Source organism: Arvicanthis niloticus, chromosome 7 (genome assembly GCF_011762505.2).
Source record: "Arvicanthis niloticus isolate mArvNil1 chromosome 7, mArvNil1.pat.X, whole genome shotgun sequence".
Lineage (NCBI taxonomy): Eukaryota > Metazoa > Chordata > Mammalia > Rodentia > Muridae > Arvicanthis > Arvicanthis niloticus.
In genome coordinates, this window is record NC_047664.1 from 88779135 (window position 1) to 89067492 (window position 288358).

General features: G+C 39.9%; 1 protein-coding gene and 1 pseudogene across 2 annotated transcripts; one reads left to right on the forward strand and one right to left on the reverse strand.

The window, feature by feature from the left end:
- Positions 1-28959: 28959 nt before the first annotated feature.
- Adamts3 (ADAM metallopeptidase with thrombospondin type 1 motif 3) lies at positions 28960-241012 on the reverse strand. Of its 2 annotated transcripts, none has more exons than XM_034509359.2 (22): positions 240458-241012; positions 239171-239198; positions 216761-217167; positions 125396-125552; positions 75643-75842; positions 63419-63502; positions 61395-61551; positions 60610-60715; positions 60129-60272; positions 59466-59598; positions 57931-58044; positions 55634-55779; positions 54400-54575; positions 53202-53335; positions 49795-49918; positions 46346-46426; positions 44567-44730; positions 42093-42258; positions 39063-39195; positions 37063-37270; positions 35801-35918; positions 28960-32021 (listed from the first exon to the last, which is right to left on the reverse strand). In XM_034509359.2, exons 1-22 carry the CDS (start codon positions 240524-240526, stop codon positions 31474-31476), a joined length of 3597 nt encoding a protein of 1198 aa, XP_034365250.1. In that variant the 5' UTR covers positions 240527-241012; the 3' UTR covers positions 28960-31473. The 2 variants fall into 2 exon arrangements, with proteins under 2 accessions (XP_034365250.1, XP_076794876.1); XM_076938761.1 differs by lacking the exon at positions 46346-46426 and adding an exon at positions 47582-47665 and having other exon boundaries at positions 31322-32021; positions 240458-240626.
- On the forward strand, positions 181955-182074 carry LOC117713225 (small nucleolar RNA SNORA17; annotated as a pseudogene).
- Positions 241013-288358: the final 47346 nt, after the last annotated feature.

Genomic DNA, 288358 nt, shown 5'->3' on the forward strand with positions numbered 1-288358 from the left:
TTTGAAAACGGCAAGCAATAAACTATTTTCAAAGCTAGCAATGAACAGTATAGAATAGTAGTGGAACAATATAAAACAACTTCAAAATGATCCATATTTAAATATTTGAATCTGTTATACTAGATCCACTGGCCAAAAAACCGAGATAGTTAATCCTAGGTGAGTGGTAGCAGGAGAAACAGCATTCATTCATGTATTCGAGACTAGTGAGAAACAAGCACACAGTGTCCACGTACTAGCAAAAACATGAGTAGTTAGACAAACATTTTAAATTAGCTTTTGTTAGTCTGAATAGACCCTTAAAACATTGAAATTTGACCTCTGCCCGGTCTGTTCTTGTGTGGACCCCGGATTCCACTGGAGACATCCTGGAGGCTCCACAGATCTCAGAGCCATAGGTAGGAAGACCCACACACTGCCCTAAACCCATAGCTGGGTGCCAGAAGCCCTCAGATTCCAGCAGATACCCAAACCCTCGCCCCTTCGGAATAGCACTCCCCTCCCGCCCATCTCCTGGATCTGAGGCCTGGATCAGACCTCTGCCTGGTCTGCTCCTGTGTGGACCCCGGATTCCGCCTGAGACATTCTGGAAGGTCCACTCAACCCAGAGCCGCAGAGGAACAACTGAACTCAGAGCGTCAGACAACATATCCTGAGATATCCTAGAGGAGCTACTGCACTCAGATCAGTGGGCACCTTATCCTGAGACATCCTAGAGGAGACACTGCACCCAGAACAGCAGACACCTAGCTGGTCTGCTACTTTGGAGACACCATATCCTGAGGCATCCTAGAGGTACCACTGTACTCAGTGCAGCTGGAGAAGATCACAGAGCCATCTGGACCCCGAGGAGATCAGACACAAGCAAGATAACTGGAAAGGCAGGCTTCAGTCAGAGACAGCAAGTACAGGCAGCACTAGAGTTACCCAGATGGCAAAAGGCAAGCACAAGAACATAAGCAACAGAATCCAAAGTTACATGGCATCATCCGAACACAGTTCCCCCATCATAGCAAGCCCTGAACACCCATCACACCAGAAAAGCAGGATTCAGAATTAAAATCACTTCTCATGATGATGATAGAGGACTTTAAGAAAGACATAAATAACACTCTCAAAGATCCTAAGGAGAACACTGGTAGACAAATAGAAATTTTTAGAATTAAATAAAAATGAGGACACATCATATCAAAACTTGTGGGACTCACTGAAAGCAGTACTAAGAGGAAAAATCATAGCTCTAAGTGCCCACAAAAAGAAAGTGGAAAGAGCATACACTAACAACTTGACAGCACACCTGAAAGCGTTAGAACAATAAGAAGCTAATATACCTAAGAGGAGTAGACGGCAGGAAATAATCAAACTCAGGGCTGAAATCAACCAAGTTGAAACAGAACTATACAAAATATCAACAAAACCAGGAGCTGGTTCTTTGAGAAAATCAACAAGATAGACAAACCCTTATCCAGACTAACAAAAGGGTGCAGAGACACTACTCAAAGATAAAATCAGAACTGAAAAGGGAGACATAACAGAAATAGAGGAAATTAAAAAAATCATCAGATCCTACTACAAAGGCCTATACTCAACAAAATTGGAAAATCTGGATGAAATGAACAATTTTCTAGATAGATACCAGGTACCAAAGTTAAACAAGGAGCAGATAAACCATCTAAACAGTCGCATAACTCCTAAAAACAAAAAAAAAAAAAAAAATAGAAGCAGTCATTAAAAATCTCCCCACCAAAAGATGTCTGGGGCCAGATGGTTTTAGTGCAGAATTCTATCAGACCTTCAAGGAAGACCTAATACCAATCCTCTTCAAGCTATTCCATCGAATAGAAACAGAAGGAACAATACCCAATTCGTTCTATGAAGCTACTATTATGCTCATACATAAACCACAGAAAGACCCAACAAAGAAAGAGAACTACAGACCAATCTCTCTTATGAATATTGATGCAAAAATACTCAATAAAATTTTGCAAACCGATTCAAACAACACATCAGAACAATTATCCATCATAATCAAGTAGGCTTTATCCAAGAATGCAGGGATGGTTCAATATTCAGAAATCCATCAATGTAATCCACTACATAAATAAACTCAAAGAAAAAAAACCACATGATCATCTCACTACACAGTGAGAAAGCATTTGACAAAATTCAACATGCCTTCATGTTAAAAGTCTTGGAAAGATCAGGAATTCAAGGCCCATACCTAAACATAGTAAAAGCAATATACAGCAAGCCAGTAGCCAACATCAAACTAAATGGAGAGAAACTTGAAGCAATCCCACTAAGATCAGGGACTAGACAAGGCTGCCCACTCTCACCTTACCTATTCAATATAGTACTGGAAGTCCTAGCTAGAGCAATTAGACAACAAAAGGAAGTCAAAGGGATACAGATAGGAAAGGAAGAAGTCAAAATTTCACTATTTGTAGATGATATGATAGTATACTTAAGTGACCCTAAAACTTCCACCAGAGAACTCCTAAACCTGATAAACAACTTTAGCAACGTGGCTGGATATAAAATCAACTCAAACAAATCAGTAGCCTTCCTCTACTCAAAGAATAAAAAGGCTGAGAAAGAAATTAGGGAAATGACACCCTTCACAATAGCCACAAATAAAATAAAATATCTTTGAGTGAATCTAACAAAGCAAGTGAAAGATCTGTATGAAAGAACTTCAAGTCTCTGAAGAAAGAAATCAGAGAAGATCTCAGAAGTTGGAAAGATCTCCCATGCTCCTGGATTAGCAGGATTAACTTAGTAAAAATGGCCATCCTGCCAAAAGCAATCTACAGATTCAATGCAATCCCCATCAAAATTCCAAATCAATTCTTCATAGAGATAGAAAGAGCAATTTACAAATTCATTTGGAATAACAAAAAACCCAGGATAGTGAGAACTATTCTCAACAATAAAAGAACTTCTGGGGGAAATCACCATCTCTGACCTCAAACTGTACTACAGAGCAGTAGTGATAAAAACTGCATGGTATTGGTACAGAGACAGGCAGGAAGATCAATGGAATAGAATTGAAGACCCAGAAATGAACCCACACACCTGTGGTTACTTGATCTTTGACAAGGGAGCTAAAACCATCCAGTGGAAAAAGGTCAGCATTTTCAACAAGTGGTGATGGCTCAACTGGAGGTCAGCATGTAGAAGAATGCAAATCAATCCATTCTTATCTCCTTGTACAAATCTCAACTCCAAGTGGATAAAGGATCTTCACATAAAGCCAGATACACTGAAACTAATAGAAGTTGGGGAAGACCCTCGAATACCTAGGCACAGGGGAAAAGTTCCTGAACAGAACACCAATGGCTTATGCTCTAAGTTCAAGAATCGAGAAATGGGACCTCATCAAATTGCAAAGCTTCTATAAGACAAAGGACACTCTCAACAAGACAAAACGGCAACCAACAGATTGGGAAAAGATCATTACCAGTCCTAGATCCGATAGAGGGCTAATATTGAATATATACAAAGAACTCAAGAAATTAGATGCCAAACAACAAAATAACCCCATTAAAAATGGGGTACAGAGCTAAACAATTCTCAACTGAGGAAACACAAATGGCTGAGAAGCACCTTAAGAAATGCTCAACATCCTTAGTCATCAGGGAAATGCAAATCAAAACAATCCTGAGATACCACCTCACACCAGTAAGAATGGCTAAGATCAAAAATTCAGGTGATAGATGCTGGCGAGGATGTGGAGAAAGAGAAACACTCCTCCATTGTTGGTGGGGTTGCAAGCTGGTACAACCACTCTGGAAGTCAGTCTGGTGATTCCTCAGAAAATTGGACATAGCACTACCTGAGGACCCAGCTATACCACTCCTGGGCATATACCCAGAAAATGCCCCAACATATAACAAAGACCTATGCTCCACTACGTTCATAGCAGCCTTATTTATAATAGCCAGAAGCTGGAAAGAGCCCAGATGCTCTTCAACAGAGGAATGGATACAAAAAATGTGGTACATTTACACAATGGAATATTACTCCGATATTAAAAATAATGAATTCGAGAAATTCTTAGGTAAATGGATGGAACTAGAAAATATCATCCTGAGTGAGGTAACCCAATCACAAAAGAACACACATGGTATTTACTCACTGATAAGCAGATATTAGCCCAAAAGTTTGAAACAACAAAGAATCAACTAACAGACCACATGAAGCTCATGAAGAAGGAAGAACAAGTGTGGATGCCTAGGTCTTTCTTAGAAGGAGTAACTAAACACCCAAGGGAGCAAATATGGAGACAAAGTATGGGACAGAAACTGAAGGAGAGGTTGTATGGAGACCATTCCACCTGGGTATTCATCCCATGTGCAGTCACCAAAATTAGACGCTTATATGGATGACAGGTAGGGAATTCTGACAGCAGCCTGATAAGGCTGTCTCCTTAAAGGTCCCCCAGAGTCTGACATACCCAGAGGCAGATACTGGCAGCTAACCATTAATCTGATCAAGGGTTCCCAATGGAGAAGTTAGAGAGTAAACTGAAGGGTTGGTGGCCCCATGAGGAGAGCAACAATACCAACCAGCCAGAGCTCCCCAGGGTCTAAACCACCAGCCTAGGAGTACATATGGAGAGACACATGACTCCAGCTGTATATGTAGGGGAGGATGGCCTTGTTGAGCATAGGTGGGAGAGGAGATCTTTGGTCCCATGAAGGCTGAACACTGAGTGTGTGTGTGTGTGGGGGGGGGGTCTGAGGTAGGGAGGGAGGTGTAGGTGGGTAAATACCCTCATAGAAGCAGGAGGAGGGAGAATGGGATAAGGGGTTCCTGGGTGGTAGGTGGAATGGTGTAAGGGAATAAAATTTGAAATGTAAATATTATATCCAATAAAAGAGGGGGGAAAAAGAAAAGCTGCTAGAACCAACATCTTTAATAAAATGTCAGCCCTCTTAAAAAATTATCTTGATACTGAAATTTGTTTTGAGAATTGTATATTGCAGAATGATCAGCCTTGATGTATCTACTCATCAAGCAAGCTGAGCAGACCTGCTCAAACCTCTGATGCCCTGGAATTCCATCTGGATGCAGTGAAGACACAGCATCAGAGGCTTATCAATTTACTCTTCCCCCCACTCCTCTTCTAATACCTCCACACCCATAATCAGCTTGAAGAAGTTAATGAAGAGTCAGCGCCCCTATTCCCTGGGCTTGGGGACTAAGGTGGTAAATATTGGGCTGTCTTTCTAGGGAAAAGTAGCAGTTTCGTGGGAATATAGAGGATTAGCTAGGATTTATTGCATAGCCATAACCTATTGGTACAAATATGTACAATTATTATCAAGATGAAGTTATAACTTCTTAAATGGCACCAATTTACTTTGATTACAAATTTTAAGGTTTTCATTGGTACGAGCGTCTTATTGATATAAAAGTGAGATGAATATTGATACTCTCATAGGCATTGTACCAGTATAACACATTTAAGAATACAAGGCTTAGACCCAGTCCTTCTTTAACTTTTTAAAAGCAGATTTGAGATGGTCAGCCTGTGAGTTGAGGGACTATAGTAAATTCATGGCTTGGGGTTTATTGTTAGGGTTTTTTCTATGTTTTATTTAGAAATAGCTGAGTGGAGTTAACAGACAACAATCCAGATTACCTTACATGGATAGTTGGTTTTCAAAACATCAGAAGTCCACAGAATTGATATTACAGACATTTCTGTATTAATGTTCATTTTGATTAGAGACCTGTCTGCTCCTGACAACTTCATATATTGAATTCTAAGAAAAAATTGAGCATCTTTGGAGTTACTCCAGTTGTGGTGAGACAGCCACTAGACAAGAAATGCCTCTTTCCATCTACAGACAAATTACTGTCCAGAAAAGGACACACTTGCAGAATAGTCGACTGATTATATCTGCCTAGACAGAGTAATCAGCCCTTAATAATTCTGCAGCATTAAGGTCTGTCAGATGATCCTGGGCCAGAAGGCTGAAGATCCTGGGCCAGAACGTTCTGTAGTATAGGGACTGTCCAGGTGTTCAGCAGTCTCTATAAATTGGCTAAGTTTTAGAAGCTATGCTTTGTGCTTCCCATAATTTCAGTTAACTCAGTCATTCTGGATTTCTGATGGGGTTGAAGACCTATAGTCTCATAGCCAATCCTGGCTACTTACTTTGAGAGAAAAGATCTGAGTGGATGGTTTTCAGCTGACATTCATTCTAAAGCCAAGAAAAAAAAAAAAGCCAGGTTCAAAACTAAGTGTTTTAGTTAGGATAGATGACAGAGGTTCTGGTTAGTCAACAAAATGATGGACTGGGTATTAGGACTATCTTGTACCTCACTGGTACAAATAGGCATAATTATGCTCTAAATGTATTTTGAGAGAAAAGTTTTATTTTAACAGGAAGGGTGATATGTAGGAGGAGCTAAAGTAGGAGGAGTACCGAGAGGAAGAGAAGGAGCAAGGAGAGAAGAAGAAGGAGAGGAGAAGCTAGGTGATGGGAAAGAGAAAGAGAAAGAGAGTGGGGGATGTGGGGCACTGAGCTGAGAGACAACCAGGTGTCTGGTCGAATGAGCTTCTGAACCTCAGAGACCCTTTAGGGAAGGTAGGATGTTCAGCTCTGTTCCTGGCCCCTGGCTCTCTCAGCTTCTGCCCTTCACAGCCCATCCAATAGAGAGGTTGAGAGGTTTACGACCATCAGGTCATGTAGGAATGGTGCCCCAGGCTCTTCTCACATGCATATGAGGCATCCCCAAAAACCTCAGACTAAGCCAATGAGGTTACCTGCAGCTAAAACCTTCACCCACCCCAAACTGTATATATTGAGCTTAATTGAGAAGTAAAGTGCACACAAGAACCATCCTGTTGTCCGAGAACTTCCGTTGTGGACCCTCCCCTCTTCGCCAGCTAGCCGGCTCCAGAGCTGTTAACACTGGGCAAGGGATCTACTGCCTTTCCCTGCTACCTGGCTGGCACTTCCCATCTTAGCAAAGAGCTGTAACACTTTGGAACCCGCCTGGGGCACCAGGCTGCCTCCTGGTCAGCTAGTTGGCTCCTTATCGGCCTAGCCCAAGCCTGGACGGGTTCAGCGTGGAGAGACAGGGGCAACACCTGGGAGAGACCGGTCAGCGACAGGGCGCCAGAGGCAGCGGCAGGGGCAGACAATCTCCCCTCCCTGCTTGCACCCTACCCCCAGCCAGGAGATTGTTATGGGACACCCTCCAGAACAAGGGTTCTACAGGAGGACATGGAGGCGGATGTTCACGTGTCTCCACCAGTCAAAGATAGTTGATATATCTAGGTTGGGTATTGGGTTACACTTCTGATTGAGCCTTACCAAACCTATAAAGCCTTTGATTAACAGTTTTTAAAAAAAATTGTATAAAAGCAAAAAGGGAAAGGGGGCATGGGATAGGGGCTTTCTAGAGAGGGGAAAGGGGGTAAGGGGATGGCATCTGAAATGTAAATAAAATATCCAATAAAAAAAAATGCTGAAGCCGTTGGCTACAACTTCAGCCTGGTGAGGGAATTTTAAATAACTCACAGCTCCTGTTTGGCAGGCATTTGCAAGGAAGAACCTGTCAAGATTGCTCTATTAGGAGGATGTAAGATTTCCTGAGGAAGTTCTGTGGTCATTAATATCATATTATGTAAATTATCTTGCAGTCATCAAAATGTTTAGGAAAATCGAGCCATTTTTAGCCTTTTTATAAATCAGTTTCCCAAATCTGTTGGGCTATATTGGGGTATGAGGTATGCAGGTACCTGAGTGTACTGGTATACCTAACTTTAAATGTAAATAAAAGTAGATTAGTTCCCCATTATCCACAAGGACTGTATTCAAAGATGCTCACGTGAGGATTGAAATCTTACCCATCCACCATCCACCACCAAACCCTGAAAACTCTCTTCTGCCTCTCTCCAGATACACAATCTTGTGGTAAATTTTAATAAATAATAAATAAAATTAAAACATTAAAATTTTATCATCTTGTAAAGAATATTTTAAACCTGGGTTGAATCACATACACAATATATTGTAAAACTATAACTTTGAATTTCTAACATCACATGAAAATCTATAGCAACTCAAAGTATGAGACTTGTTGCTTTCTTAGTCTAACAGGAGATAAATAATAAAACAGAGTTCCTTAGGGCTAAGAAGTTTTATTATTAGCCGGGCAGTGGTGGCACATGCCTTTAATCCCAGCACTTGGGAGGCAGAGGCAGGTGGATTTCTGAGTTTGAGGCCAGCCTGGTCTACAGAGTGAGTTCCAGAACAGCCAAGGCTATACAGAGAAACCCTGTCTCAAAAAAAAAAAAAAAAAAAAAAAAAAAAAAAAAAACCCAAAAAACCAAAAAAACAAAGAAGTTTTATTATTGTTGCTTTATACCATGTGGTCATTATAAGATGGTGAAGTCACATGGCAGCTTGCAGGCCATGTGGCCAAAATGGTTGCTACATTAAAACATGTTTTTTCCCTAGTAGATATATCATCTTTATATATTTTTTTCTTAAATGAGAAATTGCATTAAAATTACTTGCACATGTATACAGGGTTAAATCTAAGTCACATACACATAGTTCAATTTGAGTTACATACACACATATGTCCTTAACAAGAGCTGAATAAAGCCAAATACTATTGCAGATTATATAAATTCTAACCCACACCCGATGAGAAACTCAGATCCTTACGTCCTTAGAGAAGCATTTACAGCATAATCTTAAGATGTGACTTTTCTTTTTGAGAACAGAATGAAATGAAATCAAAGGTAAAGAGTGGGAAAGTAGAGCTTCAAGTCTAGAGAAGAGCAAGTTGACAGAAAATAACGGCACTCATTTGTCTGTGGTGGTTGAGAAGCTGAAAATCAGGTACAGCGATTTGTAATACAATGTGAATCCACAGAATCCATGAAGGGAGAGCAAGCTCTTAGTGCAGGCCAGCTGCAAGAAGGGGGAGGGGAAGCAAACATTTCTAGTTTTGTCCTTGACCTGTCTGCTTTCACTTTATTCACTTTGGAATAATCTTCCACTTTTTGGACAAAATCACCATTCATAATCATTATGTATATATCTTTACTAAAATTTATTTTATTTTTTTCAGCATAACATTTTCATTGATTCCCTGGGAATTTCAGATAATCACATTTACTTCCCAGTCCTTTTATTTCCACCATAACTCCCCAGCACCTCAGCAAGAAGCCATCAATTGTGGAGATCTACCCTTCGGCTCCCTGTTGTCACTTTTTAAGAGTCCTCTTCAGTGGCTTCCTGTCTAGGCTGTTACTTTGAGGAGGAGTGGTTGTCACAGAAGCCTTCCATATCCCTCCCTCTCAACTTTACATTTTCTTTATAATCAACAGAAGCATGGATCATGGGCCTCCTCATGGTTTCTGGTGACAGAACAGACACTGAGCATGGCTGGGGCTTCAGTAGGACCACAGATCCAAACAAGACGGTCAGAGACAGCTTGGACCACAAACATCACCATGACCTCAGGTGACAATGCAGGCCCACTCAGATCATTATGGCCCCTGGTGGCAGCACGGCCCATGGACATCAACATGGCTTCAGCACAGACTACAGACATCCACATGGCCCTCCTTGACAACGCGGACCACTGACATCAACGCAGAGCCCACCTGAAGTAGGACCACAGGCCCAGACATCACTATGACCTGGTGGCAGCTTAAGCTGCTCAGATCAGTATGGCTCCCAGTGGCAGCCATGGCACATCAACATGGCTTCAGGCTGTAACACAAACAACAGATATCCGCATAGCCCTCCTCAGTAACATGGGCCGCAGACATCAACATGGCCCCCAGCATTGCGACTTCTGCCCATACCCTCTTTTAGTGTCTTCAATCTGGTTCCTGGTAAAGTGCCATTTTTTTTTTCACCAATCCAGAGGTGGTGGGATTCCGCTCTGCTATACCCATGAGGATGACATTCCCAAAATAACTCTGTGTTTTGAAGAAACTAAGATCATAAGACTCTTGTCTTGTTTTTATGGAATGTTCCACAAGCACTCAGAATTCTCCTCATGTGACTCCAGGATGATGTCCCAACCATACACCTCATTAATTAGGTGTATGAGATTTCTCTCCAGTATGAGTTCTTTAATGTTTTTGAAAATGACCTTTCTGTTTAAAAGATTTTTACCACAGTGTATCTCTTCAGTATTAGTTCATGTTTCTGAAAATTACTGGGATGTGCAAAGGATTTACCACATTGATTACATTCATAGGATTTTTCACCAGTGTGACCTCTTTCCTGTCTTTGAAGATGACCACGACATGCAATGCAAAGCCTTGATCACCCTGATTATATTTATAAGGTTCCCCCTCCAAGGGAGTTTCTTGGTGTAACCATAAAGAGGATCTAAATGTTTCAGCAAGATATTTACATCAGTAGGGTTCCTCTTCATTATGGGTTCTTTTGTGTGTTTGGAGATACTGGTGATGGTTAAAGCCTTTAGAATGTGGCTCACATTTATGGCATCCTTTTCCCAGATGAGTTTTTTTCAACTCTTTGAAGAAAGTTGGAGGAACTTAGAGCTTTACCACACTAACTGCATTCATAGCATTTTCCTTTATGAGTCATACCACCTGTGTAACGTGAACCAGGAAAGACAGAAGAGTTTCTGTATTCCTTGTAGTCAGAAGGCATTTCTCCAGTATAAGCATGGGAAGTTGGAAAACCAGTTAATTGTAGTCACAATTTTCTCTATGTGGGGACTATGATATATGTTTTGATCTGAGAATGAGAGAAGAAAACAAGATTCTTTTTATACCCCTTAGGGTCACAACAACAGGAAAGAAGTCATACTGGAGAGAAACCCTATGAATGTAATCAGGTGGTAAAGTCTTTGTGCCTAACAGTAATATTCACAGACATGAAAGAAGTCAAAGAGAAACCCTGTGGTTTGCCAATATATGTATGGACTTTTCAGAATGATGAGTCATCTACAGTTCCAGGGTCAATGTCGTAGTTTGTCTTTGGGGGCTTGCTGCTGCTTTTGTAAATGAAGATGTTTTGGTAGAAGTCCACTAGTGCCTGGACATAAGGGATTGTCTTTTACAGAAAAAAAAAATTCATTGTAAAATGGTGTTATATGCTAAACTCCATTTTTCATCTCTACTTTGTATTAGGGCCAGGCAATATGATAGTAAGTTACATCATTTTTTAGGATTATCTGGGTCAAAGTCTTTCAAGTACTTAAAGTTATACTCACTATGGGGGTGCTTGATGGGACAGAAGAAAAGTTTCCTGTAATGACCTACAATGGAGAAGAGAAAATGTAGACCTGGCTTTCTTTTAAATGGGAAAGATCTGTTTGCAGATTTCAGGGCTCCCCATCTTCGTGATCTCTCCCAAGGCTATGGTCATCTCTAGAATCAGCCTCAAGTAGGTATCACAATACCTCTTTCCAAAACATGTTCTCTATAACTTATGTCTTTCTGATTGGAGTACTGGTTGTAAACAGTGACTTTCAGGCCCTTACAACTGGAGAGCCTGATCTAGTTACTAGTTCCTTAGGAAAGGTGTGGTATATGTTAGTGTTTAGGTAATTCACTGGCCTTCTCTCAGGGACCTAGCAAGCATCAGCTGTGTGCTATGGATAAAAGGCCTTCTAGTCACCTCGGCTGCTTGAAATGTTCTCTCTGTTCCATCTCTCTTTTCACCCTCTTCTGCCCTAGCTCTCTGCTCTCACGGCTCTCTCTCTGTCTCCATGTCCAGTTGTCTGTCTCTCTCTTCAAGTCCTCAATCCTCTCTCCCTCCCCCAATAAACCTCTTTTACCCCAGATCTGTTTCATGGCATAATTTCTTAGGTGTACACCTTGGGATGGGTCCACCAAAGGTGCCCCTCGAACACATGCTGCATTTTTAAATCACAGCTGTCTGAGAGAAGCTGTGTATGGCTAAATGATGGCCCTATATGGAATAGTCTTGACATGATCACCCCTAGACAAGGGCAGAAGTGAGTTCAAAGAACAGTACCAAATCCATCCTGCCTAGAATAGGTTGTTGTGTAGGAAGTACAAAGGTGAATTCAGAGAGAAAGGTTCTGTTTAAGTAGTTGTAGGAGGTTCTGCAAGGCTCAGCAGTCCTTTTGAGAGCATATAACAGGAAATTTTTAGTTCTAAAAATAAGATTATAAAAATAAGATTAAGACCTAGCTACTATTTTCAAGAAACTGATTAGGGATCTATAGAAAAACATAAAGAATCATAATCACCTCTGTTCTACTCTTCCCTGCTGGTGTAAGGTCTGCTTTCATTTTCAAACCTGTCAAGAGCAGTTTGTACTACCCATACACCCTGGGTTGTGTGGTTGTCACTGGAGGGTGAACACCCCATCAGGAACTACACCCATAAAGAAAACTAACTTCCTCCCAGTAGCAATCAACTACCAATAGCTTTGTAGGTAGGGGTGGGACTTCTTCACATCCCCACCTTTCTTCAAGCCGGAATTTTGTCTTGCATGAGCCTGTGCTGTGCAGGTCTTATGTGACTGTCTCAACTGTCAAGTACAACTGTCCTGCTATGACCAGAAGAGTCTCCCTGCTGTCATCTAATACCTCTGGCTCTTATCTTTTCACTGGCTGCCCCAGTGAGAAGGGAGTTAGGGAGTATAATAAAGATGCTAAGTTTGATTCCAGGCATCAACATAAAAAAATGTCAAGCATCTATAACCCCAGTGCTAAGGGAGGGAGGGGTCAGTGAGCACCATTCATCTCTGGAGCTCATTGGTCAGCTAGCACTGCCAATCTAAACTCAGCGAGAAGCCCTGTCTCAAAAATAAGCTAGGGAGGACTCCTGACATTGACCTCTATCTTCTATGGCCTGCAGCACCTCCCTCCCCACACATGCGTACAATGGCAGATGAAGCCATGTTTACATGTCTCCCATCCCACCTCTTATCGTCCAGGTTACATGTATTGTATCTTGCTTCTGCATTTTAACATCACATGTACTTATACACTTCTTATTTATTCCTAGTATGAAATATGTGTACAAATGTGATGTTAAAAGGACTATTTTATTTACTTCAAAGCTTTGAAGAGTGTCGACGTTCAGTGTGTATTTTTTTGAACAAATGAACAAGTACTCAAATTTAATACTCTCATTTAGAAAGCATATCCTGTATACCATGAAAGCCCAAATTTAATTGTGCCTTTAAAGGCTGGGGTTTTTGTTTTGTTTTGTTTTGTTTGATTAGTCAGATGTCATTCATTTACTGGGGACTTTCTGGATAAATGATTGAGAAATCATTTACTTCATGGATCTTTAGTAATAGTTATATTTGGTTCAATTTAATGAATATTTTCTACTGTAATAATTACATTTAATCAAATTTCTTCTTTCCATGTCTGTAGAAGAAGTTCTGAACATTTTTAAAAATAATTTTACCTCATATTTTCATAAAGGTGCCTAACTTTATGTGAAGGTGAAAAATAATTATTTTAAATTTATTTCAGATTTACAAGTTCATGATCACCAGGAAAAATTAGCACAAAATAGTCTGGCTACAAAAGTGATGGTTTTTTTTCTTATTCCACTAAATCTGAGACACTACTTCAAATGTAATCACTAAAATCTTCCTCCCCTTGGATAAAATTTCTATCTGAGGGACTTTGGAAACTTTAACTTTTCTTCCTTTTTTTTTTTTTTCTCAAAATGTGGTGTATAGACATATCATATCCAAATCATTTGTTGAATTTGTTGAAGTTCAGTTTCCTCCTCCTGCCTTTAAAATGAGATAGCCAGGGGCGAAAGAGTTAGCTCAGTGGCTCAGTGGTTAAGAGTATTTTTACTTTGCAAAAGGGCTCACATTTAATTTCCATCACCTACACTGATAGCTCACAAATATCTGTAAACTCAGTCTCTGGGGATCCAGTGCCGCCTTCAGGCATTTGTGGCTGCCTGCACACATGTGGTATTCACACATGCACAAATAAAAAAAAAAAAACCTCACTTTGTTCAATAAAGCTCTCAACAGACTCAAACATAATAGGCCTGTTTTGTTTTGTTTTAAATTTTGTCTGCCTCTTCCTATTTAGCCAGTAAGTGAACCCAGTAGCTCAGCTAGAAGAAAGCAAAAGACATATTTTGAAAACAGCAAACATTTTGGCTGATATTAATGGTCAATGGGAAATCAAATTAGAATTCTGGAGATGGATGGTACAAGCATTGAAAGCTAGGCTGAGGCTGTGACCGTCCTGCCTAGCCTTGTGAACCACTCTGGAGTCTGAGACAGAGATGCTATCCTTGGAACTGTGCTTTGTACCAACCAATGGACATCTAAAAGAAAATCAGGCTATAGGATTTAGAGTACAGATAACGAAGTCTTGAAGTCTTTTCTCCGTGGGATAGGGCAAAGAACTCAAATATTGATTAATGCTTAAGATGTAGTTATTAGCTTCTGGAGGTTTGGATGCAAACATTGTAGAATCACAGTCCAGAGTAAAATGTATCAACTTCTCTTCCTTACATAAAGAATTAAAACAGATGTTTGGATTGTAGCAAAGACTATGTTAGGAGCCTGAACTCTGAAGTCATGGAGCCATAGTAGAATCTAAGTGAGAAAGTCTATGCAGTGTCGATACATGGAGCATGGATACTCCAGGATCCTGTAGTGCTGCAGGAGCCCAGGATTATCACACCATCTTAGTCTTTCCATAGATATCATGCCTCTTGCCTCTTTATACATCTGAAAGCTTGAAGTGACTTTAAGAAAACTTCACTTGTTTGAGCAGGAGACAGCAAGGGACAGTGGCCTATGCAGCAGCCTTCCTCAGAATGGTTCTCTTATCAACACTTGAGGATAGGAAAGAGAGAAACTAGTACACCATGATACAAGTTAGGGACCAATCAATTATGCTTTTATATTTTTATATTGTAAAATCAAAACATTTACCAGACAACAAATGACACTGCAAAACTTTGTATTTCTAATATAAACAAAAATTCATTTGTACCTAAGGAACACTTTCTCCTGGAGGCAAGCAGAAGAGGGTGTAGGCATTTGGCTTCCATTGAAGTTGGGAAGATGTTTGTTGTGGGATATACCCTACTTCACCCAGGATTTGAGAACCACTGATCTCTCTCATGAGTGCAAACCAGGTAACACATAGTCCCTAGACAGTCACATCATTGTTCAGAGGGGACCTTGGCAGCACATTCATCTCATTGAAAAGAGCCATTTATAAACACATCTGGGTCAGGGTATAATGGAAATTGAATAGCATTTTCAGCCTCCTTAACTAACTTGTTCCATAATATCTAATGAATGTTTTTCTTTTACATATATGTTAAAATCATAAAATAATTTGGACTATATAATCAAGGAAGAAAATGATGAAATCTTAAGTTGCTGCAAAACCATTTTGAAATGACAGTAAAGAACGGAAAACAAAAACTCTTTTTAGTAGATTCAGCAGTAGCAAAGTCATTCTCAGTTTTTGACTTGGCAAATGCTGTACCATGTAGCTTATGTCATGCTGCTGTAACACTCAAGGAAAATGAAACTCTGGTGTTGACTTAGCACTGTGTTTTCTTATTCCTCGCATTTAGTTTGAGTCAGTAATTTTGTTAATGGTTCTATTCTTCAATGCCATTTCATTTCTAAGTTCCCGATTTCCAGAAGCACTGCCATATTAATATTACTAATATTAATGCCCGTGGAAACATACATTGTTCTATATGTAGCAATAGCTCTAGAGACACCCCCTCTCCCCAGTGATAATGTTATGATCTGGAGGTGAAGTACACCCTTAAAAGGCTCCTGTATCAAATGCTTGTTCTCTAAACCAGCTCACAAATAGTTAATTTTAGTATTTTGTTTGGGATTTTGCTGAATGCGTGGACCATAGCCATTGTTGGCCTGAGTAAGTAACTGTGAGATCATGGATAGGTTAATTGGCTCCACTTTCCATGCAGCTCACTCCAGCTAGCTTAGAGCATCATGTGCTTTCCTGTAAAATAGGCAATATGTTTCAGTTATTATTTTTATTCATCATAATATTTTTATTGATTCTTTGGGAATTTCACATACACCTTGATCATGCTTCTTCCCAGTCCTTCCATTTCTGCAACCCCTCTTGTAACCCTCCCAACAAATTTTTTTCAAAAGTCCAATTTGTATTATCTATATACCTACTAGATCATGGTCAACTCTGAGTGACTGGCCACTTAAATAGAACCGAGTCCTTTTCCAGCACCCCTGCAGGAAACCGTTAGTTGTGGAGAGCTATGCTTCAGCATCCTTTTCTTGTTTGTTTGTGTGTTTGCTTTTATTTTTGCGACATGTTTTTTTTGTTGTTGTTGTTGTTTAGCTCTGGCTGTCCTAGAACCAGTTCTGTAGATCAGACTAACCTCAAATTCACAAAGATCCACCTCTCTCTGCCTCCCAAGTGCTGGGATGAAAGTCATGTTTCAGCACCGCCTAGTTGCAGCATGACTTATTTTTAAATGTCATAAGACTGTATGAAAATACATCTAAAGATGACAGTCGTAAATCAGTTCTATAACTACCTATGTAATGTAATTTTTGATTTTTCTTTCCCATCAAATTCAGGACTTTCAAAAATATTCAGGCAAGTTAAAGTAGGAGGAAACAGAAATAGAACCACAGAGGCTGTGGTAACCCCACCCTGAGTCTGTTGACTTGGCCTTATGGGAGACAGCAGTTGAGCATCATAAATCTTAGGCTCACTGCTTTCAGAACGTGACTAGCTGCATGCTCAGAGACTAGCTGTGGCTTTATGCTCCAGGCTCTCACTAAGCAATGCCATCTCTTTCAATGGGGACAAGCTAAGGAGAAATTTGGGCAGAGAAATGGATGATGTGTAGACTCCCGAATACCTGTCATCTTCATTGCATACTTCTTTAATACAGTCCAGTCAATATGACAGGATACAGGAGCAAAGAAGACTTTCACACACATATATTCATGTTCAAATATATCCGTAAAATTGTGTCTACATATGCATGTTTTGTTCCAGTATGAGGGTAGGGTTAACATGGCCCCATGGTGGGACATAACAAAACTTCAAATAAATCAAGATCCTTGGATCACTTTGTTTAAAACTTTTTTAGTTGAAAGGGGATGTAAGAGCTCAGAGGTTGTAAATCTGTCTAGGAAGGGATGTTCCAGACCTAAAAACTCACTAATCTCTCCAAAGCATAGATGTTTAGCTTTTATAATATTCTAGGCACTGTTGAGGGCACTGGGACATAGAGGCAAGAACAATGCACAGAAAGTCATTTTCTTAATGAAACTTAGATTTTAGCATGGTGTTGGCAGCAAACCTATTTCTAAGGAAGATTCAACCAGTAAATAAAGCAGAACCATTTTCAGGAGAATGAGAAACATTACACAAAGAGAAGTCTCATGAAGGTGTGATTGATATTCAGGGCAACTTGGCATATATCTAGCAACCAGTTTTTGCCTCTTAAAAGACACTGATGAACCTCTGTGGCCTATGTAGAGAAGAGTAGACAACAGCAACAAAGAATACACATCTGGTTAAGTCCTGTGTGCGTGGCTTGGATGAGTTGGCATAGAAGAAAAAACCAGACAAGAAGAAAGAAAACGAGAAATTGAGACTGACTTTCAGAGTCAAAGCCACTATGACTGCATAAAAAGGATGGAAGCCAATCATCCTGGCTTGGGGATACTTTAGTAATCTAATGACTCTGGTAAGCATCCACATTTTCTGGAATTAATGAGATGTAAAAGAATAAAACATAACAGAGTATAGCAATAAAACCACAACCCAGGTAACTATTGGAATGCTCTCTTTCAGTTTAACGAAATTGTTTTGTAATTAATTTGCCAGCATGAAATCTTTCATTCCTGGACATGAAGCTAAATTAGAACAAAATGAAATATGTCTTTTCATCAACTAGTCAAGACTATTATAAAAAGTACTGCATAGTGAATTAGTATCTTAATGCTTCAAATTATATTAATGTAACCCCAGAGGTAAAAATGTGTGGAAATCACTATAGTTTTAAGTCTGTTAACAGATGAGATGATTAAGTGATATCAGAAACTCTGAATTATTATCTGGAAGAATTGTTTTTTTTTTTAAATTTTAAAGAGTTTTATTCATCCAAACAACTCCCCTTTTATAAAAGTGAGTTAAAAAATCACATCACACTAATGTTACAGGTTTTACAAGTTGGACTGACCAAAACTTGAGGACTGTTGAGAGTTTTAATGCATACAGAGCCAACTCATTCAAAGTTATCTGAGTTACCAAACATGATAAAACTGGTTCTCCCTGTCTCACCAGCCATTGATTGGCAGTAGCTCTTCATCTAGGAGTGGAATCTTACAGAATTTCCTGTATGGATATTGGCACGTTGACTAGTGTAAGCATTATGCAGGTCCAGTTTAGTGTGGGCAACTAGCTTGTTCAGATTTCATTTGCAGCATCCCTATCCCCTCTGGAAGATTATTTAGTCTGCCTCTTAAAAACTTTCTGCCTTCCTTTGATGTTTCCCTGAGCCCTAGGTGTGGGGTTTACATCGTAGATGTACCAATTGGGGCTGCACACTCCATACTCACTAATTCTTAGTTGTGGACCTCTGTAATAACTTTTGTTAGCTATAAAATGAAGCATCTTTGATGAGGGTCTAACCCCACATTTATCTGTGAGTACAAGAATATTTAGGATACAGTTAGAAATTATACAGGTCTCGGAAAATGTCAGTAGTAGGTTTTCCTCTGAGGCCTCTATAGCCACTGGTAGTTCACTGGGTTCACAGTACCAGGCTGAATTTCCTCTTCGTAGAGTGGGGTGGGTGTTAAGTCAAATTAGACAGCTGTTGATCCTTGGGAGACAAGTACTGCTATTGTATCATTAGAGATGTCTTGCTAGGCCAATGACTGTATTGCTGTGGCTCATATGCTTCATAGATATGGAGAACTTTTTAATTTTTTTCTTCCTTGGCAATTTGCATGGTACCTATAGCTACTACTGTTTCCAGGGAGATGTCCAGGTCAGTTCCAGTTCAATTTCTCCCGTGTCTGCAGTGTGTGGTGTTTTCAGCAGCAGGTATTACTGAGAGAAGGGTAATGGAATAGTCTGTATTAGTTTGGAAGACTTTGGGGCTCCCTTGAGCAATTACTTGAAGGAAGAGTTCCCATGCTGGGCATTGGGATTTTTGTGAGTATATGGTTCTTGGAGGAAACGTTATTACCCCATGTGTTATAACTACACACACACACACACACACACACACACACACACACACACACACACACACCACTGTCGTTTTGGGTAAACTTGTAAACTAATGTTTGCCTTTTATAATCCTTAGTGTTATCCTTCCTCTCTCTACACTTCCCTATAATACTCTGTTAAAGTATCCCCTATCCGTCCCCATTCATACCACTTGGAGCCTACTATCACCCTCTCTGGAGCCCATCCCCCTTCATTTTCCCATGGTCCCTTACTACTTTCCCAGTCTGCAGTTATTTCAGGTTCTATACTCAAATAAGAATATTTACAGATATGATTCACAAATAAGAGAACATGTACTATTTGTCTTTTGGGCCCACTGTTACCTCAGTATATTTTCTATCATTTTACCTAGAAATTTTGCGATTTCAGTTTTCAACTAGTTAGAATTCCATTGAGTATGTGTATGTAATAATTTCATTATTGATTTGTTAGTTGAAGCACATCGAGATTGTTATTATTCCCTAGCTCTTGTGAATAGACTATACACAAGCATGGCTGAACAAATAGTATCCAGTTAGGCATATGCCAAGGAGCGCTATAGCTGGATCAATAGTAGATCTAGTTTTTAGCTTTTTGAGGTATTGAAATAACATACTAATCCTGAGCTAGAGTTAATTTTGTCTTGGAGTCAAGTAGTACACATTTTTAAAAATTAGATGTGTCAGAGTTTGGTGTATATATGTTTAGGATAGCAATTTCTTTTGCTTAACTATCTATTCCATTAACTAGAATGCTCTTTCCATCTTTATCTCTTCTGATTAGTTTTAATTTGAAGTCTATTTTTTTTTCAGATATTATTCTGGCAATGCCTTTTTGCCTCCTCCTCTTTTTGTTTGAAACACTTGTCTTGCAACCTATGGAGGCTCTAATTTATCCTCAGAGGTAAGATATGTTCCTGTAGACAAGGTAACAATGGATTTTGTCTCTTAATCCATTTAACTAACCTTTGCCTTTCTGATTGAGGAGTTGAGACTATTAATATTTAGTTACTGTTGAAGAATGTGTATTATTTGTTAATTTTTGCTGTTTGCGTCCTTCATTGTATTTTTTGTTTCAGTGATTATAACTCCGTTTGTTTTCCTTCTAAAATCTTTTTGGAATCTTCTCCTTAATCTAAATTATTGCTGTAGTATTCTATGTAGGCCTGGTTTAGTAAGCATGCTATTCTTTTTGTCTGTTTATAGCATAGAAAGTTTTGCTCCCCCATCAAATACAGCAGATAGCTTTGATGATAAAGTAACATGGGGTTGGCATATATGGTATTTTGGAATTTGTAATACACTGCTCCATGTTCTTCTGGCTTTAAATGTTTACACTGATGAGTCACCTGTTATTATGCATGATTTGTAATTTTTCTCTTGTAGCTTAAAATTTTTTCTTTGTTCTCTCTAGAGTTTTAACTATAATACTCTGTGGGGAAAATCTTTTCTATGTTTTCCATTTGATGTTTTATATGCTTCTTACATCTATATGGGTACAACTTTTCTTCATTTGGTGAAGTTTTCTGCTATGATTCTGTTTAATATCAGATCAATGCTTTTGATTTGGTATCTGTCTCTATCTATGCTTACAATATGAAGATTTGGTTTTTGCTTGGTGTTTCCAAGTTTCTGCATTTTCCTTTCCTGTGCTTTTAAAAATGTTTTATATTCTTTGTTTTTATGGTCAAATTCATCTATTTTTATCTTCAATTTCTGATATCTTATCTTCTACCTAATCAATTCAACTTGTAAAATTTCTCCTGAGTCTTCTAAATGGTTACTCAATTTATCAATCCTGTCTTCATTTCAGCTTATGTCCTCAATAATTTTATTTCTTTGCTGAATTCAGTTTTCAAATCCTCTATCATCTTCAGCATTTTACAGAGTTATGTGTTCATGTTTTCTTGGGTTTCACTCAGTAGTTTAGTCCTGTACTTTTTCAGCTCATTGAGGCCTTTGTTCTTTTCTTTCATTATATTTCTGAGATTATAATTACATTTCTTCCTTTTTTCTTCCCTTCAAACCCTCCCATATACCTCCCATTAAAATTCATGGCCTCTTTTTTCACTAATTGTTATTGCATATATATTCTGTAAGTACAATTTTTAATGCAAATGTACATTGTAAAGCTGCTTCATGCTGTAATGGCAGCTGTTGTTCTTAATCCTAGCTAATTCCCCAATAATGACATAGAGAGACCAAGATTTATTTAAAGCTTTACCACACTATCTGAGCATTCAGTTGGTCTATTTTAATCCTCTAAGCTTATCCAGCTACCTCTCAGCCAAAATCCCTATAACAGTTGCACTTATGGCCTTCCGTGATGTCTACTCTCCTCCCTCCATGTGGCTCCTTCTTCTCCTCCCTCTCCTCCTCCCCCTCCCCCTCCACCCCTCCCCCTCCTTCTCCTCCTCCCCCTCCCCCTCCACCCCTCCCCCTCCTTCTCCTCCTTCTCCTTCCTCTTCCTCTTCCTCTTCCTCTTCCTCTTCCTCTTCTTCTTCTTCTTCTTCTTTCTCATCTCTCTCTCTGTCTCTCTGCCTCCCCTGGCTGGCAGAAGTTTTTCCCTATTTTCTTTTCTGCCCAGCCATTGGGTGATCAACTTTTACTGACAAGGCAGAGAATAAATGGTAAGCATTATTTACACAAACTTGAGGCTGGAAATTCTTAACATAAGCATTACAATGCCATGTCTATATTGAAACAATATATGAGAACAGAGAAATCAGCATTTGAATAACACAAGGATAACCTTTACATAGTATACAAAAACATTATGCCTACATATTCCTATATATAACCTGTTCAGTTCTTATAATGTTACTTGTATGCTTGTCTGTGTGATTTCAGGGCCCAGTGTTTATCATGGGACAAAAATCCTTCATTCTTTGATGAAGTTTATGACTGTTCTTTTAAAATTCTGTGTCTCAAGATTCATCTATGCAATCATAATTGGAGAACATTTCTACAATTAATGGGTTTAAGAAAGATATAGTGTCTTGTCTTTTCATATTGTTCGTACTTTTCTGATGTGAGAGTCTAGCTTGCCTTTGTTGCATAGAAGCTGTGTTCTCTTTTACTATTGCCCGATCTTGGTTGATTTCAGATTAGATATGACAGTTGGTAGGCCAGTCCTTCAGATCTTCAGTATTGATTTTTGGTTGGGGATATAGGAGTGATTCTAGTTCACTGATAATTGAGAAAGAGTGCAAACATGACTCTTGGGAGGACTCTCTGGACTAAACCTCCACAATGAGAGTGAGGCCTGAGAGTGTGGAGAGAATACAAACAGGGGTTCGAGAAACACAGCTTCATTGGTGTGTAGGCTGAATGAATGGAACATTTTGTTTGTTGGTTTGTTTGTTGGTTTTGTTTGTTTGTTTTTCCCCAATGGGAATTAATTTCATTAAGCATAAAGTGGCTATCCAGTGTTAAAACTTGTTTATCTCTTTTTTTTTCTGTGAAAACAAAGTAGCACTATCTGCTGTTAGACAAATGCTTTGTCGGATCTTGTTTATGAAATCAGTAAGAAGTATAGGCTTTATTTTTTTAAAATAAACAAGGTATATCTTCCCTCAAACTAGACCTGTCTGTATAAAATTGCCTTATATTCTACTCTTATCTGTATGATTCAAATTAAATTATAATTCTTTTTGTAGACTACGGATTCTTTTAAAAAAATATGTGTGTATGTCTGTCTGTGTCTGTGTGTTCGTATGAATATGTGTCGCCACAAGTGTGTGAGGCACAGAAGTCAGAAGAGAACATTGGATACCTTGAAACTATAGTAGTAGATGGTTTTGAGCTTCCTGATATGGATGCTGGTAACTGACATTGGGTTCTCAGGAAGACCAGTAAGTACTCTTACCCACTGATCCATTTCTCCAGACCCCCTGAACTAGGTTTTCATTTTTTTAATTAACATATGCCATAACATATTTTACAAATATAAATTTATACATATTTATCCACTACACTCATATTATTTTCAGATCTTCCTATTTTACCTTCACATCCTTTTTCTAGATGTTATATATGATGAAAATATATAGCACTAGTCTGGTTTATGTCATCTAACATGATCAATGATTCTATGCATTTTCCTGAAAATGATATAATTTAATTCTTTGTGGCTGAATAATACCACATTGTGTGTACACAGTACATTTTCCTGATTTATTCATCCATGGACAGGCACTTAGGCTGATTCATTTATTTATCCATTGTGGATGACAATACAATAAACATCATTACCGAGTCATGTATCTTATATTCTGACATTAATTTTCTTGAGTGTGTACAAAGTGATAGTATAGATGGATCATACGACAATTCTATTTTTCTTTGGAGCAGAACTACCTTACTGATTTTTTCTGTTGACTGCAATGATTCATATACCTATCAATAATATATAAGCCCTCCTTCTTCACTGAATTCCTACCAATATTCCCTGTGTTTCATTTTCTTACTGATATTTCTGACATTGTAAGATGGGTATCAATGTAGTTTAACACCATGTTTTCCTAAGGACTAAAGAAGGTGGACACTTTATTGCACTTACTGGCTATCTATGTCCTTTAAAAACTCATGTCCTTAGTTTTTAAAATTATTATTAAGATATATCACCTTTCCCTTACCTCTCTCCAACTCCTTTCATGTACTCCTCTTGTTTCATTGTCTTTGTTACTGTTACATAAATATATGAATAAGTATATAAGTTTGCCTGGTGAATCCATTTAGTGTTGACTGTATGTGTTGTAGTTTTAGGACTGACTACTTGATAATGGATAACTAATTAAGTGGTACATCCCTGAGGAAAACTAATTCATTCATCCATTCTCTCTCTCTCTCTCTCAGCATTTCTTATTTTCCTGTAGTTTTTTTGTCTAGGGGTGGGGCCCCATGAAATGTCCCTCTTCCATGTTAGCATGTTTATTGACGTTCTTGTTCAGATCTTGTACCCACCACCATATTATTGAGGTATCATGAGTGAAGCATCACTGAAATTCTAGGAGGGACAATCTCCTAACAGATTTCTGATCCTCTGTCTCTTACAGTCTTCCTATCCAGTTTCTTGAGCCTTTGGTGGAAGTGCTGCATTGTAAACGTATCCACTGGGAGTGTCCTCCATGACCAATTGTTTTCTGCATTTTCATTAGTTGTGGTTTTCTGTGTTGGTCTCCATCTGATTCAGAAACTCTGATGACAGGTGAGAGCTATACTTAGATATGGGTATAAATATAAGTATTTAGAATACATTTAGGAATTATGCTGTTTTATTAAAGTGGTTGTTGGTTCTTGTCTAAGGTCCTTGACTTTACTAGCACCTGTTATTAACTAAGTATTTAGTACCAGGAATGACTGCTTTCTTGTTGAGTAGTTCTCTAGTAGACAGCTATTGGTTACCAACTGGAGATGGCAGTCATGGTTGCACTCTCAGTGTACCTTTCCGTTCTTGTTATTGTGGTTCTTAGGCATCCTACCCAGGTAGAAATATTAATTTCTTCCACTCCCTGGGCAGCTTACATAGCATTTTCTTGGTACTATCAAAGCTAGTTCTCAGACAAGAGGCCTTCAGGTGAAATCCAGATCAAATTCTCCAAGCCATGTATCCAAAGCCCATGATGTCTTTGCCTTATTCTTAACTTCTGGGCAACAACCATGGGCAAAAGCAATAGACTATATTGCCTTAAGAGTATCTTGGGCTCCTCTGAACAACAATTCAAATGAGTGTTTCTCATGCCTGGTACTTGAATTTTAGTTACATAGTTTATGGCTCTTGGGAAAGGAACATAGGCAATCCAAATATTATACCTTCATTTAAGCTATATATGTATATGTGCATATGTGGATATGTTTATGTGCATATACATTTACATGTATTACATGTAATTTATATAGATAAAATATGGTTTCTTATGACTTTTTCAAACATTATAATATGTTATCTATCCTCCCTTTTTCCTTGTATATGTCCTTCCTCTCTCTCCCCAATTAAATCCCTCTATTTTTCCACTTACTAACTCACTTATTTTTTTTGATATTTTTATGAACACCTGTTGAATCAGAGAACTTGACTTTATCTACAATATACTATATCTACAATCTCTTCCATTCCATTTCAAATTCCCCAGTAAGGAGTGTTGTGTTGAACATTAGCAGGTGCCCAGGCAAAAGAGAAGGGAATTTATGAGTAAGTTAAGGAATGAGAATTCTGTAAACAATCTTCTACAGGTAGATTTTTCTTTTGGTTCTTTCTATCAACAACTCATTATACCTTTCTCCTTGTTCTAATAGTGTCAAGTCTCATGCAGGACATGAAGCAGGGCAATGCTGTTTCTCATCATGAAAGCATGCTCTCAGGCTCATTTAAGAAGCTATTTTTTTTCTATGATAGGTTATTATATAACATCAAAGGGTCTTAGTCAATCACAAACATGTCTGGCAATTAGAACAATCATTGCTTAACTATATAATTATTGGTGATTATTATAGTCTCTTTTGACTCATAAATTATATAAAACATAAGCTGTAGTAACTAAGTCAAGGTGTAGTTATGGTGCTTGTTGTGGCACCTTTATATGTTTTCAGGAGAATGAGAATGTTTGGTTCCACTCTAGAGATGAGCTAGATTTGAGCCAGATCCATGGTATAGACAAGGGAACTAAGAAAATTTAATAGGAGATAAACCTTACAGCTTATGAATAGAAAGTTTCAAACTCACCCTGTCTGAAGCCAAATCCAGAACTTTTTCTTATGAAGTGCTGTGGAGAACTTGAAAAAAAAATCAAAGCCAAGTCCCCATACCAACCCATAAACCCGATGTTACTTTTGACTGGCTCCCTTCCCCCATAAAACACCCTCACCCAGAGGTTTCTCTTTCTTACGGCAAAGCCCATCTGACTGAAAGAGCTCATGTCTTCTGAAACCCAGGTTCCATGTTCTGTGCTGGAGATGTGAAGGCATCCTGCCAGCAGGCTCCATGCTCTGTGCTGGAGACATAAAGGCATCCTGCCAGCAGGCTCCACGCTCTGTGCTGGAGACGTGAAGGCATCCTGCCAGAGTTTGTCCTGCTGTTTATGCCGCCATGTAACCTCTGAGATGTCTGAACAACAACCGTGAGCCTAGCAGCCTATGATTTACAGATCTGCGAAGGGAAGAGGGAGGTACCACATCTGAGTGTTCTCAGGTCCTGTCCAGTAACATGGCTCAGAGATAAGCTGACTGAAAACATAAGAGAAGCCAGCCAGATCTCTGGGGCACGTGTGTTCCACAGCAGTCCTTAAGGAACTCACGAGGTAGGCAGATGGCGTGTGATAAACAAACTTGAGTGTCAGGGACCAATGAGAAGCCCAAAAGAAAGTTTTGTTTGTCTGAAGTCAAAAGTTCAAGTTATGTAAACTGTTCTTCTCAGGAAGGTAAACAGCCAGGTCCCCCTTTCTGCATGTCAAGGAAAAGTCTGTCACCCTAAAAAGGATTTGGTAACATTAAACTTGGGTACAATGTTTTGATTCATGATGCATCATGGGCAAGGTAAGATGCCTTGATGCTTTTAGTGATCTCCACGGTTATATGAGAGATAGTGAAGCCTACACAGTGTATTATCTCCACCCATCTCTCTGCCCATGGGCTTCTGTCCATATGCTCTGGGACATAGAAGATACATGGAGTCATAACTTCGGTTTTAAAATAATCAAACTAAATAATCTGAACTCTTGATCATCCCAAAGACTTTTTCTGTGGAGAAAAAAAAATTACAGTTGCAAAATATGCAATACCTGTCAGATATGGTAGTTTTTTTCTGGGCTATCGATGTTTATTTTGCCTAAATGGTTCTATGAAGTATGGGCTGTTGAATTTCACAAATAAAAGAAGGGAGGATCAGATACATGAAGTCACTCATCCAAGTCACGGAGAGCTGACTACAAGCGGGCCAGCGGTCCGACTTTACCGCTAGTGCTCTTAACTAGGGCACCATTCAGTCATAGGTCAGAATTCTTACCTCTGTCAAAGAAATGGAAAGCAGATGTTGTCATACTCTCCTACCACTGAGGATTTACTTTCCACCTTGAGCTACTATGAGCCTTTTTTTAATGTGATGTTCTAGCAGAGCGTTCAAGAACTGTTCTCTGTGTAGACACATGTTAGCATATCTACTCCTTAGCAGTGACAATAGAATTGGCTCCTTTCACCTTAGAGAGTGATGGCTGTGTCTGAAATAGAACTGGCTGGAAAAATACTAACTTTTCAAAGCAGCTCTTTTAATACAAGGTTAGTTAGTGCTGTCTGGAGCACAGTCTTGCTCACTTCAGACTTAGCCAGGATGGAGATAACTGATGAGGTAACTCTGAGGTAAAGTGACTGATAGGACTACAGCGATGTGTAGCATCTTAGCTCTGGGAATCCAGAGACCTCAGGTTCATGTTAGTGAATTATGTTTTCTTTGCATTATAGACAATATAACAGGTCTTTAAAAGTTCACCTTGAGCTCTGCCTAAAATAATTCAAAGCACCTGGGACCAAAGAGAATTGTTTTAGTTGATGATGTTTGTGTGCACTGAATGGCTTTTCTAACTTACTAGATTGTAAGCAGTTTCAATAGTCATTTTGCTTTAACACTTCTTTAGCAGGTGGTATTCTCCGGCTTTTTTTTTTTTTTTATCCTTCTCCTATTGATTTTTTTTCTTACATAACTTAAATTTAAAAGGCTTCTTTATAAAGGAACTACAAAGTGTGTCTAGAAGACTGATTTTGCTGCTGACTGCAAAGTATATTGATGAAACAAATGTATGGGAACCCATGCTGCTGATGGCATTGAGGGACCATCAGCCAGTCCGAGGAATAATGCTAGCTGGTCACTTAGTTTGATCATTGTCTGGAAAAGGCAGACAGATAGAAGAAGCTAAACATCTTCAAAATCATTGACTGGAGAGCATTCATATTGAGTTGTTATATCAACTTTTAAAGTTGTTTTTCCTTGAGATTTCCCAAACCATCTAGTTTACCCACAAGGAGACTGAGCAATTCTGATTCTGAAGTAGACAGACACCAGAAGTCAGCTGTGGTTTAACCCTACAGTGAAGTTGAGGAGGATTATATAGACAGTGGTTTGATGTCCACTGAGAGGCGCTATGTGTTTGGCCCTGTGCTGATTACATGTGTTACTTCATTTTCACTGTAATGTCAGAGCTCTGCTGTCCATGTCATTGCTGAAGAAAGTGAACATCAGAGAACTGTCACCTGAGGCTACATGGGCATGAGGCGGCAGGTGGAGGTTAAACTCAATTCTGCCTGCTTCTCACTTCAAACTGGTATCGGCGCACCAGTCTCTCTTTACATAGTAAAAGGCATCCATCCACTGTGGTGTTCTGTTCCTCCATGCTGGCCTCGTCCAATGTGAAATCCCCCCACAACCCTCAGATATTCATGGTACAAAGATGCTGGGCATCTCCCACACTCTGAGACTTCATGGGGTGGGGAAGGGGAGGGGGAGGAAGCTCTTTTCTTCATTACATCATCAGTCTTATTGTTCTCTCACATAGTTCTGAGGGAAAGACTTCAGTAAAATCCACCTCCCATGGCTTCTTAGAATCTTTAAAACTGCCATTTATCTTGAGGTGAAAGCAAGAGACTCTCTAGCATCTTCAGTGAAAGGTTATTGTTTCACTTGATTGGAGGAAAAGATACATTCCCACACGCACCAAAGAAACTAGCAAGGCCACGCCTCCTCTTTCACGTTTTTTTTTTTATTGCTATGTGTTCCCAATACAACAAACAGCATCAGTAGTGTACACCTTGATAAAAAGGAGCTTTCAGCTTAGAAGAGAAGAGCGCATAGGTAGAAGGTGGAAGGAATATATACATCTTACAGGAGGTGTATGTGCGACCATCTTAGACTCCCTGTGGACCAGATGTGTGTACACCCAAGCAAACTAGAGAGAACCTCATTCCGGTGGAGTGTTCAAGAGAGAGAGGAGAGAGAATGTTTTAAGGCTCAGGGATGACTTAACTATCAGGAAATCACCGAACTCGACGGTTAAAATTCTTGCATGAAGTAGCAGCAATGGTTTCGAGGTATTGAGTCATAGCTTAGGCTGTTCAGTTATGATGGTTATAACACAAAAGGCCTTCCCAGGCTGTGCTTTGAAAGGATAACACATCTCTACTTTAGTCTGCGGAATGGATTTCTGGACATGTTTAGAAAATGACTTCAAAAGCATGCTCACAACATGTTTGTCTTTAAGTGCAGTTCAGGAAGTACTCATTACAAACTTAAAATATGTTTTGTTTGAAGCAGAGTCTTGCGACATGGCCCAGGCTGGCTGCACACTCACCGTAATCCTCCTGCCTCAGCTTCTGAATGCTGGGATGACAGGTGTGCACCTCCTCACCTGGCTTTAGAAATCTTTCTAATTCATTATTTATTAAACAGCTAGCTGAATTCCTGACTATTTTATGTGTCCTTAAAGGGGTACAAGTTACTGTGTGGACTACTTAAAAAAATATAAATATTTAACACAAGCTTTACCTGTAATCCCAGCTTCTTGAAAGGATCACAAGTGGATCACAAGTTCAAGGCCTGCCTGGGCAACTTAGGGAGATCCTGTCTTGATAATATAAAAGGGGATAGAAATACAGTTCAGTGATGGAGTGCTGGCTTCCTGTGTGCCAGGTCCTGGATTCAACCAAGCACTGCCAAGCTTGTTCTTTTTTTAAAAGTAAGAATCTGTTTAATTTTAGTTCTTTGAGTTGGCTGTGTGCTCAGTTTAAATCTGTCCTTTCGGCACAGAACATAGCACACGCCTCTAATTATGTCTCTCTAGTTTACTAAAATGTCATTGATATTAGTGTCAATATTAAAGACATGAAAAGAAAAAAAATCAACTCTTAAAATAAATATCTTCAGATCTGTGTGCTATATACAAGTGCTATACATCCTCTCCCTGGAGGGAGCATTCCTGGCTTTGTGTGAGCATGTTGGTCACTAACAGAACTACCAGCATGGCACTGCAGTCCGATGCATTGTGACTGGGAACATTTAGATATGAACCATGCAGAAAATAAATATCTCAACCATGACAAAGACTCTCTTCCTTGAACTTGCTTTCAAAGCACTAATGTGCTCAAGTGTTGGTTTTAGCCTGATGATACTTTTCTCAGCTCTGAAAGAACACATACAGCACATTTGTGATGATCACAGTATATCAAGTACAATTGATAGCACACGAACAGGACATCACTGAGATGCTACCCATCGCCACTGATGCCCTTTGATGTGATGGCAAGAAGGTTGGGCTTGGTCTTGTACAAGCTTAGCCACTGCAGCCTGTGCAAACAAACACATGGAGACACCAATCCTGTTTCCTTTGTTGCAAGAAAGGAAGGCAGTAGATTAAATGAGTCACCTGTACATCTGCAGTGTCAACAGATAACAAACAGCAAACCCCCTCTTTACATTGTCAGTAGCTGTAACCCCAACTTCTTCAACCTATTCTGCTTTGAAATCAACTCATGGAATGTCACATAAGGCAAAAACAAAAAACAAAAAAACCCAAAAACCTCAACGACAGGCACCCTAGAACATCCAGAAATGTAAGATAGTAAACAATCATTTGAGAACATCTTTTAAAATAATACTGATTTCTGCAATGTACAGTATTTACACGACAGCTGCAAATTTGCCCATACAGTATTTCTAATATAGATAAATAGGAATGCAAGTCTAAGAATTATTTCCAAAATTTCTTGAAGCGTAAACCACTGGCATTTGTTTGGATTATTCTTAAGTGTAACTTTTAAAAAAGCAAATGAGCAAACCAGTTGATATGCACAATCGGCTCCAGTCTCTCCTCTTCCTCAGAGGGCAACCCTTTCTGTTTCCTTTTTGTTTGTTTTGGGGAGAGATGTCCCTGGCTGTCCCAGAACTGGTGGCCACCCTCTTGCCTTAATTTCCCAACTGCTGGCATTCTAAGGCAGAGGTCACCGCTGCTGCTGGGCTCTTTCCTTCAGAAAACCGTCTTTGGCGCTTTCTTCCAATGGATTCTGGTAAACAAGTCGATGGGGAACAGGAGGAGGATGGAAGCGACTAAAAAGTGAACCAGCACTTCCTGTCCTTCCATGTACAGAGGACGTGAGTAAACCTTTTGTGGAGAGTACCGCTTTTTAACAAGCTGTATGCACCATGCAGGGAGGGAGGCTGTCCAGGTTTCCCTTTGACTTCTAGCTCCACTAGTCGGTCTTCTCATCTGTCTGAGGCGGTTGACCTGGTTGGATGTCTCCTGCTAATATTCTTTGCATCTTTCTTTGGGGTTCTTGTCTGGGGAAAAGCACCTATTGAGTCACTGGTAGCAGGAGAGGGGGCAGCAGCCACAGAGGAGGCAGAATGGAAGTGAGCAGTCTTTATGGATGAGGAGGATGGTATTGATTCCAGCGTCTTTCTTCCAGACTGTTTTGCTTTCTTACCCCGGGGGAAGTCAGTGCTAGCTCTGAAGGCGGCATCTGCATTGGGATTTGCCATGGAAGAGACGCTACTCAGGGATTTCTTAGCACGGGTCCCTGAGTAGTAAGGGAGAAAGGTTGTAGGCATTACTAGGGACCTAGGGAGGTCACTAGGGCCAAAGATAGCATCACTATGGATTTCAGCAGCTTCTTGAAGGTATGGTGGTGGTAGGGTACCACTACGCTTGCTACATGACTCACAGCATAACTTGTTATACCCTGGTATAGAGCAGTATCTTGCTAGCACCTCCATTTGACAGAATATGGACTTATCACCCAAACACGGCTCATCTGCAAAAACATAAGAAAAAAAAGACACATGCATAAACCTGAAAAGATCAAAGAAACAAAAATTATTAACCAATACAAACAGCAGATGGATGGATAGACTTAATAGATAGCTTTTGTTTTGATTTTTAATTTTTTAAGGCAGAACGTTGCTGCATTATCCAGGTTAGCCTCTATAGGGCTGAGAGTATACGCATGTCCCACCACACCCTGCTAAACCAAGCAGCTCTGTGTCTACAACCCACTTGGCATGATCACGGTTTCAGTATCCCCAGCAGAAGCTCTCAGATCACTGAGGAGGAATGCGGTCTTTGAGACAAAATTGAGATGTGTATCTGATTGCAGAAGGAGAAAAATTGCATTCGTTGTGAAGATGGGGAGAAGCATCCTTTTTAATTGTGTAATATTGAAGTTTGCCTTTCTAATAATTTGCCTCTACAGTGATTTTCAATTCACAACTAAAATGAATATTAAACACTGCTTCTGTAGCTAATTAAATCATTATAATATTTTAGCAAAGCAAACAATGACCACTTTGACTAAAATAGAATTGTCTGGCTTGAAACCAAGTTTCATGATTACAACTGGGCATTCTTGGGTTCTTACTCGAAAACAAAACAGCTCTATAAAATATGTCAACTTTGTTCTAAGTAACTCATATTACATTTAATTTTATGGACCTGACAGTATTTTATGTTTATTCATATGACATATGAGGATATTATAGAGATAAATGTGGTCCTGTACCATTTAAAGAGCAGAGTTATATAGCACCTATAGACGATCATTATGTAAGAACACTCTTCAAGGTAACAGATCTGATCCATGATGCCAAAGAACTTTTGAGAGTTCTTTTTAAGAGGGTCAGGTGGTGACGCTGACAGCAGGCTACTTTCTTGTTTCATGTGTCCTTCCATGTCTACATCCCAAGTTGACAGCCATGCTGTCATGACATTTACAGGCCTACTGCATTATATGGAGTTTGGACACTTTATGCTTGCTAAGGTCATAGCTAGGTGGTGTTATTGATGACTGAGGATTTGTGAGATTATTTTTTTTAGCTGTAAAAATATCAGTTCTTCACTTGTGAACTGCATTTCCTGTCTGTCTTGTCTAAAAATAAGCAAACTGCCCTGTCTATAACTAAGGCTGTAGCCTCTGCTGAGGGAGTCTTTCTCACAGACATTCTTTTTCTCCATGATGTTAACACCGTTAGCCTGCTACTGATGGGAGGATGGGCCCAGAAACATCCTCTGTGCATTAGAGAAGGGCTGAGATGCAACTCTTGTCTAAATGTGAGCACCTGGCCACTGCAGCGTGGCTGGCAACCCAAGTCCCATTAGGTGCAAGAATGTTCTTCTGTATAGAGGAGTGAAAGATACTGAGGACAAGCTTCATCCTAATTTTGTAGGCACAGATGAGCAGGACTTAAAGGTAAAGGAGTATTATAACCCAATATATACATACACCAAAATCGATTATTAAAGTGTATATATAATATATATTATAATATATATATTAAGTATATATAATTAATATAAATATTAAATTATTTATATAAAGATTATATAAATCTTTATAGCCTTCTCACACCCTCCTCTTAGGTCATAAGAACGGTGGGAAAGGAGCTTTATGTCAGACCTCAAAAGGTCATCCAATCAAATCAAATCTTGGTAGTTTACGACCAAGGGCTACCCTACCTGTTTGGCTGAAATAGCATAGAAACATGTAATGTCAGGACACCCTAAATTGGCTTTAAACTTAGAACTCAGGACAGAAAAGCTCCTGAAACAAATATGGGCACACTAACACAATAGTGCTGTCTCCTCGGCACATTGATTTTACAATGTCTTACCCACTACCACCAAAAGGAACAGGCTGACAGGCAGCTATGTGCACATATTTGAGCCAGCAGAATCAACGGAGCTTACCTAGAAAGTGTTCGGCTCTGACAGTAACAGTACACATGAGCAAATTAACACAGCAACAGGAAGTTTTAAGGCGTCTAATTGGGTTTGGTTTGCTTCTTCATTTTCCAAGCCTTTGTGTTCTAGATTGAAAATCACTTTCCAAAGGACAGAGCTAAATAAAAAAGTCCTATGTCTCCCCCTTGTGGCCATGTTGGTTCTTACCATTTCTTTTTCTTTCTTCCTTTTTATCAATTAAAAATGACATTTTATTTTAAAATTAATTACTATAATTATTGTCTAAGAGAAATAAAATGCAGTCATAATAATAGTTACAGAAAATATCTGAAAATATTCAACATTAATTAGTGATAAAAATAAAAGTATTAGCAAATTAGGACTACAAGGGACCCAATGTAGTAATCAATATCCATAAAAGAATCTATGGCAAATATTAACTAATGGTGAAACTTTTAGAAAAATTTCACTTTTATTTATTATTTTTCATCTTATTCTCTTTTTAAATTTTTATTATTTAATAGTTCTTAAATTTAAATATATTTTGTTCATAACCTTCCCCTTCCCCAAGTCCTTCCAGAATCTCATCCCTAATGCAACTTTAAGTTCTCTCTCAAAAGAAAGAAACAAAACTCAATAACAAAACCCTCCAAAACCAAGAAAACAAAATAAACCCCCTACAAACAAACAAAGCAAACAATCCACCAAATGTAACCAAATAAAAGTGTGTGTGCGTGTGCATGCGTGCGTGTGCGTGCGCGTGCACGCTTTCCATGAGGCCTATCCTTGAGTAGTTGATTAATTTTCCCTCTTTCAGCAGGTATAAGTGACGGACAATTCAATTGTTAACCTTTACCCTAATGTGTTGTGGTTTGGTTTAATGGCTTGTATTATGTTAACTGGGCCCCCCAAATTGCAAGAGAATCCACATGAAAGGCGCTGAGGGTCCCTGACCTCCGTTGGTGTTGATTGGTAAATGAAGTTGCTGGTGGTCAATGGCTGGGCAGAGAGACAGAGGTGGGACTTTTAGGATTCATGGGCAAGGGAGCAAGCGAGGGAGGAGGAAGGATACACCAGGTCTGAGAGGTGCAGAAGAGAGAACATAGCCATCATGTAAGAGTCAGAGATCATGGCCCAGGAGGGCTGTGGGTCTGGGTCTGGGGCAGCCAAGATGGAATATAGGTTTTAGTAAATGGTAGGCTGGGATTATCAGAAAGTACACCAGCCACGTGGAGGTTAGGAAGCAGTCCAGCCATTGAACTGTTTAAGGCATATTAAGATAGATAGATAGATAAATAGATAGATAGATAGATAGACCAACCAAACAAACTTTTACTTTCAAATTATAACTAGTTGGGTTACTCGGGGAACTGCTTGCTTTGGGATATGTGCGAGGTATCTGTATTGAAGTCAGAAGTCACCCTATGTACAAGGCGTCTATTTTGGAATTGCACTTTGTACATATGGGTAGTTATTGGAAAAAATCTTAAGGTTGAGTCACATAATCTCAGTAGTATCTCAAAGCCTGCTGTAATAATCTAACTATAATTCTGCAAGATTAGAAAGGTAAAGAGTAAAGGGGGGGAAGGTAGTCCCCAACAGAAACTCACATTGAAAGAAGTTATCTATGTTTGACACAGCCCCACCCAGTATCCCCCAATGTACTGGTTTTAGTAAATCAGTGATGCTGGCTCTATTTCAAACAGCACTCTCAGACTATTATTTCCAGAGGTGTCTTCCTTTGACTATTTCTTGGTAAGCTAATGCAAATTCCAGATGTTGTTATGCTGAAAGGACTTTCTGCTTTCTGAGGTTCAACAATGTCACAATGTTAAGAACAATTAGTGACGCTCTTACCATTACAGGGAGGCAGCTGGCAGGCTCTGACGGACTCTGGCTTTTCGCCATCACAGTGGTCTCCAGTCCTACAGAGAACCTGTCTCACCTCTGTTCCTTCACCACAGGTCACTGAACACTACGGAGACAAAGGCTGCAATTACAGATGTTGATTCTACGGAGCCAAGACACATGCATGCTCCTCCCAGGATCTCTACCCCCACAACACACATGCCCAAACCACTTGCCAGCTCTGGAGTTCACTCTCTATGGAAGACATGCTGCACAGAGATTCTGAGGCCAGACCATCCTGGACTCACAGAGACTCTAAGGCCAGACCATCCTGGACTCATACTTTGGATTCCTTGCCAGGTCCTAGTCGGCAGCCCCCAACTCCTTTATTTTTCTTACAGAGAGCAGAATTTACTGACAAGAACTTCCAGACTAAGCTGAGAAACTTCTGTACTGTTGAGGTAGACCAGGCTGGGAGAAGCTCAGTTCCAGATCTCTAAGGGGAATGGACATTTCTCCATATTATCCCCTGTGGATGACTGGTCCTTTCTTCTGTACCTGTTTTCTGATGTTCCAGCTTTCTATGAGCCCTCTTATTTTGAGTCCTTAGAAATACCAAGGACAGGTGGTAATACAGACAATAAAATGATGATCCAGCCAGTCACCAAATACCATGTGACCCCAGGCTGTGGCTATGCACTGAGAAAGCAAGGCACACTGTCACTGGACTGAGGGCAAGAACAGACTAAGACAGGCTTCACAATGCTCTGTCCTGAGTGAGAGTCTGGAGCTGCTCTGGTCCCTGTCCTTTAAAGGCAAAGGAAGCCTTGCTAAAAGGGATTACAAGGTACTGAATAAGGAGTTTGGATTATGGTGGTGAGCCTTGGTGGAGGGGGAAGATATGGTTAGACCAGGTACAGGGAAGAACAAGTCACATGAAGGAGTATGCTTGCACAAGCATGATTTTGGAACAAGAAAGCTTACTTAACCAGCTAGAACAAGGATGGAGTAAAAGGGTTGGAGGCTGGGGATGAGTACATGGGGTTACTGATGTCTAGGGTCTTGCATTCTGTAGTGGATCAGAACTTATGTAAGAGGAAGTCACTATGATCTGTGATCACTATGAAGATTCAGGGGCCTTTCAGATGCCTCTGTCTCTCCAAACACCTAATCACGGTTTGTCCCTACCACAGTTATTAATAACCACAAATGCTGTCGGAAATTAATTTTTCCTAACCCCTTCACACACTGCATGCTAACAAATACCTCACCTCATTCCAGGGCCCTGTTTTCCACTGGGCTGGGCAGGGTATTCTGTTACAGGGCCGGCGGCTCTCAGGACGGTCTCCCAGGCAGTACTTGCTGTGCACTGAGCGGTTGGTACCATCCTGGAGTGGCTGGAGGCAGCGCACGGTGCGCAGCTGGTACCCAGAGCTGCCACAGCTTCTGCTGCAGTGCTCCCATTCTTCCGCTGCCCAGCTGTGGGAGAAGAGGGAGCAGTGAAGAAGACAGTGAGCATGTGCACAGCGCGATGCCTAGGCGCCTCCCATGTTATGCACCGTATGGGGTAAACAACTTTCTGACTACAGGCCCAACACTTTGCTTTTTAACAACAGAGGAATTTGGCTAGTACACTCTTATTCATGAAATACTAACCTCACTTACCATTTCAATATTCTAGCTTTCACTCTTATTGGACCTCAGTGAGCTCAAGAGGAAGCATACATGCAGGCCTTGATAGAAAGTACCTAATAAATGCACCTAATAAAAAGGTTTCCTCAGACTAATGTTCAAACCTATCTCCAATGGGACATTCCTAAATCCCAATGTCACCTACAGTGGGTTAATACTGAGTCAGCTGTGATTACATTCTCTCATAAGACATGTCTTTATTCTAAACACAATATTTAATTTTGACAGACTAGGTCGGTCTTAAACTACGAAAAACAGTGTACTAAGGTACTGGTATACTTCTATGTTAGGACTTTGTAGTTATAGAAGGGTCAGACAATCTGTATGCCTCAAGTATTTGCCTACTGACTAACCAGATGGACGAGGGAAAAGCCTGACAGAAAACCTCAAGGAATACGTGGTGTACGGATGGTTAAAGCAGTGTGGTATGCATTTCAAAGCTGTGAAGGTATTTATCAGTGTACACCACACAGAAGAGCCAAGTGCCTGAGTTGGTTCAAGTATATATTAATTACCTTGATTTTAACATTATCAAAGTATACTTGTGTACCGTAAGTGTAATTACTTGCCATTAAATTATTTCTCCAAGTACACAGTATACTAGAAAAAATAATCATGCTGATCGCTTTTATCACTCGGAAGTTGCCTTCTGATGACAACAAGGCTTCAAAGAACTTAGGTAAGAAAAATATGTTCTATAGAACTGAGAATCAAAATGACCAATTTTCAATAACTCGGGAATCTAGCCAAGAAAGGGACAGATATTTTAAGATTCTGGGGGAAAACAGAAATGTCTACCTACATGTGTGTCTCCCAGAATTAAAAATCGAGAGTAGAAGCAAGACATGTCTCTTAATTGTACTTTAACCTCTTAGATGCTTTTCCTAAGTATCTACAGATAAATCTTCTATATACATTTTTTTGTTATACTTTAAGATCCTGAAGAGACTAGTACCTCTTGCAATGGATGAATGAACCAAGAATAGGATGTAACTGATTCAGGACACCCAGGGAGAAAGGTGTGTAAAAGCCAGGCCCAGTCAGAACTCAACTACTAGGATACCTGAGTATTTAATATTTAGATGTGACTGGTCTTCAAGACCAACAGTTTTACAAAGAAGGAAGCTACATTCTGCTCTTAGAGTATGGCTCACCTGTTGAGACTCATATGACACTCACCCCAGATACCACTGTCAGTAAATAAGTCCATGTTGTTAAAACCAAGAAAGACTAGGTTAAGTGTGCTCTACAAAGAGTGTTGAGGAATGTTTGATCTCTGGAAGAAACTCGACATTCAACATGTAACCTGTCAGTTCCCTAGAGAGTCAATGGGTAGATGGCAACACTTAGATGAAAATGGGTAATAATCAAATATCCAAAGAAACAAAACAGCTAAAACTGTATTTGTATTTCAGGGGTGGGAATGTAGGGAAAAGCAGGGATCACAGCTTTATATATTCCTGCCCTTGTGATAAGACTGACTGCTTAATAGGTAAATGCAAAAGCTTTGAATTGAACAGAACATTAAAGGCATTCCCAGTCCCATCATGGCAGCAGGGTCACGTGATTCAGTGCTTACAGCGGGTGTATGCACTCCTGAATGTTGCACATGCGTCTGATGGGTTTCGGCTTTTTATTGACCTCACAGAAGCTGCGGTGAACCATTTTACTGTCGCTTTTCCTCCGGCATCCGTATTTTGTATACTGGAATCCTGAACCAGAAAGTAAGTTTTGTTTATTTACTGATGGCAAGCATTTGAACATTCATGAATGCATTCCTTTAATAAACATCTGAGTGCACATAATGTGCCAGGTACCATAACAGGTGTTACCATTTAGAAGTGAATAGAGATGAATTTAAAATTAAAAGGCCCATTTTCTCAGAACTTACGTTTAGTAAATGCTAAAACATGTTAAGCAGTACCCGTGAACTTGCGGGAGAATGAGATAGAATGTTCACACTGCTGTGTGAGAGTAGGTTAGGTAACCACTGTGGTGATCAAAGGTGACTAGCATGGGCCTTTACAGAGCTCAGTGATGAACTTTCTGCAGGGGTAGAAATGAACACACAGGCGCAGCCATTAGCTTAGCTGATGGGAAGGGACAGGGAAGTCTTACAGACCAACCCCTTCTTAAGAACAGTGGCGCTCAAACTGTTCTACATGAAGGAGATGACATAACATCTGTGCCACATACAGGAAAGAATATGGGACAGGTTGAGTGCTTCCGGTGGGTGGAGACCATGCCATGCGTGCTTCCGGTTGGTGGAAAGCATGCCATGCGTGCTTCCGGTGGGTGGAGAGCATACCGCTTGTGAAGAGGAAGGACGTAAGAAAGCATCAGATCTACAAAGTCATGAGCCCCACCCAGACAAGCATTTGGACCTGGACGTCAGTATTTTGATATTTGTAAAACAAACAAATCCACAGACAACAAAACCCCTTTACAAACGGAAAACTTTGTAGCCCATATAAAAATTGTAAGGAAGCTATATGAAGTTAGATTAATCATCTCATTTACTGTCCAAATTATAGCTTGCTATGCGTGCATGTTTTCCAGGTTGCAGACCTCTGGATCCTTCACTCCTGAACATTTTGCATTACCACAGAATAATTCATAGAAGATATTATGCAGACAATATTCAAAACCTGCCACTGTCCTTGTAAAGTTCTATCCAGTGAGGAAAAGAACTTTACCACTCAGGGACCATGCGGTTCATCTAACATCCAAGTCCACTCAGCTTCTGCCGACAGGAATAATTTCCCAAACTCCGTCTTTACGACGTTTACTACTCTTGGGCTGTTGCAATAGGCTTTGTTTAATGATCCCTAATGGCGAGACTTGGCTTATTGTAACTCTCTACAAGAACACTACTTGAATGACTGTGTGTCTTCAGGGCCACATGTCAGACAACTGAAGGATTTTAATTGCAAGAAGAATATAATTGTACTCATCCATTAAGTTAAAAACATTATCATGTAAAGAGAGAAGAAAATCACTAAAGGAGGAATCACAATAATCTTCTCTTCCAAAACAGTGAAGGGAGCCCTGTGAGGCAGGCACAGATGCTATGCATATTAAAATGTCACTGATAACCCTGAGGACTATGTCTATGTGGAACATAGAAACAGTGAAAGTCCAAATTAAATCAGTATCTATCTTGCAATGGGGAACAAAGTGCCATTCTTAAAGGCACAAAACATTTTATGCCCTTTCTGGAAACACTGTAGAAATACAGTCTGAACATTAATTAAATTTGGTTTACCCAGAATTCTCTACTATGAATAATTTTTTTTCTGCTTTATTATTCAGAACTTAATTAGATAGTGATTATTGTAACTATTCTGCTTGTAGGGCGAATTCTGTCATTGCCTGTTTAATACTAGGGTATTTGTTGTGCAGAACTACACAAACAGATTGATAAAAATGGGGTCCATTTGTGGATATGGTCTGGGAAAACTAGAGAAGAAATTCAGTACAGCAAGGCAGCATGGTACTTGGCTAATTTGGTCTGAATCCTATGTTTCTGGAAGAACTACTTACCATCCCTGTTTAAATTTCACCATCAGTATAATAAAGATTAAAAATAGTACTGACATCATAGAGCCATTGTATGGACACACAGATATACGAAGCATTCAGTAGCAGTAGCATCAAAACCACAGCATAATTAGGTATATAGATGGATGTTATTAACTGAACTCTTGCTAGCACAAACAGAAAAGATGTGCATACACATGGAAAGCAAAATGGAGAAGAGGCAGGAGCCTTCGTAAATGGGATTGGAGGAAGTTTTAGATTTTGGGAAAAGCGATTAAGGTGCTGCCGTGTTGGGGTCGGCCTGGTGCTGCTGTGTATTCAAATGCTGAATACTGGCCCCCAAGATGTGCTTACAGTCCCATGAGTGCATTCTCATACACACCAAATGATGATGTTAAAGGGTGGTCGCCACCCTTCTCTGACTGGTTAAATAAAGAAGCTCCAGCCAATGACTGGGGAGAATAGACGTAGGCAGGGTTTTGATTACCAGGTTGGGGGTCACTAGGAAGAAGGAAGGAAAGGAAGAGGCTGCCATGAAAGGAGATGGACCATGGGCACGTGACCAGGAGAAGTGCATCCTGAACACAGGCTGGCGGACCAAAAGGCAACCGGGGCGATACTCAAACAGCAAGTACTTGGGAGCTCGGCTGGGAATTAGCCAGTCTAGCATAAAAAAATAGATTAAGAATAATTTGTCCAGTAATCATGCTAAAGCAAAATAAATAAATCTAACAGGACTCAGTCTCCATTATTGGGGGAGCTGACGGGGTCATATTAAGAACTACTGAGTTAATTAATAACTTTTAAAGCAACACTACTGTATTGAACACAAGACATGAACCTTAGAGAAGAGAGTACGGGGATCTTAGGTCCTCCATTGGTTTAAGTAAGTGGTTCTCAACATGTGGGTCATGACCCCTTGGGGGGGTTAAATGACCCTTTCATAGGGGTTGTCTATGAGCTCAGAAACACAGATGTTTACATTATAATTCATAACTGTAGCAAAACTGCATTTGTGAAGTACCAATATAGAGTGATAAACTGCTTTGAAAATGAATACAGCTGTTACCTCCACCACAGGGTTTGGAGCACTGAGACCAGCTCTTCAATGCCCACTCGAAGGTGTCCAGCTCCTCCTGGATGACGTTGTTGCTGTTGATGGTCGGCACCGAGTCTTCATGGATGATGTACTTATACGTCAGGCTTGAGTGCGTGTCGTTCTCCTGAGGTATGATCTAATACATGTGTGAGATATGTAATTAGTACATAAACAGCAGGAGGCTTCACTGGGACCTTACGCATCTCAGCATTCTGACACTTCCAAAGCTGGAAAACGTTTAAGGTAGTTCTCAGAACGCTCTGCTTCCCATCAACTCACGTGGCTGAGTGCAAATATTAAAGGAAAAATACAAACATACAAAACTTGGAATATAGTGATATAAAATACATGCTAAAGAGTAGAAATGTATATTATCAAAATAACCATTATTTTCTATAAGTTACCTTAAATTGTACCATCTCTACAGTGTATTTTAAAGTTCTTTATAATATACTGTTTATTATAATGACCATGTTCCTTCCAGAAAAAAAAATTTGGAAGAAGATACAGAAACAACAACAATAACAACAACAAGACCATTCATGAATATATAGAACAAGAGAAAAGTCAAACTAACTTTTATTATTTTGAGATGTTCCCTCAAGACACTGTCATCATGTCTCATGAACACAAACAGTATAAATCAATGAATATTTGTACCTTTATGGAGACTTCAGACTTTCCTCAGAACTGTAAAGGCTTCTGTACCCTTTAACTTTTAAATACTCCATTCATCACTACATATAATTTTCCTTCTATTAATTAATTGGGTGAGAAAAAGATCATTTATGTGTATAGTTCCCTGATTTAAGATTTTCTTGTTCCTTGTCAATTGTGCATTAATTGTACAATTACACTTGTACAATTGTTGGTCACCTTCCCTCTCTTCATAAATCAACACTTTTTCTTCTTTCAGTCATTGTGCTGTTTTCCACATGTCCAAGACTGAGTTCTGAAAGCTCGTGACTTCTGCCTTGGTCCCACTGGCTCCGTTTCTCTGCTTACTCTCGGGGGAATTCTTCACCAGATATTATGGATGCTTAAAGAGCTTCCAAAGAGGCTCATGTGGTATGGGAAAAGGCCAGCCAGCTGCTACATGGGCAAGGTCAGCATGATAGCTGAGGTCTTTCAACAGCCATAGGACCGGAATGTAAGAGCAGCCACTATACAGAAGCCTCATGAGAGTCCCAATGTCCCAATGGTCTGGGAAACTACTTTCAGATATACCATCCACAGACACTACAGAACATGCTTCTGTTTATCTACTGTGTTGAGGGGACTTTTCATGCAGTATCGGAAAATGAATTTTGACATATATGTGAAAAAGTAACTTAATTTATACAAAAAAAGTGTATAAATGATTCATAAACCTAAATGAAATGTAAAACCTTTAGAAGATAAATGTTTTGATGTTATGCAAAACATTATTTCATAACACCTTGTTGGGGATTGGTCTAGGTATTCAAATGCTAAATACTGCCCCCAAGGTCTTGCCCATCCTCAGGTACACCAAGGAACCCGCCACTGCTTCCTGTGAGTTCTTAGAGCAGATTCCCCAGGGACTGCTAAGTGTGTCTCCTAGACAGACAGACCCCCTCCTCAGGACTGTGACCACACTTAGAAAAATCCACCACCAAAGGAGCTCAAGTGTGCTTCCACTGCGGGTGGTGGGCAGACCTTCTCACTGATAATCTCTCAAGCCCCTAATGAATACTTCTCTAATAATTAACATAATCTGCACATCAACAATGACTTCTTTACACTGTATCTCTTCAAAGTTGCCAATACACTGACAGTCACCTAAATAACAGATTTTCATGCCAGTGGCTTTTCTTGTTAAATTCTGGTATTCTCTGGAACATGTCTGAGACCACATTTCCTGCTTTTATAGGTAAAAACTACTGATATAGGATTCTTGATTCTAGGTATTCATTGTATATTATAAACAACATGTTTACGCAACAAGTAAACATAAAGATAAAGACATATCTAAGTCAAACTACAAAACTGGCAATACCCTAATTCTACACTTCTTGCAGACATCCTTCCAAAGGATATCAGGCACTTTAAATAATTTGAAAACTGCCGAAAGAACTCATTGATAATACACTCATACCCCAAACACTGCCAAAGAAACTTCCCCATACAGAAGGCAAATAATGGATTAAAAGGTACATCAAAAATGCTAAGCTCGTGACTATAACAATTTTTGTTTCTGTTGCCTTTACTTTGTCATTCAAGAACAATGTCATACAGTTAAAATGTACGAGATTTTAAAATGTATGAGTTAAAATGTTTCACACAGACAGGGAGAAATAAAGAGAATTACAAAAAGAAACAAGGAAATAATCCAGTCAGATATTTTAGCTAAGTGTGTTTTCAGGTAAGTTAAATTATAAAATTATAAACAAAATGAACCATGTAACATGCTGCATGGCACATACCAGAACGATAACAGGGTCATGTAGCGGCCCATCCGTGTGGAGGGTTTCAATGTCATCTTCAATGTTGTAATCCCACTCCACACCGAGATCTATGAAGGTCCGTGACTTGGCTTCCTCCCCTTTGCCATTTAAGATGTAGTGACCTGTGGCTTGGTTCTTAATGGCTAAATGACAGGGAAGGAGTGATGGGAACACAGTTATCATATGGCAGTGTTCATGAGGCATAGCAAGTCTCCCCCATTCTATTAATACCAGCGACTCCTCTTCCTTATCAGTGTCAAGCAGTCAGGATGAAGGTTAGTTTCAATTGTTCCCCATTCTCTTCATTAGGCATTTAAACCATTGAGAAGCATTTCTACTGAGTTAAACAGGTTAAACGGGCAGAAAATAATGTTTGCAAATATTCTCATTTGGAAACATTGTCAAAGATATTAGAAGATTCTAACTCACTCATCCCATGTTTTCCTGGAAGGTGGGACCACTTTGGATATAATACTTTGTTAATACAGTATCTCTTTAAAGATTGATACATATTGATTTGATAGACACCCTAAAAAGCTGAACTGGTTTCCAGGCCAATAATTTCTCTGATGATAGTAAAATTGCCAGACCACTCAGAAATTCATATTGTTAGAAAGGATGTTTATTATTAATAGATCTTAATGCATTACAGATCTACTGTTATTATAATATATAATACTTTTCTAGTGGGAAAGTAATAGGTTAAATTTACAGGTTTGAATTGTCTATCAGTGAGAAAACATTTCACATTTCTAACATCACTAAAAACATATTTAGTTAAAACCACTTGTTTTATATTTATTTCTCTTAAGCTTTTAAGATAATTATTTCAAGAATAATCTGAATTCTAGAGTGAAGGATAGGATTGTAAAAAAATATCGAAAAGAATTATAAGCATGCTGGTTTGTTATTGCCATCTAACAATAAGTATAATTTAAATAGCTCTTTAACCACCAAAACATGGGAATGAAAACCAATTTGCTACAAAATATCCTAGAGCTGATGGCTAACTTTCTTAGTGTGTGAACAGAGTGCCCAGGCCTTAGCATGACAGTCATGATTACACTTTTGAATATATTTAAAAACAAACTACAATAGTATTGGGAATTCTACATTATTCTCCCATATGAGAGAAAAAGAATCTGCTTTGCATTTACCTGTGCCAATCAAAAATTGACAACTTCTAGATATTAGGAAAAATTCACATTGGAATTTCAAATTTTTCCTGTGGCAGCTTTAAACCTATCCATTTGCCATTTTCAACAAATTATTAATCAGCCATCTTCAACATAAAAACAATTATTTTTCTATTAACTTCCTTTAATGTGATACATTGTATTTTTGGCATCTCCTAATTTGGAGCAAAATATGATTAATAAATATAAACTTGTAAAGTTGTTTCCTCAGGAGTTATGAAGCAATTACCTTTTCTACCAAAAGAATTTGAAGTTTCAGTTTTAAACATTTGTTTTAATGCAAAGAGAGTTGACAGAACTCATTAAACTTTACATAATATTTAATTAATGACTTTTTATATAGTCCTCATCCTGAACAGTACACACACATATATATACATATATGTATTATATATATATGTATATACATATAATACATATATATATATATATATATATAGAGAGAGAGAGAGAGAGAGAGAGAGAGAGTACTTAAATACATACATATACTCCATGTGTAGTGTCTTTGACATTTAATGTTGAAGTGTACAGAGAGGCAGTGCCAGCAGACAGAAACACTTACCAAGAACATGAGGAGAAGCCTCGTCTTCTTGGATTAACACATGTCTAGCCCCAGGGGGTATATCAAACATCTTAAGGTACCCTTAGCATGTGTAGTGAATGTTGGAGGAAGCAGAGAAAACAAAAGCAACACTATGGTTAGTCCAGCACTGCATCCTTAACCTGCTCCTGTATGCAGAAGAGGGCATCCATAAATGGAAGGGAACATCTCAGAAACTAACCTCACAGCTTGGAGACATCTTGCATGAGGAAAATTCATAGGTTGTGCTGACCTATGAATTGCATCAATAATTCAGGCAAACGGTTTTGCTTTCCTGAGTCGCCCTGTGTGGTTCTAGTTTTCATAACTACCTTTTAAAGTGGTATTGAGTATTCATAGAAGCTGTTAGGTGGTGAACTGGGGATATTCCTTCTGCCTATATATTGTTATAAAAGGCTTCTATATATTGAAGTTTTTAAAAACTTAGACACCCACTTTAAAGAAATACAAAAGGAAGACTGAACACAAGGTGTGTATTGTATATTGCTTTTACAAATGCTTCAACCTCCGTCTTCTAAACCAGGAAATATAAATTAATAGCTTTAAATTGACCACTGAAACTTAGTATTATCATAAGCCCTATAGTTATATTTAAAAATCACTTACAGTCCTATCCATAACTATAAATCAACAACAGAACAAACCGGGAGGCAGAGATGCTGTATCTCCTGTTCAGTAAAAACGTATGAGTCAGGTCCAGGTGAGGCAATGCCTGCTATAATCCAGCATTTTTTGAAGCTGAGGAAGGATAATCTTGAGTTTGAAATCTTGTGTTTAAGAAGATGCTGTCTCTAATAAAAATGAGTATAGGAAATTATGAAATCTAAACCTTAGTACATTATGGAGTACCCAGTTCATATAATCTAGGACATATGTACAAAGGAATCCAGATAGAAAGATATAATTGCTGATGGAATCAGAAAAATGTTTGTCATTTGCATATGTATAGTTAATATTTAGCTATAGATAGACTTACCCAACTCTTACATAATATGTATTAGGGTCCAAAGTGAAGGTAAATGTCTCCTAGGACCAGGGTTTTCAGCACCTTAACCTGAGTTATAGCCTAACACAGGAGCTGTACTGTTTGCCTGAGTGAGCACTGGCTAAAAGCAGCATGCTGAAGATGTCACAGAGTGCACATCAGTGTGCAGCCATTTATGGATGCCCATCTTTCTGCAGTGTGCTACAACTTACCCAGCACATTTTTAGCTTCTCTTGTTTCAGCAAGAGAAATATTACGAGCTCCTTTGGGTAAAACGAATGCGCCTCTCGTCTTCCCTTAAATAGAATGTCATTAATTAGTGGAGGTTTCATGTTTATCAAAGTCTTGCTGTTTCATTGACTACCCCATAAGCCATTACAGATTTTATTGGGCAAGATATAAAACGTTCTGAAACTCTAAAAGTGTTCAAGTCAAAATGCGTTTACAGTAGTTAGCAAGTGCTGATAAACTGTTAATAGTCAATGAAAGTAAGACTGAGCATAAATGCAGAGTGATGGAGGTGATTTGAAGGAGGATACTTGCAGATTTCATTTTCCAGAAACGTGAGTTCCTTATGGCATCTCTTGCTTAAATGTTTGCCTGTTGGAAAAGGTTAATTAGTCTATTGCATGACTATGACGACATTCATGAAAAGAAATGGAGGCTAGGTTATCTCTGACCACTTTGAATCTGAGTGACTCGGGGGATATGTCACACATTCTTTTGACCTTGACTCTTGCTTAGCATGATTTTTTGGAGGTGGTCTGAAAAACAGTGTCATGTCTTTGTATTATACAAGATGAAGAAAGAATTTTCACAGTAAAAGAAGAGGTTTCCTTATATTAATTCATCCTGAAAATAAAACCAATTATTTTACACCCCCAAATAGAAAAATAAATGTGGCTTTATTAAAGCAAGCATATTTCACCCTCTCATTGTAATGCAGAGAAAATTATAGTTGATGCTAACAGAAGTGTAATATTTCAAACCTTAATTCTGTTTGCTTTGTTACAATAATGCAAAACATCCAGCCAGAAGTGGCATTATTTGCTTCTGGATAAATTTCAAAGTAAAAACCATGATAATTCATCATGAAGGAATAGGAAAGACATCAAGGATCAGGGCCCATATTTGAAAAGTGGCTACCTAGATCTGTCATCCAAAACACATCACAGAATAAATCTCATATTAAAAATTTTCCAAAGTCAGTTAGCCAGGGTATAATTTATATAAAACGGGACAGCGAGGATTGCTCCATTTAGATGAAGACTAACATATCATTTTTATGCATTGCTTTATAACTTATAATTGCTTAAAGTAAACCAATTTTAAATGATTTGTTTATTTTATGCATATGGTCCATGTATGTCTGTATACCACTTGCATGTCTGGGACCTGCAGAGGTGAGAAGAGTTCACTGGAGCCCCTGAGACTGGAGTTACAGATGGTTGTAAGCCACTACGTGGGTGCTGGGAACAGAGCCAGGCTCCTCTGGAAGAGCAGCCAGTGCTGTCAATCTGTGATGCAATTCCCAGCCCCAAACCAAATTTCTTCGTGTTCTCTCATCCTGTCAGACACTATGTTGATAATGTCAAAGGATATTCAAGAGAATCTTCGTAACAACATCCTGCCATATTTACCTTTAGCTGCTAAATTTCATAAGGCATTTTCCCAAGATACCCTCATCAAATAGATGACTATTTGTTATACAATATAAATGTTTGTATGCACATATTGTGGAAATTCTTATATAATTTATGCAACTACAAATATTTTACCTATTATCTATTGCATAAAGATAGCTTCTAGTACAAATTTTGCTTCCTTGATATGTATAAAACTTTAGGTTCATGCGTGTGAGGGCACACATATGAACAATCATATCTCAGATGATTTTTGATTGTATCTCTCTTTTTCTTTGCATTTTCTATACAATATAGTTCTATTTTGTTTAAAGTAAACACGACAGATTATGCTTTATGAATGATAGCTCCATAAATATACAAACAAAATAAAATTGCCCACTTTTAAATTAGATAAGTGAAAATGATTCATGTTCAAAGTTATATTTAAAGTTTTGTAATATTTTATATTTCCAGACAATAAGTTATATGCCACATATATTTAAAATTAACCTTTAGTCCCATACACATTTAATTAAATTCAAAATAACATATAACACAGATTTGTTTCCCCTAAGCACTAAACTACTACAGTGTCCCTTATATTAATTAAGTAGTTATTTTCCTCAGGGATGCTATGAAATATGAATTAATAAGTTATTATTGTTTAAACTACTTTTTAAAAACTATCTGTTAATTTCTGTGATACACACTAAAAAAAAAATAATCCCCAAATTCTAAAAGATGTCTCAAAATGACAAACATCAGAAAAGGGTCTCAATTCAGGAGAACACTCATCTTACCGAGTTTCCTGGGTGTTCTGGTAAATGTCCCCTTCACAGTTCGACAGTGGGAATTGTCCCCTCCACAGACCCCACACTTATCCTCAACCTTGTTGGAGCCGATTTCTTTATCACAGCCCACTTTCTGTAGAGAGAAGAACTAGGTTGATCCTGGGCAAAAAAAACAAGTCAAGAGAATGGTGCTATCTCCGCGTGATTCATATATTCATAAAGGCATATGGTAATGTGGCAAGCTGTAAAATGGTGTGGTCTCTTAAAGGTGAGTTGGGATGTCAAGTAAAGTTGCCCCCAAAATACAAGAGACTCTCACAAAACCCTGAATGAACAAAGTTAAAAGACATTTTAGAAGTGAGAAAAGTTCAAATAATTGTGAAACTGCATTCATAGAGAGAAGGGTTAGAGATCAATATTTATACACAGCCGAAAGCCAGGGTTAGAGATCAATATTCATACATGGCCGAAGCCAGGAGAAGGTGGACGTAGCACACCAGGGAAGCGCTGAGAATGCTCAGCATGGGCGAGGCCCTGGTCAGGCGAGGTGACATTTTAACAGTCAGGCAGCAACAACCGAAGGTTTTCTGGACTTGCTAGGACTTTTAAGTAAGTGTGGTACATGGCAGATGATTGTACTTACAAATTTGATATAAGTATGGGTAGGGAACACACGTTTAGTACTAAATACTGAAGGAATTAAAAATGATGACAATCACATTTGACTGTCACCATTCATATCTATTCTTAAGCATTTTATGTTGGAAACCTAATCCCCAATTCAAAAGTAGTGGGAGTCAGGGCTTGGTAAAAATCAGGAAGTCAGGTGTGGGCTAACAGGTGGGTGCTTACAGGTGTGGGTTGACAGGTGGGTGCTTACAGGTGTGGGCTGACAGGTGGGTGCTTACAGGTGTGGGCTGACAGGTGGGTGTTTACAGGTGTGGGCTGACAGCTCTCTAATCTCAGCACTGCGAAGGCTGAGGCAGGAGGAAGGATCACAATAAGTTTGGAACCAGTCTGGGCTACAGAGTGAGCCCAGAGTTATCTCAAAACAAACTAAACAAAAAACTGCCATGATTAGATCATGAGGCTCCTCCCTTCACAAAGGAATTTTTAATGTTCTTATCACAGAGATGGGATAGTTACCAAGAACTCTGGTGATTCCCCCAGAAGTTCTTTTATTGTTGATTATAGTTTTTACTATACTGTTTTTTTGTTATTCCAAATGAATTTGCAAATTGCTCTTTCTATCTCTATGAAGAATTGAGTTGGAATTTTGATGGGGATTGCATTGAATCTGTAGACTGCTTTTGGCAAGATGGCCATTTTTACTATATTAATCCTGCCAATCCATGAGTACAGGAGATCTTTCCATCTTCTGTGATCTTAGATTTCTTTCTTCAGAGACTTGAAGTTCTTGTCATACAGATCTTTCACTTGCTTGGTCAGATTCACACCAAGGTATTTTGTATTATTTGTGACTATTGTGAAGAATGTCATTTTCCTTATTTCTTTCTCAGCCTGTTTATCCTTTGAGTAGAGGAAGGCTACTGATTTATTTGAATTAATTTTATATCCAGCTACTTTGCTAAAGTTGTTTATCAGGTTTAGGAGTTTAATTTTTGGGGTCACTTAAGTATACTATCATATCATCTGAATATAGTTATGCAGATCTGCAAATACCTAAACATAGTAAAAGCAATATACAGCAATCCAGTAGCCAACACCAAACTAAATGGAGAGAAACGTGAAGCAATCCCACTAAGATCAGGGACTAGACAAGGCTGCCCACTCTCATCCTACCTATTCCATATAGTACTGGAAATCCTAGCCAGAGCAATTAGACAACAAAGGGAAGTCAAAGGGATACAAATAGGAAAGTGTGGGTGCTTCAGTCCTTCTTAGAAGAGACAAAATACTCATGGGAGCAAATATGGAGACAAAGTGTAAGACAGAAACTGAAGGAGGGGCTGTTCGGAGACTGCTCCACCTGGGTAGCCATCCTATGTGTAGTCACCAAAGGCAGACACTGATGTGGATGCCAGGAAGTGCATGCTGACAGGAGCCTGATATAGCTGTCTCCTGAGAGGTCTGCCAGAGCCTGCCATATTCAGAGGCAGATGCTCACAGCTAACCATTGAACTGATCACAGGGTTCTCAATGGAGGAGTTAGAGAGAGGATTGAAGGAGCTGAAGGGGTTTGCAGCCCCCATGAGGAGAGCAACAATATCAACCAACCAGAGCTCCCCACCAGCCTAAAACACCAGCCTGGGAGCATATAGGGAGGGACCCATGACTCCAGCTGTATATGTAGGGGAGGATGGCCTTGTCAGGCATAGGTGGGAGAGGAGATCCTTGGTCCTGTGAAGACTGGATGCCCCAGTGTGGGGGAATTTGAGGGTGGGGATGTGGGAGTGGGTGAGTGGGGGGCATATCCTCATAGAAGCAGGAGTAGGGGCAATGGGATGAGATAGGGGGATTCTTGGTGGGGGGAGGGGATAACATCTAAATGTAAATAAAATATCCAATAAAAAATTAATTTCATAAAAAGAGTGACTGCTTCTTTCTATCTTCAGTTCCTAATTCTCTTTCCCTTCTACCATGGATGACGCCATCACCACATTTCTTTTCTGACCTAGAACCATCAGCCAAAGCACCTAAACTCATTTAGCGTGAGCTTTACTCTCTTTGGGTTTTACAATTACCCAGCCTATGGCATTCTGTCATAGCAACACAACAGCATGCTGCAGTTACATATGAACAGGAAACAAAGTGCATTATACAAAGACCAAATGAGACAAAGCTCTTTCTGTTGCCTACATTTTGGCCCTGACGTAGAATTCAACATTTAAGTATAAAAAACCATTGGGAAGATATGGTAAAAAAAAAAAAAAAAAAGAAAGAGATTTCTATATTAATCTTTTAAACAAATTTAGAATTGAATTTTTATTAAAATAAAATTTAAACTAAAATGTAATACACATACATGTATTGAAGGATCCTAAATATAGTTATTTTATAATGGGGGAATCAGATACCAAATAAGCTGGGGGATGCTGGGAGGTGTTGGAGGATGCTGGGAGGTGTTGGAGGATGCTGGGGGATGCTGCTGCGGGATGCTGGGAGGTGTTGGGGGATGCTGCTAGGGGATGCTGGGAGGTATTGGGGGATGATGGAGGATGCTGGGAGGTGTTGGAGGATGCTGGGGGATGCTGCTGCGGGATGCTGGGAGGTGTTGGGGGTGCTGCTAGGGGATGCTGGGAGGTATTGGGGGATGCTGGGGGATGCTGGGAGGTGTTGGAGGATGCTGGGGGATGCTGGGAGGTGTTGGAGGATGCTGGGGGATGCTGGGAGGTATTGGGGGATGATGGAGGATGCTGCTGGGGAATGATGCGGAGGCAGCAGTTTGAACTCACCACACACTCTCCTCGCACACATATGCTGTATGGATCTTTGTAAGAGCAGCGGGTTCCGTCGTGCACTAGCTGTTTCATGTAAGCAACATCCCCAGTCTCTTTGGACTGACAGTAAAGATGGCATCTTTTCTTGGCTGCATAAGAGGCAGGCTTAAATTAATAATTTTTATAAAATAGGATGTTTGATCAGCACAGTTAACTTTTAAGATATAACCTTTCAATATAGGTTCCTGAAAAGCAAATAAGACACCGGATGAATACAATAGGGAGGAGATGAAAAGCGCAGATATGCCACCATGCATATTTGTATCAATGTGAATGATTAATTGTTTTATGTCATCTAAAGTAGACCACTGTTGGGATAATAAGGGACATTAACTTGGAAGGGACATCAGTCAGATGTAGACTGAGACTTCCCCAGGCAGGTTAGGCTGGCAAACCCTGAGGTCAGCTACATTAGCTTTTTAGTAAACTTTGACTCAAAGCCATTTTCACTTTAATAACATTCCATACACTGACTGCCTTAGTCTTTGGTCTCATCCTATCACTCAGCTGATATCCGTGCCCTTTGTAGCATCTGCATAATTGATAACCTACATGACTCACCTCACTAAAGTAAATTGGAGAATAATGCATTTATTCTAAAGTGTTCAACTTTGACCTATCCATGCTTGCATTTCTTTTAAAAGAGCACTCAGTTGAATTCAATGGTATATACACACTGACCAGCCAGAGAGATAAGAGATTTCACCTTGAGCCCATCTAACCCAGAATTTAACTGGAAGAAGTCAAGCATTAAAAAAATATTTCCAGGAGTCTAATTAGCTGAGACAAGGCTATGAAGTCTTTAATAAATGTGCACCTTGGTTTTCCTTTACTGTTTTCATCCTTACTTGGCTATGTTGTGATTATTTCTCAGTTGAGGATTTCAGTTGAATCAGGTGAGTCAATGCCATTCCCCATGGGGGTGGCAACAAGGCTATTTGCCAGATACCATGTCTGTCACAATGCCTACCTCTCAGGAGAAGGGCACTGTTTAGCCTAAATCTTGGGACACTGGAATGCCTGGCCTTTGTAAGCACCCGGCTTCTTATATTACCACACAGACAGGACTCAAGAGTGCAAGGGCTTGGTGTCAGCAAGACGTAAACACTAAGTGACCATCCACACAGCAGGCAAAAGAATGGTATGCACTCACAGTCGGGATGTTCATGCGGCAGCCAGTGGTGTTTGGTATTCTGGTAGTCAAAGTGTGAGTTACGCTGTTGGCACTGCTGGGCCCTGAAGTCCTCAAAGTGCTTTTGGCATTCTTCTGTGTTACAAAGCTGGTACTCAAAATTAACACCAGGGCAGTCCTGCCCACCATTGATGGGCCTAGAGAAAAGACAACGGTTCAAAGGCTGCCTGGCGTCAGCCCAGCAGCTCAGGCCCACAGAAGCAGTGATGCTGGGCAGACAGCCAAGTGTCTGAGCTGCCAGTACAGGCTGAACGATGCCAGTGTCTGGGTTCTCTCCAAATGTACCCTTCTCTCTGTGCTAGGGGGAAAGACCCCCACATGCAACCTAACTTAGTCCTCAGTTGGTTTGTTTTATCCATGAAAGGTGAAAAGCATGCAAGTGAACTCAAGAAAATGGTATTTCCACCCTGTATAAGACGGGCAGGTGCAACTCAAAGAAAAGCGGAGCCTATCATCCCAGGGCTCTGCTTCCTCCTATGTCAAATGCAAAATGGAATGATTTTCCCAATAAGAAAATGGTAAGTATTTGATGGCAGGACATTTTGAAAGCACTTAGAAGAGATGACAGTTTATGGTGAATGTGTAACTCTTACTACCATGCTTTGAAGTGTTATGGTTACTTCTAATGCTGCTTGTGAAGACGGTGTGTAGCCATCAGTAGTCTTTATACAAGTCATGCACAGAGCCATCGTTCTGCCAGCACAGAGAAAGGGCTGCTTGCAGGCTACACCCCAGCATATCAAAGCTGAGTAACTGCATCACTTTTTCTGGGCTCGCAGGAATTTTATCTAGTTCCCAGAGTCCATGCCAGACTGCCCCCATCTTTCTGTACTTCTGCACCGAAGCAGGTAGACAGACCTGGAACTTGGCTGAAGTTATTGGTACTTCCACCCAATGCCCCTCTGCTTCTTCGTGGACACATCACACTTGCAGGGCACACAGTATCTACTTTCTCTGGTCAACTCCCTAACAGTTCCTTATGTCAAGTTCTTCAAAGAAAAAAAAAAGTCTTCATTTGCATGCCTCTTGCTCATCACTGCCTACTCTCCACCACTTTGGTGGTGAGTGAGCAGTAGTTTTCCTATCCTCTGTTTTGCGAGTGGGATGAAAAAAAAGAAAAAGAAAACACTACTAAAGGCAGTGAAACACTGTCTGGTGTATCAGAAAACAACAGGAATTACGGGGTCATACTCACGTGGGATTATTGCATTGGCGTGTTCTAAAACGAACACCAGTTCCACACGTCCTGGAACAGGAGCCAAATTTGGTCCACGACCCCCAGTTGCCATCTTGCTTTTGCTGGTTAGCATTTTTCCACATGCAGTGTCCTTTATAGCACCACTTGGGGAAAGAAGAGAAGGTAATCACGAGAGTCGTTAAAGGTGTCACTCAGGAACCGCTTACTGGAAGGTCTTCAACTCTTACTCTCCCTCCAGTTAAATACGCATTTAAAGTATCCACAGGCATTTGCTGCACAAAGCCTTCCTATCAAAAGGATAACTTAGATCCACCATTTTAAGAATAAAACTCAAAAGATAAGTTTGGGGCTGGTTAAGAGTGCTCTCTGCTCTCCGGCAGACAGCTTGGGTCCTATTTCCATCATCCACATTGGGCAGCTCACAACCATCTGTCATTCCAAGTCCAGGGGATCAGATGCCCTTTTCTGGCCTCTGTGGGCACTAGACAGACACTGGGCACTCACTCACATATGCATACATGTTGTGTACAGGCACATTCTTAGACAGCACTAAAAATAAAGCTTTTCTTTATGAAGGGGAGATAATATTTTCTTGGATAAGTTTTGAAGTGACATGTCACAAATGAGTGTCCAGCCTGTCCAGCAGACGCCATTCTTGGCTTCACTTGTGTTGCTTCTATCAGTAAGGGCTTAAATGCTAATTTGCCCCCTTTAAAACAATGACATGCGAATATGCCTCCACTTCAAAAATAATTAAATTGGTTAATCCTACATTTGGCTTTCAAAGCACCTTTAGCTTCATAGAACATTAATTTATGAGTCTAAGAAATGATAATGTTATTTACCTTTTAGATGACTAAAATCAGGGTATATAAAAATTCTTGAATTGTTTAGCGGCCATGTGAATTTATGAACAAAGAGGGGTTAATACAGCCACAAAGCCACTTGTGAGATTCCTTGATAGTGCTCAGCACTGGGCAGAAACATACTCAGAGGGGATAGACTGTTTTCTTTCCAAAAATTTGAAATGCCTTTTTGTATTCTACAGGCAAAGAAGTTTTTTTTTTTTTTTAAAAAAAAACCTTTATACTAGGACATAATTATATGTAGAGGACTTAGATATTAAAATTGATTATAACATAACTTATTAATAAACAAAAAGTGATTCTACTCATTATTGCTCTTCTTTTTAGTTGAAAGCATATTTATTAACTCTTCCCAAAGCAAGACACTATATATAATGTAGTTGGCACAGTGTCTGACAGAATTGCAAGTGCTTGTAATAGCAGGTTTTTATTAGTATGCATACTTCATATAAGAACAGTTCATGTATGTTTGAAATCAACCTTTTAAAAAGGTAAAAGTTGCATTAATCTTTTCTGTCAGCACTTGGTCCTATCTACAATATATTATTTCTAGACTAGTCAAGGCTCTTCGACTTGCATTCTTAGCATGCCTTTGTTTTGGGCTCTTCGCCCTTAAGAGAAGCACACCTTGGCATCCAGCCAGTTTCTAAGCATTCAGTCTCAACTACACACTCTGAGATTTAAAACCTTTGGGCATCTTTCCCTGAGGAGTGAGGCCAAATCTTCTGTATAAATTCACATGCCTTTATTTCTGGGCAACTTTCACAAGAGAGGCCATGCCAGCAAGTAAATCAGACCCCAGTAGCAAGGGCCAGAGATCTGCTGTCCCTACTGCCTTTTCTCTTGGCCACAGAGAACCAAATGGTCTCGTTCCCCCCAGGCCCAAAAGCATCTAATGTCTGGGCCTGTGAAAGTGACCTTATTCAGTAAAAGATTCTTTGTAAACATGTTTCAGTTAAAGAGTTTAAGTTCAGAAGATGATCCTGAGGTATCTAGATGGGCTCAAACCATCATGAAAAGATTCAGAAAGGGACACAGGGAATATGCACCTACTGTCAGAGGTTATAAGGATGTGGCCATGATGTGGGAGAAAGGTAGCCAGAAACCAGGAGAGGAGAGGAACCAATGGCCACTACAGCCTTGGATGGAGCATGGCTCTGTCTATATGTAGAATTTACTACTGCATAACTGATTCTTGCCCCCGAGAGCTATTACAGAACAAACTTTTAGTGTTTTAAACCATCAACTTTGTGGCAATTTATGGTAGCAGCCATGGAAGCTAGTACCCTATCTCAGTGACTCACCATAAGGAGCCCATGGGCACTACATTCTCCTTAAGGACAACAGGCCAGCAGGGACCACTATTTGCTAGACCTTTAAAGGTTCTTCCACAGCACGCACTGGAGCTTATCCAGCAGATACACTTACCTTCCCAGAAGCACACTCAGTTCCATCGAGTGGAGGCCCCTTCTTAGTCTTACAGAAGTACGGGTTATCAGGGTGGCTGCACCATAGCTGTTTGCATGGGTCAAAGGTTCGGAACTGGAAGAAAAAGAAGCAAACCATGGGTGACCTTTCAGACAGTGGGACCTTTGCCAACCATATTTTATACTTGTCATGTATACTTCTTCATGTCACAGTATTTGGTGGTATGGGTGTTCTGATTTTAAGTTGATAGCTAAAGTGGTCACATGTCAGGAAACAACCATTGGCATTAGGGTTCCAAGTCTGAATGCTCTGTTCTGAAGTAGCAATGACAAGTGTAAGATGTCCACATTGTGCTAAGTACATTAGTTACATCATCCCATTTCATTACCACATAAGCTGTAAGAGATAAATCCATCATCATCCACAATTCATACACAAGAAAACTAAGCCAGAGATGCCACAGATTGTACTCGAGTTCATGGATTTTGTGTCAGACCTGACAAACTCTGTCTGACATTCATTATCATCGTGCCTAACTACTGAAAAGCAGAAACATAAACTAAAACTACACAAAAGAGAGCTCCATTTTATAGCCTAGAATGGTCCTGCATACAAGAAATAGCCAAATGAAGCCTGGCTTCAAACTCATCATCCTCCTGCCTCAATCTCACAAGTGCTGTGTGTGATTCTAGGCATGCACCCACACACTTTTCACAGTATTCCATTTGAGTTTCTTCTGCTATATCAGGGTAATCATTTTCTATAGCCACAAACATAGAATACTACATCATGCTACAGAGAAGCTCAACACCAACTCTGAAGGTAAGAAAAGGAGGGGGAGGAGTGGGTAGCAGGTGTCTGAGCTGGAGGGCCTTGGGTGACATGCAGCTAGCTCCCTGTCTTACCAGGTGTGAGTGCCCTGAGAAGCTATGCAATATTGGCTTTTTCATCCTAAAGATAAAAGCTTTGTAATCTTTCTGCCACCACTTCAATATGCAATATGTATGTATATAAACATAGACACACACACATACACTACATACACACACAAATACACACATTCACATACACTTATATACACACTAATGTATGTATCTGTAACAACAGCTGTAATTTTAAAAGCTATGAATTTGAAGAAGAGCAAGGAGAGGTATTTGGTAGGCTTCTGGGAAGAAATGAGAGGAGACACTGGTGGAATGATATTGTAATCTCAAAAAGAGAGAGAGAGAGAGAGAGAGAAAATTATAAACTAAAAGCCTTTGCTCTCTCTCTCTGTCTCTCTCTCTCTCCTTTCTTCTCTCTCTCTCTCTCTCTCTCTCTCTCTCTCTCTCTCTCTCTCTCTCTCTCTCTCCTTTCTTATCTCTCATGAGGATTAATTCAGGCTATGTACCCAAAACATCTAGTTTATCTCCATCAACACAAGATAACTGTAGGTATTTTCACACTTGTACCAGTGAGTTTGCAAAGCCCACCCATCAGAAACTACACCAACGGGATTCAAGATAAGATGTCTAAGTTGACAGTGGGTCACATACCGCAGTGCACATTTTGTAGCCAACACCAAAATCAAAACGGCATTGCTCATCCATGGAATAATTAATTCCAGGAAGTTCTGGGAGTTTGGGCCAATCGTGTTCAAAGGGGTCATCAAGGAGACAGTCATAGGAACTGCGGGAGGAAAACAGTAAGTTCATTTAAATTCTCAATGTTGAAATCAGGTCTTATAGGGAGAAGACTTTCACCTCAAATTCTCTGGGGTTTGGTCAGCACATAGGGCAGGTTTCCAGAAATATGGATTTTAAGGATTTGAGTTCTAGTCCACTCATCTTTCATCTCTGCTAATTCTGGGAAAGGGAACCAAGCATATCTCTGGGATATAGTGATGCTGTGGCAGCGTTACTCATGTCACCAAGTGACCCTATATGAAGTGTGGCAGTCTTCTACCATAGGACTGTGAGGTATAAACAGGGCTAAAAGCAGGAACTATATAAACACCCCATCTCCAACCTCAGGACAAGTCTGACCACCAGTCACAAGGAATCTACCCCAAGGAAACCCCATGCCAGATAAAATTACACTTAAGTTCTAGGCTCATGACTTAACCCATTGTATGACATTGGAGAATCTTTTGGGTCAACACCTCTGAGGTCATGTGTGTAGCCTATGCAGCAGGACATGACATGCAGGGAGGCACATACTGGATGTATCGTTTCAGTTCCTGACCGCTGCATCTGGACCAATGGTAGCGATGGAAGGCAGCCTGCACCAGGGGTGCCATGACACTGCCCATGGCGGTCTCATCGCCACACCGGTTACCTTGCCCATCATGCTCCATGCCCAACCTAGAACATAAAGGAGACCTCATGGGTAAGAATCACAGATCCATGGCTTGAACTTCCCTTTCTCACAACACATGCTGGGAAAGACTTATTTTTTTCAAGTCAACATGGCTTCCTTAGAGACACCATGGACACCGAAATCGAGAGCAGTCTAATGAAATGCATTTCTTATTCTACAGCCATCAAAGGCTCAGCTAGACAGAGTTACTCATCGAGGCTCAGCATATGACCCTTCACTGTTTTAAGCTCCTCACACTTGGCAAAGGATGAGGATGCATACTGGCATTCGCTTTTGCTCCAAGTGTGAATAACAGCAGAAAAGCTGTCAGCAATGACTTACACATGGCCAGTTTCATGGGCTACTACAAAAGCAGATGAAAAACCATCTTCATGATTCAGGGTGCAACTTCTCACTGGGTGACACATGCCCGTGACGGGAGCATATCCTGCAGATAACGACAATCGCTTTTATTTTCATTTATATGTATATATAAACTCATTATAATTAGTACTGGATCTTTGCCTATAAACAAAAGAAGAAGCAGTGTTCCTGTAAATAGGGGCAACATTACTTCTCTGTTACCAGTAAGCCACGTTCTCTTGGGACAGCAAGAAGGAACGGCCTGGGGCTACCACGCTGTTATTATCTCAGCTTGTCTTTCTGTTTTACTAAATGACCCTTCATATCTTGGTTCTAATGGAAGGAGCCAGAAATCCCACCAATTCGGAAAAGAAAACCATCAGTCTTTCTCCACACTCTCCATCAGAGTTTATTAGATAAATATAACCTGACTTTGGAAGAAAGACTGTTGGCAGGATCCACTCTCGTTCGGAACAGTTATAGGAAATCACACTGCGTGTTACGGCCTCCCTTCCGTACACCAAATGGACAGCCATTATTTTAAAGACAAGTATAATTTACTATGGTGTTTAAGTGACATTTAACATTATGGATTCTGCAAAAAGTCACTGGAAGAAACAGAGGGGGAAAAAACATACACTCGGCCTGGTGGATGATGGAAAGTGATATGGCGATTAAGAACACTTGTACAGCCTGCTTGACTTGGGATTTTGTGTGAAAAGCCAGGCCCTTAAATCTTTTCGTCTACACAGTACTAGCAATACCTTGCATTCCAGCAGGCCCAAAGTCTTGCCTGGTTAAGAAAATTGCATGATCATGGTGTTCAGCGTGGTTGGGGTCAGGTTTTTGTTGTTGGCAAGCCCAGCGGCACACGTTCTCCAGGCTCCTGGACGGGTTTCCCCTTTCGATGAGGCTGATGGACTGAATGAAGAGAATATGTTAAACACACATTTTGTGATTTGGATTTTGATTCAGAAATATTATTTTGGGGATCAATTTTGATTTAGGGATTGTAAAAAGCCATAGAAGACCTTGTGAGGAGGTGACATGCTGCCTGTGGCGAAGTCCATAGACACACACCGAGCAGCGTTAGAAGTCAGGGTTCACTACTCTGCAGGGACTTGGTATTGATAATCATTTGGAGGAGAATTTTTAGAAGTCTAAAATATTTCCTGATTGTATTCAAATTTTAGGTTTTACACATTAAAGACAAATACTGGGAAAGACTCTTGCATGAGAATTTTTTCTAGAGATATGAAAGTCAAATATCTTATTTAAGATTTTTGTGTATTCTTTTGGTCCAAAAATAATCGGTATGAAGGAGGAAAATAAGTTCTTTCAAGATTTGGCAAAACTGGTCAAACTTTACACCATATGGGGAACAGTCAAATGACATTAGCTTCACCTGGGGGGAAAATAGCTTCTTAACCTCATAAAATGACAAGGTGTTGTCTCTTATCTGGTAACTTAAATGGAAAAAATACACATACATACACACATGTATATATTTTGTTTCACATTGCAGTCTGGAGTTAAAAAGTTGAGGGGTAAAAGGTTAAGGAATAAAAGAGCCCATCCCTTAAAAACACAGTGTTTCTCATTTCTAAAGTGTTTCTAACAGAAAGAGAAATTGAATTTAGAATCCAAAGTGAGTTCCTAACTGGATAAAGGATCCAGAGTTTTGTTAAATTTCAGCAAATGCTACTATCAGTGTTTACATTTTTAATAATCTTTGCTTTGTCTGTTATATGCTAATCATACACTTGGGCAAACAAATGATCAGCTGAAGGCTGTTAAGACTTGCAGCTGTGGTTAGCTTGTTCCTTCCTAACAGCACAAAGTACATCAGGCTTTGGGAGAAGGTAAAGATCGAGGAGAGCCTATCTGTCGAGGAGGACATGTTGTTAGTAGACGCATAAAGAAACACGAACTGACAGAGATTTGTTTCCTCACCAGGAAGACTAGTGATGGGAAGCATGCATTACTGTAAACATGAAGACTGGCAAGAGAGTCAGGCTTCGCAAAGGAAGTTAATTATTTCCAAGGACAGGACCACATCTAATATTGATACATACAGGTTTTCCATTATATTGCAAGAATGCTTACTATGTGCATTTTGATTCAACTTTCTGTTTACAAAAAGATTAAAACTTCTTTAACTGAATAAAAAACGTCATGGTGCTTCACTTTTAAACGAATACACTTTAAATACTGTTTTAAATAAAACAAAAGATGTTCTGTTTTCTTCATGGACATATTCCAAGTGCTTTGAGAATAACTACCATAAAAAAATGAGCATTTCACATAGACACAGTGAATTCATATACAGGTCACAAACCTCATGCTAATAGGCTAAGGGCATTTTCTTTTTCTTTTTTTTTAATGGCATCTGACCATGTTCACTTACTTATTCAGTCACACCTATTCAGTCACACCTAAGGTCCTGATAACTGGGGCTCAGATGTAGCTCAGTCCATAGTGTTTGTCTAGTGTCCAAGAGATTCTTGTTTAGATCTGTAGCACATTATAATTGGGCAGCATTAGGAGGATCAGGAGTTGAAGGTGATCTTTCACCTCATAGGGAATCTGAGGGCAATATGAACTGTATGAGACCTGCCTCTAACAAAAAGTTGCTCTAATTTAACATTCTCTTCTCATTCTGGAAGATTCTCCTCCCCTGATTTATAACCATGAGTCTACAGAAGATTGAAAGTACTTTTGCCACCCAATCTCTTATTGGCTAACTTAGTCTTAATGTTTACAGACCACATATTTTAAGGCATTTTACCTTTGCATAACCGAGCATAATCATTCGTACCAGGACCACGTTTATATGCACTCCAAGGGACTCATCGTGGTAGATTTCATTTACCTGGAGACAAAGGAGAAGGTTGCTACAAGAAAGGCAATGCAAAGGATTTCAAGACACATGCATTTTATGGTAGTTATTTAAGAGATCAGCTCTGCCAGTCACAAGTCCTCTACAGATTGGGCACCTTACATAGTTTTTAAATTTAGCCTAAGGCCATCTCCAAACTGAAGTGGTTTATCTTTTGTTTTGGAGCAACCTTTGGATACATGAATTAATGAGTTTTTGAAACTACACAAAACACAACACTCACCTAAAACAAATTTAAAAAAATTATGGCTCCGGTGATTTTCTGTCCTCCTGTGAGTGGCCACCAGACATTGGAAGAAGACAGTATGCCCACATGCCTTGGTTGAGGAATTTCTGAATAGAAGCTCCGGGGGTCTATCTCTGAGTCAGCAAGTATGTAGCTTTCCCAGCATCCTCTAGGACCGGGGAGCTGTGCCAATGCTTTTTTAGAAATACTGTGGGATAGATACCTTTCAGAATATGCATTATTAAAGCTACTGTACAAGTGCTTATTAGAGATGTCAGCTCTGAACTCAACTCTGAAGAGCTCAACTGATTCCCATATCATTATTTCATTTTTAAAGTTAGGCTAGAATCTCTCAGAAGTAATTTTGTATACTTTAATAGTACAGATGTTGGAATTAGAGCAATTTTAGGTTGTAGCTCAACTATGCTTCATACGGGGAGGATGATGAGACCATCAGCGACAAGCTAAACCACACAGTGTGTTACTGGCAGACAGGAATCTAAAGCACACTGTAATTATATCTTCTGATTAAGCTACTGCAAAGTGAGTGCAAAGAAACTCTGTCTAACTTGGCAAACGTTAGCAGGAATGACAAAGGCAGCGTAACCTGGCTAGATTCCAGTTACGAGTTATTCCCCAGAACAAGGGCTCAAACTTCTAACAGAAACTAAGAGAGAGATGAAAACTAACCACAGCTTTGTTTGAGATCCAGGAGGTTTGGATGGCAGGCTTAGCAAATCTAAAAGCTGCAGAGAAGAGTATGAAGCCAGAAAATACAGAACATTCAATCATCATAGAATGAAACTCATGCATCAGGGTACTCTGGCTTGCCACGTTAGACTTGCCACACCTACCAAGAAACAGGCCAAGAAATCTCTAGTTATATGTTTCAAGATTGTAGCATGACTGCATGGAATAATTTCAAAACTATAGACCTTAAATTGATGGATGGTATACTATGTATTCAGATCGTACACAGCATTTATAAAGCTACCAAAGATGGATGTGAAAGGTCAGTCTAAGGTAGAAAATAATAAAAAAGGTAAAGTATATTCTAACAAGAAAGACTTTATGGTACCTTTAAGTGAAAATGCATAGATATGCATATTAATTAATTAGAAAAATCCAGCTTGGTAGCTATAGAAGATAAGCTAAGTTTAAAAAAAACAAAACTACTCTGTGATGAACCCTTGCATTGCCCAGGAGTACAGGCAGCTGACCCATGGTCTGGTCGGCTCACTATAGGCTAAAGGATACCCAAAGTACTGAACTCACTGTGTACTGACATTTAAAAGAAGTGGTCAACAAAACAATAGCATTTTAAAAAGTAACGGAGACTAAAGAGCCCAGAAAATGTGTCATATACAGAATGACTTGGGAGATGCAGTGATTAAAGACACCAGACATTAAGTCTCTCAGATCACATTGCTTCAAAATCCCTCAATGCCTAGCAACTTGAGGATAGCAAGGAACAGCCTAAGATGAGTAGCCAGTGATGCCACTGGTGACCATGGTGGGGTCCTAGCCTGCACTGCTACCAGGGGCCACCTCTGAGTTTGTGGCCTACAGCAGCAGGGATCTGTTACCACCAAAGGCCAGGATGGCATTCCTGGTCTGGGCTGCTGCTCTGGGGACATGATGAAGACATGATGTCTTCAGACTGATGTCTGAAGGTTGTGCAAAACTGGCCCCAGCATTCACCTGAGCATCATGGGAGAGCTGGCTGTGGGGGCATGAGAGCAAGAGAGCAAATGAGCCTCCCCTTCTCCAAATCCAGGAGTTTCAGGTAAGTTATCCCCAAAGATTTAAGATATGAGCATTGGAGACCTGGTTCTACCACTTGTCTCCCCTGCAGTGGTGTGGATGACAGAGAGCTATCTTCCTCCTGCCTCTCCCTTCACTGCCTCCTGCAGGCAGAAGACCTAGCTGTGGGATATGAGAACAGGAGAATTTTCCTTGCCCCTCAACATCTATAGCACTAGGCAGACTGGGTCCTGCACCCTGCCTGAGCAACACAATATCTCTGACCCTGACAGTGGAGATGCAGCAAGATGGAATGAGGATGAGAGCATGGTAGAGCTGGCTCCACCACTTGTTTGCAGTAGTATGGTGACACGGGTGAGGGAGAGATGTCCCCCATCTCACCCCTTGCCATCTATAGCAGGCAGGAGAGCTGGCCCTACCCCTCATCTTGGTAGCACAGTAAAGCTGCCCCTGGGTGTGGGGTTTACAGGTGAGCTGGCCCAAGGGTTTGATGCTCTCCTCTATTCTCCTGTCCCTCAACATCTATAGCAGGCAGAAGAGCTAGCTCCCTGTATCACAGGAGTAGGAGTACTGACCCTGTCTCTTACTGGCTACAACATTTGGGAGAGTGGGCCCTGCACCTCACCTGGGCAGAGCATAGAGCTGGCCCTGGTTTTAGGGGTTGCTGGTGAGCTTTCCCTGAGGGGTTGAAAGTGGGAGAGCCAGAGGGCTGGCCAGCTCACACACCTCTCAGGCCCAGATCCAGGGCTTTGAATTGGCCTACCCCATTGATGAACTGCTGGAGAGCATGAAGAAGCCAGGTCCTACAGATCCAAAACTACAGGATCTCCATGACACAGGGAAACAACAGGACATCTGAGAGGAGTTCCAGGAGTCAGAGGCCTTGTACCAGACCAGCAAGTCATTGTAATGAACATTTGCAGGCAAAAGAGTGTGGACAAAAAGATATACTGTGGGACATACTGTGACACAATGAGACTTTTTTTTTTCTATGTTGGGGTGCGGTCCTGTAAGGTGCAAAGCCCTGAATCTTACCCAGCATTCTTCTCAAGGATCAAGAAAGCTGACATCTATATACAGTTCACTTTCAATATATGCTTAGTAATATGTCAGCTTTCTATCTCCTCATGCCTGTCAGTGCTAAGATACAGTGTTGTCACTCTGAGACACACACAGGACAAGAACAATTGGAGGAAGAATGAGCAAGGCTCTGTGGGGTCACATGTTCAGAGTCCTGGATTCTGGTTCCAGCTTTCCCACAACAAGCTAAGGGACTTTAGAATGGTTATCTAACCACTCTGGACTTCAAATTTGTTGGTGAAAAATTGTAACCAGAGTTGTTCTGCTTGTCTCGGGGACAGGTTGCTCGAATCAAACAAGACGGCACACCTCTATCCTCTGCCAAATGCCAAATCCTTTCCATACTCAACTACTTGTATATGGCAAGGTTTTATGAAAACCCATGCTTACAATCCATCTTTTCTCAAAAAAAAAGGAAATGGCCCATTGGACTTGTAAGGGAATTTTAAGAGGCTTTAATTTGAATGTGTTACATGTTAATCAAGTGGAAGGTGAAATTCATAATTATCAAGGAAATTTCTGGAAAATATCATTGCCGTGTAGTTTGTCTCAGAGGTGGTAGAGATCTGTCAGCAGATGGCACTGTGCATTCTTAAGATAAGAGAAGGACCAGTTGTCTGCTCCCTACACCTCCAAAACACCTGCATCCCCAGCTGGCTTGTGGGCCTTCCCATGTTTACCCACAAAAACACAGCTCCCACTAAGCTAAACAGAAGTTCCAAAATAGCACGAGGAGAATCTTGGTTTGAATGACTACTTATTTGAATCTTAAAAGCAAAGCAAAAATATTGGGAAGCTCTTATTTTGAGTGTGTGTGTCATCTGCTTACAGTAGTCCATAAGAGACCTGAAGGCCCACCCTCGTGAGCCTCGTATCTTTACCATGCAATAAACACAGTATAGAAAGAACTAAGAGTGTGTCATACTGGATTCCCAACTTCACCCAATCAGAGGGGACTAAAATAATATTTGTAAAGACAATAAGTTTACAACTTTTAGTGACAAAGAAAGCATATGTCCCCAAGTAAAAGCAACATCATCAGGACCCACTTGCAACACTTAACACCTTTCTAGGTGTGAGACATTGTTGTATATATGTCAGCGTGGCCTAAATCAAATAATCCTTGAGACACTCACAGATACCTTCTTCACTTTGCAGCTAAGAAAACTGAGACCCAGAGTTGTTAATTTTCCAAATGCCCACAATCGCAGAGCAGGCTAAGGGTGTCAGTCTGGGCAGTTTGTTTTTCCACTCAACAGATTTAAACATTTTACCACACTTCTAAATACACAAATCATGGCATGGTGGGACAGATTTCATTTTAGAGTAACAGCAATTTGGTAAATCAACACTCATTTGTTTTGGTTATCTTTTTCCAGCTGAATTTTAAAGAAAGGGGAGGATAGATTTATTACAAATAATAATTTCTTTTTTTCATCACAACAATGAGGCACTAATAGTACTGGAAAAATAAAGGTCAGAAAAGGTGAGCAAGAAAAAGAGGGTTGGGTGTGTAGTCAGTGTTGGGCGTAAGAGAAGCACTAAGTATAGATATTGCTATAAGTCATGCATTTGACACATGTAACACTGATCAAAATGTCACCCGTAGTGCCAACCTACTGGGCTCTGGACATGTTCAATGAGGAGTTCAGGGTTGAGCCCAGAGTCCTCATTAAATGACCTGAAAGAAAGGGTAAACAGAATATTAATTCAATTTTCAGATGGCCTTGGCTTTGATGAAGTTGCCAATGATATAAAGAGGGCAAAAAAGGCAAAAATCCAACCAAGTATCTCTTTCCTTGAAAAAAAAAAATTCCTTCCAGGTTTGTTCCCGGTCAGGACAATTTCTCCAGGGCATTCCCCTGGCAGGACAGCCTGACCTTTGTCTGACTAGCTGATGAACAGCTTTGTCTGGCTTCAACCAAAAAGACACTCATTTTTCTTCCAGGTGAATTGGGTCTTGAGAGGCAGTGTGGTGGAATGATTAGGAACATGGGCCCTGTCACCTACCTGTCTAGCTAGGGTTTTAGCTATGTGACTCTGGGCATGTCATTTCACCATCTGTGCCTCAGTTTCCACGTTTGTAAAAATGAATTGCCAGAGTTATTGAAAGGAATGTGTGAGTCCGTATGTGGACAGTGATTAAGATGATGCTTGGCTTTCATAAATGTGAAAGAGAGAAAGAAGAAAGAAAGAAAGAAAGAAAGAAAGAAAGAAAGAAAGAAAGAAAGAAAGAAAGAAAGAAAGGAAGGAAGGAAGGAAGGAAGGAAGAAAGAAAGAAAGAAAAGAAAGAAAGAAAGAAAGAGAACCTGTTTGGCTTAATTACTGCCATTTTCTCAGAGAAGCAGATACATAGTACAGATAAAGTGACCTTTGGATGTCAAGACAGACAGGGTACTTCTAGCAAGATATAAAAGAATTCTGAATTGATCTATTGTTCTCCACAATTGTGTCTCATGGATCTCAACATGCCAAACAAACACACACCCCACTTTTCTTCTGCAGTCCATCTCTGGAGCATCCTGATACTTAGAACAGATAGGTGCCTTTCAACCAAGTTTGTTTTGTTCTTCTCTCAACTCCAACCTAACATTACTAGAAGCTATAATGCCATGCAAGACTGTAACTGTCTGTAATACTCTCCTCAGACTTTGATAAGTGCCCCAATATCCAGGAGGTGGGGAAGTGAGTAGTAAATAAGTTTGAGTTTGCTCTGGCCAGACATGTATTCTAATGGCAGAAACACAGGCTTAAAGCATGGAAAGTATAAATGTGAGACGAAATGAACAACGTTGTGGCTGAGGGTTGGTGACAGATGGCTTATGTATAATAAATGAGTCTCTGGGTTTGAGTTCTGGTATTAAAGAAAGAGGGAGGGGCAAGCTCATGAAGATAAAAACAGGTGCTCAGATGGAAAACCGTTGAGGAAGGAGATAAGGAAGAGGAAGCATTCCTGATCATCCCACTGCAACCAGAATTTGCTTCTAAAGCCCACACCAAAGACATCACTAATCGTCTTGAAAACCTGTTACAGCTCCTTATTAGCAAGAAAATCCCCATGCCTTAGGATGGGACATCCATTTCCCTGAAGTTAGCCTCAGCTTTCTACCCAGTCTCTCATACCCTGTTTCTCTGTAATACCCCACCACTCACCATAGAAAAACCTACAGTGTTGTACTGGAAAGTTTTGTGTCAACTTGATACAAGCTAGAGTCATCACAGAGGAAAGAGCCTCAGTTAAGGAAACACCTTTATGTGATCTAGCTGTAAGGCATTTTCTCAATTAGTAACCAATACAAGGAAGGCCCAGTCCATGGTGGGTGGGGCCATCCCTGGGCTGGTGGTCCTGGGTTCTATAAGAAAGCAGGCTGTGCAAGCCATGTGAAGCAGCCAGTAAGCAATACCCCTCCATGGCCTCTGTGTCAGCACCTGCTTGAGTTTGCATCCCGGCTTCCTCCAATGGTATGCTATAATCTAGACGTGTAAGCCCAATAAACCAGTTCCTCCCCAATTTGCTTTTTGGTCATGGTGTTTTTGTTGCAACAATGGTTTTTGTCCTTTCAATACCCAATGTATTCTTTGATATCCAGCTCAAATAGCATATACTTTCTGAATACTTCATAGATCACATAGATCACTGGTATTATTTAGCCAAACCTCATCTTCCTTCTTTTCAGTTCATATTTACACAATATTTGTGATGGATCTTCCAAATAAAAAATATCATATTTTATTATGATTATTTGATTTTACCTGGTTCAATTAGCAAGATATGGGAAGGGGCTAGATTTTATTAATTTTTGTTGTTGTTGTTGTTTCCTAGGGGTTTAACAGGATTATGGTCTCAAGAGAGACTACAAATGTTGAGTAAATTAATGCCTAGCACACAAGTGTGAATTCCAACAGAAGAAATGAATTTTAGATACTGATCCAAAAATGAAAACTGTTGCATGACCCATTAAGGCCACCTGAACACATATCCCCAGATAAATCTGACTTGCATTGCATTGATCCTCAATGATTTCATAAACATTATCTAAGAGCGAAAAGTTGTCATTAAGTACAGCAATAACATTCATGTGCTAAAACTCACTTATTGTGCTTTGTAAGAGCCTGGATATGGGAGAGGGGCATCTTTTAAATATGTGAACAGGGAAGATGCTGGCATTATCTTTCTGTTGTTTCCCACTCGTGAACAGCCTGTTTCAAGAGACAGAACAATGAATGTTCCCTTAGTTAAGATTTTTTGAAAGTACAAGGTTGTTATAGGGGTGTTTTATCTTTCATTGTGTTACTGGGTCAGCCCATGTGTGTGTGCGTGCGTGTGTGTGTGTGTGTGTGTGTGTGTGTTCACCCATGTGCACATAAATGTTAAAAGCCAGTGTTTCTTCTATTGATCCCATCTTATTTTCTAAGGTCCAACTCTGTTGGGGGCCGACTTTTAGCAGAAAGCGGCTATCAGCTTTGCAGCCATCTTGAGCCATATACCCTGACATGAGACTTGGATTACAATAGCCTACAACAGCTGAGCACACTCCGATAATCTTGGTTTCGATACCTTGAGATTAAAGGTGTGTGAGATTAAAGGTGTGTAATTTAAGAGTGTGACTTAGAAGTGTAGAGATCAGATTTAGAGACAAGACCTAAGGGCATGATTAAAGGTGTGACCAAAAGGCATGGCTTAGAAGTGAGACATATAAAAGGCAGAGGCAGACGGAGAGAATCAGATACTTACAGGAAATATACACTTTTAGGAGACACTTCAGAGAGTACAACTTGGAGTACAACTTGGAGTAGGAATTAGGCATTAGATAGCAGGCACTTGGAAGAGAACGTGGAAGAAGTAACTTGGAACATGGAGGCACTAGGGACTAGGAACTAGGGACTAGGAACTTAGGACTTGGGACTTGGAGAGAAGAGAGACTGAAGAATAAACGGGATTGAATCACACTCTGTCTGGTCTCCATTCTTCGAGTCCATCCTCACTCTCTCTCTTGCTGAACCCTGACCCGCGGACCGGAGCGGCAGCTTGGGCCAAGATACAGTGGCTGCCAAATTCGGGGCAGCCCAGGCCTCAACATTTTGCTCGGGCCGTGACATTTTTTGGCACCTGAACGTGGGACTAGTGCGGTTCTCAACACATCTCACTGGACCTGCATTTTAGCAATGGGCTAGACTGGGTAGTCGGTTAGCTCCCAGGACCCCTCTGCCTCTGACTTCAAGTTCTGGGATTACAGGCTGCACTGCATCTCCTGCCTTCTTAAAACAATGTTTTATTATAAAATTTATTATATTTTTTATATGTATACAAAAGGAAGCTTTCAACAGTCCACATATGAAGCTTAAAAACATACAGTAAGTGTATTTAGACAATAAACAACCTATCAGTAAACTCTTCTCAAAAAATTAAAGCAATGAGACCTTGACCACTAATGCAGATTGTTCTCTAAGCAATAATACAAAATGTGTAATAGGGTCTTAAAACATATTATTTTTACTACATGGCTTTGATTGTTGTGGAGGATTGAAAAGAATATGCTTTGTTTGATGAAAGGTATTTAACAAGTTTTGTTTAGTGCAGTTGACTTTTCAAAGAAAAACTGCACTTGAATTATTAATATAATATTAGAATAAAATGTTTAACAATGTAAAAAAAATTTAAAACAAGTTGTACTGAGGAGGAAATAATTTGCCAGAGACTCACAGGATCTGTTAGTTGATCCTGGTCTTGATAAATGAAACAACTCTAGAAAAGACCAAACTATGGAAGAAAGGATAGGATGTTATTTTATAATAAAGCAAAAAGGGATGGGAGAAGATTACCACTTCAACCACAAACTGGATTTGGGGAGCCAATGTATCAACAGCAACACCAACAAAACCTTTCCATCTCTACAGTGAAGAGGTTGCATTATCAAGCTTGCCATGCCATTCCAAACATAAACGCCTAGGAATTTTAGTTTTTCTTGTGAACCACAAGCATCTTGAGGACACAGGATGTTGTACCAGTGTTTCAATAAATGTTGAACGCTTACATTTACTTTCATACAAGTTACATTAGCTTGGTTGTGTGTGCAGTCATTCCTATATATGTGGAGTGGTTTGAGGGAGAATACCATGCATAGGCTCGGATGTTTGCATACTCAGTTCCCCATTGGTTGTGATGTTTGAGGAGCTAGTGTGGACTGGGTGTGGCTTTGAGGACTCCCAGCCTTAGCCCACTCCCAGTCTACTTCCGAGGCTTTGTGTGTACTCTGAAGCTGTGATCACTCAACTTCCTGCTCCGCCTGTTTGTCAGCATTTCTCCCAGCTGCTATGGACTTTCTCCCTGGAACCATTGGCAAAAATAAATTCTCCCATGATTTGCTTTTGATCACAGTGCTTTATCATGGACCTGGAAAGGTCACTCAAATCTTCATAGCAACAGCCAATGACTGAGCATATTAACTTTCCTTTTGGATTATTACTCCAGAAAACAAGATGGATACATTCCTTTTCACAGATCTGGGAGTCTTGTAGGAATTTGAGCAGACAGGCATTGAAGAGGCAAAAACAGTGGACCAGGAGAAAGCAATGTCTAAAAATATTACCACCAAACATGAGCCTCAACTTGCAACGAAAAAGGTGCCAGAGACTCAGATGTGAGGTGATGGATGGTGCACACATGTATAAAGACCAAGAGAAACTCCAGCTTCCAAATGGATGGAAATTCATAATTTTATATTCTTTTAATTAGTTCCTTCTTAATTATTGGATAAAAACTTCACAGGTTCAAATAAAGTAAAACAATATGATTCTATAAGCCCAGGTGGCGCTTCCTGCACACCTGGCTTTCACCCATGGAAATTTGCCTTTCCTAGCCTTCCTTGCTACCACTTCTTAACCTGCAATGAACAGGAGTGTCAATAACTCACTAGACCATGCAGAAGGCTTTATGTGACTTCATGGAAAATGGAAAACTTTGGAAACAAAAAGCAGACTCTAGAATGCTACTTTTCTGGTCCAAGCTTTTAATTTAAAGACTTCCATATATATTCATACCTTAGCATTTTATTCTAAATTAAAATTTCCCTTTCCACACTCATTTGCAATCATTATTAAGTGACTATATAGGCAATCTTCCTATGCAAAGGGTTTGTTCTCGTCTTCCCTCCTTCTTGCATCTTTCCTACCTTCACTAAGATTAGCAGAGCATTGCAAATACTCTGTGGAAAGTTTTACAACAAAAATCTTTCTAAGGGTAATGTCTATCCATTGCTCTGTCTCCTCTCAGTGTTGTGTGAATTCTACAGTGGGAAATACATCTCTGACATGCATCTGTCAACTTTTTCAATCTATTATAAAACAAGTCACAATTTCCCTCAACTTGGAATAGCAGACTCTACAGCAGCACCCTCTGAGAGATTAATGAAGACTTCCACATTATAACAGTGGGCATATTTGTACTAAATGTCATGAATCACACACTAACTTTGAGATCTCTTTAAAAACCACACTTTAATAATTGTGGATTATTTGCTTATCTTTCCTGACTTGAACACATTCATATAATCTTTCCAGTTGAACTAATAATAATTGCTGATTTTTCTTTGTGTGTAGTTAACATAATAGAATCAGTTTGCTTACAATCTCTAGAATTTTAAACCATCAGTCCTAACAATATAGGAGCAAGAAATAAATTTGCTCTAAACTAAATTTCCATGTTTTTCTTTTTTTTTCCATTCTCTTGTTTCTGCCTCTATGCATCCTTTCTCAAATATCTCTTCACGCACCATAGAATTTAGTGCTTTTGCTTATCTGTCCAAATATCCCACCAAGGAGCCATCAGAATTCTTATGCTAAGATCTCATCTGCTCTCTGTGGTCTATTGTGGAATTTGTATATGCTCTTTGACATAGCATTTAAGGAAACAAGAATTAACCAACTTACTATAAATGGGATTGTTTCTCTCTCCCCTCCAGGAACTTCTGCAAGTTAGCAGTTAAGGGAAGGCTTATGAATTCAAATATCATCATGTTACTGCACTGACCATGTGCTTGCTCAGTCTGTATACAGTACACCTTCAGAACCTTACAGAGTTGAAGAATATGTATAATATTATGAACTCCACGAACAAAAATATACTTCATATGCTTAAATACTGGTATATATAAAATAATTATTAATGAAATTAAGAATTTTATTTCTGACACATATCTTCATAGTTGTATGAAATATACTATACATGGAAAAAAAAGTGAAGAGTATAGACTCCTACAGAAATAAAGCCAAACATCAAAAAACAGAAAGAGAGAAGAGATTTCAACAACAAGTTTACACAATCAATATGCCATGTGTTATGGAATGACATGGGCTAGAGTGCATGAAAGGGAAGGGGGCTAACACCCCTGCTATCTCTTAGAAGTAGGTGGCTTGGATGCATTGTTGCTGGTTATTTCTCAGCAATTGCTCTGTTCCAGTTACAAAGATTAAAAGGACATCAATTAGAAATGATGCTAACATTGGCTCATAAAAGAAAAGTTAAGTGCACAACACTTGAAAGGCCCATTAGCAATTGCTGAACCAGGAGCTACAAGCTTTGTAAGTATATTACCTTTCTATCTAGAATTTTCAAACTAGTGCTTTTGTTTGGAAGCTCTTATACATCTTTGAAAATCTGCTATCATATCAAGTACAGAACAATACTGGGAAGAATTATTTAACTGTCCAGAGCACACACTGACTTAAGCTAATAGTCTACAGAGTATTATTGTTCCCCAAAATCAAAATCAAAATCATGATACAATTCCTTTCAATATGGCTTCTAAACACGTGATTTTCACTTGGTAACAAAAAGAAACCAGTAGATTGATCAAAAGAAACTTGCACTTCATGTTTCCTTTAACTGTAATCTTACACATTAGAGGTATAGATCAGAATTTGAATTAAACATTGTTATGCTCAGGCTTTGGGTGAGGTTCTTACATCAGTGTCCAGAGGACACTAACAAAACAAGAAGCGTGATCAAAATGAGCAAATGTCTCAAAATGGAGTAATTACTTACAATGTTCATCAGGGTGAGGAGGTAGTTTTGGACATGCTCTTTGCCATGGAAACGGACCACAGAGTCATCCACTCCCAGAAGCACTTCGATGTTGTAATCGTTCTCTCCCGCGTGTCTGCGGCGACGCATTGTCTCATTCAGCTGCTGGCCAATGTTGCTGTAAACTGCACCTAGATCATCAAGGCCTTCCAGATCCAACTCTAGGAAGAGACAAAAGGAACCCAGGCATTTCAGTTTCCCCAATGGGTCTTCCAGTACTTCTAGAAATATTTCTTTTCAGGGAGCTTTTATTATAATCCAAATCGTTAACATATTGCCTTTAGTTTGCTTAGTAAATAATAGGCACATATATATGCTTAGAATGACTCCCTATATATTCACCACTCACTGTTTTATACAATAGTATCATTATACTGTTGTCCAGGAAGGTGGACTACTGTGCCATATTGCACAGTCATGAAGATAAGTGTCAGTCTTTTCCTAGCTGCATCCTAGAACAGGGGGGAAATCATCAGGCATCAGGAGCACAGGACAGAGGCCAGTTATAATGGTTACCATGTTAACCCTGCACAAACCATGATCCTCTGATCATGGGGTATAGAATTTATACTATGTAAATTTAAATCACCTTCCCAGTAGTCTTAATTTAAAAATAAACTTGTGTCATATCAACACAACTATGTTTTATGACAACTATTACTGGCCATGTTGTTAGAGCGGCCACATTTAATGTATTACTTTACTGTGTTGGCTTAGGGTTGAATGGAAAATGTTGCTAGAAAAAAAGTGAGCAGACATATGTGGTACAACACTCGACACTATAGTCTTCCACATTTGGCTGGCCTCTCATCCAACAGCAGGTAAAATCTGTTGCTATATGTCTGAATTTGTGAGACTGTAAAGTAAGGAACCAATCAAAATATGACTACTAGATTAAAATACAATCATAAGCACCATTTACATTTATTTGCATCAAAGAACTATTTTAGTATGTCATATATAGATACAAACACAGAGAGAGATGTAGGGAAGGAATGTGGCAGATAGTCTTTGGGTTTCATAACCTAAGTTTACCATATTTAGTGAAAAGTATTTTGGTGAATTAAAACATGAAATACAATGGACACTAATATCATTCTATACTACAGGCATGAAAAAACAACCCTGAAGGTATGTTCGTTTCCATTTCATGTCTATAAAATCCAGAAAGGAATTTATTCTATAAAGTGCCTTGATGTTAAACAAGCTTGAGAGAACCAAATCTGACTCATACTTTATATAGAGGCTTATTGAATGCTGTGTTGAGACCTATGAGCCATCTGAATTACAGTCTTGACATTAATGAATAGGTATTTTCCTTCCTGCCTTTGTGGTCTTAGTGAAGTTGCAGGAAAGGATGTCTCTTGGCTAAGAAGGCTGCTGACCAAGCTTTAACCACATGGGATTAGAGGAATGGAAATGCATACCCTGCTCACACCTCCTCAACCCCTCACAAATATAGAGAAACACCCATACCTGCCCAATATGTATAGACACAAGCTAGGCTTATGACTACATGGTTTAAAAGATATACTGTACTTCATTTTGACCCAAGCCCAGTTCCTAAATCATAAGCTGGGAATTTTCTCCTCATTGAGAACTCACTGGCTCCGCTGTGTAAAAATAGCTCTCACCATCATCCACATCAAACAGAAAGCTCCCCTCAAAAGTTGCTTTTCAAGAGCTGCAGACCTATACTGAGGGCTGGAAGGGACACCTGCACAGAGTTTCAGCATTCAACCTCAAGTCTCTCTACACACTTGAGAGTAAGAGAGTTGTGAGAGCTAGTCTACAGATCAGACACTGATGGATTAGCTGTCCATTCTTAAAATGTCCTGTTTGGCAGAGTTGTCAGAGGCCATGTTCAGTGGAAATACGCTGGCAGTGTTGTATCATTAAGCCAGATGAATGAACAGAGGTGAGGGTTGACTGCGGAGAGATGGTTCATTTTGCTCTGATACCTCCAGTCTGGCTTTTGCATTTTCCTTAAATAAATGAAAATGGAGGAAACATTTATAATATAAAACTTATGGTACAAAATGTATGGTACAAAAAGATAACATGGGGGAAAAGAAACAAACCTTTTAAACCAAGGAATATTTTTGCCATCTTTACTCTGTGCTGTGCAATCTTATTTCCCATGGTTTTGAATATAGACAGGGTCAAACATTAGGACAATATCAGGCAGGTTTTGCTTATACACATCATAATTCTAGTCATCTCTGGAGCCATGAAGTATATCTATTCATAATTACTTTGCCTTAATATGTTACTTTTAAATGTAATATCCCAGTGATTAGTAGCATAGATATTTTTTTCCCCTAAGACAGGATCTCACTGTGTTCTCTAGGCTAGACTTGAACTTGCAGTTCTGACCCCTGGGAAACTAAGAATAAGGTATGTGCCACCACAACCAACTATCTTCAAATCTTGATAATGACTCGTCCATCTGTAGTTTTACATAAGATGACAAACCTCTTTGACCCTCGTCTATTTCCTTTATGAAATGGAATAATCCTTATACTCAGGGCTGGGGAGATGGCTCTGCTGATAGGAATGCTTGCTATGCAAGCTCGAAGACCTGACTCACATCTCAGCATCCATGTGTAAAAACTAGGCATGGCTTCCTACAAGCCTGTGATCTCAGTGCTCTGGGTATGTATGAGGAGGTAATAGGGAGACAGACTGCTAGAATAGTTCCAGGTTTAGAGAGATTCTGTTGCAAGAGAATAGCAGAGCAATACACAGAAGGAACCCAGACTTCCAGCCTAAGCTCTAAGTTCATATAGAAGTTCTGGCTCAAAGAAATAGGTTAAGTGACATAACAAGACACTTGGCGTTCTTCCATGGTCTCTGGATGTAAACAAAAGCACCACCCCCACAGCACACATGCACGATTCACATCTATCCCATCCCAGATCCCTGCAAATATACTCTGTCTCATATGTGGCTGCTAGATTTGAATCTTTAACTTTGTGTACTCAAGAGTTCCTGTAGAGGGCAGAAATCTGGAAAGAGCCCACTAGGAAGGGGACACCCTAGCTGTGACAGTATGATAAAATATAGGTAACATGAATGTAGAGATAGAGACAAGGTAGAAAGGTACAAGCAAAGAAGGGGTGGGATTCAAGGAGGTGAGAAGGGTTAATCAAACTGAAGGGGTTATAGAAAACCCGTATAGAAATATAAGCAATTTACAAAATTTTATTTATGGAAAAATTTATAAAAAAAAATATCTTGTATGGGTGGATAAAGCTCCTCCTAGAAGCTATGGGTCATTAAACAAAAAGCATAGTACCAAGTTTGTGATAACTCCTTGTGAGTTATTGATTAGGAATACCATAAAACCCCAAACAATACAGACTCTTGACATTATTTTTGGTTGACCAGCAAAACTGAAGGGTAAGATCCTATTGTTACAGACACTACAAATCTTGGTTGCATGGTATGCAAATTAAGTAGGAACTGATCTGGAAGCCTTTCCACTGCCGGCTAGATTTCACTGTGCTAGAAAGTGCTATGTAGGCTTCTGGTAGAGAAAAGGCACCAATGAGCCTACCAAGTTATGAAGCATATGAAGTATAATACCGATCTCCCAGGCAAGTTGTATGTACTGATACAATAGTGGCATAGCCTCTTATAGCAGAAACCATCTACTCTGTGTTTGAAATAAGTGGGAATTTATGCCTTGCCATGTAAACCCAGTCAAAAACCCATCCATGAGGAGGTCTTGGGCCCTGGGGGAGGTAACTCAGTACTACTGTTCAGCTAAATTGATATGACACCAAGCTACCTTCTAAGTATTCTGTTTATACCCACAGACAAACACTAGTCTCAGCATTGCTCACATAAGCTTCTCTTTGCAAGGAGCAACAGTGAATTCAAAGACATATGATTGGTCGAGTTGCTGAAAAAAAGAGACAGTTAAGTGCTTAGCTCTCATTTATGCTATCCTCGCTAAGCGTCAGGAAACATCATGGAAGAGTCAGTGGAAAAAACTTAAGATCTGGAAAACGGGATGAAAGGCTATGGAATGCTACTTCTGGACATGACATAGCCAGTACAATCATAATTTCACAGCAGCTGTGGCTGTCTGTATAAGACTGAGCACATACACGATGCGTAACTGTTGAGAGAACAAATGGCCGATTTTTAGTATGATAGAGAATAATGGCTCTAGTTACTTCATATGAAATTATTTATGCCACAGTGCATAAGGCCCTGTTTATTTTGTATTTAGAATTTGGTGTTCATCTTTAATCATGTGTTGGAGTAGACTTTCAGGCTGGATGTAGCTAATATAAATAGGACCCCTAAATTTATTTTTGTTAGGGCTGAGGTATAGGAAGCAGTATTCGTGTAGTAAATGTGAGTGTGAGGGCAGTTGAAGCTACGCTGAACAGTCAAACAGCAGAAGATAATGCTCAAAAATGTTCCACAACAAGGGACTTTACATCAATGATGTGTTCTCGGAACATCAAATGATGTGTTTCTTTTTCTTTCGGAAAAAATGATTTTTCCTTTTTGGGAACAATAAATTTTTAGAATTTATCTTGACACACACTGATGAATATATTAATATACTAAACACATTTTGATTATAAATTTTTGTTCACCCACTAGTTTTCTGTTGGCAATATATTATTTTTCAAAAACATAACTACTTTTCTCTGTAGTTGTTGGAGTGAATTTTGAGGCAACATATAATTGAACAACTCAATCGTAACGTGTTCAGCAATTTTTCATGTTAAATGAAGTGATTTTCGGTGCTGAAGTACAATTCTGAACATACTAAATATGTATAACTTATGTTACTCCTCACTCTGAACACTTGGTCTTACACGGTTTTCAAGAAGGAATTCACATCTGCCTAATCATACTCACAGGAAATCAAAGTGTGCTTATTAATCAACTTGATTCTCTTCTCAGAGTCCCTATTTCCTGAGAGGAGACAGAGCTAAAGTTGGAAAGGTGTATGTTTCGACTGAGTTCTGCATCATACACAAATAGCTGCAGGGTCCAGACAAGCGGCACCTTGTGTTCGAGACGGTGACAGGATCCCGTGTTCACTATCTAGCTGCTTGTTACACAGGGCAGAATGACCACTCTATCTGAGACAGAAGCAAGCTCAGCTCAACATTTCCATCTGAACTGTGGTTAAGGGGTACATATTACTTAAGATATGATACAGAAACTTAAATAGAGGCATTGCTTATACATTGGTGACTTACACAGAAGGCCCACAGGCTTTCCCAAAGGCTTTCCAAATGAACGTGATTAGACTCTGTAGCTGCACCGCTGGGTTTCCATGCAAAAGCATGGCATCAGGAACTGGAGGGGGAGCCTTGGAATGAAGGCAGGTACCAAGGCTGGCGGCGTGGTTACAGAGAAGGAATACAATCATTTTATGAGTGTAGGGTTCCATAAGAACCCCGGAACAACTAGAGATTAAATTAATAAAAGCAAAACAACCCTTTTATCATGTTTAGGCCATCATCCTGATATTCCTCAGAGTCTAATCCGAACACATGTAACACTGACCCCATGTAATTGTTTCCTACATTTCTCCTGTACCATTTACTCTGTGGGACTGCAAGTTACATTTCAGTCACATAATGTGAATGGTAAAAATGTCTAAGCAAATAAATAACCTAAATAAATCACACTACATTTCCTTAGGGTGACATCAAGAAATGAGAACAAAACTTGCTGTTTTGCAGTAATAAGGAACACAGAGTGAGTCTATATAGAAATTTGGCATTCCTGATGAATGGAACACTGTGTTGAAAATGAAGTCACTAGAATATCACAAGCTGCTTTTCTAAGAGTAAGTATAGAGCCCAAGATCAGAGCCAAAAATAGATGGAAAACCCAGCATATGTTACCTGCTAACATCAGAATCGGAGGGAAGTCAACTTCATCATGTAAAGCTGTTAGTATTATCATATAGTGATCTTCCCACAAACATCTTGTCTTTAATAGGTAAAGTGTCATTTCTAACAAGGTATAGTGCTATTGTACCAAGATATAGATACTACTGTAAAATGCTGTCATCAGCAGGGAAACTGCAAATGATAGTTCAAAACCTATACCTAGGCCAACTTATGATGTCAACTCTAAAGCTGTACAAAAGAAGTTCTGCTTTAAAAAATATACAGTTTCCATTTAATGAATATGACCAAGGTCCCCCATTCCCAAAGTTTTAACTGTATACGGTATGTGTTTGCATTTTTTCGCCGTTACTACCCATCTTCAAGGTATAATGTACAACATCTTTAAGTAGAGATTCTCTCTTTGAAGTGGCAGATACAATAATGCTTGCATGCTTTGGTTTTTATACTCATTTAGCAAAGAGAAACATCAAAAGTCACTTCAATATCTAAACCATAAACTGACTTTTAATGAGAAACCATTGCATGTCAGATTTTTTTCAGTTATTAGTAATCTTAAACTCCCACTTTACTTGAAACATTGTATGCAGTATGTGATTCTATTAGTGGTATGGCAAAGAGGTCCAGAAGAAAGGGGGGTTCCTAGGTAATTCCATCAGTATCAAGAACCTAGGTCTTTCCATGTTTCGATATCCTGTACTATTTATGTATAAACTTCCTTGTCAGGTTAATTCCCTTTTAGAAGAGTGTCATCAATTCTAGAATCAGAGTGAAGTCTAGCAGACTGCTCCTCCGTATGTGTCTTGGAGCACATAAGAAGGGTGATCAGAAGTTTTGGGCATAGTTAACTGTTTCAATGGCCAGAATCCAACTACACACAGTTAAGAACCATCCCTGCTGGATAAGAATAGATGCTTCAGTCTGTCTCTGGCAAAGGAAAAAAATAAATCTAGCCCCCATGCCTGGGGCCAGGCTTCTCTGCAACATATGTTTAGATATGGGAGGTGCCATATGCAAGAAACAGGCCGGGGCAGTGGGCCTAACAGGTAATTCACTTGGTCAGTTTTCTTTTCAGAACCTGTGCTTCCTTTATCTATTCCTGGTTCTCTTATTCACGGTTTGAATTTGTACACTGTATGTGTGATTTCATGCACTGTGGCCCGTTTACCTAGATTCAGTTTTGTACTCCTTCGCTTCCTCGGTAGCCACAGTGTGCTTGTAGGTTTTTATCACGGTGTCTTATTCACCCAGGTGGCTGCCATTCCTATGCATTCTAAATTCCATGCATATAAACAATGCACTGTCATCTTAGCTGTCCCTAACCTCCTCCCTCCCTCGAGTTCCCCAGCATTCCTTATAAAGTTATTGCAAGATCAATAATAGCTTTACAGTTGCCCTAATATCACAAGGGACATAGTTCATACTGAAAATATATTCATTACTTTTCTGAGATCCAACATGCAATGAAAACAGCATACTGTTATTTGCTAATCTGGCAGCTCGAGGTGTGAGGACACTTTCTCTAAGTAAAGCATCTGGTTGTACAGACTGATTCAGCCTTCCTCACTGGAACCCTTGAGGACTGCTCAGTTTAATAACTGATAAGCAACTCCCTCATTTCCTTGTTTTACTTTTTACCTTTGTGAGTTCCTGACACTTGAAATGAACAAGACCTCCATGAAATCTTTTGTTATCCTTCCTCATACAATCACCAATAGTATTCTTTCCTTTTCCAATATTCTTTAGAAAACTATTATTAGGTTACAGTCCTTTGAAAGGGATTCTATGTTCTGTTTCACCTTAGGAATTGATTACTTTCAATGTATTTTAGAGACTTCATTATCAGTAATCATTACTGTTGTGAGTATATGCTATATATTAATATATATCATTACTAAAATCTTAAGGTTAGATTTACTTTTCTTTTCTTTTTTTTAATTTTATTGGGTATTATATTTACATTTCAGATTTTATCCCCTTACCCCACTTCTCCCCACCACCCAGAAACCTCCTATCCCATCCCCCCTCCTCATGTTTCTATGAGGCTGTGCCCCCACCTACCCCCTACCCCCACTGCCCCCTCCCCACCCTCACATTCCCCCCCACTCTGTGTTCGTCCTTCATGGGACCAAGAATCTCCTCTCCCACCTATGCCCAACAAGGCCATCCTCCCCTATATATACCGCTGGAGTCATGTGTCCCTCCCTATGTGTTCCCAGGCTGGTGGTTTAGACCCTGGGGAGCTCTGGTTTGTTGGTATTTGTTGCTCTCCTCATGGGTTCAAAAACCTTTTCTGCTCCTTCAGTCTTCTCTCTAACTTCTCCATTAGGAAACCCTGGATCATATCAGTGGTTAGCTGTGAGCATCGTCCTCTGAATGTGTCAGTCTCTGGCAGACCTCTAAGGAGACAGCTATATCATGTTCTTGTCAGCATGCACTTCCATACACCATACCATAAGCCCTGCCAGTATACTTATAATAATAACCATGTTTCTCCAGACATAAAATATTCTTGAGTATGGGGTGACAGTGACAACCTGGCTCAGGAAACAGAGAGAATAAGGCTGAGAGACACTTGGTGAACCTCAAAGATTGATATTCACTATCCTCATAATTGAATGGGAATTTTGGGGTTGATTAAAGACTATCTGAGCCAAAGAGTATTGTAAAAGTGCTTAGATAAAAACTACTTCCAAGAGTTGGGGGTAGGGTAAGATGCTCAGTGGTGGCACAGCACAAACAGAAGCCATTCAACAAATGTCAACTATTACAAACACAGGTATCACCCTAGTCTAAAGAATGTGATATTTGAGATATCTACTGACTATGCTTGGCTCTGAGCTTTTTAAAGAACCAGGCCTGTAAAATACTATTCAGATGATGGAAAATGAAGGTGAGCCTTTAACAGTTGCTATGGAGATGAAGACGGGAACTGCACATGTTCTGGTTCACTGTGGGCCCTCTCTCAAAGTCAACAAGAGCAACGAGCAACTCGGAAGCAACTTTCCGTTAATAAGACTTGAACAATGATTCACAACATGAGTAGGCCCTCCTTTTATAATCTAAAAGATTTCTGACATTTTCTTTACTTTAATATCTTTACTTTTAGGAATTTTATAAATGAGTAATATATTTACACTGTTGCAACCCTTTCCCTCCTCCAACCGCTTCAATATTCCAACTCTCTATAGAATACACGACCCCCTTTTTAATTAGTATTGTTGCACACACACACACACACACACACAGCACTCACCCCTTTCCTCCCTCCTACTCAGCCCGTTTCCCTTTGTTCTTCTGTGCTTGTGTTTCAGGTTGACTGCTTGGGACTGGATAACTCATCAAGAAACTAGTCCCTGGAGAAACCCATTCTCTTGGGCTCCTCGCTTAGTTACCCACGGAGTGGATCCTAAAAGGAGGAGAGAAGCAGTAGCAGCACTTTATTACCCTTGGACAACACCGTGAGGGAAAGTTGTCAGAGGCATCATGTCTTTCTCCCGTTCTCTGAGTTTTGAAGCAATAACAGCACATGGGTGGGCCAATTTGCTCTCCCCTTCTGGGCAGCAGTCCTAGATCCAAAGACTAGAAGCTACTCCTCCAATCCTTCCAAAAATGTAATGTGCATTTAATTCTTTACATTAAATCCTTTCATGCTTAAAATAGCTAGTGTGGTTTGAATTTCCTGGAACAGAATCTTGACATATATATGGTAAGTTATTTAACAAAACTGGCTCTCAAATGCACGTCCTTGCAATAGGAGGTTTGGGTTTCTCAGTAGCAAGATCCTCCAACCTTTGGAATTCTGTTTTTATAATTCTTCACTTTTACAGAGTTTCTGGGAACCTCTGGTCTCTCCTGCTGCATCCTTCAGGGATATCTATAATTTTGCTAGCAGTCTTAGTCTCTATATCTCTTTTATTAATATCACCTATGAATATGCATTCAGTAAAAATGCCTAAAGACATAGGATGTGTACAAGACAAATGTAATAGTTTTCTCATCCACTTCACACATACTGAACACTTACTATGTGACAGATGTGGACAAGTAACATCTTATATATTGTCAATTATTTCAAGCCCTTGCTCAGACTGTCCTAGAAGAGCATATATTTGTCTGATCTGCAGTTTAATAAATTCCACTCCCCACCTGTGGAAACCCCACCCCATCCCTCTCAATTTGGGGTCTTGTCAGTGGAGCTGCTTCTGCACAGACCTGAGGCAAATCATGACTTCACTTCCCTTCTTGTCTTTCTGGTCTATCTTGTTTCCTGGTCTACCTTGCCTTCTTCAGCAGGATGTATCTTCACACATCCCTTTACCCATGCAGACATTCAGTTCTAAACCTCATCCTTCTCTGTTTTCCGCGGCTGCTTTGGGGTTTCCCTTTCTTGTAAAGTGCTGTTCTCTTCACGCATTAGCTGAGAACCATCCAAGGCCCTTTACATTTTAGAAAGTATCTTACACAAATCGTTCAGTAATAAGAGCCAATGTCCTTTGTATCCTGCGTTAAAGGACACCAGCTCCTACCATGGTCTTCTAGTGTTGTTTCAAAGACTTTATCTCACATCATTAACCCCTCAACAATCTTCTTGTATATTTCCAGGTACTAAAAAGCCCCGAGGTCATTTTTTAAATGTTTGATTTGTCATATCAATGTCCAACTCCAGTAATTCTTTAGGTACACTGTTTTTAGACTTGATATAATACCAGAATTTCTAAATCCAGTAATATATTCTACGTGCTAAAAATCATGACTCTTTCATTTTTCGGCCTTCTATAACCATCCTAGGTTTGTCTGCCTTAAGTGTATTCTTTATATGCTACTCCAATAGCTTTTAATAATAAATTCCTTCATCAATAAGCATAAACCTTTGGGAGTTGGCCAAAAATTTAACCACACAACTATATTCTGTATTATCTATTGCTCACTAATTTTATGATTTCTTTAGAATCATTAATCTGTTTCCATCACCACCATCATCTTCACTGCTACCACATCCAACCAAAAGCACCATCATCACCATTCTTGCCATCACCATCACCACCATCACCACCATCACCACCATTACTTGATTTTATTACCATCCACAGTTGTTTGCCTGAACAAAATGGTATCTCAAAAAAAATCTTTAAATACAATTCAAAGTTTTCTCCATTATAATTTCCCCTCATGTCTTATCATCAGTCCCAGAACACACACACAACTAAAGTTTGTAAAGCAAAAACTTCTGCACAAAAAATCTTCAAGGAAACATTCATACTCTGTGTATAGGAACATAAACAGGGAGAAGTTGGTGAAAGCTATCTGATATCACACACATGTTGAATGAACACACACACACACACACACACACACACGTCCAAATCCTAGCACAATGAGGTCAATGATTTCCAGGTCCTTCCAGTACTAAGGTGCAATTGGCCATGGATAATAGCTGGGAGAGGGACAATCATCATTTATTGAGAATGTAGCCACTGGTAGGGTTTCCTATGCTCCACTTGATGGTCCCTACACCCATGCACACGTGAGCAACATACACAATTTAACAAAATGCATGTTTTAAAGTAAAAATTGGTTTGATGTTTGCTTTGTGTTCAAAGATCAAGAGGATAATCTGGAAAGCCCAGACACAGATCAATGAACAAGAAAGTTGTATGCTAAATAGGTAAGTAAATGTAACAGGGAAAGGGAAAGTCCACTGTTTAATAAACTCCAAGGAAAAATGGATTACTTAGTGGAAATAATTGTATAGAAGCTTTATATGAAATATTATAACAAAGTACATTATACAAAGGCTAAGAAGAAAAAAAATAAGAACTAGAAGAAGAACATATGTGAATCCAGTCAGGACTCTCAAAGCATAGGGACAAATGTGACACCTATGTTATTTGGTGAAATTAGTAGTTTCCATAAAGTAATTAATACAGAGAAAGTTGGGCAGAGACGATAAAGGTGATGACCTTGAAAAGAATAAAACAAAGACTTCAAGAATCTGTAGTACATCCCACTGAAATATTGGTAATGCTTACCTAACATTAAAGACTATTATTTTGCATGAAAATGTGCTCACTACAATATAATATTAGCAAAATTGAAAAGCCAAGAAACCTAGGACTCACTGACTCTTCGTGACCAAAAAACAAAAGACTCAAAAATATAAAAAATTTCAAAATCAAAAGAAAAAGATTAAAATGTTATCTCCTAGAAGAATGTGCCTTCTTATATCCATCTCATCTTTCTGATTTTCACTTTTATTAAATTGATTTTATTTAAGATTTCATATGCCCACTGTATTTAATACATGCTCTTGACAAAAAAGAAGAGAAGAAGAAAAGGAAAGTTATGTCTAGACTGGAACTAAAAACATGAAGAACAAGGAGAAATTTGGACTTTTCAATGAATGGGGATGTAAATAAACATCAGAAAATATTATATAAGATATAACAAGTATTAATAAATATTAATTATGTACATACTGAAATAAAAATATATTGAATAAATAATACTAAAACAAAAAAAGAATGATTGGATATTGTTTAAAGGAATATGTGCCACTTTCAGGAAGCTTTTTAAAAATAATAGCACTATCCAAATGTGATGATGTATGCCTTCAATCCCAGAGCTCTGGAAGCTTAGGCGGGTGGTCCTCTTATATTTGAGTCAATCCTCATCTACCTAGTAAGTTCCAGGCCAGGAAGGGCTCCTAACATCCCTAAATTATACTCTTTATATTGTACTCTGAATTTGTTTTCTTCCCTATTTAAAAAAAAATGCTGAGAAACTTTCACACCTATTTGAACTGGCAGTGCCCAGAGAGCCAAGGTCTTGTCATGTGAGTGGTCTGTCCAGTAAAGTGTACTTGAAGAACTTCATTCTTAAGGAGTAAAGAAACCAAGTGCAGTAATATTGTCTCTTAGCACTTACGAATAAGGTGGCTTCAGCAACAGTATCTCCCAGATACGATCTTGTAATTAATGACAAGAAGATACACACAGCTGTGTGATCAGCAAGGCAAGTGTGTTATCTATCAGCCAGAGCAGCAGTCAAATGTTTCCACAACGAATGGAAAACCACTTACATGCATTTAACCTGTGTTTCTGGCAAGTAGTTTACTTGTATGTGATAACCTCATGTAAGAAACCTTTCCTAGACTTCTACAGCCAAAATGTCTTTCGTGTTTCCACAGTCTTTAAATACATTATATATACATATGGATTATAGTATTATTTACCACCACTTCTTTTGGCTACATTGGAGCTCTCCCCCCCAAAAAAAAGGGGGAGCATGCATTGTATATGAGGATCACTGAAAGCATTTGTGGAGGTTGTATAGTGCATAAGAAAATCATATCAAAAGAACTACTATAGAGACTGGAGAGGTGGGTGAAGTGCTTGCCCTGGAAGTCCCAATATTCAAGTCTAATCCACAGAACCTTTAAAAAACCACACAGAGGTTTGCACTTGTAAGGCCTATACAGATGAAGCCATGGTAAATCCCTGTGCCTCGCAGGTTAGCCAGTCTAGCCTTTTTTATTTCCTCCAGAGCAACAGCAGACGACCCTGTCTCAAAATAAAGGGGGAAGGCAAATGAAGAATGACACCCAAAGTTGACCCTGGCCTCTCTATGAAGTCTTTCTCATACCTTGGCACACACATGCATTTCAATACATGCATGTGAGTACACACGCATGTGCACATACACACACACACGTAAGTAACTTTACCATCAGATTTCTGTGCATATATAAATATATATATCTATACATACACATGTGTGCCATACCAATTTTCTAATATATAGCAGCAAATATCTGAAAAATGAAGTTTTATTTTCTGCTATGTAAAGTTTTTTTTTAAATATTGAAGGCATTAAAATACTTACATGAATAAATGTACCAGTAATTGAACTAGTGTTCAACATGCAGATAATATACATAAAGATAATATACATAAAGCATGATGATGTTAAAGGTTGTTTGGTAACAAATATTGGTGGATTTTATGATTTGAGGACACACGAAATAAATTACTTTTAAGAAGAAATTGTTAAACTTGCAGTTATATGCCAAACCTCATTAAAACTACCGTGGCAGAAGGTCAGTCCCGGGACTTGTGATGCTCAGACTCCTTATAATTGTTAATGCAGCTGAACACGATAAACACTCCTATGCGAACAAATAAAGTCGTTTGCTTTCAGACTTTCAAGTATTTAATAGACTGTAAGTAAGATGGGGATAGTTTGAGTGTTTGCTTTGGTAGAAAACACTATGCTGAGTACCAGTGTTCTCAGGGGCAATTCATGTTGTTAAGCTTCTTGAGAAAAATGGGAGCTTTCAATTGTGTCCTGACTCATTATAGGGCTGAAGTAGAAGACACTAACCCAGATGAAAGAATGTTTAAACTCCATGTTGCCGGGGTATAAGATAACTCAATCCAGGAGTCACTTGCACAATGATTTGAATATAAGAGTCAATCCAGATTTACAAATGTCATGAATACACAAGTGATTGTGCTTACATGCTATGGTTTTAAAGGTTCATTTTAGTAAATTTTATTTGTATCAAACATATGCTATAACAGATGATTTCTTAATTTTTATATTTAATTAATATAAATTATTAAATGAATTAAACTAATTTCTTAATTAAACATGTATGTATCCATACAAACACACATATATGCATGTATATGTATATGATGTATATGTATATGGTGTATATGTATGTGTGAGATGGCTATACAGTTCGTTCAGTGTTGTTTATCTGTAAATGTGTTAAAGACTGACCACTTGCATTGGATAGCCAATCAGGTTATCCATTCAGCCAATCAGGTTATCATTCTAAAGAAAACTGATTCTTTTTCTCTTAGAGGTCATTGATTACAATTATTCTATAGACTAGAGACCAAGCCTTCAACACAGAGAAAGGGATTTGAAGGGCACTTAAGATGCAAACTATAGGTCGCATCAAAAACTTAAATTGTAACGAGCATAATGTGTACATGGTGATATTTGCATGAACACTAAATAAACAGTAAGGGAGCACTGATGTGTGCAGCTAATTGAAGATAGACAGAATAGAATGAAAACCCCAGAATAATCCAAAAGAATGTGAGAGGATTGAAAGATAGGAATATAAAACAATATAAGCAGGAAGACAGTAAGGTGGGAGATGAAGTGCTGAACATTTTACTGTTACATGTGTTGAAGAACCTTCCCAAACGGCATGTTTAAGTCCTATGTCCCAGTATCTGGGAACATAACCGCATTTGGAAATAGTAGTATTGTATATGTAACGAACTAAGGCCATTGTATGAAAGCATCCCAAACAATAAGTCCTTTAAAAAGGCAGAAACATGGAGCAGACACACTGAGAATACCATGTGATCTTTCAGATTGCATTGAGGCATCTACAAAGTGAGAAAAGAGTATTGCTGGCAAGCCCCATCACCCTGGAGAGAGAGGTAGAAGAGCATACATGGACTGGACCCCCAGCGTATATGTAGCAGATATGCAGCTCACTTTCTATGTGGGTCCCCAACAACTATGAGTGTATCCACTCTCTTAAAGCTGTAGCCTAACTGTGGTGTCCATTCCCTAACAGTCTGCCTTGTCTGGCCTCAATTGGAGAAGATGCACCTAATCCTGCAGAGACTTGATGGGCCAGGGTGGGGATACCTAGGAGTGGGGACCTACCCTCTCAGAGAGGAGAGGGTATGGGGAAGGGTCTCTGTGAAGGTGTAACTGGGAGGGAAGGACTAGAAGGGGACAGTGTTTAGGATGTAAATAAATAAATAAATAAAGTAACTATAAAAGATGTACCAAGCAAACATTAAATAAAGCAGATATGGCTACAGAAATATGAGATCATAGCTTGCTGTAGTGGTGTATATGTTTAATCCTCACATGTGGAAGGCAGATCTGTGTGAATTTAAATTTTGTCAACCAACTTGGTCTACAAAACAAGTTTCAAAAAAAGAAAGGAAGGGAGAGAGGGAAGGAGGGAGGGAGGGAGGGAAGGAAGGAAGGAAGGAAGGAAGGAAGGAAGGAAGGGAGGGAGGGAGGAAAGGAGGGAGGGAAAGATCTGCCAGACATTAAGTCAAGAAACATCATTTTTTAAATGTGAATACTAGTAACATTTAACACTCAATTATACTGGTAAAATGTGGAAGTTCTAGAATTTCATGAAACTAATTATATAACTACACAATATGTAAATGGAAAACTGATATAATTAAAATGAGGAAACAAACTCTGCAATTATACTGGGAAATTTTAACTAATACCAAAGGGGAAAAAAACTTTTTAAAAATCAGAGTATGTCAAGATAATACAAACAATAAAATTAAAAGGTGTCCTTGTATCTGCACAGTGGTAGTGCCTGACTTTAATCTCAATACTTGGGAGGCAAAGGCAGGTGGATCTCTGAGTTCAAGGCTATCTTAGTCTAGAGAGTAAGTTCCAGGACAGCCAGAGCCAGAGCTGCAGGGAGAAACCCTATCTCAAAAAGCCAAAAGAGAAAAAGAGAAAAGAAAATGTCTCCCAGTAACAAACACCCTGCATGCAATGATGACAAAACCTCACATTCTTCTCAAGTGACCATGGAATGTTTGCCTGTTATTAGATCACAATGTTTTATGGTAGGCCATGATGTAAGTCTGAACAAATTTGGGAGGTCATTCCATGCCCTCCTACCACAGTAGGACGATGGGAAAAATTAAATGCAAAAGGACAATTTGAAAACCTTCATGCAAGATGCAAAGAAACTAAGCACCACAGCCACAATAAAAATGTGTAAAGAAATTAGGGACAGGGGAATGACTCAAACATTTTAAATGTATTGAAATGAATGCTAGCACATTAACATTTGTGGAATGCATGTACGGGTGTATTTAGAGAGTAAAATTATAAGTTTGAATGCCTACGGTAGAAAATGAGGAAGTGGTATCCACAAACTTCTATCTATCTCAAGAAGAAAGACAAGAAAAGAAAGCCATGAACTAGAAAAATAAGAATCTGTGGAAAGACTGATATGAAGCCTAATTAGAGAATGGTAGTTAGAAAATGGTAGAAGGAGTCTTCTTACTCATAAAGAGCTGGAAGTAAGTTTCTTAATTCAGAGGCTACATGAAGACATTTGTCAACGTTTTAAAATTTGCCACAAATTAGCAAGCTTCTTTTAAAAGGCTGCTCCCTGAAATGACAAACTGAAAGTTTGTATAGGAGGCATTTGGGGTTTCAATTAAAAATCTTTCCAGAATGCAATATAAGTGCAACTATGATAATTAAGAAATGAATTTAGTATAGAAAATAGACAGAAAGTCAATATAAATATTGCCCTGTGCTCTAGACACAATACCTTAAAGACAGACTTTATAATAACTTCAAAACTAGATAGGCACAAGTAGACCTAACACAAGTTATGTGACAGTAGCATATATTTAAGTAGGCTATATCTACACACATCAAAATCTATCACAAAAGTCAAATAGTTAAAATGGTCCCTCGCTGATACAAAGACTGAAAAGAGGCACATAGAATGATCCAGCACAGGCAAGGCAACAATGCCATGACAAAAGAATTAGCTTTCAATCAAATGGCCTGGATCATTTGACTATCTCCCATCAAATACAAACATGAATAGAGGATAGATCACTTGTAACTCTAAACATGGAGGAAACACAGACACACATTTAATTAAAGACACAAGTTATGACTTAAGATAGCCCAACAAATTAAAAAAGCCATGAAAAGTATAACTGCTAAAGGAATCAGATAATTTCTTTATTCTACATGGTTATCTAGAGGAGTTGAAAGAAAGGAAATGAAAGACACCAAATGAGAAATTATACAGATGCCTGAAAAAGTATTCATAAGTAAAAAAAAAAGTGTGAATGAAGAATTCCTGGTCTACAATCCAGCAACAAAACAGTCATTTCAGGGGGAACTTGAGTGAGTCTACAATAGGCAATGCACTGAAATCATTACACAAAAATATAAGATGCTCAACTTCAATGGTGATTGAAGAAATACTACCCAAATTCCACCACGGTACCACTACACACTCACTAACAGAGCAGTAGCAACAATAGACAAAGCATCAGTAAATATCAGGAGACACTTTAGCAATAAAACATTCTGATAATGCTACTCTAAAGACGGGAGGCATCCCCTCAAAATCAATTCTGTCTTAGCTTATTTCTCATACATTTTAATTAACATGTAATTACATTACTTTCCTCCTTCCCTTTCTTCCCTATAGTCCCTCTCAAGTCGCCTTTCCTTCCACTTCTTCAATGTGCCCCTGAACGTTTACATTAATAGCCTTTTTTACTTTGATTATTATTGAGGTGTGTGTGTGAGTGTGTGTGTGTGTGTGTGCATGCACAAGTGTCCATGTGCAGAAATGTAGAAAATGCATCCCACTTCATGGCTCTGTTGTCTGTGTGTCTATGGTTCTGGCAATGACCCCTGTGCATTGGATAAACACATATGGGCCCATTTCTAGGAGAGACTAGCTCCTCTCTCCACAGTCATTAACTGCCCATCACTCTTTCCTGACATGGGTTTCCACACATAGACAGAGACTCGATTGAAAATGCATATGTTCCCCAAAATGAGGATGAAACCATTCATAGCAGCCCGATTAATAAAAGTGAAACACGGCAGTCTTTGGCAATAAAGTAGATATGGGAATGTAGCATATCAATGCACTAGATGGCTAGTTGGAAATAGGACGAATGAACACTCTACAAGTGTGAATTTCATAAAGATTCAAGTGATCAAGGCTGGACAAGATCTGCATAACGCACAATTCCACTCATTTAACACTCAAAAGCATCCCAAACTGTCCTACTGTGTTTAAAGTTATAAACAGTGGTGAAGGAAATATGAGGGCCATTAACAATGTCCTAAGTCTTGAGTAGGGTGGAGACATTCTAGAAAAATATGAAGCTGTGTCTGTTTTTACAGACTGCTGACTATCTGCCCAGTAAAATGAGTAATGTGCTAGGATAAAGATACGGCCCATTTCTTCACTTCCCAGATAGAGTGTGGAATAGAGAATCTGAAAGCAAAGTTGTCAAAGCATAGTCAGTCATGAAGTTACACACACATCCTTCTAAGCTATCAGGAGGCAGAGGCAGGGGAATGACTAAAACCTGAAGCCAACCAGATCTATAGTGCAAATTCCAGGCTAGACAAGACCACATTCAAGACCTTGGCTCAAAAAGCTAAAACCATGTTTTTGTCTTATTGCCAAAGTTTGTGGTTAATTGAACAGTATAAAGGAAAAGTATACACTGTGTTGTTCTGTCATGTTTTTCATCTTAACTGTAAAAATGGGTTTTTATTTAATTAAAAAAATTCCAAGTGCCAACCTATGTGCCATACAGTGTTTGGAAATTGATCTTTATTTCTGCTGGTACAGGATCCTCCTATTATTATCTTCTTGCTATGTTTGGAATTATGCAAGCTAAGAGTCATTTTTAGAATTGAGCAGCTAACTCAGAAACAAAGAAAGCCAATCACAAGAGATTGTCTCATTCAGAACTACAGCAGAATTATTACACATGTGAATTATTTAAAAAAAAAACTGAACAGTTTTATATGGCAAAAAGAAGAAGGAGGCTATAAATAGAAGAAAGTAAAAGATGTCACTAATTATTAACTAGGCAATATGAAAATAAACCCTTCCATAAATAGATTTTTATATTTTTTCCTTACACGAAATATTCTTCCACTTCTGTTTCTTCCATCCCGTCCACACTGGTGGATTATTTATTGCTATTTCAGTTATATATTTCAAGGGAATGAGGTGACTGATTATATTTTTGCATAGTTCCTTGGTTTAAAATTCCTTGGTGAAAGGAATTTATTTTTAACCATGGAACTTGTTACTATGACATCGAAAAAATGACAACAGAAATGGATGGTGAGGGAGCAAGCACTCCTAACACCTTGGATTGAATCGACAAAGCATGAATGACCTCAGTCTTCCTGCCTCAGTCACAAGCAATCACACTTTGAGATAAGGAAGGCCTTTCTACAGCACCACAGAAACCACACCCAAGCTCTCTTGTTTGGACTTTCCATGATTCTGATCAGAAATGCCTCCCATATCTCACCAGTGACTACAGCAAAAATGCAACTGTTCTTTCTCAGTGTTAGCTCTGAGCTCTTGGCCTTACAATGTTTCCTCCCTCTATGTTTCTTGTTGATTTCCATCTTCCAGCTGCCCATTTTATTACCAGTTTCTCTACACTGTTTCCAGAACCATCTCACCCTTAAGACTTTATGCAAGGCACTGTTCCCTTCCTCTCAACTATGACTCAGGCAACTGGCCTCTGGCCGTCCTAAGCATGGATTCAACTTCATCTCTGTGAGGCAATGTCTTGGCCTGATTCTACCACAAGGAATGGCCACAGGTGGTTAAAGCATTTCTGGATGTTGCAGTTCATTCATTTCAATGAATATTTCCTGATTGCCTACTATGTGCCTAGCCTTCTACCAGATTCATGAAGGCAAATGATGAGTAGAACAGAGGGGCTCTTGGCCCTGCAAGAGCTTAGATTTCAATGGAAAAGGCAGAGCCTAAGCAAGCAACTACACTAATATATGATTATGGACTATGATGGCTCCTGGGTTGAGGAAGTCCATGCTTCCCTGAGAGTATAAAATGGTTGGCTTGACCCAGTTTGTTGGGCCAGGAAAGGTTTCCAAAAAAGGACATTATTCATCTAGATTCTAAAAAATGAACATCCATCAGGCAGCATATGCACAGCAGGACAAACATTTGTGTGCATGAAGAAGAGGTCCTCCATATTGCAGAATTATCAGATCATTAAGCAAGGAAGTGAAATGGAGAAAACTTTGAGTTTTTGATAGTGGAAAGAAAATTAAATTTTACTCTAGTGCAAGAATTATATCTTTTCAAAGAAGAAAAGTTATCGCCAAATCTTGAATTTGAGTCTCTCTCATATTCCAAAAAAGAAAGGGAACCAAAAATTATGATTATAGCACTATGTGGCTTAAGTTTATGTAAGAAAATATAGATGAAACAAAGGAAAAAACATACAATTTATGCGGGGAGAAAGAGAGAGAAGACATAACACCATAAAACAGAGATAGGACACAGAAAAGAAAGAGGACAAAAAAAAAAAATATGACACAGAAAAGAGAGGAGAAAACAGAGCTAGAACACAGAAAAAAAGTAGAGAAGAGTTAAGACAAACACCAAAGAAGACTACCTGACAAACTCAACTTGAATTTCCAGTTCCCAGGTACCAATATAGCAACTACAATGTGTGTGAGCACTGTCCTGGTAAGTCAAATGTCAGAGATAATTATGTGGACTGTTTGGCCTGTTATACTAAATGCCATATCCTGAGTAACATAAAATATAAAAATGCCTTGTTCATAATACTGAAGGCCACATAGTATAAGATCCAGGTCTCAGCAGGCTGGGATGAGTGAGGGCTCACTCCTCATGAATGACACCTCTGTGCCCTCACATGAAAGAAGCGTGTGTGCACGGGTCCTTTTATAAGAGCACTAATCTCATTCATGAAAGGAACAGAGTTCTTGATCTAATAATCACTGTCCAAAGACCATAACCCCAAATACCATCTCATTTATAAAAATCCCTATGAAAAGCCCACACTCAATCCACATAAGCTCGTATGAAACCGTCATGAACAAATGGCTTTCTTATTAACATTCCCTTTCATTTCCATAGAAAATGGCAAGCACAAAACACTGGGCATAATGAAGGAAGCATTTAGCAAATTCAGCACCTTGAAATTTAACAGTTTCAATTCAGTGTAAAGTCAAATGGCTAGCTCTTCCACCACATAGTCATTATAAAATGTGCTAGGGAGACTTGTGTGCTCTTTGTTTCAGTTACATATAAAGGTCAACCAGTTAGGTCAGAACAAAAAGGCACAGCGTTTGAGGATATGGAAACAAACTCCCCTTAGATATGGAAACAAACTGAAAAGAAACATAAGCTACTCACCCGTCATCATGCCATGAAGTGAAATAAGAAGCCACCTCTTCGGAAAGAAGAAAGCATAGCCAACTTAAAAGACATGGAAGGCCTGGTGACCATTCTACAAGTTTTGGATGGCAATCAAATCCAGAGAAATATGGTGCTAATGCAAAAGCAGTGTATAATATTACAAAATAAAACAAGAAACTGAAAAAAAAACTTAGAACCGTGGCATATCCTGTGTGGAACAGACTAGTGGAAAAGGTAAGACAATACAAAATATGGTACATGTTGATATTCCGAAGCTCAAATGCATTATTAATCAGAATTGTAGTTAGCAGCACAGTAGATACTAAATGACTTCAGCAAACCTTTCAACCATTAAGTAATGGAAGCCCTTTTGGAAAGGGACCAGTCCAATAAGCAGGGACTAAGTAGGAGTGGGCAGAGGCACTAGAGGGAATATATGGCTATTCTTTTGCTTTGATCTGGGAAGAAGTTTGTATTTCCACAAGAAGATCCATTTGAATGAAACTGAACTGCAGCAAGCCTTATTTATCATAATTTCAAAATGTCTTGTGTTGATAGCATTTAAAGTTTGTCCCTTATATAGAATTATGCTACACTTTTATAAAGAATGTTGTGGTAGTTTGAATAAGAATGGCCCCCATAGGCTCATACAGTTGAATGCCTAGGCACCAGGGAGTGATATCATTTGAAAGGATTAGAAGGATTAACAATTCTGTGTCACTGGGGATAGATAGGCTTTGAGGTTTCAAAAGCCAATGCCAGGCCCAGAGTGTGTCTGTCTGTCTCTCTGTGCCTCTGTGCCTCTCTCTCTCTCTCTCTCTCCCTCCCTCCCTCCCTCCCTCCCTCCCTCCCCCTGGATATGGCTCTCAACTGTTTCCTTGACATTTGTCAGACAAAGACCCTCAGCTGCTGCAGCTTCCTGGTGGTTCCTTGCCAGGAGGTCCCTCCCCACCAGTAGTTCACAAGATGGCTGTTAGCTTCCTTCCACTCTGCCAGAAGCACATCTCTTTAATTCACCTTCTTTTCAGTGAGGCCCCTAATTAGGTCAAACCCACTCAAGATAATCTCTTTTATAATGCACCAAACTTGCTGTTTATACAGGGCATATAAACTAAGCATGGCAAATTTGGTACCACCTTAGACCCTTAGTTACCAGCTTATATGAAACTGTACTCCATAAATACTCACTGGTTTTGAATAAAACTCTTCCCCAGAGGCCATATGAGCAAAGCGTATCCAGTAGCTGAGCCTCTGAGATGGAATCCTTTAGGTCCATCCACTTTCTACTGTAGACTTCCCAGTACAGAAATTCTCTTAGGCAGATAAATAGGTAAATTTAAAAGTTCCTTAAATGTCATAGACCAGATTTGTCACATAGAAATCAGTCAAAGTCTCCCGTAGCATTCATTATTCATAGCTTAGAAAAAAATGAGGTCAACTCAGTCACAGTGCTAAAGGGTAATAATTTATGATAGTAAAAAGAGCAATTAATTCCTATACATAAATATTAGATACAAGTTCTGCATATACTAATAACTTACTCTACAACTTGGGAAAATTCATTAGATATCTGGCTCCATTTCCACATGTAAAAGTGGTAATTGTAGTAACAATAAAAATTATTGAAAATTTCAAAAGAATGAATGGACATAATAAAGCAGTTATAAATGCATTATTGTGTTATTAGTATCACTATAACCACCAGTATCATTTGCTTGTGTTGATTAATGGATAATCATTACTTTCTCTGTCTGATACCTCTTCCTCTACTGAATGTCCTATTTTAGGTTTTCACATGTATTCTGTACCAAGAAGGATGAAAATAAAAACCAGAGAATTTTTCAATGAAACAGCAATAATTCATAAGGACCTCTAGTCTTTCTATCAGTCAAGAGGTGTGACTACGATTCTAACCTGAATGTTCTTAGCTTATGTTCAAGACATACTCAAATGCATTCTATGGATATTTATAGTATCTTTATGGATATACTAAAATGAATAATATATGGAAGAAGTTATCTAAACTTCTGAACTATCAAACTTCCAAACATTTTCTTACCATGATCTAAGAGTATTGTGGAAGAATAAATGGAAGCTACTGGAGTTCCCCTCCCCCCACCTCACCCCTCCCTTAACATCAAACTTTCTGAATGCCTGCACAAATGTTGGATCACATAGAGAAAGGAGAGACTGGAAATGCCTAAAGGACTAAAGGTGTTTGAATTCTCCCTTTGCACTCTCCACCTTGGACCACTATAAAAGGCAGATGGGCTTTGCAGAGTGACAGCAGGTTTTAGAAAAGTATGAAGTTGTGGTAACAATGCCTTGCAGTTCTGAGTAGAGCTTGTGTATGACATCAGTCAGTGTATCTTGTTTCACTTCATACAAAGTTTTCCTTTGAAAATGTGGGGATTTTATTTATTGTTTTTGTTCTTAAAATTAAATCTATTATATGTGTCACAATAGTGTATATGATCTCTCTCTCTCTCTCTCTCTCTCTCTCTCTCTCTCTCTCTGTGTGTGTGTGTGTGTGTGTGTGTGTGTGTGTGTGTGTGTGTAGAAGGAAAGGGACGAAAAAGAAAGGGAAGGAAAAGAAAGGAGAGGGAAGGAAAAAGGAGGGAAGAAAAGGGAAAAAGAAAATGGGAGGGGAGGGAAGGGAAAGGAAGTGCAGATTGTGCTATAGCACACCTGTGGAGGTCAGAAAGCCTCCTACAGGGTTAGGTCTCTCCTACTATTTGGGTCCCAGGAACCTGGCTCCATCCTTTGAGTTGTTAAATGTTTTTGGGAGAGTGTCTTTTGTATCGTATACACAATTTTTTTTTACTGACTCTTTAAATTCATAGAAATAATTTTGTAGCCATGGTAAATGCAGATGATAGGGGTAATAAATCTGAAGGTTCCAACTAAAATGTTCTCTCACAATTAAAGAGACAGTAACACAAAATAAGTTCAGGGTAATATAGTGATTTTATATAACTGTTATTCATGAATTCACTGACTTCATTTACGTTCCCTCTCTAATGCTCTTGTTTCTCTCCCATCTCCCTTTTGTTATACACACACATGGCTCAAGCTTAAAGGCTTTCCAATTTCCTAATTTGTGTCTACCCACACACACTTCTGTCTCCTCTCTTTTCTACCAACCACAGTACTAAAGGCCTGAGAACAAGAAGAACTGTAACATCTACTTTGGCAAGTGCCAAAAATACAAATGCTGTGTAATTTATAAATCTGAATATAAAGAAACCTCCAAAGAGGATGACCACCAAATAACATATTTCTCTCTAAGCAGCCACTTCACTGTATTCCTGGAGTTCTCAGTAGAATTTAGTGTAGTTTCCTTTCATTTCAATGGTCTCCTGCTGGAAAGTTTCTCCCCTGAACTTAGCTTCATAGCTTAACAGAGTATTTTGGGACCAAGAACCATATTGTTGTTTCAAGAAGCAAGGTTTTCCCCCACTCTTTTTATTTATTGAAGGTAGCACCTTCCAATTTGCAAATAACAAAAGAGCACTTCTGGTATCACCAGGCAGCTTCTACCCAACCAACCCTGTTGTAGATAAAAACTAAATATGAAAGGAAACGTGAAGTAAGATAGTTAAAGCCACTACATCCGAACAGTCAGTTAGGAACTGAAGGACCGAACACTCAGAGGAGAGTTGCAGCACACATGGTGGTTTTCTGATTGCATATTTTCCTTTCTGAGGTCAGTCTACAGGGGTGGCTGAGAGTCAAATGTTAACATGTACTGACTTTACATGTACTTACTAGAAGGATCAAAGCATCAAGTTTGGAATGATAGTGCTTAAAGAGCAGGTGTGCTCGAGGGATGCAGTGCTTAGAGCAGGTGTGCATGAGAGATGAGGTGATTAGAGCAGGTGTGCATGGGGGCATGCAAGGATCTCCTTGAAGGAAAGGAAGGTCATCCACATTCCACAAGAGTATTCTGCTCAAATCTCTGGCTGTGTGGAACAGACTTTGAGACTATTCTAAGCAGACTAGCTGGGACTTAGCTGAGAAAAGGAGGTTATAATTCTAAAGTCAGCCTTAGACAAACAAGCAAAATGGTAAAGAATTAACACTACCCAGGACTTCCCACAATTGAAAGTCTGTATGTATAAGGTTTCATTACGAACACCAAAGATGTATTACTATTAGAGATAAAGGGAAATCAGAAGGTATAATCCACAATTGAGAGAAGAAGCAATAATTGAAACTGAATTTGAGATGACCCAGATATTAAGAGTAAAATTCTCTGGCTTAATGATGTGAAGGATTTGTTCATTAGGAAACAAGGGAGAACCTCAACAGTGAATTAAAGAAACACCAAACCCCAAAAGTATTTACAGTATTTACACACTAGATAGTGGATAGACTGGGCATAGATTAAAAATGACATTTAGATGAATTAGAGAAGCTGAAGGTGAATGAAGATACGTAGGTAGGTAGGTAGGTAGGTAGGTAGGTAGGTAGATAGATAGGTAGATAGATAGATGATAGATGATAGATAGATAGATAGATAGATAGATACATACATACATACATACATACTTAGACATATATTTCTAATGTTCTATTGAACCACACCACAAAATAACATCTGGACTATGATAAAGAACATAAAGCGAGACCTCAACCCTACACAAAGAATTATAAGCAACTGAGAAATATGAAGAATGGAAAAAAATAGTCTTCCCCAAAGAAAAGAAAAGCATTTGGTGACTGAGAACCAATTACACTTAAGCCCCATTTAGTAAATTATTGCTAAGAATTCTAGTACCCAACAAATGCAATAACCTATCTTCATACTCGGTGCCTACTTCCACAGGATTCATGTTTTTAATGTACTATTTTTTATTTCTAGCCAGCATCAAAATGGCTATATACTGGCTAGGAAGGTAACCAACAAGCCAATAAATTCCCATGTTGTTATCTCCACCCCCCCCCAAAAGTCTGCAGTCTCAGAATATAACACCCTTGTTAAGATCCCTAAGATGCAACCTTTATCAATGGAATTATTTCCTAATGTCAGTAATCAAAGCAATGTTTCATTTTTCTTCCAATATTTTCCCACCTAAACATATAGCTGTGTATGTATATGAATGCATCTGTGTGGGCATGTGTTTATATATTTACCTTCCTGTTTCTTTTAAAGCACATTTCAACCATCTGTGCTACTCCAACAATACTGAAGTGTAAGAATGCCAATCATGAAAGTATTAGCATTTTGCAGAGACAAAGCAAGCAACGGAAAGCCTACAAGGACTGTGTGCTTCTTTGATGCTCTTAAGATTATTAATTATATGATTGATGCAATGTGGGGCAGGGCAGCATCTGATTTGCTTCAAATGCCTTCAACTTGGAAAAGTCACAACTAAAATACGACTTAGAGGAAAGAGAAAGGGGAGGAAGGCAGAGAGGGGGAGATCTGGAAGTAAGGCTCAGAGTAGGTGGAGGCTCTGACATAGAAGAAAGCAGCCGAGAACCTCAAGCACTGTGGCATGGATTTTGTGGAGTAGCCATGATAACGTAAGAGAAGATGACATCAGTGCTTGAGGAGTCAGATGCAGGCAGTTTAGTGTAAGAGACTGCCCTGAAAATGTACTGAACCTCTGCATCCAAAACAAGGTCTTGGCAACCCTGATTTGAAAGTGCAGCAGAAAGTGGCTGCTCAGCGTGTGGGTTAGTGTGTCTTTCAGGAGATCTTCTCTGCCAAGAGCTTCCAACTTAAAAACAAGCTTAGCCCACACTTCCTCATGGTGTTAATTTCCTCCAAAAATAAAGGCTCTTTTGCAGCTCCTTACTTTAATAAGGTCTTTTTTTTAAGTTGTATTTTTACATTTGTTTTAAATGAGAATTGAAGAGATGGCTACCAGCTAAAAGCCAGCACTTCTTGTAGAGGTCCTGGACTCAGTTCCCAGCACCCAAAGGTTGGCTCAAAATGATCTGTAACTCTACTTCCAGGGGATCTGATACAATCTTCTGGCCTCCAAGGGTACCAGACATACACAAAGTACAGAGAGATACATGCAAAAACAAGCAAACAAAACCCACAACAAACAAAAACACCCTTACACTCTTTTTTAATCATAAAATTTTCAAATTAAACAGCCTTTCTTGAGTTCTACCGTATCTGACGTCTCTATAGATAATAGTTTTCGCTTACTTTAAACATGCTAAACTTCTTTCACATTCTTATTTCTAACCTATCATTAGTGTATAATTTGGCTGGGCTATTTTTTTAAATGCTTTTTTTTTTTCAAATCTGTCTTCCAATCTTTATGGAAAGAAATTATACCCCAAATTCCCCCAAAGCTACTGATCTCTGTTAAAGCATTTGCAAGAGGAAAGCCCTAATGTTCCAGGGTAGTTCACACTACTAATTACAAATTATACTTTTGCTTTGCATCCTGGGCATGCCTCCTTCCTCAGGTGTCAAACCATCTACAGGCTGTGGCTTTATTTACCTCTGTGGGAGGCAGATACAGAGCTTACTACAGAGGAGTCCCCTGTCACTCTTGGTGTACAAATACAAGGCCAATTAGCAAGAAACACATCTCTAATTTGGGCCAAGCTTGCTATATCAAATACTATATTATCAGAATTCCCCATCAACATCAATGTGAATCTGTGCCTAGGGGAACATAGTCAAAACACAAAGGGTCGGTCACTTCCTAGTTGATTAAAAGACCTGGACTTTAAGAATGCTATTTATTTTTGTGTTACAGTATATAATTAACAACAGATGAAAAAGGTGGGGTTTTTTTTTTGAAAGTTTCTAAGGAATGTCATTTGGTGGTATCAGACATTAAAGAAGCAATTTTCTAACATCAAAGTAGGAAAAACATAAGCCTAGGTAGATCCTTGTCTAACTTGTCAGTGAGATCAAAAATAACTGAAAACTTAGTTCACTACTGAATAAGTAAGCCTTTCATCTAAATGGAAAAAGAAATATTAGCATGCACTCTGTGGGAGGTAGTTAGTATTTCTGCAGAAGTCAGAGTTCAAATCCACACAAATACTCAAATGTTCCTATCTCTGAAGTAAATAGAAATGACATACAAAGTACCCAGGCAAGTGGCACTCATGGGGTAGGCTCTACATCACTCTTTTATCCACGAGGATGGTCTCACTTGTAGCTGGCATGGAGCTACTCCAAATGGTGTCTTAAATGGAAGGAATAAGGAAGAAAGGGAGGAATGGGAACAGTGTGAGTAGACAGAAGGAGAGAGGAAAGAGAGCAGAAATTCTGTTCAATCACATGTGCATGACCCCATAAGATAGGGTTTTGCAAAAGGACTGTATGTGATAGAGAATAGCAACATGCTTTGAAAATGTTTCCAGGAAGGAATTATTTGTCAACAGGGAAGAGTCACATTGTTTATCTCATTTTCTTTTCTTTCATTTGTAAAGCTCTCCTAAATTTGTTTCATGGCCATCAATAACCGATTCAGTTTTAGTGTCTTGAACAAACAAAACCAGAGAGAGTTCTGGGTCAGTAAACATTAGCATAAAGAGAGAAGGAAGAGGAGAGCAGGATGGAGGGAGGGAAGAGGTGGAGATGAGAATAAAGGAGCAATGGCAAACATTCTCTTCCCTAAGGTGAGAAGCAGTCAGCCCCAGGAATAAAGTAGAACCTGGAAACAGGCCTTGGATTGTGAGCTATGGTACACTGGGGTCACACAGCAAGTGTGTCTGTGTGTCTGTGTGTGTGTGTGTGTGTGGGGGGTGATGTGTTTTGGAGGAAGCGTTCTCTGTTACCCAGGCCTAATAAGTAAGGAGACTAGACCTCAGAAACTCTAGATTAGTGACTGTCAACCTTATAATACTGTTACACTTTCAGTTCCTCATGTTGTGGTGACCCCAATTATCAAATTATTGTCATTGCTACTTCATACTGATTTGCTACTGTTAGGAATAATAATGTAAATATCTGATATGTCTGATATCTGAGACATGACCCTGTGAAGGGGACATTTGTGCTCCAAAGAAGTTGTGACCTTATGGTTGAGAACCACTGCTCTAGGTGAAAATCGGGATTATTGGAGTATGAGTGTGGTGACATAAGTTTGTAATACCACAACTTGTAAGGTGAAAGCAGATTGGGAATTCAAGGGATGCCTATACTACATAGCAAGTTTGAGGCTAGCCCCAATTGTAAAGAATATTGTCTCAAAAATAAAAAGAAAATCAGGGTCCCTGAAAGGCTGACAACCTGTCTGTAATGAGAATTTAAAAAAACAAAACAAACAAACAAAAAACTCTATTTCTTAGCATGGGGATAAAAAATAAAAGGCATTATTTTCTCTGCCAAATGCTTAAGTGGCAAACACCATGGTTTGTCTGCATGTCAAAACTACCCACTTGCACAATGGCCCTCAGCCTACTGATCATGTCAAGAGACAGCTGGTCCCCCCTGCCCCCAACCTCAAGCCTGCCCCTGGTATGCAGGGCCACAGCCAGCTCAATTAGGTAATCCTATTCTGTGTTAGGTCTGTGATCAAGTCAGATGAGTGAGAAAGTCTTCTCTAATCATGAAGCTTAAAGGCACCACAGCCCTAATCCTGAGATTCCCCTCCCCCAAAGCCTGTCATCCAATCCCAATAGAGCAACTGAAAAGATTGCTCTGTAGTCAAGAGACTATGTTCCACAATCATGGTGACAAGTGTTCAGATCCCACAAAACAATAGCATTCCCCATAATCCCTTTTAACCCTAGCTCAAGGGGTAGTAACAAGACTACTGAGGCTTGTTGGACTCCATTGTAACTGAGTCATGAGCCCCATGTTCAAGAAGAGACTCTTGTCTTAGAGAATCAAGTAGAGGAAGAGAAGGAACAGGCTCTGTAACTGTACCTGTGAATTAATTTATGTATGTCATGGGAAGTGAGATGTAGAAAGGTTGAAAGGGGAGAAGTGACAAGAATGAATGATGAAGAATGAGACAATGTGCTTCTGGTCCACCACATGCAGACATCTTTAATGTCCTTACTTTCTCAGAGTGTTCGACTCCAAATCCTGTGCTCCAAGATTGTTGCACTTTTACCGTGTTTAGATAATTTTTTAAATTTGATTTTTATTGATTTGTTTATTTTATATTGGGGTGTGTGTGTGTGTGTGTGTGTGTGTGTGTGTGTGTAAATGGCTTCTCAAAGAAGAAGGGAGGAGGATGACCTGAGCTGCCTTGTAATTAGGCTTTGGACTAATTTGGCAATATTTCAATCTTTCCACAATCACTGAAATCATAACTGGCTACTGGACTTTGGAAGAAAGTTCAGTGCTCCACATGGCTTCTTTTCTGGAACCTTAGTTCATAGTAAAACAAGAACAACAAAAAAGTTTCACAGCACATGTGAAGACTTAAGTTCAAATTGTAAAAATCTTGTAAGGATCAGTGCTGTAGTGCACATCTGTAATCCCAGTATATCCATGGTGACCTAGGAAATCTGTATCCATTGTGAGATGGAAGGTGGAAATGAGAGAATTCCCAGAAGCTCACAGGCTATGTAGCTTGGGATAGGAACCTCAAACAAGTTGGAATATAAGGACCAATATATAAGGTTGACCTTGAATACTGACTTTCATGTACAGGCTATGACACATGTGTTCTTACAATAGGCACACATGCAAGCATAACATGTGTCACAGTCTCTCTCTCTCTCTCTCTCTCTCTCTCTCTCTCTCTCTCTCTCTCTCTCTCCCTCCCTCCCTCCCTCCCTCCCTCCCTTTCTCTCTCTCTCTCTGTGTATGTGTGTGTTTCATACACACTCGCACACAGTCACATGTACTCACACGTACTCACACACACTGGGGGGTAGGAGTGATAAAGAAATGCTGGCTAAATGTTTAAAGCTCCCTTTATGTCCTGGGCATCATAGGACATAAGAGCCAACTCACTGAGAACTGTGCTACTGAAATGATCCAAACCAAGCAAGGAGCCGCTTCTCATGGTGGCCTCTGGGCATCAGAGGTCTACAGTACTGCCTGCAGTCATGGCACTGTCTATAACTGAATGAAAACCTTCCCCGTGACACTGTTCCCTCTAAGATGCTAAGTAGGTTGTGGCTAGGGGTTTCTGTTGTCTCTCTCACTTCATGAGGGCCAGGGTGAAGTCCAGCACCAGGGAAGAGAAGGCTGTACAGAGGAAAAAGCACTTCCTTCCGTGAAGTGTGCACAAAAAGGAAAGCTTAGCTTCCAGAGACTGAAGTGTCAGTGTAGACCGTGAAAGAGATGAAGACTGGCAGCAAGGAGGACTCCAGATCACACCAGGTCCCAGGACAAACAGAGGCTGGGCAGAGGGCAATGAACGGTCAAAGCCGGCACTAGTGCTCTCAGATCGATCTCGAGGAGGGCACGGGTAAGCTGCACCATTCGGAAATACTGTAGGGACCTACAAAGTAAGGCCAGCAAAGCAACAAAGTGTGCACAGCTGGGGAGAAAGGTAAAGTCTGGGATGCCCTTATGAAAGCAGAGAACTGAGTTCAGGTTGAAGACAACATGGTGCAGTGGAGGCATTACAAGATGATTTCTGTTCTGGTTGTCACGGCCTGAAGGAATCTTTTTTTTTTTTTTTTTTTTTTTTTTTTTTTTTGGTTTTTCGAGACAGGGTTTCTCTGTTTAGTCCTGGCTGTCCTGGAACTCACTCTGTAGACCAGGCTGGCCTCGAACTCAGAAATCTGCCTGCCTCTGCCTCCCAAGTGCTGGGATTAAAGGCGTGCGCCACCACCGCCCAGCCTGAAGGAACCTTTTAAAGCATGACAAGCAACTCCGGCCACCTTTCACACCTTATTTCTACAGATTAAAAAAATGTATTTTCATATTTCTACTTTGAAAATACTCTATCTAGGGTGTAATGAGTATAAAGAAACTTCAAAAGACTTGAACACTAGGCAGGCTGTATAGCAGGATGAATGAATTCCTGGGTTAGCATCCCAGCATAGCATTGACTAGCTGTGGTAGTTCATGCTGGTGAGTCTGAAAGATCAGGGGTACAAGGTCATCCTCACTATAGGGAGGCTGAGGGCAGCCTGGGTCCCATGAGATCCCATCTCTAAAAAATATAAAAATCCCCAGACTGAACTTATCCATCTGGATAATGGCTTCACACACGAAGTGGCCTTGGTTTCTCACAGCCATTGGCTGAGTAGAAATGAACACAAACCACTATTCATTGACACCTAGAGCCTAGCACCTGGTCCTCTGTACTGCCAGGCTGGGATTTCCTTCATCACCAGAGGTGAGCAGCTGGATCTCCAGGCTTCTACATCCCATGCTTCATTCCCTAACACACTGACAGGTGGTAGCAGCATCCTTACATCCATCTCTCCATGGTGACATAGGTAATCCATATAGGCACCCTCACGTATCTACTGCTATTTTCTCCAAGTAGAGACATCCAGTGCTACTCTAGCCCACTACAAACTGCTTCTTATGCCTTCCGTATAAAACCCATCCTTAATCCAAAGTAGAGGGGGCTCCACTCCATCATATGTAACATTATTTTGTTCTAAAATTTCACAGTTCTGTGGTACGTCGATGGTTTTCCTTGTCTACCTGCCCCTAAGTCCGGTTCTGTGGTGAAGTTTGGGGGAAGAGGCTGCAAGCACAATATTTATTTTCTCCCAGTTTAGTTCTAAACAGGGAAAGAAAAGATGCCACAATGATAGCGAGATCTGATTCTTCCACTGGGCTCTTCTTCTAAGACCACCACACTTCTTTGTTTAACTCTGCCAGTTTCAAAGACAACAAAAGGCAGCTAACTTTTAGTTCTAATAACTAGGAACTATAAAAGAAATCTACACTCGATACCTTTAGATTACATGTAAAATACACTCTTTTGTCATTCATATATCTTCCAGTAAAATAACAGTTCCCCCCCTTACCCCCTTTGTGAACTTAAGTTTGTAAACTATACCTGGAGACTGTTATAAGATGCTGTCTTTCCAAACTCTAGCCCCAAATAAAAACACACAAGAACCTGGTCTAAAATGCTCACTACTTTTCTCAGACTAATTTGTTTTTAAAGGCTTTTAAATAAATGTGACATGTGAACACGTGTGGATTTTGACACTCATACAATAAAAAGTATACCAGTCTTCTGTCAGGCAGGTGTGGTGGTGCACATCTGTAAGATGGGAGGCACTCGGGAAGCAGAGGCAAGGGGATGAAAGATAAGAGTTCAAGGCCTGTATCAGCTGCAACTGGAGAACCTGTTTCAAGAATAATAACCTAATAAACAAACTTTCCCTCACCATCTCATCTCCCACTCGCTATACCAACCCCAGAGTCAGCTGCCATTTGTCCTCTCAGTATTAGTTTTGTAATTAAGTAAATCTTATTGCCCTCCTACGAAGACTCTAGATCTATCTGTAAAAGAATATAGTATTGCACATAGACAATATCTAAATAATGTCCGGATACAGGGAATGAAATGGAGGTGTCACACTGTCACACTGTAATAATAAAACAATATATACTATTTTATTTGCTATGTAACATCTGCCAGATTCATTAAACTCTAGTCTCAAGGACAGAGGGAAGTATTCATAACCTAGACAAGATTATCAGCACAAAATTAAAATTTTCAGACTTTCTTCTTTATGAAAAGAACCAAATTTGAAAATACAATGCTGTATTAGAGGACAGCAGAAAATGAAACATAAATGTCTAACAAGACCGTATAGGGTACATATATGAGCTCACCCCACCCTTTTCTTTCCCCTGGGCTGATTTTCCCACAGGAAGGAAGAGATTAAAGGATGGATTACTTCACGCACTATAAAGGTCTCTAGGCTGACCCCACTCTTAGAGGGGACTCTTTCAGAGGAATAATGCCATAAAGAACGGTGAAAAACCACAAGCCAGCCCTTCAGAGGGCCCTCATTCACAGCCCCCATTGACTGCCATGGCCCCTCTTAGGGAATTCAAAATAATTCACTGCCCACCAGAATACGGAGTTCACAGAGAGGAAGAAAGTGGTAGCGCTGCTTTGCATCTATTTAATTTTTTTTTTTCAGGAACGTGAAGGGGGTTAATCTTCTACAAGTCCAGTCATGTGCTTTCACAAAGAACCAAGAAGGAGTCGCAAAGCCTCCCACAACTCGGCAGGAAGCTCTTTCTTTGTGCGCTCTTTTCTACACAGGTCTGACAAAGACACTAAGTGTCTCCTGCCTGGATTCTGAGGTGAGAGAAGCCACAATGACATCATCGCTACTGAAGAGCTCTGAGAGCTGAGATAATGAAGACCTCTCTGCCCAAGGCATTACCATTGCTTCAGTGCAGACTTCCTCCACTTCCAAATACCTCAGCCCCCTATTCATCAGAAGGGGCGGTGTGTTTTTCTTTATCTTCTGAACTATTAGAAAGAAATCATCACAGAGCACGTTTCCCTCTCACTAAACATAGCCTCCTGAGTTTGGTGAGTTGGTAACAGTGTGCCAGAACGGAATGGTTTATTCATAAACTTAAGGTGGGACAAAAGATCATGCTTTTGATGAAGAACAGGGATGCTATTAAATTAACATTCTTGTTATTTAAATTCCCAGAACTTGGTAGGAAATATGTCACTACATGAAAACAGCAACTCCTACACTATTAACCCTGACTAAATGTATAAACGTGGCTTTCAGGAGCAAATTGAATTGTTCAAGAACATTGAGGGCAGTTAGCCACTAGCAGTCTTTATACCATCGACTATTCTGGAAATGTTTGAGAAGCTATGAAAACTTTGAGAGAGGAGGCTTGATGAACTCAATTATCCACATACTTAGAAAACTACATACATATGACAGAGGTCTCCTGACACCAGGAAAGCCTGCTTCACGGGACACAACTGCAATTCAAAAGCAAACTTTTGTCTAAGCCCTGTTGGAAAGAGTTTACTGGCTTTCTCAAAACACATTAATTTCTCCTATAATCTGATTCATAGTACATTCTTCTTTGAATAAATATAGTGCTGCATATGAAAAAAAATGACCTCCCTTAATCTATTCTAAACAAGCTATTTGAGGGATTTGTTTCCCCCAAAGACATTATTCATCAGAAGAAAAGGTGAGGGCCTTGAGAAATAGTTCAGCCATTAAGGGCATTTGTTGTTCTTGCAGAGGACCCAGGTTCAGATCCCAGAACCCACAGTGCAGCTATAAATTATCTACAACTCTAGTTTCAAATTTCTGATGTTCTCTTCTGGCTTCTTGAGGCACTGCACAAACACAGTGCAAAGACATACATACCAGGCAAAAAGAAAAAGGTGATCACAAATTAAATAGACAAACCACATATACTGGGGACTTTGGTATACTATCTCAGTCCTCAGCTATGAGATACTCTCTTCATCTTTCAGATCCTACAGAATCTAAGGCAGATAGTTAATTTCTTGTTCATGGAGCTTCTAGTGTTTTCCAAGGAATGTAAGATACAAGGATGCATTTTACTGTTCTTAAAGGAACAGATAGGCAGTCTAGTGGATACAATTAGTATGGGTTAAAAAAATGCTCAGGAGAAAGTTTAGCATACCCAAAATAAACCCTATCTAGTAGGAAGTGAGTCTCTAATGAACACTAAGGCTGGGAATGGCGGGAGAATTCAGGACATGAATGAACAAAGATTACATTTTATCCAACAAGCAGTTTTAATCAGATGATGGCATACAATATTATAATTTTCAATGGTCACCACACCTATAATAAATCTCCAGAGACATCTCCAAAGCAGACTATTTATTCTATAAGCATACATAACAATATTCACCAGAATACAGAGAAACGACATGACTTTATATACTTTCATTTATTGTGTTCTCTGTAATTCTTATATCTGGATAGGTACTATAATATGTAACATTCATGCTCTACAATATAGAAATGAGAGCAACTTATTGGTATGTGTTCATACACACGTGGAATGAGTATACAACCCAGAAAGCATGATATATAACCTCCCACCTCTCCTAGGGCCAAGCCAAACAGGCTCAAGAATAGAACAGCTAGGGGCCTATGGGGCAAGCGGATGCTACAAGACAAAAGAACTGGTATGGTTGAAGAAGGTTCAAGATCCCAGGGAACCAGCTCCCTGCTGAGCTCTACCTGTCCTGGAACATGTAACCATAACATCCCATGAAGAGAACCATGACAACTGGTCATGTAGCATAAAAACCTGGAGTTCTCCAAGCTAATGAGGTATCTAGCTAGGCCTCAAGTGTTTAGGCAATAAGCTTCCTTTCCTGGGCATTCCTCCATGCAAAATGGATTTAATTCCTGGTTTACCCTGGGTAAGGTGTATGTATTCACATTCTCCATAAATAAAGCAGTTTGGATAAGCAAGAACCATCTTCTTCATCAAAGATCGCCACAGGTGGCAGGCCTTTGTCATAAAGAGCCACTGCCTAAATTTCCCAGAGAAGGTCTTCTCTTTTTCAGCCCACTTACTCAGAGCCAAATCTGCTTCATCCTGAGCTCAGCTGCAGACAGCCATTCTCATCTGCCCTCAGTTCCCAGTGGCATCTGGGTGCACAGGAGGTTAAGAACCACAGCATCCATCCCAGAAGAACACAGGCTAGGACCCCTATCACAGACTTCGTTCTGTATCCCCAGTGGCTTGCCAGAAGTGCTCTGGCACCCCAGCAGTGAGGCAGATACTCAGCCCTACAGAGGCCCATTAAAGTACAAGGAACATGAAATGAAATATCCCACAGGTTTGTGTGTTTGAACACTTGGTCCCAAGCTAGCGGCCCTGTTTTATTAGGTTGTGGAATCTTTGGGAGGTAGCGCTTGGCTGGAGAAGGTGGATGTTTGCGGGTTGGCTTTGAGGTCTATATAGCTCAATCCATTTTCTTATCTTGTCTTGTCTGTGCTTCATGATCCATTAAGTGAAAGCAATTGCCACACCATGCTTCTGCCAGAGTTTCCTGCACCATGGAATCTGTCACCTACTATGATAGATAGTGTCCTCTCAACTATAAGCCAAAATAAACTGTTCCTGCTCTAAATGGCTTCTTGTTGAGCATTTGATCATAATGATGATAAAAGCGACTAATATAGATGCTTGGCAATCCAGTTCAAGTGAGCTGGACCGTCATAAGGGAAAGACATAGTCATGTAAAAGTAGTAAGAGCTAACTTATAATTGAACACTTATTAAGTACAACGAACTGAAATGAGGTTCTTTATTTCAGTGTTATTTTTAAAGTCTTTAAAACATGCAATATTATTTTCCCACCTTAAAAGTGAGGAAACTGAGACTTTGGTAAGTTAAGGAACTTTACCAAGGTCATAAAGCTATTTGGTACATGTCCTTGGATAAAATATACTACAGCCAAAATATATTTACCCATCATTCACAGTTTAGACATATATATATATATATATATATATATATATATATATATATATATATATGAATTGAGTTATGAGTATCTCTTAAGTTTTGGTTAAAAATGGTTAAGAGCTATGCTTTTAAAACTATATTTCACCATAGCTCCCCATACTTTGGTCTTCTATCTTCAGAAATAGAATCTTTTTTTTTTCTCCCCAACACTGTATTTTAATCCAGACTCAGGCATCCTTCAACATCCACGGCTAGTCCCTCAAACACTGTAGCTTCCACTGGTACTTGAAAGTTGCACAAAACCTATTTTCTAGATGGCTCACTGAAGTCTTAACTGAACAATAGCTAAGTTTCAATCAGTTACATTTTAACCAGTCTTTGCTACAGTATAATGTTACATGATAGATCACATGGCTAGGTATCCAATGAACAAATAATTATCTTGTATCACAATATCCTAGAAGTTTGTTTAAATTTTCTCAGTATTATATCTTCATGTATTTCAAAAGCATAAACTATGGCTATTAAATCTATCTTTAAAGCTGACAAGAATTAGCTGATGTAATCTCTTTTACTTTTTCTATGGGGTAGAAAATAAAATTCATAAAAAGGATGCATACTAGACAGTCCAATATCAAAACAAAAACATCAATGTATTTATTTGCATTACCAGTACTGAGACTAATTAGATTAAAATGCAAATTTAAAACTAACTCAAGAGATAAGATTCAAATGACAGAGTCTGTTTTGACAAAATATCTCCAGATAAAGAAGTTACCCTATGAAACAGCCTTCATAAAAATGTCTAGAAATGTCCAGAGGGTAGTATGAAAGGGGACTGATCAGAAAATGTGTGTAATTCTGTTTTCATGCAACATGTTCTTATATTAAGCAAGTTTCTTAAAGAACTCTGTATCTATGTCATATCAGAGACTTATGAGTGGAATTATTGGGGAAGTCCCAAGGGACTAAACACTGAGCACTGTGGCATCTAGCCCCCATAACATATTAATTTCTCTGCTGTACCTCCCATTGCAAATGATTTTTAGTCACTGGGTATTTATGCAACAGAACTGTCATCACATGTGGTCTTATTTCTCCTCTGCTTCTGCAAACAATGAAAGAACACTAAATATAGATGACCTTCGTTTATATGGAAAGAAACCTAGAGCTGGTATTTCTGTCACTTTTAACACTTGTTATTCTACCTCTGAACAAAAAGATAAATCCTCAGAAATATATGATCTCATAGTGATAATGTAACTATATAGTCTGTGATTTGCATAAAATCACTCAGTCATTTCTCTATCACTGATAAATGCATCATGCTTCTATCATCTCTAGGAAAATAAATCAATAAATCTTCACATGTCAAATTCTATAGCTCTTACTATATTATTATTCTGCTAAATAGACCAAGTATCAAATGGCCTTCTTAAGTTGTATCTCTTTACCACTCTACTAATGGATTAGTAAAGTTCTTAGACCTTGTCAGAGAACTTTCTTTGTGCAGTGAATGTGGTAGTTTGAATATGCTTGCCCTATGGAAGTGGCACTATTAGGAGGTGTGGCCTTGTTAGAAGAAGTGTGTCACTGTGGAGGTGGGGCTTTGAGGTCTCTCATATAGTCTCTTCTTGGCTGCCTTCAGATCAAGATGTAGAACTCTTGCTTCCTCCAGCACCAAGTTTGCTTGCATGATGTTTCCCACCATGATGATAATGGACTGAACCGCTGAAACTGTAAGCCATCCCCAATTAAATATTTGCCATTATTAGTTTTTCCTTGGCCATGATGTCTCTTCACACAATGGAAACCCTAAGATAGAATTTGGTACCAGGAGTAGGGTGCTCAGACACAAATGAGTCCCAGTGATCTTGAAAAATATTGGGGAAGGGTAAATAGGATCAAATTACATTATATGCAATTCTGAAATAATAAAATTCTATGTAAATTGGAATAAAACTGTTTTTATATGTTAGACCAGAAAATAATGTTTATTCAGGGTTAAATTATGAATATCTAAATAGAGACATTGGAAAACTAAAAATGCTAAGGTCTTTTTAGTGAGTGAGGATATCAAATATAATCTGTGATCCTTTAAGCAACAAACCCTAGGGTAAAAGGAGCTTAAGCTTTGAATGAGGACACTTTAAGCCAATCAGTCCTCTTTCCAAAGTGTCCTCACAACAGCCCTTTGATGTACATATATACCTTGTATGTCTATGCAAAAATGAAGCTACTGTGCTGAATAACTTCTGTACTGAACAAAGAAGTGTACTGCTTGTACAATGAGAATAGAATGGCAGTCCTCCCTGTCTTTGTGCAAAAGTCACTTGCTTACTGGTCATTCCAAAGTCCTAGCAGAAGTCTTGAGTGAAAACGGAAAAGGGGGAGGCGAGGAAGGAAATGATTCCATATAAGAGTGTTGCACCAAAGAGAACAGAAACAAATGGAAAGCCATCTGTGTTCACTCAATCAGAGTAAATACTGTGAGGATAGCCATACTCAGAAAACAAGCTATAGATCCTATGCAAACACTATCGAAGTCTAAATGGTAATTTTTTGTAGAAATAATAAAAGCAATTCTAAAATAAAACATTTCTATGAACCACTGAAAACTTAAATGGCTGACAGGAAGTACCAAAGACTTTGATTTCAGAAATGAGACTGTAAACTGATAGAAGAAATTATGGGGGAAAGGTTTTCCAGTCTTGCAATGATTTCTTCTCAAGGGCCCAAGGAAGATAGACAAGAAAAGCAAATAGAGGGATGTGAAACAGTATTAGTTTATTTTCCTGAAGTAGTGATAAAATTATTCAGACAAGAGCACCTGAGGGAGAAATGGCTTATTTCCACTCAGAGTTCAGAGACATATAGCAGAGAAATCAAAACTAGTAGTCTGAGGCACCTGGCTATATTGCATCCACTGTAATCACTCTGTGAACCAATGTCCACTTAAAAACTGCTGCTACTCAACTTCTTCACTTCCCATTTACTTATTTCCCAAGATGTAAAATATGATGTTAATTGTAGTTACCTGAGTTGTTGTATCATAACTGGAATAAGATTGTAGCAGGAAGAAATGGAGTGTGCTCTTGAGCACACTATGGAGAGCTGGACAATAACTAAGAAAGAGTTTTAAAACTCATCAAAGATGGGTTTACCAGCATGGGACTGACCTAGGCTCTCTGCATATATGTTACAGTTGTGTAGCTTGGTTTTCTTGCGGGACTCCTAACAGTGAGATCATGGGCTTTTTCTGACTCTTTTGATGGCTTTTGGAACCCTTTTCTTCATACTGGGTTGCCTCACATCCAGCCTTAAAATGACGGGAAGTGCCTATCATACTGAAACTTGATGTGCCATGTTTGCTTGATAAACATGAGAGAGGCCTGCCCTTTTTAGAGAAGAAAAGGAAGAGGAGTTTATGGGATAAAGGGAGAAAGGGAAGGTTGGGGATAGGGATTGGGAGAAGAGGATGGAGGGGCAATTGTGGTCAGTATGTAAAAAAAAATAATTTTTAAAAGATAGGAGTTTTAATAAAAATAATTAAAATGGTTACTATTATTACTATTTTGTGCAATATCCATAGTTCACATTGCAAATATATAAAAATTATCCTCATATATGCCAGATATGTCCATTGGTCTAAGTCTGAACTGACAGCCTTTTAGAATATTTCTCCTTGAATTTAAGGAGAGATGCGAGCAAGGGATGGAAAATGATCCAGAAATCATAGATAATGGCAACCCTACATGAACCACACTCGTTTTTCAAATGCTGGGTAGTTCTAAAAGAGAATGGGATATTAACAAGAAACATAGCAGAATAGTTTTTCCATACTGCTTAATTAAATTCTTCCTCTTAGACAATAATAAAGAAGCCAATCTTTAATACTGACAATCACTTTCATGATACTAGATGAGAAGCTGCAGCTGCGTTCATGCAGTGAAGAAAGAGAGTGAACACCACCATCAAAACCCTGTGCTTGCTCTTCTGGCATGTCATGCAAAATTATAAATGAAGAGTTTAAGTGCTTAAGAGATTAATGTTAGGTCGAATATTCCAATTCCTTGTTACTTACAAGTCTGTTTGGTGGCATTTTATCAATACAGATATCAAACTGTACAAGACATTAATAAAACCATAATTTTCAAAAATAAATAAATATATTTTAGCATTCATTATCTTATAAGGGAATTAGTCAGCATAAATACATAAAATTAGATAGCATATGACATAACAAACTAAACCCATAGGAGTTCTGATACTGTGGACCAAACTTGGAAAACATTTCAAGGGCTACATAGTTTTAGTTCCTGAAAAGCAACATTAAAATAAGTTTCTGTGGACATTCATAGATGCTTTATATTGTTAATACTCATAGCTTTCAAGTTATCTTTTATGTTTAGCATGTGAAAATCCCTCAAGTATCATTGGCTCTGCTTTCTAACTACTTCGTGGAATAGGACAGTCTTCATATTAAATTTATTTTCTCTATAATTATTATAAACACGCAGACTGAAATATACTAAAAAAATTCTACATATATGATTAGTATTTCAGTAATTACATATGAGTTCAATAGAAGTAGCTTGACAAATGAGCCTCAGATTAGATTATAAACCACTAGTTGAGAAAATTTATAATCTAACACTACTTAAAAGAATGTTTGCTCAGTGGCATAGCTTTGTGTTACAGTAATATCTTTTATGAATCATTTAATAATAAAATAACTGCTAAAATTAATTTATGTCATTTCATAATGTCATTTTACAAAGCCCATCTCTTTGATCCATGCACAGGTCATGAGAATCTCCCAAAGCAAAGGATTGGTGCACCTAGTCTCTGCATCCACCCAGGCCCTAGCCTCACCAAGTCTTCCCATAACTCCTGCTTGTTCTGCAGTTTCATTCCCCAGTAACCAGGAGCAACTCCTAAATCATTTCTGACTACTCCATGTTTCCCACCTGCGACAAAGACACTCCTTCTTGTCACCATGACAACCATACCAGCAACACAAACACTTGTGTTTCTGTAGAAAAAATGAAAAACTCTGAAAAGAAAGCCAGGAGATAAAGGCTTGCTTCCCACTGGTAGGAAGTAATTACAAAAATTACGTTGACGCAGAGCTACTGGTGAATGAATAGCTTGTAATGTGAGGAGAAAACTTGAAGGGCCTAGAGACTCAATACAAAATATGGAAAGCTTAAGGCTGCCAAGTAAACACCCCCCTCACCCAGGGACTGCCTGGAGTAAACCTCAGCATGGCAGGCTGAGCAGTCTTAAGGGCTGGGCAGGGTATTTGTTTGTCTGTTTCATCTGATTGAATAGTAGAGGTAAATTTTGAATTCATATTGTTATTGATTACAATCTCATAAATAGTCACACAGAAAACTGGTTTGTATAGACTACAGACATCAAAAAAATGAATAATTCTCCAATCAGAGAGAAGTGAATCAAACTCTCCCAAAGATGCAGAGAATGGGATGCTATACAGATCGTGATGATGTAAAGAAGCTTCTCCATCACGAACGTGCCAAGCTTCTGTTTGTCACTAGCTAGAAGAATAGCACTCGACCCTGACAGGTACAGGAAGAGCTATAGTTTACCCAAACTGCCAACTCTGCGCTGACCATAATTCACAGTGACAAATTGATGCAAGTCTCAAACTGTGTGTGTCCAGCACGTGGTACTTGTCTATGCATCTGGGGCCGGAGATCAGCTTTGGGTAGCTTCTACTATTGCTCTCCATCTCAGTTACTGACACAGGGTTTCTCACTGAACCCGGAGCTGGCCATTTTGACTGGGCATGCTGGCCAGTTGAGTACCCAAGATCCACCTGTCTCCAGTTCACCAGCGTAGGTAAAATGTTCCATCAAGTATTTATGAGAATATATATTGCATATTTGTAGCAAGGCTTAAGTCTAATTGAAGATGTTTTAATACGGGTTTAAACATGGGCAATAAGGGAGTGAAATGGGTACTTAGCCAAGTGCAGGGCTATGAAGACACAGCTGCTGTTGTCTCCAGTGACGGTCACTCACAAAGGCAATTGTAAAATGCCCTCAGTTCCCAATGGATCTTCAAAGTTATGGTCAAATTATCCCACATCACCTTCACCAAGACTTATTCTACTCACATTCATATGCCCTAATTCAGAGATTTCTTAGGTCTCAAGTTAGAATTCTGAGATATGTCAGGTCTGTGCCTCTGTTCCCTTTTTCAACCCACAAGATACACTCTGTGACAAATACCTATCATTTTCACTCCAATCTCCACCTGCATCTGGCACTGTGGCTCCATTTCATACTTGTTCTCTTGTTACAAATCACTATTGTCCAGGCTGTAATATGTTTTAATTTAGAACCATTACAAAACTTTCAACTCAGACATTTGGCATATCTGCGTGGCTAAACTACAAAAGGCTTCAAAAAGTAACCAAGCAATTATTGGGATAAGTAGAAAAAAGGATGAAATGTTTCTATAGGCTGTACTGATAAGCTCTGCAGGGTAACCACTTGTGAAGCAATACTCTCCCCCTGATAACTTGGTGTCAGAAAAATGACAAAGACATGCTCCTCAAATCTGTTTCTTCCTATTTACACCTTAGCTTCTCTATTGTATTTCTCTTATGGCAACTCGTTGACACATCTTCTAAGATGGACTCCTGATTGGACCCAAAAAAGCATTATTTTATATAGGACTTTAGTATGTATTTATAAATCAATATACCTTCCTAATTCAGTATATCTTCAATTGATGAAATAAATTACAAAACATACTCATTATTTATACTTGGACTGTACTACATCTATAAAAAATACTGAGGCCGTCATCCTTTGACTAGAAGAGAATTGGGAGGCTATAGTTTTGGTGTTTAAATTTATGAATCTGAACTCTTCTTGTGCTAAGGGAAAGAGTTAAATTTTTGATACAAATAGGTAAATAGTCTCTAAAGCAAGTGTCCCATGTCTGAGCTACACCTCTACCTTATTTCCATTCTACCAAACTGTGCAGGAATGGTTCTAATGATTTGTCTTATTTTGGCTCCTAAAAAACAATGCTTCCAGACCTCAGGGTTCTGCCATATTGCCATTGGCTGGACAGGAAGATAGGGTGGGAGTTTTAAATTTCATAGCTGAGGGGCCAGGAGAGAGAAGAAAGACAGAGAATTGTCATGACAGGAAGGAGAAAGATGAAATTTAAAGGCCTGCTGGCATGTAAAGATACAGGAAAATGGCCCTACAGGCCAATTCCCTGATTGGGTCTGGGGTAGCAGAGATGAAATACAGATTTTAAAAGATGTTAACACAGGAATACCAGAGGGGAATGTTTGATAGCCATGGGGAAGATTAGAAATGCCCAACTATTGAGCTGGTGGAGGCATATCAAAATTAGCTGGTGCATGTGTGTATCTTTACTTAGCAAATAAGAAGAGCTCTTGGGTGGGTACATGTGTGTTACCCACCAGGAACCAAAGTGGTTTAACTAATCCACTACTACAGATGGTGTACAATGTGGCAGGCAAGAACTCACTACTAAAAATTACTTAGAGATTTTTGGGTGGAATACACACATGCCATGATATAGGAGAAGTAGAGAACTGTCTTCTTAATTTTTTTCTTTTTTATTTTATTTTATTGGGTATTATATTTACATTTCAGATTTTATCCCCTTACTCCACTTCCCCCCACCACCCAGAAACCTCCTATCCCACCCCCCCTCCCCATGATTCTATGAGGCTGTGCCCCCACCAACACCCCGCCCCCTCTTTCCCCTCCCCACCCTCACATTCCCCCCCCCCCCCACTCTGTGTTCGTCCTTCATGGAACCATCCTAAAACAAAAGAATATACATTTTTCTCAGCACTTCATTGTACCGTTCCAAAATAGACCATATAATTGGTCACAAAACAGGCCTCAACAGATACAAAAGATTGAAATAATCCCTTGTACCCTATCAGACCACCATGGACTAAGACTCATCTTTAATATGGACAAAAACAATGGAAAGTCCACATACACATGGAAACTGAACAATGCTCTACTCAATGATGACTTGGTCAAGGAAGAAATAAAGAAAGAAATTAAAAACTTTTTAGAATTTAATGAAAATGAGGACACATCATATTAAAACTTGTGGGACTCCATGAAAGCAGTACTAAGAGGAAAACTCATAGCTCTAAGTGCCTACAAAAAGAAACTGGAAAGAGCATACACTAACAACTTGACAGCACACCTGAAAGCCTTAGAACGAAAAGAAGCTAATATACCTAAGAGGTAGGTGTACACAGCAGGAAATAAAAAATCAAATTCAGGGCTGAAATCAACCAAGTTGAAACAGAAAGAACTATACACAATATCAACAAAACCAGGAGCTGGTTCTTTGAGAAAATCAACAAGATAGACAAACCCTTAGCCAGACTAACCAAAGGGCACAGAGACAGTACTCAAGTTAATAAAATCAAAACTGAAAAGGAAGACATAACAACAGAAACTGAGGAAATTAAAAAAATTGTCAGATCCTACTACAAAGGCCTATACTCAACAAAATTGGAAAATCTGGATGAAATGAACAATTTTCTAGACAGATACCAAGTATCAAAATTAAAACAGGAGCAGATAAATCATCTAAACAGTCCCATAACCCCTAAAGAAATAGAAGCAGTCATTAAAAGTCTCCCCACCAAAAAAAGTCCGGGGCCAGATGGTTTTAGTGCAGAATTTTATCAGACCTTCCAGGAAAACCTAATACCAATTCTCTTCAAACTATTCCACAGAATAGAAACAGAAGGAACAATATCCAATTCGTTTTATGAAGCTACAATTACGCTCATACCTAAACCTCACAAAGACCCAACAAAAAAAGACAACTACAGAACAATCTCGGTTATAAATATTGATACAAAAATACTCAATAAAATTCTTGCAAACTGAATCCAAGAACAGATCAAAGCAATCATTCATCATGATCAAGTAGGCTTTATCCCAGGAATGCAGGGATGGTTCAATATTCGGAAATGCATCAATGTAATCCACTACATAAATAAACTCAAAGAAAAAAACCACATGGTCATCTCACTAGACGCTGAGAAAGCATTTGACAAAATTCAACATCCCTTTATGTTAAAAGTCTTGGAAAGATCAGGAATTCAAGGCCCATACCTAAATAGTAAAAGCAATATACAGCAAGTCAGTAGCCAACATCAAACTAAATGGAGGGAAACTGGAAGCAATCCCACTAAGATCAGGGACTAGACAAGGCTGCCCACTCTCACCCTACCTATTCAATATAGTACTGGAAGTCCTAGCTAGAGCAATTAGACAACAAAAGGAAGTCAAAGGGATACAGATAGGAAAGGAAGAAGTCAAAATTTTACTATTTGCAGATGATCTGATAGTATACTTAAATGACCCTAAAATTTCTACCAGAGAACTCCTAAACCTGATAAACAACTTCAGCAAAGTGGCTGGATATAAAATCAACCCAAATAAATCAGTAGCCTTCCTCTATTCAAAGGATAAACAGGCTGAGAAAGAAATCGGGGAAATGATACCCTTCACAATAGTTACAGACAATATAAAATACCCTGGAGTGAATCTAACAAAGCAAGTGAAAGATCTGTATGACAAGAACTTCAAGTCTCTGAAGAACGAACTGTCTCCTTAATAAGCTACAGATTTTGCCCAATCCACATGGAGATTTCTTCCCATGGTTCACTAGTACAAAGAGTTTGGGCCCAGAGATGCTTGGAAGCCCCTGCTGTGCAGAGAGACAGGTTGGCTGTGTAGAGGAAGGAAGAGAGAGGCAGACAATAGATTGCCTGCCTCCCACAACCAGATAAATAAAGGATAGAGATATATAAATTTTGATTTAATTGATTTAAGAATAAATGGAATATAATGATAATTGTTTAAATGCCCTTAAGTTTATATAAATGAATAAATATTTTTGAGGCTTTCGATTGTAAATTATAAGTCAAAGAGCAGGGAGTAAGTAGAAAAAAAAAGTACCTCAGACAGATAATAGAAGCTTATGTTAATTCAAGTTATCTAAAGGGACATATGTTCCCACAGATTAATCTCTATAGAAGGGAGAATATGAGTATACTTAGATGAATAAATAATTGAGGCTTTTGATCTTAAATTATAGGTTGAAAAGAAGGGGATAGGCAGCCTAACATATCTCAGACAGAAGAAATATAGGCCGGATCTCACTTTAAAAATTAATCTTGTAAGAACAAAACAGGAGATTGTGGAGGAGAACTATCGCATCCCATAGTATTTTCCTATATTGCTTTCATTGCCTTGAGTTGTTTTAATTACCAAAATAAAGATGATTATATGTTTGGTGGTATTTGTAATTTTAAAATTCCTCTGGGAGAGAGGTCAAGCTATACCTTTAATGACTTCCACTTACTGGACCAAGAACATGCCATTTTGGGAGAGAGGCTCTATATGTGTGGTGACAGAAAAGGAAGAAAAGACTATGGACCCCTTCCAGGGTGATATGGATCAGATATAACAGGAGAAGATCCCCTGAAAATCTTGGCTACAGAAAAGAAATACTTGAAGAAAATCTAACAGGACAGGTAGCTTGATTTGATGCTTCCTTGACGTGGAAGAGCCCAATAACTAGATTAGACATAAAAATGTCTCTAGACAAAGCTTCAGTCAAAATTAGACAATAAATCTTGTTTGTTGTGGAATCCTTACAATTCATTGTGCCATCCTTCACGTGGCATGAATGAAGACTTATAACAACTGGTAATTGATAAAATTAACTCATAAAAAGGACAGTTGTCTTTCACCTGCTCAAACAAAGAACAAAAATCCATCCTTAACTGATGTGCACATCTTGCAAAATAAATACAAATATTTTTATAGTACTAAAATTTTAGTTTTGAGATTCATATATTACAGAATGTAAATATTACAGCAATGGAATGAATGGGCACTAATATTTATAGAAATTGATACTCAAGGGAAATGTAATCCATCGATCAGGTACAACTTGTAGGATCCTTTCTTGTTTGGAAAAGATATAAGTTAAATTCTTCTGTTGATACCAACTTGTGCCCAGGCTTCACTACACCAAACGAAATTAGAAAAACTTCAGATGTCATAACTTTTACATTTCCAATCCATTTAAAATAAAATCCTACAGAATTTAACTTATATCTCCCTCAAACAAAAAAGATTATTTATCTGTCTGTTTATCCATCTATTCTGTGCCAAATACACTTTAAACAAGGCTCAATGATTATAGATTTAAGGAATGATAAAAACAACTCATATATCAATCAAAAGAACTTCATTGGCATGTAATCTTATGAAATTTGAAAGTTGAATGGATGTTTAATCATCAAGTTTTTCTTTCCTTTTACATGTTGGAGATATATAAGGGATTATTACATGTCAGTAGACTTCATGATTTACTTTAAATGTTGTCCTGTATAACTATGGTTAGTTAAGATGCCTACCCCTGTAGTAGACGTCGTCAGACACGACTCTGTGAGCCTGCCCCATTGCTGATCTCTTGTACACAACGTGAATCCTTCCTTTTTCTTCATCCATCTGCTTTCCTCTCTCCAACGGTTCAATGAAATACTCTTCATTATCGCTCCTTATCATTCCAGCCTAAAGAAAGCATAAAATGTGTTCATTTTAATTAAGTATCATTTTCAATACACAAGTACATCCTTTTAAATGGCAAGGATGCAAATCATGAGAATCATTTTTCTGTTTGATTATAGATTAAAAGCAGTTAAATTACACTAGTCATTCTTATTCATATGGGGGCTGATGAGATAGCTCAGCAGCTAAGGGTGTTTACTGATCTTCTGCAGAGTGCCCAGGTTTGGTCTCAGTCCCCACATGATGGCTGACAACTTCTTGTAACTCTAGTTCCAGGGGACTGAATGCCATCTTCTGGTGTTCAAGAGCATGTGCACACATATATTGTACAAATATATACATCCAGGCACACTGAGTCACAGACACACAAATATAAAAAAAAATGCCAGAAATGAAAAATCCATAAGAGGTACAAAATACCAAGTTTAAGCAGTGTAAAGATAAGATCATGCTACACCTATTTAAACAGAGTACCAAAAAGGGTATATTTTATTTGGTATTTCTCACCAAAAGAATCTTATATGACACAGGAACGATTTTCCCTGATGACAGTATAGATCCTTTATGAGGCATGATATATTACTTCTACAACCCATTTTCATTTCCCACATAGTTGTTACTGTGTGAGAGATGTAGGGTCCATACCACATCCCATCTTTATCCTCAACAGGCTTTGGTGGAAATCCCCTACTTCTTATATTTGTTATCCTGGAGAACTCACACATATTCATTGCTAAAATGTCCAGTTTCTCATTAACAACATCTATTGGTAGCAGAAAGCATTGTTAACTAGCCTTAATCTTACACAACGTTAATCTATTGTACTGTATACATCTATATATGTATATATATATACAACATATATGCATATAAATACACATACAAAAACACACAGACAATGTTTATGAATTGAAGTTCCATTGTTCACCTTAGTCCTTGATTTGCTTCCAATCCATTAAATCACCAAATCTTGCAGTTTTGTTTTATATATACATTTTTTTTTTTTTTACAATTCTAGTCATGTACAGAGTACATTCTGATTAAAAAACTCCTCACCTAGCTGGACGTGGCAGTTGTAGATGGCTTTAGTTCCAGCACTGAGGAGGCAAAGGCTGATAGATTTTTGTGAGTTTGAGGCCATCCTGGTCTACATAGTTCAAGAACAGCCAGGGCTACATAGAGAGATCCTGTCTCAAAATAACAGCAATTCAAATCTCACCTTCGCTAGTCTACTTCTTACCTACCCCACCCCCCATTTATAAGTCCTACATTCGTGTGTCTCTTTTTTTTTTCTTTTCTTTCTTTTGAGGCCCCTAAGTTTAACCACCATAATTTGTGTATCCACTGAAGACTGGTGGCCTATTCTGTGGATACACAACTTAAAGGAAATCTGTGCTTTCTCCAGATCCCGCTAGTAACTGATAGGGATGAGGGAACTCCCTGCCCCCGGTTGATGATCAAAGGTCAATAGGTTCAGTGTTACACAGGGTTACTGCAGGTCACTATCGCTGCTCAGAGATCAAGAGAGCATTGTCTGTACATGCTCTGAAGACAGCATGTTACAACGCTTCTCCCTATTGTCTGCCTTTTATATTCCTCCTAATCCTCTCCTAGGATGTTTCCAGAGCCTGAGAGGAGGTCGTGCAAATGTCCCTATGTAGCACTGCACACTTATTTATTCTCAGCACCACCAACAACCAAGTGTCTCCATGTTCACTGCAGTTCATGGCAAAGAGGAACAGTCTGCCTTCTGTAATTCATCTACATTACAGAAATTACCCCCCTTGAGATTGTTCACAGATCCTAATGATTCACGCAGGTGAGTCTGTGACTGAGGGAAGCAGATAAGCACTGTGAGCACTGAGCAATGACTACTAAGCCACTTGAAAGTAAGAAGGAAGGCAATGACAAGAATTATCCCATTTTTAAAAAATATTTTTCTATATATTATAGGTGAACATTTAAATGGCAGGCACCATGATACTACTTTCCTCCAGTAAAGTACAAGTAAAACTCACACTTCAAACTGAACATCTACCTTAGAAAACAAGGTGCATTTAAGTGAGGTTGGGACTGTACAAGTAGCAAGACGCAAGACAGGGTCTGGGGTTTAGCTATGATCTGAATGTGTTTTCCATAGACCCTTGCACCAGAAGTTTCACCGCATATAACAATATTGGCAGGTGACTGGGTTTAAGAGGTAAGGGCTAGAAGAAGCCAGCTGGGTTGACCACACCACCTTCAGAAGAGACTTCAGAAGAGATCAATGTAGTCTTTAAGGAACCAAGTTAGTTCTGGAGAGAGCAATGTGTTTCCAAGTGAGACACCACGTGCTTGGTGCCTTCTGCATTCAGCTGTTTTCCCTTCTGCTTGCCTGCAATGTGGTAACATGTGGGGGACTTGGCCAAGCACAAGGATCCTGTTCTTTGGATTAGGTTCTAGCCACCAGAATCATGAAGTAAATAGATGTTGTTCCTTTATAAAGACTGAGGCATAGGGATTTGCCATAGCAGCACAATAGAAAGGAAATGCTAGCATGCATGACCTCTAATGTGGATGGGTAGGAAATGTGAGTCTGAACTTCCATTAATTTAAATATAATTTAATGGAAACATTATCCTAAAGTACTGTTAAAAAAAACACACACACAGAAAATAGATTGCCAAAGACACGCCTCATCTGCCCTCTAGATTCAATCTAGCAAAGCAAAACATACAAGTCTAAAGGGATTCAAAGAAGTTTGTTACCAAACGTCCAGCAACATGGTTGATGAGCGTGAAATCAAATTAGGATACTTCCCCTTCCATAACCTCACTGAACACAACAAAATAACGTCAGGGGCTAACTGTGTTTTAGTTTATTTTATTTTTGAGATCACAATATAATTATATCATTTCCCTTTCCTTCACTACAAATCCACTCATATGCCCCCCTTTACTCTTTTTCAAATGAATGGACTTTTCATCTCTTGTTGTTACATGCATATATCTATATGTATATAGATATAGAGTCCTCATCCCTCATCAAGAAAGCTTCTCTTTGCAACAGACTAAAACAATTACAGAAAGCCATACCAATCAAAATGTGGCTCTGTAGAGCCCAATGCCAATGGACACATCTGCAAAACACACCTGCATCGATGTTTCCATGGAAGAGGAAGCAGAAAAGTTCGAAGAGCCAGAAGATCATGGAGTTTGCTGCAAGATTGTTTCTCCAGATAATATCAGAGACTAGTGACTTTTAAATCCAAATTATCTAATATATTCTTCTGTAGACTCAGCATACATCACAGTAAATTATTCACAGCATCTTAATTTCAAGTTGCACAGGGGGCTCTCTAAAACTTCTCTCTAAAATAATCACATCTTTTCAACAAATGATGATGGACTACAAATGGCCTGACCATGAAAAGGCTCAAAAAAACAAGAGTTTCCTTATGGCAGTTCATGCCTGCCTTCCGGAAGGGGTATGTGCCCTGAAAGTCACCCTAGGGTCTAGATTGACAATGGTTCTGACACTCTGCGAGTCTGCCCAATGAGCATAGAAAACCTTGTCGGGAGCATGTCTTAGTCCCAGTGTTCACTGTCTCTCTCCTTCCACACAGGATAGGGTTACACGGATCATAGCCAACTGTGAAGAGAGCCAGAAAACGTAATCTGGCTCTTTGCCCAGGGAGCGGAGACAGATTTTGATGAGCAGATGGAGGTGGCAACCTTAGATGAACTAATGTCACTTCTTTGCTTACTTTTTCATTGCTTCCCCTTGCACTTACTACCACAGTCCCAGAGTCCTGCTCTGTCTACGACTCTCCAGGAACCACCTTACTGCTGTCTTGAGGCTCCAGTCAAAGAGGAAATGCCATTACTCTTCGAAAGCTCACTCTACACATGCACATTGCCTTTTTATATTCTCTGTTTCATCAAAAAAAAGAAGAAGAAGTTATCTCCTTAAAAGTGACTTCTTATACCTTCACAGAAATTTGGCGCTCCATCTTCTGACTCAGCAATGTTGCTTCTGCTCTTTTTCTCTCCTATGGCTCTTATTACAAGTTATCACGGCTGTGTTATATGCTTGTGACTATTTATTATTCTTTCTCCTCTGCAAGTTTGTCCGCTCCCAAGGCAGCCACGTCTATCTTAATTAGCTTTTTAATCCTTAAGCACTGGCACAACATTCAGTTTTTATAATGAACAACTATCTAAATGAACTCTAGAGATAAAGGCATAAATCATAGTTACAGCTATGTGCTGGAGGCCAAACGCACACAAGAATAACTTCACTTCGCGGGGGAAATATTTGGAGGTTTCAGTCCATAATTGCTATCCCTGCATGCTTAGGTGGTTTATCATGGTGGTGGGAGTGTGTGGTGAAGAAGATTCTTGGTCTTATGGATGAGAACCAGGGCAGAGCAACTGCAAGTGGATAGAGGATGACACAGCCTCCAGGGAAAATCCCTGCTACCTTCTTTCTCCCAGGAGACTTCACCTGCCACTGTTCTGCCATCTGCCAGTGCTCTATCCAGACTTTAAAATCTCTCATGGATTAAGCCATTCACTAAGTTAAAGCCCTCATAATCAACTGCCTCAGAAAACATCCTCAGATACCCAGAGGTGCTCTTCACCAATCTCCTGGACATTTATCAATCCAGTCATGTTGACAAGCAGGATTAACCATTACAAGGAATGTACAAGTTTTATACGTTTATAATGATTTTCAAAAGATGGGAGAATTGGTACGCTAGAGGCACAGGATCAGATGTATCAGAGCTGACACATCTCTTCTCACTCAGACTGATAACCACAGCTTCTTCAACTTCCTTCTTTGATCTTGTCCCTTCCATGTTCATGACTCTGTCTTGTCATAGGCTCTACCTTCTCACTCTGCCCGAGAGGTTCCACTCCAACCTCAAAGAGTCCCTGCCAATCCCCAAACACCACAGGTGGGCACAATCTCTCTTTAAGGCCCTGGTGCTAGCTCTGTAATTTGAATCTTCTTCCTCGAGAATTCCATCCCTTTTAAGTTCTGGAGTGTGACCTCTCAGGTCAGCATATTCTAGCTTCCCATCTGCTCCTCATGCAGCAGCCAGCATCTCTTTCCTGCTCCACTGTGTAGTTAGAACATTCCACATATTCAAGTACTCGTTATCATGCTTGCTGCCTACTGACAGTCTTGGTCCTACTTCTTGCTACTCTCCTTTCCCATCGCTCACTAGCCAGGAGTTCCTTTCAGTCTGCTTTGTCCACTCTGTATCCCCACATGACCTCACAGGGTGCTTGGCTCAAACTATCTCATCTATAAGTATTACTGAATGAAAACAAATTGACAAGAAACAAAAATGAGAATAAGGTATAACATAAGATTATTCCTAAATATTAAAGTTGAGTGACTAAGAAATTAATGCTTTTCTCCACAGAAACACAAAAGCAAGCTAGGGACAGGAATACCTACTTACCAGAAATCCCAGCACATGTATAGTGGAGGCAGAAGGACATGGGAAAGCTAAAGGTAGGAAAGTTGTTTTATCTGTGTTCCCCTGAGGTACTAGGGGTAATTGCTAACATTTAATGGAGGAATTCATGAATGTTTTTCAGAAATATAAACATATCCACAATGGATTTCAGATAGATCTTGTCATATACAGTAAATAAATCTGTTGAAGAACTGAATGAGGAAAGTTTGTAAATACATTTAAGGTCAATAGAAAAAAATTTACAAAATTCTCAAAGAACCTAAAATTGTCATAAAGAAAAAACCTCCAAAGCCTAAACTCTAGACAATGGTCCATAGCCTGCTCACCTGGCATTCTGGATTCCTCTGTCTCTTCCCACTGTTCTGCCTGGTCCAGCTAAAAGGGCTCTAGACTCACTGGCATTTCCTCTAGCATACCTACTTAGCCTGCACTGGCTCACCACCCCTTTTCCCCACCAGTCATGCAGAAGTCTCTCGATGACTCTCTGTGAGCCTTTGGAACACCAAGATCCAACTTTACACAAACTGTGTGACATTTACCATTTTATCACATCCCAGGGTAGCAAACAAAAACTGGCTTAATGCAGATGGCTTATATTTAGGAATAGATGGAGAAAGCATTAACACAAATAGAACCAAACATCATAGGGGGGAAAGGTTAAAGGATTGGCAAGAGAGAGAGGAGGAAAACATGAAAGAAGGGTCCGGGTCCCCAAGGAAGGAGCTGCTTTATACAAAGAATGAGGCCTGTGAGAAGCAACCTGAACAAACTGTGGTGTTTAATTAGAGTGGTAGGGGCTGGAAACATATTACAAAGAGCTACAGAGGCAGTGGGTCATAAAACAGCATGTATTTTAAGGTCTAGATATTCTTAGCTATTGTAGGTGGGTTCCAATGTACATCTTCCCACCACAGTATATTGATTTTTCTCCTTTGGTGGTGACACAAAACTGGAGGGACTATTTAAAAGATGCCATGTTTTCAGGGGGGAAAAACAACCTTGCCCATGCATACTTAAACAAGGAAAACTCATGGGTGCTGATCATTAAGCGTTGAGACCTTTTTATGTATGAACATATTTAGTTACATAGTGAAGCACTCAAAAACATTTCTGGAAGCCCAAAGGCCATGTGTTGTCATACCTTAACATTAATTAGCTCACACCCCTGTCAGCTGCCTGGTTCCCTTTGTATAAGATATACTTATGACATCCAAGAATAAAACCAAATGTGTTTAACATTTTTAAAGCCTAGACCAGGGATGACACTCTAAGTATTAATAATACTCATCACCCTGCCAGAGATGTACAACTTGAAAATTATAAACACGGATGCTTTTGAAATGCCACACATAAGATTATATATACTCCTGAGGAACAACCAGTTTAATTCACCATTGATACTGTTTATATAATAAGAGTTTAGAAATTCCTCCTTTCCCAAAGAGCTCCGTTTTGCCATTTCAATCACATACAATAATAATAATAATAATAATAATAATAATAAAACCTGCCACATCCTCAAGCTATTTTTTAAAATAGTATTATATTTGATCTAGTATTACATGATGGAAGGTTCGTTTTGTTTTAATTCTAACATAGGCTCCTTGTCAGCCTTTGGAGGGGATAACAGGATGCTAAGAAGCCTGGTATCCCCTTCACATCTGGGCATCTCTTTCAGCTGTGTCACTCACTTTACATGGTGCCAAAAGTCCAAACCCGAGTCAGTGAGCCTCCTAGGATAGAAATAGCCATCAGCAGGGCCACGCGCCTTTCTCACTGGGTGGAGTCCTCTCAGTCATACCTGACACCAAGTGCTCATATACTAGATCAGATAGTTTCCTCACTCAGTTATAATGCGAATGGAGGGTGTGGAGCACAGGGTGGTTCAGATGAGATAATGTCTATGGATTCATTTTATAAACTATAAAGTTATACAAGAAATGTAAAACACAATTCTTTATAGGTCACAGTAATAAAACCCAGTCACCAAGGAAAGATTAACTTGTACTTAGCTCAATTTATGATAAAAAATCAGCCTCAAATACAGTTCTTAAAAGTTCAATCAAAAGTTGCTAATCTCTCCTCAAATATTCTGTCTCAGATATTCTAAAATCCTCATGTTCTGTTACTTACAACACGAGAATGCCATCCTTTTGTTCTGTTAAAGCAGGAATATGGAGCTATGAATTTTATTCAGGAATTTCATGAAGCATGTCCCAAATACAATATGGATGTAGTTAAAACTGAATACCATTTCTGACAAGTTGGGCACAGCAGTAAACTACTAGGGTAAAGCTCACATAAGGCAACATTAGGATCTGAATGCCTAGGATAGCTCATAAGAAGGTGTGCTAATGATGTATTCGGGAAGGGGTAAGGCAAATATAATGTTCTGCCATGGCTGTCATTGGCACTATAGCATGGCAGCAGCATTTTAGTTCACTAAGCTGTATGAAGACACAGCACAGGGTGATATATACCCCGTGTTCCTTCTTCAGTTATTGCACTGCATAGGCAAATATGTTATCTGGTTCCTATATTATTAATACAATGGACAGTACTTTTTTGATAAAGATAATATCCTAAGGTTTCATGAATTTCAAGAGGTCTTTCACCAAATCCCTACAGAAGATGTAATGAAGACAGCAATGTGGCTGGAAAGATAGCATAGAGTAGTGTGGCTTAGAAGGCTGCCTGTAAGCTCAAAGCAGGAGCCCCACTTAAAATAGTCTCACAGACAGACAGACACACACAGAGAGAGAGACAGATACACACACAGACAGACAAACAGAGAAGGGAGGGAGAAGGAGAAGAAGAAGAGGAAGAAAAAAGAGGAGGAGGAGGAGGAGGAGGAGGAGATCTTGAATGTTGTCTTTAGTTCAACAGCATCTAAAGATCTTGAAAGTCCCTTTCAATTTATAAGATTGAAGTGTATTTGCAAAATCCCTTCTATGAAGAAAGTAAACAGGACTTAACAGAATAAAAAAAAAATTAAAAGAATCCATCTCAATCCACAATACAATTAACTACTAAAATGAGGAGTCTGATGATCAGTGACTTTGAGAGATGACCGTTTCAGTTTCTTAATTAGGGAACACAACCTCCAATTGATTCTCATCAAAATAAGCACCACAAGAAATGAAAGTCTGGGGGGAGATGCTGAAGGCTGAAGGGCTTTCTGCACAGCTGGTTTAACTGTTCCATTTCCCTCATCTCCCCTGCCAGGCTGTACCCACCACAGTGACAGTGAACACAGCATGGCCTGTCTCCACACAACCACAGTATTCACATACTGACTCTGAGAAAGAACATGACATTCTAAAAGTCCCAGGAAGTCACTGTAACAAGTGTGTTGGGTACTAAGGAATCTCTATGTCATAGTGATTGCTATTTGAGATCAAGAAGGGGAGGATCATCCAGATGTTAGTAACACAAAATTTTCTCCTCTTGACAAACTGGTATTTCCTTATAAATGCTATATTTTATATAATATTACTGGTAGGAAAACTCAGGCAACTCTGTACCTTCCTTGCAGGTCTGCCTTGTACCATGGATCCCACAGGACTGACTTGTTCTGAGATAAAATTTCCTTTTTCTTCGTGACTTTTTCTTTTTAAAAATTGTTTAAGTTATCATGGGTTTTGTTATGACATTTTGTATATACATGTGTCATTTTCCTTTGTTCAAATCCATTCCCTCTTCTGCCCCGCCTTCTGTGGTCCCTGACACTCTGATTGGTTCTGCCCCTTACACTAGACAGTTCCCCACTCTGTTTCCATTGTCTTATCATGTGACTGTATTTAATCTGAACCTTCTCTCTTACTTGGCATGGTGGTTAGTTATTGAACAAACTGTATAGCTGGTATTTCAAGTTGAAACTGTTAGATCACTATGTTACTTGAAAGGAGAAAGCTAATTTTCTAAAAATATATAAATTATAGGACTAAATGTCTTAACAATATTAACATCATCCAACTTTTCAAAGATATATGTGTTCCTAATGACACAAATTACTATGTTTATAATTGTCAGCAGAATATGAGTCTGTAACCACAAATACTGGTTTGTTTTTCACTTTTAATAATTCACACTCTACACTGGCCAATAATTGTAAAATACATAAGGTGTTATTGAGTGCTTGGTTCTATGACAAAGGAGCGTTCATCTATGTTCATAAAAGCATACACCCAAGTACAACCTCAGTAGTCATGGAGAAAAAGGCCAACATAAACCAAACAGGCCTCTTCCCTCTTTGTAAAGCAAACCACAGCATCAAATCAGTCGTCCATTCTACTTCCTTCCCATTTGACTCTTAGTAACCATTCATGTAGGTGGCTGAGAACAGACTGGGCCTTGTGTTGTTTTCTATTGCTCCTATAACAAATCCTCACAAACGGAAAGGTTGAAAACAGCACAACCATGTTCTGCGTGAGCACTGCGGGTCAGAATTCTAACTGGCAGTGGAGGGCTAGCAGAGCCAGCTCCAGCAGCCTTAGATGCATGGGTTTCATTTCTCCACCCTACTCCCACACCCACCCCTCCACATTTATTACCACCACTTCCCAGTCTAATAGAACTGGAAATAGACAAAGAACATACTTGATGTGAGCAGAGAGTCAGAACTACTGCCATAGTTCTGCCTTCTTTATCAAATGCTCTTGCTAGGCCTCGCAGCTAGCAAACACGGCCAGCTGTGGTGGTGCAGCATGGCTACGGCAGGAACTGAGAAGCCCTTCTCCATCCCATGCCAAAGAGATCCTAAGGAATTAGCCAGGATTCTACCATAGCACCTTTCTTTAATTTCATTTTGGATAGTTTCTTTATTTGCATTTCAAACGTTATGCCCTTTCCCAGATCCCCCTCCAGAAGCCCCAATCCCCTCCTCCTTCCCCCTGCTTCTATGAGGATGTTGCCCCACCCATTCACCCTGCTCACATTCCCCTACACTGGGGCACCCAGCCTTCACAGGACCAAGGGCCTCTCCTCCCGCTGATGCCAACAAGGCCATCCTCTCCTACATATGTAGCTGGAGCCATGGGTCCCTCCGTGTGTGCTCCTTAGTTGGTGGTTTAGTTCCTCGGAGCACTGTGGAGTCTGATTGGTTGACTTTGTTGTTCTTCCTATTGGGTTGCAAACCCCATCAGCTCCTTCAGTCCTTTCTGTAACTCCTTCACTGGGGACCCCATGCTGCCAGAGCCTGACAAATACAGAGGACAGTGCTCCCAGGCAACCATTGGACTGAGCACGGGATCTACCATAGCATCTTATACATGTTAAGATATGTCAGGAAAACCAACCTGCAGTTTAAAGCTATAAAATACAGTAAGATAAGAGATGGGGTAGCAACAGGAGGAGGAGCTTTTGGGAACTAAGGAAGAGGTAGAGGAGGTGGCAGTGGCAGTAGCTGCAGGGGTGGAAAGCCCAACCCAATGCTCTGCTCAGAAGTCAGGTCAGCAAAATGCAGCATAAGCACAGGAGGGAGAGACAGGATCCACTAAAGAGAGCTTCCCACTCCTGCTGCACAAGAAAACTTTATATCTAAAGTAAGACTTCAAAATGTTAAAGCACAGAAAATCGCTTTAAATTTTGTTGGAAGGACAGAGAAAGTTAAAAAGCAAGTCATGCAGTAATATTTAGAACATTTTGACATTTTAAAGTCAGTCTCATAACTGAATGTCCAAATGAATTATGCTCACTAGGGCATGCTAGGGCCTGTCCTGACAGGACAGTGACAAAGGGACCAATGAAGTGAAGACCAGGAAGGCAGTGGACAGAACTGAAGTAAAAAAGGTACTACTGCAGGTTTATAGTTATTTCAGAGAGTTCTAAAAATCTTTAGTGAAACAGTTTTCATAAATATATAATACAAAATTTTGGATATAAGCCACTCAAACAAAATTATAAAATTTCCCCTCCCATATGGAGAATGTGTGTATTATTTACTAAAAGCCATGTTCCTCAACGCTCTTTTGAGACAAAAGTCTCCGCAATAGGCCTTAATTTAGAGTATTAAAGCCCGCCGTATACATTAATTTTATTAATATAGCCAATTCAACAAACCATCAAGGTTCATTGTGATTGAATGCTCTCAAGAGGAAGCCAAGTGTGGCGGCACAGAAGTTAATCCTAGCACCTAGAAGAGGCAGGCCAGTCTCTGAGATTGAGACCAACCTGGTCTACATAACATGTTCCTGCCATGACAAGGCTACACAGTGAGCTCATTTCTCAGTATGTGTGTGCCTGTGCGTGTGCGTGTGTGTGCGTATGTGTGTGTGTGTGTGTAGGAGATAGTGCGTGTGCGTGTGCGTATGCGTGTGCATGTGCGTATGCGTGTGCATGTGTGTGTGTGTGTATGTGCATGTGTGTGTGTGTGTATGAGATAGTGCGTGTGCATGTGCGTGTGCGTGTGCGTGTGTGTGTGTGTGTGTGTAGTGTGTGTATGTGTAGGAAATAGGAGCCTTAACTTGGTTGACCAAGAAATTAGGTTCTGTCACAGTTTTTCAAAAAAAAAAAAAAAAAAAGTAAGCCTTCTAAAGTCATTTAAACCCCTTTTAGCCGTTTCACAATCTGAGAAAAATCATGAGTATTTGACTGGGTAATCTCTAAAATACCTTCCAATTCAATTACTCTGTTATTCAAATTATATTCCAGTATTAAAGCTCCTAGGAAACACATGAGTCTGAAAGGCTGCCCCTGCCAATATCCCAAGATCCACTTATTCCCATAATAAATAACTGAAATATGACTATAAGACTAATATAATTAACTCCTAAAGTAGGTCACAAATGTTAACATGCCAAAAAATTTAGGTCCCAACCTCAGAACGGTTTCCATGTCCCACACTCCAGAGTCTGGTTCAGAAGGGCTGCACTGGGCATCAGACATCTGCAATTTTAAGCAGGACTTCACATGTTACAAACAGTGGTGGTCTGAAAATTACAGCTTGAGAAAAACTGCTTAAAATTCATATGCCAATCAAAATGAATTTTAGACATATACTCTCCTAGATTTGGGGCCAGGAATACAGCTCAGTGGTACAGTGATTGCCACTCATGTGCCATTCCTGGCACCCCAAAAGATATAAAAACAAATCTGAAGATGACTCAAAGGAAATATAAATAAGTGGAATCTATGAATTAAAGTCAAGGTAGTAATTAAATATGTAATAACTATCTACTAAATACATAATACTATGTGTATTTCTCAGGGGCTTAACTTCATAGAATAACTTAAACAGTGTGTTAAATTAATAGCTACAAGAAAATTAATAATCATATTTTTATGCAATGGGAAAATTCTAACAGCTGTCATAGGAAATACAATGTTTTACACATTCTAACAAATGAAATAATATGAAGAAAACTTAAAATCCAAAATAATCTCAAATTTTGCTTCAGAAACTACTTAAAATAACATTCATGCACATACCAAAGAAAATTACATTGTAGAACTTTATAGCATATTCTAAATATATCAAGTGAGCTTTGCCATGATGTTTTTCAGATATGTAAGTATGGTACTATGTTCATGCTCACTTTTAGAACCCATTCTAAACCTTATTGATTATAGATAGTAGTGATGATTAACTATCAAGCCTAGGATTGAAATCTACAGTCCCTGTGGAAACACCGTGGGCCAGAGTCATTGTTCCTAAAAGGACCAGCTAGACTACAGTCAGCCTAGCAGTAAAATAGTTGCAGATATATTTGACAGTATAGAAGTTCCATTTGTAAAGAAGAAATACTTCTGGCTCACCAGAACTCCTCATACGGCTTGCTATTTTCCTTCTGGTAAACTCCACACGATGGAGTCAATCTCATCATAGTGAGTGTTTTCAAATGTGTTAAAACAAAAATTAATCACTTGGAGCTCTTTTCTAGGTACAGATTCTGATTTATGACCTGAGTTTCTATATTTATCCTTAATTAAGAAATTGGGTGTGTGGTATATGTGCCGGACACACACACACACACACAGAAGTTCAAGGGGAACATCTGTATTTTATCTTCCTTCATAACCTTCCTTCCGTGTTATTTTTTGAGACAGCCTCCCTCACTAAATAGTGAACTTTTGTTTTGGTTATTTTAACTAGCCAGTGAGCTCCTAGGACCCGCCTGTCTCTGCCCCCCAACACTGTACTCACAGGTACACTAGGCAGTTTGGGAATTTGCACTCAGGTTCTCTGGCTTTTTATAATAACTGCTTTTACCTACGGAGTCATCTCCCCAGCTCTGAGATTAGATATTTCTAACAAATTCCAAAGTAATATAACTGAGTCACATCCTAGGACAGCACACTGAGTTAAGTTCACCCTCGGGCATCTCCACCTGAGATTTTTGATTCAGTTCCTGGAATGAAAACTACCAGATTCTTGGTTTCTCCCGTGTGAGACAGCAAGTCATTTGAGACATGATTTAGATCATGCCATGTAAGCCAATTTAATGAATCATCTCTAATATGTGTAGTGATTATATCAGTTCAGTTCCCCTAGAAAAGATTACACATAAGTGTCAACATCTGAGTTTGAAATCTCCGGCACGGAGGCCACATCTGTAATCTCAGGAATCTTATATTGAGGTGCATGGCTGACCAAGAGACTCTCAGAAGCTCTCAAGACAGCGAGGCTGATGTTCACAACAGCAAACAATAAATAGACCTTGTCATGGCATCTAAGGTTGTCCTCGTGTGCACAGTCCACATGTGCACACACATACACACACACACACACATAAACACACAAGCACACACAAACACATGCACACATACACACACACACATACACACACACATACACACACACACAACACACACATGCACACACATACATGCACATATACACATACACACAAACACACACATACACATGAAGATTAAAAAATATATCAACTAATTGATTTTAACAACTTAATCAATGGTAATACTTAAGTGCTAAAAGCAACCAATAAAGATGACAGAACGTCAGGACAAGCAGTGTTCTTGGACATCTTAGCCCTCATTTATCATTTTCTACAGATGTTACCAGGGACCAATAATGGAATTGATGAGTTTTTCCTTGTAGATTTTATACACAGCCAGAGCATTGAGTTCATACCAAAAGAAAGTGTTGCACTGTACACACAACTCCCCGTGAGCTTAAGAAAAATCACTTTGTAACAATTAGAATATTTTAAGAAAAGGGATAATAATTCTTAAGAGCACTCTTCAGACAGCAGTTCTACATTGGATCTGCACACACCTAAGCTGAAAGACTCTCACTTCTTGTTCTTTCAATAAAACCTGTATCTATTTATAAGACTAGCAAATGGCTAGTCCCAGCCCAGGATCAGTTTAACCAAAGCTGATCCTGATCATTACTGTCACCTGATCAAGGGCCACACTTCATGCAAGTCACAGGATTCAGTGGCAGAGGTCATTTTCCATTATGGAACACTCAGAATGAATGCAAAAAAAAAAAAAAAAAAAATACCCCAAAACCAAAATCCTTAAATGCTCTCCCATTGCTCCCTTTGATGTGTTTAAAATAAAATAAAGAGACACATGGGATATGTTCTATGGGTGTGTGGTGAGGTATGGAGGGAGGGGATATAACATTTATACATATGGTAATGAACAATCTTGAATTTTAATTTGTTTGGGTTTGAAATCAGCAAAGAGAACTAGGTCCAAGAGATAATCAGTATTGCTTGCTTGCCCACCATGGTTTCTTGCTGTTTGAGTGCATCTACGACACTGCTATTGCATCCCCCTCTGCTATGATCAGAACCCAGCTTCTTCAGCCTTCCAGTGTGGCCTGAAGACTCCAAAAACCATCAAGATTTTGCCACTCAGCTAGGAATACAGAATAATCCAGCTTCAAAGACTGAGCAGAGACCAGATTCTCAGTCGGAAATATAGATTGTCACTGCTGGACTGTCCAGCCCATATCATGTAGGCCAATTTAATAATCGCCTGTTGTAATATGTTCATTAACATTGGTTCTGTTCCTTATACTCATATTGTAGTAGTCTAATAAAAAGACAGTTCCCAATTATCAAAAACATGTATACCTTCTTACAAAAAATAGTCTTGGCCCTAGCACATTAAATGAGAGACTAATGTACTTGCTATTTGGAATAGCTAATCTGTTGGTTACTGTGTGTCATTTAGAGTACAGAGTGTTCCACACCCCTTATTCTTCCCAAATCATTTTTCTTATACTTTTACTGTATGACAATGAAATGTTGCACAGATATTGGATTGTTCTAAAGCAAAAAAAAATGTTATTATCGTACACGTATATCAAAATATGCCTTCTGGCATCAGGATATGGGTCAAATGGTATATTTCTCTTAGGAACTTAAAATTATGTGTCTTACAGATGACCACTTAATGAGGCATTTCTAAAACTAGGGCAAGTAGGGATAGAAGTAGGGCTAAAATAAATCAGTCATGTACAGCCACACTAAATATGGTCCTTGGTACAATTACCACGTACAAAGATTCTGATCTCTCCTGTCTAACAAAGAGAAAGATAGCTTTGATTCTATTTTACTTTAGTTTGAAAACTCATGTGACTCCAAAGAGACAAAACTGTTTAAAAGATATGCATTGCTTATTTTTATTATTTGTAGTAATTTTGTCCTATAAGCTGCCACAAAAACCACATGGGCAAAGACCATTGCTCTTGGGGAAATTACATGGTTTGGTTCCTCAAGATTCATATCACAGCAACTTTAATGCACCAATATCTGACCTAGGTGTAAGTAGGCCAATTTAAAGACTGCTTATTTTGAAGACCAATCTGCAAGTTAAGACAAGGTAAAGCTTCTATAATGTGTTTATTTTCTAATTTAAGGGCATTAGAGAGCACTTCAGCAATACACAGAGGGACCCTTTATTTTGGGGGGTGGCTAAAATCATTTTATTTATTCATATGTTATTCTGCAATATACCTTACCAACTGCCAATAGAGAATGAGAATTATGAGACACAAAACTGGGAAAATAGCCTCTCAGCTGAGTATTCAGTTAAGGCATTAATACAGAATTAGGACATTTAACTAGACTCTGATCTCTATCACTGAGGGCAGAATTACCTATTTTTCCAATATTCAAGAACATTCTTGCTATCATATTATGTTACCACAAGCTCATTTTTACCTATCTCAAGTAGAAACTTTTCTGTTTCTAAGACCCTATCAAGTGAAAAATAATGAGATTTTATAAATCTATATATGTTTTAAGTAACTTCAAGTGTTAACCAAAAGCCATCTCTCCAGCCTCGCACAGGGGTCCTTTAAACAAAGAAATCACCAACAAAAAAGCTGAAAAAAAATGGGTCTTTCACTAAATGGACTCCAGGAAGGAGAGTTGTTATGACCACAAGAGCCCAAGGAAAAAAACAGGTTGCCACTTTGTTTGAATCCAAATATAAACATATGTGGTTAAGTGACTTATATTTTTTGTGGCTCAGTGTGACCACAGAAGGTTCACAAGCTTTCATTCATCATGGGGGTTACATATAAAGTTTGCCAAGCAAACACATTTAAAATTTGGAATCCATAAATTGTCAAGATAGCTGTATTTCAAAGTAGCTGTTATATTTATTGTATTTCTTAATTTTTTAACACCAAACATGTACTTACAAAACAATTTCTTTTTAAACAGAAAACATCACATTTGACAATTCAGCTTTCTGTTTGACTTACAGGTAGCTATATAACCTCAGTATATTCCTTATACTTTCTCAAAAGAAAGTAGCTCCTAATTGGCAGTACTTCAAGATAGTACATGATACTTAAAGGATGCTAAATAATATAGAATAAATGGATGAAATGCCTTCAATATTGAGTTCACCAAGACTACTCACATTATGAAACATTCTTCCATATAGGCATAAAAAGTAGATCTGAAACTCTAACATGAGTGTTTTGCAAAACTTCATAAAGCAATGCTAACTTGTCAGTAAATCTCATCAGGAAAGGCAAGTCTTCAGAAAAGAAAATTAGTCTCTTGAAAAAGAATCAGAAAAAAAAAGAATCAGCATGAATGGTATCTATGCCACTAGGGCCACCATGACAACAAAGGTTCGCCAATTCAACTTCCTAAAATATTCTCAAAGAAACTCTACATCAATTTAATGAAACACAAATATATTAGAGAGCAAGTTTCTATCCATGGACTTTATCAGACATCCAAACTTTAGACTTTGTGACATGGACATGATATCATCTACAAATGTGTAGGACTGCAATTCCTATCTATTCTAGGATATATGTGGCCCATAGGCTATAGGTTGAACACCTCTGATGATTTTTCACTCTTCATTGAAAAGAATTTTGTAATTTTCACCACAACTGACTCTCATCTAAGTGCTTAAGTTGAGAGGCTAATGCAGAAGACTCTGTGTAGGAGCTGTGTAGTCAACAGTATCCCCAGATCTAAAGGTCACAAGATCAACACTGGCCCTCCATGAACCAATCTTCCTGGTCATGATGAAAGAGCAATACTAGTATGAGGTCAACTTTTATAAAGACCTGTGGCTTCTTTATTAATATAATTAACAACAACGCAACCCAGAAGACAAAGAAAGTCCTTTCTAATCTCCCAACCATTAGGTGGTGATATACAATGTCTCAGTATTCATTAATATTAACGATTGTGGCATGCTAACAGTAGAAATAACAAAAACACAATTCAGGGAAACAGATCCTGAAAGATTCCTCTGGACATAGGATATGTCCACCTCTTAGGTTGGTCTGGGACTACCCTGCTGTGAATGCCAAAAGCTCCAAGCAAGCCAAGGTAAACCTTAAGAATGCATCATCCACTCTGAATTCTACTTTAAGAATCATGGCGTTAAAATTATGATCAGTCTATCATCTGGTCAAAAGTCCAATGTCCACAAACAGCTGCTGTGCCTTCAGAAATCACAAGGTGCCCTAACTCCTACCTGTGCCCCAACTAGAGAATATTTCTACAGAATAAGAACAGACTGGTTTGAAGACAACGGAACATTATCAGCATACACCTAAACACCCAAAGTAAAGACGATGTTATATTGGGTAAAGTCAAAATTAAGCTATATTTAATGTTTTGTGGTTTAGGACATTAGAATTAAGCCAAAGTAACTTAATTAGTAGCCATTGAAGCATATTATTTTTAAAAGAAAAGTAACACACAGCATTTCATTAAGTATATTTTCACAAAGTAAAATCAAAGGCTTACTCTTACAGTAATTCATTGTCTTATGCAACAACTAACAGTATTTAGTTTCCTCCAAAATAACGTTATTCAAAAACTTCAGTGAGTAAAAGTATATTAACTCTGCTTTCTGACACTCAAGTGCCAAACCACATTTGCCCATCACTTTGGTTCCTTTCAACTGAAACTAGGTATGACTAAGTCATTAGTCAAGTAACGCGGTCATCTGTTTCCACAATTTTTCCTCTTTGAGATGAAATATTACTTAAATGGTGTGTGTGTGTGTGTGTGTGTGTGTGTGTGTGTGTGTATAACAATCTCTATTCTGACCTCTTAATTTCTAAAATCAGAAGTATATTATTTATATTAAAATGTATTAAGAAATTACCATTGTAACCAATATTTTTTTGTGTGTAACATACTCGAGATTATTAAGTTGGCAACAGACATACAGTTCAAGTTCAAAACACTTTTTTACCATCTTTCTCACAAAATTAAATGTGCACCTACAGTTGCTATGTTACCAGCATGATCTTTACCTTGGCATAGTAATATTGTTTAAATAAATCACTTTCTGCAAAGATGTTTGCCGAAACCTTAAAATATATTTCCAAAAGCAACAATCCCTACAAGAAAAAAATTGTGCCTTTCATGTGCAGTTTTCCTGTTTTTGCTTATATTTTTACTTGTGGGTGGTGTGTGTGTGTGTGTGTGTGTGTGTGTGTGTGTCGGCTGTTTATGTCAGATGTCTTCCTAAATTGTTCTCCAACTTCCTGTTTAGAACAGATCTCTCATTGCACCTGGGCATGACCAGTCAACTAGACTGGATGGCAGACAAGCCCTGTGGGTCCCCCGTCTCCATCTCTGCAGCTCTTGGATTAGAGGTATGTGCTGTACCATTTAGGTCTTTCTTTGAGTGCTAGGGTCAAACTCAGGGTCTCATATTTGCACAGTAGTTGCTTTCCCCTTTGAGATATCTCACCAGTCTACTTTTACTCTTCAATCACCTACAAGTTCACTACAAAAGGCATTTGAGAAACAGAAAGGAATATGTCCAGTAGCACCAATGCAGTTTCAGAACACGGAATAATACCGAGAAGTTTCTCTACGTCAAATAACGTAAAATGCTGTGGAATGAAATACTTTTATGAATATTACGAGCTTCTCAACTGTGATAAAGGCTGCTTATTATTGTTTGGATGAAAAATTATGGGGCAATAATGAAAAGGAACAGAAACATGCAAATGAAAGCAAAGTTTCATAGCATCGTTCAAACATATCGCAAATGAGAAAAAGATCTGTATCATATAATTATGCACCCAAGGCTGATAAAGTCTTAGTCCCTAAATGGTATTTTGATTGACTTATTTAAAGCTGGGACACTACGCCCACACACCACCAGTTTCTCATACTTTTACTCTTCACCAAGGCAGTCAAATTCTTGAAGAAAGTCACTTCACTCTTTGAAAATGTCATGGATTTGTTTCTTGAACTATGTAGTCTGAACATTTTAGCTCTGCGGATGATGTTCCCTCAGGCCAATACCACTGAGTCTCTGCCAAGTCATTCTTCCAGCATGTTGGCCTGGCACACCTTTCTGTGCCTACCTGCAGCAGATGCCCAAGCACCCCTTCTGCATCAGCATGAGCAACTTCCCCTGTAGGCCATATGTCTGCTTCTCCCAGGACAGACTAGATAGAACACAGTGCAGCCAAAAAAAGTATGCAAGGTGAACGAATGCAAACAAGTAGAGCCTTGTGTAGTCTCTATTACAAGTAACGAACAAAATAATGACACGAAGTCTCAAAGAGAAGGAAAATTTCAAATTTAGACTTCAGCCTTAACTAGAAGTCTAGGAAAATGTCATTTGTGTCTTTTTTAACTGAAATCAAATTGGCTCTCAACAAAATAATGCATAGATCTTGGGTGTTCAGAGAAGACACTTTTCACGATTGTAAATGTTTGTGTTGCCACCACTAGAGACAGTGTGAGAACACACAAGGGTCTTTAGCATCTTCAAAACAGTTTCTCTCTCTCTTGACCAGGCAACTATTTCCTGCGTTTCTAATATCATAGATTATTTTGTCTATTTTTAAACCTCATAATAATTAAATCATAGAATGTGCAGGCTTACTGCCTGGCCTTGGTTTGATGGGCTCCTACCTTGTGTTATACAGAGATCAGCCATCTCTTCTTCTGCAGAACAGCATCCCATCATAAACAGAACACGTTTCACAGTTTTACTGACATTTTCTATATCTTCTTTATAAAATAACAGTTTCAATCTTTTGCCTACTTATAAAATTACACCCTTTGTGTTTTTATTTGACTTACAGAATGTCTTTAAACAGTTGACACAAAATTCAGTTGTCAGAAAAAGAAAAGGGGGAGGGGGAGAAGCAGGAGGAAAGGAGGGAGGTATACACCAGCACTCATCTGTATCCTTCCCTGTAATTATACAATGGAGTGATAACATACCGTCTTTGGTTAATATATTAAATATTATTTAATATATTAGCTGATACCTGGAGCATGGAGAGTCATTTCATCATTTATTTCCCCACAGATCTGAGCCTACTAAATCTTAGTCACCACAACCCAGTCACAAAATGTCAACCCCCAAAAACTATCTCCTTTCTAGCAGTCAGTTCCTCAGTATCCCTCCTGCCCCTTTCAATACCACCATATTCTTTTGTCTTCATCTACTCATTTGAAAACAAAAGAAAAGAAAACACAAAATTTTGGTGCATTGCTATCATGTGTCAACTGCTCCGCTAAGGTTCTGTTTGCTAAGATCATGAAGCTTCCTACCTAGAGATAAAACTATCTATCTGTGGCTGGACAGTGATCCAACTGACTGTATATTTTATCCAATTTAGCACCATTGTAAATGATTTTCAGAATTTCTCAAGTATGTTTAATCAATATTTTGTAAATAATATAGTAGGTAAAGACTTACTCATAATTGCATCACTGTTAGACACCCATGAAAAATATATTTTAAATAAATTAACATATTTTTCACAGATACCATTTCCATTTGTAGGAATGTGAAATCCCAAAGACACTAAAGTAAAAGAGGAGGAAAGGAAAAAGGGTAAGGAGGGAGAGAAAGATAGGGAGGAAGGGAAAGAAAAGAAGGAGGAAAAATAAATAAAAAGGAAAACAAGAATATATACATAGATATACGTACATATACAGCCTTATACATATATGTATACATACATACATGACTATGCATATCATAGAGAAAGAACATAAAGATGGATAGGAATGAGAATCTAGAAACCTCATTGATCCATATTCCTCATTAAATTAATGCTGTTTATTTCATCAATAATTCATCAACATCCTGACAACAGAGAACAATAACACCAGCCATTTGTAATTATTTGTGATTATGCAAGAATAACCTGTGAATTGCCAGATGACTACTGAGACCAAAACTAATGGGCTGCAGAATGGGGTCCCAGGACCCTCACAATCTTTATTTAAGACAAAGGCAGCTATCTCTAGAATCAGAACAAACATCAAACTCATGAATTGTGCCATGAATTTATTATCATATCCTGGAGTAAATGTAAAACCCAGCTCAGTGCTGGGGACAGAAAAAGTCAGTGAGGGAAAATACTCCTTATACAATGTTCTATATGTGTGTCTGAGCAAGATTAGAACAAGTGCTGACTCCTCTTCTAAGGGGAACACTCACACATGCACACGCACACACACACTACTTCAATTCCTTCATCTATTTCTAAACAAATTTAAACTACACTGCTACCTCTTTTTGGAAGTCTCAGTGGTGACTAGAGGGGTACAAAGCTCACAGTGTATGACGTATTATAAAAATGTATTCCTCTCATGACTTCCCAAATCATAAACACCAATTTTCTAGCTGTCAAAGTAGTCTTTCATGCATTTAAAGATGGCCATCAACGCCCCAAAGACTTTTCCAATTTAAACCTGAAATTAGGTTTATAATTTACCATCTACTTATAAGGCCCTGTATTCACATGTGGATTTCTCAAATCCTTTAAATCTAAAGATTTATGTGCACTGACATAAATACTTTCATTCTTGTATATGTATATGCATATATATATAATATGTATGCATATCTTGTATATATTACATATGTATATTGCATGTGTATGTGCATATGCAAAGGAGCAGAGGGGGCTAACAGGATGTTCCCCAATTTGTCTTTGTAATCAAAGAGAAGGCTTTGAAGATGTCTTCTACCCAACTTCACTGCTGCCAGTATTCCATCACAGGTCCACACTTAAAAGCCATTCCTGGTAAAGGGCATGAGATCTTCAGGAACAGCCTATGCTATACCTGATTTTCCTGTAGAGCTGGATAAGACAGGTCATCTCTCCTTAGGTTAACTGGAGAGAAGAACAATGAATAAAGCCAGGAGGGAAAGAGAGAAGGGGTCAAATACCCAACACAGGACAACAATAAAGGCATACATAGCTTAAGTTAGAGGAAGTTCCAATAAGATAACTCTGTTTATTTACTGACCCTGAAGCCAAGAAAACTGTAGCTCTCAAACACCATGTTCTAGACAAACTCACAAGACAGCTGTCACTACACTTCTCAGAAAAAGCTGAAACATCTTAGCTCTTTGCTTAGAAGACTGAAGTAGCTAATCTAAAATTCTGTATATTCTATCTCAGGTTTGTCTGAATCATACATATAGAAAACCTGCCCATAACCTCCTCTCTTCTTTTTAGCCAATCTGCCAAGTCAAATTTAAAACCTACAATTAATATTTTTCCATACCAAGAAAAGAAACAAACAATAATTTTCATAAGTGAAAGAGCCTTTTCATGGCTCATACAATATAGTGAAAAAATAAATGTAGTCTAAAGTCATTCGAAACATGAGTGTTAGCTTCTGTTTCTCTCATATTCCTTACTCCTGCCCGGCTCTGCTCTCATCAATGCATGCAAATGTTCCTAGATCTAAGTACAAGAACAGACTGCAGTTCAGACTGGGACTCTAGGTCCAGCCAGACTTTACCAAATGGATACCAGTACCTGAGAATGCCTAGTGGTGTTTGTTTGTTTGTTTGTTTGTTTGTTTGTTTTTCCTGTTCTTCTAAAGACAACGTGAAGAAGTAAAAGGAACAGGATGAAGATAATGATAATCCAATGGTATGGTGCTCTTGGCTACTGATTGGTTTCATATCAGTGTCTCTCTACAAACGTTGTCTTTACCATGAAAGTCTGTCCACCCAGGAAAGCAGCCTAGAATACTTTCCCTAATCTTCAGTATTTTTTTCTGAAAATATTAATATCCTCTTATATCCACATGACTCTTCCCAAATCACCAGTACTTGCTCCAGCACTATCGGCTATTTTACCATGCCCATAAAGAGGCAACAACCATTTATGGTCTCATAGAATGACTTCCCATGTTTTCACTTGTACCAATATTATAAATATTCATAAATTTTGCTGTGATTATACCACTTAAGAATGTCTGTGGTAAACTACAAACCATGGTCAATGATCTATTTTGCAAATGCATCGATTCTATAAGGCTTCTCTCAGTTGGTATGACAGATCCATTCAGGCTGGGCAGGCTCTGACATCCAACACTCCCTTTTATCTGCCTGGCTGGAAAAGACTTGGTGATGGTTCCAGCAGAGAAAACAGGTAGATAAAAACCAGGATGTAAATGGTCCTAAAGATTGCTACGCCCGAGGGGGTGGGGGAGAGGAGAGAAGGAGGGACAGGAGGGAATGACTGGAAGGAAGGATATGAAGGAAAGAAAAGGAAATAAAGAATGAGAGTGGGGAGGTAGAGGAGGGAGGGTAGCATAAGTGGTAGAGAGGGTGAATCAGATAAGATGCTCAGGAAAGATACTGAGACTCACACAGGGCTGCCCTTACTTGCCTGAAGAGATGGGCTGCAGGCAAGAGAAAGAATAGCACACTGTTCTTTGGAATCATCTTTAGGAGAGTCAAAGTCTCTTGCTAGCCAGAGAAGTTGGCTAGGTATCTAGAACTGCAGAGAATCGAGTCTGACCCAATCCTGGCTGGATTTACAAATTCCTGCAGTCAAGTACCTAGAGCAAAGTGAGTGCCTGGCCTGAGTGAGCCAGAGCTACACAGAGCAGATGGGATGGGGGTGGGGAGTAATGAAAAAAATGACAGATTTCTCAATAACATCTGAGGCCATTTATTACTAGCAGATTCCAAAATGGTAGCACACCATGAGTGTAATAGATTAGCAATCAAAGAAAAGCATGTGAAAGCTAAATTTCAAACGATAGGCGTGGAGACGCAGTGGAAAAGCTGGCCCTGGTCTGCAGCCAGCGCACTTAGAATGAGGGCCAGCACTACTTCATGACGTAAATAGAACATTTTCAGACCCAGAACTTTGTAATGACAGACACAGAAGAGGAACGGCACTGGAAGGAAAGAGAGTTTGTTATTGTAAGCGGTCCAGAAAAGTTTTTTAAAATTTGAAGGAACAAAACCAAAGCCAAATCGCAGTTACATTTTGAATAAGACTTTTCATAAGTCAGTTATAAACTATGCAGATGAAGGAAATATACTTTACCCATTGTGCTTATATGTAAATGAGGTGTGGTGTGAAATTCTAGACAATTCAACAGTATCTTTAAAGTATTGGGGTAGTTCTTTTATTCACAGTGTTACAGTTATAATTATGGAAACTGGTAAGAAAAGCAAGAATTGTATTTCACTGAAATCTTTACAAGCATTAACCAGGTGTACATTTACACTCTGACAGCAACATCACAGCAGAACTGTGCTATATAATATGTGTGTTTATACTTTATTAATATAATAAATATGGAAGTGAATTCTAAAAGTCATCACAGTTTAAAAGCATAGGGTGGTATTTCATAAAACTATTTTTCTTTCTTATCAAGGGAAGCATTCAAAGTATCTCAGGAAAATGCAAACTAGATATTTGGGTGATAGGCAATCTATGTTGCTGTCTGCTTAAGCTACCATTGCCTGGCCAGGTGACTTGACTGCAGTAGCAAGGTAGACCAGCCTTTGGAAATCTCCTCAGCAACCAGCTCCTGTCTCACAATTAGGCTTCTGAATGAATAGCATTGAGTACTGCTTGAAGTCAGATATGAAGATTTGAGCCTGGCATGGAATGGAGCTGAGATTTTAATCCAGGCAATCTGATTATCCCTGCTTTGATGCTTTAAGCTTATCTAATAGAACATTTTTTCCATTAATTAATGTATTTATTAACTTTATATCCCAAGGGTAACCTTAACTGAGACTCTTAGCAGTGGGGATATGGAGCCTGAAATAGCCACCTCCTGTAGACAAGCAGGACCCCCAGCGAAGGGATAAGGACACCACCCACCCACAAAACTTTTGACCCCAAATTTATTCTGTTTACAAGAAGTGCAGGAACAAAGATGGAGCAGAGATTGAGGGAATGGCTAACCAATAACTGGCACAACTTGAGACCCATCCCATGGGAAAGCATCAATCCCGGATGCTACTAATGATACTCTGTTAGGCTTACAGAACAAAGCCTAGCATAACTATCCTCTGAGGGGCTTCACACAGGTGCTGACTGAAACAGATGCAGAGACCCATAGTCAACTATTGGAAAAAGCTTAGGGAGTCTTATAGAAGAGTTGGGAGAAGGATTGAGGGACTTAAAAAGAATTGGAACTCCACAGGAAGACCAACAGAGTCAACTAACCTGGACTCTTGGGAGTCCTCAGAGACTGAACCACCAACCAAAGAACATACACAGGCTGGACCTAGGATTCCCCCACATATGTAGCAGATGGGCAGCTAGGTCTTCATGTGGGACCCCTAACAACTGGAGTAGGGACTGCTCCTAAAGCTCTTGTCTGTGTACCCATTGCCCTAACTGGGCTGCCTTGTCTGGCCTCAGTAGGAGATGAGCCTAGCCCTGCAGAGACTTTGATGTGCCAGGGTTGAAGTATACTGGTGAGGTGAGGTCCTCCACTCTCTCTAGTAGAACTTAATCATGTTTCTTAAGTGTTCTCCCTTTTGGCCTTCTCTCTTTTCTTGGTGCCCTAGATTCAAATTCCAGCCCCATCTCATGCCACCCGTGACACACAGAATAAATTGCTTATGAGTTTTATGCTTTGGTTCCCTCATCTACTGAACAGGGAGGATAAACAAGACAAACTGGGCAGGTTGCCGGGTGACTTATTTGTATTGACAGCATGAAAATATTTTTAAGGTGAGCATGACACAGTAATTTTTCAATAAATATTAGCTGTATTTTTATAGTATGTAGACAGCATTACTACTAAGAACCAGGAGGTGTCAGAATTATCTCTGACCGTAATTATTTCTGCTACTTCCAGGGCTAGAATCTGAAATGATATTTTTGTATCAAAGCAGGGGTGACTTCTCAGCCTCTGCCCCAAACAGAAAACTCCCCATTTAATGTGGAGAGGAGTGAAATATAAGATAGAGTCTGACCTTGTGATTATATTAACTACACCAGTTTACTCAAGGGAGAGCATGCATTTACACATACACACACCCATATGTGTGCAAACATGAACAGACACTATTCTGAATATGTCTAATTATGGTGAGCAAAATAGTATTTCATGAACATTTACAAGGGTGAAAACCCAAATTGAGGAAAGCAGTTAAGGAAGAGACTTGATGTGAACCTCTGCACACATACGAGTGTGCCCATATATACCTAGGCCAGCCTTCACAAACACAAGAGGAAAAAAAGAAAGAACAATGAACGTCAATGCTGATTAATGTATATATTTCTGACAGGTGTGTGCATTTTAATCTATTGTACTATTTTAAATGAAGTGTAAGCTTTGTTATAATAATTTGCATCACTTCAAATTAAAACTTTGATCCTATAACAGTCAGATTACATACAGTCACGATCAATAAAGCAAATGGAAGCTTATATTGGTGAGGATGTGGGGAGGGAATACTTCTCTATTGCTTTTGGGCATGCATACTTGTGTAGCCACTATGGAAATCAGTGTGGCAGTTCGGCAGAAAGATGGGAATCACCGTACCTTGGGATCCAGCTGTGCCATTCTTGGGCATATACCCAAAGGACTCAACATCATACCACAGAGTTACTTGTTCATGCGTGCTCTTCATTTCTCTATAATGCCCAGAAATCAAAAACAGCCTAGATGTCCCTCAATGAACAAATGGATAATGAAAATGTAGTACAGTTTCACAATGGATTATTATGCAGCTGTTAAAAATGAAGATACAAAAGATATAGGTAAGTGGATGAAGCTAGGGAAAAAAACAAACAAACATCCTGAACAAGGTAAGTCAGACCCCAAAAGGCAAATACCGAATGTTTTCTCTTGGATGTAGATACTAGTCTTCAATCTGTATGTTATAATCAGAACAACCACAAAGGTTGTGTACCTGGTAAGGGAGTAGGGAGGAGGAGAGGGTCTCAAGGAAGGGAAAACAGAATATATTGTTACGGGCAGAAAAAGGGAAATTAGAATAGGAGAATTAAGTAGGAAGTGAGTCAGAAGAAAAGAGCCAAGAAAGGAACAGGGAAGTGACAATTGATGTTAAAGGCCATTTGAAGGTCCATATAGATGCTTACTAGTATAGAAGGTACATACATACCCATATATATATAATCTAAATAGAAACTTCAAGTGTGTGTGTGTGTGTTCATATGCACATGTGCACGTGCACACACACATGCAAGCATGTGTGAAATCTAAATGGAAACACTAAATGATAGGGGATACAATGCCCAAATTAGACATCTTATGCCATTAAGTAAAATCTCTAATGTCAGAGATGGGTGGTATCTTATTGAGTCATTTGCCAAATGGGCCCCATGGAAACCCACAAACATCACAGGCTATGCCAAGGCCATAAACTGATGCTAAGGCTTTATTGCTGAAGAGAATACTTATATATTTCACCGAACATGAAGAAGTCTAGCTGGTGCTTAACTAGGAGCTTCACTCCTACTGAACAGCATTCATGATATTGGAAGGTACCCTGCATGCTACCAAAGGAGGAATGTAACCATCAATATTACCAGCTACAAACCCTGCCACCTACAACAGTGATCTGCCTGAGAGGTATACTAGCGCAATGAAGGCACATATGGTACGTGAGTAACCAACCACTTTGTTCTTTGGACTTAAGCATCACTTCATGAGATGGAACTGTTCATGTAACCTAGACAGTGAGACTAGATAAACCATAGGCCTAAGGGAAAACATGCTGATATTATTTGGCTAAAGGGATATAGTGATAAAATGCCTCCCAATGACACAATGCTATACAAACAGATCAGCTCCTCAATCAGCCCTCATCAGAGAAGCTTCTTGCAGTATATAGAAACTAGGACAAAGACCCACAACTGAACAATGTACAGACAGTGAGAAACTTTGGAGCACTTAGTCTCAAATGGAACTTTTCATCAAAGCACCCCCTTAAGGCTTAGGGATCTATGCAGAAGAGGAAGAAGAAAACATATAGAAGCCAGCAGTGACTGAGGACACCAATGAAACTCTTCCAAATACAACCATGTGATGATGCACATAGGAAGTCACAGAGACTGTGGCAGCATGCAAAAAGCCCACACAGATTCAAGCCAGATGTGGTCCCAACTGTGCAAATGAAAAATGAACAAGGGCTCCTACTTTTAACCAAGGAGCTATTTCTCACTGATGCCCACTGGGAAAAGATAAATCAGTTTATTCAATGTAGATAAACATTAGGACAGGCCCAATACCCAGGAGTAGTTTACTAACATAAAACAAACTAAATGGTATTTTTGTAGACTTTTTGTTTCATTTTGCTTTGTTTGGGGGAATGTTTTTCTCATTGGACTTTTTTAAATTTTTTATTGGACATTTTATTTACATTTCAGACATAATCCCCTTTCCCCATTTTCCCCCACCCAGGAACACCCTATCCCATCCCCCCCTCCTCCTGCTTCTATGAGGATATTTCCCCCACCCACGATCCTACTCCCACCTCCCCACCCGTGATTTCCCCCACACTGGGGCATCTAGCCTTCACTGTTGGTTGCCGTTTTATTTATTTATACTGACAGTGTCCTTTGCCTTACAGAAGCTTTGCAATTTTATGAAGTCCCATTTGTCAATTCTTGATCTTAGAGCATAAGCCATTGGTGTTGTGTTTAGGAACTTTTCCCCTGTGCCTAGGTATTCAAGGGTCTTCCCCACCTTCTCTTCTATTAGTTTCTGTGTATCTGGTTTTGTGTGAGGGTCCTTCATCCACTTGGACTTGAGGTTTGTACGAGGAGATAAGAATGGATCGATCTCCATTATTCTACATGTTGTCCTCCAGTTGAACCAGCACCATTTGTTGAAAATGCTGTCCTTTTTCCACTGGATGGTTTTAGTTCCTTTGTCAAAGATCAAGTGACCATATGTGTGTGGGTTCATTTCTCGGTCTTAATTCTATTCTATTTATCTTCCTGCCTGTCTCTGTACCAATACCATGCAGTTTTTATTACTATTGCTCTGTAACACAGCTTGAGGTCAGGGATGGTGATTCCCCCAGAAGTTCTTTTATGGTTGAGAATAGTTCTCACTATCCCAGGTTTTTTGTTATTCCAAATGAATTTGAGAATTTCTCTTTCTATATCTATGAAAAATTGAGTTGGAATTTTGATGGGGATTGCATTGAATCTGTAGATTGCTTTTGGCAAGATGGCCATTTTTACTAGATTAATTCTGCCAATCCACGAGCATGGGAGACCTTTCCATCTTCTGAGATCTTCTGCAATCTTCTGTGATTTCTTTCTTCAGAGACTTGAAGTTCTTGTCATACACATCTTTAAGTTGCTTGGTTAGATTCACACCAAGGTATTTTATATTATTTGTGACTATTCTGAAGGGTGTCATTTCCCTAATCTCTTTCTCAGCCTGTTTATCCTTTGAATAGAGAAAGACTACTGATCTGTTTGAGTTGATTTTATATCCAGCCACCTTGCTGAAGTTGTTTATCAGGTTTAGGAGTTTTCTGGTGGAAGTTTTAGGATCACTCAAGTATACTATAATATCGTCTACAAATAGTGAAACTTCAACTTCTTCCTTTCCTACTTTTATCCCTTTGACTTCCTTTTGTTGTCTAATTGTTCTGACTAGGACTGCCAGTACTATATTAAATAGGTAGGGAGAGAGTGGGCAGCCTTGTCTAGTCCCTGATCTTAGTTTGATTGCTCCAAGTTTCTCTCCATTTAGTTTGATATTGGCTACTGGCTTGCTGTATATTGCTTTTACTGTGTTTAGGTATGGGCCTTGAATTCCTGATCTTTCTAAGACTTTTAACATGAAGGGATGTTGAATTTTGTCAAATGCTTTCTCAGCATCTAGTAAGATGATCATGTGGTTTTTTTTCTTTGAGTTTGTTTATATAGTGAATTACGTTGATGGATTTCCGAATACTGAACCATTCCTGCATTCCTGGGATAAAGCCTACTTGATCATGATGGATGATTGTTTTGATGTGTTCTTGAACTCGGTTTGCAAGAATTTTATTGAGTATTTTTGCATCGATATTCATAAAGGAGATTGGTCTGAAGTTCTCTTTCTTTGTTTGGTCTTTGTGAGATTTAGGTATGAGTGTGATTGTGACTTCATAGAATGAATTGGGTAGTGTTCTTTCTGTTTCTATTTTGTGGAATAGTTTGAAGAGAATTGGACTTTTGCTTGTTTATTTTAATTTCCATTTCTGCCTTTTTTATTGTTGTTTGGTTTGTTGTTGTTGTTTGTATGTATGTAGAGGCAGCGATGTGTATGTTTCTTGCTTTTCTGTTTTTGATAGTTGTTTAAAGGGTAATAGAAAGAGAGAACATAAAGTTAAGTAGTACGAGGTGGGAAGGACCTAGGAAGAACTTCAGGAGGAAAAGCAGGATCAAACCATAGTGCATGAAAATTTTTTTTCAAGAAAAAATACATTGCTGCATAGAATTTTAAAATTAGACTTTATTCCAGTAATTAATAGGGATAACCTTTTAATTTTATATAAAAACTAATTATGAAATTATTTGCTGCTCAAAATACTAGAACTAATATATTAATAAAAGTTAAGGGTATGGGGAACTTTGATTTAAAAATATATAATAATAATTACTTTATGTAAAATCAAGGTTTATATATGGATATGAGCAATTATAAATTATTCAAAGTTGACATTTGATGATATAGAAAGTTTCACTTTTTTCATTTATAACTCCTATACCAGTAATTACCTAGAAAGCCATTGTAAGAATTAGCAGGTAGATGCTCATCCAATGTTGCACACTTTACACATGGTGGCTGATATCAGTCACCTGCTATTATCATTGCTAACCATGTCACTTACAAAGTTCTTGTTGTTGTTTCTTTTTTTCTTTTTTCTTTTTTTTTTTTTTTTTTGCTTTTAATTAGCTCACCTTAGTTCAAAGTTACCTCATTATAATATAAGATGAAGAAAACCAGGAGAAGGGTGTTCATTGTACTAGAAGTGAAGACACTGGCAGGAAATACTACTCAAAGGAATGAGCAATATGGGAGAAAACCAGTATGGAATCATGAGTCAGATTCTAGGACATAGACAAGTATTTCCATCTCCACATGTTTAACATTGTAAGGGAAGAAACTGCCTTTTGTCGATGGCCATTCAAAATGGAAATGTTCCTCAGTCAAAAATGCATTTAATAACAAAATAAATGTAATTATGGAGCTCTATGCCAGTTGTTCCTTTAATGTCCAGAGAATGCATGAGAATAAATTTATCAGAATTCCCATTAGAGTCCTGTGACTCACAAAATAGAGTGAGACAATCAACTTGTAAGGAAGGGAAGTTTGCTTTAGGCTCATGATTTTGGATGGTTCCATCCACGGTTGGTCAGTTATACTGCCTTGGAGACAGTATATGAAACAGTATATTATGGAAGAGAGCACACCCCAGAACAAAATCTTTCACTTATGACAGGAAGGCAGCAGAGAAAAAGAAGATAGCCTGGGGTTCCAGCAGCCTTTCTGAGGGCTGCTCTCAAGAACTGAACAGCGTCCAAGTAGGTCTACCTCTTAAAGGTTTCACCCCAAAGCATATTAGGCTAGAAACCAAGTCTTAAATTAGCAGCCTTTGAAGATACTCATCCAAACCTCAGCAATAAACACAAACCAAGAAGTGGCAGTACTGCAAACAAACAAAGAAACAGAAATGATGGCTACAGAAAAGATGGCCACAAGATTCTCAAGTTCTAGTTAAAGAACATTTAATCAGCCATGCTGGAAGGAAAAAAATGCCAACTTTCTCTTCTTTTTATAAAAATTACATTCTAAAGTCACTTATAACAGAAGAGGCATATAATGTACCAGAACCAAAGTTCAGAAGAAAGCATGTAGAACAATGTCAAACTTCGACATTTTATTTAAATAAACTGGGTGTATCTCCAGAATCTATGCTGTCAGTGAAATTTGCCTGCTTAATCAAATTTGTCATTTTTCTCTCACACTCAATATTCATTATTGTAACCAGTTTTTATTTATAATGTTACGTTCATTCTTCTAGAATGTGGTCTGCAAAAGTATACAAGTTTCTAGCCCCGCAAATCCTAACACATTGACTCCTGAAGTTACTACAATTGCCCTGAAACACATCTATAAGTGAGCTACTTTAAATATGTACTAAATTCTACAGTCAAAGGAGAAATACTTTGTGGATCATTTTCAGTGATTTCTGCAAGTACTTTCACCTCTAAAGGACTGTAGGTATTTACACAGGAACCTACTGATTTCTCCAGTGTTCATCTCCTTAAGATCCTTGTCTGCCCCTGAAGCAGGTCTCTGAAGAACAGTACTAAAACACTGTTCCTCTTGTGTTGATGCATTATTGACACTTGTGTTGGTATCTCTATTTTTGCTGCTTTTAGATGAAACCTGCACTATTCTGAGCTTCAAGATAACAAACTAACAATGATACAGGATCAAAAGACAGTCGCTGAAAAACCCCATTAACACATTCTTTCTGCACATTAAAGATAACTGTAAACTGGATATGAGATGGCCCATGAGAACACAGTGCTGAAGGTTTGTCCCCCAATACAGTGTTCACAGGGTGACTCTGGGAAAGTGATTGGATCCCAAGTGCTCTGATCTATGCAGTGGACTAATTAAAAGATGAATTTATAGTTGAATGAACTATTTGTAGGTTGAAAAGTGGAGATGGGGCAGACCAGCTGGAGAATGCCGGTGGCCAAGGATATGCCTTTGAACGGTATGTGCTGCCTGGCCTTTCCATTCTCCAGCTCTGTCTCCTGGCTCCCATAAGGTAAGCATCCCCCTCCATCACACCACAAAGAAACTCTACCCCACCTCAGGCCCAAAGCAATGGACCCAACAAACCCAGAAAAGAAACTGTAAAACTGTGACTCCAGACAAATCGTTTCCCCTCTAATTTGCTTGTCCCACGCTCACAAACACAGATGACAAACATAAAGATGACGGCCTTGGTTAAAACAAAACTGTAACACCTGTTACAATGGCCTTCTCACGTAAAAAACAAGGAACATGGCAAACAATTAAAGCTCAGATCCAAACACTAGATAATGGCAAAAGGAAGAAACAGATGGCAGCGCTCAGGTCACTAAAATGTCTGCATATTTAAGTATGAGTGGCTAGATAAATGTCAATGAACTAGCTTTGGAAATGGAAATGTTTTCACTTTCTGTGAGCTTACTTTCTTTGGGGAAGTGGGATCAATGGCGATATAACGATGACTGCTACAGCCTGGCTAAGCAGTAAGTGTCACCCAAGGCTTCATGGACTGAAACGTAACCACCACTGTGATGCATTAAGGGGGAGAGAATTTAATTCAAATAGTTTTAGAACTAGGCTTGAGTTTAGATTGGTCAGAAAGTTAGATCCCTCATGGTTAAACCCCAGTTACTTTGTTAGAAAATGAGAAAGCATACAAGCAGGGGCCCATCTCTGCTATATTATCTTCTGTGCTATTTAAGCCATAAAGCTGTTACAACACAAATAGGCCAAAGTATCTTTATTTGCAGATGATATGATTGTATACTCCAGTGACCTAAAAATGTCACTAGGAAACTCCTACTGTTGATAAGCATGATATAAACTTAGGACACAAAAATCAGTAGCCTTCCTATATACAAATTACAAACAGACTGAGAAAGAAATCAGGAAATAACTCCCTCCAAAATTACCTCAAAGAAAAGAGAGAGAGAGAGAGAGAGAGAGAGAGAGAGAGAGAGAGAGAAAAAAAAAGAGAAAAAGAAAGAGGAGAGAGAGAAAGAGCGGGAGAGAGAGAGAGAGAGAGAGAGAGAGAGAGAGAGAGAGAAATAACTCTACACAATAAAGTAAAAGACCTAAATAATAAAAAAACAACTTTAAGATATTGAAGAAATAAATTTAAAAAGACATCAGAAAATGGAAAAATTCCTTGTTCATGGTTCAGTAGGATTAATACAGGAAAAATGTCCAAAAACAATACATAGATTCAATGCAATCCCCATCCTAATTCTAACACAATTCTTCAAAGAACTTGAAAGCATAATTTTCAGCACCATATTAAAACATAAAAACCCAGTATAGCTACAACAAGTCCTTAATAATAAAAGAATTTCTGGAAATATCACCACCTCAGATCTCAAATTGTAACTACAGAGCTATAGTAATAAAAAATAGCATGGTAATGGCATAAAAACAGCCACGTTGATCAATGGAATAAAAGTGAAGATACAGAACGGCAACCTGACTTTTGATAAGCCAGAAATATACACTGGGAAAAAAGACAGCATCTTTAAAGAATGGTAATGATCAAACTGGATGTCTGAATGTAGAAAAATGCAAATAGATCCATACTTATCACCATGCATGAAACTCAACTCCAGATGGATAAAAGACTTCAACATAAAACCAGACACAGGTAGACTGACAGAAGAGAAAATGGGGATTAGCTTGAACACATTAACACAGGAGATGACTTTCTGAACAGAACACCAATAGCACTCAGAACAATTAACAAATGGGACCTCATGAAACTGAGACATTTCTGAAAAAAAATCTGCCGTTTTTTGGACAAAGTAGCAGCCTATAGAATGAGATTTTATCTAATATACATCCAATAGAAGGCTAATATCTAAAATATACAAAGAACTAAGACAAATAATAATGGGGTACAGATCTCAAGGAATTCTCAAAAGAGGAAACACAAATGGCTGAAAAGCATCATCCTTAGCCACCAGGGAACTTTGAGATTTAATCGTTCACCAGTAAGAATGGCCAAGATCAGTGAAAACAAATGACAGCTCATGCAGCCAGGGATGTGGAATACAGTGAACACTCATCCATTGCTAGTGAGAGTGCAAATGTGTACAACCACTATGAATAGCAGTGTGGCAGATTGTCTGGACACAGGGAATGGTCCAGCTATGCTACTTGCCTTAGTGTTTCTATGACTGCAGGGAAACACCATGACCAGAAAACAAGTGATGGAGGAAAAAGTTTGTTGTAGTCCGTCGCTGAAAGAAACCAGGACAGAAACTTAAACATGGAAGGAACCTGGAAACAGGAGCTGATACAGAGGCCAAGTAAAGGTGCTGCTTACTGGCTTGGTCCTGTACCTGCTTTCTTATAGAACCCAGGACCAACCAGCCCAAGGATGGCACTAATTATGATGTGTTGGGCCCTCCCCCACTGATCACTAATTAAGAAAATGTCTTACAATTGGATCTTATGGAGGCATTTTCTCAACTGAAGCTCTCTCCTCTCCGATGACTCTAGCTTGTGACAAGCTGACATCAAACTAGCCAGTACACTACTCTTGGGCATATACCCAAGGACGCTTCATCCCACTTTAGAGACCCTTGCTAAACCATGTTCATAATACCTAGAAACTTGAAACAGCCTAAATATCTGTCAATAGGTGAATAGATAAAAATGTGGGACATTTACACAATGAATTATTATTCAGATGCAGAAACAAACAAACAGCATACACACAGACACACACAGACAGACACACACACACACACACACACACACACACAAAGAAACCCTAAAATCATGGAATTCATCTGTGAATGGAAGAAACTAGAAAAAAATTCACTCCTAGAAACCCAGACTCAAATAGACAAATATGATATGTATTCATTTAGATGTGGATGTTAGCTCTTAAGTGTTCAATAAGCAGGCTACAATTCATGCATCCACAGAAGTTAGGTATAGAGTAAGGGACTAGGGGAGAGTGATGGCTCTCCCTAGCCAGGAAAATAGAATAGATAGCTATGGATGAAGTAGGAGCTGGGGAAATGGGAGATCAGAAAGGGTGGGTGAAAGAACAAAGGTTCTATGAAACAGATATAGGGAAGACCACCTAAAACTAAGTGCTATTTGAGGGGTCATATGGAAACAGTAGAAGCATCCTAACATATATACATACATATGAGAGTGATCTAAAAGGATTTGTCAAATAATAGGGGAGATGGAGGCCCCAACTGGTCATCTCTTGTCACCAAGTGAAACATCCAGTTCTGGGAATAGGTTACATCTAATTGAGTTGTTGACCAAAGGGGACCCATATGAACCCTCAAACAATTCAGGCTATTGCCAACACTATTGGTTGCTCTCCTCAAATTGATGGTAAGGCCCTATTCCTAAAGACAACACCTACACAGCTAATCAAACACAGAAAGGTGAAGCTTGTACCAACTGAGAGCCTTCACCTCTACTGCCTGGTGTTCTTAGTAGGAGAAGTACTCTGCATGCTACCAGAGGGGAAAGGAAACAACAACTGAACTACAAACCCTCTGATCTACAATGATGTCCTGCTTACAAAATGTGCTAGTGAAATAATGGCATGAAGCTTCTGGGAATAACCAAACAATTGCTGATTAGACTTAAGGCCCATTGTATGAAACCCTAAGGTAAGACAGGAGACAGAGAATCAATTAGAGGTCTGAAGGCCAGCTGAAACAATAGGGCCACAGGAACACTAAGAAAGACCTTCCCTCAACAAGCCAAAAGGCAAGAACTGACTCTCCAAAGTACTGATGTTCACCATGCATGCACCCCTGAACTCACATACCACATAGAAAAATAAATAAATAAAATGTGAAAATATATTTTTAAAAAGTAATTTGGATAAAAATGATAAGCAACATTTTGACAATCAGGCACACCTGTACAATCAAAAGTAAAGAGTTTTCTTTAAAAATGTAATTGGGAGAGCACTGGTTCCTTCAGGTCTGGGCCCAAGCACTGAGCAGTTCCTGGGCAACAGCTCTGCCCCCAATCTCTCAGAAACCAGAGGAAGTGGATCTCCCAGGAGCTCTAACCTAGGCAGTATCTTAGGTAAGGAGACAGCAATACCAGCCCCAAACAGGGAGTAACTGGGACCCACTTGGTCCCAGAAAGTCACTCCTGGCCTGGATCACTGGTTCCTTCCTGTCTGCGCCTGAGCACTGAGCAGATCTTGGGCCCTAGCTCTAACCCCAGTAAGTAACACCCACCACACACAGTTCTGATACAATCAAGATAATAGAAAAGATAGGCTCCAGTCAGAGTCAGGCCAGGTAGCACTAAGGAGATACAGATGGCGAAGGCAAGTGCAAGAACATAAGCATCAGCAACCCAGGGTACTTGGCATCATTAGAACCTAGTTCTCCCACACTAGAAAGCCCTGAATTCCCCATATCACTAGAAAAGCAAGATTCAGAATTAAAATTGCTTCTAATGATGATGATAGAGGACTTTAATAATAACATAAATAACACTCTCAAAGAATTTGAGGAGAACACAGGTAAACAGGTAGAAGCCCTTAAAGAGGAAACAAAAATCTCTTAAAGAATTACAACAGAACAAAACCAACAGGTGAAGGAATTGAACAAAACCATCCAGGACATAAAAATGGAAGTAGAAACAATAAAGAAGTCACAAAAGGAGACTACCCTCAAGATAGAAAACCTAGGAAAGAGATCAGGAGTCATAGACACAAGCATCACCAACAGAATACAACAGATAGAAGAGAGAATCTCAGGTGCAGAGATCACAGAAAATATTGACACAACTGTCAAAGAAAACGCAAAAATGCAAAAAGTTCTTAACACAAAACATCCAGGACACAATGAGGAGACCAAACTTAAGGATAATAGATATAGATGAGAGTGAAGATTCCCAACTTAAAGGGCCAATAAATATCTTCAACAAAATTATATAAGAAAACTTCCTGAATTTAAAGAACAAGATGCCCATAAATGTACAAGAAGCCTATAGAATGCCAAATATTACTAGACCAGAAAAGAAATACCTCCCGTCACATAATAATCAAAACACCAAGTGCACAAAACAAAGAATTTTAATAGCAGTAAGGGAAAAAGGCCAAATAACATATAAAGGCAGACCTACCAGAATTATACCAGACTTCTCACCAGATATTATAAAAGCTAGAAGATGCTGGACAGATGTCACACAGACCCTAAGAGAACACAAATGCCAGCCCAGGCTACTATACCCAGCAAAACTCTCAATTACCATAGATGGAGAAATCAAGATATTCCATGACAAAACCAAATTTACACAATATCTTTCCATAAACCCAGCATTACAAAGGATAATAGCAGGAAAGCTCCAATACATGGAGGGAAATTACACCCTAGAAGGAGCAAGAAAGTAATCCTCTCCAACAAATCCAAAAGAAGATAGCCACACAAAGATAATTCAACCTCTAATAACAAAAATAACAGAAAGCAATAATCACTGTTCTTTAATATCTCTTAATATCAATGGCCCCATTTCCCAATTAAAAGACATAAGCTAATTGACTGGATACAGAAACAGGACCCAGCATTTTGCTGCATACAGGAAACCCATCTCAGTGACAAAGACAGACTCTACCTTAGAGTAAAACGCTGGGAAACAATTTTTCAAGCAAATGGTTCTGAGAAACAAGCTGGAGTGGCCATTCTAAAATCTCCAGCCTGAGAACACAAAGGGAGGGACTCATGGCTCCACCTGTATAGGTAGTTGAGGGTGGCCTTGCCAAGCACCAGTGGAAGTGGAGGGCTTTGGTGCCTGGAAGTTTGGATTCCCAAGTGTTGGGGGAATTCAAGAGCAATGAGGCGGGAATGGGAAGATGGTGGGAGCACACCCTCATAGAAACTTCCAGAATTATATGGATTAGACATGACAGAGGCAGGCCGCCAGAAGACTAGATTCCAGAATTCAAACAAAAAGTTACCTTGATACTAAAATTTGTTTTGAGAATTGTATATTGCAGAATACACAGCCTTGGTGTATCTACTCATCAAGCAAGCTGAGCAGACCTGCTTGAACCTCTGATGACCTGGAATTTCAGCTGGTGTCAGAGGCTTATCAATTTACTCTTCCCCCCAACCCCTCTTATGATATCTCAACACCCATAATCAGCTTGAAGAAGTTAAATGAAGAGTCGGCACCCCTATTCTGTGGGCTTGGAGACTGAGGTGGTTAATATTGGGCTGTCTTTCTAGGGGAAAGTAGCGGTTTTGTTGGAACAGGGAGGATTAGCTAGGATTTATTGCATAGCCATAACCTATTGGTAGAAATATGTATAATTGTTATTAAGATAAAGTTATAGTTTCTTAAATGGTATAAAATTTACTTTGATTTCAAATTTAAGGTTTCCATTGGTATGAGCTTCTTATTGATATAAAAGTGAGATGAATATTGTTACTCTCATAGGCATTGTGCCTATATAACACATTTAAAAATACAAGGTTTAGACCCAGTCCTTCTTTAAATTTTCTAACTAATTTGAGATGGTTAGCCTGTAAGTTAAGGGCCTATATCAAATTCATGGCTCTGAGTTTATTGTTAGGGTGTTTTCTATATTTTATTTAGAAATAGCTGAGAGGAGTTAACAGACAATAGTCCAGATTGCCTTATATGGACAAAACATCAAAAGTCCACAGAACTGACATTACAAACATTTCTGTATTAATGTTCATTTTGATTAGAGACCTGTCTGCTTCTGACAGCTTCCTGTCTTGGATTCTAAAAAGAAATTGAGCATCTTTGGAGTTACTCTACTTGTGGTGAGACAGCTACTAGGCAAGAATTGCCTCTTTTTATCTACAGACAAATTACTGTCCAGAAAAGGACAAACTTACGGAATAGTCAACTGATTATATCTGCCAAGACAGAGTATTCAGCCCTTAATAATTCTGCATCACTATGTCTGTCAGATGATTCTGGGCCAGAAGGCTGAAGATCAGATGATCCAACATTTCGTAGTATAGAGACTGTCCAGGTGTTCAGAGGTCTCTATAAATTGGCTAAGTTTTAGAAGCTATGCTTGGTGCTTCCCATAATTTCAGTTAACTAAGTCATTCTGGATTTCTGACAGGGTTGAAGACTTATATAGTCTCATAGCCAATCCCAGCTATTTACTTTGAGAGAAATGATTTGAGAGGATGGTTTTCAGCTGACATTCATTCTAAAGCCAAGAAAAATGCCAGGTTCAGAACTAAGTGTTTTAGTTAGGAGAGATGACAGAGGTTCTGGTTAGTCAACAAAATGACGGACTTGTTATTAGGTCTATCTTGTACCTTACTGACACAAATTGGTATAGTTATGCTCTAATTGTGTTTTGAGAGAAAAGTTTTATTTTAACAGGAAGGGTGATATGTAGGAGGAGTTAAGGTGGGAGGAGTAAGGAGAGGAAGAGGAGGAGTAAGGAGAGGAGAAAGAGAAGGAGAGGAGGAACCAGGTGACGAGGGGGGGGTGGAGGGGAACATGAAGGTGGATGTTCGAGTGTCTCCGCCAGTCAAAGATAGTTGATATATCTTGGCTGGGTATTGGGTTACACTTTTGATTGTATGGGCATCTTGTTATTGAGCATTACCAAACTTATAAAGCCTTTAATTAACATTTTAAAAATTGTATAAAAGCAAAAAGGAGAAGGGCGGATGGAATAGGGTTTCTCTAGGGAGGAGAATGGGGAAAGGGGATGGCATCTGAAATATAAATAAAATAGCCAATAAAAAATTAAAAACAAATAAAAAATTAAAAAATAAAAATGTAATTGGAAACAAACAAATTATTTTTTAAAATTCACATGGCGTTAAATTACTAGAACACAGTGCATTATGGCTACACAGACACATGTGTGAACGCTGTGCATACCTCTGGAGCCAGAAACCTCTGAGAGCCTCATTTCTCCCACTCTGTGTAAAGTGGGTAATGGAATTCAATGAAAAAAAAAAAAAACCATAGGAATTCAAACAGTGTGCACATGCAATAAGACTAGTTACCATGACTAATAGCTACCATCATCCTAATGTCAACAGAAACACCATCATCTTGAAGTTAACTGATTAGGGAAATCCTAGTTCATGAGAAAATCTCCTTATTTTGTACCAGTCAGTACCATGTTTTGGCCTTGAATTTGGCTGTGTTAAACAATCATGGGTCTCCTGCTGTGGTTATTGGGGCTGCTGCAGTTGAAATGTGTGTTTTCTCTGCTCTTCTGCAACATTGTGGCACTACTGAGGGAATAATTATGTGCCACATAACATAGGAAAACAAGAGTCTTAACTTAAAGACAATGTCAGGAGCCATAATCATTTCAGAAAAGAGGGAAGGAAATAAGTCCTCAGAAATGATTAATTACAGAGCCCTCACATGAGATAAGAACACAGAAGTAGAACAATGTAGTTTTAAGTGGTATCCAAGCATAAACATTTCTACATTTCCTGAAAAAATGAAATATACAATTTACAAAAATTAACTGATCACTAAAAGCCATAAGAAAACTAACAAGAACCACACAAAAACAGTCACTGGGGTGAAACCCATAACCAATTGTTGCTTACTTTAAAATTTAGAGAATCCTTTTTTCAATAATGTATGGGAAAGAAAGTTTACCACAACATATGTTAGATAATCTTAAAAATAAACCTTTGCTTATTTTTAGAAGACCAAAAGAATTTGGCGGCATGGAAGAGATCATCATAAAATATTATCATGTATTCATAAATCAAGAACTATAAAAATGTTCTTCACTGTCTGTCTATGGGAAGTTATCCTAAGACCAGTAGTCACAAGAACCAGCAAACTGCAGGTTCTCAGACAGCTACAGCAGCACCTCTACCTGTAAACTACACAGAAGCCAAAAGCCAGCACAGAAAACAAAGCTTCAATGCCTTCAGAATACCCGAGGGTCAAATTCAACAGGCGTGAACTGAGTGTTCCACCCATCAGATGCAACTTCTAGAACATGAACAACCGTGTCCAGAGCTATCTATATCTCATAATGATCATTAGAAAAGCATCATATACATACATCTGTGCTGTCAGAGTTAACTCATAAGATGTGAAATCGAAAATACGCTAGAATTTGAGGCTTTCAGAAAGTCAACATCATATAGAAAAAAATATAAACATGGAAAGAAATCAATACAGTTCAGTCCTCACTGGTCTATTGCCACCCATCTTAAATTGACAGGCTATTCTCTGACCACCTGCCATGTCTCAAATGTGCTCTTTCAGGATTTGCTCCCTTCATGGAGAGGAGGTGCTTTCTTCAGCAAATACCATCTGTTTATGGTAACATGCTATGGCAACAGGAATGCAAATATACTCTGAGAACACACAGGAACAACTAGTGCAAATTATAAAGTTGAGAAGCCCTTCCCCTTGGACAACAAAAGGTATGGTGGGCAGAAAAAAATTCAATATAGTATTAGTAAAATCACCTAGGTAATACTCCATACTTTTGTTAAAACAAATACAATTTCTCTGCTCAATTTCTGTCCAACCTACAGTGGAATCTTTCCACGTCCCTTGATCTGTGACTAATTTCATAGTTGTATGTACTTGGTTATCAGTGACTTGCCTGCTTTAGAAAACTGATTTTTTTCTTTACACACCAATAGATATTCCACATGTACTAAATCGAAGAATTTCCTGAATTACCAAGCTGCACCATGAACACGAATAACTTAGAAGCAACCAGTACATCTTTGACTCCCTTTTTCTTTACTGGTTCCTTTCAGTATTTACAAATACCCTCCAATTCATTCTGATAAAGCATCTATTATATCCTAGACACTCTTCTTGGCACTAAGGATTAAACCACAGACAAGGGAATAGAGATCCCTGCCCTGGAAGCCTTCACATCACCATTGAGAAAGTACCAAATATATATGTAATGTAGCCCATAGTAACTGTTGAATGGAAACAATAAATCAAATGTATCATGGAAAGAGAGGGGAAAGGGTAGGCTTTTTGGGATTATTGAGCAGATGGCTGAATAAAATGGGTGATTGATAAAGCCATGGACTATTGACACTTTAAAGAACCCAAGTGATACTGTAACTCCCTTCTTAAAAAACAAAAAACAAAACAAAAAAAACAACAACAACAACAAAAACCACCACAGAATGCAAAATGCTATCTGCATTTTTTTCTCTTCTGTGCTGATGACTCTGAAAAGTCCTGAGAGAGCCCGTGCCTGCTGAACTCACGTATAGTCCTACAGACTGACTGACAGCCGCCTGGAGTGTGACCCATGCCACCAAACACAAGTCCCTTTCAGGGGAGTGAAACTGTGTGAAGCTTTCAAATGCTCAAACTTCAAGAAAACCACACCCTAACATCTTTACCTGTTTATATTTATGCCAAACAGAAACAGGCATTATCACCTGGAGAAAATTCCTTTCTCTGGGACCTTTCCAGGGCTTGGTGTTCTAATAATGTCTCCCCCAGCTCCTCACAGCTCTGACCATATTAAAAGAGTGTCAGTCTCTCTCCTGTCAACATTATGCTGCTCAAATACTGTTGAGGTAGGACTGAGGTGATTCTATTTACCACCTTCTTCAGTGTATTTAAACCTATTTTAGATATTAAAACAGGCAAATATAAATGATACATTTGTAAGGGGGTTTTGTTGTTGTTTTGAAGAAAAATTTCCTCTTCCACATCGCTGCATTTAAGCTTTTTCTATTTGGCCACTTACAGGTGGCTAGCAGCAAAGAGAGCTACCCTGCCATTAACCAAATAGAAGCCTCACTGAGAAGTATCAACGGTCCTGTGTTTCATCAATTTAACATCCAGGCATTTGCCCCGGCCAAGCAGACGCAGCCAGCCAGCCAAGACAAACACATGGGTCTCTGCGCAAGGAGGGGCCAGTTTCTGGAGACAGCCCTCCAGTCTAAACTTCTTAAGGACTTGGTATAAACGTGCTTTTATTGCTCAGGGGCAGTTCCATCTAAACAGCGCAGATTCAAGTCACACACTGTAGCCTTTCACTGGCTCTGTTGGCTTAAGGTGTGTGCGGCTCGGGGACTGTACAAACCTGCGTCACAGCTACCTGCTGCTCACTCTCTCAATCCCCCAACCAAAACGTTGGAGGCTGCATGGAACACTGGCTGCTTTATCAAATAAAAGTAAAGGTAAAGGGAAATGCTGTGCCCCAGAGCTGGTCCCTGCCCCAGCCCCAGCCCCAGCCCCAGCCTCAGACCCACCCAAATCCAGGGGAGTTATAGGGGTCAAAGGCTTACAGGTTGGCTCTGTTTCTCCAACCTGGCATTTAAATTTTAAATTCAGTATGGGGATGCCACTCCCTCATTTCTAGCCTAGTCTGTCAGCAACCAAGCATTTCTTAAAGGTTGAAGTTTGTGGGCACATGGGTGGGAGAGATAGGGTCAGCTTTGTAACCTATAAAAACTAAAAATATTCTATAAAATGCCAACATTTTTAACTGTAAAATTTAAATCACCAGTAACAGTATTAAGCATTTACATTGTACCGGACATTTACATTACCCATTACAGAAGACTGGCACTAGGAATGAGAGATCTGTGAGGATCTACCAACTAATTCAATCTAAACTGTTGGCAACGATGGAGAGTAAAAACCGTACCAACCTGACAGTTGGTACAACTGTACAAGAACAAAAAAAGGCTCTGTGAAGCGACAAATCATGAACCCATGAGCCAGCTGAGAAAGGAAGTCTTACAACTTATTAGAGTTGAAACCGTGTGACCTTTATCCTTGGAATTTTAGTGTGTGTGTAAACTGGTGTGACCGAGAGTCATCAAGGAGCCGCGCACACAGGAAGTCTTACCAGTGTCCTCGGAGCACTGGGCTTTCAAGGCAAGCACCCCACAGATGTTCTGGGAGGTGATGGCATGTGTATCAGACAGAAAGTCACTGGCCCTCAAGAGGTCTACAATCTCATTCAGAAGAAGAAGAGTAAATAAACAAACAAATGTTTGTGTTCATGACGGTAATGGCACTGAAGTGATCCTGACCCCAGAAGATGTAAGAGTGGTCTCCAGAATATTTTCTATCTATGAAATACTTGCAGAAAAGATCTGAAGCTTCAAAAAAAAAAAAAAAAAAAAAAGCCAACCAGACGAAGAAAACACTAGTGATGGGAACAAAAAGAGGAGGACATGAATTCACTAATTCCAAAGAGAACAAGAAGGCCACAAAGGCTAAACATAGCCAGCCAGGTCACAGGCAAAGACATAGCTAACCAGGTCGGGAAGAATAGTCAACTAGGTAGGGAAGAAGGCCCAAGAAGGTGGGCCAGAGACTGCTCTCAGCCAATGCCTTGCGATTTCTGTGAGGAGTCAGGTTTTATACTAATAGTGATGAGATCAGGGATGGAGAGAGGAGACAAGTTATCACTGGCTTCTAAGTAAGAGACATGACAAAGAAGTTCTATCGCTACCGCAAAACAGGCTGACTCTGGATAACGATGTACCATATGCTTCCAAAGGTTAGAAAGATTTTGAAAGTTCTTATAAAAACAACTAGTACTGGAGAAAACAGATATGCTTACACTGAACAGAACATTATACATACATATATTGAAACACAGCTTGGTCCCCATGTTGAGTGTTTAATGCATCAGGTGAATAATTTCCAAAAAGAATAAGCTCCAAGGGGGACAAACTTCCCTTTCCTTGGACACAATAACTTTAACTTATAACCCTTCCACCTCTCCAGTAGCACATCTCCTTATCTATCTCTGAAGAGTTTAATTTATATAACAATGGAATAAAAATTACAATAATAATATATATACTACCCACTCTATCACCCTTCGTCCCTTCTCTGTGTATGTCCCTGAGTGTCTTCATCTGTCATGGAAAAGGGTGTGTCTTTAGCCCAGAGAGACAAAGTTTCAAGTCTTATTTCAACCAGTTCCAAGTTTGTGGTCACAGGTAGGACACACAGCCCCTCCAAAGCTACTTCCTCATTTGTTGATGAAAGATGATAGTATTTCAACATCCCTGGCACAATGAAGGTTATCAAACGCTGTTTCAAGGTTCTATTTTATTTTATTTCCATCTCTCTCCAGAAAAAAAAAATCAAAAAAAGCTTCACTAAATCTTGCTTCTCTCGTTGATTTTCCATAATTGCCTAACCCAGAAGAGTCATCCCTAGCCACTCTAGCCTCTTCAGACTCAATGGTTAAGTGCTTAGTCAGCAGCTGTGAATTCATACCCACTTCCCAGATTTGTGCCTTGCTATTAATACTGCACCAATGCACCTCCAGAACCTGCACGTTACCCTTGGAAAGGCCAAAGTTGCAGAAATCATAAGAACAATAAATCATAATACCCCAAATTTCTACACAAATATAAATATCTTTAAAAGTATAAGTAAGTATGCAGACATTTTGGAGTTCTCAAGCCCTGCTTTTTTTTTAAGGTACTTCACAACTTTACTAAAAATTATCCCCATGGCTCTCACTCACACTGCGATCTCGGTGAATCAATTATATTAAGGGGTTCTCCTCATGTCTCTCCACACTGAAGTGATAGATATGGAGTAAGTAATCACTTATGAAGTCATTATCCAAATACAAAAATCCTTGTAAAATATATCATAAAAGCTTCAATCATGCCACAGGGAGGTATGAGCTCCTCAATGCTAGTGCTTCCCAGAGATCATAACAGGCTAAACTAATAAGATTAAAATTAAGACGCATTTGAGAAAACCAACAACCAAAAATCATAACCTGCTCGACCTGGCTCACAGCTTATTCTGCCAATTCATATCACATGATTCATACCTCAATTTGCCAGCCACATTGCATCGCATTTTTCATATTTAGGGAAGAATCTCCTTCCTGGGTTTCAGGAAAAAGATCACATAGCATCTTTATGGCCAGTAATAACAACTGATAAGTTGTTCAGAATGTCTCTTATACAATTTGCTTATTTATAATTGCAAATCATATTACAATCATAATCAATTATAGATCATTATGTACCTAACAGGTTAGCACTCTTGCACCCCCTAGTGGAAGCATGAATGACTAGTGTGTTTGTTTTCTCAATAAAGGTAAAAAAATTATATATATTTATATATTCAGATATATATCTAAAAGACACAGTAACATGGACCTAGGGAAAAACGAAATAATTCTGCCAATGGTACAAAGCAACAAAATGACTCCTAACAACATTCTGCTGTATTTATAGACCAGTGCCTTGTTTAGACATCATCAGAGAAGCATCCTCCTGTATTGAATGGCAACAAGTACAGATACCCACAACCAAAAAATATGCAGAGTGAAAGACCTCGAAACATTAATTTCTAAACTGCAGGTCTCCATAACATCCATCCCCTTGAGGTGCAGAGAACTCTGTGGAAGAGGAGATCAAAAGATTCTAACAGCCAGTGAAGATGGAGGGTGCCAAGGAAACAAGACTTTCTAGACACTGAGGACTTCTGCACATAGGAACTTTCAGAGACCATGGCAGCATGCACAGGACCTGCAGGGCTCTAAGCCTGATAGGGTCCCCAGCACCAAGAGGGGAAGTAGATGAAAGCCCCCATCCCTAAAAAAAAAGCTATCTCTAACTGATAACTGCTTGCAAATGAAAAGTCTGTTTTCTCCAACAGAGTCTTACTGGATATACAAACCACACTTAAAGTCAGGCCCCATACCCAGCAGCAGATGGCTAACACAAAATGAACTCAATGGTATTTTTCAGAGGTGTTTTGTTTTGGTTTGAGGGTTTTTTGCTTTTGTTTGGTTTTGGTTTTGTTTTATAATGCTTCATCTTGATTTTTTAAAGCTTACACGTCTTTTGCTTATACAGTCTAGTTTCTGATTTTGCTGTTGTGGGTTTTCTCTGTGTGTAAATGTATGTATCTATATGTTTCTTGTGCTTTTTCTTTGACTCTTTTCCCCCTGTGGTTGTTTCTCTTGTCCTATTTTAATCTGTTTCTTTTTACTTTATCTTATTTTATTTTTATCATTATTTTGTAAATACTTGTTCATTTTCTAATGAGTAAGACAGAGAGGATGTGGATTTGGGTGGGTGGGGAAGTGGGAAGGATCTGGGAAGAGTTGAGGGAGGAACATCATAATCAGAATATATCATATGAAAGACATCTATTTTTCAATTTAAAAAAAGAGACGCGGAACAGCTAATCAGTCAATAATGTAGCCAGAGAGGCTTGTGAAACCTGATACAAAGACACTATACTACACTGAAATACTGAAATATTTCGAATCACAATACCAACCCAAAAAATAATGTGGTAAGGCTAGTTCCTAAAAGCAGATGTTCCGTTTCCTCCCTTCTCCAGGCTGACAGCAGTAACTTATGGGACTTAATGAGATAACATACACTAAGGGTCTTACACAGCACCCGGCACTGGACTGACCATTAATAAAATCAGCTTCCCTCCCATCTCTCTGTTATCTGACCCATATCCCCCTAGAAACACAAAGTTTATGTGTATGTGTGTGCCTATATGAATGTATATGTGCTATGTCCACACCCACTGAAGCAAAAGGGAGTGCCAGATCCACTGGAGCTTAGAATACAGAGGCCACTGTGGGTCCTGAGAACTAAACTATGGTCCACTGTAAGAGGGGGAAGTTCTCTTAATCACCAAGCTACCTCTCCAGCCCCAGCACCAAAGACTTCCCTTAGTCTTCTCTACTTTAAATTGCATTACAAAGCAAAAATAAAGTCACATAAACAAGAAGTGTTTATTTTAAAACATATCCAGCTCCTTAAGTTAGTACTATATAGCAAAATGATTTTGCAGTCTGGGGTTGGTGAACTTAAAGTGACAACTGAGACTCATTCTTTGAAAGGTATTCTTTGAGATCCTAACTCTGTTCACCCTTATATGAAAAGAGCATGTTATATTAAAAAAAAATATATTAAAATGAACCATTCTCTCTCAATTGTACCACATTTAGATGTCCAGATTAGCTTTTTGTTCAACTTGACATGAGATAAAGTCATCTAGGAAGAGGAACCTCAGTTAAGAAAATGGCCTTCATCCAATTGGCCTTGATTGATGTTGACGTGGGAAAGCCCAGCCAGCTGAGAAAGGTGCTTTCCCTGGGCTGGTTGATCCTTGGTTTTATTAGAAAGTGCAATGAACAAGCCATGGAGAACAATTCAATTAGCAACACCCCTCCCTGATCTCTACTTCAGCTCCTACCCCTAGATCCTGCTTGGCTTGAAATCTTGCCTCTGTTTCCCTCAGTGATGAACCGACAGTGGGATGTATGATCAGATAAACTGTTTCCTCCCCAAGTTGCTTTTGGTCATCTTAATAGAAACCTAACTAGAATACAGGCCAAGATTTTCTTTGTGTACTTTAACTAAATGATAGGAAAACTTATGTTCCATTTAACCCAATATTAAGAGGTCGGTGGAAAGTTAAAAACATATTGATAAGCATCTGTGATAACACAGACACTGTTTATAAAAAGTTATTCATATTCATGTATATCACTCGTATTTCTTAAAAATTCTTTTACTATTGCTATTTTAAAATAAATTAAGGGATCAATGGACTAAACTTTTCTCAGCTTTGGGTTTTAATGTATGGATAGATAGGGATGACATACATAAACAAACTCTCTCCCAATCATTACTACATCTGTAAAGTACCAGGGTCCCCAAAATGAGATCTTTCATGGAAGAATGTAAAAGAGGAGACATCACTTCTCCCTAGTCTTAAGTCAAGGTATGGAGAGCTGCGTAACTGAAATGAATACTTAGGATTCCTGAGATAAGTACAAGGAAAGCCTAGAAACAAGAATGGACTTTCACATCTGGAAATCTTGGTCTGGGAGTAGGAGAAGAACACCATAATATACATGGCAAATACAAGGAGCAATAATGTTTTTATAAATATTCTAATATTCATACAATCTCAGTTCCACAGCATCTGAGTTTTGCTGAAGCCAAAATTCCATGCTCCATAGTAGAAAAGAAGCCTATAAAAAAACAAACTACATACTGATCATTTTTCTTCTGAAAATAAAATTCAACCTTTGTTACTGTAGAATGTATGCCAAGTGCAGAAAAGTCTGTGGCAAATATCTTTTAAAAACATGCATGGTTATTTACTGGGGGTTTATAAAACATACTAAGGTACCTACACAGTGCTTTTAAACATAGACATAATTCATTTCTACTTCCAAAAAAGGGGAGATGGGTCCCCTTTTTTCTACTTTCATCATTAAATGGGATAATTAATCTACCAGTGCATGTTATAAATTTCTTTAAAGTTGGTTACCTAACAATGTTATCTTGCCCCAACCTCAACATTCACTTGGAGAAAAAAAATCAAAAAAATCAATTCTATTCGAGATAATCACTAGTTTTGTTTTTGTTTTGTTTTGTTTTGTTTTGTTTTGTTTTGTTTTTAACTGTGAAGTTTGGATGAATTGAAATGTATAACAGAAAAATCAGGGTTGTGCCAAAAAGTGATCCAGTGGGAATAAATATTGGTTATGTTGCACATAAAACAGTAAGAATGAAGGGTGAAATTTAATTGTTTATCCACTGATAAATCATTCTACAACAGTTATCACAAGCTAAGTTCCTCATGAAGGCCCAAGTAATGATTTGTTTCATGTTAAGAAATGGTTCATTATTGCTGAAGACATCATACACTTTGGTTGCAGGATATGGAAAAATTAAGCTGGAACTGAGTTGGAAGCTTCCTCCCTGCTGGCTCGCCTTCATAGTACCAGAAGGTGTTATGCAGACTGCTGGGAAATACAAGTCATCAACAGTCTTCCCCAGATGTGCACCCTCTGAAATACAAGTCATCAACAGTCTTCCCCAGATGTGCACCCTGTGAAATACAAGGGTGACTTGTCAGGCAAGATATGCTCACTGGAACAACAATGACCTGAATGTTATGACCCTATTAATGGCTTTCTGCTTGAATTTGAAACAAATGCATACAAACAAATTAATGATTTTACGCATCAGCTCCACAGGACAGACCTCATGCCTTTTAGTATAAACCTGGCCAAGAGTGTGTTTTGTTATATGGATATGTAGTCAAATTGCCTTCTAAATCCATTAGTATATTTATAGCCAAAGACCACAGCTGCTCTAAGTATTCATTGGAGAAGATCCTAACTGCTGCTGACCACTAGTTAACTTTTCAAAATGATGAGAATATATGATGGTGAAGTTCCCTGTTCTAAATTAGTTGCCATCCAAGGTTCTATATCCAAGGCTCAAAGAACACTGAAGAAGAGTGGACAGAGATAACTGATGAGCCCATGGCTGGGAAGGTGTGCCGTAAATAGACATCTCTGGCAATGCCATGGTCATCACACTCATGAACTCACAACTGCACAAAACTTGCACAGTACTGGGTTCTTCAATATTTTGTTCTGGAAGCATTGGGGATTTATAAGCTTCTGCCCTTCCCCAAGAAACTATCGATAGTTAGTGGTGACTAGGAGATAGGCTGTCACTTTCTTTAGTACTGAGCCTCTGATACATGTAAATCTTGTGAGTCATACATACATACACACATGCATGCATGCACGTACACATATATACACACATACTACATGAAAATAGAAGACAGAATCTTTGGGAAGAAGAATAGTGTCAATGAGAAGGGTAGTAAGAGAAAGCAATAAGAGTGAAAATAGCTACCATTCATTACAAACATGTATGAAACCATCAAAGAATAAAAAGAAACTATGGGTCAGAAGCTACATGCAGTGACAGTGACAAGCAACTGCAAGCCTAAGACACGAGAGACTTTGCCAAGGTCCTTAGTCCAAAGCTTGCATGACATTGCAAGAAGTTGTCTGAAAAACAAACACACACACACACAAAAAAAACAAATAAAAACACACACCAATAAACCAAAAGACAGAAGTCAGTTTGACATACCTCAAATTCACCTTTAATCTCTGATACTAAAGTATAATGAGGGAGAGATTCCTATACAATTATCATAAGTCACATAAAACAGAAATATCAGAACCATGACAAGAAGTGCTCAAATAGGAATAATTAAATATGTCACACATACACCAGGGAATATGAAAAACAAAAGACAAAATGGAGTTAGAGGAGACCTGGAGCTTCGAGACACAGTAAATGCCATCTTTATGCATCATAGGTATGGTATAGGAAAAATCTAGCACCTCTAGCATCTGAAATACAAGTAAGTACGTATTTAAAATAAATACATTAAATAAAAAACAGCAAGAGTATGCTCTCCTTAGCCAAAGTACCAACAACAGGTCAGCCAAGGAAGACAAAAAACTTTTAGATAATAACAGCTATGGTTCAGACAAAGACATGGGAATATTCAAGACCAACACAGCCATGCTCACTCCAGGCTAAATGGAGCGTGTAGACTCCCACTTTCTCAGGTTGAGGTGTAAGAAAAACCATGTGAATAAAAACCTTAAGTGGAGAGAGAGAGAGGAGTTTCAGACCAGTTAGTAACCAGCCCTTCCTGACTCTTCTGTGTTGTCAGTAGGATCACGTAGAAGACGAACAGTCTCATGCCTACTGGTGGTAATTAGGTTTCTTCTCCCCACTGGGCGGCCATGGTGTGTGAGTTAATAGGACTTCCACTGCTGCACAATGAGGTCAGCTCTCAGTGGAGATCAACTCAACGTGATTATAGTAAGGTAAGGAGAGTCAGACTCCAACTCCGACAGCTGCAAGGAACAGTCATTGTCCTTAGGTATGAGGAGCAGCCAAGTGATTCGTCTGGCTGCAACACGGTAGTCCTTCCCCTCACTCCATATGTCACAGCAATGTCAGAAAGAAAGGGAGGAAAGTCAGTTAAAACAGATTTTGGAAAGATCCAAACTATCATAATACATGAAAAAAATCCAAATTTCAATAAAAAAAAAATCACTCATCACCGTAAAAGCCTGCAAAATATCAAACTAAACTGAAAAGGAAGATGGATTCTGACACTAAGATGACTGGAGTCGTCATCTGATAAGGACTCCAAAATAAATGTCAGGGGGAAAGTGTTCCGATAAATCACAGTCTTTGGGAAAAAAAGGAGAAGGGAGAAGAAAAATTCAAGCAGAAAATAGAAAAAGTCATGAACACATTTTTACATGTCTAAGGAGCTATGACTGTGAAATTATGCACGGGCAAGGCCACTTGTCACCAGGGAAATCCAAACTGAAAGAACAGAGGGCAGTCTTTCTCCTATCAGAAAGGCTATCCAGAGACAGCATCACTCAACTGTGGAGAGACCGCTCACACACGTGCCAAGTATATGTCAAATATATGTTAAGTACAACACCCATCTTGGAAAAGAGTGGGCTGACTTCTAAGCTAAAGAGACAATAAGACAGTAATCTCATTATGTAGTAGTTTGCACAAAGGATTGAAAAGAATTACATTCTTTAAAAAAAAAAAAACTACTTATAAAGGAAGGTAGATTTTCAAGATAGATAGATAGATAGATAGATAGATAGATAGATAGACAGACAGACAGACAGATAGATGGAGCAGGTAAGTAGTTAAATAAGGCCTGTTACAGCCCCTCTCAAGAGACTATATGACATGGAAACTGGCAAACTACTGATGGACCCAGCCCCTCGATGAGTATAATTTCATTTATTTAATTTTCTGGGAATGTTTTTGCTTTATTTTTTTAATTTTACTTTCATTTATTTTTTCTTCATATACTCCATTTCTTAACATGGACTTGAGGTTATATTTTATGTATTATTTACTCCAGCCCTTTCCTCCTTCCAAACTCACCCATATACACCCCAACCTGTCCATATACAGCCCAACCTGCCCATATACACCTCTTCACAATTCATGGTCCTCTTTTTCATTATTGTTGCTACATATACATGTATATGTACATATATAATATACATATATATTTCTAAATACAGAAGTTAAGCTTTCTCAGTCTAATGTATAATGTGTCTATTTTCAGGGCCAGCCCATTTTCATTGGATAACCAATTGCTATGGTGTTCCCTAAGGAAGACTCTCTTTCTTGCTCCCAGCATTCCTTACATGGTTGAGTTCTCATGAGCCTTTCCCCATTCTCCTTTGTGCAGGGAGCCATGGCAGTGTGAGACCTCAAGGTGAAGCCTCTGATGTTTCTGGGAGACACTTCATAGAAAACTCCCTTATTCTCTGGCTCTTACAATCTTTTACCCCCTAACCACAGTGATTCCCAAGCTTCAGGTTTGGGAAATGCATTATACACAGGTCCAAGGAGACTGGGATCCACAACTCTGCATTATAATTGGCTGTGGTCTTCTGAATGGTCTTTGCCTGTTGTGAAAAGAAACTTCATTAATGAAGCTAGTAAGGACTACACTTACCTGTGGGCATAAGAGTGTGTGTGTGTGTGTGTGTGTGTGTGTGTGTGTGTGTGTGTGTGTGTGTGTGTGTGTGTGTGTGTATGAATGCCTTCACATACCAGAAGAGGGCATCAGATTCCCTGGAACTGGAGTTACAAGTACAGGCCACAAGTTACAAGTTACAAGTTCTGGAGTTACAAGTTCTGAGCCACAAAACAGGACTGCTAAAAATTGAACTTGAATCCCCTATCAATGGGCCATCTCTCCACCCTCTACCACCATGTTCTTCAAATGGTAAAAGTATACAAATAAAGGCATATTAACAGTTTCCAGAGACTAGAAAGGGGAGAAGTAAGAAGAAGGAAGGCATGACTAAAAGGTGTTATGGACAATCCTTTAAATGATGTAATTGGCCTGAATCTTAAGTATATCAACATCTGCATTTTGGTTGTAACAAAAGACTTCAGCTTTCACTTTAAAAAAAAAAAATGGTCTTACTGCACCACTTGACCTCAGTATATAGCACTGGATGAGGTTGACCTTCTGATAGTCCAGCTCTAGATTACTCTAGAGTACTACAGCTATAGATGCATGCCAACATAGCTGGATTTTTAGTTAACTGTTCCAGACAATGCAGATGCACAGAGATCTGTGCATGCTACATCAGGACGCCACCAACTGACCTGCATTCCCCGCCCTTTCTTGTATTGCATTTCTATGATGCTTTCTCATTTGGGAAGGCAGGTAAAGGTTACATGGAACCTCTGTATTAGTTCATGGGAGACCTGTATTATTTCTTATCAATGGAACAGAATCTACAGTTTATCTCAACATAAAAAGATTAATTTATTTAATACAGATAGCAATTTAGTTACCGGACTCTGGGGTTATATATTTTTAGTAAGACTCTAGATAATGTGTATGTTCCTCCTCTGGGTAACTTGGTATAGTACCACACTGAAGTCCAGATGATGTAATGTTTCATGAGTACATAATTAAAGATTTTTTAAAAATCACAGTGATCATCTCAACAGACAGCACAAAACACACTTAGAAAAATTCAACATCCATGGAAAAAAAGTTTAAGCAAATGAAAAGTAGAATTGTAACTTTCCCAACCTGAATAAAGATGTTAATGTAAGACTTACAACTAAACTGCCCATAGAGGCTTTGCAGGAGTGGCTTCTGTGTCACCTACGCATCAGGAGGTGGCAGAGAGGAGAGACGCCATGTCTGAGCTCAGTGTTCTGACCTGTAATTAGTGGCCTAATACTCCCTGAAAAAAAGCAAGTTAAGAAGACTACCCATAGAGCATAGAGGCCTGGAAAGGGAACTAGCCTGAGATGACCACCAGTCCGGGGTCATGTATGCCTGGAGGTTGGGAGGCAGACCTGAGATGGCCCTTGCCCAATGTCATAATTCTCAAAAAGGGCAATATATGTGATCTTTACAATTCTATTCTAGGTTACATATTTGCATCTGGGTAAACCATCAACACAACAGTCATAATATTAAATAGTTCAAATGTACTTGTTTTTCTGGCTAGCCCAACATTCCTTTAATCTCTCTTTTCCCAAAAGAAGGACAACCCCTCAACAATAAATTTCAGGAAAAGCACCATCATCAGTCCCCAGGATGTCAGGTTTGCTTGATTGCCCCTCCCTCCATGTCAGTTTGACAACAAATATGTTGGATCAGCGGTTCATAGAACAGCGTTTTCACACCATACTTCTTCACACGCCCATCTTCCATGCAAGGACACATGGATGAAAGTAGAGGTGGGGGAGCCATAACTTGGCTTTTGCTAGCATACTATTTACTTGTTTCACTTATTCTAAACACTAATTCTAATTCTAACTAACTAATTCTAAACACTAATTCTAAACACTAATTCTTTCCTCATGGCACTGACCCTAATAACTACATTTTTAAAGCATATCACAATTGATGTGTAGATGATAAGAAAGGCCTGGTACCACAAACCCATAACCCCAGCTCCAGAAACTAGAGGACCATGAGACCAGACTAAGTTTGATAGATTGGCTGGCCAGTGAGACCTGAGGATCCACCTGTCTTCACCTCCTCAGGGTTTGACTTACTGATTCATGTTCTCAATGTGGCTTTATATGGGTAACTAAGCCATCTCTCTGGCCCTTATTCTTCTTAAAACTAAAAAGTTTGTAACTTTTGACCAATGTTTCACTATCTCCACCACGTATCTCCCTGTAAGATCCCTTTATTCTGTTTGAGTTTGATGGGTTCAGAATTTACCTTTAAATGACAGGTAATGTTTAGCTCCTGTGTCTGATCTATTTCTCTTAACTGGTTATCCAGGTTCACTCACATTTTCATGAATGCCAGGATTGCCTTCTATTTTAAGTTGAAGAAATTCTGTTGTGTGTCCTCATCCCCCCTTCTCTTCATTCCATACACTAATAGATGCTTATATTGTTTCTATATCTTGTTCATTAAGTGCTGCAATGATGGACATGAACTGAAATTATTTCTATGACATCTCCAAACTTTCCTCTCTATTTGTATCCAAAACTGTGAGTACTGGGTACTACAGTATACCTTTCATCTCTTTTTAACGAGCTCTATACAATTTTCCTGTGTCTGTCCCAACTCACTCTCTCACAATCAGTTTGCAAGGGTCCACCTTACATCCAACACTTGCCTTTCTGCTGATAACAGCCATTTCAACAAATGTGAGGTGGAGTCCACTAGTGGTGGGGCTAGCATTTCTATGACAGGTGTGGTAGAACACCTTTCCACTATCTACTGTCTATTTGTCATCCTTTGGAGAAGGGTCTGTTCGAGCCTTATATATATATGAGTTCCTCATATATGTTACATTTTAACCACTGTGTATATGGTTTGCCAATGTTGTCTATCAGTTACCTTTTCACTTCTACCTTGTGTGTGTGTGTGTGTATCACTGTGCTAGTCAATATGCCGTTAGGGAGAAAGAACTTTCTTATTTCTCCTACATTGAAGCTTCTGAATTAGATGTAATTCCACTTGGCTGGTTTTGCTCTCAATGCCTGTTCTTTAGCTATATATGAAAACAAGCTTTTAAAAATATATTATCCAAATCAAAGTCATGAAGATTTTTCCCTGTTTTTTTTTCTGGTATATTAATGGATAGGATCAAATGTTGGAAGCTTTAAAAATAACTCCATTTTGTATCCAGTATGAGATAAAGGATATGGATTGTTATTCTGCTTGTGAACATCCAGTCTTTTCAACACGAGTTGTTGGAACAAACTATTATTTCCTTTGAGTGTTCCTGGCATCCTAGTAAGAAGTCAGTTGACTATATCCCCATAGGGTTATTTGGGGACTCTTTCCCTTCTCACAGGGTGGTATCTCTGGTCTGGGGAGAGGAAGGCCTCAATTATTGCTCAAATTAAAATTGGTGGCTTACCTATTAGTTATACATTAGTGTGTGTGTGTGTGTGTGTGTGTCTGTCTGTCTGTCTGTCTGTGTGCGTGCGTGCGTGTGTGTGTGTGTGTGTCTGTCTGTCTGTGTGCGTGTGTGTGTGTGCGTGTGTGTGTGTGTGTGTGTGTGTGTGAGTGTGCATGCGCATCCGTGTGTATCAGTGTGCTAGTCAATATGCTGGTAGGGAGTAAGAACTTTCTTATTTCTTCTCATATCAATTACTGTGAATTATCAATTTATAGAGAAAATTGATCACTTTGCTCCGTCCGAATCAGCTGTCACTCCTACAATGATGGCCTAAGAAAGAAAGATCCACAATCATACCATAGAATAACCATGTGTTATTATTATTATTATTAACCTTGCCATATCTTCGATGAATTAATTGAGTGCTACCACTTTGGAATTCAGTTGGCAAAAGCAATATTGGTCAATAAAAGCTTTCATTTTAGAGACATTTTACCATGCAAAATAACTCCATAGTAGACTGTCACCGCCAAGGGAACTAGAGCTTGCCTTTCCTTTCACAGACTAGATCAGATTGATCCTTTCCAACCTTTACTGTAAGCCGAATGATGGTTCCATGATGGATACTAATTCTTACAAGCATTGCTGTCAGGCACAGGCATAGAAATGTGTCTCCAGGACCCAAACACTAGAACATCTGGAGTCCTTACAGGTTCTACCTGTAGAACCCACACAGCAGGTCTCAGAGATCATGGATTACACTAGATGTCCGTGGTTTTAGTTGTACTGAAATTTCTCTAAGGAGAATTCATGATCAGTGAGGTTCATTTTAGAGTCTAGTAGGGAGAACAGTGACACAATGGTCTCTTCACTTCATGTGGACAGGTGGCTTCCTTGCACAATTTCCCTCAGTTTCTAAAGATGCTGGTTATAGTTCTATATAGTTTAGCTTATACTACTTCAAAAAAAATCTGTATCAAAAAGCATTCAGGCACATATCAGGAAAATTTACTAGGTTGATATCATATCTTCAAAGTTCAAAACCTACAGGACTCCCATCATATTTCACAAAGATAAGTTTTATCACCCACTATGTCTCCCAGGTATAAATCCAGTCCCTGTCTTTGTCAGCTTTCCAACTCTATAAACCTGTATCACACCAGGCCTGCATAAAGAGATGTCACCTGATAGGAAATTCAGGCCCCAACTGAGGAAAGACTTGCTTCCTATGGTGTCCACACATTCCAATTAGAAGCAGGGCAAGGCTGCTGGAATTGTTCTGCTTAAAGATAACTGTAAAAACTGAGACCTGTGCTGTGGAAATAGATATACAGACAGTGCTGCAGAACCCTGAGTATATCTCTATCATGGATAAAAAATAAAAAATTCGTGAGGTCTGAGCCTCTACATCATTAGCTCCTTAATTTATAACTTAATCATAACTTATGTCATATGACAAAAGAGCTACAGACAGACACATCTGGAGAACATGGAGAACTCTTCCTTCTCCTCTTGCTTTCACTGAAAGGATAGAGTTAAAGAGGAATCCCAAATTTGTAAAATAATATGTCAAATATTCAAACTAATCAATCAGAAGACAGCCTTGTGGCACAGAGAATGCCAATATCACCCATGTTTCAGTAAGAAAAAAGACACTAGAACCCAACCATCTGATGATGAGAGAAATGAAGCATGGAGGGGCATATCCTTGCAAGCCTTGCACTGGGAGGCAAAGGCAGGAAGGTCACATAACCCCAGAGATACAGACCATTCTGGGCAATCTTAGGGGTTGAGGTTTTTACTACAAAAGCCTGGAAGGGAAAAGCACTTTATTTTTAGGGGGTGGAGGAACTACATGCATGAGAATATGTTTTGATGGAAATATATAGGGAACGACACTTTTGCTGCAGTGTATCTGTGGGAGGAGGCCAGCATATTTCCAACAAAAGGGAAACACACAAAGTATATCTCTCTGGAGTTCTGGAGTTATGTTACACATACACACCATCAGTTCATGCATATGAGAGAGGCATCTCACAGGAGAATGTGATTTCAAAATGTAAGGGTTACCTCCTTTGTCACCACAAGAGAATTTTTGGTCCTGTTGGGAAAAGGATGGTTCTACACTAAATGATCTCATGTTCATAAACTAGCATCACAGAATTCCACTGTCTCTGGCAAGTCACAGGTTGACATCAGATCACCTGCAGTGCAGGGTTTCCCAGAGTGTGGTCACAGGCGACCTGAGTCTCCTCTGATGGAGTACTTTTGTTGCACTAGCCTGCAAACTTCCATATAAAGCTCATGATAAACATTCTAGGTATCTGGGATTTTACCAAGCACCTTTGGTGTATCTCACAAGATTATTGTTGGACACTGCTAAAAAAAAAAAAAAAAAAAAAAAAAAAAAAAAAAAAAAAAAAAAAAAAAAAAAAAAAAAAGCTTGGTTGTGACCAGTGGCCTTACTGCATGAACCTGGGGTCCTTAGCATCATCCTGAAAACAACTATGAAATCACAGTCCATTTCTTTTTCTTTCTTCTCAGCTCTCTTCCCTCCTCCATCTCCCCTCCCCTTCTTTTTTTTCAGGTAGTAATATTTCATTTTACTTTTTTTATTAACCTTTAGTAACCTGTAGTAACATTTAAATAGGGCATGATCAATTATTTATAAATACCACATAATTGTATTTTCTCTAACCCACAAGGTATTTGCTCCTACTCTCTGCATCCTGCCATGATATTCCAAGCTTGCCAGAGGCTGAAGATAATACCTGATTTTAAATTACAGTCTCCAGAACAACGAACTAGGCAAATCCTTTAACCTTTATGAGCTGTATCAGGTATTTCATTATAAGAATATGGAGTGGCTAATATACATATCAAATAAAATGTAAGCAGCAACAAACAGCAGAGTCTGCCAACCACATCAGACTGTATTTCCCATTTTATTTTTCTTAACTGCAATGAGAAATGTCTTACCATTATTAAAATACAAAACTATTTCAAAAATAACAGATTGATACATTTAAGTGTGAATATGAAACTTTAATAGCACTGTAGATGTCTTTATTTATAGTAAGTAAAATTCTGGATCTAAAACTAAATAGTACCCCAGCAGGAGAATCTTATTTCAGTGGGTCACTCACATGCTAATAGATAAGAATAGTCATTCAAGTCAATACAAATCCCACTCAGATGAAATGTGAGAACATATTTTTTCACATGGAAAAATAAAACCTGCAAGCTGCTTTATCACTATCCCAAAATTAATTTTCAACACCATGCTGACCTTGGCATCTGTCATGCTTTATACTCTACAATAATGTATCAGAGATAGTTCTCACACTGCTTTGGCTTTCTTTTTTGATGGAAAAGGAAGCGGTCTATAATGTAATGCTCAATATGCCAACTGTACTGTAGTGGATGAAGGAGGAAAGTGGCAGAAACTACCCGAAACCAGGGTGTAAATTGGGGGGGGGGGGGGCATGCATCTGCCTGTGTTGAATGTACATACACAGAGATTCTGTTCCAGAGCACTCAAGCCTGCCCTCTCACTTTCTAAGGAGCTGGAAAGCATAGATGTCCACAGAAGACCTCGTGTACTCACCAACCTGGCATCATTTGTTGTTCTTGGGGCAGCCAGGGATCACACCCCACGTTTATAATTCTTCTGGTTACTGTGGTTCTGGAAGACTGTTACAGAGCCCCCTTCTGAACTCAACCCAAGAATGAGTCAATACTTGGATTCTCAGCACTCCTCTCTCTTCTTGTTGAATAGCTACTGCATGGCTACTCAACTGAGTTTCTATACTCCACCATGACCATTCAATTCTTTTCTCCCTATCTAACTTCACAACATCCTAGAGTACAGACATGGTCAGCACTCTGCTCTTCATCACCACAGGCAGCTGTCTCTATGTTCTGCTATGGGGCCATGCCAAAGCTCTTGCTGACCCCTGCTTTCCCTCTACTTGTCATGTCTGTATTCATAGTTCTATAGTTTCATCCATAAAGACTGTCATTTCCTTTTCCCATCTAGGTATCTACATATTATTAAGTCTTTCTCTTCAGCATCTTTTTCACTCTGCCCTCCACATGTTCATGTCTCTTCCTTCTCCCACCGCCTTCCCTCCTCCATCTCCAACTCTCAATGTATCATCGTCCCCTCTCCCTCAGCACCATGTTTCATGCTATAACTGTTGTTTCTGTAAGCTCTGCATAGCTGGGCCTTTCCCATCTGCCATCGCCAATGACCCTGATCTACTTTAATAAAAGTCTTAATGATACAGGACCCCTAAGCCTGTATACGTCACAAAAAGTTCTAAAAGACTCCAAGTCATGTTCCCCACACATTGAGGGCAGGCTTCTCTCAGATTTTTGGGCAGACACAGATACAAATCTTTTGAGATCTGTAGTCACATAAAAACACAAAGAAAGACATTTCCCTAGGTTCAGAATTTCTCTGACTCTTGGCATTCAAAACCAAACCAAGATCATAGCATCTAGTCTTCCTCTCTGAGGTAATTTTTCTCTCAAGATATGCATCAGATTGGCATCCAGCTAGCTGGACTCTGCCAGCAACTCTATCACTGATACCCCAAATACAGTTTCATATCTGTCAAGACTCAAGCATTAGGGGGACTGTGGGGTTTGTAAGAGAGCAGTCTATACTTCAGAATATACATCTTCACCAAAACATTTTACATAGTGTCTTTCCTACTCAAAGCCCTTAATTCAAATATGCATATATGATAAGAAATCTGGGCCCTTTCTACTTAGAACCAATTCCTCACAGTGACTTCTCTACTTCTCCAACAACTACACTCTCTTACAAATAGCAACTAACCTCTGAAATCAATTTCAACATGGTATTGGAGGCAGAGAAAACATTGACTCTGATTTATGAGGTCTTTAAGTCTGGGTAACAGAACACACATAAAGCCCTTGGTGTCCTGCCTGGGATAGAACAATCATTAGTTTATTATGAAAGCCAAATTTAACCTGTAATTGTCCCCAAGTTCTACAAAGCTTTCACGCCTTCAGAAAATGAACAAGATGATTTCAACAAGTCCACAAGATGCTCTACCCAGATATCATTTGAAATAAGGTCAAAATATCTTGATTTCTACTTGAGATGGCTTTCATGACTTCCATTGAAAACACAGCCGTAAGCTTCCTCTAAATCATGCAAGGAAGGAAACCCCATGGGTTTCAAGTAAAAGCATGCCCATCTCTGAAGAGACAGAGTCTGAGTGGGATGATGGCAAGCTGAATTACTGAAACGGACAAGAAGTGAAGGAATGACATAGTCACATCGGAAATGGTACATCCTCTCTCCTACATAAAAATTCAGAATCAGAAAACAACAATGTGAATGTTTCCACCCACCAGTGGCCTTCTGAGTGGGAGGAGTGGAACAAGCTTCATCCTTAGCAATCACAACAGACCTTGATCTTTCCAACACCTGTCAGTATGTACACACTCATTAACTATGTCTTAATCCAATTAGTTTCTCTTCAACTGAGGAACTTTTGAGTTCCATGAGATATTCTCTTCTGCAAAATGAGTTAAACAGTACCTCCTACATTGTCCTCATTAAACCCTTGATGGATAATAGGGCTTTTGCTTATTGAGTAGTTCTTGAAGCAGTTTAGAACACTGCAGACTCAAAGGCCTCAAACTGAGAAAGGACTGAGGTCAGTCACCCCAAGAGGAGACTAAGGACACCGGCAAGCCTGAGTCTATTTCATCCCACGTACTATGGAGAAGAATTTAAAAAGTGATTCTCTGAACTTAAGCCATTTTTATTACTAACTTCAGACTAAATGCAGGATGATTATACTTATCATCGGATGGAATTTTGAAGTCTCCCACACAAGTCTCTGTTCAATTCAAGCACCTCACTTATGTAACCCTCTGCTTGGGATCCAATACAAAAATGAATCATAACCAAAAAAAGAACAGTCTTCATTTCTGACAACAGGAACAATGCTTAAGACACTTTTAAAAGGTTATAACCATTATAAAAGTTAAAATGTTAACTTCAAGCAGTGCCGGGGGTAGGCTATCAAGAACTGAGTCAATATTAAAGAGCTTTATTTCTCATGATACCAACAACTGCTTCAAATTCAGCCTTAATGCCTCAACTTGAACACACATTTGTATTTTTAGACTGCTTTACCTATCCAAGTGGATGGGAGAAGAGAATCATCCCTTTACTAAATGAATAACTGTTAGTCTTACCAACTCGGGACATTGCCCAATAATAACATTTATAGCAAAGAGACAGCAATTCACTATTCCAAAAATTAAGTAAAAATAAAAGTACGCATATTCAGTCTGCATTTCAGGATCCCAAAGCTCCAGTGTTGAAGGCTTTGTCCCCAGCTGGTGGCACTGTTGAGAAGACTGGATGATTTGGGCAGGAAATCCATGAGGTACATCGAAGAATCCATTGCTAAACTGACTGCTGAGGTCCGGAGTGGATCTGCCTTTGGAGGACACACCTTGTCCTCAGGCCCTTGCTGGTCTTCTCTCTGCTTTCTGGCAGTAAGGTGAGCAGCCATATCCTGCCTCCAGGGTATCTTACCAACACAGGTCCAGAAACACACACTCAAGTAGCCAATGACTGAAACCTCTCCAGGCATGAACCAAAACTAAACTTCCCTCCTTGAAGCTGGTTTTTGGCAGTGACAGAAAATTGACTTCTTTGCCTTTTAAGGAACTCTAAAACAATCTATTCACTTTAGGGGAAAGAGAAAGTGTCGCTTTTTGAGAATAAGTCTTGTTATATAGTCTAGGCTCATTCTGAACTTGCAATCTTTCTGCCTTACCCTACTAAGTGCTAGGACTTCAGACATGTACAACCATGCCATGCTAATTCCCTAATATCTAACAAATATAATTTAAAGGGGGAGGAAACTCATTTTTTTACCTGAAAATTATACTCTTTAAAGGTTTGGGTGTTTATATGATTAATGTTTTGAAAACAAAAAGCTTTAGGCTGAGGATGGTTGTAGCCCAATATTACAGTATTTGCCTTACAGGCATGGAGACCTTGGGGTAGACCCCATCACCACAAAGAATCAAGAAAAAAAGTGTAGTCAGATATCACTTAGCTAGAAGACTAAGTCCTCAATTACACACAGTGGTAAACAGGGTTAATAATAATGCTTCATCTACTTCAAAAGTTAAAGGGGATTGTAATTAATGTTCCTATAACAAGGCAGTGATGACTATTTGAAGTAATGGATATGCTCAATGTGACCATTCCACAGCACGCACGCACACACACACACACACACACACACAAGTATACTTAGAAACTGCTTTTGCTACAAAGCACCAATTCTTCACTTGGGCCCACAAGATAAATGAAAAGGAGCTGATGGCCCGGCACTTTGCATCTTTCTCCTTTTGATTGGAAAAAAAAAAAAAAGGCTTGACTCTCTGCATGTAAGCTTATTAGTCACTCAATGAAAACCCATCTAAAAATCTAACCCAGCACTTCTAGACTGAAACTAGAAAGCCAAGAGCAAGCACCGTTTCTTTTTTTTTCTTTTTTTTATTAGATATTTTATTTACATTTCAGATGGCATCCCCTTTCCCCATTCCCCCACCCCTCTTAGGAAACCCCTATCCCATGCCCCCTTTTCCTTTTTGCATTTATACATTTTTTAAAAATAATGTTAATCATAGGCTTTATAAATTTGGAATTGTTCAATCAGAGGTGTAACCCACTGACCAACCTAGATATAACATCTATCTTTGACTGGTGGAGATACTTGAACCTCTGCCTCCCTGTCTCCCCCCTCTTTCTCTCTTTCTTCACCTAGCTTCTCCTCTCTTTCTTCTTCTCCTCTTCTTACTCCTTTTCTTCCTCTCAGTACTCCTCCTACCTTAGCTCCTCCTACACATCACCCTTCCTGTTAAAATGAAACTTTTCTTTCAAAATACAATTAGAACATAATTATGCCAATTTGTACCAGTGAGGTACAGGATACTCCTAATACCCAGTCCATCCTTTTGTTGACTAACCAGCTCCTCTGTCATCTATTCTAACTAAAACATGTAGTTCTGAACCTGGCTTTAGGATGAATGTCAGCTGACGACCATCCACTCAAGTCTTTTCTCTTAAGGTCAATAGCTATATGTTTTCAACCCCATCAGAAATCCAGAATGACTGAGTTAACTATAATTGTGGGAAGTACAAATCATAGTTTCTAAAACTTAGCCAATTTATAGAGACCTCTGAACACCTGGACACTCGCTCTACTTCAAAACGTTGGAGCATCTGTTAACAGGCAACAGTCCAGATTACCTTACATGGATAGCTGGTTTTCAAAACATCAGAAATCCTTAGAATTGACATGACAAACATTTCAGTATTAATGTTCATTTTCCTTAGAGACCTGTCTGCTCCGGACAGCTTCCTATATTGAATTCTAAGAAGAAATTCAGCATCCTTGGAGTTACTCCAGTTGTGGTGAGACAGCCACTAGGCAAGAATGGCCACTTTCCTTCTACAGACAAATTACTGTCCAGAAAAGGACACACTTGCAGAATAGTCAACTGATTATATCTGCCTAGACAGAGTAATCAGCCCTTAATAATTCTGCAGCACTAAGGTCTGTCAGATGATCCTGGGCCAGAAGGCAGAAGAACAGATGCAAGCACCGTTTCTTATTATTAGGCTTTACATCACATTCCAGATCTCTCAGATGCCTAGAGGTCTCCATTCTTCATTAATAAACCTTTAGTCACCAAGATTCCATTCCAGGAAGAGTAAAGTCTTCCCAACAGATCAGCCCAGGATGAGAGCAACCTTAAGCTGAGGCAATAATCTCATAGGAACTGGATTGTCACCTTAAGCAAAGGGAACATCTGCACAGTGACCTTGCACAATAGGACCTAAGGCAATGACCATGAACCACAGCCTAAGATTGTTTGTGCACATACCTTTTGGTGTTTGCCTGAGTCCTTCCTCTATTCAAACCAAACTCATGCCTCATCCTTGAAGATGAGTGGAGACGTGCCCTTTCCATTGTCCCAAAATGTCCATTTGATCAAAATCCTTTTCCTTCTTTTTATCATCTCTGTCTTTGGGACAAGTAGCCAGACCTGACATACTAGACCTACCATCTTAGGCCAAGACCCCTGTTTCATACCCATGTATCAAAGCATCACATTTCACCCACAGAGATACACAATGATGCCAATTAAAAACAACATGAGACAAAAAAAAAAAAAAAAAAAAGCAAGGTCTTGTGGTATCATGCAACAGCCACATGTTATTTAATAGGGGTTTTTTTGGTACAATGAAAATAAATTAAGCCAAACAGTAAAACTGTATGCAAATACCAATAAAATTAAAATCAGATACATAAGAAAATGTATGACTTGTCCTATGTAGCATGTAAAACAATTCTACATATTTTCTTACATTTAAATTGAGGATTATATATGAAAATTCTGCACTGAAAACTTCTTAAAAGCTTATGAAAACAACTTATGATATGTGTATTGCTTCTGTTAGCTCACAAAATCAATGAGCCTACCAAAATGCAGCCCACTCAAAAGTGACTCATAGTGACATTATTTCCAGGCATAACCTGAACAATATTTTTAACATATGATCCGAACATGAGACCACTTCAGCTGATGGAAAGAATAAGAAGGCACAGCTTGTTAAGCACAAGAGTTGAGATGTCACCTTCTCAAGGACAGTTTCTTGATCAAGATTCAATGAGATGTTAGGGTTGGGGTTGGGGTTGGGGTTGGGGTTGGGGTTGGGGTTGGGGTTAGGGTTAGGGTTAGGGTTAGGGTTAGGGTAAGGACAGTTTCTTGACCAAAATTCAATGTATGTACCATAAGCTACCACACATCTAACCTCAGTTTGGCTCTATTGGGAAAAGATGCTTTGAAACACCAATGTGCCTTGTTCTCTATCACCAAAATTAAAAGTTACCAAATGTATTTGCTTTTTAAAGCTTAACCGCCATAAGCTTTAGTGCAATTTTTATTCCTTATGCTCTCTCTCCTCCTCCCTCCTTCCTTCCTTCCCTCCATCCATCCATCTATCCATCCATCCTCTTCTCTCCCCCCCTCCCACATACAGCCTTTCTTTATGTTTTAGTTCATATATTTAAAAATATTCCTTTGGCTTCCTTCACATGGTCTTGTTATAATCTGTCCCCAGAGGATCTGGCACACTCCTGATATGTAGTCACCCAACACACTTTCAGAAATAAAAAAATGGGGGAGCTGTCAGGATCAAGGAAATGGAAGGACTTGGAAGAGAAGAGTGGGGACAGGCAGGAAGGCACATGCACCTGGTCCTCAGAAGTGTTACAGATCTACTGTTCTCCCCAGGAAAACATCACTATGCCTTTTCTAAATTTGTTCCCACTGGCCACATCCTATGGCAATGGCAAGACCATGTAAGCAACACAGAGAGCAAGTCTAAAGAAGTGGGTGAACTATGTCTACCTCAGGCACTGTACTACAGGCTTGCATGAATCATTCATTGCTCAGGGTAACCTATGAGGCAGTGACGAAGTCACACTTACCACCACTATTATACCAGAAAGGAAACTGACATTTATGTCCAGTATGGGAAAGACAGGATCAAGCACTACTTCCAGAATGGATCCTTATGCAGTTTGTTCCTGTTGTGGGTAGTACGTAAAATGAGCCTCGTTAGGCTTCCTGACTTGGATCATCACAAGGATGAAGCTGCATTTCGTTAAAGCTAGGTAAGGGAGTCAGCTGAATGGAATGCTGAAATAAGTAATAACTCCATTACTACCTGACGCATCTCAGTGAGCTGAGGAAGCAAATCCACAGAACCAGACAGAACAGGAAGCAGCGCTAAGGCCTCCTTGAAGCACTCTGGACTGATAACCAGGTGCTAGGTAGAAGGTGCTGGAGGCAGAAGCTTCTGTATATGGGTTCCTTTTTTTTTTTTTTTTGCATTGCCACTGAGAAAGTCAGGCAGCCCCACATTGATATTGGTTGAATTACTCTGAGAATTGGTTTCCTCATGTTTAAAACCAGAAAGTTACTTTAACAGCCAAGGACCCTGTATGCAGTCCTAAAGGTGAACCCCAGGCCTTTCACTCTCCCACTGGCACTCTCGATGTGGGCGTTCCTAGCATCACACTGGGAAGCAACCCAGAGGCAAATACCCTTACTCCTGCCTATCACAATAAACAAATGTCCCTTTTCATGCTTCCATTTCATTGAGACAAAATACCTGCTGCAAGACAAACTGTAGGTAAGCCAGCTGGATCAAATAAAAGCCTGAAACATGGGTAATGCCTCTCTCACAAAGAAACGTTCAGTCCTGCCCAGAGAACCTGGGGGAAAACCCATCCTCAGACTCCCCTCTTGAACTTTGCCAAGGAGGAGTTTACAAGGAGGAGTCCTCTATAAGTCAGGCATGTGGAGCAAAGCAGGTCAAACAAACTGCCAACACAACCAGTGTATCTTAGACAGGAAGTTAGTTACATCAGCAGGACATACTTCAATCACTTAGGTGGCCCCTGATGGAACTTGGAGAAATGCAATTTTTCATCTTCTTTCAACCTCAACCTTTGAAGCTGAGAAATGGGTAATGCTGAAGTTAGGCTAAATAAACCCGTGAAAAACAGACTACAGACTACAAACTACAGACAAGACAACAAACAACAGAATACAGAACACAGAAAACAGAATTACAGAATACAGAATGCAGAATACAGAAAACAGAATTACAGAATACAGAATGCAGAATACAGAAAACAGAATTACAGAATACAGAATACAGAATACAGAATGCAGAACACAGAATACAGAAAACGGAAAATAGAAGACAGAAAGCAGAATGCAGAATACAGAATACAGAAAACAGAAAACAGAAAGCAGAAAGCAGAATACAGAATGCAGAATGCAGAATGCAGAATGCAGAATGCAGAATGCAGAATGCAGAATGCAGAATACAGAATACAGAATGCAGAATGCAGAATGCAGAATGCAGAATGCAGAATGCAGAAAGCAGAAAGCAGAAAGCAGAAAGCAGAAAGCAGAAAGCAGAAAGCAGAAAGCAGAAAGCAGAAAGCAGAATGCAGAATGCAGAATGCAGAATGCAGAATGCAGAATACAGAATACAGAATACAGAATACAGAATACAGAATACAGAAAACAGAAAACAGAAAGCAGAAAGCAGAAAGCAGAATGCAGAATGCAGAATGCAGAATGCAGAATACAGAATACAGAAAGCAGAATGCAGAATGCAGAATACAGAATACAGAATGCAGAATACAGAGTACAGAATACAGAAAACAGAATACAGAAAACAGAAAACAGAATTACAGAATACAGAAAACAGAAAACAGAAAGCAGAATGCAGAATATAGAATGCAGAATACAGAAAACAAAATACAGAATACATGTGGTCTTCACAAGTGACTCCATCTGATGTTCTACTTTCCCAAGAACTTCCCAGTCTCTAACCCATTTCCTGGACTGTGCTCATGTTCCAGTCCCAGTGGCCTTCCTGTTTCCTCTGCCAACCCTCTGTGTCTTCAGCAACAAGTTGACTCAACTGCATATGCAATGTTATCAAAGCTAGAAATCCCTCACTTGAGGCAAGCAAGAAGTTCAGCTAGTGAAGCCACTTGCTGCTAAGCCTGAAGATCTGAGTTGGACGCAGGGACCCATGTGGTCCTGGAGAAATCCAATTCCCAGGAGTTGTCCTCTGATGTCAACATGCATGCCTGGCATGTATGGCCACATACACTAACAACAAAAGAAAAGTTTAAGAGGCATCCATAATAGAGTGTAATATATGTATTTTCTAATAGTGGAAATCCTAGGCAAACTGAGTAGGAACTGGAGAGATGAGAGGCCATTCTGGTCTCCTTCAGTCACCCCTACGAACCAGTGAACAGCACAAATCAAAAATCTCCTTTGAGAGAAACTTTGGGTGGGAGGGGAGTGGGCAGTAAAGTACCACAAAAGAATGTGAAAGCCCAGGCTTAGCCAGCACTAGCCTCTCTATGGTTTCACCCAAAGCAGGAAATTGCTGTGCTGCTCCATGCCTCTCCTGCACCGGTGCCCAGGCAGCTGGCCAGCTCACTAACCCCTTCCCTGGCCTCGCACAGACCGCATAGCCAGGCTACCCTGGCCCCACCGTAACCCTAGCTGGCTCGGGGAGCTGGCAGAGGCCACGTCTGTGCTATTTAAAGCTATAAGCAGCTACTGTGGCTGGAGATGAGCTGCTTTCACAGAAGAGGATAAGGCCAGAGGCATGGATTTTAACAGGCACTAGCAAATTCACTCACCTGCTGAACCGAGGAGACCAAATTGTTAAGACAGTGCTCAGGAACATTTACTGATTCTCAACACACGTCTATATTCCCCATCTAGTAAATCAGTTCAAAGTCAAATTGCTTGATTACAGACTCTCTGTGTGCTAAGTTTAAAATGGGAGCAGAGACCTACAAAGTCAAGCAGCATGTCTCATGGAGCCGGTGTACAGTAACTGTCTGAGTTACTGAATGTGTAAAAACAATGAGCTCCAATGCCTGGCACCATGCTCTCAGCATCCCCCAAATCCAAATCTGAGTCTCAAAATCAGATGATAAATAATATATATCATAATTATATATATTATATCATAATGTATCAAAATATCCATATGGTTTACTTTAAATACTAGTACACACAGCTTTGTATGCATTATACATATATATAAACAAGGAATATGAATGTGCATAGAGATTTGCATATGTATATCTGTGTTTAATTCAAATTGCCTAAGTGGAATATTAAGAAACTTCACCAGGCATCAGAATAAAATAATGATCAAAAGTGCAGGCTCTGAAAGCAGGTGTCTGGGAGTTTTATGAAAACTAATAAGATTCTTGATTCTCTGGATTCCTCATTGTGGTGGTTTGAATAGGAATGGTCCCCATAGACTCATGTGTTTGAAGGCTTGGCCCATAGAGAGGGGTACTATTTTGAGTTGTGGCCTTGTTGGAGTCGGTGTGGCCTTATTGAAGAAAGTGTGTCACTGTGGAGGCAGGCTTTGAGGTCTCCTATGCTCAAGCTATGCCCAGCTCAGTGTGACACACAGTCTTTTTCCGCTGCCTTCAGATCAAGATGTAGAAGTCTCAGCTCCTTTTCCAGCACCATGTCTGCCTGGATGCTGCCATGCTTCCCACCATGATGATCATGGATTAAACCTCTGTAACTGTAAGGTAGCCCAACTTAAATGTTTTCCTTTACAAGAGTTGCCATGGTCACGATGTCCCTTCACAGAAATAAAGCCCTAACTTTCTCATCTACAAACCAGATTTTTTTGACAATATAAGACCATTTCTACAAGTATATTTGGTGCAGTGCTCATCCACTTTAGCTAGAATGAACAGAATAACATTTACAGAAACTGTAACAAAGGAGCTCTCTCATAAAGCTCCAGGTACCTCAGCCATTGCCGACACTCTTGACTCTATAATCTAACTGTTCTCTCTCTTCCTAAGACACTATTTCTAAGAAATGCTCACTGATCCCTTAAAACAGCTCAACCGGCCCTTCTCCAAAGAAACCTTCCCCAATCCCCAGCCTAGGCCACTTAACCTAATACTTATTTGATAAAGTAGTATTTATTTCGTTAGAGCACTGTGACACCTTTTCATGATTCACTCTGTTGAGTGGCTAAAACAGCAAAGCAATGTTTCCCATCCTCTGAATTCCATAGCAGTAAAGTCTACACCTACTTGTCCATCCATGGTTTTCACATATTACATAATCAATAAAGAGTGAATGAATGAATGATCCAATTCTGCTTGATCTAGGTGTCCTCGTGACCTCTCAAGAAGCAGAGAAGATAAAAATTCAATCATAAAAACATAAGGAATCATGAGAGTGAGTCCAATCGATAAAGTTTAGGGAATAAACATGGCTGTCCACATAAGACCTGAACAAGGACACCACCAACAGACATGCTAATGTGAGTGCAGGAGAGGGAAGCTCACAAGGAACCCCAGACAAGGGGCTACAGGCATATCTGTTCTTCCTTAAGAGGCTTTGTTATGTTCTTTAAAGGAGAAATGGTCAAAGAAACTGAGAGTTACAAATACACAGTTGGACCAAAGAAGAAGGAGGGAAAGGGGTAGTGTGCTCAGGATTGTTTCCTTCAGTTAAGGATGCTGAAACTCTGGGGATGCAGGGAACAGGTTAGTGTCAGGGACTGGTGCCCTGTGTCTTCATACAGTCAATAGTTGTGATATTTACTGTGCATTGACTATGAGACATTAGCTTTAAACAAGTAGCGTCATCCATGCTCCGGACTCAGAAATGAGAATGTCAGGTTGTTATAGTGACAACCTTAACTGAGAAGTTAGCATTTCAGCGTATTGCATTACTTCCGAAGAACTGCTCCAAAGTATAAGGTTCTTACAAAATGTGAAAGGTTCTCTCCTTAAAACAAACAAAAACAGGTTGCCATGGTGATTTGTTGTGTTTCTGTTCTTTAATAGCAATTATTAACACTGCTGTCATCTACTACTACCTGTAAAACTCAGTTGTGTGTTAAGGTCAAGATGATACCACTCCGGATTATGTGGAAAAGAAAGGAAATGAAAGGTGAAAGGGGAAATAGAAAGAAACCAAAAGCTTTGAATTATTATTAATGTGGATAATATCCATTCATACGAAAGGCTGGAAATTCTAAATGTTAACTATTTCATGTTTACACGTCTGTCTTTGGTTCATGAGCACTTACAGGTGAAACTAAAGACAACAAATGAAGGCTTTTGTAACTCACCTTTCACAGTGGCAATCAATCCTCAGTTCCAAACCTTACACCAGTGACCTCCAATATTAATTTGTTGAGCAGAAACTGTGTTATCAATTGTTGTCAGAGATCCATGGAAAGAGTTTTGTCCTAGGTACTACAAGCCCCACCCCCCAGCAAATGTCCCCGGAGACTCAAACTGACAACAGCATCAACAAAGAAGACTAAAGCCACGGATAACCACAGACACACTAGACTGACTTCTCTGCCTTAGCTAGAATAGCCAAGAAAACCATCTTTGAAAACTGAATTCAACATACAATGCTGTAGGTTAACTTCTAGATTTTTGAGTTGGAACTGTAGAAAAGACTATTCAGAGAAAAAAATAGCAGACCAGAGACAGGGAAAATTAGACTGTTTAAAAAACAAAACACAAACAAAAACCAATGAGAATTGCCAAATGTAAGAAAAACTAGAAAAGAATCGCATCACAGTAGCAGGTGACTCTTGCAGTTATCCTAGAACATGTTAGAAGTACAAACTCTGAGGTCCCTTGTGACCAAACCAATCAGAAGAACCTCCAGAATGATGCCCTTCAGGGAATTCTGGGGCCCACAAGGCCCCCTGTAGAGAACAAAGAGCCTCCAGCTGCAGACTGAAATCATCTACTGAGTTCTCAATCTTCTCGTGCTGGCCTTTACAGAGATCCAATCTATCTGTTTCTGTGGAGGGGAGGTACTGAGGTGGGGTTGAGGAGGCATCCATGCTTCTCAAGAGGCTTGTTATATATAAGACAATGATTATTGGAACCACTGACTTAGGGTTTTAAAAATTATGGTATTTAGTCTGACTTTACTGGGAAGCCACTTGAAGGGCTTATAAACAGATGAAAGTTTGTTGAATCCAGACATAGCATTTGAGTTCAGTGACAGATACAGAAAGGCAAAAAATGGACCAAAAGAGCTAGCAAGCAAGTCTCTATAACATCCAGGGAAGAGATTACAGTGGTTTCAACAAGGCTATCAACCTGGAGATACAATAAGGTTCAAATCAGAATTTCTAAAGAAACACCTATGCAATAGATTTAGTAGGAGAGATAGGCTAAGAAAGAAGAATCTAGAATGAGCTTCAATTGTTGACCTGAGTAAAAAGTACCTCCATTTCTTTTCAAAGAAAGGCACATTGCAGTGGCAATCAAGGATCAATCTATGGCCCTATTCAATTTGTGATCTGGCTCGGTTCCATTTGACATTTCAGAGGAGACACAAAAAGGCAGCAATATACACATGCAAGTCAAAAGAAAGGTTCAAAAGAAAGGTCAGGACCAAACACATCCAAGAGCCATTACTGAGGAGACAAGATGCCGAGTTTATACTGCTAGATAAGATGGTATACACTGAAAGTACAGACAAGGGCTGAGGAAAAGCATAAAGCAACTATGTTAGCAGACTGAATGCTTGATGCACAGGGATCTCAGAGGACAGACAGTTCTAGACTGCTAAAGCACAGGATGACTGGCAATCTCAAGAACAGTAAGGCCAGTCCACCATCACTCAGTAGGTGCAAAAAGGCTTTGAAACTCACAAGCATTTCTTAGGAACTCACAGCCACTAAAACATCACAACCAACCACCTCAGAGCCGCACCAGGAAATACTGGCCTGAATCAGAGGAGGAATCCATGGCTCAAGACATGTTAAAAGACTTGTTCAAGCTCACAGAGTTTCTGTGTTCTACCAGAACCTGGCCACCACCCATGAAGATGGCACTCATGTGGAATTTCAAAGAATGTGGAACTTCCAGCCAAGGGGTCTGAGAGGATGTTGTAGTTGTACATACAGGTGCTGAGTCTAGCTGGCTGGGATTATGATGGAGCAGTGGGCAAGGGCCAAGACAGTATTACAGAACAACAACAAAAAAAAATCCTATCAGCAAAATCAGGTCAGCTGGTGTAATGGTTATTCTTGACTACATCTATAATTGACTAAATCCCAAGCAGTTGGGTTTACATGTGAGGGTTTTTGTTCTTAATTAAGCTATTTGAAGTGGGAAGAATCAATTCTAATCTGGTTCTTTTTATCTGGTGAGATACACCTCTAATCCAGATCTTTTGAGGTGGGAAGATCCGCCTTTAATTTGGGCCTCGAATTCTTCAGAAAGCACACACATGTGTGTGCATACATTAATTTATCATGGGAGAAGGAAGCTTGCTTGCTCTCTTTGCCTATTTGCTCTTGCTCTCATTGTCAAGTTCATTCATTCACTGGCAATAGAGTCTAGCTCTTCAAGACTCCAGAGTATACTGAAGATCGGTGGAAACATCCACTCTCAAGGATTGCTCAGCTACTGGCTTCTCAGATTTGCCAGTGGTAGACAACCATAGCTTCACTAGCTAGACCACAGCCTGTAGGCCATTCTAATAAAACCCATACACATACATATGTTCCTCTAGAGAAGCCTGACTAATACAGACAAGGAAAACGAGCATGCAGCATTATAGCTTATAAACATGGAACAGTCAAGTATTAGAGTCTGGTATTCACTGAGAAAGGGTTAGAATTCAGGACCCTCGGCAGACTTAGTAAATCTGACACTCTGGGGTTATGCCCATGAATCTATATCTTCATATGCTCTCCAAGAGGTCCCAATGCCCCTGAAAACAAGGACTGTCATTGGCCTGGCTGGACATTCATCAAATGCAACATGTAAGAAGTTTTCCCTGAGAGAAGGATGCCTCCATCCAGGGGCATGACATCCGTATCCTGGAATGACTGGTATGTTCCTAACGGCCCATCTAAGGGACAGTTCCTTCTACTTAACTTCATAATTAATGAGTGTGTGTGTGTGTGTGTGTGTGTGTGTGTGTGTGTGTGTGTGTTTTATAGTGGTTATATTTAGTTTGACTCCCATTTGGAGTCAAACTAAAACATATTTCAAAACTGTACTAGCAGTCAGGATCCTCGGAGCCTTTAAGAACACAGGACTTTTCATGCTTTAGTGGATTAAAAATCACTATCAAAACAATGGATAGTGTGTTGTTAGAAAGTAAGCATATCTCAGAGTCAGGAAATATAAACACTCATTCATCCAGTTTCCACTCCAGACCATGAGTAAACAACCAACACTTGTCATTACTCATTAGCCAGGGTCAGTGTGAGGCTGGGATCTCTCCCTTGGCCAGGAATGCACTGTCCGTGAGGACCAAGAACACAAACCCTAACTGCTGAGTCAGAACACTGGCCCTAGAAGGAACGTCAGGAAGCTAATAGTTACATCTCCAAGTTGTAGCTTCTTGAAGCTGCAGAGATCTGTCCATAATGAAAACCGGGAATGTCTGTGACGTGACTCTGTCATGAGACCCAACAAAATGGAGGGGGAGAGGGGGGTTTACGAGTGCATGAACTGTTTCACAAAAAGGGCAGTCAGTGAGTAGACACAGTTTATAATCTGTACCCATCAGGACTTTGATCAGCAATTTTGTAGTTTTTGATTAAAAGGTAGAAAAAAATTAAACCAGTGAGATCACCATCATCATCACCATCATCATCACCATCATCACCACCACCGTCATGTAGGGAAAACAATTCACCACAGTAATTTGTCAGGTTTACGAAATGTTTCAAGACATAAGATTAACCAAGTGAACAAAGAATAGATTGATCTAATTGACACTCTGGTCTTAAGTATGTAAAAGAAAAATAGCATGGTAGGATGAAAACTATGCCAATTTCAAGCCATTATCTTAGATTAAAACGTGTCTTTGTTTTTAAAAGCATTGATTATAAAATGAGATCCTTCCCTGAAAACTTTGTATCAGTTGTTAGGTGCTAGGAAGTAACTGGCCCAAATTCTTTGCACATCTTTACATGCTAAGACTAGATGTGGTCCCTCAGTTGAAGCCAAAGTTAGCAGTGAGGTGCAGCTGACCAAATAGAGATCTCACAGTGACTTAACTTTATCGGGATGTACATCAATACGTTAGGTCTGTACTCTTGGCCTGGCAGCCAGTGAATTCCATCCTCAGAGCCAGGTATGTAACTTGAACTATACAAAGCTGGTCAGGAAAGCTTGAAATACTGGCAGACTCTAAGCAAGATTAAATATCCTAATTTTCCAAAGGAGGTATAACCCTAAAAGTCAAACCACCATGTAGAAAGCCCTTTTATTCGTGGGCAGCACTAAATAAAATGCATCCCATAGTACTTGCATTTCTAAGTTTGCTCATATTCTCTCAGGAGTTGCGTGCTCTGGAGCTTACCTTAGGACAGGACTGGCTACAGTCAAATGACACCTGAGCAAGCAGCAATACAATTCTCCTGTCCCATACACATCTACCTTTAGGTGAGTCACCAGATGGAGAAGTAAGCCTCCCAGAAACTGCCTGCCCATTTTAAATCAGCATCAGAAAATCCTATTAGGGCAACAGAAACTTGCTACATCCCCCAGAGACTGCCTTGGTAATGCCATTCAAGTACTAAATTGAATTCTTCAAGAGCAGGAGCTATGTAGCCCTGGTGCTACCTCTGTCCCTATGCTTCTAAACTGTATCTGGAGGGGTCAAGAATGCACTTGTTCATCTTCCCTAGAGAAGACCACGCCCACAGGTTAGGCAGCACCAATGGTCAGCCCTGAAAACATACATACAACTAACATTACAGAGACTGAGCAAGTTAGATTTAGGACAATATGTATATGCGTTTATTCATATGCATGTAGTAATAATCAGTGAATAAAAAGTTCACGATTTGAAAGAGAGCAGGGAGAGTATACAAGAGGGTTTGGAGGAATGAAAGGGAAGGGAAAATGTTGCAATTAAATCATAACTTCAAAATAACAGGAATAAATTAACTATAGAAAAAAGAGTATCTTATGTTGATGTTTGAAAACAAAGAATCTTGTCATCATTTCCATAATAATAAAACAAATGAGAAAAGAAAAATTACAAAAAAAAAAATGCACATCCCTTGCCAGTTTTTTTTTTTTTTTTTTTTTTTGGCTGTTTTTATTTGCCGTAAAAGACTCTAGACGAAATAAAAATAAAGATTGTTAATCAGAGAAGTGAGACACAAAATGAACACACTAAGACAGACCATCAGAATACGACCCCCGGGAGCTGGGACAGTTGCTCAGTCAGTAAAGGGCTTGATGCGTAAGCACAGGGTTCTGAGTTCAGATCCCCAGAGCTCACAAAAAAGGCAAGAGAGGCAGTGCACAGCCATAACCCCAGTGCTGCGGGGATGCTGAGAGGAGGGCCCTGGTGATAATACCTGCCAACCCAGGTTCCGAGCACGACTGTTTCAAAAACTCATGATTGAGGAAAGACAGCCAACACGGAACTCTGGCTTCCATTGCATGTGCATACACACACATAGACACAGACACAGACACACACACACAAACAGAGAAAAAAGAGATAGAAAGACAGAGACACACCTAGACAGAGAACGAAGAATGGAGAAAGTCTAACATCCAGTGCCATACAATTCTTCCTATCTCAAAAGCAACTCACCTTATGACTCTTAACTTGAAATATATGCCTACAACAAGCCTTGCAGGAATAGCAGCATTATAACTTCAACTTCGCTGAGTTCTCTGCAACTACGGAGTGGGTTACTTCACACCACTCAGGGAAATGTGTCTGCATCACAGCTGCTCTGGTGGTTGCTGCAGTTACACTAAAACACTAAACTGCATCAAACCCAGGTGTTGTTGTAATGTAAGCTTTGTCCCACTTAACCTTCCCTCTGCTAACTGTACAATCTAGCAAGAGGAACAAGATGGTTTACATCACATTTCCGAGCAGAGCCTAAATTATATAATGTCCTAGGCAGCCAGGTTGAAGTATAAGTAAGATGCAGCCTATGATTTTTGCCATGCTTTCAAGCCTCCAAGCTGGTTGAGATTGGTCCTGTGAACACAGGCCTGCTTGCATCGAGTGGAAAAGAAATCTAAAGTTGACCAGGATTCTTCCCTAAAAGTCTTTATTTCATAGAAGTAAGTTTTCTCCTAATGTATTCACAGACTGAGCTGGGCAACTGCAGTACATTTCATTTTTTAACCTTAATTATTAATATTATTAATCAGGAAATATTAAAATAAATAATCCTAAGCAAAGAAAAAAGAGAGAAGAGGAGAGGAGAGGAGAGGAGAGGAGAGGAGAGGAGAGGAGAGGAGAGGAGAGGAGAGGAGAGAAGAGAAGAGAAGAGAAGAGAAGAGAAGAGAAGAGAAGAGAAGAGAAGAGAAGAGAAGAGAAGAGAAGAGAAGAGAGAAAAGAAAAGATCTCAAGTAGCCATCCGGTTTCCTGGGGCTGCACTGGCATGCTTCCCTAAGCCTTGATCTGACTGTATCCCTTCGTATGTCTCTGAAGCAAAGAAACAGGGAAATGCTAACTGGCTTGTTGAAGGTGCTGAGGATAGCAAGTAGTGGAAACAGAATACAGGTTTGTCTGCTTCTCATACAAAATTGTGACCAATTCCAACAGAGTTCATTTCCCTCAGCCACTGAATAAAATGTTTGTGTTATCCAATGCTATTTTTCAAATTACACTCTTATAAGACATCACAACTTTGCAAAGCTTAGCTACTTTTCATTCTCACTACTTTTTTGATTCTGACTCCAAAACTCTACAATATTATATCCTGATCATTTTAAGATATAACAATGGATTCTAGGATGATGGAGTAGGAGTCAGAAATCACATCCTGAACCCAGATGCTAAACACACACCAAAACATGCAGGATGACAGGACTCCGGATTCCTTTGAAGGTGAGCAACTTCCAGGAGAAAGCAGGGATACATTGAGCTCTTAGCAGAAGAGCAACTGACATTACCTATCATCCCTGAATCAGGCAGAGACAGATGTGCCTTGCACATAGCTTGACCATACCAGGTGAGCTACAAAGGACCTTTGCAAATGCTTGGAACCTGGTCTGATCACAGAGGGCCAGAGGGCATGGCAGCCACTGTTCCCAGAGGGGATCCTAGTACCCTTCCCATACTGCTGAAGTGACTTCAAAACAAAAACAAAGAAAGCAAAACAAAACAAAAACCAGCACGTTTTTTCCACATTTTAATTTGTCTTGTGCATTTGTGGTGAACCTGACACTGACTGTTCCAAAGCAACTGCATAATTGGAGAAAATTAGGTCACCATATATACTTGAGGAAAAGAAAAGCTGAGAAAACAAACAAACAAATAACAAAAATCTTAAAGTTTCCAAGTCAGGAAAAACAGCATGGGACCCCAACTATTGAGCAATTCAACTGAATGACATCATCAGGGGCTTGGAGGGGGATGCAGAGCTTTTGTGGACCTAATAGAATTTTCTAATGCCAATTTAAAACGTAGGCAGTTTCTGGAAGGCCTACTTTTCCATCTGGTGATTTCTTAAAAGTAGAGGATGTGTATGGGCCAAGAGGATTGTGTTGCTGCCTGCTCAGGTGTCATTTGACCACGGCAGGATCCATCTTAGATAGGCTCCAGAGCATGTGACTCCTAGAGCAAAATGCTTAAACTTGACAGGGTAAAAATGAGCAAACCTAGTAACTATGGAGAAGAAATGAATCTAATTTCTGGAACTGCAATATATATGTGTGTGTGTGTGTGTGTGTGTGTGTGTGTGTGTGTATCAATCATATATATCCACACATACCGTATATATACATACATATACATATATATCTGCATATATATACATATATATGTGTATATATACATATATATCACATAGACTACTAAGAATACTAAGAAACAGAAAGTGTGGATTATTTTGAAGAAATATAAAGTTATAAATATGAATATAAACATAAATACAAATAAATATATATAAATAAATATAAACATGCTATATCCAAAAGCACCTATGGCAAATCTAGTAGATAAAGTCAAGGGGAAGACACAAGAACTGGGTAAGCAGCTGAGATTCACACACACAAGCATACACAGCACATGCTTATCATGTTATCATGTTATCATGATGCTTATCAGTATCATTTCTCATAAGAAGTTTTATAGACCAAAGGGCATGAGCATACACAGTCAACATGTCAAAAAATAATCTCTGAATAATTGACTAAGGGTTACATGCTCTCAATGGTGTCATCGCTGGTAATGTGGCTACACTCCCCTAAATATATGCTCATCTGTGCAACTCCACACAGCCATAATCAAAGTCATTGGGTCACAGAAAAGACAGAAGAGGGGAGAGGAAGGGAGGGGAGGGGAGGGGAGGGGAGGGGAGGGGAGGGGAGAAGAGAAGAGAAGAGAAGAGAAGAGAAGAGAAGAGAAGAGAAGAGAAACCAAAGAGCTAACTTGAAAAAGAAAGGAAGTTGGCAAGATTCAGGTATAGACAAGAGAGTGTAACAGGGGAGATGAATAGTATTAAAATATGTACATGTATGAAAATGTCATGATGAAATTTATTACTGTGTATAATTATATGCTGACAAAAATATTAAAAATAGAAATATCAACAAAGAGTTCTATATGTCCAGAAAAAAACTCTTTCAAAATCAAGGTTCATACAGGTTGAAATAAAAGAGTAAAAAGCATACATCTGAAACTATATGAAAAGTTAAAGATCTCAGTAAAGGTAAATTCAACAAAGGAGCATTATAAAAGCTATTATTATTTTGATAATGGTAGATAATTCTACTTGGGCTTACATGATTTAAAAGGCACAACACATACAAATGTATGTGTATCCACTTCGATAGATAGATAGATAGATAGATAGATAGATAGATAGACGGACAGACAGATGGACAGATGGACAGACAGACACTATGTCACAGGGCTAACAATGCTCTCCATAAGAGCTGTATACTATCTAACAAAGCCCCAGTAACAGACAACAAGCATGAGAAACTTCTGTTCAAATAGTTAGTCAAGCTAGTCCAAGTGGCTCTCAAAATAATGAAGGTTATTGCTGTTGCCCTTACCTGCTTCTTGGAGGTTGAAGGTAAGACTCTATTGAAGATTACACCATATAACTCAAACACGGGACTCAGAATATCCAAGGTGGGTCTAACCTGAAAGCCTTTCTACACAGTTTTTTCATAGTACCAAAAAGTACTATGTAAGCGGTCAAGAGAGAAAAGCAATCAACAATCCTATCTATCTGTGATGCCAATAAACTGCAATAGTGACTAGCATGGCAAGATATTTCTAAGGGTACAATACTGTCACTCATATCTTGGCAGTAACCAACAGTTGCCTAATTGGACTTAAGGCCCATTCAATAAGAGCAAAATCATGACTGGTACTGAGAACTAGCCAACTAACCCGGGCAAGTGAAGTCACAGAGCTTGGAAGAGAACCTACTATTATCACTTTACTTGACCAGCATGGTTGCTAACTGTACTCTAAAACTTATCTGTGTAACCACAGATAAATACAGCTCTCATCCCTCATCAAAGGACCTTCCCTTTACAGCAAATGGAGACCATTATAGCAAACCACAACAGATCAAAATGCAGAGACCTGTGGCTCATGTAGAGTCCAGCACCAACTGATACGTCCACAGCAGAACTCCTGCACTGAAGGCTCCAAGGATTTCATGGAAGTGGGTGTTGGGGGGGCATGATGAATGTAAGGGGTAAAGGAGCATCCAGTCTGCTGTGAGAATGTGTCTTCTAGAAGTGTCAGAAAAGCTTGACTCAACATATGCTAACAATATGGTTGCCTAAACAAGACCCGAACAGTGGTAATATCAATAGACATGTTAACAGAGGATAGAGGAAATCCCATAGAGTTCTGACCCTAGACAAAGAACTATGGGCAACTGATGAATGCTGAGAGCATTAGCCTCTCCCAGAGATGAGATTCTGGCTAGTGAAAACAAAGTGGTCAACCTGAAATCATATAGACACAAGCCACATTAAACAGACTCAGCAGGTTTATTTATACATTTATGAACTTAAATATATGGTAGTAAAAAAAGTTGGTAAAGGAGAGGCCATCAATTTTAAAGGAAACTTAAGGGAACACATGAGAGAGGTCCCAGGGAGGAGACATGATAGGGTTGAAGGGAAGAAGAAATGCAAAATTAAATTAATTCTTAAAAATATAATAAAAAATTTTAAATGGATTAATAAGTTTAGCTTTTTTTAAATTTCTAGACATAAAATGCATAATAATTTATGATGCCCACAAGTGAAAGGACAGTCAGAACTACAAAGGAACAGTTTTTATATTTTATCACTGTTAAAATAAGTTCAAAACAAGGGGTTATAACTTTAAGATGTTAGTTGTAACCTCCATAGTAACCACAAAGAGTACAGCTACAGGATACACTCAAAAGATGATGATAAAGGAATTAAAGTATTTTTCTGCAAAAAAATAAACCCACCAAGCACCTCCTAAACATAAAACAATAATATGGGAAATAAGATACAAGAACAGCTATCAACCATTGAAATAGACATCAAAATTAAGACCTTCCCTTATCAGTAATTAAGTTAAATGTAAATGGCTAAATTCTCCAGTCAAGACAGAGAATTTCAGAATGGATTTTCAAAATAAAAACAGGGTCTGGAGAGATGGCTCAGTGGTTAAGCATCCTGCCTGTTCTTCCAGAGGTCCCAGGCTATATTCCAACCTGTGCATGGTGGCTCACAACCTTCTCTTACTCCAATCTCAGAGACTCCAACTTTATCTAACTCCAATCTCAGAGGCTCCAGCCTTCCATAACTACAATCTCAGAGGTTCCAATACTTCTTCTGGCAATGTATGCACAATAGTGCCCAGAGCATACATGCAGGCAAACACATATAAACATAAATTGGTTATTTTTAAAAGAAAATAAATAACCAAGGCTGCCAGCCCTGTGTATGTGGGCTATACAATGGAAGGAAGGAAGAAAGGAGGGAGGGAGGAAGGAAGGAGAAGGAAGAAGAGTATGAACTAACATATGCAGCATGAACTACAAGTCTCTGCAATTATTATACCAGAATACTGTACACTACACTGTTTAAGCAGCACAAGGGTAGAAGTTCCCCTTCACAGAGCTGCTAGTGTTGGCTCTCCCGGGCCTTTCTCCTTGGCTTGTAGACACCTTCTCTTCCTCATATCCTTCCCTGCCCTTCTCTCTTTGCCTGCCTTTGTCCAAATCACTTCCTCTTTTCAGAACAGAGGGTTAAGCCCCACTCTAAAGATGACAACTTTTTTGTAATCACCTAAAATGTCTTTTCTCCAGATACAGCCACATTTTGGGCTATTGTGAGTGAAGATTTCAGGATAAGAAATTTGGGTGAATCTATAATTCACCAGATAACAATGTGTGGGCTGTGGGGCCCTATTACATCACAGGGAATTTCTATCCAACTTAAGAGTTTAGGAAATACCCTTCTACGTTCTCCATAGCCTCAAATGAACTCAAATGAACACCACACACAGAGTTCTTTGTTTCTCAGGGCTATCTCATCAGACAAAGTATTCCCACTCATGGTGAGTTCTTTTCTTCTAAAGGTTAGGCATTCAGATGGCCCTCCTAGATTAATGCAGATCTCAGACTCTGGGTCTCATCTGTGAACTCCAATATTCTTCAGGGAATACCCAGGAGAGCCCATTGGTCTCTTTTGAGAAGGATGGAAACCAACCAGGAAGAGAGTCTCAGGTAGACCCTTCCTTCACTTCATCCAGAGCCCTTCCTAAAGGTTGTGTGTGCTGACATTGGTTGTAAATAGCAGTGGTCATTTTAAAAATCTTGGACAAGATGGAATAAAAGAAAACACGTATAATAAAATAAAACAAAAAGCATAATTCAACTAGACCATGTTTATAAGAAAATCACTTTAGATCCAAAGACATAGGTTAATTAAAAGGAAAGCCCATCTCATGTACTAATAATGGGCAAGGCAGACTTTACAAAGCATATTACAAGAAACAAAGCAAGATGTATACTAAGAAAAACATATTTAACAATCATAAATATTTGCATCTGAAACACAGGCTATGTAAATAAATATATGAAAATGGATGCACTGAAGGAAAGCAAACCTATTTCCACCATCATAGTTGAAAACATGGATAGCCCACACTCAGTGATGCACACAACAGCCAGCCACAGAATGAGCGAGAAAGTTAAAACAGCTAGAGTTGACCTTGAACACAGGGACGAGGGATGTTAGCCCCTAAGACTGAAAAGTCTCATGGAGCTGGAAATGTGGCTCAGTGGTAGAGCACCTGCCTAGAATGTATGAGGCACTGGTTTCAATGCCCTGACAGACCAAGAAAGGGGGATGGAGATAGAAAGAGAGGGAGGGAGGGAGAGAGGGAGGATTCTCATAGAACATCAGCTCCATAAAAACTTAACTATTGGTAGCTGACAAATGGTTGGAAAACTTAACAATAACAGTCAATTACCATGTATTTCATGTTAAATATGATGAAAAAAATAGTCAAGAAACTAGAGAGTTAGTTTTCTTTCTCCTGAACTACTATAACTGAACCCAGGAGTACACGTGCTACAGGCAGACACGTTTCATCAAACTAAACTTCCTTTTAAATTTTTGTTTTGACACAGGGTCCCATGAGGGACACTTTTTTCTGTTATCTGCAAATTATGAAGAACACAGCTGCTCAAGGGGAATTAATTAGTGTCCCACCAGCTTTTAGAAATTTAACTGGTAGCTTTCTAGCTCACTGCAAGAACAGTAGGAAATGGCTGCAAAACTCTTCAGGCATTATATAATATATACTTCAGTTCATTTTATGCAACTATAATTTAATAATGCATCTTTAAATTTGAATACATTTGATTGCAAATGATGCTGTGTATACTGTCCCCATGATTTAATATGTGCTTATAGATATATACATATATCATACATAACTGTGTATTTGAAATATATATTCCATATATGAACATTGATACACATACTTATATAGAATAAATACCACAACATAAGGAATGAATGAATATCAACTCCCTTATTAATAGAGGGATTACTGGTTTGTTCTCAAAAGTTAGGTGACCTTGATTACATAAAATTCTATTGTCTTCATCTACAATTTATTTAACTTCTGTGTAAAAGCATATTACAAGCATAAACCACTGAAAGACATTAGAAATGCCCTTTAGAGATGGAATGAAGAAATCTGATCAGAGAATGACACGTGTGTGGGGAGGTGGGAAAGACACCAGATGGAAAGAATCAGACTCATTCAAATCTTCCAGTAGAGCAGACTTTAACTCCTCAAACTTAAAGGTTGGGGAGCCCGAGGCTATGAGAATCAATTCGGATTCTCGAAAACTAAATCCCATTCTTCTCACATAAAATTCCAGGAACTTTAGGAAAAAAAAAACTGCTATGAAGCTGTTTGTATAAAGTTACCTAGATACCAGCAGCAAAGACCCCATGACACCAGAAGACATGGACTATGTAGAACACCAAGGTCCATTCATCCTGGTCACCATCCTGAGCATCTGGGTTACCCTCACAGCATTAGCCATGCACATGTCTGTAAGATGTGCCTCTTTTTCTCTCCTTCTTCCCTCACATCCTATCTTTTTTGTCCTACATGCAGGTAACCCCATGGTTACCTATTCTACATCGACCCTCCTATAATGTGTTGTAATGGGCTTCAACCTTCATGAAATCAGGTTTCCCAAGATCTCCCCGATCCTATGGCCACACAACTCTCCCAGACCATTTCCCTTCCTCCGTCCTTGAGTATGTTAACATATATGGCCATTTTCTCAAAATCCCACACTGGAGTTATGACTTATTCCATCAAGTCCAGCATCCAAGGCAGACCTAAGCTTTCCAACATCTTAGCTCTCACGTCTCCCCAGGCTAGTCTTGCAGCATCCCTGACATCAGCCTTCTTCTTTGATTATGTTTTTACACACATTGTTTCCAGTTCTCACTGAAGACAGAGGCCAAGCCCAGCCTCCCTCGGTAGTCACTTCAGTTACGAAGTGTACAGAGCCTGACACTTATGAGTGCTTCAGTACTGTGCTAACCTGAATCAGTGTGTGTGCCACCAGAGTAAGTGAAGAACACCAAGCTTGAGGGACTCTTTGAGGGTCGACTGTACTCAGAGTATGGTCCCCACATGGCATCCTGTCACTTCCACAATGCTTGCTTTCTTCCTGTTTCAAGTATAATTTGCCCAGAAGTAATGTAAGACCACTGCTTCCACAGTCACATGATCTTCAGTACCTTCAAGAACCTACATATGTTATTAAGTGGCACAAGGTACGTTAATGATTAAAGCATGAGCTAACCCATCACTCCTTACTCTAAGTACAAACTGGCTGACTAGCTGCGTGAAAATGGAGGCAAGGTAATGATGTAGGCAAAAGGGCGCATAGGTCACACAAAACTAGTTAATACCCTCAGCTACTATATAGGGCATGGAGAGGTGTACTGGGTAGTTTTGTGTGTCAACGTGACACAAACTGGAGTTACCACAGAGAAAGAGAGTCTCCTTTGAAGAAGCCTCCATGAGATCCAGCTGTAAGGCGTTTTCTCAATGATCAAGGGTGGACGGGCCCAGCCCATTGTGGGTAGTGCCATCCCTGGGCTGGTAGTCTTGGGTTCTATAAGAAATCAGGCTGAGCAAGCCAGGGGAGGCAAGCCAGTAAGCAGCACCCTCTATGGCCTCTACATCAGCTCCTGCCTCCATGTTGCTGCCCTGTGTGAGTTCCTGTCCTGACTTCCTTTCATGATGAATAGCAATGTGGAAATGTAAGCTGAGTAAACCCTTCCCACCCCAACTTGCTTCTTGGTTGTGATGTTTTGTGCAGGAATACAAGCCCTGACTAAGAAGCCAAGCACATTATAGGTTACGATGAAAGCAAGCAAGGAACCCCAACTGTCATACATTAAGTAAATGGGGGTACTCTTACCATTCCCATGCCAAGTTCTGTGAAGTCCGACATCCTGAAACAGCCTCATGTCATCCTGGAAACATGGCTTCAGCCCTCTCTCCTCAGAGTTTCTAACACCTCTTAAATCACTATGTAAACCAGGAAGGCCTTGTTCTCCCCTCTGCCCCATCCATCAGTGGTACACAGTCACTTCCATGGCCATCTATTTCTGTGGAATGAAAAAGTAAGAGGACACTGGCCCTGAAGCAGATGCCCACCACGGGCGTTTTAAAGGTCAGCTCTCTACAACCGGTTTCTCTAAGTACCCGGCAAGTGGTTCCACGATTGTGCCTATTTTTAGTGCCAAACATTTCACTTACCAGATTGAGCTGAATCTACAATTACCAAATGTTCTCGATCACATGCATACTATCTTATTCTTTCCAAAACAGACCTGGTGAAAAAAAAAAAAAAAAGTGCCTCTGCTACCAGACTTACTGAAGCAAGCACAGCCATAATATGTTTTTGAAGGGACCAAATCCCAAAGGAGATATCCTGAGGATGTTTTTGCTACAAGTTGGCAACTGCCCACAGAGTTCATTTGGTCTTCCCAAAGATCCAAGAAGGATAAAATACCTCTGATATTCACCAGCTGTGGCTACCTAATATTTTATAAAAAGACATTTATCTATCATCGTTAAGTTGTTAATATTAACTGCTTGGAACCCCTGATATACTATCAAGGTTCTCCTGCTCTGATCCTAAGGGAATTTGGAAATAGGGCACAAAAGAAAGATCTAAGGATAAGAAGGAAGGAGAGACAGACACCTCCCATCTTTTTCAGCCAGACCTTGCCTGAGTTTGTCCTTTGTACATACTGTTTTTACTAGATAAACCCTAGTCCTTTCATCAGAAGTTAGAAGTAAATTTTTCTTAATGTGGAAGGTTTTCTTAATGTGGAAAACCTTAGCACTTGGTAATCTCCCTTGATCTTAAAAGCAGCCCAGAGAAAATCACTGACCTCCAGTAACCCAGAAAACCAATTCACTTCTCTGTTTCTCCACTCCCAACCAGTTCCCTCTGGTGACAAATCAGGAGAATTAACAGGGCAACTGTACATTAGTAAATCTAAAAAATGTAATGTCTTTCTATGGTAACACTCATGACATAAAGATTATATCAAATGTCCCTGTGTTTTTGGTAAACTTACAGACCATAAAAATCAGTACCAGCTGTCACTACTCAAAGGAGAAGTTTAATGGTTTGATAGAGTACAAGGCAGGACTCTGTGGAGAGAATAAATCTTCATTTAGGGTTTCCAGCAAAAGCATCTTCCAGTCTCAGTGTGAAACACCTGGCACCATCTTGATTTCTGCCCCTGAACTCACTCCAGAGCAGAAAGCAAGGTAAAGCAGGCCAACACCTTCTGCCAAAGGCTATGAAAAGGGCTGAGTGTGCTACCCATGGGCATGGCAGTGATGGGGTCCACTGTCATCTTAGAGAAAGCTTGGAAAAACCCTGACAGAATTGTGGCTAGAGTTGGTTAGGTAATGTGGAGAGAGAAGTTGTGTCCAGTGGCAGAAGTTTTCTGGAACATGACAGAGAGTGGTAACAATTCTGCAGCTGGGCAGCTCAGGGTGTCTAACCTAGAAATAGGATGGCATAGCAAGATCCACATTGTCCTTTGTCAAGAATTATTAGTCACTTTCCTCTAATCATGTCCTCCAAATAGGACCAAGCTCCTGCAATTACAAGGCTCCAGAAACCCAGAAAGTTGTAAGATTCACAAGACAGTATACATAATCTATAACAGTCGCAGGGCAAAGGGGTCCTGCCAAGCCCACCGCACTGCCTATGAGTTGAGGTTTCTTTCCATCTCAACCTTGCAATGCTGAAGATAAATGAAAGGCCAGCATCTGCACACATCCATGTTCACACAGGAAAGGAAATGAGTCTTACCAGACCATCACAGTTGCTAATGGCAACAGAGGTTCCAGGAATGTCCATGATGTCACCAACATAGGCACAGCTAGTCTGCAAAGGCTCTGATCTCCAGCTTCCCTCTGAAGCACTTCCATGTGGATGGCTGTTTCCGGAGTCAGTGGTATTCCCAGGCCTGGGAGCTGCCTCATGCCATTCCACCACAGCTCCAGGAGCTATGAAGTGAGTATTTGGCTTTAGTCGAAGATGAAAATCTCTTCCGAATGCTGTGACGTTGAAGAACAATGGCTCTGAGTTAGACGACACGTCCCTGGGTGACCTCTTTTTGTGATTTGCAGAAAGAATGTGGGAAAGATAGTGTCCTTTTAGATTTGTGCTAACTGGTGTCACCAGCTCATACTCTCTGTATCTCTTTGTTGGTAAATCTGTGGGGGTAAAAAAGAGAATTGTAAGACATCAGACAGTAGGAGAACATGGCATAAAGCCCTACCTCACAAAGCTAAGCCTCGCTGCAGGGAGATCTGTCCTTGAGCTACAGCATGGGTAATACTTTCTGATAACTAAAATCATCTCTCAAGTGCACTGAGAAAATCCAATTATTATATTTTTAAAATTTATTAAATCGTGAACATTTATACTGTGTTGCTATATTTAAGAGCATGAATATGTCTCTATAAACTATATCTGGTTCATTTAAAATTAGGACATATGCCTAAAATAACTCGGGATTCCCATAAGAACTTTTAGCAAAGTTGCCATCATATAAAATTTCTTGATTTTATTTTATTCCCTGTAGATAGCTAGAGTCTCTGTCACATCCAGTATCTTCCTTTGCTGCTTCTAACATAAAGTTAGGATTTATACACTAATTTTAACACTATAGTTTATGGTTTCTTTTCCAACCTAACATCCCTGAAAATCATATACCACTGATAGGAAACAGATTCAGGAAGAACCTGATTCCAAAGTCAGCAACTGTGAAGCTTGAATACAAATCCAAATTATACTCCAAAGCCTACACTCTTTTTCACTCTTCTGTGCTATGGTACTATGCTGCAATTGGTAATCCTGATTTAAAAATAAAAAAAAAAAAAATACTAAAAGAAGTAACCAAAAAAGAAGAAACCACAATCTATAAAATTGACATACAGAGACATGAGAGTATGGTATTCTCATTTTATATTGTATTCTTTCCAAGGGACAGGTGTCTATCTGCTTATGTATTTGGAACCCACCTTATAACACAGGTGGCCATCTACATACTAAATTATATCTCCCAGTCAAGACTACCTCCCCTAGGCTGTTTGACTATATGGACTTGGGAAAAATAAAACAACAATAAATACTGCAGAAAGAAACACAGAGGAAATGAGCATGAAAAAAAGGAGGCATGGGAAAGAGAACCTGTGAGCATGAGTTTAAAGACTCCTCACTTTCAGAATTCTTACCCAAAACTACTCTAGTAATGTGCTCATGTTACCTGACAAAACTAACTGAATTGCAAGCAATGATTGTCTATAGAAATAAAATCTTTGCAATCCATTAAAGTATTTAAAGCCTAAGATCCATAATGAACCAACAATGTGTGCATGTAAGTGTCTTTAAAATCACTGTGTCCTCAAGGAGGAAAGTCCCAAAGGACGGATGAGACATGCTGTAACTTGGAAATTTTTAGTGTAGATGTCAATGTTATGCCATGTACATTGACCAATGCAACCAGTCTTGGTTATGCACACGACGCAAGCAATACATCTGCAAGAATCATTAGACAGAGGAACAGTGAAAACTCTTCATAGCAAAGTGAAGGCTACCTCTGACCTGGAGAGCTGAGCTGCACATCCCTAAAGTAACTAAGTGAGCATGACGCTGGTCTCCCTTACAACCAAACCCATAGCGAATGCTTCCATGAAATCTGGATGAAAACAGGGCTGGAAATTTAAAGAATGAACACAAGAGTTACAGGGGTAGAGTAATGGGTATTGGGGAGGAACTGTTCACAGGCAGGTATGAATCAAGCCCATGCGTGAGACATGAGAAGACACACCCCAAATAAGGTCCATATGGACAATAGACCACCTTTTATTCACTTGACACTCAATATACAATAACCAAATACATGGTTTTCTATACATCAAACTCTATAACCAGATGGATTTCTTCAGTGTGTGTTAATTTTTGGTAACCACACAACTTTTTCTTTGTGTATGCTGCTAGTCATACTGTCTTCTAGTTCTACTCAGGACCCAAGAGCATCTCCCCTCCACAAATCTGTTATAACTCTGTCTCCAACCCTCAGTTCACTGCTTCCAGGGAAGAAGCGAACAATGCTTAAACTTAATGTATGGATTTCCCATCTCCTCTGAATGGAATTCACACAAGGAAGTCTAGACAACATACTGATGCCTGGATTAAGAGACTGGAGAATACGAATGTAAGAAGGTCCGTCCACACCCAAGAGGATGACGAAAGCAACATGCAGACAGTGAGCCGTACATCCTAGACCCCTGAGACAGTTCCAGCTCAGACAATGTGCTCTGAATTTTTTATTTAAAAGAAAGATGCTACAGAAAGCCTCTTTCTCAATGCTAAATAATAAATCATTTTTAAATGTACACATAAGAATCATTTCTGAAATGAAACTCTGAATCAGTCATTTTCCCCTTGGGAATGAGGGTTAGTAGGGATAAGATGAATGCAGCAACCCCTAACAGCCTGGAGCTTACTAAAGAGCTCCCCAACTGTCTGCTATTTATTGGCAAACTACTTTGCTCTGTGAATTGTGCATGGAAATGCATGGTCTCTAGCACAGCAACCACATTAGGTCGGTATTATTACCTTTATTCTATAAACGAGGAAGCAGAGCTAAGCCTGCTCTCAAGCGAGATGCCTGAGAAAAATCTCAGCTCTGACCACTTACTTGACTCCTAAAGGAAACTCCACATTCTCATCCACTTGGGTGCAGATGGAGCGTCTTGCTGTCAATTTTTATCTTAAGCTCTGAACTATGAAGGAAAGCTAGCACATAACACAGTTTCAGTAACTTCTGCAAATGGCTATATATTCTAGTTTGGGAAGGAGAGATGGGGAAAGTGGGTAGCAACTTGAAACTACCAAAAGCATTTCAATCACAGATTACAGTTACATAAAAAACCAAAGTATGTCCAATATTCATGTACTGGATTTTAAAAGCATGTGCTTGACAGACCCTAATTCTATAGAGCAGTTCTGTGTGTGGTTAGAAATGAACAACAGGACTCCCTCACCCACCTATGCCTGACAATGTCATCCTCCCTTATGTATACAGCTGGGGCCATGGGTCCCTCCCTATGTGCTCCCAGGCACATAGACCCTGGGAGCTCTAGTTGCTTGGTATTGTTGCTCTCCCCGTGGGGCTGCAAACCCTTTCATCTCCTTCAGTCTTCTCTCTCACTCCTCCACTGGGAACCCCATGATCAGTTCAATGGTTAGTTGTGAGCTTCCACCTCTGTATATTTCAGGTTCTAGCAGACCTCTAAGGAGACAGGTACAACAGGCTCCTGTCAGCATGCACTTCCTGGCATCTACATCAGTGTCTACCTTTGGTGACTGCACAAGGGATGGATACCCAGGTAGAGCAGTCTCTAGACAGCCTCTCCTTCAGTTTCTGTCCCATGCTTTGTCTCCATATTTGCTCCCATGAGTATTTTGTTACTCCTTCTAAGAAGGGCCAAAACACCCATACTTTGGTCTTCCTTGTTCATGAGCTTCATGTGGTCTGTGAGTTGTACCTTGGATATTGGGAACTTTTGGGCTAATATCCAATTATCAATGAGTGCATAGCATGTGTGTTCTTTTGTGATTGGGTTACCTCACTCAGGATGAGCTGTATACGTAGGGGAGGATGAGAGTGTCAGGCATAGGTGGGTGGGGAAGTCCTTGGTCCAGTGAAGGCTGGACACCCCAGTGTGGGGAAAATTGTGGGTGGGGAGGTGGGAGTGGGAAGGTGGGTGGGGGCATACCTCATAGAAGAAGGAGGAGGGGGATGCGATAGGGGGTTTCTGGGGGGGGGAGCGGAATGGGGAAAGGGATTACATCTGAAGTGTAAATAAAATATCCGATAAAAAAAATTAAAAAAAAAATAAAAATAAAAATAAAAAAAAAGAGGCCAGGCAGTGGTGGCACACGCCTTTAATCCAAGCACTTGGGAGGCAGAGGCAGGCGGATTTCTGAGTTTGAGGCCAGCCTGGTCTACAGAGTAAGTTCCAGGACAGCAAGAGCTACACAGAGAAACCCTGTCTAAAAAAAAAAAAGAAAAGAAAAAAAGAAAAAGAAAAGAAAGAAGTGCCCTTCCGGTCTGGGCCAGAGCACTGAGCAGATCTTGGGTGGCAGCTCTGCCCCCAACTTCCGGGAACCCAGAGGAAGCGGGGATCCCAGGCGCTCTAACTCGGGCAGTATCTTAGGTAAGCAGACAGCAGGGTCTGGCCTAAACAGGGAGTAACTGGGACCCACAAGGACCCAGGAAGTAACTCCCGGCCTGGAACACTGGTCCCTTCCGGTCTGGGCCAGAGCACTGAGCAGATCTTGGGTGGCAACTCTGTCCCCACCCTCCAAGAACCCAGAGGAAGCAGGGATCCCAGGCCAGGCGCTCTAACTTGAACAGTGTCTTAGAAACTAGTTCTCAGATCTGAAGCCTGGATCAGACCTCTGCCAGGTCTGCTGTTGTGTGGACCCCGGATTCCACCTGAGACATACTGGAAGGTCCACTCAACCCAGAGCCACAGAGGAACAACTGAACTCAGAGCGTCAGACAACATATCCTGAGATATTCTAGAGGAGACACTGCACCCAGAACAGCAGACAAATAGCTGGACTGCTACCTTGGAGGCATCATATCCTGAGGCATCCTAGAGGTACCACTGTAATCAGTGCAGCTGAAAAAGATCACAGAGGCATCTGGACCCCTAGGAGATCAGACACAAGCTAGATAACTAGAAAGACAGGCTTCAGTCAGAGACAGCAATTACAGGCAGCACTAGAGTTAACCAGATGGCAAAAGGCAAGAGCAAGAACGTAAGCAACAGAAACCAAAGTTACATGGCATCATCAGAACCCAGCTCCTCCATCAGAGCAAGCCCTGAACACCCCATCACACCAGAAAAGCAGGATTCAGAATTAAAATCACTTCTCATGATGATGATAGAGGGCTTTAAGAAAGACATAAATAACACTCTCAAAGAACTTAAGGAGAGCCCTGGTAGACAGATAGAAACCCTTAAAGAGGAAACACAAAAATCCCTTAAGGAATTGCAAGAAAACGCAAACAAACGGGAAAAGGAATTAAACAAAACCATGCAGGATCTAAACATGGAAGTAGAAACAATAAAGAAATCACAAAGGGACAATACCCTGGAGATAGAAAACCTAAAAAAAAAGATCAGGAGTCATAGACACAAGTATCACCAACAGAATACAAGAGATGGAAGAGAGAATCTCATGTGCAGAAGATACCATGGAAAACATTGATACAATTGTCAAAGAAAATGCAAAATACAAAAAGCTACTAACCCAAAATATACAAGAAATCCAAGACACAATGAGAAGGCCAAACCTAAGGATAATAGGTATAGATGAGGGGGAAGACTCCCAACTTAAAGGACCAGTAAATATCCTCAACAAAATTATAGAGGAAAACTTCCCTAACCTAAAGAAAGAGATGTCCATAAATATACAAGAAGCCTACAGAACTCCAAATAGTTTAGACCAGAAAAGAAATACTTCCCGCCATATAATAGTCAAAACATCAAATGTACAAAACAAAGAAAAAATACTAAAAGCAGTAAGGGAAAAAGGCAAAGTAACATATAAAGGCAGACCTATAAGAATTCACCAGACTTCTCACCAGAGACCATAAAAGCCAGAAGATCCTGGACTGATATCATACAGACCCTAAGAGAACACAAATGCCAGCCCAGAATACTATACCCAGCAAAACTCTCAATCATTATTGATGGAGAAACCAAAATATTCCATGACAAATCCAAATTCACACAGTATCTCAACACAAATCCAGCACTTCAAAGAATAATTGGTGGAAAACTCCAACACAAGGAGGGAAACTACAACCTAGAAAAAGCAAGAAAGTAATCTTCCAAAAACCGTAAAAGAAGGTAGCTACACAAACATTATCTCCACAGATGTTAGCCCAAAAGCTTGGATTAGGGAAGACTCAACCCACAGACCACATAAAGCTCATGAAGAAGAAAGACCAAGAGGGGATGCCTCAGTTCTACTTAGAACGAGAAACAAAAATGCTCAAGGGAGCAAATAGGGAAACAAAACATGGAACAGAAACTGAGGGAGGGGCCATCAGGAGACCATTCCACCTGGGTATTCATCCCATGTACAGCCACCTAAGCTAAACACTGTTGTGGATGGCTGGAAGTGCATAATGTGAGGAACATGATATAGCTGTCTCCTTAGAGGTCAGCCAAAGACTAAAACACTCAGAGGACAATGCTCACAGTTAACCACTGATATGATCAGGGGTTTCCCAATGGAGAACTTAGTGAGAGGACTGAAGAAGCAGAAAGGTTTAGTGACCCCAGGTGGAAAGCAACAATACCAAACAACCAGAGCCCCCCAGGGTCTAAACCACCATCCTGGGGACATCATAGGGAGGGACCCAAGACTCCAGAGGTATATGTAGGGGAGGATGGCCTTGTCGGACATAGGTGGGAGAGGAGTTTCTTGGTCCCATAAAAAAAAAAAAAAAATTAACACAGAGTGGGGGGGGGATGTGAGGGCGTGGAGGGGATAGTGAGGGGGGTAGGTGCGGTCACTGCCTCATAGAAGCATGAGGAGGGGGATGGGATAGGAGGTTTCTGGGTGGTGGGAGGAAGTAGGGTAAGGGGATAAAATCTGAAATGTAAATACTACAATCAATTTTAACAAGCGGAAAAAAAAATTGTCAGAACCAACATCTTTAAAAAAAAAATGTCAGGCCCCCTGGGGGGGGGAATTTTTTTTTTTCTTGATACTAAAACTTGTCCTGAGAATTGTATATTGCAGAATACACAGCCTTGGTGTATCTACTCATCAAGCATACTGAGCAGACCTGGCCAAACCTCCGATGTCCTGGAATTCCATCTGGATTCAGTGAAGACACAGCATCAGAGGCTTATCAACTTACTCTTTTCCCTACCCCTCTTTTAAAATCTCAATGCCCTTAATCAGCTTGAAGAAGTTAAAGAGTCAGTGCCCCTATTCCCTGAGCTTGGGGACTAATGTGGTTAATAATGGTCTGTCTTTCTAGGGAAAAGTAGTGGTTTTGTTGGAACAGGGGGGATTAGCTAGGACTTATTGCATAGCCATAACCTACTGGTAGAAATCTGTATAATTATTATCAAGATGAAGTTATAATTTCTTAAATGGTATAAAATTTACTTTGATTTCAAATTTAAGGTTTTCATTGGTATGAGCCTCTTATTAATATAAAAATGAGATGAATATTGATACTCTCATGGGCATTGTGCCTGTATAACACATTTAGGAATACAAGGCTTAGACCCAGTCCTTCTTTAACTTTTTTAACGTATTTGAGATGGTTAGACTGTGAGTTAAGGGCCTATAGCAAATTCATGGTTTTGAGTTCATTGTTAGGGTGTTTTCCATATTTTATTTAGAAATAGCTGAGAGGAGTGAACAGACCACAGTCCAGGTTACCTTACATGGATAGTTGGTTTTCAAAACAGCAGAAGTCCATAGAACTGACGCTACAAATATTTATATATTAATGTCCATTTTGATTAGAGACCTGTCTGCTCCTGACAGCTTCCTGTTGTGGATTCTAAGAAGAAATTGAGCATCCTTGGAGTTACTCCAGTTGTGTGGTGACAGCCACTAGGCAAGAATTGCCTCTCTCCATCTACAGACAAATTACTGTCCAGAAAAGGACACACATGCAGAATAGTCGACTGATTATATCTGCTTAGACAGAATAATCAGCCCTTAATAATCCTGCATCACTAAGGTCTGTCAGATGATGCTGGGCCAGAAGGCTGAAGATTTGATGCTCCAACATTCGGTAGTATAGGGGCTTTTCAGGTGTTCAGCAGTCTCTATAAATTGGCTAAGTTTTAGAAGTTATGTTTCGTGCTTCCCATAACTTCAGTTAACTCAGTCATTCTGGATTTCTGATGGAGTTGAAGACCTATAGTCTCATAGACAATCCTGGCTATTTACTTTGAGAGAAGAGATAACAGAGGTTTTGGTTAGTCAACAAAATGATGGACTGGGTATTAGAACTATCTTGTACCTCACTGGTACAATTAGGAATAAGTATGCTCTAATTATATTTTGAGAGAAAAGTTTTACTTTAACAGGAAGAGTGATATGTAGAAGGAGCTAAGTGGGAAGGAGTACTGAGAGGAAGAGATGGAACAAGGAGAGAAGATGAAGAAGAGGAGAAGCTAGGTGATGAGAGAGAGAAAGAGAGAGGGGGCATGGAGGCAGATGTTCACATGTCTCCACCAGTCAAAGATAGTTTTTATATCTAGGTTGGGTATTGGGTTACGCTTCTGATTGAGCATAACCAAACTTATAAATCCTTTGATTAACATTTTTTAAAAAATCGTATAAAAGCAAAAAGGAAAAGGGGGGCATGGGACAGGGGTGTTCTAGGGAGGGGAAATGTGGAAAGGGGATGGCATCTTAAATGTAAATAAAATATAAAATAAAACTAAAAAAAAAAAAGAAAGAAGAAAGAAGTGAACAACAGTATGTAAGACATCAACAAGCGGAATCAACTATCGCCTTGATCAAGATGTTTATTATCCATGAGTTGTCTCCTTGGTTATCAACTAGACATTAGCCATAGTTCAACATCATGTATTTGTCAAGAAGATGACGTGATATCAACCAATGACTCTATGAATACTAGCCACTAAAAACATAAATATAATTACTTACTAATTAAGAAAATGACATGTTCAATTTTTAAAAATAGAGATATATGACTCCCTGATCAATGAAATAGAATAGAAGATCTAAAAATAAATGTGTAGACATATGAAGACCTGAGAAGACATAAGAAGATTTTTTTTCCTTAGTAAGAAGTCAGAAATTCACACTGGAAAGTAGACAGCATCTTTACTAAATGGTGCTGGTTAAAGTGAGTTGTTTCATGAAGAAGAATGCAAATAGAATCTCACTTATCACTCTGCACAGAAGTCAACTCCACGTGAATCAGAGACCTCAACATAAGGCTTGATACACTATGTATGATATAATAAAAAGCGTGGAAGAGCCTTGAACTCACTGGCACAGGGAAATACATTCTGAACAGGTCACCAATAACACAGCACTAAAAACAATTCAAAAATAAGAGGTGGATTGGGGGAGAGGAGGTGAGGGAGGAGAGCTGGCAGGAGAGGATGGAGGGGAAATTGTGATCAGGATGTAAAGCAAATTAATTACTTAATTATTTTTTTAAACAAAGAATAGGCCTCATGTCCAGCAGTAGATGGTCAATACAAAACAAACAACAGTATCTTTCTTTGGAGATTCTTTGTCTCACAATGTTAAGTCAGGACATTTTTTTTTTGAACCTTACGGGTCCAGTTTTATTTTCTATGGGACTCTTGTGTGTGCAAGTATGTGTGTCTCTACACCTACATATATTTCTTGTGCATTTTCTTTACTTCTGTTTCTTATTTGGTTGTTTTGTCTTAATTCTGATTTGTTTTTGATTTATCTGATTGGATTTTATTATTATTTTTTTAGGTGCCTGTTTTCTAATGAGAGACAAAAGGGATGTGAATTAGGATGCTAGGGGAGGTGGGGAGACCTGGGAGGAGAGTTAGGGAGGATCTTGGAGGAATATGAGAGGACCTAGGAAGAGTAGGGGGAGGAGAATCTATGATCAGAATAAAAGAAAAAAAAAAAGAAATTATACACTTGTCAAAGGTGATGGCTGAATGACCAAAGTATTAACTATGAAGTTTCTGTAGGCCTTAACTTTAACAAGTATGGAGTACTTAAACCATCACTAAGCCTTACAATTAGATAACCCCACTGTTACTCACTCATGACCACAGCATCACGCAGGAGAAGAGACTTTTCCACAGCACTCTGACATATGTGTTTGTACAGTCCAGCTTCTCTCTTAGTTCTGTGGAGGAATCGTTTGTCCCCATACCTGACAACAGCCACTTCAATAAATGTCCCACATCATCTCCATTTTTTGCTCTGATCCTTTTCCTTTCCCTACCAATTCTGTTAACCTTTAAAAGCTTAGAAATCTTATTATAAATGTTTATTTGTGGATTTTTTTTCCTCTCTTCTTGAAAGCTTCAAGTGAGCAAGAAGTGTATCTGTTCTCTTCACTACAGAAGTCAAAGCGGGTCAGTAGATTTTTGTGAATAAAGAAATGAATGAGTGCAGTTTGAACCTGCAGAGTATCTAAAAGTAACACACATTCCTCTCCTAAACCATAATGTTAGTACAAAGCCATCAAGAAGGACAAACTGACCCGGACCTAGAGCCAGAACTCTGTCTGCAAAACATGTGTATGTTTCTCCCAGATCCTACCAACTTATAAATCAATTATCTCACTGCATTCACGCCTTACAGCTTAAGTCACCAAGAATAAGTAATGGATGAAATTATTAAAACAGACCTCCAGGAAGGCAGACATGGAACCTCTCATTATCAGCAGTAGGAAATCAGTTCCCACACTAGACTAGTCAAAAAATAAATTTTAATTAAAAACCCATCTGTCTATCTCTCTATAACATACTTAGAAGGGGAGACCCAAAATGCTCTTAAAAAAAAAAAAAAGTAGGGAACGGTCCTTAAGCTATGGACTATATGAGGTATATATGAAGCATAAGAAAATTTCATGTTTTGTGTTGGGTCTCATCCCTAAGATATCTCATTATGCAGATGCAAATCTTCCAAAATCAGAAACAAAATATTTACAGTCTGGGCATTTCAAGTAGGAGCCCTCAGCCTATGTTTAGAATTATTTGACTTTATGTTTGAATATCAAAAATAGTGGATTTTCTTAATACTTTCAACACTTAAAACATTTCTGAGGTTTTCGACCCTTTTACACACATCTGTGATTTAGTGTGACACTGTACACACAATAAGCCATCAAGGCAAAGTGTTTTCAAAGAAAACAGCCAGTGGTTCACACTGCAGCTGAAATGGGTCAGTTTCCTGCTGAGAATCTTTAACTTATCTAAATAAAACTGAACCTTCCTCTTGCCCCTTTGACGTCACCATCTCCGCACGCAGTGTGCAGACGGCCATAAATCAGTGTCGGGAAGTTATATCATATCAGATTTTCCCAATTACGGTCATGGTCAAACCCTACTGATTTTCTGCATAAACTGCCACTTCTTTTCTTCTACTCACATTTTAAGTTCCCGTTACCTTCGGACACAATGCTGCAGGTTCCAAGCCCAAATTCTCCACACACATTATTTTACTAAATATTATGTAAATTATACCAAAATTCTGTACAAGTCACTGTCCAGAGAACTATTGCAAAGCACCAGGTCTGTATCACTCCCTTAGTGATAGCAGTAACCTAAGACCCTCTATGTCCTCTCATCCATAAAAATGAGAGTAACTATATTTGCTTCAGTTACTATAAAAATGAAATGACCCAATCGATAATCGATAGAATAGTATCTACTACTGAGTACATCCATAAATAAATGTGTGTGTGAAGGCAGGGGCATATATATATATATGGGGGGTGGGGGGGATACCTAGCCTGAGTTCAACTTCCAACATCACACTAACAACACTGACAAAGTAATTACCAAATTTACCATGCTGTTCTTTCTGAATAGTTTGCCATTATTTCCTGGCAAAATTATAACATTGATTATCTTTATTCATGTTAGACCCCAAACTGCTAACCCAATAGTCTCATAAACAAAACAGAAATCTAGAGATAAAGCAACTTAATCTAAATCAACACTTAAGTTGGGCATTTAAGGCCCTCTGCAGTGTGTTCTCAGCATCATGCCTATTAGTCTCAGGAAGCATAATGGTGTCTCAGTAGGCCTGGCTTACCCCCACCCCCCACCACACCTTTGCAGCCCACTCTCTGGAGTACCAGGGAAAAGACTGATTGGTGAATCCACCTGGGCCTCCAAGACTGGCCTCCAGCCCCATTCTTTCCAGGAAACCAGTGCATAAGGGACAACTTCCTTGTATAAGCTTCCACAGTTCTCACTATTAAATCATGTGACACAAATTAAAGCCACCAGTATAAGAGGTTTCCGGTTACATGTATGTGCCCTTTGATTTCCAAAATGTTAAGAACTCTGGGACAGAGGTGTAGTATATTAATTGGGTTTAATGTCCCTCTCAGAGTGTGGGAAAGAAGAGAAAGATGGCTCTTTAGGGGACAGTGGTTTCTTGGGAGTGAATGTTCCATGTGGGGTTGGTTGAGATACCCAGTAATATACAGTGACTATGCTCTGGGGCCATCTCATTTTCCTTATACATTTAGTCACAGGTGCTATAATAGGGAAAATGTGACAGTTGTCCTTCTAAGTATGTTATAGAGAGATAGACAGATGTCTCATGAAGGATACCAAATGTCCCCAGTACATGATAAAGCTCACATCTCAGAGATGCACGTGCTTAGGTGTTCTACCACCAATCAAGGTTTTTCCAGGCACAGGGAAACAATTAGCAGACAACTGAGACTGAAGTTTGTGTCCTTCCTTCCCCAAACACAGAGACCCAGGTGTGGCACCTGAGTACTAACGGTCTGGAGTCAGACAAGCCTGCAGTTAGGTTTGGGCTCTAACCTGACGAATGCTTTGGCATCTTACAAGCAAATTGTGAAAATGAAGGCTCACCAAGAGAATGTGTACAACAGAAACCGCAATGCTAAAGGAAGAACCTGCTCCACTTCACACAATTCAAGCACATGAAAAATGACTTACCATCAAGAGGAGGAAGTTCCCTCTATCCCTCAGCACCTCTTCCCTACACTCCCACTCCGGCCTGGAATGTCTGGTGTGGCTAGAAGGACCATAAACCTAGGGCGACAGAGGACCTAAAATCTAGACAAGCTGAAGCAATTCTTGCCCCATGGCCCCACCTAGGGACATGGGATTCTTTCCCAAGAACTGCTAATCACTGCACTATGGAGAGGTAGCTCACAGGCAATTTCCTTTATCGGGTACAAATTCTCAGAAACATGCTGCCCTCAAGAGGAAAATCAATCCAGCATTTCCAAGACCAGCTGAGGAAGCATCTCAAACAACAACACCCCCAAATCCTGAGCCCCAGGTAAGTGAATAACTTTCATCGCTACAAGCAACATCGGCCAACTGTTCAAGCAAAAAGGCAAGCAGGGTGAAGAGTGGACATTAAAGAGGACACCAAATGCCAAAGGGCTTAGCAAGGCTGTAAACACTTAACAGGGACAGGAACACATCTTCTCTCCAGAGCAATTATGAGCACACTGAATACAGCCAAAACCCCGCCCCTTCTTAGCTCTCCATTCATCCCCGTGGGCTCTTATCATCGTTAGACACACTATTTTTCATAAAGCTATTGGAAAAATGAAAAGGCAGTGGGTGAGGGACTCATTAAGAAAGAAGAAAAGAACTGTGAACTTAGATATTCTTCTCGTTCTTTCTTTCCTTTAAATCTGCCTTTTAATAAATATTTGTGGCAACTGCACAATGTCTATGTCCTGTAAAGTCACTCAGGAGAGAACAGCGCATTCTTCAGTACTCAGGAACGCTGTCAGGTAGGAGAAGGAAATACATGCTTTGAGGTGAAGTAGCCAAGTATTTTTCTGGGATACATCTTCAAATAATAGCAGGCTAACAAGATGAGATTTGTTTTTTTTTTTTAAGTGAGGAACAAATGTCAAAATGTTAACCTTCCCAGCTTAGATTCTGAAGAAACACCCAACTGGCTGTCAGTCACCATTAGAAACTGTTAACCTGAAAGCAATACCAGACAAATACAATATCCCTCACAGTTCTTACTATTGTGTGGGTGGGTGGTAGTACTTTTAATGATTAATATTGGCTCTAGATTTTAAATCCATAAGCATCAAAATTTGTTTGCAAGGGTGAAAGCCAGGGAAAGGAATTCTGAAGGGTCTTCCTTGAAACTTTCTTTACGACAACTAAATTTTCAAAATGTCATAGTTTGGCTTACAAGAGTCGAAAAGCTATGAGATTTCTATTTCTGCTATGATGGATTACTATAAGTTTAGTGATAGCCCACAGGAGTTAACAAAGGACTAAGCTGTATCTTGCTAGGCTAAGGTACAGTACAGCCACATTGCTTCTGGCAGGTCCAGGAGGGGCCCTGTCCCTGGCGTTCCTCAGCTTCAAGGACACCTGGCTTATGACGTCATCTCCATCTGCAAAGCCACATGAGACAGAGTCCTTCTTGTGCAGTCATTTCTCCAACACTCTTTTGCCTTTCTTCCTTACAAAGCCTGCTGCCCATATAATCCTGGATAATCTATTTCAAGGGCACTTGATTAGCAACCTACTGTTATTTACCAACTACACCCTCCTTTACTAGGGGCACAGGCGCCACCGGGGGTTCAGACGTAGGTAATTGTAAGAGGGGCCACTAATCCACCTACCACAGGCACCATTTCAGGGATAAGTTTGTGACTCAGTTAAGTCATTATCCGCAACTGTACTGATGCTATCCAGACAGAGATACCTCTTTACTGAAATAAAATGTGAGCTGGTCACCTAGAAGTGGGGATGACAAATTTTACCATGACTTGGGGACAGCAAGCGAATCCTGAGAGGAAAAATAAAAGACAACACAGAGGGGAAAAGGAGAAAGAGACAGGGGGTGGGGAAGGAAGAGAGAGCCAGGGTTGGGGAGGGAGCTGCAGGAAGTGGGGCTAGAGGACAGGTTGCAGGCAGAATTCAAACTCTAGCTTCAGCTATGACTGAATTTGATTATCATATCGATCTGGCTTTATTTGTCTCTTTCTTTTTTTTAATCTATGAGAATTGGATTCCTGTCACTTTATCTAAAATGGCTGCTATATGAATTTTCAATGACACGAAGAAAAAGTAACTCTCATAAGTAGGAGATAGAGGGGTGAAAGTACTGAGCCAGGTAAAGTCTAGCATCCTAGCGACATGTTCCAAATCTGATACGCTCACAACCCATAAATTCACTGAGAACTAACAAACATGACACTCAAAAGTTTCACAATCTTGCGAACTTTCAGATTTGAGGTGTTCGGGTTAGGGACAGCCAGCAAGGTAAGTTTACATAAGTAGCATAGCACCCCAAAACTCAAATCTGAACATGTCTGGTCATGTTTTTTCAGAGAATTTCAGGTAAGAAAGACTCCTTTCTCCCCACAAACATGGCTAGTAAGAAAGCCAGATGAAGAGCTTTTCATGGTGTTCTTTACTCAACTCCTTCTGCCACTGTACTTCCGTGGGTTTGGCAACCCTGCACTGAGAAGTCAGCGTGAAGACTGCATGTGAAATTAAAACTCTCAAAGAGCCATCACATGGTATGCTTAAGCAGCCTGATGGTTTACGTGGTACAGCAAGCTGGCGTTCCTGAAAATGCATGTTGGGCAGCAGACCTAAATGTAGGAAATAGAATGAAACACCCTTTCCCTTTAAGTAGATGTGTGGATTTTTATTAGGACATTGGAATGTCATTACTTTTGCTTATTAATAACATTTTTTAAAAATGGTTTTCTAAGTACAAATCTAAGACATTCTGATACTAACAGCCATTGGTTTGGCTTGCTTACCATGGGACACCATTTTTAGGAATCTTCATAAAACTATCCCACTTTTAGGAAGTAAGGAGTGGCAAGGAATGGCCATAGCACATTGTTGTACATAGAACAGTGACCTTTGGGAAAGTGCGATACTGTCAGGGTTTAAACCACAGTCTGTACAGCCTGTTCCCTGACCACTTGCTAATGTGAGATACAGGATACCAGGAGCCCTCAGAATAGACTTTGCATGTATAAAAGAGGTTTTTACATGTAAAAGAAAGAATTCTGAATCACTTAATTAATAACTTGAATCTCTGCTTTCATTTATACTCACGTGTCAGGATTGAGAAAAAAAATTTTTTAAGTTGTATTTGCTCTTCTACAAGTTTCCCAAAAAACATTTTTTGTTTTACAGTCAATTCAAGAGCAGGTTATATTGTTTCAAGCTGCTTGCAATCTGTCTAAAGTCCGCCCAGATTTATCATGCTGAATTTGTGGCAGTCATTTTTATAAACAAGAGGATGACATTTTACCACAAAATCTGTCTTAGGAATTACAGTTAGTCAGCAAGCTCAGGCACAGTTGCTTGGGAAATTAAAATGGATCAATTACACCTGGGACTGGAGATTCCTTGTGCTAGAAAACTCCCCGTGCTTTACTCTCCCTTTTAAGGATGTAAGTCTTGAACTTTATTTTAGCTCTTTTCTCCGGCTAGTCTATAGATCTTCCCAAAGTGGCAATAAAACGACAAAAAAAAAGTCTATAGAATTGTTCATGTTTATTGGGTACTTGCAACAACAAAAATGGTAAATACCTTGCCTCTTTCGGAGACCCTTAAATATTTTAAATGTATTCTAATATCTAAACAAAGCCAAAATTAAGTAAGTAAATTTTCTAAAAAGCCAATTTGCTCCTAAATTGCAAGGAGTTTATTTCGTACTTTTTTTTTTCAAAAACCATTTTTCAAAATAGATGAAGTGTGTCTGCTTAATAACTAACCTCTAGGGCTTTTTTTAAAGGAGTCATTTGGCATGCAGGTAATGACCTATATAGAACACCATGTGGCAACATTCATTTCTATAGGAAAGCAGACACCCTAAGAAAAAGAATTATCAAGTTCTGGACAATTATGATGTCAGTGACTTTTGCAAGAAGTCTGTAATGGTATGAAAAACAAAAACAAGCATACTAAACCAGTTTTTCTTCATATAAACACATATCACACCAGTTATTCCAACTAGACTGCACACCAACTTTGCCTGTACAGGTTAGCCATTCCTTACCCAAGATACTTAAAACTGTGATATTTATGCTTTCAGATTCTGGAATTGAATCTAAAAGACTGAAATTAAAAGACCAATGAATAACAAAATTGCTGAGCTGTCAGTTGTTCGGGCTTTGGGTGATTATCAGAGTTAAAGAGAACACATAAACGGTAAAGAAGGTAACCACGGTACACACATGTTACATATGTAATCAGAACAAAAGAATGACAGCCTACAGGGAGAGGCATCAGTGTGGTTTAGGAATCAAAGTTGAGGAATCAAAATTGATCTCTATTCCATTACAGGATTCCTAGGGAGAAGTTCCACCACTAACGGCAATCCTCTCTCCAAAAGAATGAGTTCCGTGGAAGTCATCCCTGTAGACAGTCCAAGTGATAGAACCGAATTCTTCATCTCTGAACCACTCAGAATTTTACCAGGCTATTTGGACTCGTCCCTAATGGATTTCCAAGGCTGTCTGAGTTGGCTTCTCACAGGCAAAGAATGTTTAAAGCTCGTCATCCTGAGGGGGGGCGGGGGTGACCTTGAGGGTTTTCTTACATTTCTGATCACTAAAGGATGACTTGAGACAGTAACAAGAGAACAGCAGAAGCAAAGGCAAGAAAAATTTCGGCTCAATGGCAACAGCAATCTTCAGTTACAAGGGAAAGCAGGCAAACAGGGAAATGCTCCCAAGCAGACCAAAGGGAAAACCTAAGCAGACCTTCCAAAGCTGCACATAGAATTCAATGGCCATGGCAGAAAGCATGGGCAGAAAAGCATGCAAAATGAACAAGCCAAGGTCCCTGTGTTCTGTGGTATGAAAGTAGACACAAGATGCCTCCATAGCACTGAACAATTAACTGGTGGCCACTGTCATTTTCACCATTTTCTTGGGGACTCACTAAACTTGAAGAAAGGCACAGAACAAAGGCATTTATTTAAGGAAATCCAGAACATAGATCTCAATGTAATAATGCCCTGCCTGCGACATCTAATCAATGAGTAACACATCTCTGAGGTACCAAGCATGGCTTTATGTGGCAAGACATGGCCATCTTAATGCTACTGCTTTTGCTTTCGTGATCTAAGCAGTGACAGAGCCTCCATATTCCATATCAGCCCTTAGCTAAACTCTGAAAACTATGCATAAAGATAGATACAGATACATCCCAGTGATGACAAATTATTCCTTAGTAAACGAGGTATGTCTGAACGGACAGAGATAACATACTTTCTAAAGGATGAGATGCAATGGATTTTGCAACTGAAGACTAGACATAGAGCAGAGAGAAGTAAACATGGCCCAGTTCCAACAAAGGCTGACGAAAATCAGCTTAATCCAATACCATCATTCTTCCTCAAGCGACACTCAGAGAATCACAAAGGGATGGCTTCAAAACAAAGAGACTGGGGATTCTTTTTTTCAGATTTTCCAATTTCCACAGAACTATAATTGTTTCCTAACCCTCGTGTGTCACGGAGCAAGCCTCCTAACCCAATTAAGCCAGCCAGCCAGATGCCCACAATTACTCCTTCGAATCCCACTAAGACCATGTGCTGAGTCAGACAAAAAAGATCTCCACAATGGACGCCAGAAGCATGCCAAAGAGCCCATGAATCACATATGATCATACACCTCCACAAATACACTTCAACATGCACAGGTTGGGCAATGGGGTAGGTAGTTTCTCTATTAACAAAGAGGGCCCAAAAAAGATCAGAGTCAAAATCTACTTCCCCGTTTTCTCTAGAATGAGTCAAACCTCCCCTCATACCAAGAATGTATTTTCCAACCGGCTAAGAGAAAAGCCATATCAACTATGAGACACTACACAGGCAAGAGACCTGATGTGTTCTAACCTGTCATTACCTCCGCTAGAAACTGCCTTCTCTCTACCTAAACAGAATCCTTCTCCTACTCTAGTGGGCTAAGACATGTCATATAGATTTTTTTTTTAATTGGCATCCTGGGCCATGTACTACAGTATCATATGGTGTGATTTCACTTATAAAAAGAAGAAATGCCAGGCAAAATTAATCTAGCCCTGTTATAAAATCAGGGGTGTATTTACATTTACTGAGGGATTAGCATCAGGAAGGTAGCAGAAGAGAGGCCACAGGGGTGTTGGCAACATTCTGCTTATTGATCCATGTGCATTAGTCTACAGTATACGCCATTGGAGAAGCATCAAGCTGTAGAGTGAATACACACTATCCTGCAAGCATATGAAACTTTAATTCCTTTCAAATTTAGCTTCTCCACAGTTTGTGGTTTACTACTAAATTATGTTTATCTCTTCCTGAAACACACTCAGAAGCCATTCAGAGCTCTGGAATTTCTCTAGCCAATTTGTAATGCAATCAATATAAATAATAAATACATAAATAAATTTTACAGACTGGACTAGTCTTTCTTAATGTGTCATCAATCAAACAGCATCTCCAGGCTGTTACATACAACCTCCTTTCAAATGAATGACTACTGAAAGAAATAGGTATATGCATAGAAGTATATTTTTACTAAATCTTTAAGTCCCTTTTGAAAGGGAGACAGCAAAGAATTCATTACCATGGATAAGGATTTCTGAAATATAGCATTTTTAACACTCCACAGAGTCAGTTCATTGACTATAATGATGGCTATACTTTGTTAGCACGAGATTTGGTCAAAATCTCTTATGCTGCTGCTGCTGTTTCTTTCATTAAACTAGAGTATGGTAAATAAAATGACAGTAACAAAAAGAACCCTCACAGAACAGGAGTAGGAAGACAAATAGTATAAATCTCCAGAAATTCAACCTAGGAGCAGCCAACTGCACCCCTGCCAGGCTGCTGACTCATCCCCTCTGAGCACACCTGCAGTACCTTCTTTTCTGCAGAAGGAACTACTCAAGTAATTGATACCAACAAAAGGGTCTGGTAGTTTCTGAAGTCAATCCTGGGCCTCTTGCATGAGAGCATCCTGATTCTGTCTGATAAACATCATCAGGGCAACATATTTTACTGTGTGAATCAAATGTGTTGGGAGAACGGGTCATCTTAAAGCACCATCTTTTCACTGCATACCGAAATGGAGTATCTGATGAGATAAGTAGTTAAAACTAAGACTGTTCTTTTTCCTATTTGCTTGGGGATTTTCTTTTTTTAAATCCTTTTAAAAAGATAGACAGATGGCTGAGTGCAGTCAATCACCACAAAACTAATGCAATGTCTCTTCTTCAGCAGTTCGAAGTGCTTTCTCAGCCACCATTCTCCCTTCTGTTCTGCTCTTGCCACTTAAACTCTAAACTCGGGGAGGGGAGAGCCTGCACAACACCAAAGCCCTGAGTAAGGAGATCTTCACATGCATGCTGCATGTATAAATGGTTCGCAGCTCCATGGTGTTACAAAAGTGAAATGGACTCAAGAGACAATTCACAATTTTGAATTTTGATCCCTGTCAGAATAGCACTAAGAGAGCTAACCCTCTCACACACTGGGCAGCAGTATCCAGATGCAGCAGCTATGGACAACATCACCAATCAACAGACATACCAAGAAGCTGCACTTCTAACCAGGCTATTACAATCCCCTAAACTGGGTGTACTAAATGCATCTTTGACTCAGAATATTTCCAATTCATGATGGGGCTATGAAACATAATCTCATCCTAAGTCAAAGGGCATTTGAACACAGTTCTGGACCTGGATATTAGTTTCACCCACTAGTTATCACATGTGGACCTCACTGTGCATCAGGCTGCTGTAGCTGTAACAAAGTTTCTCAAGCTTCACGTTCTTCACCTCTGTAGCAGACACACCTACCCCATCCTGAAACTGGGAGAATCAGATGATACAATGTATAGCAAGCAATTAACACTACACCGGGTATTTAGTAAGTGGTCAGTAACTTGTAACCAAGTTTGCAGTAGTAGGGATAACTTTTCTCTTTTAAAAAATCAACTTTACAGCCTAGTGTGATAGCATGTACCTCTAATCCCAGCACTTGGATAAGAAGGTAGAAGGCATCCTGTCCACATAAGGAGTTCCTCATACTATCACTTCAAAAATACAAAATTCATAGTGAGGAATCCAAAACTAAGATTATCTTTTAAAGTAATTTAAATAAAATGTGTCATTGTAGATGGTGTGGTGGTTTGAATGCAAATACCCACCCTAGGCTCACATACTTGAATACTCTCTGTTCCTAGTTGGTGGAACTGTTTGGGAAGGATTAGGAGATAGGCTTTTTTGGAGGAGGGGTGTCACTATGGTGGACTTCAGTTTCAAAAGACTAATGCCATTCCAAGTTAGTCTGTCTCTTCCTTGTGGTTGTGTCTCGGGGTGTGAGCTCTCATCTATTGCTCCAGCATCATGCCTGCTTGCTGCCATATTCTGACCTTGATGATATTGGACTCTAACCCTCTGAAACGATAAGCCTCAAATAAAACTCTAGTTGCCTTGATCATGGTGTCTCTTCACAGTAATTGAGAAGTATCTAAAACAGTGGTTAAGAGCACAGGGTGTTCTTTCAGGGTACTCAAATTCAACTCACAGTACCCAGTGAATGAATGGTACGGTAGTGGCTAACAACCATCTGTAACTCCAGTTCCAGGCAGATCTGATGCCCTCTTCTGGCCTCCCTGGGCCCTGCACACACATAAATAGACATATAGGCAGGCAGAACACCCCATACACTAAAACAATGTTTAATATATGTATTATAAGAATGTTGATTATACTCTGGCTTTTCAATGTGAGCATTCAAAACGAACACAATATATTATGAAAAATTCAAGAAATGACTGCCGTCTTTGGAATGACCTGTTACAAATCACATACTCTGAACTTCAGTTTCCTTACCCATAAAATGGGAGTAGTTAATACCCCCCCCTCCCAGCACCAGGTGCAAAAAGCCTTAATAGTGTTTTACATATTCAAAGATATTTTCAAGCACGTGGAATTTAAAAAAAAGTCACTCAAGAGTGTGGACAAACCAAACTTAAGGAAAAACAAATGAACAACAAAAACATGTGAATTTTTCTCTTCATCCTTTTCCCTTCTTCCTATCATTCTGACAACTGTCTTCAGTTATAACTAAATTTGTTTCTCCTTATGTTGTGCAAGTTGATGGTCTAACTTTACACATCTCTGGTGTTCCAACCCCACCTATAACTCTCTCAGTGTGAACCAGCAGCTTACAGTAATAAATTAATGCTCAAGAACTGGAACTACTTGGGAAGTTATTGACACCACTATAGTTTAGCCTGAGGAGCACAGGACCCACCCACGGGAAGCACAAGAGTAGAAATGATTCCAGACTATCCATTATTTTAACCACTAATTAGAAGACTTTCATAGAGAATTCTTTTGCGTTGGCTTACTCTGTTCTCAGCTCACAGCTAGGATAAGGGTGACATCTGAGAAGGAGGCTTACCTGTTTGCGGCATCTCGTCAGTACCAGCCTGGAAAGGAGGGAGGGGTGGGGAGTAAGAAAAAGAAATGGTTACTGGGTTTCATCTTATCACGCTGAGCGGTTATTTCTTCTATCAGTGCCTTTTGAGAACTGGCTAATCGGGAGACCCAGAGACTGGAGTTGCCGCCTGAAGGCTGACCCTTAGTTCCTAGAAGGCTCTTGTGACAGGAACATGAGCCAATTCTATGACTATATGAGAAAGGGACTTGTTGGCCAGCTTTAATTTTAGTATCTGTGAAGCGAGTAAAATAGTGACCTTCAATGGCCTCTTCAGAAAACTCCAATACTAGGTCACGAATCAGGAAGTGGAGGGCGCACGGGGGGGGGGGGGGGGGGGGGGGGGGAATCTACATTTCACCAGGTGAGAGGCAGCCTGAATCCTAAGAATCAACTAGAGGAATGACCCACTCTTAAAACCCCGTGGTCAGACCAAGCAAACCAGAGAGGCTACAAAAACTCGCAGAAAACTATGTCCCGAGAGCCCACCGCTCCACTGTGGATGTGATTTACTACAAAAGGCTCCCCAGCCTGAGCCTCCTTCAAGGGCTTTTCTGAGAACATCAGTTTCACCTTGAGTCTCCACAGGGTGGGGGCAGGGCCGAAAAGCACCAGAGCTGCACTCAATTTAGCTTTAAAAAGAGGAGGAGTTGTGCGGAGGGGGAGGGGAAGAGGCGGCAGACGCCTCCAGCTCCGGCTGCCCGCGGAAAAGGCGAGGGCAGGAAACGTCCCAGGCCCTCCCCAACTGTCAAACTGCAGCCCAGCCCCGGTCCTCCCAGGACACGTGTCTGCTGGGTAGCTCCTGCCTGGGGACTTCTTGAAAACTCCCGCAGGAGCCGCGAGTCAGGAGGAGGGGAGAGCCTGTGGGCTCCGGGATCCGCGACCCTAACTTCGCCAGAGCGCCCGGAGCGCCCTCGCGAAAAGGGGGGTACGGCCTGATGGCCCCGCTGGGATGAGATCTGGCTGCAGTCTCACACCTGGACCGCTCCTAGTCGGCGCGAGCTAGGGAATCCCCAAGTGTGATGAGCCCGAGCTCCCGGGGGATGGCTGTCCAACCTCCGGTGCAGCGAGCCCCCCACCCCCCCAGGCCCCAGCCCCACGCAGCGCCCGGCCCTCCACGCGCCGCCTTGGAACGCAGAAGATGCCCCAGAAGGGTGGCAGGGGGAGGAAGGGAGAGTGAAAGAGACGGAGAGGAGGAACTCTGTCGGGAAAAGGTTGGGTTTGAGTTTTTTATTATTATTTTCCACTTACTTGTCCATCAGCTGATGTCCTAACCTCTACCAGAGAGGCTGCTATCAACCAAAGTGACAGGAACACCATCACGAGTCGAGTGCACTTCGCAACTACTGGGCAAAGCAGCTACCCCAGCGCAAAGCACCCCAAAATAAGTTTCCTTTTAAAAGCGCAAAGAAAATGGAAGAAGGGTGGGGGGCGTGCAGAGCTTTAAAAAAAAAAAAAAAATCTTGGGCTTTGCTCAATGAAAAGGCAACGTAAGCTGAGCGCCTGGCCCGTGCCCTGTCGGTTCTTTCCACTTCACCTTCTCACCCTGTCCTCCCAAGCCGACTGTGAGGGAGCCAGAGGTGCTGCGAGCCGGGCAGAGGCTGACCCGAGCGGGGAAAGGAACCGGGGCGTCCCACTCTCTACCCCGGAGCTGCTTTTGCGAGGCTCTCGGAGCACCGCGGGCCGCCGAGGCTAAGCGCGGAGACGGCTCGGGTCCCGGGAGCGCAGCGGCGGGGAGAAGTGGGAGCCGGAGCCCAGCGAGCGGGAGAAAGAGGCAGCGCGAGCCCTGGATCCTCCGCCGCACACGCAGTGGGGGCGGGAGGACGAGGGGAGGAGGCGGCCGCCTAGGAGGAGGGAGGAGTGGGCCGCTCGCCCGCTCCCTTTGCTCGCGGGCCCCGGCCGTCTGCTCTCTGCCCGCGACCCGCCGGGCGCTAATAAGGCGACCGAGTCACCCCCTCCCTCCTCCAGGCAGCCCCTCCCCGCCGCGCGCCCACGTCACGCGGGGCCCGCGCCCCCCGGCGCTGGGTCAGGACTCGCACCGTCCCAGGGGCTGCGAAAGCGCCGCCTGGACCCCGCATCCCCTTGGTCTCCCGGACAGGACGAGGGGCGGGGAGGGTCCAGGCGCGCCTCCCAGCCCGACTGGAGGAGGGAGGGGAAGGGTCGGCTTACCAGACCTGGGCTGGAGGAAATCACCTCTAGCCTTTCTCATCCCAACCCCACCCCCCACCCACCCAGGCAGAGTTAAGTCTCGGGAGAGAAACCCAAGGACGTGGGGGATTTTTTCCCCCTGCAGACACTGGTCCCCTCCCACGCTTGCATGAGCGCGCGGGTTGGGGGGGGGGAGGAGGGCCTCCCTCAGTAAAGCTCTTGTTTATCCTTTATTCGTTTATATTAGTTTTCAAAGATACCGCGTTCCCTTTCTTGACTCAACCGGATGTTTCCGTTTATCACTAGAGTACACAGGCCTCGGGGTCTCTTGCTTACACCCAGATTAAGTTATCTAGTGGCTTCTGCGGTTTGCAGTTTTTCTGGGACGAAAGGACAGCAACCTGGGAGTTGCTGGAATCCCAGACCTACCTCCTTGGGGTAGACCAGGGTGGCCCAGGAGGGGGTGGGGCGGCGAGGAGGGAGTTCTCCTATCCTGGAGGACCACCATCACCCAGGATCAGACCAGATCAGAGAGTAATGAGGCTCACATTGAGGTGGAATTTTCAAGACTTCACCTGGAGACAGGGAAGTGGAGTCAGTCAGGTCCTGTTGGGGCAATCCTGTCGAGGTGTGGTTAATTTTGCTGTATGACTTCATAAATTGTTTATTCCTAGAGAACTAAGGGAAAGGCCATACTCTGGTTTATACATCGCACTGCGCTCATTTCTGTGTTGGCTCTGTCTTGTCAAAACCCTCTAAGGAGGACATTTACAGGAACTTATGGGAAGTGCCCTCATGCAGCAACACCGTGTATTCGGCTAATTAGTTAATTATTGCTTAGAAGTAGGATTAGACCCTCAGGACTGAAGGACCTCTAAATTGACTTTCCCCTTTCAGCCCCAGCCTATAGCATTGTGGGCTGTCCTCTACTTGAAGTCTAGGGATGAATTTCCTATCCACTAAAGCAAATAAGCCTCAGCGTTGCCTAACTTTAAAAACATGACCATTGCAGACGGGCAGGTAAAAGGATAGTGAAGGACAAACAGACCTGAGTTCTAGAAGCCTCTCGTGTCCCAACAGCTATCTAACTTTGGCAAGTCCTGGAACTCCATTTTTGTTTCTCCCACTTGAGGTATTTCCAACTCTAAAGCTCTCTCGGATCTGAAGTGTTGACAAATAATGTATTATTGTCCATGCCTCTACAGTGGTGTTCTGTGTCAGTTCACTGTGCTGAGAGGTTTGTTGCCTGTCACTGAATGCCTTTTTCCTCATCACAAGCAACTCAGGGAACTTTCAGGAAAATGTGCTTCAGAACGTTTGGCCTTGACTGGGGGGTGGGGGGTGGGGGGGTGACGGCTGTGTCACTCATTTGAAATTCGATTATTTGGTTTTGCCTGTCCTGCCTAGGACAACTCTGCTGTTTTCTGTCTGTTCGGTTTTTTTCTTTTCTCTAAGTTCTGTTTGGGACTCCCTAGATTTCACAACCTCCTGAGTCATGCATGACCCTCACTCTGACAAATGCTGATTTAAGCGCATGCCATAAGGTCTTTGTTTATCTGATTCTAAGGTGAGCTCTCATTAACAAGGTTCTCCCAACATAATACAAGGCAGACCTTCACAAACTATTCCCTGGTTTATTTTTAGTGTGTGTGTGAGTGTGTTTGTGTGGTGTGCAAATCTATCAGTTAACTAAAGTTTGTGAAATAAGCATAAAAAGAAAATGAATGACTTTTTTTTATTTCCCACTTCCTAGGGACATCATAAAAAAATCACATGGTTTTACTGTAAACTGCCTAGCAGTTTATTGAGAACACGGTAAGGTCTTACATTTAAATTTGGGTAGCAGGAGGGCGTTCCTGCAGATAGCCTACTAGAGTTAGTGAATTCCTGTCACAAACTGACCCCTTCCTGTCTGCCTAAAATTAGCCCTCTCCCCTTCATATACCTCAGCTGCAGCTATAATAATGGAGCAGAGACTAAGAGAACGGGTCTCACATTCTCCCATCCAAGTAGGTGAGAGCTTGGTATACAAGAGACATTTAAAACACAAAACTACTAAGCACTTGGAAGTACCGTTTCTTTCAAAATATGTTTCTCATTTATAAATAATTTCAACAGTTATCCTACGTCTCATTAATAGCTAGCATAATTTCCATCCTATGAGGGATGCAGAATACTTTACTATATACTCTGAACATGCCCAAGCTGAAGACTAGCTTATTTATCCTGACTAGTGTGAAGCTTTATTTTGGGTCTTGAGTTTTCTGATGCCTCTTTTTTGTTTGTTTCTTTGGTTGGTTGGTTGGTTGGTTGGTTGGTTGGTTTGGTTTGGTTTGGTTTTGATTTGTTATTTATTCACTTTACAACCTGCTCTCTGCCCCCTTCCCAGACATCTGCTCCCACATCCTTCTCCCCATGCCCTCTCCTCTTCTCCTCAGAGTCGGTGGGGCCCCCTGGGCATCCTCCCCACACCCTGGCACATCAAGTCTCTGTAAGGCTAGGGGCATCCTCTCCCACTGAGGCCAGATAAAGCAGGCCAGCTAGAAGACCATACCTCACAGACAGGCAACAGATGTGGGAATAGCCTCCCACTTTAGTTGTTCAAGGTCGGAATGAAGACCAAGCTGCACAGCTGCTACATATGTACAGGAGGCCTAGGTCCAGCCCGTGTATGGTCTTTGGTTGGTGCTTCAGTCTCTGAGAGCCCCAAGGGTCCAGGTTATTTGACTTGGTTGGTCTTCCTGTGGGGTTCCTATCCCTTTCATAGGCCTGCAATCCTTCCCCCTGCTCTTCCATAAGAGTCCCTAAGCTCTCTCCACTTGCTGTGGGTCTCTGCATCTGTCTGAGTCATCTGCTGGGTGGAGAAAAGCCATGCTAGACTCCTCTCTGCAAGCATATCTGAGTATCATTAATAGTGTCAGGGATTGGTACTTTCCCATGGGATGGGTCTCAAATTGGGCCAGTTCCTGCTTGGCCATTCCCTTAGTCTCTGCTTCATGTCCTATTCCTGAATTTCTTGTAGAAAGGATAAAATTTGGGTCAAAAGTTTTGTGAGTGGGTTGGTTTCCCTATCATTCCACTGAGCTTCCTGCCTGTCTTAATTACCATCTCCTGTGATAGTTAGTTTTAATTATCAATTTGGCATAATTTAAAGTCACCTGGGAAGAGGGATCATCTTGATAAAGTGACTCATGGGAGTACTTTGGGGTGTTCTCTTTATTGTTTTATATGGGAAACACAGCCCACTGTTGGTGGCACCATTCCCTAGGTTTGGGTCCTGGACTGTGTAAGGGTGGGGAAAGGTACACTGAGTGGCAAGCTTGTGTGGATGAATTTCTCTCTGCTCTTAGATATGGATGTGATATGACTGTTTTAAGTTCCTGCCACCTTTGCTTTCCTGCTAGGATGGACTGTAACCTGAACTTGGAAACTAAAAATAAACCTTTCTCTTCTAAGCTGCTTTTTGTCAGGATACTTTGTATAGCAAAGAAAATAAAAAATAAGCAACCCTTTAAATTTTAAATTGCAGGGTGAACAGATGTACCATAGTCTCCTTTATCTCCAGTTTTTATTCTCAAGACTTTAGTCACCCATAATCAACCCCAGCTTGAAAACACTAAACAGAAATTCCAGAGAAGAACAAGTTATACACTTTAAATAATTTTCAATAGAGCATATTGCTATAATTGCTGTTACTTGTTATTATTAGTTTCCCACTAGGCCTAGTTTGTATTTACCACAACACAAAATTTATAATTCCTGATTTCTTTAGTGTTTTATTTCGTTTACTTCTGGCTATGTAGTTTCCACACACTTTCATTATATCTAACTATTATTGCCAATCCATAATCACTAGGTGTCTTGTATTTTTAATTAAAGAAGTTTGTAAAGTTCTGTACTCACTTTTATTTGAAGGGAAGATTGGAAGGTTACTGCAGCATACGTGGCTAGATTTGTTTCTGTCTTCTCTAAATTCCACGTTCCCCTGGGCCTTGTTCACTTTCCATCGCCAGCTCCCAACAATTTCTATCATGATGCATTTCCCCTCCTCCTAAAGAACTCTAGCACAGAGGGTATTAGAGTAGGTACACAGAGGAGCTTGCCACTACAGGACAGTGAAAGCTGCTTTACCACTCTGACTCCTGCATCCTCACAGGACACAGGGCTTGCAGCAGGAGAACACAGAGATGACAGCAACTCCCCACACAGCATTCATCCTTAGTCTCCTCTCTTCTCTATCTACTAAAACACTTACTTTTCGCTCACCCATCAGTGCATGCTATGTGTACACTGCAATAAATATGTATTTTTGACCAAGGCATTACTTGGTGTTGGTTAACAGTTAGGATGTTGAACTGCTTACTCAGAGGCAGTCTCCTGCCTCTTGCAGTCTCCTGCACATCTTGGTGGAATGTTTGCTGAGTGAGTAGCTTTCAACTGCTTCTACTAAACAGAGTAAACTGTGCAGTGCATTTGCTCTACGACAAACAACTGAGCTACATCCAATACACTTCTCTTCCCATACACATTGTCAAAAGTCTATTTGAAAAATCTAGAAACCAAAATTCAGCAAAATTCATGAGCACAATGATCAAGAAACTCTCAATGGAAAGCCCTGTGACATCGAATTGTCCAGTTCACGCTCTGGCTGACAGTTGAGTAACACTGCCCTGAGATCTTTTCCTTAGAGGAAAACAGTATCTTGAGAGGTTAAATTTGGGTGTCTGGGATTTCTTAATCACTTGCTTTTAGAATAATTCTACAAAGGAACAAGTTCAGAGAGGGTCTATTTCTCATGTCCTTGACTTTCCTTCTCTCTCTCTCTCTCTCTCTCTCTCTCTCTCTCTCTCTCTCTCTCTCTCTCTGAGTTGGAATCATTTCTTGCACCCAGAGCTATGATTAGTACAAATGTTTTCTCCTCCCTTGATATGATTTCCTACAACAATTAAAATCACTAGCTATTCATATCTATGTACCCATTATAGGAATGGGTATTAACTATCTATCTTCTTTTGCTTTTATAGTCTTTCAGTTTCTTTAAGCCTTCTAAGTGGCTTTTTATTTTCTTGGAAATTTTAAGTGGTAATGGAAAATCATAGTATTCTTAGGGCCTCAGTTTAAAAAGAAACAAGAAAGCAATTAAAATATAAAAACCCTTCAAACATTCATTATAAGGGTCACGATCTAATTGCCATTAACTATGTTAATGGAAAGGCATTTAAAATTATTGTCAGATTACTCAGATTGATGTCATGGTTTCCTCTATGGTTCAAGGAACTCTAATAGAGTAGAAAGCTAGAGAATACAGATGTATATTTAGAACTATTAATTAGTAGTCATATTCCCTTGAGAGGCAGAGATTCAGTCAGAGACATGGCATAGTATCTTCCACATACTAGATCCACACATATATGATAAATAATTATGTCAATCACCAGCTCAAAATAACTGGCTATATACAAACCTGCATGCCTTTTTCCTCTCACATAGCTCTCAAGTCAATATTCCAAACCATTCGGGAGATAACTCAGAAGCCCCAAACCTTTACATTATCTGTCATAGAACTACAGTAGAAATCCCAATTTTCCATTGGATTTAAGAAACTTAATTAAAAGTGAGAAAAATCTCTTAGCGGTTCTTGCTCATAACTATTCCCTCATAGGTGGGTATGGGTAAGCACAACTCAGAAATGTAATCATGTGTTCTAAAAACATAACTAAAGTCAAAACAAGGTGACAGGGTTTGGGGGGGCTTGTTAAAATTACAGTCGAGATAATGATTTCCTGGAAGGGGTGTTTCCGTTTAACAATGCCAATTCTATAATGAAATTTCCTATGGGTTCTGAGACTATAATAAAGACAACTCTTCAGACTGTCAGCAGACAGAAAAGGAATCTTCAGGGGGTTATCCCAACAACTGTACACACAGTAAAACACAGTTCTGCACGAGACGTCCTGCATCACACAGCATTCACTGAAATCACATGTAGGAGTTGATTCTTTAATTTCCACCCAAATCGTCATTTACCCAATGTCTTTAAGTGTTTTCCTAAATCTCCGTAGAGTGTTGTCAGGTTAACTTACATGCTGAAACAATAAATAGGTCTCATTAAGTTATTGAAAGCCATCCCCAATTTTTTTTTTTCATAAAACAACTTCTATATAAGATCAGTCCTTCAGCCCTTAGGATATCATAAGCTTTCGTTAGGACAGCAATGAACTTTTCCCAGACTAGAACTAGGAATAATTAGCACAGAGGAGATGTGCATCCCAAAACAATCCACCGAAGGAAAACAAAACCAGTTACAAAATCAACTGTCAGCCCTGGACCATCTCTTCTGAAGAAAACAACCCACAATCTTAGCTTCTAGCATTTTAGAAAGATAAAACAAACCAAAAATCAAACTCTGAACTATGTGATCTAGAACGTTCCCCGTTTTTAATTTGTGTTGATTGTCGCTAGATGACAGCAGATACGAGTGAGCTAGTGATCTTTTTCTTCAATTGCCTAATGGTGAAGAGTCACTTACAATGAAGAACTAAATAAAATTTCTAAGGTTTATGTTTATGGTCTGTGGATTCTGTTATCTATTGTCACACTAAACAAAGAGTGCCAGAGCTACCCTTGATCTGGCAAACAGCATAGTAAGGGCTTGGTAGAGAAGGTTCAAATGAGAAAGGTAGAGGTATTTAATTTCCCTATGCTTTACCAACATTTCAGAAAGAACTTTTGCCTTCCATGTTACAGCACAGAACCAAACACTCAAGCAACAAGATGGCACTTTTAACTCAACGGGGAAAATGTATAGCAAATAACTTATTCTCTAGTTTGACTCACTTTTACAAGAACTCCCACTATTCACAGCATAAGGAAGTAATACCGACCTATAAACTTCAGTTAATCCTCAGATTGTTGCCTTGATCACCCAAAGAGAGTTCCAACGTTTAAACTGGGGGCCTGCTTTGTGATGCTCATCCTGAAAACCTGCCACCATTTATTTACTAGGTGGCTTTCTCCCTCTCATTAGAAAGAATGCTAGGTGCACAAGAACAATTGACCTTGTAGTGGGTGGGGTGCAAAAGTTCCTCTGGAGTTCCTAGCCGCCATTCAACTCCCACCAGACTACTGTGGAAGGAAATTTGGCATCTCTTTTTTGGAAAGCTTTACAGACAAGTTCATCTAAACAGGGCCCTAAGCAATGGGCAAGCATGTGTGCTGTTTTATCCTATAATACATGCAGATTTGGGTTTACTGAGCTTGGGGGTTAATTCCAACAAGTTCACAAGCAGTATTGATGTCTCTATTCCTCAGAAAACACTTTGAGTGGCAGGACCAGAGGATGTACTGTTCACAGATAATTGCAGAAAATAGGAACCACCTGACATTTTTAAGAGTCAAGCATGAACTGCTTAGAATAACAGCTAATGTTTTTTCCCCGTTTCTTACTAAATACCCGTGATATATGATCAGCATAAAATTCAGAACTGTGAAGAAATGAGTCTGGAAGAGAGGCTCTGGCATTATTTAGGAAACTGTACTCCTTTCTCTCTCTCTCTCTCTTTTTTTTTTTTTTTTTTTTGAGTCACTGAGCTGTGTATTATTTTTTACACAGTGAACACTTTATAAGGCCATTTTATGATTAAAAAAAAACACACATCGCAGTCTGCAATCTACAATTCCTTCAAGAATGTCTGTTGCTCAAAGGATGAACCGGCAGGCACTTGCAGGTGCTGTCTTTGTGAGCTGCTTATGTAGTGAGTGCCTCCGAATCCAGCACCATGCTACAATTTGCTGTCGGTTCCCTTAGCAGTTCACCCAAATTGAGTTAAAGTTCAAGGAACTGACTGAGGTTATTTATAAAACAAAAGGAAACCAAAAGAACCCGTTTCATTGAAGCTTTTATTGAAAAAAAAAAGTAACCTTAAGACTCTCTGTGAGCTCCATATTGTGAGGGACTTAGATTAATTACAAAAGCATTTGGTTGATACACAAAGAGTAACTCTTAAGGAATTGTAACCGTCTAACCAATGTTTTCAGGAAACACAGACAGAACAACTGAACATATGCTCCAGGTAGTATTTAATTAATTATTTATTTATTTAGATAATCATGCAATAGGAACTCTTTAAGTCTTAGGTTTTAATGTATAAAAATGCCCCATTAATCTCTCTGATCACACTAGAATAATGGAATTCTTTCATCCTTTCTGAGACCTCAGGCAGCCAGTGAAACAAATGCCCTGTGTACAGCATGTCCTTCTTCCTTTGTCTCCCAGGAACTTAAGGGGAAGAAAGCAGGTGACTCTGGCAGAAGAAATAGATGCTATAGGTTTTCTGAAGACTTGGGAAGAGGGGCTTCCATAGTCAAGCATTGGGATAGTAGGGCACTGGAGAGAGAGGGCTGCTTGTATACCTGAGGAGCCTCAGCCCAAGTATCCATGCTTCACAACAATCCAGAAAAGTTCAGACGCAAAGTATCTCTATGGTACCTGCACTTCCCAAGCCTGGGGAGGCTACACTCAGACTTTTAACAAATGGAAGATTCTATAGAGACAGCAGAAGTAACTGAGATGAATACCCAGTAGGCCCAGATCTGGGGATTGATGATGGCTTAAAACTAAATAAAGCAAAGAAAAGATAAACTCTAATTCAATTTGTTCAATTGAAATGTGTTCAATTGAAGTATAAAATTGGTCCAGGTCCATAGGGCCTTCCACTATTTATTATAATAATAGAGGAGCTAAGTTGGGACTTACAGCTTTTAAAAATTATTTGTTGAGAAAAAGCAAGCATCTCTCATGGACAGAGAATTCAGGTGTATTTTGTTTCATGGTGACTGTAACCACAAACTGTCCCTTGCTTGGCACTAGAGACTGTATGTCTCTTCAATCTGGCTAAGAGAACAATGCCTTCTGGTTGGGTTTGGATTTACTTCTTTGTATCATTCTTCAAGCTTGGCTGAGTACTTATGTGAGTCACAGAATTTGTTTCTTGTCTTGTCTATCTAACACTGCTTTAGTGACGGATTTCATTATTTGCAACTGTAAATGTTCACAGCTACCTCTAAGAAAACCACAATAAACCTCATTAATATGTGCAATTACTATGCATGGATAGGGAAGGAGACCAGAAGAAAAAAAATAACCACCAAATAAATTTTCTAGTACCCTAGAAGTAGTTTTGCTGATTTTACTATTCCTCCCTTTCTTTCTCTTCTTTCTCTTTCTCCTCTTTCTTCTCCTCTTCTTTTTCCTCCCCTTCCCCACTTCCTATTTCTCCCCCTCTTCCTTCTCTCCTTCCTCATCCTCTCTGCTTTTCTAAGGAAGAAGTCAAATTACTTAGCTCTGCAGCACACTTATCCAAAACCACTTCTCTGAGTTGTGGCACAGGCAGGCCATGTTAAATTCCAGTTGGTGGGAAGCATCAGTTAATTTCAGATCAGAAACACAGGTTAAAGACAAATCTTTCTGTGGGGAGAAGCAGAGCCTCCATCACCAAGGCTGTTCATAAGGAATGATTTTCACTAAGATATGGCCACCAGGAAATATCTTACTTTCTGGGTGTTTCTTTCACATGTGTTTTACATGTTGATAATGTCAACCAAGTGCATAAACAAAAGCCTACTGCTCACAAGGAAAAAGAATATGAAAATATCAGTAGCAGATTAATCAATACCTAAACAAAAGTAGTCAGAAATCTAGGCACAATTCAGTAACGCAAACTGTTTACCTAAACTGCACTTAGATGCTACAGTTTGTTCTTAAGATTATTGTAGATTTACTAGACTACATAAATAAATATGTTGTTAAATATTTTCTCCTTAATGTCTGCAACTTTAAATGTAGAATTTTGGTCTGAGAGGTGGCCTAAAGGATAAAGTCTTACATAAGTATAAGGCCTGGAGCTTGGATCCCAGAGCTCCTGTAAGGTTAAACACAAGCACAGACCTGTCAATCCCAATGCTCCTACAGCAAGATGGAATATATATATATATATATATATATATATATATATATATATATATATATATGAATGAATCCCCCCAGAAGATCACAGGTCAACTAGCCTGGCAAATGGAGCAGCAACCAAGAAAAGACTGTCTTAAGGTGGAAGATGAGAGCTACACCCAAGGTCCTCTGGCCTTCACACTTACGCACCTGTACACACACATAAAACATAAAACAAACATGCTCGTGTGCACTCTTCACGTGTGTGAGTGTATGCACACAACACACACACACACAGCACACACATGAGTTTTTAAAAACGTATTTTAATCAGAGAAAACTAAGAGTGGCCAAACTGGCCACGTGTATGAGAGTGAGCCATGTCAAGCAGTTTTCTGTTAGTAATCACCACAGTGCTGTGAGAATACGGCTCCTTTTTAGTCAGGGAGCCTGGGAAAACAAAACAATGACCTTATACATCATGCAAAGCAGGGCCGCTCAACTGGCTAAGTAATAAAAATATCCGGGTATGCAGCATCAATTTATCTCAATGAATAGAGCTTTCAGGGAAACCGTGAGAACTGTGAAGATAGCATCTAATCCAAACCCACTTTCTCCCAGTACCCTTTGGAGGACATGTGTTTCCCAGTCCTACCTGCTACTTCCCTTCATGCAGGGAAGAGGGTCACATGATGTCTTTCATCTTTGCTAGTTAACTACACTTGAAATGCATTTACCAAATTTATGGTGTAATATGTGTAGTGTACTCTTATTTTTAAACTTAAATTGAATATTATATACACACACATATGTGACAGCATAATCTCATGCTAACGTATTAACTAATTCACTATTACAACATGTCCTGATCCCATGGCAATTGAAGGGAACCCAAATGGGTTCAACTCCACCTGGAACCTGTAGACAAGAGCTGATACAAAGTGTAAAGGCTGTGGAGAAATGCTACTTACTGGATTGCTCCCCATGGCTTGCTCAACCTGCTTTCTTATAGCACCCAGGACCACCAGCCCAGGGCTGGCACCACTCACAATAGGCTGAACCCTCCCTGTCAATTGCTAATTAAGAAAATGCCCTACAGGCTTTCCTACAACCCAAACTTATAGATGGACGTTCTCAAAAATGCCCTCCTCTAGGGTAACTCTAGCTTGCATCAAATTGGTATATTAAAAAAAAAAAAAAGCAAGGAAAAATATATAGCTTAAGAAACCATGGTGTTATAATAAATTAAATAGCCAGTTATTTATATTGCTATCCCCTAACAGTATAGCATCACATAGGAACACAGCAACATAATGTGTCTGTACACATACACAAGAGAGAGACAGGAGGGGAGACTCTAGCATTTGCATTTTGATCTCAGAAGAATTCAAATATATTGAGATGCCTTCCAGGATTTATTGGGGGGGGGGGGCTTAAACCATCTTAGCAATATATACTTCCAATCAAACAAGCTAACAAATGATCCAACGAACAAGAATGAGGGAGGAAGGCAAAGAAGACAAAAAGAAGACTAGGAACTTCACCCACACACTGCATCAGCACAAGAAATGTAGCACAGGTAAAGAATTACTTCACTACACAGTTCAGGAATACCCATTACATCTTATCATGGGAATTTTTTTTCTACTTAATTTTTGGTAATCTTAGTGCATTTTTGCCATAGTCTCATTTCTGATTTTTTGAAATTATTCTTATTGGGAGTCGATAGTGAGTAGTGGATGTTAAGGAACACCTGTGTGGAATCTAAATGGATTCCACATAAAAATCAGGTCTCCAGGCTGATACATCAAGTTCTTTACCCACTGAACCATCTTGCCAGCCCAACTTCTTAAGCCTTATTTACACTTTCATTGCAATTATAAATTATGACTCATTTGCAATTCTGTTGTTATTGTGAATTCGATATTTTCCTATTATTTTTTAACTAGCTACAACCTAGAGCAGGCTGCAGCTCTGTCTCACTTCCCAGTGGCTCCACTCCTTTGTCCATATCTCATTTGATCCAGAAGGAGGACTTATAATGGCAACACTGGCATTTCTCACGGACTGTTCTCAGAGACTAGTCTTCTGTGTGCAGGGTTGAGAAGCCTGCTTCATAAATTCCCAGCACTAAGTCATTCTTACTTCCCGGTACAATTCCTTCTCAATAAAATCCTGTTGTATTAAATTTGCCAGTCTCTAATTTAGAATGTTCATGTTGTCCTAAGGGAGGGAAAGCCTGATGTTTTGCCCTTTGTCCAGTGTAGTTATTTCGATTCTGTTAGCCAAGCTAGAAGGTTTCATTACCTCTTCACATTCTTTCTTCGATGGAAGTTTTTTATTAAAAAAAAAAAAAAAACACCTGCAAAACAATTTGGACTGAAGTCTTAAAAAACAACATGTAATTTTAATTATTTCTTTAATCATCGATTAACTGAAATAATCTTTTCAATTATTTTATATACCTTACTAATTTATATTTTGTCTAAGACAGTACATCATTGACATTTTTACTGCTACTAATGTATGGCTAAGTAATAATCTCTTATGTTTTAAAATTATTAGCCATGTCATTACACTGTCTAATTTTTTTGTCGCTTTTTAGTTAGATTTACTAGCATTTTATATTTCTTTTATACTTTTTAAAGGACAATTTTTTAGCTTTTATGATAGTATATAGATCATTAAGTCTACCATTTAGATAGCTAAGCGAATATGATTTGTCCCCTCCAAAATTCATAAAATCTTGTCCCAGTATAGCCACAATGAGAGATACCAAACTGTGAGACAGGCTTAGGTCCAGAAGCATTGATGCCTTTCTAGAGGGAGTAGGCCAGTTCTCCTGAATCTAGCATGGCTACTGTAAGAAAGCAAGGCCATGCCTCATCTGTCTTCCTTCTGTATGGGCCAGGCTACTGTCTGTACTCAACTTTTCATAAGAACTTTACCAGATGCAGTGGCTAGATCTTGGGCTTCCATCCTATAGCTAGAACTGAGCAAGATATTGTCCTGCCCATAAATCACTTGATCTTGGATACTGTGTATAGTAAGAGATTTTTAAAAATCTAAGATATTTATCTTTATTATAAATTACTATCTCTTTTCCTCAAATTTGATTATTCATTTTTGAGTGTTTGGAGGATATTCTTTTTTTATATATATAAATTGAACACAACTATATTACCATATTGTAATTGAGACCTAACACCCAGTTCATCATTTTTGTTAACTAAATAGAACCTCTGTTATCTTTCCTAACTAAGAGACTTAGTTAGGAAACTAAATAAATAAATAACTAGGTTACTCTAAACCTGGACTTTTTCCTGGCTTTAGAATGAATATCAGCTGAAAATCATCCTTTCAAATCTGTTCTCTCAATGTAAATAGCTTGGCTATGAGACTGTAAGTCTTCAACCCCGTCAGAAATCCAGAATGACTGAATTAACTGAACTTATGGAAAGCACAAAGCATAGCTTCTAAAACTTAGCCAATATATAGAGACCGCTCAACACCTGGACAGTCCTTATATTTCAAAACGTTGGAGCATCTGATCTTTAGCCTTCTGGCCCAGGATCATTTGACAGACCAAGTAATGCAGAATTATTAAGGGCTGATTACTCTGTCTTGGCAGATATAATCAGTCAACAATTCTGCAAATGTGTCTTTTTCTGGACAGTAATTTGTCTGTAGAGGAACAGAGGCAGTTCTTGCCTAGTGGCTGTCTCACCACGACTGGAGTAACTCCAAAGATGCTCAATTTCTTCTTAGAATCCAAGACAGGGAAGCTGTCATGAGCAGACAGGTCTCTAATCAAAATGAACATTTATACAGGAATGTTTGTAACATCAATTCTATGGACTTCTGACGTTTTTGAAAATCAACTATCTATGTAAAGCAACCTAGACTGTTGTCTCCTCTCAGCTATTTCTAATTAACATCTAGAAAATACCCTAACAGTAAACTCAGAGCCATGAATTTGCTATAGGCCCTTAACTGATTACAGGCTAACCATCTCAAATCAGTTAACAAAATTAAAGAAGGACTGGGTCTAAGCCTTGTATTCCTAAATGTGTTATATAGGCAAAATGCCCATTAAGGCACAGGGAATTGGGGCACCAACTCTTCATTAATTTCTTCAGGCTGAATATGGGCATTGAGATATTAGAAGAGGGGTGTGGGGGAAAGGGTAAATTGATAATCCTCTGATGTCTGTGTCTTCATTGCATCCAGCTGAAATTTCAGGACATCAGAGGTTTGAGCAGGTCTGCTCTGCTGCTTGCTTGATGAGTAGATAAACCAAGGCTGTGTATTCTGCAATATACAATTCTCAAAACAAATTTTAGTATCAAGATAATTTTTGTTTAAATTCTGGAATCTAGTCTTCTGGTGGCCTGCCTCTGTCATTTCTAATCCATATAATTCTGGAAGGTAGAAATATCTTAATCGTCTCTTCTGAAAACACCCAGACAAAACCTTTTTCCCTAAACAGACTATCCTTGAGCCAGTAGCCAGAAAAACCTTTATCTTGCCTTCTTTCTTAGAGGAACAATATAACTACAAAACTGAAAATCACACCCATCTTCCTTCCCTATTTTGCCAAGCCAAAAATGAACCCAGAATTCCCGTAGGGCCCACGTTACACAGAATCTGAGTCTCCTGTGAGACAATATAACTTCATATCAACTGATTTACACTATTTATATTACTTGATTTACACTATCTTATTGTTCAGCCCTCTCCCTAGAACACTTTTTTTTATTTATACCATTTATCTGTTTGGCTTTGTACTCCAGAGCAGCTTGTACACTGTACTCTTCACTCTAGAGTCAGTGGCAATTTTCCCTAAGTCAATCCTTGTCAAACCATTCATCACATAAAGCCCAAAAGACATTCATTGTGTTTCTCACCTTCAAGTATCAAAAGGTTATATATTTCTTCTTTAAATCAAAGAATTACCTGGTCTGGAGCCCTCAATTTGCTGCTTCTGCCTGAAAACTGTTAGGCAGCCGTGTTCCAGGATCACCTGTTCCTCCCTTCTGTTTTCACAGGGCACTGATTTAAAAATGACTGGTTTACTGTAAATTTAGAGTAATTTATTTTTCTGAGTAATCTCTAAGCTATCTGGAAATGTTCTCTTCCCTTTATGAGTTGCTTACATGCAACTTGATTCATTGCCTTTAAGCATATGCTGTTAATTTCTCCTTTTTATTTATTTTGTCTCGCGCTCAGTTTTGGACTTTCTCACCTTAGTAAGATTTGAATTGTCAATCACGTCAGTGCCTGTCGGGTGTCCATATTGTGTGCGCTCAGCTTCTTGCTTCCAGTGCCCGTTATCTGCACTTTCATGGTTTTGTCTTGGTTTCTCTTTATTTGGAATCTGCTGAGCATGTGAAACTTTAAAAATTCAATTTTTCTCTGACAGACAAACAATCTTCCCTGCACTGCTTCTTACATTGTTTTTATTTTTTTTTTTCATTTTTTATTCTTCCTAACTCACCTTTAAACTTTCCTTAGACAACAGCCAACTATTATAGTGGTAAGAAGCCACCGACAACAGTGCAGCTCTCCGATCAAGTCTTTGTAGCAGAGAAGCATGTAAATATGAAAATTTGAGATTTACTGTAATCATGCATTGCTGGTTCAGACATACAGTGGCCTAGGGAGGAAAAGGAAATATCTGCAGCCAAAGACAGCACACTGCAGCCAGGAATGAGCTGGCAGTGGGCCACATTCTCTGCCTGGCACAGACATATTTGTTAGGAACCACAAAGAAGAGCTCCACACCATGCCTATTGGGCCAACTGGGCAGAGAATAAATGGCACCTTGGGCATCTCCACTTGCCCCGGCTTCCTGGAACGAATGGTGTTTCCCAGAAGCAGCTCATCGGATCCACATTCTTCCTACCCCTGACTTTGGATGAGAGAGACTTAGAAAGAGCCGGTGTCTCAAAAAGATCCAGCCAGGATCTTTGCACAGACTCTCTGCACCTCACATAGAGAAGAGGGCCTAATCACCCATTTGATCTTATGGATCGTATTCATTCAAGCCAACAGAAAACCTTTCGAGTTCTTTGTGCGGTAAAGTCACTGTTCTGGTTCATAGAATGGATCCAAGTTACTCCATACTCGTGTATTGCATTTGACCTCTCTCATACCTGCTGACTAAGGTATGACCCTTGCTTATAATGGATGTTTTTATAACCGTTCTTCAGGGCTAACATGCCTTCTGGTGACCTTCTAGGATACAGTCTTTAGTTTTCTGTCTTCTGTGTACCTCTAGCTGTAATGTTTCTACAAACAGTGGTTAAGAACCTGGTCAATTTGTCCACTGACATCTGGGAAACTGCTAGAGCCTCTTGGTCCATGAGTGGAAGAAAAGTCACATGGGAGCGAATGCTCTCTTCACATCTTCCCATCTCTAAGCACCTTCCAAAACAGCTGCAAAGAGAGGTTTTTTCCACTGTTCCTGAGGTCCCACTAGGCCTTTGGATTCAGAGAGGACATTTTGCTCTATACGGATTAATAATAATGCATTCTACCACAGTGTACACAGAAGAACTGGACTTTACACATAAAATGCTGATTATTCTGGTTGATCTTCACTTTACAAAGGATACAATGGCATCTGTAAACGGACACTGTTAAATAGCATTACTGTAAAGGATATGGACCTTCTTCATAGTGAAGCCAATGTAAAGAGAAAAAGTCATGGAGGGGGCACATCCGTGCACTGATAGTCTTTTTTTATTGGCTATTTTATTTATTTACATTTCAAATGTTGTCCCTCTTCATAGTTTCCCCTCTGCAACTCCCCCATCCCATCTCCCTTCCCCTGAGGGTGCTCCCCCACCCACCCCCTCATGCCTGCCTCACTGCTCTAGCATACCCTTACACTGAGGTATCAAGCTTCCACAGGACCAAGGGCTTCCCCTCTCAATGATGTCAGACAAGGCCATCCTCTGCTACATATGCAGCTGGAGCCATGAGTCCCTCCAGGTGCACTCTTGGTGGTTTAGTCTCTGGGAGCTCTGGGTGGTCCCTTAGTTGATGTTGTTCTTCCTATGGGGTTGCAATTCCATTCAGCTCCTTCAGTCCTTCCCCTAGCTCTTCCATTGGGATCCTCAGGCTCAGTCCAATGGTTGGCTGTAAGCATCTGCATCTGTTTTGGGGTAGTCTTGATTTTGTTTTGCTTTGCTTTGTTTTATCTGACTCACATCATAGCATCTCTCTCACAAGGGACTGAAAGCCATCCTATCAGATATAAGGAATTTCTCTCACACATTCCAGAATATATTATTTTAAATTGGTATTTAATGGTTGTGTACTAATAAAATGAACTGTCATGAATCTCTTATGACAAGTATTGGCAACAAAACCAAAACCAAAATCAAAACAAACAAACAAACAAAAAACAACAGGCTTGATGATGACCAGGAAACCAGGGCATTCAGTGTAACTTGATGTCCCCTTACACACTGGCTTCTCAACCAAGAGTAGAAGTTAAGTCTTACCAGGATGCTGAAGTTTGATTGAGTATGATTGAGGATGAACTGAACTGACCAGTAGTCTCTTCTCCACTCACTTCCTGAGAAACCTTCCCTGAAACTACACAATAGGTTTATGTACTTCCCAGTCAGGGCTGCTTCTGGTGGATGAAACAGTCCAGTGGCGGTGACACAGATTGCTCAGGATATGGACATGATAACTACCTACACCAGGGCAATAGATCAAAAGCATTACCCAGATGGGACTGGAGAGATGGCTCAGTGAGAGCACTTTCTGCTTTTGCTAGCATCTGACTTCAGTTCTCAGCACCCACTTAGACAGCTCACAACCACCTGCAACTTCAGCTCTGGGGCATGCAATACCTTCTGACTTCCACAAGCACAGGCACAGGCACAGGCACATGCACTTGTGCACACATATTCACACACACACACACACACACACACACACACACACACACACACATTTTTCAAAGATTTAAATATATAACTAGGAACTTGGATCTCCTCCATCTTCCACCCTTCTGCCCTTAGTATGTGGGACTCATCTTTAGCATTAGACCCATGGTCATAAACTTCAAGGATGTGAAAATAAATGATCTGCCCTTTATAAAGTAGAAGTCTTCTAATGAATTTAAGGTGCAAGTTGACAAAGGGCCTTGCTGGCTAAACAGCCCTTTGATGAGAGGTGCCTCTCCTTTTATCTAAGAAGCATATTGTCTGTTGGAGAGGACTATTATAATCTATTATATCTATAATCTATAATTTATTATATCCTGTCAGAATTAATGAGTCAAGTGAGTTTTCTCAACATCTGACCAATGTGACGGTTATGCTCACGTTAAAGTATTGATCTTGTTTCATCTATATACATTTTTTTCATTCTTTGTGTTGATGGTTTAAGCAATTTTGTGCACTCTTCTAACTGATATTACGCTAGACTCCTTATTGGATTTGTTGTATTGACTGCTTTATAAAGGCTTCAAGGACACAATGTCCTTCAGTCCTCCAATACTTCAGATTATCCCACTTGGTTGGCATCTTCCTTATTCAGCATATTGGAGGCATCTCTCCCCGCTACCCCATCCCTCTTCCAACACCCTAGACTTTTTTCTGTCTAAGAGAAGGAAAAGAAATCCACTCTCCATTTCAAAGCTAATTATTAAAATGCAGTATTTGAAATACTATTTTAGAATACAGACACTCCCTGATTTACAAGGTTTCACGTAAGAGCTCTTGGCTTTATGATGCTGTAAAGGTGATTTCCGTACATGAGAAATTACTTTAGATTTCAGCATTCCTAGTGTAAAGATAAGAAATGAAGGAGTCTTTCGTGGTGCTGGGTAGCCTCAGAGAGCCATAGCATCATCAGCCTCCTGATGATCAATACCCCGGTCTCCTGTGCTCCTGAGTAATGAAGTATAGTAGGTTTGGTTACTAAATTCATTTCCTATTCATGGGACACCTACTCTACAACCTCAGGACAGGTTGAACTTGAAATTACATTTATTGTTCCTTTTCTATTTGTACTGGACACTACTGGGCTACCCATTCCTCAGTTTACCATGTGATATCTTCTTAACGTCACAGTGTATCTTCCCAGGTTCTTTCCCACTACTTCAATGAGTGTGCACTCTTTCCATTTGGGGAATTACTCTTCCTGACCATTGTATACTGCTCACTCCTAGTGGGGCATGTCATTCATTCTGTGTGTCAGTCCGGGTTCTCCAAGTTCCCACTAACCTAAATCTAATTTGGGAAGGCTTAAGCAAGAAGACCTTCACTGGCTTAGGTAGCTGAAAAGATGCAGTTATGAACTTGAAAACAAACAGGCAGCTGAAATGACATTATCAAATGTGGCCTCGTCCTCCAGCTTTCCAGCTTCCCAGCTTCTCTCTCCCTCTTTCTGTCTTTGCTCCTCCTTCCAGCCCCTCCTACCTTCCAGGTGCCTCCTCCTCCTCGCAGCCCCTCCTTTAGTCACTTCTTTTGCTGCTCACCTCTCCTTCCCCTGTGTGGATTCTATTTAACTTCAAGATCTTTCCGTGTACTAAACTTTCATACTTTCAAATTTAGCCGTCCACAGCAAAGGAAAGTTCCTTTCCACTACATGGGCCATATACTCTTCAAGGTAATAGTTGCTGCCAGACTGGCTAGACTTGGGCTTTGTGCAAACGTTGGAACTAGGGATGGGTCAACCCCATGCAAATCACGTGGCCTGGAGGAGGGAGGGAGAGAGGTTGCCACTAAAGGAAAATCAGAGTAATTTTACCTGGAGACAAGGAAATAGCTCTGACTAGACAAAACTAAAGCATTTGGTACTAGGTAAACTACCGTCCTTAAGACTGCTCTCAAGTGTGCTCCTGTCATGGAAACCCTTCATGTTTCAAATTGGGTTTGATTTTGTACATGTTAAGTCTCTAATTCTAACTGTTGCTATCTCTCTTATAGCAACTGGAATATTTTATGTTGTATGAGCTCTGTGATTACATTGGCTCGATCTCCTACAATCTTCCTATTTTATTACAATAGAATAATAAGGTCCGTGTAATCTGTTGAATGAATAATAAAAGCTTCCTATTTTATTAAACTAAATAAAATTGGTATTTAATATTGAGCCCCAAAATTAATCCAAGGTCATGAGTAAAAATAGCAATGGTGTGTTTTATTAGATTAAAAAGTAGTAATTTCTATAGTTAGAGCAAGTATGCAGAAACTTAGAACTTCTAATAAAATCTTTCAAAATAACTTTGATTTTATACATGATCACTTATGGAGTATAGGAGATAAATATCGTATGGGAATAGAAGTGACCAAAAAGGACAAGTCCAAGAGAGAAAAAGAATGAACAAACTAGGCAAACTCCTAAAAAGTAAATAAAACTAGAAAGGTATAGAGAACAGACCTGCACACGACATAGAAGGAGATGCAAACCCATCGTCTCTACGCTTTACATAGAAAAAGAAGGCTCAGAAAGATTTGCAGAGGAGAAGGCAGAAAGTGTGTGAGAGCCTGGGGTGAGAGATGACTCCAAGGAAACAGAGTCTTCCAGGTATATCATGACTGGTGCTCACATGAAATTAGAGGCTGTGGTAGCATACAGGAGACTTCCACAGATCCCAGCCATGTGGAATCCCACCACTGAAAAGTGAGACATGGGCACGGGCTTCCCACCCTAACAAGAAGCTATTTGCAGTTGATATCTGCTGGGAGGGAAGCTGGTGTGATCCTGGAAGCATTAATCACACCCCAGAACAGACCCATGCAGGACTAGGTGGCCAACATAAAACAAACTCGGTGAATTTGTGTGGTCTTTGTTTAATTTTGAGATCCTGTGTTGGTCTCTCTCTCTCTCTCTCTCTCTCTCTCTCTCTCTCTCTCTCTGTGTGTGTGTGTGTGTGTGTGTGTGTGTATTTTCTTGACCTTTTGCCTGCCTGTTTTGATTTTCATTGGGGGGCTGTTGTTTTGTTTTGAGAAAAAGAACAAAAAGTTGGATGGGGAGGGAAATGAGGAGAATCTAGGAGGATTTGAAGGAGGGGAAAACCATGATTAAAATACATTGCGTAATTTTTTTTTAATTAAAGAAAAGGGGAACCCCAGAGGCTAAGGCACAGACTTGGAAGTTGAGGCCAGCCTGGGTTGCAGACTGAGTTCCAGGCCAGCTTATCTTGAGGCCCTGTCTCAAAAATACAAAATTTAAAACAACAAATAAAAGAAAAGGAAAAAAAAATAGAGACAGACAAATGTGACCACCTGACATTTTAAAGACAAGCAGGAGGAACCAAAGGCCCCTGCAGGGCGGTAATTGCATTCAGAGAAAGTGTCTAATATGTGCTTGCTATATTGAAAGAGTGAATCAAGTTCTGTCTCTAATATAAAAGGAGACTTGCAAATGAAAATATAGCATAAAATGCTATAAGAAATGGTCAAAGAACAAGGCTAATTTATATTGCTCTTGTTTGCTGAATAGCAAAAACCTTTATCTCTCTAGTACTTAAAAAAAAAAAAAAAAACTCGTTAAGCTCCCACTTATGAGGGTGACTCAACACCATGCTGAAATTTTCCTCCCTCTGTGATATGCTTCTGAAGCCAGATGCAAACACGTTTAATCCTTCAGACCCAGGCTTGGCTCTCAGGAGCTTAGCACTTTGGAAATGGACCAGACCTGGAGCCCTAGCAAATCACAGGGCCAGCCTGCAGCCCAGAGCAAAAGGCCTGTTCCATCAAGAGTGGACCATCTCAGTGCAGGAAGGAGTGGACCCTCTCAGTATAGGAAGGAGTGGATCCTCTCAGTGCAGGAAGGAGTGGACCCTCTCATTGCAGGAAGGACTGGACCCCCTCAGTATAGGAAGGACTGGACCCTCTCAGTGCAGGAAGGACTGGACGCCCTCAGTGCAGGAAGGAGTGGACCATCTCACTGCAGGAAGGAGTGGACCCTCTCAGTGCAGGAAGGAGTGGACCATCTCACTGCAGGAAGGAGTGGACCATCTCACTGCAGGAAGGAGTGGACCATCTCAATGCAGGAAGGAGTAGACCCTCTCAGTGCAGGAAGGAGTGGACCCCCTCAGTGCAGGAAGGAGTGGACCATCTCAATGCAGGAAGAAGTGGGCCATCTCAGTGCAGGAAGGAGTGGACCCCCTCAGTGCAGGAAGGAGTGAACCATCTCAACGTAGGAAGAAGTGGGCCATCTCAGTGCAGGAAGGAGTGGACTTCCTCAGTGTAGGAAGGTGTGGACCCTCTCACTGCAGGAAGGAGTGGACCCTCTCAGTGCAGGAAGGAGTGGACCCCCTCAGTGTAGGAAGGAGTGGACCCTCTCAATATAAGAAGAACTGGACGCCCTCAGTGCAGGAAGGAGTGGACCATCTCACTGCAGGAAGGAGTGGACCATCTCACTGCAGGAAGGAGTGGACCCCCTCAGTGCAGGAAGGAGTGGGTCATCTCACTGCAGGAAGGAGTGGACCCCCTCAGTGCAGGAAGGAGTGGGTCATCTCACTGCAGGAAGGAGTGGACCCTCTCAGTGCAGGAAGGAGTGGACCCTCTCAGTGCAGGAAGGAGTGGACCATCTCACTGCAGGAAGGAGTGGACCATCTCACTGCAGGAAGAAGTGGGCCATCTCAATGCAGGAAGAAGTGGGCCATCTCAGTGCAGGAAGGAGTGGACTTCCTCAGTGTAGGAAGGAGTGGACCCTCTCACTGCAGGAAGGAGTGGACCCCCTCAGTGTAGGAAGGAGCGGACCCTCTCAGTATAGGAAGGACTGGACGCCCTCAGTGCAGGGAGGAGTGGACCATCTCAATGCAGGAAGGAGTGGACGCCCTCAGTGCAGGAAGGAGTGGACCCTCTCACTGCAGGAAGGAGTGGACCCTCTCACTGCAGGAAGGAGTGGACCCTCTCACTGCAGGAAGGAGTGGACCATCTCAATGCAGGAAGGAGTGGACCATCTCAATGCAGGAAGGAGTGGACCATCTCAATGCAGGAAGAAGTGGGCACAGGTACTTCTGTAGCGACTGCTCTACTTCTTTTTTTCTTTTGAGTAATACAAGTCAAGAAATCTCAAGCTTGCAACTCAAATGTGAAGCGGTCCCTGGCAGGTATCATCCCACACGCCCCAGGATTTGTCACAGAGATCACTGATCCAGTGAACTTCATTCTGAGGACTTTCCTTCACCTTCAAATCATAGCACCTTGAGTTCTCTAGTTGAGAATTATATGCTTCACCGTTGTATCTAATCTTGAAATACTGACCATTCATAAAGCCTAAATATGAGACAAAAATTAAAATTCTAACATATAATTCTATACAACAATAAACTGGTTCTATAAATTACTTTTATATAACACTTACAAACCTTTCAATATATAATTTCATAACCTAAATATTATTACAATTAAATATAGGTATATAGTTATACATCTTTAAATTTTACAAGTAAATGTATGAATGTATGTATATATGTTACTACCTTTGAAAGGCGCAATTACCAACAATTGGGTTTTCTCTCCTTTGTAATTTTCTGTGGTTTACTGTATACAAATATTATTCTTATAATTAGGGAACTGATCATAAACAAATTTCTCTCCTGCAAGTCTACACAGGACATTTAAACTCTAATAATGCTCCTGGGGCTTAGAAGTAACCACAGATGTACCATCCCGTTCAGTTCACAAAGCTGAATGTAGTGTCTCCATGTTTGGGTGACACTGCCATCACTCCTGACTTGACACAGTGTATCCCTTCTTCAGTGTTCCCACCCATGGATAAATTACACACGACGTTGAGAGAGGAGATGGCCAAATCACATTCCTCACACCTCAACAAATGCAATGTCTTATAAATAAAAACAATAATGTTGTACAAATACAAATTCATCTAATCTTCCCTAATCTTATAGGCTATATAATATCTTTCTCACATGGTCCTCATTTCATAGATAAAGACAACAAAAATTAGAAATTTTTATCCACAGAATAATTAGCAAAGCTAGAATTTCAGCCCAAGCACTTTGGTTCCAGAGACAAAATCAAATGGGAAAAAAAAATCCCAAAAGTTTTTGGTCCATGTCTATCAAATTCATCTCTCTTCCTTCCTCTACATCAGTGGTTCTCAACCTATGGGTCGCGACCTTTTAGAGATCAAACTACCCTTTCACAGGGGTCAATTAAGATCATTGGAAAACACAGACATTTACATTATAGTTCTTAACAGTAGGAAAATTACAGTATTGAAGTAGCAATGAAATAATATTATGGCTTGGGTCAGCATGAGAAACTATATTAAAGGGTCGAAGCATTAGGGAGGTCAGATTCCTGCAGCCTTTCTTTCAGATTCCTTTACCTGCAGGTCCTTAACTCTGGCCATTGGGAAGTGCTAGTCAAACACTGGAGGACTGGGGGAAAGGAAAAAGTACATTGATTGCTTCCTGCCCTTCAGCGCCTCCACCCAAGACTCTAGCTTCAACACACTGATTTGCTGACGTTCCTGCTTTCGCTGTCTGGCTCTGGCTTCTAAACTCTTCTGCTCCCAACAGCCAGTTTTCACACAGTGTTGCTAACCTCTGCCTCCTGACCTCTGTGGTTTGTATCACAGAGAGAGGGAGGGAGGGAGAGAGGGAGAGAGACAAAGAGAGAGAGAGAGAGAGAGAGAGAGAGAGAGAGAGACAGAGACAGAGACAGAGACAGAGACAGAGAGACAGAGACAGAGAGACAGAGACAGAGAGAGAGAGAGAGAAACTGTAAATCCATGGATTAAGTTCCTCTTGCAAATGATGTCATCTCCTTACAGAGAATTGCCTCAGTTTAAGTTTTCCCAGAAACACACCTACAGGGCTTTATCTCCAAATGGTATTAGAGTCTTATGAATTTCTCAATACCCTTTCTTTTCAAGTGATGTTCATGAAGGAAATATTTTTTTCTGTCTCAAAATCTTATCAACCATTTTAAAGAAAGCTAAATTTCCTGATTTCCAGTGATGGCCCCTATGGTATTGAGGAGTGGTAGGACTCCAGAGTCATGATGGATACTTTGTTTAGAGTTATGAGGGCAGGTGCTACATTCCATGCCTTAGTCACAGCTGCAAAAGCAGCATCCCACACGTAACTCATGGTTAGTATACACTAAGTTAATGTGACCGGATGCTTACTTATTACATCTGCCATTCCCAAGGGATGTTTGCTTCAATACCTCTGACTACTTCCACAGTAATTGATTAACTTTATACAGTGGATACTTAAAATGTCATAGTCTGTACATAGCATGTTACTTTAGAGTCACCTAGAACTCCAAGAGATGGTCAGAAGTGTGGTGAAGAAGCAAAGGAGCGATTCTGAAACCACTTCTGAAAAAAAAAAGGGAAGGAAGGAAGGAAGGAAGGAAGGAAGGCAGGCAGGCTGGTTGGTTCAAACCTGAACTCACAGAACCGGAAACACTCCCATCCCCACCACAATGGTGGATCAGGAGATGCTTAGAGGCTCTCTCAGCAGACATCATACCTAACTATGGAAACTGATTTAATCTCCTTTTTTTTTAGATATAAACTGTGGCTAACATTTCCTACCCAAGACCTATAATCACAGGAATTACAGGAAGTATATTATAAAAATAACCTGTATGAAAGACAGCATGTTGTCAGGAAGAAACAAAGATTGAAATATTTACTTCGCTCTAAAAACCCACTGAAACATATGGCTGAGAAGCAGGAACCCCCTGAGCAGCCCATGTTATTTCAACTGCAGGAACAAGAGGGCTTCAAATGCTCATGGATTATTGACCGTTCCACGGGAAGCAGCAACTGAGGAGCCCCAGTGTTGTAAGGCAAACTATGTGACTTATAAACAGCAGAAAGGCAAAACCCACCCAATACAAAACAAACAAACAACAATCCCAAAACACATGCACACACACACACACACACACACACACCCCTGAAAGACAAAAGTACTGGAGGCTCGGAGAATCCAGCAGTGGAGTACAGGTGATCTAGCACACTCTAAAATGGAAACAGTAAACAAAAGCTGTGTTCTTAGCCCCTACCAATAACGCCTCATTCATCCTCCACACAGAATTCTCCACACATTCATTCTCCACCCCAGCAGAACAGCGAACGTTAATTGGTTTCATCTGTACTTAATACGAGGGAATTTTTAAGCTGTTCCATTTGACCTTTTCTCCTCCTCCCTACCTATTGATACAGTTTATTTTCCCAATCGTCTGTCCCCATGGCCTTATATCAGGCTGGGTGCACCTTCGTGCATACTGGTCTGGACTCCAGGTAGTGACTCTGGGGTTCTAGCTGTGAGGTCTCTGGGAGGTGTGTTTGTACTGAGCAAGAACAGACCTCGGATATCCCAAGAAAAGATCAGTATTGTCACTTTGGAGTTCCCCTTTCTCACGGTAGCCTGGCAACCAAGCTGCATCTCTTTGATGGAGGGCGTTCCTGCTAGAAAACAGCATTATGAAAAGCGTCAGGGTCATCTTTAGAAACCCAGAGAAAACAAAACAAAACCCCCCAAAAGCCTACCACCAAGAAGGCAAAGGGGAGGGGGGACTGTGCACAACTTAATTATTCAGCCGCACACAACTGTGCCTGTCAGGCCTTGGTAACAACACTCACTTGAATTTAATTAAGTTTGTCCCTTTGGCCTATGAGCTTTTGGGCAGACCTGCTGCAGGGGGATGAAAATGAGTAGGCTCCTTGAGGCCATTGTTGATAAGGAAGGGCACAGGGTTCTGTCAAGTGAGGTAAATTCCCACCCCCTTGCACACAGAGTGCCCTGGGGGATAACCTTTTGAAGGGAGAGTTTCAAAGTTGGGTGGCCTGAGAGCCAAGAGAGAGAGGACAGCTTTTCCCACCACCAACATGCCGGCCCCTTCTGGAAGCAGCATGCTCAAGTGTGAAAGGCTGAGCCCTTGGACCTTTGAAGTCACTGTGATTCAGATGCCAACTCTGCCTCCTACTAGCTCTGGTACTTGGGGCAAATTAACTCACCTCCGTGAGCCTCAGTTTCCTTGTTTGTAAGCTAGAAAGTCAAAACTACCTGAAAGAATTATCTAGACTCAACAAAGGAATTTGGGTAAGAGGCATAGCACATTGGGGGCTCTCAGTGATACCCCCTCCCCATTTCTTGCCTAAATTCTCACTTAATACTATGGAATGATTTCCAGACTTGGTAGAAGGACAAAGGGCCATCAAAATCTTGTTAGTAGAAACCTGACCTCTCCTGATGTCCCTCAGTCTTCGTAGGGACTTACTGTCTTATGCCAAGTTCTCTGTCCTACAGAGAACTATGCCCACATGTTGTTCTCTTAAATAAACAATCTTTTCCCCGGTCATTTCTTGCTTTGTTACCAGCACTTATTAATCACCCCAGTAAGGGGGCTTCCCCAGCTCTTGTCCCTCCTTTCCAGACAGTTGGTCATTTGGGCTTTTGGTTTCCTCCACCTGAGTTTTCCTCCACACAAACCATGACCTCATAGGCATGTTGGGATACCATTTGTATTAATTTTTTTTTCATTTGTCTTTTTTCAAGACAGGGTCTCACTATGTAGCTGTGACTGGCCCAGTGCTCACAGAGAGCCACCTGGCTCTGCCTCCCAAGTGCCAGAATTTAAGGCATGTGCTACTATGCCTGAATCTTGTGTTATTTTCATTTTTAATACAGTATCAAAAAATTAATGAATAAGCAATTTCTAGAGCATCTTTGAGTCACTTTAAAATAAACATTTAGAATTTTTTTTGCCAACATCTCTCTAACTTAACCAAGATAGACTTTGTAGACATATACTGAAGCCCACTATTTGGTACACTAATTTTTTAATTTACACAAAAAATAAACCCATGAACTAAGCAAGAATTCACTCTGAAACACTCTGAGACTACTGAGATAAGAATAAAAGTGTTAGGAAGTAAACAGCTGCTGACAAATCTATAAACAGACTGACTTCAGAAAGCCGGACGCTGCCTCCCAGGGAAAAAGAAGAATCTTTATTAGAAACTTTTATTATTATAAAAACTACTAGTATTTTCATTTTGGTAAAATCCAAGTCATCTTATTTTGCTTTTATTTTGGTTAATTGGATTAAAACTTTGATTTGATTAAATGCAATTTGATATTCTGAACTTGTTTTGATTAGCAAGTTCTTATCTTTCCGACAACTTTATTCTATTATGGAAAAAAATTGAAAATTATTACCACATTTTCATATTAGAACTTAAACTACCTTAGATACCAGCTGGCTCACCTTCTTATTTTTCTAGAAGTGAAAAAACCTGAGGCTTGGAATTGTTCAGAGACTCGTCTGCATTTTACCACCAGTCAGAGGCAGAAGATGGGCATATGGAAGCCTTTTGTTTTCCCAGTTACATCTCTCTCCAGTCTGAGAACCAAAAGTCTTGTCTACATAGGTCCTAGTCACCAGAGGCCCAGAAGGCAAGAGATATGAAATCTGAAAGGAGCCAGATTCTCCCGCTTTAAGAGAGAGAGAGAGAGAGAGAGAGAGAGAGAGAGAGAGAGAGAGAGCTCAATCTATTTCCTTTCCACATGATCAGATGACATCATCTTGGTGGTGGTGAACTTCTTACAGTCTGCCGACAAGCTCACAAACACATAGAAAAGTGACATTTTGCCAACTCCATGGGCATCCCTAAGCCCTGTCAAATTGACATATGTTGGGAGCCAACTTTAGTAGAAAGTGGCTAGATCAACTTTGCAGCCATCTGGAACCATATACCCTGATGAAAGACTTGGTTGTCAAAAGCCTATAACAGCTGAAGCACACTCTGATAAATATATTGTTTATCCCACATAGCTTGTTTTGCTGTTTAGTGACCTCAGCTGTATGGTGCACGTGGTAAAATGTTTTCACCTGTGTTCTCCTGCTTGTGTATATAAATACCTCAGAATTCCCTTCAATAAGGAAGACTTGAGAAAATAGAAGAGACTGAATCACACCCTGTCTTGTCTCCATTCTTCGAGTCTCTTGCCCCAAGAGCCACACTCTCTCTTGACCAGAGCACTTAGCCCCAAAAGTGTTGAGGAAAAGTGTTGAGGCAGAGTGTGGGCCACAACATTAGTGGCGCCTGAACAGGGACTCCAGTAAGCGGGATACAGTGGAAGACACCCTGCGCTGGAGAACCAGTGGACTGACAGAGCCTCAACGTTTGAACTCCAGTAAGCAGGATACAGTAGAAGACACCCTGCGCTGGAGAACCAGTCAACTGACAGAGTCTCAACATTAGAGCTCCAGTAAGCGGGATACAGTGGAAGACACCCTGCGCTGGAGAACCAGTCGACTGACAGAGCCTCAACGTTTGAACTCCAGTAAGCGGGATACAGTGGAAGACACCCTGCGCTGGAGAACCAGTCGACTGACGGAGCTGACTGAATTCGGAAGTGAAACAAAGGTGATTGCATAGTAACAAAAACAGGGCAAGAAATAAGTAAATAGAAACAGATGAAAAAGGATTTAAAGATGCAAGGAGTAAATTGCAGGCTGCTCTGAGTCAAGAGAGCCAGATAGATAAAGGTTATAGTAACAAAAACTGGGCAAGAAAAAAAATAAGCAGAAACAGATGAAAAAAGTTTTAAAGATGCAAGGAGTAAATCGCAGGCTGCTCTGAGTCAAGAGAGCCAAACAGATAAATAAAGGTTATAGTAACGAAAATGGGGCAAGAAATAAGTGAGTAAAAACAGATGAAAAAGGCTTTAAAGACGCGAGGAATAAATAGAAGGCTGCTCTAGACAGAGAGCTAAGCAGAATGATAATGTTAATTGATTTAACTTTCAAAATGGGTGTGATTCTGAGTTATATAATATTTTTCTGGATAAAAACTCAATGTAAAGGTTTTTCTGGTTACTGGCTTAAGGAAAGGCTAATTTGGAAAAAAAGGTTTTTCTATGAGTTTTCTAATGAGGTCATTAAGGTAGTAGTTATGTCTTCCAGAATTATATGGATCAGACATGACAGAGGTAGGCCTCCAGAACACTAGATTTCAGAGAATCAAAATAATTATCTTGATACTAACCCTTGTTTTGAGATTTGTATATTGCAGAATACACAGCTTTGGAGAATGAATCTTATCACCTGCATGTTCACTGATGCCCTGGACTTCCAGCTGGATGCAGTTAAGACAGACTTCAGATGCTTATCAATGTACCCTACCCCTCATTCCTCTTCTAAAAGTCAACGCCCATGTTCAGCTTGAAGTTAATGAAGAGTCGGCGCCCCAATTTCCTGGACTTGGGGACTGAGGTGGTTAATATTAGGCTGTCTTTATCTGTATAATTGTTACTAAGCTGATGCAAAATTCAAGGATTTCATTGGTATAAATTTGTGGGTACAAGGCTTAGACCTTTCACTTCTCCAACAGGGGAAGTTGTGTGTTGCCTTAAAGAGTGTTGCTTTTATATCAACAGTTTAGATATTAAGTCTCTTGTCTCTCTGGTTCATGCTGTTTAACAAACTGATGGCTTTGGTATGGCAACAGATAACAAATGAAACCCATACAGGTCCACTATTACAGGCTGGAAGTAGGGGACTCTGAAACCTCTGTCATCAAGACTGATGAGGATTAACTCCTAACTTGCGTGCTAAGCCGGTTAGCCAATGACAGGTAAGAGAGCATATCGAGACCCTTGCCCCTAAAATAAGGGAGGCCTCACCATCTTAAGTGAGGCTGGGGTCCTTTGTTCCAACCTAGGACAGGCACGGTTTCCGTAAGTTTTCCCAGCCTTCCTTTTTGAAAAAAAAAAAATTAAAAAAGGGGACCTGTTGGGAGCCAACTTTAGTAGAAAGCGGCTAGATCAACTTTGCAGCCATCTGGAACCATATACCCTGATGAAAGACTTGGTTGTCAAAAGCCTATAACAGCTGAAGCACACTCTGATAAATATATTGTTTATCCCACATAGCTTGTTTTGCTGTTTAGTGACCTCAGCTGTATGGTGCACGTGGTAAAATGTTTTCACCTGTGTTCTCCTGCTTGTGTATATAAATACCTCAGAATTCCCTTCAATAAGGAAGACTTGAGAAAATAGAGACTTGATCACACCCTGTCTTGTCTCCATTCTTCGAGTCTCTTGCCCCAAGAGCCACACTCTCTCTTGACCAGAGCACTTAGCCCCAAAAGTGTTGAGGAAAAGTGTTGAGGCAGAGTGTGGGCCTCAACAGACATATAAAATTAGAGAATGATTACAGGGCTATACAAATATCCCCCACTTCCCCAGAAAAGGTTCACAGGGAATTTGTAATTGCATTCTTGACAGAGTTTATGCCACCAAGCAGATGTAGACAGGATTATGTATCAAAACTTAAACGAGTATTTATTTCACAGTGATAGTTTACAAGGAACTGTGACAATGTGTCATTTTCTAAAGGAGACAACTGAGGCGTGCTTACTGGGGCTACCAGTATACAAACCCTGGAGAATGAGTGTATAATAGGTATCAGCTGCTTTGAGCAGCCACTAGGATCAGGTTAAGACATAAGTGGCTGAAGCTAGAGCATGTGGCATCTGATTTGTTTTGGCCTTGGTATTTGAGAGCTTCCAGAGCGTACAGTTTCTCAAAGTTTGTGTGTGGCATCCTTTGAAAAAAAAAAAAAAAAAAAAGCCCTCCCTCTGGCTGCAGTTGGCTCCTGTGACATGACAAGCCAGGACTCACTTCAGCTATAGGACAAGGCTTTGTGTGTCAAAGGAGAAGTAGTGATTTACAGCCCATAGACATCGAGCAATAAGATCTTACCATAACCAAGGATCAGGCCGTGATGATTTATTGTCTTTGCTCCTAAGCTGGGCATGAATGTTGCTGTATCAAATTGTGCCCAAGGCCCATGATGAGCTGTGTCTGGGAAATATTCCATCACCACAACCCATTCTAAGAGTCATGGCATTCTCCAGAATGTAAGGCTACTAATTGTTTTTATTTAAGATTCTTAAATTTTTACAACCAAGATCATCCGACTCACACTCACATGAGCGTATGAGCAAGCTACAGATGGGTGGTATTTGGCACAAGGTTTTGGAACTCTGATGTCTGAACTCAGCAAGAATCCCTGAATAAGGCTCCAGCTTTTGACTTCTGAAGAAGCACCTGACAGTGGGCAGCATCCACAAAGGGCTGTTTCTAGAGACTTCTTTGACATTCAGGCTGTTAGGTGTCTTGATTTTGGTTGTACCCTCTAAATGTTAGCTGAAAACAGTGCATCTGTGTGTGTATGTGCATGTATGTGTGCATGTATGTGTGTGCACAAATGTGCATGTTCACACACTAGATGGACAACTTATGCCCCAAGACCCTGAAATTCAGACTATTAACATGCAGGTCAGGAGCCACCACCACTGAGGTATGTTAACTTAAACACCAATGTCTGTATGGCTCCTAGCTAGTTTTGATGTAGTAATATGGTAAGCCCCAAAACACTTGGTTCTGCAGTCAACAACAGTCCTCACCCCACATAATGGCTGAGCTGACTATGGATGCTTTTGAATCCGGAATGAATGGAAACTAGCTCACCACTTAAAACCTTCTCAAATGGGTCTTCTTTCTCTGCACATTTTCAATTGCTTTGACTGGATTATATGCAGGACTGTAGATGTCTCTCTCAAAATTCTTTCACTTTTTTAAAAAAAAATGAATGTCTCAGGGATGGTGAGAGCTATGGCTTGGCAGGTAAAGGGACTTGCCACACATGCTGGTGAGCTGAGCTGGATCCCCAAGAGGAACATGGCAAAGGAGAAAATCAACTGCTGCAAATGTGAAGGTCCTCTGATTTCCACAGACACTGTGACATGTGTATGTGCACACATGTGCGTACACACACATACACTCATGGACATGCACACACACAGACATGTACACATATACACACATACACAGACATGCACACACACACCATAAGTGTAACTTATTTCTTACAATGTTACTTCATTGCCAACTTGTCCTGTATCATTCATTTTAGTATTTGGAAATACTTATCTCAAATATTTATCTCACCCCACACTATGTATTACGAAAGTGCCACTCAGTAGTGAACAAGTTACACTAAAATTGACATTTAGAGACTACCTGACATTCTAAAGATAAAAACCCATAAAGGCATAGAGCATAGATGCCTAACTCCTTTGCCATTAGGAGACAAAATGAGAAAATGGAAGAGAAACATATGATAACGGCATCTGGGGTAACCCTTTATTCACATTATCAACCTCAACTTCCAAAGCACACTGAGGCAGAGAGCCCTCTTCTTCTTGTCTGTTTGTTAAGCTGGCTAGGTTAGGAAAGCCTGTACCTTCTCTCCGGCATGCCACCTATGTGCACATAAGCACAGACGTGCATACAGAAGACACAGTCAGAACCTGAACCCAAACTCACTTAGCCCCATGAAACCAATGCCAGATATTTACTTCTTAAAAATCTTTGCCTACGAATGAGGCACAACTTCTTAGAAAAAGTCAATCAATATTCTACTTATTTTTTTCCCCGTGGCTCTGAAACTGGATTCCTTTGAATGATCATTCATCCTGGGAATACATCACTAATAATGTGGAGATGTCAGAAAATTATAAATTATGCTCAGATCCCATTCTAAGACTTTGAGACATTGGTAACATTGGGTATATTGTCTAATTTTCCTCAGTGAGATTGTGTATCTTAGAAAATGAGGAAAGAGCTTTTAGACTTTTAGAGCATTAGTTTATTTATAAACATGATAGTTTTTAAATGAATCAAAATTGTATCTTCCTGTGTCAGTGTTCCACGCTAGTGCTGTTTTTGCTGCAGCAGACTTAAAAGTTACAATTACTACTACTGTGATTAATTATTAATGTTGTCCCTCCCTTATGGAGGAACAATGCGCCAGGTACCACAACAGCTGGTGCTCCTAGAAGATGCATGGATGCTTGAACACATGTATTCATTTTACGTAATTCAGTTAGAGCACAGTCTTATTTAACTTTTTAGACCCCAACAAAAAAGTAAATGGTCATGCATGATTTTATAAAAATATAATAATTCACAAACACTGTAAGAATAATGTGTTCTGATACAAAAGCCCACTAACAACTATTGTCATAACTGGCTATAATAACATACAAATGTGACTAAAGCAAAACAAGCCTACAAGACCACATGCATCTCCTCTTCCTGATTAAGCCTCCATCCCCGCTGCTGGGCTGTGGTGACTCCAGAGCTGCATCCCTCTAACTCCCTATGGTTCCCAACACACAGTAACATGTTTCCAAGAGGGAGAGATCTTGCCCCAGATGCCTGAGCCTTATGGTCCAGTCTCCGGGATACCTAGCTGGACCACTGGAGAGTAGAAGACAGCCCCATGAAAGCCCCTGGCGAGCCGTCTTTCTCCTCACCGCTAGGAGGTAAATTTGCTAGCAGTCTGTAACAAAGAAAGCGGTCTCTGCTTCATACTGCTCACGTGGAGCTTTGTGTGTGTGTGTCTCGTCTCTCAACAGCAGGATGACGTCTTAAGCCGGCAGATTTAATATCTCAGGCTACTCTAATTTTCTCAGGGTCTGTCGAGCTTTTCCAGCAAATCATCACCCTACACTTAATTTCGAACAATAAAACCATGAGATATGAGTGACTCCCACCTGCCCTCAATCTACACTTCATTGAAGAGACTGACCCCTGACTCTGAGATGTAGTATTATTGTTCCGCCTGTGGCCAGGAATAATTTATTCATCCCAAGTGTTTACTCAAGCTATACCCTCCTACACTGTTGTTACAATAAATTATGTTTTAATTGTATTTTTTAAAAACATGGAAATCAGATTATGATCCCTTCTGCTTGGTACGAGAGGTTGAACTGCCAGTGTGAGCTGAAGACAGGAAACAAAAAGGACTTCTATTAAGTTATAAGATTGTGTTCCACGGGTAACAAAATGGATTACAAAAGTAAATATGCAATGGCATCTTGTTAATTACATCTTATGATAAATTTGAACAGTGCCAGAAATAATGTTATTATAAGTTGGATACTGTGGGAGAGGAGTCCACAGAATCATCAGGTGATTAAAGCAAATCAAACTGAAATCTATACCAGTAGCATGGGCAGGAGACACAGCAAAGGAACTGCCAGGTGCCTGTGATCTTGGCATTATGATTGCCAAAGAAGGAAGACAAAAGGTCTGGACCCCAAATTGGAACATAAAATGCAGCATCCTTTCAACAAAGGAGACATCTCTATGTCTCTAAGAAGGTTATCAAATGTCAAAATTATAATTTATAACTTCAATATTAAGAAAAGAATAAAAAAAAATGTACAGGTCAGAAAAATTCTAAAGACGCAGACCATAAAACAAAGTCATTCTAGGCCTGGAGGTAAGCAGCAGAGAAGTAAGTCACAGTTCAAACACGATGCAGCTCGGTGTGTTACCAGGACAACACGATGCAGCTCGGTGTGTTACCAGGACGCTGACAATTCCTAGAGCCAGGAGCGTTGAGACAGACACACAACAAAAGAAAAATAGGAACTTCAACTAAAAGATTTGTTGGATCAATATACTCTGAGTTTTCTGAGCTGATCGACCCCAATTCCTGTCTATCAGATTCACCTGTGCCGTTCACTAAACATAGAAACAACGTGGCCGAATCCACCTCAGGGAAGCACTAGAGGATGGATGTGGTTGAGGAATAAGCAAATTCTCTGTACCAAAACGATTCTTCAAAACTTTATTACACTTATTTGTGCATATGTGTGCATGCACATGCATAGGCTCATAGGCCATGTGTGCATGCACATATGTAGGATCATAGGCTATGTGTGCATGCACATGGGTAGGCTCACAGGCCATGTGTGCATGCACATGCATAGGCTCACAGGCCATGTGTGCATGCACATGTATAGGCTCACAGGCCATGTGTGCATGTACATATGTAAGATCATAGGCTATGTGTGCATGCACATGGGTAGGCTCATAGGCTATGTGTGAATGCACATGTATAGGCTCACAGACCATGTGTGCATGCACATATGTAGAATCATAGGCTATGTGTGCATGCACATGGGTAGGCTCACAGGCTATGTGTGCATACACATGGGTAGGCTCATAGGCTATGTGTGCATGCACATGGGTAGGATCACAGGCTATGTGTGCATGCACATGGGTAGGATCACAGGCCATGTGTGCATGCACATATGTAGGATCACAGGCTATGTGTGTGTGCACATGGGTAGGCTCACAGGCTATGTGTGCATACACATGGGTAGGCTCATAGGCTATGTGTGCATGCACATGGGTAGGATCACAGGCTATGTGTGTATGAACCTGGGTAGGCTCACAGGCTATGTGTGCATGCACATGGGTAGGATCACAGGCTATGTGTGTATGAACCTGGGTAGGCTCACAGGCTATGTGTGCATGCACATGGGTTGGATCACAGGCCATGTGTGCATGCACATGGGTAGGATCACAGGCCATGTGTGCGTGCACATGGGTAGGCTCACAGGCCATGTGTGCGTGCACATGGGTAGGCTCACAGGCCATGTGTGAGTGCACATGGGTAGGCTCACAGGCCATGTGTGCGTGCACATGGGTAGGCTCACAGGCCATGTGTGAATGCACATGGGTAGGCTCATAGGCACATGTGTGAAAGTCAGAGCACAACTTTCAGGAGCTGGTTCTCCCTTCTCACTGTGTGGGTGCATCTGGTTGTAACGATAGAAGATCATATATGTTAAAAGATCACAAAGTCACGTACAGCCAAATTACCAACAGGATTTAAGATATGACAAGGTTCTTCTTCTGGTATCTGGTAAAGATCGTTATTTCCTTTCAATATATATAATGTAGAGACTGGACTTTTGTGAACATAAGAAAGAAAGGTTGTGGCAAAATTAATTTCTCATCTTTATTAAAGTTATAATAAAGTGTTCGAACTTGTTTTCTACTAAACTAGAGTAGTCATCGGAGCAAATCAATTTCACATCTATTTCTGCCTTCATAATAAAGGATTCACCATTTAAAAACAAACATTCCCAACAGATGTTCTCTTTGAAGAAATGAACAGATGAGGGATTTTTGCCACATGATAAGTGTTCTGGAACAATGGCGGCGGAGACCTGCTGACAGAGAGCCAACCGCTTAAAAGTGTATATTCATCATAAGAACCTATAGGGTCCTGCCTAGCAGCACAGTGGGAGCCTGAATGTGACTCCGTTTGCCAATAGCCTGGTTGTGCCGACACCCTGGGATCTGCTAAACTCTGAGAAAACATCAAAACTTCCCTTGTTCCTTCAGCAAAATATCCCTGTATATGACCGAGATGGCTGCTTCTTTAAATATGTTTTGTGATCTGTTTATAGGCATTTAATTTTTAAAAGAAGTTCTGGCTGACATGAATTTGTAGTTGGTAAAGGCACTTGCTGCCAAGTCTGACAGCTTGAGTCTTATGACTGGGATCTACAAGCTAGAAAGAGAACACTGTTCCCTGCAAGTTGTCCTCTGACCTCCATGCAAAAACTCTAGCGCACACACAAACAAAACAGTTTTTAAAATGTTTCCAGTGGTTCTCATCCTTCCTAATGCCACAGCCCTTTAATACAGTCAATGATCCCCAACTATAAAATTATTTTCATTGCTACTTCATAACTGTAATTTTGCTACTGTTATGAATCATAATGTAAATATTTTTGGAGTTAGAAGTTTATCAAAGGGGTCGTGACCCACAGGTTGAGAACCACTAGCTTAGCCAAGCCCACATGACCATGACTATAGTAAAAGGTAAGAAGTATTTTATTTACTATCCAGAGGAAAACTCAAGTCTAGTATAAAACTAAAAGCAAGCTAGGCCTGTAGATGCAGTTTTATAATCCCAGCTACCCAGTGTTGATGCAGGAGGATCAGATGTTCAAGGCTAGCCTGAAAAGCTTAATGACAACCAGTCTCAAAATATTTTAAGATGGAGAAACTGCTTAGAACGTTGCTCAGTGATGAAGTACCTGCTAGCAAGCATCAAACCCTGGTTCAACCTCTTGTCCAACAGAAAGGAAAAAAAAAAGAGCAAAAAAAAAAAAAAAAATTGAAGGAAAATTTCAAACTACTGGCTGGGGAGATGGCTCAATGGGTTAAGGGTTTGTTGTATAAGTTGGAGGATCTGAGTTCAAGTCCCCGGAACCCTTGTAAAACTGGACATAACAGCAAGTGTTAAGAATCCTAGTGTGGCTGTGTGAGTTGGGTGGCAGACAACAAGAGAATCAGCAGAAGATGATAGGACAGCTAGCCTGGTGTATGCAACAGACAGGAGACCCAGTCTCAGATAAGGTAAAAAGTTAGTGTTTTGAGTGAGATATACCCCATAAGTCTCTGGGATTTTTAATATTTAGTCCTTAGTTGGGGAGAATTAAGAGGTGTGGCTATGTTGGAGGAAACACCACTAGGGGCAGGTTTGAGATTTTAAGACTCATTTGAGTTAGCTCTCTTAGCTTTCTGTTTGTAAATTGAGACTTGAGCTCTCAACTATTGCCTCAGAACTTCCACCTGCCTGCCTGTTACCATGTTCTTCATCATGTTGTGATGGATTCTTATCCTTCTGGAGCCTCAAGCCCCCAAATAAATCCTTCATTCTACAAGTTGCCTTGGTTACAATCAACAGCCAAGGTTATCCATGATCTCCACACACGTGCCAAGCCACATGTGTGCCCACACTGATACCTGCACATAAACAAATTGGCATCACCACATCAACAATATGACTATTGTGGTGGTTTGAGTAGGTATGGTCCCCATAGCCTGTGTCTGAATGCTTGGCCCATAGAGACTGGCACTATTAGGAGGGGTGGCCTTGTTGGAGTGGTTGTGACCTTGTTAGAGGAAGTGTGTCACTGTGTAGGCGGGCTTTGAGGTCTCATATATGCTCCGCATGACACAGTCTCTCCTTGCTGCCTGTGGATCAAGATATAGCACTCTGGGTTCTGTCCTCAGCACCATATCATACTATATGCTACTATGTCTCTTGCCATGAGGATAATGGACTAGACCTTTAAAACCATAAGCCAGTCCCAATTAAACGTTTTCCTTTATAAGAATTGCCTTGGCCATGGTATCTCTTTAAAGCAATAAAACCGTAAGACGACCATGTTCCATTATAGTTTCTAACTATAAAACAAAAAGACATGTCTAAATGGTGGCAAAATGATTTCCTGAATCACAAGATAGAAAAATGAAAATATTAACCTGAGATCAAGCAAAACCAAATCAACCAATCAAACAAACAAATTACAAGCTGGAAGGAAGGGTTCGTGGAAGTGGAAAATGAAATAGATTTCAGTAACAGTAGCTTAAATCATCAGTAATCTATGGCTGCGAATGGGGGACAGTAAATAATGATTACCCCAAACTGATCTGAACCCCTGAATAAGCCACACTGTGCAAATTTAGCCTATACCTTACCTAAGCTGGCCAACTGAAGAAAACCAAACAAAGAAACAAATAAACAAAACTGTTCTTCCAGTCAGAAATAATAGGAAATCCTCTTGTCTCTGGAATTCTGGATTCAAAGAGAAAGAGGAAAAAAAGCAACAGTTACAACAAAAATCTCTCCTGAGGATTGAAGACCACAAAAGTATTGTCACAGAAGTCTAGGATTCAAATTTCTATTACCCAAGTGTTCATGGAAAATCCAGACTGAGAATTAAATGTATCTGGTCCTAGTTGGAAACTATCCCATGGCAATAGTATAAAAGAACATGCCAGAGAATTTTCAGAATTATTGAAAAACCATGACTGCATATTTAAACACACATACACGTGTAAAATTAAAAAATAAAAGCAAATTTGGCCCAGTGTTATGATACAAGCGTTTAATCCCAGCACTGGGGAGGCTGAGGCAGTAAGTAGGACTGCAAGTTGAAGGTTAAGTCCATCTCCAGAGGGAAGGAGGAAGGGAGGGAGGGAGGAAGGGAGGGAGGGAGGAAGGCAGAAACAGAGACAGAGGAGGGAGGGAGGGAGGGAGAGGGAGGGAGGGGGGAGACCAGGGAGATGGTTTTTGTTGGTAAAGGGCCTGCCTCATATGCCTGAGGATGCCCAGCAGAAGTGTTTCAGCTCTGAGGTGGAAGGTTTCCCATGCAAGTGTTACAGCCCTAAAAGGAAAGGTTTTGTCAGTGGAAGTGTTAGGGCTCTAAAGGGAGAGGAATCCTGCGCCAAGAAATACCACAAGGTCACACTGTACAACAAACCTCATGCGAGAGACTTATTGGGAGAGACATAAGGTAGTGTCTCTGCTCCAGAGAGAAGCAGGAGGGCACTGAGCAGGCTTAGATGGGGGGTTTTGTGGGAGGAGTTTTCCAGGGTAGAGATTTACAGCATTGGTAAGCTTTCACTCCTGGGCTTGAACAGAGCCTAGGCTTTAGTGGGTTTTCCTGCTCAGGGATTGGTGAGTTTTGGTCAGGGTTTTTCATCTGCAAGTGGGCCCAGAACTTTTCCCCTATTCCCAGAACTCATAAAATTCAGGTGTTGTCTTTAGCCCTTGTTCTAAGAGGGCATCGCCCGGACCTTACTGACCTGGTAGCCTAGGCAAATCAGCAGGCTCCGGGTTCAGTGAAGAGACCAGATCTGTCCCAGAAAATTACGGTGGCCAACAGTTGAGGAAAATACTTGGTGTTGATCGCTTCCCTACATACACACTCATGCATGCACGCACGCACGCATGCGTGCACATACACACTGCAAACACACGAAGCACAAAAACAAAAAGAAAGAAAAAAGCTGAGTATATACCCAAACCATAATAGTGAAGGCACAGAACACCAAGGACAAGGAAAACACTCGTTTAAGGAAATTTTCATAGAAGAAATTGCATTAGTTGTCAAAGAGCCTCCCTCCCTCCCCACAAATTACCGGAATAAAGCAGTACAATTGAGGGAGTTCACAAATCTCAAAGGCTAAATTGTTTTAATGCTATTACACTGTCACTTACAATTCTTTTTGTGAACTGAGTTAATATTTACATAAAAACCACGTACACTGCTATAGAATAAGTGCATTATTAAATAAGGATGAAGAAGCTTAATTAAAATAACTTGCAAATAAAAACTATCAGTAACCAAACCAATGCTGCAAGTGGGTGTTTTGACATTGGGAGATCCACTAATAAGGTTTATCACGGTAAGAAACAAACATAAGAGAGTCCGTATATGACAGAGAAGCAATCATAAATTAATGCGAATTTTAAAATCAGTGACTCTTTTTCTAGTATTATAAAGACCTATGTGTCATCTCCAAAGCCAGCATCTTGCCTAATAGAAAGATTGAATGGTGCCCACACTAAAATGAAGGGCAATCTAAAGAACACCCACTTTGTCTTATGTATTAATCCATTGACGTGGAGCCAATGGAATTAGAGACAAATATGAGCCATAACCCAGAGGAAAGAATTAAGTTCTTGTTTACAGAAGAAATGCTTGCATATTAGAAAATTCATAATAAAAAGTCATCCTACAAATAATAAAATACCTTGTTAAATAAAGTTAGCACAAAACCAACAACTTCCAAATGTATAAAGATTACCAGTTTTCAGGTAATAGTGAAAAAATTCCATTTTCACTATTAAAAAAAAAAAAACAGGTAAAGTTAAACAGGCATGAATCTGGCAATGTGCAAAATCTACAGAAAGAATCTATGTTAGCCATAGTGATTGTCAGGAGAAATAGAGAGACAAATGTTCTTACCAGAAAAATTCAAAATCATTAAAATGCCAATTCTCTCTAATTTTTTAAATGTAACCCAAGACACAGTCTTTAAAATCCTTTATATATATATATACATATACATATACATATACATATACATATACATATACATATATATATGTATATGCAAGGTGATTTCAGAGTTCTGTTGTGAAGCAAGATAAGTCAGTAAAAACAAATAGTTAGAAAAAGTCAAAGTATGGAAACCAATGGCTAGGAGATTCATCAACTAATAAGCAAACTAACAATTGATACAAGAAGTAATAGACAAACAAAACACTCTACAAACATAACATTTTACTCACATGAATATGTATGCATGAAATTAGTGTACGATAGCGATCTAAAGGTACCCCAGATCACTAGGAAAAGAGAATTTTCAAATAAGAAATAGATAACTCTATAGGCCTGGAAAACTGGATCCACTCCTCAAACCATACACCACCATGAATTCCAACAGAAGTCAGACACATAAATGTGAAATATTAGCCCCTCGGAGCCTGAATTAACTCCAGGTTCATCATAAAAATCAAAGAGAAATAGCAAACTGGGAAAGTATTGGTAACCAATATTATAAAATATAATATCATTTATGAACATGGAACTCCCAAAGTTAGGCAAATAAGGCCAATGGCAACAAAAAAAAAAAAAAAAAAAAAAAAAAAAAAAAAAAAAAAAAAAAAAAAAAAAAAGGGCAAAAGATACATACCAACAGACAATAGGAAAAAGTTAGAAATGTCTCGTCCCGAGTAGTGTTCCCCTCAAATTCATGGTCATTCGAAACCTCAGGATCGGATCAGAGGCTATTTGTTTTGTAAGGAGAATTTCTGCAGATGTGGTTAATTAAGATGAAGCAATAGTGGAGTCAGTTGGGCCCTACATCCAATGACTGGTGCCCCTAGAGGAAGTCTATGTGCACTCCTGGAAAGGTAAGGCTTTGACAAGAGGGCACACAGAAGACAGCACTGCATCTGCTAATCAAGAATCAGAGGATAAGGGGCTAAGAACAGCCCCACCAAGGGGCCTCCAGAAGAAGCAGCCTACCAGCACCTGGGTGGAAAACTCCCTTCCTCCAGATCAATTAGACAATAAATCTCTGTTGCTTGAAGATAACAGGTCTATGGACAACTTGTATGGTAGCCTAGGAAATGAATACACGACCCTAACAGAAGGAGAGAGAGAGAGAAATTCAAATTTTTATTTAGAATTCTCTTTACTATTGGAATTTTCTACTTAGTCAATACTACATATTAATAAGTATCAACTTTCACCCATTGCCACCTCTGAGCATAAACTGACGACTAACTTGAAAAACCCTTTAAGCAGGTGTATGCCATCTCTCCTGTCCCTAGATGGCCATGAGAATGAATGGAAATCTGCAACTGATAGAAGTGGGGAGGCATCTAGAAGATGTGACCTGGGATAGGGGAGGTATCCAAGAGTCAATGGACATGATCTTAACTGTGACTCACAGCACTGGGGATATAGAACCTGACTCCTGTAGCCAGGCAGGAACCCCAGGGGAGCAATAGGAACACCAACCCACCCACAAAACTTTTGACCCCAAATTTATCCAGTCTATTACCAATGCAGGAACAGGGGATGGAGCAGAGACTGGAGGAATGGCCAACCAATAACTGGCCCAATTTGACCCATCCCATGGGAAAGCACCAATCCCTGATACTATTAATGATATTTGCTTAGCCTGCAGACAGGAGTCTAGCATAACTGTTCTCTGAGAGCATCCACCCAGAAGCTGACTCAGACAGAAACCCACAGAAACAGTGGATGGAGCTTGGGGACTCTTATAGAAGAATAGGAGAAGAGATAAGGGCCCCAAAGGGGATAGGACCACCACAGGAAGACCAACAGAGTGAACTAACCTGGACCCTTGGGGCTCTCAGAGACTGACCCACCAAGCATACAAGGGCTGGACCTAGCCCCCACTCCCCTACACACATATGTAGCAGATGTGCAGCGTGGTGATGGGTCCCAAACAACTGGAGTGGGGATATTCCAAAAGCTGTTACCTGTCTGTGGGATATGTTCTAGCACCACTGCCTTGTCTGGCCTCAGTCAGTGGGAAAAGATGCACCTGGCCCTGCAGAGACTTGATATGCCAAGGTAAGGAGGATACCCAGCAGGGGGTTCTACCCTCTCAGAGAAGGGGAGGGTGTGGGGAGAAAGATTGAGAGAGGAGGTGATTAGGGGGAGGGGCAGCGAGAGAAATGTAAAATAAAAACAAACAAACAAACAAAAAGCCAAAAACAAAAACAGGTAGATGTACAGCATCCAATCTATTCTATTCCTAGAGCTTAGAACAAGGGGGTAAAGTGTGCCCAAGCCAACAAATGGTGTGTTTTTCCATGGTAGGTAGGAAGGCTGAATATTCATTCTGTCAGTCCTGGTACATCTGGGAGGGGCTGGGCAATTGGCTATATCCAGGGCGACTCCATTTGCTTCAGCTGTTGAGCCACAGAGTACGTGTTTGCAGGATAGAGCACTTTCACGGCACTCATGAAACTGTAGGGTCTAACCTCAGCAACACACACATATGCATAACTGGGACACATATTACTACTTCAGAATGTGTACTGTTGGACCACTGGAGAATGCACACAATGAATCTCAGAAAGGAAGTTTGAAGCCAAGGGTGGCGGCATGTGACTGAAATCTCAGTTACCTAGGGGGCTGAGGCAGGGGGATTGAATTTGAAGTCTGATTGGGAAACGTAGTGAGATTCATCTCAAAACAAAACAAGTGTGTGTGTGTGTGTGTGTGTGTGTGTGTGTGTGTGTGTGTGTGTGTGAAGGATGTTGTGATAAAGCATAGGTTTTACAACCTCAAGGGTCAATAGATTGTTTTTTGAGATGCACAGTGCACTCCCAAGAGTACTTTATTATTGAGAAGTAGTAAGAAATGATTGTGGTATTTATAAATAGATCTTGTATTTTGTATTTAAAAGTCAGGTTACTAGGCATGGAAGTTAGGCCTGCAATATCAGCACTAACCTGAGGAAGGAGAAACTAAGTTCAAGTCAAGTCAGTTCCCAGAATTAAGTAGTCTCTCTGTCTCTCTGTCTCTCTGTCTCTCTGTCTGTCTCTCTCTCCCCTCCTCCTCCTCCTCCTCTTCTTCCTCCTCCCCTTTTTCTCTCAAATACAGAGATTTAAATTATGCTCAGAGTAGTATTTCCTTTCATTATCTTCTAACACAGTGTCATCTTTTAGATGAATGTGGTTTTAGTAACATACAGACAATGGGCTCAAGTTTCCATTTTTAATAAGAAGCACTGTGCAGAGGAAGACCACACTGCAGTTGTCTCCATACAGCCACACCCACCTTCAGGCTGTGTGGGTCACAGTGCTATAAATACAACTAAAATTGCAGGCAGCATTTTAGAGGAAAATGCCTTCTCTAAGAATGTTACTTATAAATTTAAATTGATTTTTTAAAAAGGACAACATAGGAGCTGGGAATCTGCTTACTTGTTCCAGGATTGGCTGAAAGTCTCTCTCTTTTCTAGTATACAGTCTGGACATTCTTGAAATCTGACACTAAAGCATAAATCCGCCACCTGCCCAATGCTTCATTTCTCAGTAAAAGAAATGCCCGTGGTTCATACTTGAATATACAACTAAATGATGGCCACTTGTGAATGCACACATTCACACATGTGTATTGGTTCAGTGCAACCACATTATGAGCAACATGTTAAGGAAACATCGATTGCCAGATAGTAATGGGTATACGGTCTGTTACAGTGATGCTGATCACAGAACCATAATAGACTTAGTCTAACTGCTTTCCTAACCTGCCTTTGGTGTTCTTGTCATCTTTGTGGCTGCTGTCTGTCAGTGGATCTCTACTACCTCTCTCAAATTTTGCTGTGCAGTATTAAAAAAAAACATCACTAGCACACAGTTATGTGTATAGATACTTCTACACTGCATCCTCCATGTAGAGTTTGATAAGTCTGAAATCATGGCATCCAAGTGGCTGGATTCTCACAGATTCTGCTGAGAAAGAATGGGCCTTTAAGCTTCTTCTGGTCATTGGTAGAAGTCACTGTGGAGTCACTGTGGACTGCTCCTTGAAAACCAGCTACAGAGAAAACGATGGAGTCTATATTACTTGTCATTTCTGACTTGCAAGAAAGGCCTAGGTGATCTCTTTCTCTCTCTGTGCTTTGTTACACGCACAGATCTGTGATTAGTCTTCTCCTCCCATCGAGCTGAAGCATCCTTCCCCTGTCTCTGGCATACCCCAGTTGCCAGCATTATTACTCTCATGCTCTGGTATCAATATTAAATAAGACACAGATTCTGTAAACACAAACACTGAGATACCACAGTAGGCATTGTGCTAGCCTGCAAGTGAGTGGTGTACACAACTAATAATCTTCACATCACAGGTAGGATGGAGGAGGATAATTGGAGGCATCTCACTACTCTGAATAGTGTGCACTTTGAAGTTAATGAATTATTTATTTTGGGGAATTTTCCACTTAACATTTTTTGACAGTTTTTGACCACAGTCAAATGAAGCTGGGGAAATTGTGACTATGAGTAGGGGAAAATGTTATATTCTCAAATAAAGATATACTTACCAAAATGCAAAACAGAAGACAAACACCTACTGCCTCCATTGGAATACCACCTACAAAGCCACACTTTGTCATGGTTTGAATGTGCTTTACCCAGAGAGTGGCACTCTTTGGAGGCGTGGCCTTGTTAGAGTGGGTGTGTCACTGTGGGTGTAGGCTTTAATACCCTTGTTTGCTAGCAGCCTTCAGATGAAGATGTAGAACTCTCAGCTCCTCCTGCACCATGCCTGCCTGGATGCTGCCATGCTCCCACATTGATGATAATGGACTGAACCTCTGAACTTGTAAACCAGACCCAATTAAATGTTGTCCTTACAAGAGTTCCCTTGGTCATGGTGTCTGTTCACAGCAGAAAAACCCTACGACACACACCTACTTTGTCCCTTACCATGTGTTCCCCTTTCATCTATCATAATACTGAAGAGGGGCTGCAATTTTCCACAGTGGACCACTCTTCTCATATCTGTTGACTCAGCAAATGAGGAGGAGATTCATTCCTAAAGGTAACTGGGTCCCTTGGCAGGATACCAGGCAGTGTTTTCTACTCCTTTCTTCCAGTATGTGTAGACTACATGAGACTTGAGACTAGAAATATTGAATTTTATAAGTTAAGCCCCCACAACTTTAGAAATAGAGTCTAGCAGAAGAGTCTTGAGAGGAGCAAGCCAACAACTCCCTAACACACCATGGTCAGAGCTTTGCTCTTCGGCTCTTCTGTCTATCCTTACTCAACTCATCCTTCAAAGAGAGATTCAGTGGG

Coding starts and splice junctions, on each gene's coding strand:
- Adamts3 (XM_076938761.1), bottom strand. CDS start 240,526: ATGGTGTTCCTGTCACTTTGGTTGATAGCAGCCTCTCTGGTAGAGGTT. Junction 60,716..61,394: donor TGGGCCTGCTGGAATGCAAG/GTATTGCTAGTA, acceptor CGTTATCTGCAG/GATATGCTCCCGTCACGGGC. Junction 39,196..42,092: donor CTCCAAACCCTGTGGTGGAG/GTAACAGCTGTA, acceptor TTTCTGGTTCAG/GATTCCAGTATACAAAATAC.